We start from the raw sequence: 288358 nt of genomic DNA on the forward strand, positions 1-288358 counted from the left end.
ATTTTAAATTATGTCTCTTCAAATTTTCTGATTTTTTTTCTGCTTGATTATGTCTGCTGTTGAACCCTTCTGGTTAATTTTCCAGTCCACATATTAGATTCTTCTGCTCCAGAAGTTCCAACACTTTGTTGATAAGCTCATTTTATTCAATTATCATTTTACTGATTTCACCTAATGATCTGTGAAACTCATTGAGTTTCTTTAGGATGACTATTTTCAATACTTTCCCAGTTCATTTATAATTATCCATTTCTTTATTGTACAGTCAGGAGAATCATTTTGTTCCTTTGATTGGACTATGTTTCCGTGTCTTTTCATATACATTGTGCATTTAGAAAAACAACCATCTTTCTCAGTCTTTGTGACTGACCTAACACATGGAAGACATACATCCATCACCCAGGCAGAGATTCTGGGAACCTCTCAAAGCTTTTCTGGGGATGTGTTTTCCCTGGTTTGCACTTGTTATTTCTCATTTATAGAGGTTTGCTAATTTCTGTTTGAGGAACCCATACTCTCATGCTCCTTCTGGTATCCGTGTGCAATACCACACAGATTCTCTGATTCTGCAAGCTGCCCAGCTCTCCTTTCTTCTCAGAAGTACCCAGGCTCTCAAAGGATGACTCAGTATTATAAGCCAAGTGAGACAGACACAAGTCCCTTTGGACAGTCTCTGACCGACATATGTACCCCTCTTTTTCTTTCCCTCTCAAGGGAGAAACTGTGGCTGGATATTTTCTCCTGACCAAAGATCTGCTGTCTTGGGTGAGAGCCACAGTGGTGATCTCACCAATTCCAATGCAGCTGTTCATGACAATGACACTGGACTGCTTTTGGCTTCTTCTATTGTACTATACCTTCTCATTGTATCTTCTCAATTGGTTTCCAGTGTTTTCATAAAGGCTTTTTGGATCACATGTTACTATTCAGTAGAATACTCTATAGGAAATAATATCTGAGACTTTAAAAAGACATTTGCGGCCGGTGCCGTGGATCACTTGGCTAATCATCCGCCTGAGGCGCCGGCACCCTGGGGTTCTAGTCCCAGTTGGGGCACCGAATTCTGTCCTGGTTGCTCCTCTTCCAGTCCAGCTCTCTGCTGTGGCCCGGGAGGGCAGTGGAGGATGGCCCAGGTGCTTGGGTCCCTGCACCCACATGGGAGACCGGGAGGAAGCACCTGGCTCCTGGCTTCGGATCAGTGCAGCGCCGGCCATAGTGGCCATTTGGGGGGTAAACCAACAGAAGGAAGACCTTTCTCTCTGTCTCTTTCTCACTATCTATAACTCTACCTGTCAAATAAAAAAATGACATTTGCATTAATATAAAGAGAACAGATTTCATGTATGTCATAGGTACAGTTCCTAAAAGACAACCCCCATTCTCCCCAAAACTCCTCCTTCCCTCTCCCCTCTTCATCAGTTTTCTCAAAGACATAATTTTTACCAACTCTATGCTCACAGGTTTAATTTACCACTAATCATAATATTCAACAAGTAAAAAGTAGGAAGACCACAGTTCCACAAGAATTTAAATAAGAGCTAAAAATGACAATCATATCCCCAAATGTCCACTTTATTCCTTTACATTTTTTATTTCTTATTTGGAACTTTATAAATTAATAAATTTGAAGCTGTATGACCTATTTTTCAGCCATACTGCCACCAATTTTAGGGTTTAACAAATATTGAGATACTAACACTAACAGATACCAGAAAGCTGTCTTGATCTAATTTTCACAATTTTTGGATGAAAACACTTTACTTTTTCAGATCTCATTAGGTCTTTTATTTCACATATTTTAGAAATATCAGGACAACTTTATAAAGAAGACAGAGAAAAAAGCTTCTAAGCTTGAAGTAAATTATTTTATATGTAACACAGAGTGAAATTTAGCAGTTCAGTCTGTATTAGAAGGTGCAGACTAAAGTTTTCAAAGCAGAAAACACATTAATTTGAAGTATTGCTCCTTGTTTAAAGTCATATCTGAATAGCATACACACACACAAACACACACACAGACGTGTATATGGAAAATGAAGTTCTTTCGATCAACTTCATATCAAATAACAGATGAAATTTGCCTGGTCTCTTTATTAGTTTATTATGGTGCCTTCATAAACTAGAGTGACAATAACAAAATTCCATGGACTGGGTGATTTCAACAACAGCACTTATTTCTCATAGTTCTGGAGTCTGACAAGTCCACAAAGTGCTAGCAGATGTGGTCCTTGGTGGAGGGCCTGCGTTGTGGCTGGCAGACCACTGCCCTTTTATCCATATGTGACCAAGATAAGAAACTCTGGGGTTATTTTTGCTTTTTATAAAGGCACCAATCCCATTATTGGAAGGCCATCTGTATGACCACATCTGAACCTAATTAATTCTCAAATGTCCTATTTCCTAAAACCATCACATTATCGCATATGGGGTCAGAGCAACTACACATGAATTTGGGAAGGGCTTTAAATGTTTAGACAATAACAGAATGTTTACTATTTCAGTGCTTCATGAGATGAGCACATATATTATCTTTATAGGGAAGTTTACTTCTTGAGTTTCACACATTTTAATCCGAATGGTAACCCACAGAAATTAGCTTAGATTGCTTAGTTCCATATACAGATAAAGTACCTTTCATGAGATGAACAAAATTTCAAAGTAGAATTGGTTATATCTACAAAAAGTATCAAGAAATTAGAAGCATAAGAAATACAAACAATCCTTAAGAAGGCAGAGTTAAACTTCATGTAATAACTCTTAACATCAGCAAGCATCATTCAGTAATGAGCATGACTACCTTTTCAAAACACAGGTTTTGTTATTATTGGTACTTTCATGCTCTGTTAACAAATTTGTATGAGTACTAATGAAAGGATTCTTCTAAATTTTGACTGAGAAGAGCAGATAAAATAGCGGTGACAAAATACACTTCCAAGAATGATAATTAAATTTAGTTTTCAATGAATATATAAAAAGTTATTTTAGGTCAGCTCTAAAGGCATTAGAAAATTGTTTACAGACCTATCCCAAAGAGCCAATACCTGTATGATTGTTTCAAAATAAATCGCACTGCATTACAGCTCTACTCAAAATGTCAGGTATGTTCTGATTATTACCAAAAAATAATATTCCTGATTATTCTTGGAGTCCTCACCTCTTCATCTTTCTCTAATATTTTCAGAGCCTACTAGAGTCTTGGAAATAGGCTTACTATAATATTTGTTCTAATTAGAAGAGCAGTTTCCAGACTGAGTCATATTTTAAAAGGAAGACTTGTTGCCCCTGGAGTAATTCTCTTCCATTCTGTTTCTGCTGATGAAGATAATTAGGCTTATGGGTAATGATTTCAATGAGGGTTTAGAAGGAAAGAGGATTATACACACAATAAAAATAAACTCATCTGAATTTACACATTATGTCCTGGATGCTAGTTGATATAAAAAAAAAGAAAACATGTCCATGACATTCTATATGTTTTTAAAATTGTGATTTGAATAGAGAAATGATAAATTCATAGAAAGATCATTTCTATCAACTTCTTTTGCTTCAAAGGAAAAGGATAATATGCATCCTGTTGTTATTTTGGAAGCATCTCAACACTTACATCATCTTTCTAGATATGTGTAGAACTGTGGAGCAGTGCCCAGGATCTCAAGCAAAAATAAACAACATACATAAAAAAGCAAAAGAACAACAACAAAACATAATTTAACTATAAATTCAGTTATGAAATATTGATATTATATCAGGGTATAACTGTAGTTTGAGAGATAATCTGATATATCTTTCCATGAAACAAACTCAAATTGCATAAAATATAGTCATTGCATACACAGAATATCATTTATCTCCTTTGCCAATTATTAGAGGCTAGTATTTCACTTGTGGGTGGAGATATCTTCACCTATTTGGAAGTTTTTATTGAAATTTGTTGCATTTTATCAAAATTTAAAATCCAAGTGTTCTCAATTATATAGTGAGAGAGGACATAGTTTGAAACAGTTGCTCTCCACAATATAATGTTGAATCAGCAGGCCTTAACTTCTTACTCAGTAGGATGCCTTTGACTTGGTTAAATCAAATAACTGTCATGTTGGACAATTCATGGAGCACTAATGATGGAGACTGAAACTGGAAAAGAGCCAAAAGAGACTTTTGAAAAGGCAAAAAGATGATCAAGAAAATTACATAGCATTCAGTTTCAGTGTAAACATCCATCTGTCCCTATTACGTTATAATAGTTTATTATGCAAATGCATAATTTGAAGGAAGAATATGCAACTGATAAGCAGTATGTTTAGTTTCTAATAAACACCAAGATGACAGATAACTATTTTAGTCTTTTAAAAACCATCTGCATTTAACTTAACTGAAAAATTCAATTGAAGAAACTTACAAGAACAAGCTTCTATTAAACTTTCCTGATTTGTATACAGTATCACTAATTTTCCAAACAAATGTTTATTTTACATTTATTTAGTCATAAACACTAATTAAAATTCAAATAGTAAAATATATTAACATTCTATAATTTCAATGAAATAATACTAAGGAACCTGAATCTTTAGGGAATACCTGTGCTATTCAAAAGAAAAGATACATTTTTTAGAATAGAAGGAACCATTTCTGGATTACATTAGTGAACTAGGTAACTCAATTTAGTTGTCCAAATCAAGCCAATGTCTTTGATTCAGTTAACTACTGCACATAGAATTATCTTATTTCATATTTTTTTTTTTACTTTTTAGTGAAACAATTAAATCTTTTGCAAAGTCTATGAGCTTATTTTAGTTATTGTTAGGCTTATGAGTGTATGCTCCCAAATAAGAAAAAAAACTCTTATGGTCAAAAATGCCTTACGCTTTCAGTAACTCTATCCAACATTAAGCACCTTTGCTTCTATACCTCTCACATGCAATTTAATCTGTCTTGGTTTTTTTTGTCAACATTTCTTCTGCAGTATTTTTCAAAATGTTCACTTATAAAATATTTTCATTATCCTGAGCTCAATTCGTTAAACACCTGGGCAGTTGCAAAGTTAATAGCTCCATCTTCCTTCAGCTTCTCCCATTTTTCCAACATAAAATACATAGTTGTGGGAGATTCAATTTTCTTTCTGACTTTTTTTTTTTTGCTATTATCTGGAAGATCAAATTCATATCCTTTAGTCTTTTCTTTAAACTTCTTCAAACTAGCCTGCCTAGGTTGCGAAATTGATTTTGAATTTATTTCTGAAAAAACTCTTTGCTCTTAGACTCTATTTGATCCTCATATGTATCTTCTACAGTTTTTTTGTTTTTTTGTTTTTTTGTTTTTTTGTTTTGACAGGCAGAGTGGACAGTGAGAGAGAGAGAGACAGAGAGAAAGGTCCTCCTTTGCTGTTGGTTCACCCTCCAATGGCCGCCACTGCCGGCGCGCTGTGTCCGGCGCACCGCGCTGATCCAAAGCCAGGAGCCAGGTGCTTATCCTGGTATCCCATGGGGTGCAGGGCCCAAGCACTTGGGCCATCCTCCACTGGGACAGAATCCGGCGCCCCAACCGGGACTAGAACCCGGTGCGCCGGCGCCTCTAGGCGGAGGATTAGCCTATTGAGCCGCAGCGCCAGCCTCTTCTACAGTTTTAAACATCTTCATAACTGTGATAACATTTTTCCTGAAGTATTGCAACTATAAACAACAGGGGAGGTGTCTCCATGCACTACTGCCAAGATGCCTTAATTTTGTGTGTTCTAAATAATATTATCTTTTTAATTGAAAATGAATGGTGGCTGGCGCTGCAGCTCAGTAGGCTAATCCTCCGCCTGCGGTGCTGGCACACAGGGTTCTAGTCCTGGTCGGGGCGCCGGATTCTGTCCTGGTTGCCCCTCTTCCAGGCCAGCTCTCTGCTGTGGCCCGGGAAGGCAGTGGAGGATGGCCCAAGTCCTTGGGCCCTGCACCCCATGGGAGACCAGGAGAAGCACCTGGCTCCTGGCTTTGGATCAGCGCGGTGCGCTGGCCGTGGTGGCCATTGGAGGGTGAACCAATGGTAAAGGAAGACCTTTCTCTCTGTCTCTCTCTCTCTCTCACTGTCCACTCTGCCTGTCAAAAATAAAAAAGAAAAAAGAAAATGAATGGTGATGAAGAATGGGATGGGAGAAGAAGTGGGAGATGGGATGGTTGCGGGTGGGAGGGAGGTTATGGGGAAAAAAGCTGCTATAATTCAAAAGTTGTACTTTGGGAATTTATATTTATTAAGTAAAAGTTGAAAAAATATTATCTTTTAATTATGTGCTCATAGTTATTCTTCAAAATTGCTTACTTGTAAAATAGCAAAATTATTGTATGAAGAATAGATGTAAAATGATAACAATTAATATAATTAAATATCAAGTTTGCTATTTCACTACCACTATGCTAAGCAGGTTGCACATATCAAAGCATTGTTTATGCTGAACAAACTTTATTTGATGATATAATTGAGCAAAAGAGATCTGCGAATATAATTAGTGACATGCTCAGATTCATGGAACTAGATAGAGAAGTATGAATGCTTCAAGTCTATGGTTTATCACAGCTCCTGACACTTTTGAATACATAAAATGGGATTATGTAAGTAACTAAAATAGCCTCATTGATAATGGCATGCATTGAATGTTAGAGAATTGCAACTTAAAATACAAATCTCGAGCTCCTTGTGTGCAGATGCTCGTCTTAATTGACTTTTATATCTATTGCCACCTAGCAAAGACCTGGCATATGTATGTATTTAATAAACACTGTTTTGGCCAGCGCCACGGCTCACTTGGCTAATCCTCCGCCTGAGGCGCCGGCACCCCAGGTTCTAGTCCAAGTTGGGGCACTGGATTCTAGTCCCGGTTGCCCCTCTTCCAGGCCAGCTCTCTGCTGTGGCCCGGGAGGGCAGTGGAGGATGGCCCAAGTGCTTGGGCCCTGCGCCCACATGGGACCAGGAGGAAGCACCTGGCTCCTGGCTTTGGATAGGTGCAGTGTGCTGGCTGTAGCGGCCATTTGGGGGGTGAACCAACAGAAGGAAGACCTTTCTGTCTGTCTCTCTCTTTCACTGTCTAACTCTGCCTGTCAAAAAAAAAAAATACTGTTTTAAATGAATGATTTTTATGTTGTATATACTTACAAACATAAATATACATTCTGCTTTCTTTTTTTATTTATTTTCAGCAACCTGAAAAACAAGATATTTATTCCATTTGAAAGCAAACTTTTGTTCATTTGCTTTTTTTTTACTTCAATGGCACACACACACACACACAGAAATCTTCCATCCTCTGATTCATGCTCCGAACGTATGTAACAACTGGTTCTGGTCCACGCCTAAACCAGGAGCCAGGAACTCAGTCTAGGTCTCCTCTGTGGGTGGCAGGGATCCAAGTATTGGAGGCATTACCTGATTCCTCCAGGGTGTGAATTAATAGGGAATTGGAATTGCGACTGCAGCTGAGAATTGAACCGGGGTGCTTTCTTGTGGGATGTAGGCATACCAAGCAGCACCTTAGTCAATGTATCAAATGTTGGCCCCAGGATGTTTATTTTAATAATAAAACACGTGATTCTATCAACTGTTACCTGAATTTATTCTATAAAATTAGATGTATTATCTTTGTTTTCTTCATTATGCTAATAACTACTTATTAATGACCTATACCATGTCAGACACTGTCCTGAATCTTGGGCAATAACAGCTAATAAAACAACCAAACCAAAAATACTTGACCTGATGAAATCCAGGTTTTAATGGAAAAGACGGACAATAAGCAACAGAAATAAGTAAAATATATGCTATATTAGGAAATGATGGTGATAAATGCAAAGAAGAGCAGAGAAGGAAGAAAGTAGAGTGTTTGAGGGGGGATATAGTCATCAAACATCATGGAAATCTTAGAGTAAGGATCTGAAAGGTGCGCGATTCAGTCAGAATATTTTATACAGAGGGGAAAGAAATATGAAAGACTGGGGTGAGTGTGTGCCAGGAATATCCAAGGAATAGTAGAGTCCACAGAGATGAAAGTAAGAGGGAAAGAAGGCAGGAGCAGGGGACAAGCAGATCCCATGGGAACTTCAAGTCCCTTAGCAAGACTTCAGCTGCTTCTCCCAGCAGTGCGGGTGTTGGTGCAGGGTTTTAAGTACAGGGTTAATACAATCCTAAATGGCTAAACAGCCTCTTTCTTTCTGTGCACTCCACTGAGAGATGATTTAAAAGAAAGGACAAAAACAAGAAGGATGACCCATAGAATATTATTATAATAATGTAGGCAAAAATAATGAGGATTCGACTCAGGAGGTCATTGGAGAGGTGGATTGCAGGACAGGTTTTAAAGGTAGGTTGATGGTATGCACTGATTGTGTTTGTCAGCATTAGAGAGAAATGGAAGATAATTTCCAAATATTTTAACTAAATGATTGAATGAATGGAGTTTGCATTTCCTAAGATGGAGGAGTTCATTAAAAGAGTTATAGAGGGGAAAAATGGGAGATAATATGACAACTACAGTTTAGTGCATTTAAGTTGAAAAGTCTGCTAGTATCCAACATGCACTTCCCACGCCATCCTCTAGTTATATGCTAGTTCAAGCAAACGTCACCTCTCCATGGATTACTGCAATGGATCCTGATTAATTTCAGTCTCCTTTCTTGCCTCCTACGTAAATTCTCTCTATTCCCTGTAGCACATACTCTGAAAATTATATGGAGTGAGTCAGATCATGTCTCTCCTACCACTCAAAACTATTCCATGACCTCTTAACTCACAGGAAAACCCGATCTAACCATGGTCTCCTTTATTTGGCTAACAACCTCTCTGATCTCATCTCTCCTACATAATCCTGTGCTAATCATTAAAATAAAGACCCAAAGGAGAGACACAAAGACAGGCTAAGGAAAGAGATAGGGTGTTTGGCTCATGAGTAACAAAGGGCTTGTATGCATAATGTGTAAAGAACTCTTACAGATGAGAAATAGATAATCCTGTAAAAGTGAGCAAGGTGTTTATATAGCCATTGGGTCTCTACATTTGCGGGCTGAAGGGAAATTCTGTGTTCTGGTAGTGTTGGACTTACTGATCTCGATGACAGTTTCACTCATGTACATTTTGGGATAAAATGGATCTGCTTAAGACATGTACAATTTTACTTTATAACTATTTTTATTTCATACAATCATTAAAAAAGTTTTAAAAGCAAGATTACTTGGGTTTTAGTCAGAAATTAGTTGTTAAAACAGTTCCTTTTTTGTTTGGTTTTATTTATTTATTTGAAAGGCAGAGTGACAGAGAGAAATTGAGAGATAGAAGAGAGAGATTATCTATTCACTGATTCACTCCTTAAATGCTTGCCACAGCTGGGACTGGGCCAGGCAGAAACAAAGAGTCAGCTCCATCTAGGTCTTCCACGCTGGTGGCAGAAACCCAAGTACTTTGGTCACCATGTGCTGCCCCTCAGGTGACTAACAGGAAGCTGAATCAGAAGCAGAGGTGAGGCTCCATCCCAGGAATTCCGATACGGGATGTGGGCATCCTAAGTGGCAGCTTAGCCTTCTGTGCTGCTCGGGGTGTTCTTCAACATAGAAGATGGAATAAAAAATTAAGCATGAATTTCAGTATCTCCCAAGAGAGTAAATCAAGTTCTGGAGAGAGAGGCAGTGGAACAGAAAGGAAAGAAACTGCTTTAGAGATGGTGGGTAAGACATGAACCTGGCTTGCTGACTAGCAGAGGTCAGGAGATAAGTGGGGAAAAGTGGGGAAAAAGTGACCTAGAATGACTCTCATGTCTTAAATGTATGGCTGGAAAATACGGATCGGCTGGAAATATGAACAAACCAGATTATGTTTTTGTCCTGGTGAGACTAGAGAAAGAAGTAGATATAAATTCCCAATCCTACATTTTATTAGCAAACTGTTGAAACTGAATTTCAGGCTCAAGTTAAGAGACTAGGATTTTTACAGCAGTGATATCATACAGCCTGGACCCAAGAGCACTAAAGGAAGGCGACGGCTATGGCAGAAAGACATTACCAATTCAGCTCGCGACGTGGGTTTTATCAATAATCAAGTCTCTTTACAGTACAAATAAAAGGAGAGCACAAAACGAGTAAAACTGATTCTTCTTGGAAGCAATCAAGTCTAATTAGCTCTTTATAAGCGGTGTAATAATTGGCAGCATTCAAATTGCTGACAACTTTGCTTTCTCGCTTCTTTCTTTGACTCCCTTCCTTTTTCCCCCTCACTTCTTTTCCAGGAAGATCAAAGCCTTTATAGCTGAGTGCATGTTAATGGTGCATACATTTATTTGAAAAGCTTTAAGTCCTTGAAAATGTGCACATAAGTTTTTTTTTTTTTTTTAATTCCCAAATGTCTGCTTGAAACTGTATTTGACACTATTAGCAGGAATTATCTCTGCTTTATTCCCCCTTGTCGTTTTTAAAAGAAAACAAGTCTACTTTAACATTTTGGAAATGTTGGTTAAAACGAGAGTTACATAACCTTTTTGCGACTCCACCAAATAGGTACTCTGACCCACAGACTTGCCATAGAGTTAATGAGTCTCCTCCTCATGCATATGTACTTTCCTCCACATTGTGCGTTGCACGGGGAGAGGCCTGAGCCCACCACACAAGCTTGGGAAAACGATTAAATCCTCTCCTGGCTGTGCGTGTGATGCTGACAGGTGGGAGGTATTGCTGTCGCAGTTTGTAAAGAAAGAATGGAATATTTTCAGTTGCACAAACGCATTTCCCAGATTCTTACATGGACAAAATGCCTTTCCAGTCGCCTCAAAACAATAAGAATTACCCTTGGTGACACTGCAGGACTGATCCAAAGTTCTTTCAGAAAGTAGAAGCTGATAAACCTAGTGCTGATATGACATCTTCCGATGGATTTGTGTTCTGACGCATCACTGAATCCCTAGCACTTTGATTCTTGAGCCTCACTCTGTATTTACATTATGGCAGGGTATTCAGGGTTGCCTCCTCCTATGTTTAAGCTGAAGTTCAAGGGTTACTGTGCATATTAAAACAATTTGCCTGAGACACAGAAATGATTGAGTCATTAGTTGCTCTTATTCTTTTTTGAAAAGGAGAAAAAGAAGAAGGAAAGGAGGAGAGAAAATAGAAGATGTAAAATATCTACAGCGCTGAATAACTTACAAAAGCTGCATTAATTATTTCTGGTATTATGTCACATTATTGCCTAAAATGGCAGCCTGGTATTAAGTGATGATTTTACTAGTTAGAGAACATAAAATAAAAGTAGAAAATTTGATCAAAAACTGCAAAACAACTACCTTAAAATATCTGGTCCTTGTCCCTTCCAAGCAGGTATGCCTCAAAACACACTGGTTTATTTCATTGGGTATTAAAAAGGAAATCATTTCTACCAAAGTTCTCAAACTTTAAATAGTTATTTCTCTAAAATTTCAAAATAAAGTTCAAAAGCACCAATGCAGGATCTACAAAGGAAGGAGGTAAACCTCTTTGTGGTCTTCACTCCTAATTCGCTCACCTTTTTATTGAATAACAGTGGATAAAATTGGCCAGACAGGAATGTTGGCATTTGCAGGATTTCTTTAGAGTAAGTGTACTGTGCATCTTGGAAACCCATACACTACAAACACACACAGGAAGCTAGCAGAGACCAGGAGATTTTCCTTTGAAAGGAGTGCAGAATTTTTACTATTTTATGGTGCTAAGCACATTAACATAATAAAAGAACATTATGAATTGAGATTGTTTGGAGGATTAAGGTCACAAAAGGGTACTTTATTATCCAAGAGCATCCAGAAAAACCTTTTGATTGTATTCACAAAGGTAGGTGGGGAAAAAAAAAAAGCTATCCCCATAGAGAATGTCTATGTGGGACAATAATTAGAGAAGAAAATACAATTTCTAATTATGCCCAATGAGTCCCACTAAGGCAATGTAGTACTAGTTACAGTAGTTTTCTAGGAAGAAAATTTGCTTTATGATTAAATTTACCAAAGCCTTCATATGTTCAGATCTCCTTCATGCCCATTTCTTGGCAACAATAAATCTGATTGAGGAATTTAAGCAGGAGTACTTTGTCCTCAATCCTATTATTGTTGAGCAATGTTTGTTATTTAATATATGAATATCTCTATGGGTCTCTATGGTTACAGAGAAGTGTTTTGGCAGTGACTGGAGTGGCTCTGATGATTGAAAGGATGATAAGAATTATTATTATTTTCTTTAAATTCCAGGCCCCATGCCCATATTTTATAAACTCATCCTTCTCCAAGCTTATGATAGCGGTTAGCCGTAAAGTTAGCCATAAAATTGCCAAAAGGAAGAGCTCCCTCAATGGAAAGCTACTTTGTAATGCAGATTCTTCTGAAGGTTTTTGCAATATTTTCCCAAAGAACCAATGTTAAGGGGTTTTTGTTGTTTCAGACTTAGATTGAGAAATGATTACTAAAATCCAAAATAACAGATTTTTATTAAGTAGTTACAATGTATTGAGTTCTGAACTATGCCATTTACATGGAATTATATCATTTAATCCTCAAAACAACCATATATGATAGATGCTACCCAGTATCACTCCATTCTCATCATCTTCATTACTTAGTTGAAGAAATAGAGTATGAGAATTTCTCAAAGTCATACAGAATTAAAATTTTATTTAATCTGATTCTATACCCCACATTCTTAGACACTTTATCATTTTTTAAAGGTTTTTAAATTTTATTTGAAAGGTAAAGTTAAGTGAGTGGGGGGAGAGAGAGAGAGAGAGAGAGAGGGCTGGTCTGAAGCCGGGAGCTTCTTCCAGGTCTCCCGTGTGGGTGCAGGGACTCAAATACTTGGGCCATCTTTTGCCGCTTTTCCCAGGCCATTAGCAGGAGCAGAAGTGGAGCAGCCAAGACTCCAACTTTTTTCACCCATATGGAGTGCCCACGTTGCAGGTGATAGGTTTACCAACTACACCAAAGCACCATCCCCAATTTTGTTACTTTAATTCCTTTACCTTTCCATGTTCCAAACTTGCCTAGTTGTAGTATCCAGAAAGTCTAATAAACAAAGATGTGCTTGCTCTGGGAGTTTCTGCTTGTGTTTTGTGTGTGTGCTGCCACCAATCTTACAGCATTCTGCATAACATAATTCTTTCCATCAAGAGCCTCTAGAACAACTTTTCTTCTTTGTTAACTGACTCAAAAGTAGTTACCTCTCATATTTGTCCCTTATTCGTGACTCTTATTATCCATAAAGAAAAAGATAATTAATACAGAAGCAGCCTATATAGTGTATGGTAACTTTGTACTGTTTCAAAAGACTCTGGGAGCTCTCTTCATCTTCTTCCTCTTCTTGCCACTGCTGCACAGGTCTTGCAATTCTATTTCTAGCCCCCAGATTTCAGTGAAGAACGACTGCTGAATGTGTATATAATGCAGGTGCCCAAAGCTAGGCTGTGTTTGCTGAAACTGCAATTTGCTTCAAGGCTCCTTTTTTCCCTTGAGACCCAAGTATGTAGGCTGGTGCAAGGGCACCTTCTGTTGGCCAAACCAATGATCTAATCTACAACACTAGTCTTCCATTTCCACCAGGTTTATCACTACCTTGGGCGTAAATTTGAAAAAGACTATCCTTCTGGGGAGAAAAAAATACCTGTATCAGCGAACTGAAGAGGAGGGTGCTGCTTAGATCTCAGTACCTGGCATGTGTTCATGTGCAGTAAAAACTTTGCACAAACATATTCAACATATGAGTCCTTCACAGAATCCTAGGAACTAAAGCAGCTACAAAAGGAGAGCCTCATGTCTATGAGGCTTTATATTTCTGGTTAGCAACAATATTTGACAGCAGTAACTCATAGTTAGAAGATCCCTCAATGGAAAATATGAAACCATGATGGTCGATGGAAACACTTAGAAAAAAAATTGAATTTGTTTCCTGCTATTCCTGCTGCCTGTTGCCCACAGTGGTATTCCATGGAATCTTTTATTCTTCCATTGGTTTAATGGCTCTCAACTTTGGCTGGATATTGGACTCACCAGTAGAACCTAGAAAATTCTTAATCCTCATGTCTATCATAGAACAGGTAGAGCAGAAACATGGAGAATAGGAGCCAGGCATCTATGTTGTTTAAAACCTTCCAAAGATTGCAATGAACAGAGTTTAGAATCACTGCAGATTTTAATAAACTATTGAATTAGAAGAGAGTATAAGGGTCAAACTGTAATCTTTTCCCTTCGTTCAGGCCACCCTCATCTGATTGACTTTGTGTGACTCAGATTGTATAAAACATAAAACATTCATATTGTTATTTAAAATTATTAACTATAGAATTTAAACTGTCTTCTTTCATGTTTTGTTCATTTATTTTATTTGAAAGGAGAAAGAGAGAAGTGTGCCTTTGGTTGACTTTCCAAGTGCCTGCAACACCCAGGTCTAGGCCAGATGGATGCCAGGAGGCCTCAACACAATACTGGTCTCTCATGTAGGTGGTAGGGATTCAAGTCCTTGTGTCATTACCTGTTGCATGTCATGGCTGCACATTAGCCAGAAGCTGGAATGGAGAGTGGAGTGGGGCTCAATCCCGGGTGCTGCAAAGTAGAACATCCCAAGCAGCAGCTTAGCTGTTATTTCAAATGCCCTCCCTTCAAATAAAGAATTTAACTCGATCCAATCAGTTACTTTTCTTCACAATGATTATCTAATGGCTAACTCTGCAATGGTGCTAACAAAATTAAATGGAATATTATAGACATCGCAGTTGTTTTTTTTCTAGAAAGTTCTTTCTGAGTAGGCGTAAATGAACATCACAACATAAATGTTCCAGAAGAAATATTAGGCCTAGGATAGCTGCTTTCTCATAAGCCTTTAGTGAAAATAATGACCAAAAACAAAAAAATAAAATCAACAGTCCCTTCAAGAAATAGCAATTTAATAATTCATAAAAGTCTCATCTGCCGAAAATGTCATGGTACAAATAACAATGCCATTACTAGGCCACGGGTCTATCACAGTGCATCAGCAAACCACAGTTAACAGAACAAATATTTTTGGCTGTAGAGAGGTAGGTTCTCCAAACACAAATTAATCTCCTTAATGGGTTTTCCTTACTTTCATGAAAAATACATTATGGGCTCTTAAGTCACACTCAACACATTGTTAGGGTTTTATATGATGTGGAGTTGGCACAAAGATGATTTTTCTTTCACACTGTGGGTAAAAAAACAATGATTGGAGTGGTTTGGAGCCAGACTCCTTAATCACTAGGTGAAGACTGGTCACCCGGAGAAGCTGCACTAGTCCTTAGCTTTCCCTTTCTACAAGAGCTCCTTTAATTTTGCTGAGAGGTATAAAGCAATTGCACCAAATAGCTTAACACTTGCAAAATTTTCAAAGTATCAAAAAAGCTGTCTCAGTTGGCCTTTTTATTAATTGCTCTGATTTCCTTCAAAGCTGACTAATGGAAAATTGTCCTGATACAACTGCAATCGCTTCTGCTTATGCCCGGGCTCCTTCTTTTCCAAATACGGGATAACACCAGGGTAACCTGAAATGGAAACTAAGGTGGTTGTGACCAGAAGGCATAGCACACTTTCTGTGATATAATTATTTCTAAGCACCATTTCCTAGGCATTTATTTCCGGATACAGATTTTATATGCAGATGGATGTTCATTCAGGACTGAAATCCCACGTTAACCAGGATGAACACATGGACTAGTTAAGTTTATGCCATCTTAGGTACACCAAGATGGCAAGATGGGAAAAGGAACTTCCGATGCTGAGCTCAGGGTGTTTAACCAGGTGCTAAGCCAGCTACAAGAGTGGCAGAGAAGTGGTGGGGGAGGGGGCAGATGCGTGGCACTCATGAGTTTGTCCAGCTTTGTGGCAGAACTCACCTTGCCTTTTCTTGAGTTTTCTCGAGTTAAGTCCTCTAGAATTACTTTAAAACCACTGAGGCTTTAGTTTTCTTTTAAGTAGGAGTCACCAATATGCCTTCAGATGGTTCTAATTAGTAAACACAGGTCAGAGCTGAACCCATGCCCTAGAAGTGAACAAGTCTCTTGTGAGAAATAACCTGGTAGCAGAACCTGGTGAAAGCCTTATTAGCTGGATTTGGGGCACTGAGAACCATGGATAACCATGGCAAGGATTCACCCGATGCCCAAATTTAGGCAATGTGTTTCTCAAATATATCACTAAGAAATTATGTGACTTATTTAGCGTTGCCAATCTGCAGCCTGTCCCTGCATGGTGACTGCTTCTTTGCAAAACCAAGTGTGGAAGAGTCAGGAGGAACTTGCAAATTGCATGGGCATTCAACTAAAGGAAGGTATTGCAGCAATCGCATTCAAATTCAAGAGAGGATTTAATTTACAGCAGAGATCAACTGCTGTGAATATTACATCTTCGAGTAACTGGTTTTGGTTACATAATGCCGGTGATTTTTTTTCCCAATTAACAATCTGCAGCAGCCCATGAATTCTCAGAGTCTAACACAGATTTAGAACTCATGAAAAAAAAATCTAATGTGTGCATGGCCTTAGTTTCTCAAAACAGTAATTTTTCTGGTATAGAGGCTAAAAGTCAAAGCTCCTTTTTATAGTCTACTAAGGAAAATATTTTATCTCACAAGCACCAGTTTAATTGTTACCTAGTTCATTTTCCAAACACGTGCATTCTCCAATGACTGTATGAAAATATGGAAAACAAGTAAGGCTTTATATGCACTCTTGGGTCAGCCCCAGAGTTATTCACAGAACAGCTGACATAAATTAGGTAGGTTAATTTCTTGGTTAAAATTTAAAACAAAAAAAAATAATCTTCAGTTTCCTCACTGCATTAATAAAACCCTAGCCCTTTGTAATGGAGCCTGAACTATTTAGAAAAGCTGCTGTCTGCCTCGCTCCTCAACTTCTGCGTGTACCATTGTTCACTCCTCAAGCTTGGGTGAACGACCACTGTGGTGTGTTAAATAATGGTCTCCAAAGATGCCCACATCCTCTTCCCAGAAACCTGGGAGTGGATTACCTTACACGTAAGAGGGATTTTGCAGATGGGATTAAGCTAAAGATATTGAGATAATCCTGGATTATCGCATGTATGCTTATAACAGGGAGATAAGAGGCTGAGAGTCAGGGAGATGGCAAGATGGAAAGAGAGATCAGAGAGGAAAGACGGTGCTGCACTGCTGAACGCGAAGAGAAAGGAACAGGCAGGGAGCCAAGCATTCCAGGTGGTCTGTAGAAGCTGGAAAAGGCAATGAGATGTGTTTCGTGTTCCATGCAGGCTTAATAAGAAGGTACAAGTAAGAAACTACGAAGTACCCAGGGTCCAGCCATATGCTTCCTGCCCATGCTCCTCTCCCTGATTCCAGATAGATCACCCTTTATTCTAACCTCTTTAGACATACTCTATTAAGAGACCACGAGAATGTATATATTGACTTCACAATACAGGAAAACTATTAGAAAGCGAACAAAATAATTAACAAGAAGAAACTCAGATTTAGGCTTTTCTACCTAAGGATGATGATAATAAGGGAAAGTGAGTGTTTTCTTTGAAGTATTTAATGAGAATCACAGGAATACGGAGAACTATTTCACTGCTGAAGAAAAAAAACACTCATTCCCCAAAAAACTATTATGGAAAAACTGCTGAACATTCAAGACTATCCCTGGTTATCACCCTGGGACACAGAGCAGTTAATGGATTTTCAGTTATGTTCTAATTTTTTTCTAAGCTTCATCAATGTTTTGCAAAATGCCAGGTTTTCTTTAGCTTTCTTGTTTTCTTTCTTTTCCTTAGAAACTCTTGACCCTTGTCATTTGTCTAGCAGCAGAGAGATTACATCTCTCTACAAAAAGTTCAGTTTAATTGAAGATCCTGGAATTTAAAACTTGCAAAGATTATGCCAAATGTACAAGCATGCACTTTAAAAGTATCTTATTTGCTACCAAGTACACAACATCAGCAAAATCAAACTGCATCTGTGGTTTGGAAATAAAATACAGACTAATTTTTTTGCCATTCAACTCAGAGGAAAAAAAAATCAACTGACATCAGGATTAAAGAGATAAGCAGAGGACATCTGCTGTGGTCCAGCCACTGCTCCTGCTGCGTGTTGGTTCAAATTCCAGTGATTCTTCTGATCCAGCTTCCTGCTAATGTGCGCTGAAAGTCCGCAGATGATGGCTAGCTGTTTGGACTCCCGCCACCTAAGTGGGAGAGCTTGATTCCAGACTCTGGCTTAGGCCTGGCCCAGCCTAGGCTGTTACAGGCTGTTACAGAGTGAACTAATAGATGAAACTCTCCCTGTCTCTCTGCCTCTCTCTGTCACTGTTTAAAACAGTAGGCAGAGAACAGTCAGTCACTCTTTTGGAGAAATTTTCGCTTTTATACTTTAATCCCTATGATTTTTAAAAAGAAAATAATTAGCTAATTTATGTTCTTCATTGAAACCAAAATCATCATCAATTGGATCATCAATCAATTTATTGAAACCACAATAATCATCAATCGGATTTTCTGGGGAATTGCTGATTGATTGGCCTTTTGGTAGGCATCACTGGGGAAATTTATATCTCTGCAAAAAGAAAATTCTGTAATTTGAATTCCATTTTTTATTTGAAAGTGGAGCAATATAAGACTTAGGAGAAAATATAAAAGCCTACAAGGAACCATAAGTCATTTTGTTTGTTTGAGTTAATTGTTAACTTCAGACAACCAGTTTGTTTTGTTCCAGCCTGAGTTTACTTACTAAATTTAGAGGTAGTTTCCAGCATTATTACTGCATATACAACATACACAACTAATTACCCTCTGTTGAATATTTTAATATGTTCCTCTGTAATATAATTTTTAATGATACAGAATAAATTAAACTTACATTAGAGGAAGAAGGAGAATCTACAAGCTGGTGTTTCATAATCATTGCCAAGGGAGAAGTCACGGCAACCCATGTATTCAGTGGGAGTATTAATAATTCAATCAACAGATGGCTAAGTGTACCTCTGAAGCAGGCAGACAAATTAATTCTCACTTGCTCTCATCTACTGGAAGATAAAAGTAGAATGATCACTTTCTAAATTATCATATTACTTACATGCCAAGATATTATAGTGAAATCTGATATAAGAAGGCAAAGAGTAGAGGGGTCATTCTGCAATTTCCATACCACATTCTAACCCCATTTCAATTCAGTTCTAAGAACATTATCGATGATCAGACTGAAGTAAGAAACTACTGAAATGTCTGTTTCCTTAGCATGTCTTTATCAGTCAACTTTCAGTGCACTTTGCTATAGTAACAAAACACCCCAACATCTCAGTGGCTACAGATGAGGAAAGAGTTCAATTCTTATCTCCTTAATCCATCACAAAGCTGTCCCTAGCATCTTTTTCCACATTGCATCACATTGTCTCCAAGAGGCAGGGGCAGTCTCTCTTTAATACAACTTGTTCTCACCCCAAAGAGAGGAATGAGGGTGGATTACTTTGAAAGGCTTGTTGAGAAGTGTCACTCACTACTTCCATTCACATTTAACAGGATAAAGGAATTCACATGGCTGAGCCTTATGAAAATGATATCAGAAGAAAGTCAGAGAAGAGAAATCAGGGTTACAGAGAAAGAGAGGTAGAGACAGAGAGCGAGATCTTCCATCAGCAATGGCCAGGGCTGAGGTAGTCCAAAGCCAGGAGCTTCAACCAGATCTCATACATGGGTTCAAGGTCCCAAGGACTTGGGCAATCCTCTATGTTTTCCCAGATGCATTAATAGGGAGCTGGATCAGAAGTGGAGCATCTGGCTCTCAAACTGGCACCCATAAGGGATGCTGGCTCTACAGGCTTTACTCACTATGCCACAGCACTGGCTCCTCAAACTAAGTTCTGAAGATGCTCAGAAAGATTTTGAGTAGATTTGTCAGAAAAATGAGTAAATATGGCAACTGACTATTAAAAATAACTACTGCCCTCTATTTCCATGTCTCCTAAACTGATCAAAGTCACAGAGGAATCTGAAATTATCACGCAAATATATTTTGTAATAAAAATCTAATGTATAAATAAATTTTTATTAGACTATTTTTCTGCTTGCAGCTCTGAAGACATATAACTACATTTTTAAGACATGTAATATGTTCACATCAATTTGTTTTTTTTAAGATTTATTTATTTATTTGAAAGGCAGAGTTATGGAGAGGGAGAGGTAGAGGAGGGTGGGGGAAGAGAGAGAAAGAGTGTGTGAGAGAGAGAGAGAGAGAATGAGAGAAAGGGGGAGAGAGAGAGATCTTTCATGTATGGGTTCATTCCCCAAATAGTTGCAACCACTGGGGTTTTGCCAGGCTGAATCCAGGAGCCTGGAATTCCATCTGGTTCTCCCTCATGGATGGCTGGTAGCCCAGCACTTGGGCCATCTTCTGTTGGTTTTCCCAGGAACGTTAGCAGAGAGCTGGATTAGAAGCAGAGCGTGATGATGTTGGTGTTGCGATGCTTTACTGGTTGTGCCACAGTGCTGGCCCCCATTTTGGTTTTCTATTCAGTAACATGGATAAGTAGCATAAATGAATTTGTGTATTCATGAAGTAAAACTTTTAGAAATAGATAAACTGATTTGGTTGTGCCAATATTGGAAACAAATAAGTAGTGATAAGAAATCTTTTTATTTAACTCGCTCCTTTAGAATCATTCTCAAAGTGTTAAGAACATCTTACTAAGTGGCTGGCGCTGTGGTATAGTAGGGCAATGGTTCTAGTCCCCATTGCTCCTCTTCTGATCCAGCTCTCTGCTAGGGCCTGGGAAACCATGTGGGAGACCCAGAGGAGGCTCCTAGCTCCTGGCTTCAGATCAGCCCAGCTCTGGCCATTGCAGCCTTTTGGAGGGAGTGAACCAGTGGATGGAAGACCTCTCTCTCTGTCTCTCCTTCTCTCTGTCTGTAATTCTACTTCTCAAATAAATAACTAATAATAATAAAATATATTTAAAAAAGAGAACATCTTACTAAATATCAAAACAATGTCAGAGCAGAAAGATGCTGCTTCAAATACGAAATCATCCATAGAGACACAAGTTTATCATCCCAAGCCATGAAAACTAGTGATCAAAGTTCCAAACGCAAGAAGTAAGTTGGCAACTGATGGTTGCTAACGTCAGGAAGTGGCTCCAGGAGGGCCCTAAAGAAACATTTTCTGAGACTCAGGAGAAAAATAAAATGTGTTTTTTTAAAAAAAGATTTACATTTTATTTATTTGAAAGCCAGAATCACAAATTGCAAGGGAGAGACAGAGAGTGAGAGCAAGAGAGAGCGAGAGAGAGAGAGAGAGAGAAAGAGAGAGTAAATGCAAGCTTCTTCTGGGTCTCCCATGTGGATGGTAGTGGCCCAAGCACTTGGACCATCTTCCGTTGCTTTCCCAGATCATTAGCAAAGAGCTGGATCAGAAGTAGGGAAGCCAGGTTTAGAACCTTACCCATATAGGATGCTGAGGTCACAGGTGGTGGCTTTTCTCACTATGCCACAATGTTGGCCCAATAAAATGTGTTTAAAAAGACACCATATCATATATGATGTTATTATTATTATTTATTTTTATTTATTTATTTTTTTTGACAGGCAGAGTGGACCGTGAGAGAGAGAGACAGAGAGAAAGGTCTTCCTTTGCCGTTGGTTCACCCTCCAATGGCTGCCGCGGCTGGCGCGCTGCGGCCGGTGCACCGCGCTGATCCGAAGCCAGGAGCCAGGTGTTTCTCCCGGTCTCCCATGGGGTGCAGGGCCCAAGCACTTGAGCCATCCTCCTCTGCACTCCTTGGCCACAGCAGAGAGCTGGACTGGAAGAGGGGGAACCGGGACAGAATCCGGCACCCCGACTGGGACTAGAACCCAATGTGCCGGCGCCGCAAGGCGGAGGATTAGCTAAGTGAGCCGAGGCGTCGGCCATTATTATTATTATTTTAAATTTTGCGTTTATTTATTTGAGAGGATGGGAGGAGTCTTAACTGCTAGCCTAAGTGTATGGCCTTAACAAAAGCATTTTAATAACTCAGTAAATATTTTTGTCCAAACTATACCTCAACTCTGTCTGTTTTATTTCTTGTCCAAGTCCAAGGATGCTAAACCCCAATCTATATTGCTTAGTAAAACCACAGGGGAGAAAATACAATAATTACACTTGAAAATATTTTCTTCCTCTTGTTCTTAGAAACCACACAATATGTAACGCAAAAGATGCAGTTCACTAAGAATTACATCATACATTTTGTATGTTGGCCTCTTGTTTATACACACACAGACACGCAATCACACACAAACACAAATCCAAAACGAGAAATTTTAATGTATTACTTCAGATCATATTATAATTTGATATCTTAGATTATTCTTTTAAAATTGAGAAATGATGAATGTCAACTTCAGAGATGTTTAGAAGAAAGAATCCACACATAAAAGCTTGGGATGCTGCAAATGGAGTGCCCCTGAGGCAATGTCAAATAAATGTGTACATTGCTTTACTATTGCCACATGTGTTTTTGCATTTTCTACGAGTATCTCAATCATTGAGAGGACCAAGGACACTGTCATTGAGATATGGACAACATATTGTGGTGGCAAATCAGCGTGTAGAGTACAATATCATTGAGATGGGACTTCAAGCAAAGGCTTTGCTTACACTCCCAATCTCAGTCCCTAAGAGGCTGGGTTGGGTGCAGAAGAGGTTCAACAAGCAGTGTCTGGGAGCACACTTCCGACCTCCCAATCCACACAACAGGTACACACACACACACACACAAAATAGAAGCTTCAGGAGAGAACATTCTCACATTTTTGATTAATGTATTCCATTGTTGTGCTTCAAATAACGCTTGAACCAAGAGTTCTATTTGTCCTACTCCCTTGGCAGGTGTTTCAGGTGTGGCTGTAATTACTGTGAAATGTCAACTGGAGAAACTATTCTCAGGAGAAAATAAGAACAAAAGAAATAAACCCAATAATTATATGTAACCAAATCAAAGGAGAGAGAAACAAGAAGCCCAGTACAACATTTTCACAGCATTCTCTAAGTTCATAGGTGATAGTTGCTGCTTTGTGTTTAGAAACCTCAGCTTTCACCAGTATCAGATGAGTTTTTAAATTGGCAGACACTGGGCAAAGGAAACACAGAATTTTACACCTGTATAGTCCTCTAAGCACATCATACTCTGTACCTCTTTTCTGAGAATCCTGATTTTCCCAATGAAAGTAATAAGTGATAATATATACACATGGGGCCAGTGCTGCGGCTCAATAGGCTAATCCTCCGCCTAGTGGCACCGGCACACTGGGTTCTAGTCCCGGTTGGGGCACTGGATTCTGTCCCAGTTGCCCCTCTTCCAGGCCAGCTCTCTGCTGTGGCCAGGGAGTGCAGTGGAGGATGGCCCAAGTACTTGGGTCCTGCACCCCATGGGAGACCAGGATAAGTACCTGGCTCCTGGCTTCGGATCAGCGCGGTGCGCCGGCCGCAGCACGCCAGCCGCAGCAGCCACTGGAGGGTGAACCAACGGCAAAGGAAGACCTTTCTCTCTGTCTCTCTCTCTCACTGTCCACTCTACCTGTCAATATATATATATATATATACACACACACACACATGGTTCCCCTTCACAAGAGCAGTGATTCTCTCAGAGACCAACCTGCACTTCAGAAATATACCACATTAGCTGCTCTACAAACCATTGGGTTAACTGAACTGTTCTGCCATTTCTGCCTGGCATGCAACTTTTCTAGTTGCAAACTGCAAAGCAAAACTACCTCAGCTCAATCTAAGAGAAACTAGCTTTTTAAGAAAGGTCAAAGAGTGCACATACAGTGAGTTACTAAAAAGAATACAGTATTGACAAGAAAGAGTTAAACAATTGAACTCATCTGAAACTGAGTGAAGAGTAGTGACTTAGTCATGTGTCTCAGGCACTCCACTTGTATTCGAGATACAAATTCCTGAGCTTGTGCACATAGACCCTTTTATATGGATTGTCTTAGAAGCTCATATGAAATCAGAAATGCCTTTCAAATTTATTTACATCTTCTGTGAAGTAGAGAGCTTATGCATTTCTACCAAGACTATTGGGAGATTAATTTGATATCTTCCCTGCTCTTCTGACTAGAGGCCAGATCTGATACTACTAGACTGACAACAGAAACACCGGCCTTGCAGGGGACACCCTTGGCCTGACAGTTCAGTCACAAGTGGGACACCCACAGCCCCAGTCAGTGCCTGAGTCTAGTCCTGGCTCAACTCCTGACTGCAGCTCTGCTAATGTGTGCCCTGAAAGGCAGCCATTGATGGCTCAAGTTGGATCCCTTCCACCAGTGTTGGAGACTTGGTTCCCAGTTTCAGCATGCCTACCATCAGTTGTGTATGTTTCAGGAATGAACCAGCAAGTGGGAGCTCTCTCGTCGTGTCTGTTTCTTTCTTTCTCTATCATCTATATATCTATTTATCTGTATCATCTACCATCTACATTTATCTTGTTACAAACATAAGTCTCAGGACTGATAAAGTTCATTGTGTGGGGCTCTTTATTGCTCTATGAACTTCATGTAAGTCATCCATTTGATCTTTATCTCATTCCTTGAAACAGGAATTATTATCATCCTCATTACAGCCATGCAGAAATAGCAAAGAAAACAAAACAGCAGTGTACATTTGTTTAAGACTTGCATTGTATACAATGAGAACAAAGATGAGAGCCAAATGTACAAGCTATGTTGTGGGAAAACATAGCAAAGGCATACTGTGTTAAGAGATGTAGGCAAAATTTAGAGACCCTGGAAATAGGAGGTAACCTTAGCAACTTCATATTATTGTTGTACTTAGTAATAAAGTTCATTTTCTTTTTTTTTTTTTTATTTTTGACAGGCAGAGTGGACAGTGAGAGAGAGAGACAGAGAGAAAGGTCTTCCTTTGCCGTTGGTTCACCCTCTAATGGCCGCCGCGGTAGCGTGCTGCGGCCGGCGCACCGCGCCGTTCCGATGGCAGGAGCCAGGTGTTCATCCTGGTCTCCCATGGGGTGCAGAGCCCAAACACTTGGGCCATCCTCCACTGCACTCCCCGGCCACAGCAGAGAGCTGGCCTGGAAGAGGGGCAACCGGGACAGGATCGGTGCCCCACCCGGGACTAGAACCCGGTGTGCCGGCGCCGCAAGGCGGAGGATTAGCCTGTTGAGCCACGGCGCCGGCCAATAAAGTTCATTTTCAACTCAGAGTCACCTAGGTTTAAATTTCAGTTCTATTCTTGATCAGCCATATGACTTTAAGCAAGTCTATAACCCTCAATGTACTCATGTGCAAATCAGAGAATAAAACAGAGAATAAAATTCTTACTTTGTATGATTTTGGAGACTTGAATAAAATGTTTATCAGAGTACTGTACATAGGTGCTTAGCAAGTTCTAATTATCTTTTTTTATAAAGATTTATTTATTTATTTGAAAGTCTGAGTAACACAGAGAGAGGAGAGGCAGAGAGAGTCTTCCATCCACTGGTTCACCCTCCAATTGGCCACAATGAGCAGAGCTGGGCTGATCCGGAGCCAGGAGCCAGGAGTTTCTTCCAGGTCTCCCACGTGGGTACAGGGGCCCAAGGACTTGAGCCACCTTCTACTTCTTTCCCAGGCAATAGCAGAGAGCTGGATCGGAAGTGGAGCAGCCAAGTCTCGAACCGGTGCCCATATAGGATGCTGGCAGTGTAGGCAATGGATTTACCTACTATGCTACAGCGCCGGCCCCTGATTATCTTTTTTATGTATTGTTTTATATGTTTAGCTTTAAGATGTCATATTTTATTTCTAGATTACTTGATATTGATTCTTAATTTCTAATAACAGGCACTATTGCCAGATTATTATTTCAACATCACTATTGTTTGCATGGTGACTCCTGACTCATCATTCCTTAAAGGCTTGCAGTTTCACAGAAAATTTATCACAGTGGCATTCCACCCTTTTCACGTTTTAAGTGCTTGAGAGAACACTTCATATGTCTTCAAAAATTCATTGAAAATTTGCATTCTGCAAAAATGCATGAATTTACAAAATTTTATGCACCAAAATAAACTTATTTTTAATTTCATTTTCCATGAACTTTTTGAATAGCCTAATATTTAAAGAAAACCATTAACATCTCCACCACAAGCCCTCCACAGAAAATCTCTCAGAGTCTTTTTCTCTGTGTTAAATGTGATAGCCATGTTTGTCTGGTAAATGTTATTGATGCCAAATAATGTACAATTTAAGCAACTCATTTGAAAATTCTTTGAAAGCTAAAAAGAAATATGTAAGTATTAGATGGCAGTATAAAGAATGAGCTTTGAAATCTTGTACAACCTGAGTTCATAACCTGGCTCTGGCCCTTAGAAGTTCTGGGTTGGTGAGAAATCACTTGCTGTCTTTGATTCTCAATACTTCTAACTAAAATAAATAAGAATAAATAGTTTCAAAAGATTATATCTTATTGCCAAATATTTTTATTTTAATTTTCAAATCAAGCTGCCTCTAAATTAGTATAAACTTGATTATCATTTATGCAATGAGTAGCAATCTCGTTGTGCTCTAAAGATTTCCATCAGGATCTACATGGATTCTAGTAGATTCCTGGTACTTAGTTTTCCTTTTTTAAAATGAGTATAATAACTACATATTTATAGGGTACTGTGTAATAATTTGATACGTGTATACAGTATGGAATGATCAAGTCAAGATAATTAGCCCTTCCATCTGCTTGCACATTGCTCATTGTGTGTGTGTGTATGTGTGTGTGTGTTTGGAATCTTCTAGTGCTTCCAGTCTAGTTTTTTTGTAAAATAGGTAAAAAAGTTGTTATAAAGTATGTGGGCCTTATTACTAGTAAGATAATGGGAACCAAAACGTGGTAAGAGGAAGAAATAAGTTCTAGCTTCCTGATTCTAAAAGAACCGAATCAATAAGAAACAAACAAACAAGTAAACAACAAAGGGAAGATTCTGTTGTGGTCCACGATGATTTCATTATGCAACACAACCATGGAGAATGAGAATGTGCTGATCATGACATAATTTCATTACATTAGAGATGTGTAGAGAATGGGTGACGGTGAGGCACAATGGCTTTCATAGCGGGGGAATCAAATGGGTTGGTTGCCTGCAGCGAGGGCCAGCATCAGACACTGGCTTAGCTGTGCAGTGCAGAGAAATAAAAAAAAACAAAAAAAAAAAACAAAAAAAAAAACAACACTGATGAGACAGCTGGTTTGAAGCAGGAAGGCATTGAATCACTAATTATGCTGAATGCAAAAGGCAGGGTCACAAATGATGATAACAGTGACAGTAACATGACAGGTTCAAAGAGTAATAACTTACAATTGCATACCAAAGAAACATGTTAAGATAAATCGTGTTAGAAAGTTATTTGCTACCATATTTGTACTTCTACTGCAATTACTGAGAGATGTATTTCAGCTATTGAAAAAAATCACTAAATTAGAAAATTGATAATTAGATATAATTTCATTGATATATTTAATTTCATGCATCTTACAATTCTTTTAATAGGAACCAAGTGATCTATTATAACTTATTTTGGTGGATAGTCTGTTGGTCATGCTTTCACAAATTAAGTGTTTCATGAATATTCAGTAAGTATGTGAAACAAAGATGCTTGTTATAAAATTTCCTAGTGCTCATCCTTCAAAAAAGATATCCATAAATAACCTCAACTAATGCTTGTCATGTTTTTGTAAGCATAATGCTACAAGTTCTTGGTATAAAACCTTGTATGTATCATGTAAGATTAACAACAACCAAAACGTGACTTTGTGTAACTAAAGATATACTTGAGAGCCAATGGCCTATTTGAAAACAGCAGTGAACATAATGTCCAATAAGATCCAATGCAGCATCCTATCTGAACACTGCATGTGTCATTTAAATGCTGCTTCCTCTCCTCTCACCATGCTGCCAACATCCCGGCCCTTTTCAGTTCCTGGAACACAGTGACTGTTACAATGATGGCTTCACTCCTTCGCCTCCTTGGGTGTTAGCTGCGTCTCCCCAGATTATCACCCAGCAGTCGCCTTCTCTTCTACATACAGGACATTTCCTTAAACACCCTTGTCAGTAACTCTTCTTCCTTCATGCCAAATCCCAGAATCGCATGCGTTTATAATGTAACAGAACACAAAGTAGGCTAACTGCCGATTCATTTTATTTAAATCTTAGCTTTAAAAGAATTAAATGTTTTCTCAAGTCTCAATGTTATTGAATTGTCAAAATTAAGCTTCAATTATTTAAAATATATGTATTTAGTATTTTTTTTCTAGAACTGAGAATAATGTTTTTAGTATTTTGATTGGGATCACACTGAATCTGTAAATTGCGTTCAGTAGTATACACATTTTGATGACATTGATTCTTCTGATCCATGAACATGGAAGATTTTTCCATTTTTTAATGTTGTCCCATCTTCTATTTCTTTCCTTAATATTTTTTTAATTTTCATGACTCACTGTTTATGAGTAGGGGAATATGTTTCCATATGTGAAATCAGAGTTGAAGTCCTAGGATATCAATCGAAATGGTTAGAGTTACTGCTATTTTCCCTTTCTTTATTAACTAAACTTTTCTACATACTGGCAAAGAATTTTAATACTGGGGAAATATTAAAGAGATCACCACAGCTTAATGAATCCCAGAAGGCAGTTTTTTTGGGTACTTGTCTTTGAAATTGGCCTCCAAACGTGAATTTTCCCAGAAGTTGAATAAGTTTACCATGGGACATCATGAGAAATAACTTTAAAAATATTCTTATTTATTTGAATGACAGTTACAGAAAGAGAGTGACAGAGAGAAAGAGAGAGATTGATTTTTCCATTTGCTGTTTCACTCCCCAAATGGCTGCAATAGCCTAAGCTGGACCAAGCCAAAGCCAGGAACCAGAAAATTCATCCAGATCTCCCATGTGGGTGACAGGGGCTCAAGCACTTGGTCCACTTTCTGCTGCTTCCCAGGTGCATTAGCAGGGAACTGGATCCTAAGTGGAGCAGCTAGGACTCAAACAGACACTACAACATGGTATATACTGGCATTGTAGGTGGCAGGTTAACCTGCTGTGCCACAACACTGGCCACAGGGAGTCAACATTTTAAACATATCTAAAATTTTCTCAATATTTGGTATTATAAGCAAAATGTTTTCTTGCTTTAGACTTTCCTGGGGCATTCCATTCACTGTTTTGCATTTTCAAACATGATATGTTTAACAGAATTATAACAGTTTTTTACTTTGTTATTGGCATTATTTCTGTCTAAGGTTGGTATAGCCATCAGTGAAAACTAAGTTTTCTGATGCATACTATCAAAAATGTAGCAAGTTGCTATTCTAAAATGCATTCTTAGAATTCAGCATATATGGATATATTTAATTTTTGGTGACTTTAATGTTTATAATACCATGAATGTTATCACAATGCTAGATATTAATTTGTTAAATTTGTTATAATGATTGAGGAATCTATAAAATATTTATACTATATCTTTTAGGAGACATATAATTTGCCTAAATGAGAGTATTAAAATAGAATATGAAATTATGTTGAATACATCAAAGAAATTTAGAGCAAAATCAGGAATCATAGAGAAAAATATGAGATTGGAAAAATATATGATTGGAAAACAAAAATGTCAGAACAAAATGAATCATTTGGCTACTTTTTTCTTCAGAGTTTTGAAAGTCTTCTTCCCACAGAATACAGCCACAAATGAGGCCTAGAGAAATTAAAACGGAAAATTGACAGCATTGGAATTAGAAGGCAAAAGAAACTTTGAGATAACCAGACAACTGTCCAAAGTAATTTTTCAGTAATTTTACCCAATTTAAGCTTTATCTCTATTTAACATAAACTCAACAAAGCCTGATTAATGTGAACAACCTCAGATACTATTTAATACAAATAACATTAAACTATGTGAAAACTATAGTTTAGAAACCAAATGAAGTAGCTTAAAATTGAGTAGGCTGTTACAGGACAAAGGTGATAGCAGTTAATTCACATAGTAGCTTCCAAATATTGGAATTTTAATTAAATCTTACGTAATAAGGCAATGCAGAAATGCTAAAAAGCATGAGTAAATGGACTGAAATGCTCTTTCAAGCTAAACCACTTTAATGTGTTACCTTTTATGATGCAAACATTTAGGAAGCAATTGAGCATATTGATTGTCTAGGAGACTCCTGGAGAGCCCCCATTAGTATGAATACTTTGTAAACATTTAAGTAAATCTCTGAAACAGAGAAAGAAAAAATCCAAACTTGGTACCCAAACCATGAAGCTTCTTGAAGGCAGGAGTTATTTTTTATTCACCTGGTATCCAAGGTGTCTGCATAGGGTAATTGGGATTGAACAAATTAACAAAGAGATACACTGCCAAGTCCACAGGCTAGTTTGTAAGGCGGAGTTAGTTTCCAATTTGATGACCTACGAACATCTATTTCAAAGTGCCCGTTAAATGCAGAATTATCGGGGACTGACTTCCATCTCAACCAAAACCTGCCTTCAAATTAGAGAGAGCTATCTTTGCCACTTTAAAATCTGGTAAAGATTTCTTGGACTCATTCTGTTCTTGATCTGAAGCTGCATAAATTAAGACAATTTCAAATGAAAATATAATATTTTCTTTCTCATAAAACTGACAGTCCAAACCATCCTCTTTCTTTGAAAACTGTCCAACACTAGCAGGCTAGGAAGTCTCAAAGAAAAAAAAAAAAAACATATTCTGGTTTAGATTCAATCCCCAGGTCCATGTGTCTGTACAGCATGTGCTACTGTGAGCTTTTTGCCTGGATTAGAAAAATGCAGTTTAAAGACATGAATGATTTCCTGTGGAGTAGTAGATGATTGTCAACTGAAATTTTTTGATGATTCTGCCACAGAAGAAGAGAGAAATTCTTGTTTCGTTTTTCTTTATCCAAAGCCATTTCACAAATTCATCAGTTTTCCATAAAAAGTAGATCTGAGCATCTGACTTTCCAGCTACCCTTACATCAGATAGAGCGACAATGTCCTTCTCTTCACGTAGACTCTTAGCTTAAAATAACTAACACATTCTGGGAGCAGTTGTGCAGCTCATTGTCTTAATCACACTTTTTGCTAGACATTTCCTTGTTATATCTTACTCGTCCACTTTAAAGTCAAGGATCAACAGGACTGCTTGGGGCTGCATTCTGGCATAAACCTGGGCGAACAGAGTTACAGAACTGGGACCTGAATGACAGGCTGCTCTGGCAAAATGGAATCTTACTCTGATCAACATCTGTCCACAAGCAGTATGGTTTCAATTTGAGATAGGGAATCAGTGACATTGCCAAAGAACTTCGTACATTGCTGGTTATTTTATTCGGGCTAGAATGGTACATAGACGAACATCCCGAATTTCTGCAACAGAATCATGCTAACCAATTTTGTACCTTGCAACCTGATTTGGGAGTTTGGTAGACTGATTCATAAACTATTAGATCCTAAAGTATCTGGAAATCATCTATCTTCGGGTAGTGTGGTTTTCGGTATTCTATGGGTCATCAGATATGGAGTCTCTCTCACAAATACGTCTTTCTTAGTACATCTACTATCACTATATGACATGTTATGTGAAGATTTGATGTCTGTAAACCATTCATTATATTCCTTTATTGAAGTGTCAGCAGTCTTTATCTACATGAATGTCAGTTACACATTTTCAGAATTAGCTTCATGAGTCCTAACACAACTATAGATCCAATATATATGCATTATATAGTAAATAAAAATATTTCAATAATTTTTATGGTTAATGCATTAAATAGTCTGTATATCTTAATCCCAATTCAGCATATCCCACTTGGATCCTCACTGAAATCCCAACGTACCTTGAAAAAAAAGTATTAATGATTGAAAGTTGAATTTAACTACACTCATTATAAACAAATAAAAAACCCTTATTAATGCCATGTAAGCAACTTAGTTGCCTTGAATTTGGGCACAGACTCACTATTATTTCTTAGAAATACCTTATTTATCATCCCTCCCTCCATATGTATCTCATTCAGTTTGAAAAATTTTCCTTGTAAATGTTTCACTTCTTAAAAAAAAGAAGTCAATTTTTAAAATGACAGTTTCGATAACATCCCCATCAGCAGTGACACTGTGGATATATAAATGCCTAGCAATAAGGCAATGACTCCCTTGCTGTCATTTATCTTTTTTTTTTTTTGACAGGCGGAGTGGACAGTGAGAGAGAGAGAGACAGTGAGAAAGGTCTTCCTTTGCCGTTGGTTCACCCTCCAATGGCCGCTGCGGCTGGCGCACTGCGCTGATCCGAAGGCAGGAGCCAGGTGCTTCTCCTGGTCTCCCATGGGGTGTAGAGCCCAAGCACTTGGGCCATCCTCCACTGCACTCCCTGGCCACAGCATAGAGCTGGCCTGGAAGAGGGGCAACTGGGACAGGATCAGTGCCCCGACCGGGACTAGAACCCGGTGTGCCGGCGCCGCAAGGCAGAGGATTAGCCTGTTGAGCCACGGCGCCGGCCGCTGTCATTTATCTTAACATGCTTCCTATTTCTATTCCTCCAGGCTTATGTTGGTCAGAAAGGATAGCATGAGTCAGTCTGTTAACACAAACATCCATCCCAATAACATATCTCGCTTTTGTCTTTTGGATTCTAGATATCAGTGCACAGTAAATGTATATTCACATTCTCAAGATTTACTTAGTATTTGAAGATGCCCTTCTACAATAAATGTTTCTGGGCCTTTAATGAATTGTCATTCTTAATATCCTCACATGCACCCATCCCTGTTTTGTGTGATGCTGTCTTTGCTGACATGCTGATAAAAATTTGGCCTCATTGAGTCTCTTGCTGCAATCTTAACATGGGATGCTGTCCTACTGTGGGCTTTCCCATGTCACTGTCACTGTGGCCACAGTGCTGTGCATGTGTGTCTGTCACTCATACACCTCCATAATTCAAGTCTGTTCAGATGTAACATCCCATAGCATTCTTCCTGATCAGCCTATTCAAAACATCATCACTTTATCTTGCTTTAGTTGGCTGGATAACACCTGTCTCTACTAAATATTACACAATTGTTACTATGCTTATAACTTGATTCTATATCTCCTCAACTAGGATGTAAGCTCATCAAGGTATAAGCTTTATCTATTTTATTTACTATTTTGTTAACCTAGAAAAGTACTTACCATATATAGGGCATTAATTGCTTGTGATTAAATTTAATCCAAGTTTCTGAACTTCTTATGTCTGAATTAATTTCTCTATGAAAGATTATTGTAATCCATGGTCTTTAGTCCAAAACATTTTTGTTTGTAATGATTATCATAGATATCTAGGTTATGTTAGGATTGAACCATGGGGCCGGTGCTGTGGCACAACAGGTTAAAGCCCTGGCCTCAAGTGCCCGCATCCAATATGGGTGCTGGTTTCTAGTCCCACCTGTTCTTCTTCTTATCCAGCTCCCTGTTCTGGCCTTGGGATGCAGTAGAAGATGGCCCAGGTGCTTGGGCCCCTGCACCCATGTGGGAGACCCAGAGGAAGCTCCTGGCTCCTAACTTCGGATTGGCTCAGCTCCAGCCATTGTGGCCATCTGGGGAGTTTGCCTGCAGATGGAAGACCTCTCTCTGTCTACCTCTCTCTGTAGCTCTGTCTTTCAAATAAATAAAATAAATCTTAAAAAAAAAAGGATTGAATCAGTAATCTCTAAATTTATTAGAACCTAGTAATGGATTTTCCCTCATTAAAAATAACTGAAAATATTGAATTCATATATGATATTAACCTGAAACACTTGAACTGATAAACCATTAAAATTACTCTCTGGGGCTGGCACTGTGGCACCGAAGGTTGTCCTGCCACCTGGAGTGCCAGCATCCTATGTGGGCACTGGTTCGACTCCTGGCTACTCGAATATGATGGGAAAGCAGCAAAGAATGACTCAAGTCCTTGGGCCCCTGCACCCTTGCAGGAGACCCGGAGGAGTGTCCTGGCTCCTGACTTTGGTCTGGTGCAACCCCAGCTGTTGGGACCATTTGGGGAGTAAGCCAGTGGATTGATTTCTCTCTCTCTCTCTTCCTTTCAAATATATATATATATATATATATATATATATATATATATACATGTATATATATAATATATATACATGTGTGTGTGTGTGTGTGTATAACAATTTTTTAAAAAACTACTGTCTGAGGATAGGCATTTTGCCCAGCAGTTAAAATCTGGTTAAGATGCCTATGTCCTATATTTGAGTACTGAGGTTTGAGTCTCAGCTCCTGGCTTCAGGTTCCTGCTAATGCATGTCCTGGGACGCAATGGTAATGGTTCAAGCCGTTGAATGTGCGCCTTCTACATAGAAAACCTGGATTGGGTTTCCAGATCCTGGCTTTGGCCCTAGTTGTGGACCATTGTCCGCATTTGGGGAGTAAACCTACAGATGACAGCATACTTTCTCTCTGTCACTTCCTGTTCCTCTGCTTCTCAAAAAAAATTAAAAGAAAGTCTTTTTAAAAGAAAATTAAACTTCGAATAATAGTAGCAACCACATAAATTATAAATGATGTGACATTATATTCAAAATATGTTTAGATACATAATAATTGATTAATCACAGACATTTTGTTTCGCATAGAAAGGCCTAGTAATGTGCTAAAATGGACTTCATTTTGATTTATTTTTCCTTGGGAAGGTATATTGTTTTTTAAATTATTTTATTTATTTGAAAGAGTTAGAGAGAGAGGGAGAGACGGAGAGAGAGGTCTTCCATCAGATGCTTCACTCCCCAGATGGCCACAACAGCCAGAGCTGTGCCAATCCGAAGTCAAAAGCCAGGAGCATCCTCCAGGTCTCCCACGTGGGTGCAGGGGCCCAAGGACTTGGGCCATCTTCCACTGCTATCCCAGTCCGTAGCAAAGAACTGGATCAGAAGAAGAGCAGCAGGGACTAGAACCAGTGCCCACATAGGGTGCTGGTGCTTCAGGCCAGGGCTTTAACCCGCTGCACCACAGCACCAGCCCTGGGAAGATATATTTTTAAAACTAAATTTATGACCAAATAAAATAGGGAAAAAATTGCCCTGCTGAGTTATTGATTCAAAGTTTTAAAAGTCTGCCTCACTTTTCACAGACTTTGTATTGTAATATCAAATTCATGTAAAATATATCTGCACTCATATGACAGAAGTGATTTGTTCTTAGATGGAATATCTAGAAGTAATAAAGCAAATAACCACATGCTTCCTTTCCTGACTGACAGCATAATCATTAGGGTATTTTCAGTTTGTACCTGCAAGAAAGTAATGTTTTCTCATAACAGAAGAAGAGCCCAATGAGTGACTCTATTCCAGGAAACCCTATAGAGCCTGGATTGCATTTCTAAGGTCATGATACTATATGTTAACATACAGATCACAACCAACTATTTATTTTTTGGGGATTATTACCATGTCAATTTGCCTATGATAATAGTAACCCACCCTAGTAACATATACCATGTCATTCCACAATGTCAATAAATTAAGCATTAGTATCCATTTTAAGTGATACTGTAATTTCATATATTTTTTATTTGTTTTGCTATAAATATTGTTCTTACTTCAGTGGAAAGGATTCCAACAATAATCAAAGACTAAACATTTTCCTATAAGAGAGCTATCTTGTTCATAATATGGGAATGATTAATCAAGAGAATAGTGGTTCTTTGTATCACAAAGAATTCTTAGACAAAAAGAATCTTGGCATCAAGGTCTTTCTGCTTAACCCTTGGCTATAATCATGTCTATCACTTTACTTTTAGCTCTGCTCTAAATTATAGAGTTTATATCCTTCAGGACATTAACATACTTCAGAGATCCTTGAAAAAAATAGTGTACTCTGTTTTGACTCACACAAAGCAATCCACATGTTCTCATGTTTGGTGCATAAATTCATACAACCAAAGCTCACAGAAAAATACTGAAACTTGTTGGTGGATTACAGGTGATCAAAACAGAGAGAAAATTAGATTAGTGTCTTACACTTAGTCTCTCAGCCACATGAAAGATATTTAATGATTTAGAGGAAACTCACATTTTAATTCTTATTCAGATACAAAATTCACTTCAACATGTTTAAATGATAAAATACTTCTGGTATGTATGTCAATATGTTGGCATTAAGAGCAAACTATTAAATTTACCAGAACTATTATTGTTAAAATGCTTTTTTCAATATGGCACAGTCAGTATTAAAGGATAACATCCTCAATGAATGTTAGGATCGGATCGGGGTAGATATTTAATTACAAAAGTTGTGACTTTGAGAAGTAATTTTCAAAACACTTAGATATGTAAATATTCACAAATAGTTCCTGCTTTGTGCCAGTCTTTTTTTTAAGTTGTGTCACTCTTGGGTGACCACCAGAAAACAGAGATCTGTCTTGGCTAAGATAGCATGTAAAATTTGTTTAGGATTTATGCATCAAAGTCATCAATAAATTAAAGATAGGAATGTGTAGTCGGGCTTTTGCTGTAATTCTTTCTACCTACTATTGCCTTTGGAAAATTCTGGGCTGGGTCCTTGGAGAAAATCAGACCCAGACATTTTACCATAATTACCTTTAATTCATTGCTGCTTCTATAACTATAATCTTGGTCCAAAGCTGGCCTTCAGTGAATGCACTCTATTGGGAACTTCTAAACATTTATCACTAGAATGCTTTAAACCTGGTTCATGGCTAAGTCAGTCCCTTAAGACCAACCTCGTCTAGACTCATACTCCTGGGAAGTCCAAGAACTCTGACAAGTAGGAATGCACTAAAATGACCTTAAAATATCTGTGTTGGCAATTCTCCAAATCAGGTTTTATAAAAGAAAATGATGCATCACATACATGGTTCAACTTGCCATACTATATTGAGAAGTAAAGACTGCTCTCAACTGGGCATGTTTAGAGGGTAGAAAGGTGGAAACTTAATATTACACTATGAATACAAAGTATTTTAAATAAATATTTTAATTCTATTGTTGGCATTTACAAGTAGAAAGCATACAGTATGTTACAAATATCAAAATGTGAAAAATATGAACGTTACAAAAGTAACAAATGTAAAAAAAAGTATTTTCTTACCTTCCCTGAAAGTAAGAAAATTATTCAGCATAGGAAAATATCAGTATCAAAAACACAGCTCAGGTGTAAAAAAAAAAGTTTTTACACGGTATTAAAAATGATCTACAAAATGACAGAAAGTAAGAAGTGTTGAAATTTGACTTTATATAAATTATAAAAACTGGGTACTTGGGTAAATGTTGAATGGTTGAAAAATAAGTCCAATCACAGGCTTTGCTTAGGTCAATTCTTTGAAATGTTACACGTATAGGCTATTTTCTTCAATAAATAACTCTTCTTAAGTGTCTCTTGGAAATGCTGTTGAGAACATTATTCCACAGTAGGAGGGTGGCAGTGTTCTGGGGACAGCATGCAGTCATTTCGTTCCTGATGGAAGCCTGAGAAAGTCAGGAGACCATAATCATTTGCAAACAAGATTCAGAAGTTTTAACACAATTTTGTAAGAAAGCTTTTAAAGTGCTGAACAAAATGACTTAATTTCAGTACCCACTGTCATGTAAAACTTAAGCAAATACTCAGCCATTTCTGAGCAACCTCAAATATGGAATCTATAATTCTGAAAAGAGTTAATACTTAGTCTTTCACTCAAGGAGAGGAGGGCTCTTTTCTACACTTTACACGGATGGGTTAAACCCCAAGGATCTTGCAAGGCAAAAAAACATAATCATAAGAACACAATGGAAACAATACACATACCCCACTGTGAAAGCACAAGTTCATTTCTGCCATGGTAATGGGATTAATTTTTTAAAAAATCACAAAGCAAACACTGGTAAATAAGAAAAACTTTCCAAATGCTGCATGCCACAAAACTAAGTTACAAAATTCAATGCATGCAGGCAAATAAATTCAACCAAGCATATTTAAATTAAAGAGTTGTTCTGAGTCTGTTTCAGCAGCATTGTGGTTATTATTTGTAAAATTTCCCTCAGCCACTGGTCCATACTGGCCTGTTTTTCCAATGTGACCCAATCTGGTGGGCAACCTCGTGTGGGCTGTAGTGTTTCTTGCGTTGCTATGTTTCCAGTACCACTCTGTGCCCTTCACACATACTGTTCTGCTTCCCCATCTTTGGGGGCTGGCTTAGTTGTCCCACCTTTGCCTTCTTCGTTTGCTGCTGCTTTTTCAGGGAGGGATGCCAAATCTTTAAACACATCCACGTAATGGCCAAAGCCAGGGCCCCAGTTCAAAAGGTTGTCCCAGTTGAAGTTCCCTGCTTGCTGCCCAAGCTTCAAGGGCAATGTGCTGTCGGCACCCCCAGGGGCTGCTCCCTGGGTGCCCACGGGTCCTCCTTCAGCCCTACGGCCGTGGTACCTTCTGGGCTTCAGTCTGGCTCCATAATTATCTTCATCGTCTGCATCAGATTCATTGACTTGAGACAATTTGGGCATCCTGGAAGTATACACCATTGGTTTTTCCCTGTCGTACTCCATTTCTGAACACGTGAAGGACTCGTGGGAGTCACTATCAGAAGAGGATTCTGGAGCGGGAATGCCGTCTGCTGGGTTCCTGGTTCGGGACAGGGGCCTTCGGCAGTCCTCCTCCGAGGACGACCTCCCGTGGTCTGCACTGCAGATGCTGGGGTTTCTGGGGCGAGGGGTGTTGAGCCTCTCCACCTCTTCGATCGAAAGCCCGACTGGAGGAGACGACTCCAGAGGAATCTGCCCAATTGGCTGCTTGAGGCGACTGCCCGGTCTAGAACCGTGCGATGCCATGGCCTGAGGACTCTTGCTTCTCCTTCCCAGCCTCGTGGCATAGTTAAAAATGCCGGGCTGGCAGGGCTCTCCGTGCATCTCCAAGGCATTCCCATCCCTCATCGGCAGGTGCAATTCCCTTGCTGGGCTGTTCCTATAGAAAGTGGAAGACTTGGAGAAAGGCGCGGGGCTGTGGCGGGACAGGGGGTTGGGAGTCGGGCAAGCTGAGTGGCTTAGGGAGCTGGTTCTTAACCCTGGCCCGTAGGAAGTCTGGTACGTCAGACTGCTTGCTCCTAAGGGCAGGGGGGATTGCCTGGCAAAGCCCAGGGGGCTGTGTCTCTGGATAGAAAACTTGGGTGTGTGGCTGCGGAACTGCTTGTAGTGCTGGATGATGTCTGCATCGGAAGGCGCGATGCTGCTGGCGTTGTCGATGTCGTAGTGCTCGATCTCCTGCTCCGGGGACGCCAGAGGGGCGCTGGGGATGGTCTCGGAGTTGTGAGGGATGTCGGTCTCATCGTAGATAAGGTATGGGTTTTCCCTCTCTATGATATCCGGCTTAGGGTTCCCTTCCGGCTGCTTCCTCACAGTCATGTCGTCCCCATACGGGGGGATATTGTCTGGGTCGTCAAAGGCAACGTTCTCGCTCCCCTTTTTCTTCTTCTCCTTCGGTTTCTTCTCCCCTTTGGGGTTTTTGGCCTTCTTGCCCCTGCACTGGTTACACAGAATCAGGCTGAGCACCAGGAGCGCCAGGGCCGTTGCACAGCTGCCCACGATGGCAGGCACGGCCCACAGAGGCAAGGAGATCTCTTCAGGGCCCTGACTCAGAACACAGACGTGCCCCCCGGGGCTCCCAGCTTTGCACACCTTCCCTGGAGGGCAGAGGATGCCAAGACAGGCCACCACCGTCTCACAGGTCCTGCCCGTGTGCGACTCGGGGCAGCTACAGGTGAAGCCGGAGTGCAGGCCTGGCTCACAGCTGCCGCCGTTCTGGCACGGGTGGGAGGCGCAGTCTCCCGGAGGGACGCACTTGTAGGCATACCACTGGTTGATGCACAGCAAGTCGCCCCAGCAGGGGTTGCTGGCACAAATGTTCGGGCCTCGACAGCCGATCTTCACAGAGGGATCTGTTTTTGAGATCGAGGCCAAGCTGTGCTTCCCACTGAAAGGAAGACTCTCTCCACCATACAGCATGGAAGCGATGCAGCCGTCAAAACCTGGGGCAGGGGGAAGAAAGAGCAGGAAAGCGTTTTAGATAAAAACCCAAAGTTGGGGTGGCACTGTGGCACAGAGGGTAAACCCACCGCCTGCAGAGCCGGCATCCCATATGGGCACTGGTTTGAGTCCTGGCTGCTCCACTTCCAATTTAGTTCTTTGTTATGGCCTGGGAAAGCAGTGGAAGATGGCTCAAGTGTTTGGGGCTCTGCAACTGCATGGGAAACCCAGAAGAAGCTCCTGGCTCCTGGCTTCGAATCAGCACAGCTCTGGCCATTGAGGCCATTTGGGGAGTGAACCAGTGGATGGAAGACTCTCTCTCTCTCTCTCTCTCTCTCTCTCTCTCTCTCTCTTTCTCTCTGCCTCTGCCTCTCTGTAACTCTTTCAAATAAATAAATAAATCTTTAAAAAAAAAAACAACCACAGTTTAAAACCCTGCAAGGCTGGGATCTGATAGAAGCTTCATGAATGCCACATGAAGAATTTAGTCATGCACTTCACGTTCTTGTCAGGGGGAGACAGTCTGTGGATCTTATTTTAGCATAACTTTGTAGAATGTGTAAAGGCATCATGGCAGAAATGGGGAGAAGACTGCCAGGGTACTGCACTTTCTACAGACTTATAAATGACTTCAGACACCCTGGATTTTTTTAAATTAATTCATTTACTTATCAATTTGAGAGGAGAGAGGAGAGAAAGAACTCCCATCTATTGATTCCCTCCACAAATGCTTGCAATGGCTGGGCTTGGGCCAGAGCTGGAGCCAGGAGCTGGGGATGCAATCCAGGGCTTCCATGTAACGGACAGTAATCCAACCGCTTGAGCCATCCCCTCTGCCTTCCAGGAGCTAAACCTGCATATTAAAGCCTGATGCTCTGATGTAGGATTCGCTCATGTTCACTGGTGTCTTAACTGCTGGGCTACCTGGCTGCTCCCAGCTTAGATGTTCTTTCTGTTCCACTATTCCTTTGTTTAATTATGCATTTGTTTCTATTTGTAGAGTCTCTCTGTATACAACAAGAATTGTTCACATAGAAATCAAATGTGTGTTTTTTTTTTTAAAGTTTTACAAAATACCAAAAATAGGCCAATAGCTTTCACCGCAATACCCTGCCTCCTCAGTGGGTGTGAGATTGCCCCCAAGGAGTCAAACATAGGCTATTACTGAGCAAAAGAGTAACTGCAGCTAATACAACTGTTTGCCAGCTTCCCAACAGCAAATAGAGAGTAGAACTGTGGTGTTAACATTCATGAAATGAGAATAGCAGTGTCTGAGAGAGAGAGAAAAAAAAAAAAACACACTGAGGCAGCTTCTCAGGGTGATAAGGATTTAAAAAATAAATAAATATAAATTGAAAAACACTTTCTTAGACTTGAGTGTCAAAATATTGCTAATGCACCTGTCTCAGGGCACAAGAATCTATTTTACTAACAAAAGTCATCATCCTTGTTGACTGCTGTTCTTACAACATCCATATAAATTAACATCTAAATTCTATATAAGGATATATAGCCTGGAATTAAATTTTATGCCTTAATTCAATTACTCTGTCATGCATTTTTCAATTTTCCTCACTTTTTTGCACTGTCCTAGCATAGTAACATTTCTGTCCCTATTCCTGATACACTCTTTTTCTATGATCTACTAAGGTATCTTCAGTTTTTGTTCATATACTCCTAGATTTCTTCCCGTTATTTAGTCTCCTTTTATTTTTTAAAATCAATGCTTTAAAAAACAATTCATTTATTTATTTTCATTTTCATTTGAAAGGCAGAGAGATGGGTGGGTGGAGAGAGAGAGGAAGAGAGAGGGAATCTCCTATCTGCAAATTCACTCCCCCAAAGTCCTCAACAGCTGGGGCTACGCCAGGCTGAAGTCAGGAGTCTAGAACTCAGTCTGAGTCTCCCATGTGAACAGCAGAAACTCAAACATTTCAACTAGCCCCTGCTGCTTCCCAAGTTATGCATTAGCATGGAGCTGGAATCACAAGAGGATCCAGGACTCAAACCCAGGGATCCAATATGGGATGCAGGTGTGCCAAATAGTGTCTTAACTAGCGTGCCAAATGCCCTCCTGCCTTATGACTCATTTTCCTCTAAACAACCATTAACTGAGAATTTCAAGGTAAGTAAAGCCTTAGATTTTTTCACACTGTACACTTATGTTAGGTAATCACGCTCATGTCCGACACTTCAAATACAGCTTGACACCGACATCACTCAGACATGTATTTCCAGCCTGAGTCAACCTCTGCGTTGCAGCTCCTCCATAGGAAGGCCTTTCTCAAAGACCTGTCCAGTGCAACAGATTCCATACCAAAATCGTGTGTCTCCCAGAGATGCAGATCTTTTGAGCTATGCTGCAATTTTCTCTTTCAGTAGCACGACTCTTTGAATTAAACTATCAGAAACCTCCTCAGATTGTTACCCAAATCACTAACAGCTTGGTTGATAGTAATTCCTAGAACAATCGTTACCTCTATGTTTAACTAACTCCTCACCCATCAAATTAGTGGGAAATTACAGTTTACTTTCCTCATATCCTGGCAATAACTTCCCCATTAGTTTCTGAAAATCCTTTCTTGTCCTACTCCAGTTCATTCTCCATGCAGTAGCTTGAAAGATCTTTAATATTACTGAATTAGGTTTTTAGTAGCTTTCCATTGTTCTGCAAATAAGACCCAAACTGTGACATATCTTGAAGGCCCTGCTTCATCCTCCAACTTCACCTTTTTAAAAATCATTCTTAAAGTTTAGTTTCATTTATTTGAAAGACAGAGTGACAAACACGGAGAGACAGAGAGTAAAAGACATTTTCCATACACTGGTTCACTCCCAGAAATTATTGAAATGAACCTGGCCAGTCCAGGATGAACTCAGAAGCTCTGGAACACTATCCAGGTCTCCCACGTGGTGGCAGGGTCCAGTGTACTTGGGGCATAATGCACTGTCTTCCAAGGTGCATTAGCAAAGAATTGGATTGAAAGTAGAGCAGCTGGGACTCATGGGATACCAGTGTTGCAACAGATGGATTAACCTGCTATACCACAATGTCTGTCCCTCAACTTCATTTTCTTGCCAGTAACATCCGTCACCAATGTACTGTTTTCTGTAATCTTGACTTTACCTACTTTTTAAAAATTCCCATCAATATAAATCATTCTTGCTTTTTTTCCCATTGTCATCCACACCATTCAGATTTAAGTACACATGTCAATTTCCCAGCTAAGTATCCCTTTCTTCTTCATCTCTTTTTCAGACTTTAGAATTCTACAATCTTCAGTTACAACATCTATAATAAATTAAAATAAAATATTCATATATGTAAAGATTTCTCATTTCCTGTGTTCCACGGGGAGACTGGCTTTGAGTGAACAAATGAATTAAATGGAAATACATGTATGGTGGAGAAGCAAAGCATCAAAGAACCATAAGCTAAATTATTCTTGATAGGAGAGATGCCAATAGTTACAGGAAGTGATAGCTTATAGTTTATGAGACACTTCCTGAAGATAGTCACTATAGTCAGGATATTATAATTAATTATATCAAAATATAACTTCTTATTGAAAAATAAGTGTAATTGTCATGAAATAGTACAGTATATGTGATTAATCTCCCAACAGTAGATTGTAGCTGCTCTTTGCCAAAAATAAACAAAAAATACTTTTTTGAGGAACAGACCCTATTCAACACCAGCAATTTACCTGTTTGAGTATCTCGATAAGCCTGATTGGGTGGAATTCCTCCAAGAGATATAGTAAGCACATCAAGCCCACCAAAATCCTGAGTAGGGTGGATGATATCTCTGTTATACATTCTGTCAACGGACAGCACAGTGATTGTCCCATTTTTCCCAATTAGGAATGTATGCCAGTGGCCATCTGCCACATACACTTCAGGAATATTTCTCTCCACTTTCCCAGCAATTCCTGCATCTGACGTGTAATGTATTTTGCCATTTTTAATCTGTAAAACATTAAAAAGGTAAAATTAAAATATAACAGTTTGAAATAAAATTAATGTATCTAAACCTGGAAATATTGATGAACTTCAAGCAGATTAAATAGCTAAGCAGTCTAGTTGTATAACACATGTATTGCCTGTGCAATATTAGGTAAAGTATGCTTTCATATTTTGTACAAGCAGTCTTAAAAATTAATGGGAATACATATTTGAAAAATACTGCAAATACTTCAATTTTTTTGTCTGTAGAGTAGATTATCTTTTAACTGAATTTTCCACAAACTTTTCAAAGTTTCCTCATGTTTTTTAATAGGTTCAAGGGATTATTGTATTTGTACTTAATTTTTCAAGGTGTATGTATTTTTTCAGCACACAGTTGAGATAATAATAGAGCAAATAGCTATCTTGAGATCAGCAAACTAGTTTTTTGTGATTATCCCCATTTCAATGATCATATTGAGTGTATTAGTTTAGTAAATAGTTATTTTGATCAAAAATCATTAAAATCCAAAAGAAAAATGAATGCTCAGCCAAAGAAACATAGTTGGAAAAATAGAGACAAAAGGAAAATGGTTTACCTCTCATCTATTACACATTGGAATTTTAGGAAAAAGTGATACCACTTATTTATATCATTTATTGAAGTGAAGAAACTGTGATGCATACAGGGTGCATTCTTAGTAATGAGGTGTCTGGGCAAGTCTTCACTTTGGCTGTGCTTTACAATTTATCATGGGATATTTGGTTTCTTTTACTTTAAGCAGACGAACACTGGGGTAACAGGATGCTCCTACTCCAGGTTCCAGTTACCAAGTTTCCAGTACTGAGCAGTTCTCTTTAGAAATGAAATGCTTGATGAAGCAGGATGAACATTTGGTTCAGGGAGCACAGTCCCATCAGTACTGCCAGACAGAGCTGCTATCTTGGCAGGGGGATGAAGTGGCTCTGCTCAGATGACAGGAATGAAGGCATGGATCCGTTTATTTTGTCATTCACATCAAATGCTATTTCTCCATGCAACAAACACATCTGGGAGAACTAAAAAAATCAGTTCATTTGTGCTCGATGGAAAATATGTCTAGCATATTTACATATGTTATTCATATAGTAATATTTTATTAAAGCAATCTTTCCAGATAATAATGTATTCAGTACCAAACTAAGATAGGGAAAAAAACAGGAAAATTCTAGTTAAATGACAATAACAGCTCATCAAATGGACAACATCTCTCTACAGACAGTAAAAACAGCAACTCCTCTTCAGTGCCAGCATCCTTTTGGAAAAGCAGCATTGGAAAGAGCCACCTCCCAGCTCTGTTTTTCTCTCCTACTTGGTCTTACCATGTCTTCCTTTTATTTGATGAAATTTTGATGAAAGTGCACTTGCACTATGTCATGGAGTGGGGTGAACAAGGATAAACTTCCCATTATAACTTTCTTAATGTTTTCCTTCAAAGTGACACCGGACCTAACACATATCCTTCCTAACTTTCAAAACACCACACAGATTTGTGCTTAGTTTTATGTACTTGCTCATTTATTAAATTTTTAATTTATAGAGTTCTGTACCATTGATGTCACCTTACTTCAACAAATAGAGAAAACCCTGCAGAACTGATTTGGAGTTCAAATACAGTTCATCACCTGAATGTCATTACAGAACTGCAAATACAGGGTTAATGAAGTGCCATGAATGAAGACAGGTTGATGAAATGCTTTAAAGGGAGTATCAACCATTATATATAAAAATGCTGTTCTGTAGCTTTCATCACTGAAATGTCCCACTCTTAGTTTCTTCTTTTTTAAAACGGAATCCATCAATTCCACGTACTGTTCCCTCTCCGCACATTGCTAGTGTCACCCACGTCTTCTCTCCTGTGATCTGATGGAATCGCCTTCACCCACCTTTCCTCCTAATTTTCATAAAATATCCTAGTTTTCTGACTGTGAGTATATGTACATGGGGAGGGAGAGAGAGAGAAAAAGACACACACACACACAACACACATACGGAGAGAGAGAGAGAGAGGGAGAGAGAGAAAAATATTCAGAAATTGAGCCAAATGAGGGGCAGAGATGGAAAACATGGATCTTGGTCATTGATAAGCTAAGAAATAATCCCAAATGCATGCTAGTGAGGTCCCTAGCCTGTGTAAGTGGAGCATATTCCTGTCATTCAAATAATTTTCCTGCTCATAGCAGCCACTCTCCTCTAATCTAATTCACCTAATCCATTCTAATTTGCTGCTTCTTCCCTTATCTTCTCACTTTACTGGTCAAGCCCTCTTAACTGAAAATCCACTTTTCAAAATTTACCCACAAAACTGTGCATTTTAGTCTGCATTAGTCATTGTTTTATTAACTAGCACCAACTTCCTCTTTAAAAAATCTTTTCCAAGAGCCTGCTTTACTGATGTTACAAAAGCTAAAGAAGCCAAATGCTGCGTGCTGTTGGAAACCCCTTCATTTATGGTAACAAAAATGGATCCTGATATTCAGTTTCTTCTTTAAAAAAGAAAAAGTTCTGTCTCTGATTTCTTCAGCCACATTGTATTTTGAATGAATGCCTTGGCTTAAAAAGAGATAACAAATAGAAATATTTTTGCATGCCATTTAAATGGCATGAGGACTTGGAAACAGTTTAACAGATAATGCACAGACCTCAATGTCAAAGCCTCTGCAAACATGAAAAGCATTTCTCCCAGATGAGGGAGGTTATTTGCTTCTTCACTTCTTTACATTCCATATTTCTTTGCTTCCTCTACTGCTTATACATTTGTCAATCAAACTTGCAAACATCAAATGATAACTTTATATGATGGCTTATGTGTTCTGTTTTGCAGTTGCTATATTAATCCCTAACCTGAGCCCTTTGCTTCAGTGATAGACCCAGATTTATAACTTGAAGATGCTATCTGGTACCTGACCAGGGCAGACTGTCACACTGACATCTGGCATTGGATCATCTCCTGTCTTGAGTACTATGCTGTGCATTGTAGTATGCTTGGCAACATTCCTGAACTCTACTTACCAGATACAAGAGACAACTCTCATTTCCAACTGTGACAACTGAAAAAGCATCCAGGCACTGCCAAACCTCCTCTAGGGGGTAAAATTACCTCCAGTTGGAAATGATCAGGCTAGAGGGATTATAATTAGAGAATTTTTAAAATATTGGGCTTTGTACTAGTTATTAAAGATATATCCATGCAATGTAACGCCAGGGTTGGTTTAGAAAGAGAAAATTTGAGGCTGAACATGCTTATATTTAGATGTTAAAAATGTATTTATATTTTAATGCTATCTGTAAATTAAACTGAGTAATTTTCTATGTATATTGCTCTTTTTTCATTGTTAAATAGCCCTCTAGTAATTTTCAAAATATTAATTTCTAGATGAAAAGAATTCAGGAACTCTGGAATTGCTTTCTTATCGATTTACTGCTTTATATCAAAGTCTATCTGTAGAAGTATAATGTACAAGTGATACTAATGAAAAGCACTCAATATAACTTAACGGATAGTCTAGGAGTTGATGACATTTGTGGAGAAAAAAGCAGAACAATAGTTTGAGAAATTCAAAAATCTACAAGCTGATTAAAAACTGTACTTAATGGAATTATTCACTAGTTTATTTATAGATGACAAAGAATATGAAACAGTTAGATTAATCAATTCATTACTCTAATGAAATATAATTTTAAAGATTATTTATTTAAAATTTATTTGGAAACTTTAGGTGAAATTTTACCACAATACATCCCAACTGCACTTAATTTTATAGACTCTACCTAGACAGTGAATTGAATATATGCTCCAGAATCAAGTCAGATATTTTAAAAATGTTTTTCCTTATTCTAATCTTGCCAATGAACATATAAATATTGATAGTATTTTGAAACAATTCTTAGATAAATATTCTGTTCCATTTCAAAGCCACCTTATCTTTTTTCTTTTGCATTATTGAAAAATTGGAAAAAAGCAGTATAGAATTTTTATCTGACAAAATACATTGCAACAGATTCTTTCTGTGGCCTACCTGGCAGTGGTTTCTACTCTAAACCAAGACAAAAGTTTTGAGAAACCAGTTCTTGAGATCTTTGTTCCTCTGGCCAATGCCTGGGGAATAGTTAAGACAGATGACATTGGAATAGTGCCCAGCATTAGTCGGAACTCTAATGGGTTGTAAAGAAAAGGACAGAAATTATGGGAGAGGTGATTTAAGCCATGAGACAGCAGGCGGTCTAATCAAATGAAGTCACCATTAGCTTTTATCTAACCTTCACAGTAGTGTAATTGCTGCTTTCTTGGATATGGATTAAAATGCCATTCTCGCTTCTTGTCCTGAATTTTACTTCCAGACTGTTCACACCAAAAGGCTCCAATGTGGTCCCTCTGATGCTCTGTCTTAACAAGTATTCCCGCTTCTCATTCTGACTCATGTGGTAGTCCAAGCGCCCTTTGCCTTCCAGCGATAAGGCGGTATCTGGAGTAATCGCTGAAAACCAACACAAAATGGAAAATTGAATGCACCCATTAGACATTTCTTAGAGGTTTCTAGAGGGAAAATAAAATGCAAAAAGAACAATAAAATATTAACTTTTGAAAATCAATGTAAGATTGTAATCTTACTCTAGAAAAAAATTTCCATTTGTGACTTTTTATATGAGTTGATTTAAACTGCTTAAATCCATTTCAGGACCATGAAATACAAAATACTTTAAGACAGTCATTAATCATTTGGGAAATATTCACTAAAATATTTGCTGCATGACATAAATCATGAATATCTGAAGAGGTAGCCACCTGTTGAAAACAGGAACTTGAGAAATTTTTGTCATCAGCTTCGTTTTATTCCCAAAATTCATAAATAAATACATGTTTCATAGTTAAAATGATTTGTGACTTTTAGTCTCTTGCATGTTAGAAATTTGGATAAAGTGCACAATAAAATACTTATATTTGTAACTAATTTCATTTTGAGTAGTAATCATGCATAGTTTAATTTTTCCTCATGTATAATCAGTGTGCATAACTATATCATAGTATGGTGAAACCCTCACAATACACAAGCATGGACATTTACATTACAGTAAGATGTAACATTGCTAATATTAGTATATAAAGGAAATGGTATCTCAGCACTGAATAATACTTTAAAGGGATAAATTTTACAGTATAGAAATTCTACTTCTAGTTAAGAAAAAGACTTGCAGGCATTTTTCAAGCCAGCGATTCATTTTATGTTCCAGATATAACTAAAGTTCCTGAGTAAGTACTCATCAATTTTTAAAAATCATGTGGTAATGTAGTTTATCTATGTTTTCATTATATCTGAAATAAGTAAACAACTTTTAAATTATATTGTAGTCTAAGGATTATCACACATTTCAGCTTATTCTATAACTGAATCAAATTACTCCTTAAGAAACTGTCAGATATCTACAATTGACAAAGCACTTTAATAAGAGAGATTCCATTTGGGTAAGTAGGATTCCCAGCTTGAACTTAGAGAACACCATTGGCTAATGATGTTTTGAACAACATACATGTCTTATTAAGAATATAATCAGGATTTGAAACGCAAGTAACTAAGGAAATAATTTACAAAGTAATATTCAAGACCAATTCCAGTTATTTCTAAATGAAATCATCTTTTATTTTAATATTGTCCTTGTATGATGTTTTGAGTTCAGTGACTTAGTGTGTACAATTTTCTATTAGGTAGAAACACATTCACTAGAGAAATATCACACAAAGGCAGATCATATTAAAATAAAGCCTGAATATAGCCCCTGATCTTACACATTGCCTAAGATTCCTATATGTAAGACAAAAATAATTCAGTATGATGTGTATAAAATGAAGATTAAATTTAGTTAGTGAGTCATTCTTCAAAAGATATTACTTTTCCTCAAGTCAATAAATGAATTTAGCATCATTATATTGGAATGAGTGAGTTGTGTAGTGATCAAGATGCCGCTTGGAATGCCCATAGTACGTATCAGAATTCCTGGGTTCAAGTAATGCCTCTCATCTGGATTCCAGCTTCCCCCTAACAGGACCCCAGTGGGCCATAATCATAGCTCAAGTTGTGTCTGTGCCACCATCTTCTATATTGGGTTCCTAGCTCCTGGCTATGGCCCTGTCAATCTGTGGCTGTTGTGAGAATTTAGTGAGACAATCAGGAGATGGGAATTCTGAGTGTGCATTCTGTCAGTCTATCGTTCCCACCTCTCTCTGTCTCTCTACCTTTAAAGTAAATGAAATAGATTTAAGTCTTTAATCCACGTTGAGTGAATTTTTGTGTAAGGTGAAAGGTATGGGTCTTGCTTTAAGCTTCTGCATATGGAAATCCAGTTTTCCCAGCACCATTTATTGAATAGACTGTCCTTATTCCAGGGATTAGTTTTGGATCTTTGATCAAATATAAGTTGGCTGTAGATGTTTGGATTGATTTCTGGTGTTTCTATTCTGTTCCATTGGTCTATCCATCTGTTTCTGTACCAGTACCATGCTGTTTTGATAACAACTGCCCTGTAGTATGTCCTAAAATCAGGTATTGTGATGCCTCCGGCTTTGTTTTTGTTGTACAAGATTGCTTTGGCTATTCGAGGTCTTCTGTGTCTCCATATGAATTTCAGTATCATTTTTTCCAGATCTGAGAAGAATGTCTTCGGTATCTTGATTGGTATTGCATTGAATGTATATTGGGATTGCATCAAATTGAGAAGTTTCTGTACGTCGAAAGAAATAATCAGGAAAGTGAAGAGGCAACCGACAGAATGGGAGAAAATATTTGCAAACTATACTACAGATAAAGGGTTGATAACCAGAATCTACAAAGAAATCAAGAAATTCCACAACAACAGAACAAACAACCCACTGAAGAGATGGGCCAAGGACCTCAATAGACACTTTTCAAAAGAAGAAATCCAAATGGCCAACAGACACATGAAAAAATGTTCAAGATCACTAGCAATCAGAGAAATGCAAATCAAAACCACAATGAGGTTTCACCTCACCCCGGTGAGAATGGCTCACATCCAGAAATCTAACAACAATAGATGCTGGAGAGGATGTGGGGAAAAAGGGACACTAACCCACTGTTGGTGGGAATGCAAACTGGTTAAGCCATTATGGAAGTCAGTCTGGAGATTCCTCAGAAACCTGAACATAACCCTACCATACAACCCAGCCATCCCACTCCTTGGAATTTACCCAAAGGAAATTAATTTGGCTAATAAAAAAGCCATCTGCACATTAATGTTTATTGCAGCTCAATTCACAATAGCTAAGACCTGGAACCAACCCAAATGCCCATCAACAGTAGACTGGATAAAGAAATTATGGGACATGTACTCCATAGAATACTATACAGCAGTAAGGAACAATGAAACCCAGTCATTTGAAACAAGATGGAGGGATCTGGAAAACATCATACTGAGTGAATTAAGCCAGTCCCAAAGAGACAAATATCATTTCTTTTCCCTGATCGGCGACAACTAACTGAGCACCAAAGGGGAAACCTACGGAAATGAAATGGACACTATAAGAAACAATGACCTGATCAGCTTAGGTCCTGACTCTAGATATAGAATGTAATACTTTATCCTTATACTTTGCGTTTCTGTGTGGGCACAAACTGATGAGCTCATTACTAATGATATACTGAAGTGATCCTCTGTATATAAAGAGAATTGGAAATGAAAAAAAAAATAACAACCTGGTATTGAAGGGGAAATGGCATAGAAAGTTAATTAATTTGAAAAAAAAAAAAATCATGTGGGTTCTCTGTCTTTAATGTGCTGTACATTCCTATTTGATGCTATAATTAGTAATCCAATGGTAGTTTTTTTCACTTTGTAGTGCTATATGGGCAAAATGTTGAAAACTTTACCTAATATATACTAAGCTGATCTTCTGTATACAAAGAGAATTGAAAATGAATCCTTACATGAATGGAAGGGGAGAGGGAGCGGGAGAGGGGAGGGTTGCGGGCGGGAGGGAATTTACGGGAGGGGGGAAGCCATTGTAACCCATAAGCTGTACTTTGGAAATTTATATTCATTAAATAAAAGTTAAAAAAAAAAAAAAAAGTCAAATGGAAAAAAAAAAAAAAAAAAAAAAAAAAAAAGTAAATGAAATAAGCAAAACAATAAAAACATAACTATACAAGTATTTTACCAATTGTGCCCATTTAATATATTCGATATGAGTATTAGGAATGAAAACTTAATTTAAAAAATTCAGCTCCAAATTTAGGTTTGAATAATGTATACTTTTGTGGCTGCAATTTCCAGTGGAATCTGGGTCGGCTTACATACATTTTTCACAGTATTTTCCGGTTAGTCCTTCTTTGCAGTGACACTGCTGCCAAGACCAGAAATCCATACATGTGCCACCATGTTGGCAGGGGCTGCGGGTACAAGCACCTTCTAGTCTAGGGCATCTAAAAGAAAATAACAATAAAAAGACATAAAGCACAAACAAGAAGCAAAGAAGTTTGCCAAAAGTAGATGTAAGCTTTTATTAGCATGTTTAATTTCAAGTCCTAGGTTATCTGCTTAGGCTTCAAGTCACTTTTGGAGCAACTAATTAGACTGGAAGTCATCATGCAACATACAGTTTGCCTCATAATAAAGATTAAGTAAAAGTAGTATCTTACGCAGCAAGAAAAACAGGTGACTGTTTCTTCTTTCCAATAATTCTTATAAGAGAAAGACAATTTGGCCAAATAAACTCTTTGGTTAGTATGATGCAAGAGCCACATGCTTATGTGATAACCAAGCTCCATGACCAGGTTGCTCACGCAACTAACATTTACTGATTGTCTATTGTACACCAAATACTGTTCTAAGCACGGAGGTAAAGTGATGAAGAAAAAAATGCATGTGTTCCTAGACTTTTTTCCCTTGTGTTAGAGACAAGAAGAAATAATTGAAAATGCCCCAATGAACAAAGATAATTTGAAAAATATAGTATGTAATTTTCACAATTCTTAAATCATTGCTGAGATCCAGTTAACAATCAATTAAGAAAAAGAGAATTCTTTTAGTTTTTAAGCTTTAATTTAACTTGATTTGTCAATCAAGTTGTTACTGGGCTTTAAAGCTGTTTAAGTATTTGGAAATGTTCATGTTTATAAATAAAACTACTTAATTTCAAAAAAAAGGGTCATGTATACATGATAACTAACATTTATGTTACTAGCATATGTCACTTTCCTTTCTATATAATTTATCTACGTGATTCATTTACTCTATAGAACTCTGTAAGATAAGATAAAGCATGCATACATATATTTTCCTTACATTTTCAAATAAAATTAACTTTATAATTCAATATCATCTGTTATGCTAACTAAACTTTCCCAGCTATAAATAAATAAATAAGTATCTAAACAATGTAAAACATTTGGTATTTCTTAGGGATTTGGGCAAAATAATTGTATTTCTTTGAGGCTCAGATAGCATATGTTTCCCCCATTTTCCTTTAAAACAGTAAGAACTAAGATGGCCATACTGATCCAGGATGCCTTGTGCTGCCAAAGCTTGGCTGGGCTCCAGAGGCCTTCCATTGACTGCGAATTCCATTATACAGCCGACAAAATCATGGCTCTCCACGTGTCCTCTCCTCTGAAGGATTGGTTCTAGAGATCTGATACCTCCGACTGTGACTCGATTTGGCTGAACATCAAGGGTCCTAAATGAAAAAGGAAAGACAAGAATATCACTACCCACACAATAGACTCAGTGGTGTTTAGTCTAAAAGAGTGAATACTCATACTTATTTTTTCTGATGTCTATGACAAGTGTGGTAATTTTCAATGGAAAACATGACATTCTGATGTGGATCCCCAAAACAAACACAGGATTATTAGATTTTCAAGGCAGGAAAAATAATAAAATTTATGGAAATTATATTTTTAAGTTGTCAAAATTGATGTATATAACAATGTTAAATCAGCAATAAGAAATACAGTATCAGAGATAGGTCAAAATGAAGAAGTGACAACTCTTATTTACATCAGATTATGTTGTTTTTTCATTACACAGATGACAAAACAAATTAAGTTGATTAGTGCACTAAATGATGGGATATTATTTATTTTAGTCTGTTTGTAATTATTCCTATTAAGATCTCTTGTTTTTGATCATCTAATTGTGTTATTAAAGTCTAGGTGATACCAAAAAGTACTTTTTTAATTGACACATAAACTTCTAGAGAATGTGTCTATTAAGAGTCAGACACCTTATTCTATACTAATTCTAGGACCCAGGTCACATGCTTCTATTTCATGAAGCTTCTCAAAGAATGCTGGCGGGGCTGGCATTGTGGCATAGGGCGTGTGATGCAGGCATCCCAGATGGGCCAATTTCAGTCCCAGCTGCTCCACTTCTGGTCCAGCTTCCTGCTAATGGGCATGGGAAAAGTAGTGGAAGATGGCCAAAATTGTTGGGCCTCTGCCACCCACCTGGGAGACCTGGAGGAAGCTCCTGGCTCCTGATTTCAGCCTGGTACAGCCCTGGCCCATACAGCCACAAGGGGAGTAAATCAACATATATGCAGGATCTGTCTCTCTATCTCTCCCTGCCCCCATAACATTGACTTTCAAATAAATAAATCTTTTAAAAAAAGAATACTGACTACCTATATTTCATTTTCTCTTTGTTTATGAATAATTAACTATTTTTAGTTTATAGTATGAAAATCCCTTTGGGAGATAAAGTATCTTAAATTTTTATGGAATATGTAGCATAATATAATCATTTTGAAGTACAGAATTTCTTTCAAAGTTTCAATTTACTATTAATGATCAAGTAATAATTTTACTTACCAGTCATCTGAAACTGCAACATTACTGACAGTGCAATATCCTGGCTCTTGGTTCTCAGAACAGGAATCAACGGTTAAGGAAGCTGCCTGGAAAGCAGGAATGGCGACATCACATTGGGTGTTACTGTTTGTATTAGCCTTTCCAGCCTTCTCAGAATTTATTTCTATGTGGACATGTTTTACAACTGTGATGACAATTTGATTGAATGTTTCATAATACATAACAAATAATACAACTATAATACAGTATTAAATTGTGGCATTTTTTGATATCTCCAAAACTAAAATTATAATTATCTTTACTTATAAGAGCTGGGAAATTGTACTGAAAAAAATCTCTTTTTTTGTTCACTCTATATGAAAGAATAAAAATGCTATTTTTCCTTCTAATAATAGCATACAGGAGTGCTGGGTCATTTTGCCGGGATTACAATCTTAAGAAAGAATTTATTCTACTACACAGCTAGTTTAAATAAGAATACATAGAATTTTCAATTTTGAAAAGACTTATCCTAATATTAGGAAAATATGAATATTATGAAGTACAGAATACATGCTATTTTAGAAATCTACGAAAATTTCAAATCTTGCACTAACATTTGAATTGAAGAAATCAAATGAGTACTGGATGTCATTTATGTTCAGAATTAGTTTGTATAAATGACATACTGTAGCATATCTATATAAAATCAGGATATACTATACATTATTATACATAAATAATTCACCAATAGTATTTAAATTGCAACTAATAGTAGTCATTTTAGCATATCTTTTTGATATAAAAGATTTCGATTTATTGAAACATATGAGTACTACATTTGATCAATAAACAAAGTGATTACTTTATGGTGAAAAAGACCAAAAATATGATAGAAGTTGGATTTTCTATTGTACAACAGCCAGTGGATGGACAAAGACTGTTACAGTCCAGTTTGAGATCATAGTTGTAATAATAAGCCATATTATTCTGTACAGGCAAGGCTCTCATACTGCCCCTTTTTTATCCCCCAAACCTCCATAAAATTTAGCAAATGATGAAACGTGGCATATTTTATTTGGTAAAATTGTAAGAATGATATTCACAGTGTGACATCTCAGAAAATGACCAATAAGTCAGAAGTAGAGGCATACACTGATATCCAGAAACACAGGATGGTTAAGAAGTTTCTCCCAATGCTTAGGATAAGGGATTAAACATAAAACACCTATATTTATTTGGATGTCACAGAACAGGACCAATTCAACTTCATAATATCTATATGAGAAATGTAAATACTATATAACTACCCATTTATCAGAATGGTTATCATTTCAGGATAATTTTCACAAAAGCAAAGCAAACCCAGGACAGGGAGGTTCAGTAAGTTGGCAGTTTACTGACAGGTTGGCTATCAGGACGTTTTCTGTCTCACAGAACAGATCACTTTCATTATACATGAAAATGACTCACGTCCTTAATATCCATAACATATGGTGGGAGATTTGTAAAAGTTGATCACACTTCAGAAATGATGAAGGATATCAATTTTTAGTAATTGTGTATCAAATATTACTAGTTAGCATACTTTTGAATATTTCCAACAGTTAATTATTTTAAGCTCCATGCAATAATTCTTATGAATAACATAAAATTTTCTTGCTGCTTTCTCAAGTAAATTACAATAAATAACAACATTTTTAGAAAACATTTACTTTTCCTTTTTTTTATTTCCAATTATCTTTATATACAGAAGATCGATTCAGTATATAATTAGTAAAGATCTCATCAGTTTGTACCCACGCAGAAACACAAAGTGTAAAAATACTGTTTCAGTACTAGTTATAGCATCACTGCACATTAGACAACATATTAAGGACAGTTCCCACATGGGATGTAAGTACACAGTGACTTCTGTTGCTGACTTAACAATTTGACACTCCTGTTCATGGCGTCAGTAATCTCCCTAGGCTCTAGTCATGAGTTGCCAGGGCTATGGAAGCCTTTAGAGTTCGCTGACTTTGCTTTTCCGATTCAATATCAAAACATTCATAAGTATTTAGTTACCTTTTTCAATAGATGTGATTCTTTCCAATTATCTTTGAAATTGAATGGCATTCAATTTCAAAAGCAGTATTAGGATTTCATGATATAATTTATGTTACCTATGTCTACTATTTGATTTAATACATTTCTCTGTACAAATGCCATGCAAAGTATTCATCCCAGACATCACTCAAGTTATCATAATTATTTGTGAAAGTCTGAACTAAAAATATATATTTAGATAATGGTATGATACATAGTCACTCTTAATATTTAATATAATTTTCTTATTCCCTAAAACTTGGTGACACACAGTGACTAACTGAAAGGATGATTTATTTTAAGTGTAGCTCATGCAACTTAATCTCCTCCTTTTGCTGTTGAATTTTTCTACCAGTATTACTGTAAACTGAGATGTTTCTGTCCTGTCTATGAAATGACTAAAAGCTGGGAGGTTAATGATTTTGCCAGTTTCCAACAAAAAACATATTGAACTGTAGAACACTCAAAATCCAATAGAAGCCTTACTCTGGATGTTTTCTGACATGGGGAGACACTTGCCCTGTTACTGAAGGAACAATGACAGAGCTGGTTGTTCATATTAGCTATTATTCAGAACTGGATGCCTATGGCCATACATTACAAATGAACCAGAAAAACTTTCCTCTACGCCTTTTGCCTGCTTCACACTACCTCCCTGCTCCCTCCTCTTCAGCCCCAGTCTGTGTATGGTAAAGGAAATGCTCAGGAAGCTTACACAGACCTTTACATGCTGTTAAACAATCTATTCTGTATAATACTCTGCTTGACAGCAGGGTGGGATCTACTACCACTCACTAGATCACACTCAATCTCCATATATAAATATCCACGTTTGCTCTGATTCTGTGATACTCAGTAGTCCCAGATCAGGACTGGTAATCAGCAACTGAGATTGTCTAAAGACATGTTAGCCTCCAGATTATCATCTGAGCACACTAATTTAGTATTATGCTGGTTGTAAAGTGCTAAGTATGAATAAGTGCTCTAATTTATTACTAACAGGAAGAAATAATTTATTCATTTTTGTTATACATCTTTTTAAAAAAGTTATTTTATTTATTTGAAAGGAAGAGTGACAGAGAAAGAGATCTTCCATCTGCTGGTTAGCTACCTAAATGGCTGCAACGACTGAGCCTGGGTCAGGCTGAAGTCAGGAGCCAGGAACTCTATCCTGGTCTCCTTGTGGGTTGGCAGGGGCCCAAGCACTTGGGCCATCATCTGCTGTATTCCCAGATGCATGATCAGGGAGCTGGATTGGAAGCAGAGCAGCCAGAACACAAACTGGAGCTCCACTATATAATGCCAGCATTGTAAGAGGTGGCATAACCCCTGGTACCACAAGGCAAACCTCTCTTTTAATGTCCATTGAAGTCAGGATGAACTTTTAAGCACTATTCAGAATTTATTGTCCATTAAGATCAAATAAAACATTTCCAGTGTGGTGGTAGCATTTGTGCTAACTCCAGATATCTAACAATGATTTAAATGTCTATTTTTTACAGAAGAAATGGAATTTTATATGATTTATATTAATTTTTAAAATAGTATAGAAATGTGGAGATATATTTTTACTATTTAGACACTAAATTTTTATTTTCCTCCAATCCCTTTCCAATAGACAACACTACTTAGAATTATCAAATTGTGCTTCCAAGTAAGTCCTTTACTATAGATTCTGTTTAGACTCTGAATTCCCTGGATTACAGCTATTGTTACTAGATTTTAGTCATGTATTTAGGCTTAATTTTCAGAATATCATGGGTAATTTTATTAAGTAAGCATGACATAAATCAAGCATTTAATAAAGTTGCAGCTGTGTAATATTAAAATCAAGGCAATAAAGAGATGGAAGAAAATATATAAATAAAATGTTTTTAAAATTATGCAATAGTTTCACTCTTTCTTCACCTATATTAAGGTAGCATACATCTAATAAAGTGGTAGGACCCTGAATATAACATGATGGATGTGGAGATATGCAGGGATGAACTCTCCAAGCAGGTTCTTTGAGTGTTAACTCAATCATTTGGTCATCTTTAAAACTCAGCATTACTCTTTATTATCCCAATAACTGGAAATAATTGTAATTTAGAAAGTTGCTTAAATCTTGTTTAATGTATTAGATGAGAGCAGAGAAAGAAAAGTCATTGTATATGATGCTATTTTAAAATAAATATGGGTTTGTAAGATATTTGTAAAAGGAGACAGAAAATTGCATCATTTGACAGTAGTAGATTGTTTGTTACCTGTGTTGGTCAGAAAAAAATCAACATTACATGGTAGCTTCTGTCATGTTTTTATGAAGTCAGTAGTTACAGAAGATAAAAAAATTGCCTTTAAAATTAATCATGGGCCAGAGAAAAAAACTAGCCAAAATATTTTAATGTTATTTCCAGATGTTGATTATACCTGTTTGCATAAATGGTCTTCAGAAAGTTTACAGAAAAGGTACATTATGAAAAAACTATCCATGGATATCAAAATGTTTGCATCATAACTATTATATTTTAATTCAATTCCTATGAACTTTTTGAAGTACCCTTGTATTCTAAGATGTATTCCCACAATTAAGTGGCAAAAACATTTCTCTCAGATAAACTTATAATCCCTTCGGTCATTATTAGAAATGTATAATTCATTATAACTTTGCAGATTGCCACTGAGGGAAGATATAAAACTGTACATATTTAGATCTGTTTCTTCATTTAAAAATAATTCAAGAGCACAGATTTTACTTGAGCTAATTTTTCTTTTAATGTATAATTTAATATTCTGTTTATTTTTGTTGGGTGAAATATCTGTCTGTCATAACAATTATGCTTTCAAAGGTCAAAGATAAAGGCACAAAAATATTTTCAGATAGCTTTTTTGCCATTTACTCATGCAAAAATCCTTGAAGGTGCTGAGGATGGGGTGACCATGAAGAGATAGTTAGGAATATGAAAAAAAAAATGAATAAGTTATCAGAAAGTAGTAAGCTCTTTTATTCTATTACAGTATGTGAGATGTTTTTAAACACTGAGAGGAAAAAGGTAGGATTTGCTTTTCTTATAAAGCAAACTATTTATATGATGAACACAATTTCTAAATAAACCTGTGGCATTCATGGTATGAGAGCCATATGGTTATGCTGATATAATTTATAATAATATAGTATAGAGGGCGGTGCCACGGCTCACTAGGCTAATCCTCCACCTGTGGCACCAGCACTCTGGGTTCTAGTCCTGGTTGGGGCACCAGATTCTGTCCCGGTTGCTCCTCTTCTAGTCCAGCTCTCTGCTGTGGCCCGGGAAGGCAGTGGAGGATGGCCCAAGTGGTTGGGCCCTGCACCCTCATGGGAGACCAGGAGGAAGAACCTAGCTCCTGGCTTCAGATCGGCACAGCACGCCTGCCATAGTGGCCACTTGGGGGTGAACCAACGGAAGGAAGACCTTTCTCTCTGTCTATCTCTCTCACTAACTCTGCCTGTCAAAAAAAATAATAATATAGTATAGAAATCTTCACTAATTTGGAGTTATAATTCTACATACACTGTAGGTAATAAAAAAAGCAAACTTTATCATAACATAGTCTCATCTCCTGGACTTCACAGAGGGTAGTATATTGAGGTATAGCATCATAAAGATTAGCCAAAATAGTACTATATTGAAACAAGTACTAAGTATAATTTTCTGTCAGCAACTCAGTTGCAGAAAAGTTCCCCCATTTTGTTTTTAAATTGTTTCTTCAGTTAGGTAAGGGACACACAAGAAAGAAAAGTCGCCAGTTCCAGTAGAGTTCTGACAGGTCCTTGAAAATATGTATTTGTAGGAGATATCAGTGGAATTTCCATGTAGTTGTCATAATCAAAAAGAAAAAAATATATATATTACTTCTAAGGCTGCTGTGTTTCTTAACTAGATTGATTACATAACAAGCTAATGTGTAACTCTATTTGTACCACAATTAATACTTCACTTGCAGGTCTACTTGACTGGATACATAAGCATAATACTGCAAGGTTAGTGTAGGTGAAATGTCTTACCATTCCTGCTCTCCTGGCAATCACAGTGTGAAAATGTCCATCTGACACCTTCTTCATGGTGGTGAGCTTATACGTACCACTGCCCAAATTATAAGAGAAGCGTAGTCTTTCTTCAGCAATTTCAAGGGCCAAAAACTCAGCCCGGTCCCCTGTCTGGTTGTCATAGTTGTAAAGCAGTAATGCATGGCTTTTGATAGTTGAAAATTTGACATAAATATAGTTGTTATTGGGGTCCAAGCTGGGGAATTCCATATATGATAATTCCTCAAATCCATAACTGTTCAACTCACAGTGTTTTCCAAAGACACCTGCAGTTGCAAAAAATGCAAATTGATATATCAAATTCCAAAGATTTATTAAGATATTTTGATTAAAGTAGTTTTAAGTTACAGTAATCAATTGTGATTGAAACAACCTTTTTATTACTTCTTAAAGAATAGTATCTAAACTAACACTGATACAGAGTAAGTTAGTAGTTTTTAAAGCAAATAACTGAGATGCTAAATTGATGGAATTATTTTCCCTTGAAATATGATGAATGATGTAAGTTTGCACTATTTCTAAAAATTAAATCTATACAAGAGAATATGTCTAAGGAAACTCCTTTCCTGGAAACTTTCCAAAATTATTTTGTCAATCTTTTAAATGTTTTACTATGCTGTAACTTTCAACCAAGATACTTCCTTCATAATATATCATTCTTAAAAACAATTTCAATTCAATTGAGAATGGTAAACTCATTTGTTTTGATTAAAAATAAAACAGTCCCTGCACACACAGTTTGCTCAAGGGTCACAAAATTAGGGAAGGGGCTCACTGCTTCCAGGGAAGGAAGTAACTGTCTTTATGTTTTATCTCTTTCTTGTTTTGTACCCTAGCACACTATGATTTATAGCAGGCCATTTTAAAATAAGTTTCTGTTTTTCTGATTTTCAGCATTCCCATTTGTTTGTCCTGGTTCTTTTTCAAACCTGAAAAATAATTTTTATTGATGTTACATTGCTACGCCAACATTCTTTTCCCACAAAGATTACTAGACTGTGGCAAATGATTGGAAAATTAACCCATGCCAATACACCATGATTCTTATTAACTTTCAAAGGCTTCATTCCTTAATTTTGGCTTAATATCTCTTCTAAGTGCATTAAATTTAGAATCAGGGAATTCTTCAGCTGAAAAGAACCAATGCTATTATTTTACAGAGTATTTAAAACTTGCCCAAGGTCACAGAACCATGGAAATCACAGCGAAAATTTGAAACCAGATCTACCTGACTTTCTAGTTGTTTTGACTCTACCACACTTTACGTCCAAATGTTCTCTAAATTAAAAGGTCATAGAAGCTGGTGTAAAAATCTTGTGTCACTTAACTTTTCCTTTTCTGACAAGGTTTAAAATATTCATTATAAATGAATAGGAAAAAATATATAATTTATTATTTTAATTGATTAAAAGTTAAAAAAGGCAAAAGAATTATAGGAATCATATATATAGATATAAATATATATATACATACAAAATCTAATCATTATTAAAATGTTAATGGAAAATATATTATGAAAAAACATATAAGAGTTTCAAATTCAAAATTCCATTTCCCATGAATGAATTCTTGAGGTACTGTCATACATTATAAATAGTATATATTTATTTACCATGTCATAAATTTGTTTATCTCATATTTATATTTTATATATTTATATGTGAATATACATCATATACAAGAAAGGAATAAAACTTTAAGTTAAAAAAGTCAATGATAAAAGCATACAAATTAAGAAGAAATAATACTGAGAAAAAAATTATATTATGTGTTTTCACAGCTCTTCTCATATTAAATGTTGATCTATAAAATTGTACTTAAAATTTGGATATGAAAATATTGAGAAAGTATATCTATCTATCTATATATATACATACTGGAAAGATGTTTTATAATTTTATTCAAATTTATATTGTAATTTCAAACTGGAAAATATTTCTTTAAGGATTTTCTTTTTTAGTAAAGCATTTTATTATAGTTTGTACAGAAAAGTAGATTTTTTTCTGTGAAGTATAATAATATTTAATGAGGTTTTTAAATATGCCTTCCAAATTGGATATCATGAAATAATCTAGATAAAGTTACTCTAAAAAGTTACACATACATTATACCTTAAAAGAGTAATTTTATATATATATTAATAACCATAATATATTAGTACATAGTACACATATACAAAATACATTTAAATATTCACATACCATCCCTTCTAGGAGTAATTTTAATGTATAGACTATTGTGGACATATACACATATTTCATGTATGTACAAAATCTATAAAATATACTATACTATACTATAATATTATAATATAACAACAAAACCACTCTAAGAAGTTATCATTATGCAGCCTGGGCTAGCATTTAAAACACTGAATCCCTTTGTGCTTTTCCTAATAAATAATCTAACAGAAAACAGAATCTAAAATTTTTAAAAGCCAAACAGAAAATCTTTTACTGATGAGAAGGTAAACAGTACACAATATTTCCCAGCTTCATAATTATAATTAAAATGCTAATTGCTATAGGATATCAGTGCTTCTACTTTGTCTTCTTGTTTGAGGTACTGCATATGACACCTTTATTACACATTTCATTCACATTCAAAAAATACTTTTTTTCTTTTAATTCAATCTCTGTAGTCATAAATCTTGTTTGAGGTCTCAAGTTTTTCACCTTTTTTTTAGAGGTACTTATATTGTCAGCTGATAACGTCTGTTGAAATAATGACATTTGGTTTTGCCACTGGAAGAGAGAGGGGGAGTAATTTGCACGGTCAGGTACATGCTATCTGTGGCTCTCTGGATTTTCCTTGTGCCATCCTCCTTTCCCTGGGCATCTCTGTCAGGGGGATCCATTCATTTTTAAATCCATTCATTTTTAATTGAAATGTTAGGGGATATCTAAAAATGTAAACACCTCTGTTCATTCACTAGGAAATCATATTCCACCTTCCCCTCCACTTTCTTTATTTTTCATTCCAAAACACAAGCTGAACCATGAAGTCTAACTGTAGCTATCCGTAGAAAGCAGCACCATTTCAAGAGACCACTGAAACAAAGGAAAAGCTCCTGATCTAAACGGATGGTTACTTTGCCCTTAAAATTAGCACTCCAAAAAAAATCATGGTAAACGCATAGTATGAAAAACATTATGCATGGATTATTTTTTTTAAAAAGTACTAGAATAAACATGCCTTTTAGTTGAATTTTTCCACGAGATTTTTGAAGTTCCCTCTACCTTTCACCGCTTCATGGGCATTGTTAGGAATCGCTAAGGACTTTTAACAAGGAGGGATGCTGTGAATATCAAGTTGGACTAAGCATTTTATGTGTTGCAGTCACTATACCATCTTGAATTAGTTTTTATTCAACTCCATTTTTTGACTTTGGGCAAATCACTCCATTTCTAGATTTGAGAACCATTGGTAAAATAAATGGCTCAAAATTAACGTTTTTATATTGATTCTCTTTATAATCCTATTGATGCTATGCTTACAAAAGCTAAACAGAGTCATGGAACTGCTTGAAAATGAGAAATAAACAACATTTGTTACATTTTACTAGTTACTAGGAACTTCAGATTTATTTTAAAATTCTATTCTGAACTAGTAATTGAAGTTCAATTTTTGGCTCCATCAAACATAGTAACGCAACCACAGAAAACTTTTTCTATCTTGTTTAGGGAAAGGCCAAAAGGCCAGATGACTGAAAGATGGGTTCCACGTTGTTGGATGAAGTAGCCTTTAAATAAATGGAATGATCACAGACTTATGAAACAAACAATGGTAATATAAAAGCTTCCTCCAAAGCTGTTTTCATTGTCCTTGGCTGGTTCAGTGCCAGGTAGTATTTGGCTGAGAGCTCGAAGGTATCCTTAGTTCATTCACACAGATGAATAAATATGTTTGTGTACAAATGGTTTTTTTTAACTGCTTCTTCCTTTAAAGAACACATTACTGCAAATGTATTAGTTTTATAGCATTATTAATAAAATTTCTATCATGAAAACTGCATTTCTAGTTACTAAACCTTTTTAGAAGTTATTGAATTAATTTAACAAAAAACAAAACAAGAACTATTTCAACTATTTTTACACATTTGAAATATGCAGTGAAATGAAAGAGTGCTAAAAATAAGGCATTTATAAAGATTTAAGGGAGAATCCTGGGGAGACACTTGGATTAATTATCTCGTTGATAATTTTTTTCTGGTAATGATTTAAAAACAAGAATAATCAATAAGATTTCCACAATTAAAGTTTAAAGGGTTATACCTTTAATGTTTTATTTTATTAAAACCTACTATGTAAAACAATGTTTTTGCAAGCACTGGTGGCCATAATAAAACAAAATTGCTAAACAGTATGCCAAAGAATTCATGGAAAATGTGCATGTTTTTATTTCTTTCAGAATCAGAGAGATATACAGACAGAAACAGAGAAGCCTGTGCCACTAGAAGGTTCACTTCTCAGCAGCTTGCACCTGGGTGGCAGAAACAATTGTCAGGCCATTGCTGCTGCCCCCTGGGGTATACATCATTAGCAGAAAAGCAGGGGTCAGGATCCAGAGCTAGTTACCAAACCCAGGCACTGCAATGTGGGATGTGGGTCTCCTAACTGGGATTAACTGCTGGGCCAAATGCCCATCACTATATTATCTTTATTTCCATCTTATCTTTGACTTTTTGAAATCCCATTGTAGAATGCATTTTATGTCAATAACAAAGGTGTACTCACCAAATGGACAATGGCAGTAATATGAATCCACACCACTTTGGCAGGAACCACCATTAAAGCAGGGGTTGCATTCACAGTAATTAACTGAAGATTCACACATTTTCCCTAGGATAGATTAAATTCATTTAAAAAGTCTTACTCATAAATACAGTGACATCATTACAGTATAACCATATGTAAAATCCATTCTGAGGGCTCATATCCTAAAAACAAATATCAGAAGATTTTATGTGAGAAAAAGGCATTGGAATTCTATCTCAGAGTTCAAAATCTTACTATGATGTCCTATTATAAACATAAGCATATAATGTGTACAGAAGAATTTACATAATTATCCTGGGAAAAAAAAACACTATTTTTAGGAAAATGACACAATAAGCCCATTAAGATTATTTCACTGAATGTTTTTTCTTTATCAATGCCCCTTCATCTTCTACATCTTATAGCCAGAGTGTGGAAACTTTCACAGGGTTCTTTTCATTGTAAATATTGCCCGACTTAGATTTTTGAAAGGTAGAACTCATCTTAGTTAGCTTGTCAAACTACAATCATTCCGCTTTCCAGAAATAGCTGTTAACTTGCAATTACTTTTCTAAAGCAGAATAAGGAATAAGAAAACACAACAAAGACTTTTTAAAAATTTTGTTAATATTTTTCTAGGCTACTGACTGCACCAACTGTGTCTTTTTTTCTGAAACTACCCCCGAACAACACATTTTCCAGCTTATGAAGTTTTTTTTTTTTTTTTCATAAATCTTCTTGTTAAATTAAATCAACCAATACTGACTGAGTGCACATTATAAGCAGGGCATAATAATGGATGGGGATAGGTGGTGAGGAGAGCACAGAGGTGTCTTTTTCTTATAGAATTTCTGTTAGCTCAAACTTTTCTTTTTAAGATGTATGCTATTTATTTTAAAGGCAAAGTGACAGAAAAAGCAGGAGAGAGAGACAGAGAGAAGGAGAGAGAGAGAAGAGAAATCTTCCATCCACTGGTTCACTCCAAGATGGCTGCATAGCCAGGACAGGGCCAGGAGAAACCCAGGAATCAGAACCTCCATCCAGGTCTCCAATGTGGATAGCAGAGGCCCAAGTACACTGGCCATCTTTTGCTGCTTTCCCAGGCACATTAGCAGCGAGCAGGTTTGTAAGCAGAGCAGTCAGGACTCTAACCAGCTCTTGGCTATGGGATACTGGCATTGTTGCAGGTGGTAGCTTAACCTGCTGCACCACAACACTGGCCCTCAGGCAACTATCTATATTAGGAGAGCGCTTCCATTTCACTGGGAAGAATTAATTCATGTAAAAGAAACACTTAAATTTTGTAGCTGAAAGCAAATAAACCCTTATAATCTAACATTTGCTTGAGAGATTATAAAACTATGATACTGACAAGTTTAGGTCTTCTATTTCCATATTCAGGTTTGGCAAAGCATTGATTGAATGGTCGATCACTCGGTACACAAAACTTAAGGTCTGAGTCACACCTTTTTTGTTTGTTTGTTTGTTTGTTTTTGACAGGCAGAGTTAGACAGTGTGAGAGAAAGAGAGAGAGAGAGAGAGAAAGGTCTTCCCTCTGCTGATTCGTCCCCCAAATTGCTGCCATGGCCGGCAGGCTACACTGATCTGAAGCCAGGAGCCAGGTGCTTCTTCCCAGTCTCCCATGCAGTTGCAGGGCCCAAGCACTTGGGCCATCCTCCACTGCCCTCCTGGGCCACAGCAGAGAGCTGGACTGGAAGAGGAGCAACCGGGACAGAACCGGTGCCCCAACCAGGACTAGTACCCCGAGCACCGGCGCTGCAGGCGGAGGATTAGCCTAGTGAGCTACGGCGCTGGCACTTGTTTTGTTTTTGATATAAACTTAAATATGTTCTAATATTATTTTGCCACAATTTTAAATTATTGCAATAATTAGACATATTTGTTAAAACAATTTTCCAAATTCTCCCAAGCAGTGAGAAGTGATAGACTTTTTAATTTCCATTCACTGATAGGAGGGTATCAATTAATGTAGAACTAGTTTCCATAAAGCTATTTTCTACTTTCCAACATGACTACACTAATGCAGTTTTAAGTATGTCATGAAAATGCATACATTTCAAATGCACAGCTAGACAATGTTGAGCCTAGAAATTCCATTTCATCATAATAACTTTGCCTAAAACATAGTCAAAGATTTTGTTTAGCATACATTTGTTCTGTGGCTTGCTCATTCAGCCACAATTGTTCTGCTCTGAAAGTACAAGTGTGAGTCAGAGCTCATGACACTGCTAACTAAGCCCATTTCTGTACATCACAGATCATACACACAACACTTTTTTCCTGTATAAATAAAATTGGGAACCACCTTACAAGGCAAAAACATTGAACTAATGATTTCAGAATATCTTTTAGTAAGGGGAAAATGTGGAAATAAACAAGCTACTAATCTAGAAACACAGCAATCAAGTTTTATCTATTAAGTATTTGATATAAGCTTGTGCCTTTCACACCACAGTAATGCTGTTTCATAGAACTCCTTCCTATGTTGTTTTCTAACTGGATACTTGACAAATCATTATAGAAATGTGATTTTTTTCCTAATACAGTGCCAGTATTTCCCAATAGAGAATAAGTAGGACCTATTGGCTATATTCTTTATTATTTATTCATCATCAGAAAGTCACATTTCATTTCTCAATTTCTTTCACTTTACAACCATACCTAATGTTCACATGTCTAGCTTTACTTTCTTTTTCTGAGAAATTTCTTTTGTGTGTTGTTAAAAGTCATACATATCAAATACAAAGATTCGTATTCTTTTGAAGTATGAGCAAAACACCATTATGTCACAAAAACATTAGTAAATGTCAAAACTGTGCAGTTCATTTCTTGAAGATGAGAAATGGTAAACTTTAAGGAGAATCTCTCATATATACTTGGTCAAATACTTGGACAGTTTTGGTCCCTGAATAAAATATGTAAAACAATAGAAACACAAAAATTATTTATCCTATAAAGCTCAACCACATATTTTTTTTTTTAATTTTTGACAGGCAGAGTGGACAGTGAGAGAGAGACAGAGAGAAAGGTCTTCCTTTTTGCCGTTGGTTCACCCTCCAATGGCCACCGCGGTAGGCACGCTGTGGCCGGCGCACCGCGCTGATCCGATGGCAGGAGCCAGGTGCTTCTCCTGGTCTCCCATGGGGTGCAGGGCCCAAGGACTTGGGCCATCCTCCACTGCACTCCCTGGCCACAGCAGAGAGCTGGCCTGGAAGAGGGGCAACCGGGACAGGATCGGTGCCCCGACCGGGACTAGAACCCGGTGTGCCGGTGCCGCAAGGCGGAGGATTAGCCTAGTGAGCCGTGGCGCCAGCTCAACCACATATTTTTTAACCCTCTTTAGAAACAGTATGGTTTACAATCTTGGTTTAAAATGACAGCAAAATAAAATTAGGGATCAGTCTTTCTGTGTAACATTTATATTGCTATTTACTGCCTACAAAATGATATTTTAACAGAGATGCCAGAGTTTAATTTAAATATAAACTGCATGCAGTTAGTCCAAAATGAGGAGTGGAAAAACACCCTGTAGTAAATAAGACTCATCTACACATCAAAACATACAATACCTAAGGAAATGACAGAAGTTACAAATTTTGAACATGGCTTTGAAAATGAATTTCTCAAACTCAATAGAATTTGATTCTTGAGTATATAACAATACAAGTAAAAACTGGTATGAAAAAACAAATTGAGAATTTCATTTGCCATTTTGATTTAAAAGTTTTATTTTCTTACCATTTAATTCATAATTTTGAAAAACATAAAATGACTTTGCCAGGTACCTCAGAAGGGAATTTCTCACTGAGTTTGGGAAAAAATACTGTTTTTTTTGTTTGTTTGTTTTAAAGCATATAAATCATTTACTATTTAAAAATTTAGTTGGAGTTCTCTATTTCATGAATATATATTTCTTTTTTAAGCCATGAGGTTTCCATACTAGATATTAGATTCAAAGACACAGTTTGAAAACAATATTTAAATTATTAAAAATTTTCCTCTTTTTGTGAGAGAAGGGTCTCATAATTTTACCTAGAATCAAAAGAAAGCCTCTGAATGCTTATTTCTCAGGTTTGGAGAGTTTATGTCCTATTACCCAATTAAAAATCAACACAATTTTTTGTTGTTCTGTCTACCTAAATTGTACTGTTAATGGCGTAATCCGTATCACAACATGCAGCAGTTTTGAATTACTCCAACATGCTTCTGGTAAAACAAGCTGTTGTGCTGCAGCATTGAGAAACAAATCCTGGCCATTAATTTAATTAATACTGCAAGTCATTTAACAATACTTGTCAATGTCTTGAGGCTTAGCACTCTACTGATTGGACTTGCATACAAGAAAGCACTCATGCCTCTTGAACTCAAGGAGTCTTTGCTATAAAGACATGTTTACTTTCATAGCAACTCTTTACAAGAATAAACAGATCTCATTGCTTTGACATCCATCAGTTGTGTTAACATACATTATTTAGCACAGATAGGAGATGTGATTCAGAAAACAAATTCTTAGCACACATAGAAAGTGAGTTGCTCAAGATGACCGAAGATGCACAAAATGACGTCAATGTGTCCACAGATTTTCCAAGAATGTAGTTTAAAGTTACAGGAGAAAGTAGGTTATATCTTCATGTTCAGAGCAGACTATGAGATGACATTTTGAAAATAAACTGAACACTTTGTGGTTACACATGGTCTTTTCAACGACAATGTATGTTCAATTTCACACGTCTAGGAATAGTTTAATGATGGATATGTAGAGCAAAGTTAAATTGTCAGCTGTTAATTTGATCACCATATGAAGATGGGATGATTTTTATATTCTGTAATTTCTGAAGCCTCCTCACTTAATATCTTAGATATGTATACGTATATAGATTTACACTATTATAGTATTGTTTTTGCATCTCATTTATACACAGAGTAGAACAGGGTCAACTATTTCATACTTAAATGGACTATTTTATATATAAATATGTATATAATAAATACATGCTATTCATTATAAATATTTATGCTGATATGCTTATTCATTGTTTTAGCAAATAAAATTTGGTTTGGGCACATTTCATAAATATTTCTCATTATTGCAAACGGCACTGTGAATATAGCCTATCTAAATACCCTGCCAAAAGCATTATGTTTTTTTTTTAAGATCCTAAGAATACAAGTCTGGTATGACTCATAGCTACTTTACAACTACTGTGGCTTCATGACTTTTTATAATTGTGTGATGCAGCTCTATTACTACCAATACACTGCCAATTCTAATTAGCATGGTCATTTATCAAATGTTGGACACTGTGCTAGGTGTTTTACAAGCATTAATATTTACTCAGTATAACAACTCTAATAATTATTCCCATTTTGTAGATAACCTAATTGAGAGTCAGTAAGGTTAGCTGACTTCACAGAAGCAACTATCAAATTTCTTAATCTTATACCTGCATGCAGTCCCTTTTCAATTGTATTTCAAGGAGTTTATTTCAAGACAAAGTCTGTATGTTTTGCCTCAACTTTTCAAACTTGCTTCATATCCTCATCATCAAGAAACTCAATTCCTAATATAGAAAACGTAACTCTTCACCTGTTGGGCTCTACTAAAAATATGGCATCCAAATACATTTATTTTAAAACTTCTCTAGCAATATAATTCTGTAAAGCATCTACAAAAATGTGATAAAACCCTTTCTTGGTTCTATCTATTTCAACAGTACCTTAAATACTTATAGGCATTACAGAGAAACCTGATATAATATGTATGTTCTAAAAATGTGCAGTGTGATTATTATAGGAAAGAACTGTATTCTCCTCAGACTCACCACAGCATGGCATTTGATTACTAATACCTAGATAGGTGAAAGGTAGGTGGGTGGTAGATAGGTAGAGAGATACACATAAGATATAGAAATAGATTGAGATAAATATGTACCTGGACATCACGACCTGTTAGGGCGTAAGAGCTAACTAGATAAATTTGCTATTATACGCTTAATGATGCTTCTAAAATGTGAAGGTGAATTGTATTTCAGTTTTATTCTGATTTACCTGCTTTCTCCTTGCTATAAGAAATAATAAGGAATTTGAACCTTAAAATATGAATTTTGCTGTATTCTTATCACTCTGTGGGTTACATTTAAGTAATAATGAGGTTCATGACTTTAAAACATTCTAAAAACGATGATGAAATAGAAGAAACAACAATTACTAACAATTATGTAGGACAAAAAGGAATAGGTCTTATGTTTTGTGTATACCATATTCTTCAAACTTTGAGACTCTCCTTTAAAAAGATATTAATCTTTTTTGTTCTTGTTCAGAGGCATGAAGTAGAAGGACTAACAGTCTATGCTCTGGACTGACTCAGAGCTTTGAGCTCTGGAATTGACAGTGTAGGGTTGAGTCATGACACTAAAACAAATTAACTGGATTGCCCTAGAAAGCTAATTTAACTTCTTTCTACTTCAACTTTCTTGCCTGAAAGAAATGGAAAATATTCCGATTTTACAGGTTTTCTTATGAGAAGCAAATAAGAGAAATACATATAAAAAGCTTAGAAAGTGTCTAAACAATAGTAAATTTTTTAAAACATTTGTTCTAATTATGCCCATTTTATGAAAAAAATGTTTAATAAGTGAAAATTTCAATACTTTCTACTACACGAGGCATGGCTAACGTCTGAGTAAAGAACCAAAACATTATCATACCTGTGTATCCAGTTTTACAGACACAGTTGAAGCCTCCTGGAAAATTCTGGCAGACGGCACCATTCTTGCAAGGACTAGGCAGGCATTCATTGACATCTCTTTCACAGGCTCTTCCCGTGAAGCCTTCTGGGCAACTACATGAAAATCCTCCCACTAAATTGTGACAGGTCCCACCATTGTGACAAGGTGATGGAAGACACTCATCTATGTCTGTTTCACACCAGCTACCCGCATACCCTGGCAGACACTTGCATAAGAAAGGCTGCAGAGGTTCATTGGCCATGATGATAACTGGTAGACTCTCATGACTTTTAAGCGCAGAGCTCACAGCCAGTCTTCGTATACAGCTCCCTCCATTCTGACAGGGGCCATGAATGCATGAGTCGTGATCCACAGATTCTACCTTTACTCCACTCTGCCGAAGCAGGATCTCTTTGATGCTTTCAAAGAAGGTGGCTACACCACTGGGATTCACATACTGATTATTATTTCGCTTCACAGCGGCCAAAAGAAATGTTCTATTGCTTTCTTCATATGCACCATAGAGCTGCACAGCAGTGCCCAGGCCTGTGAGCTGTGAACTGGCAATGCGTAAGAAATGAAGGTAGTGGTTAGTCAAGAAGTCCTTCACTGTCGGTACAGCAACACGAAGTAAGATGCTGTTGTCCACTGTGGCGTTGGAAAAGCCAGCAAAGAAGACTCGGATGTTGCTTGTCACTGTGCTGTGCACGCCATCATTGCTCAGGACAGTCAGATCAAAAATGCCATCTGTGGATCTCGGCTGGGAATTCAGATCACAAGTGCCCCCTGGAATACTGAACAGGCTTGTAACTCCAGAAGTAAGGGAGCAGTGGAAGCTGTCTAACACATCTGGATCCTGTGGCTTCACAGAGCCCAAAATCCCACCAGGAAACAAGTTGCCATAGTAATTAACAAATATCTCCACTGTGCGAGACTGTGAAGGATTGTCATTTTGGTCTATTACTGTGATGTGCACAGTTCCTGTGGAAGACATCTGGGGAACACCAGAATCCCTAGTAACCACAGACAGATAGAAGTCTGAAATCTGCTCTCTGTCAATCTCTCGGGTCGTGCTCAGAACTCCGGCAGTATTCAGACTGAAATAATTAGTGGCAGGACCCGTGCTCAGCAGATAATAGGTAAAGGGGCCTTGATTAGGAGGCAGATCAGGGTCATTGGACTGCAGGGTCATCACTAGTGTTCCTGGGCGTTTGTTTTCCATCACTTCACCTTCACTTATGGTCAACATGGGCCCATTATCATTGATGTCCTCCAGCGTGACTAACAAGGAGGCACTTCCCGTAGCTGAGGGGGTCCCTGAATCAACAGCCAGAACTGTTAGATTGTAGACGGGTAGGGTCTCTCGATCTAACTCTGCAGTAACAGTGATCTGTCCTGTCTGTGGATTTACGGAGAAAGCACCATTTTCATTCCCTGATCCAATGAAGTAAGAAAACCTGCTCCAGCTGGGGATGGAGTCTGAGTCGAAGGCACTGACAAAGGTCACGTGAGTTCCTATGGGGACCCCTTCGCTGATTTGAACACTGTAGATGCTTAAGCTAAAAACAGGTGGGTCATTGGCATCTAGCACTGTGATATTTACAGTGACCTCATCAATATCTGCACCCCTAATGCTTCCAAAATTCTTGGCCAACACCTTCAAAGAAACCCTTTCTTCTTTTTCTCGATCAAGAAGTCCAGAAACATAAATTTGTCCAGTCTTCTTATTGATCTGGAAACCCTTCTTTCGACTATCACCAAAAATCAAATAGTGTACCTCCCCATCAGCGCCCAAGTCACGGTCGCTGGCAAACACTTCTCCAACAATAGTACCTTTAGGAGCTGCTTCTGAGATTTCAAAATAATAGAGTTTGGAGACAAAACGAGGCACATATTCATTTGTCCCTTTTAATTGTATGTTAACCGTAGCAAAGCTACACCTTTCTTCATCAGGGACATTGAAGGCTTTCACAGTAAGATGGTAGCTCTGCTTGGTTTCAAAATCCAGGAAACCTTGAGTTGTGACGACTCCTGTGTTAGGGTCGATGACAAAGAGGTCGCTGTCGGATGTCTGTACAGTATATGCAATCACAGCATTTGTTCCAGAGTCAGCATCTGTTGCATTTAGGTGGATGACTGTTGTCCCGCTAGGGGCGTTTTCCAAAACGGTGGGGAAATAGTCTTCAGGGATGAATATTGGAGAATTGTCATTCACATCAATGACGTTGATGGTCACGCTGCAGTAACCAGTTCTTGCAACCCATCCGCCGTCTGTAGCACTGACAATCATTTCATGCTTCTGGCATAGTTCAAAATCAAGAGCTTTGGCTAATGTCAGTACACCTGTGGAGGAGTTGATTGCAAAAATGCCTCCTTCATTTCCTGAAGAAATGCTGTACCTAATCAAGCCATTCATTGCCGCGTCTCTATCTCTTGCAGAAACAGTTCTGACAATGGCCCCAATACTCTGGCTCTCTGGTATGGTTGCACTCAAGTGGTTTTGGGAGAATTCAGGTGTATGATAGTTTTCCTCCGTGACAGTTATTTGAACAGTTGCTTGGGAAGAAAGAGGAGGGTTTCCTTTATCTTTTGCAGTGATTGTGATTAAAAAGTTTTGATTCAAGTCAGAGATCAGGGAAGATGCTACTGAAATCCACCCTGTGTTATTGTCCAACTTAAATTTTCCTAAGTGATTTTCATTAGACATGAAATACTCCACTTCAGAATTCAATCCAAAATCTTTATCATCTACTGCAGTCACTTTGATTAACTTTGTACCAACTTTAACATTTTTCGTGACTGGAGTGAAATACTGAGTTTGCAGAAACTGAGGTGCGTTGTCATTACTGTCCACCGTGTTGATGGTAACTGTTGTCTCACTGAGTAAGGAAGGTTGCCCTCGATCTGAGGATGTCACTATAAAACTATGCCTGTTGATGTTCACATTACTGAAGCCACTGACATTTTGGTATTTTAAGACCTGTTTATTGAAAATCTCTCCAGTGGTGGCATTAATCCTAAAATACTCTGACTGAGATTTTATAAAATAAAACACTTGTCCATTAGATCCCTCATCAGGATCTGTTGCAGAGACCTGAGTTACTTTGGAGCCAATCTCAGTCAGTTCAGGGCAATCTAAATAATAGGAGGGCCTACTAAATCTTGGAGCATTGTCATTGACATCTGTCACAAAAATTGTGACATCTGTGCTCACAGTCCACCCAGAGTCATGGGCAGAAACTCGGATTCGGTAACGATCTGTGTCTTCTCTATTTAAAGGTCTACTAATAATGATATCGCCTGTGCTAGGATTAATCGTAAATGGAAGACTCGTGTCCATTATGGAATATCTACTAATTGCATTTACACCAATGTCTTCATCAGAAGTTGTGACACGAGTCACAGTGTATCCTAAGGGGGAATTCTCAGGAACATGGGCACTAAATATTTGAGAAAACCTAGGGGCATTATCATTTTCATCTAAAATGTTAATGATGACCTTTACTGAGGCACTCTGAGAAGGGGACCCTTTGTCTGAAGATTTTATGGTGAGCACATAATGAGATACTTTTTCTCTGTCTAGAGGTCGAATACTTCTAATTTCACCAGTAGCGTGATTGATACTAAAACTGTTTTCTTCATTGCCATTAACAATCTCATAATCTAACTGTCCATTGGGTCCACTATCCTTGTCCACAGCTGATACAGTAAGGATTTTTCGAGGAGAAAGGTTTTCCAATATTTCAGATACAAATGGATCTTCCTTAAAAACTGGGGCATTATCATTGACATCCAATACTGTTATGTCCAGTTTCTCATAGGAGGAGAAGGGAGGGAAACCTCCATCTCTGGCCTCTATCCAGATGACATATTTTTGTAACTGTTCAAAATCCAGGGATTGACTGATGGACACTTGCCCCGTTAATTGATCAATCTGGAAAGTATTGCCGAGATTTCCACTTGCAATGTAGTAGGACAACGGGTCTCCTCTCAGAGAGGATCCCGTAACAGTGGTGACAAGAGTGCCTACCGGTTGGCTTTCAGGAAACATGAATGTTTGTTCTTTGGCTCTGACTTTCGGGAAATCTGCCTTGTTCACAAATCTAACAGTCACTGTTGTAGAATCTGTCTTTGGAAAGGAGCCACCATCTTTCACATGTACGGAAAATGTCACTTCTGAAGCTCCATTTAGTGGTCCAGCTGCCATAATAGCTCCCCTCAGTGGATCAATATGAAATTTTTCGGAGTTTCTACCCGAAAGGGAATAATGCAGCTCAGAATTGGTTCCAATATCAGCATCTGTGACTGTAACCGCAAAGACAAAGGAACCTATAAAAGAAGGAGTGTGCAGTTATAATCACACGGGATCCAGTTAAAACATTTGGTAGTATATTAAGGCATATAAAACACTACATTGCTGCCACACATGACTTTATTTTCTCATAATTACTGAAGAGAACAGTATCTCCTATATTTTCTCTAAAGTTTCCAACTTAAATCTGCTTACTGACAATCTTCAGAGACTGGCTTGCCATTTTCTAGCTAAAACCCACACAGTCTGCTGGATTTAATATTTTCTGGTATGCCTTTGAGAGAAGCATAGTGAAGGGAACTGGCTAATCATTCAGAATCATAGTTCCTAGGAGAAAAATCTGCACATAATACAACATTCCAAGAAACATGAAATATGTGAGATCTGCAAGGAGGTATACTTCTAAACAATGAACAAAGGTTACTGTTTTACTGTGTTATAAAATACCTTTCAATTACTGTATAGAATCACATCAACAAAATTATGTTCAAAAATACTGCTGATTACTTATATCTACAATTTCATAGCACACTTCCTTTATTATCACATGTAAATGATGTATGTACCTATAAACATGCAGAAATAAATGTAGATAATCATAAAGTAGTAACAAATAAGAACTGAGGGAAATGAACTCAATTTGGATTCCAAAAATTAGTGCTTGAAATGAGTGCCAATGGAACAGATTGTAGGAGAAATATGCAGAAAAAGTGCCATAAGGACACATTTTCAGTATACTCATTCAGAAACTCTTCCCAAACATGCACCCTTACTCCTATGGAAGAGAATGTGATGAAAGTGAAAAGTCTTTTATTTTCAAATGGCAATGATTCTGATTAATTCTAATAAGTCTAATGAGGAAAAGATGCTTAAGCACATCTCATTTTGCACAAGAGATGCTGTACTGCACCACTTCACACTGGATGCAATTAGAATCACACCCGTCAGCCCATTTCAGCTAAAAATCTTCAGCAAGGATTGATGACTTTGATATTTACATTTCTTTTTGATAAAATGTTAGTGTGTACATTCAGGGATTTTATGCCCTTAATTGGTATCAATGAGACATTCTCAGGTTACCAGCAGATCACAGATTTCTGAGAATAGAAATACCAGGCCCACTTATTCCTTTCTTCTAATTAAAAATATTTTCAATCAAGGAAGATTAAATTAATTATGAGCCACATTTGTGTGTGTTTTCTGTTTGAATATTCATCTAAAAATTACAAATCACAGAAGATCAGAACAGTCCCCAGAGGACTATGCTATTTTCTGCAAATAAGCTAATGATATCAATCCAATCAAAGAAGCTAATGATATCAATCAATGATGAATTTAAAGGAGATGCAGAAAGATAAATGCATATTGTCATTCTGAAAGGGGACCATAAATAGCTCCATAAGCTTATTAATAGAATTCATCCACCAAAACTAGCATAAAATAAACATTAATTAGAATTATTCATTAATAAAATAATTTTGGAAATCTACTGGTGAAGGATTAAACACTCATTTTCTATCAACAAATATATTTTAATCCCTTTGCCTCATAGATAATGTTTCAGGTATTGGGATATGGCACAAAAAATAGAGAAAATATCCCTTCTCTCAGGGAAATTACATACCAATTATACCACAGAGGAGAGATTTCTTTAACTATGAAGAGATACGTATTTCAAGTATGTGCAATATATAATAACAGTAAGAATTTTAATAGGAAAGATGTAACAGTTATGAAATTAAATACACAACTGACTAGGAATAGAGTCAAGATTCAAAGTTCTTTCAATTTCATTAGCAAAACAATCTGAATTTTATAGGACTTGCAAAGTTTTGCTAGATCAGAGATTTTTTTTAAAAAAATGCATAATATATAGAAAGAAAGCTTCTGATATACAGTGTTTATATATCCATAGACTTCAGAGTTGGTTCGATTACCTGGAAGAGTTGGAGATGGGATGTGTGTGACATATGGGTGATGTTGAAATCTGGGTGGATTGTCATTGACATCAGTCACAGTGACGAGCACACTGGTGGAACTGGAAAGAGGCTCTGGGGATCCGGCATCACTGGAGACCACCACTAAAGTATAATTATCTTTTGTCTCCCTGTCAAGCAGTGCACTGGTGATGATTTGTCCCGTGGACGGGTTGATGGTAAATTGAGAGTTTCCACCAATGATGCTATAACTAAAGCAGAGAACAGAGATAGATATATTTTTTTTTCAGTTTTAGTACTGTGGCATTTATTTACTAAGGCTGAAATGTAAAAAAGAACATGGCAAATAAGTCTGCATAACAATGAAAGAATGGCTAGAAGATAAGTATTTTGAAAATGTTGGAACCATTCCACTAACAATCTTCATTGCGAGGTACCTGGTGGCCTCTAGAAAGTCTCCAGAAGTACTTTTAGACTCTCAAGTCAGGTAACTCCCCTAAATAAACCCAGCAGACTATTGTGACTTAAATAAATGAACCTGAAAGAATAAATGAGGGCCTTGCTCTAACAGTGTGGTTAGCAGTCAGCATCACAAATGATTGACTTTTAACTGAAGCTAGAATTATTTTGCTCTTGTATACTATAAAAAACCAGAAAAGATCAGTTGAAAATTTTCTTTATTCTCTAAAGATAAAACACTGTATTTGACATAAATGGGCTATCCAGAACAACTCACGAACTGATTATTTACACTGGGGCATTCCTAGTTACTAATTCTCTCGTTTGTCATTCCTCATATGGTTATGTTACTTTTTGTCAAGGGACGTATGACATCTTCATGGATATTTTGATGCTAACCAGACTGGTTAGCAGGCAAGAGTTTCCACTGAGAATAGCTTCTCTCTTCTTTCAGAAGAGTAAACCTATCTATCTGTATAAATCCCTGATTTTCTATCTGAGCTAAAGTCCCAGAAATCATTTTGGAAAGAAATATTTCAGCTTGAATGTTCAGAAAATGGCTGGGTCCAAAAAGTTGAATGGTAGTAAGTGACAGACATCTTTAAAAGCTTTCATCATTATCCCCCCCAAAAGATACACCCTGTTGGAGTTAACTACTCTTCTATAGTTTGGTTGGTGTCTATGTAAACATAGCAACAGGATGTGTCTAATATAAACTGCAAGGAAAAGAATACTACACTGCAGCCAATGGGCTGTGCATTCTTCCTGTTACATTACCAGCTTAAACATTTCAGCAATTTCATCCTACTAAACAATAAACCGTTAAGCAGGCGATCTTTTAAATAATTATCTCACTTATTTGAAGGACAGAGTTAAAGAGAGAGAAAGAGGGAGAGACAGAGAGGGAGAGAGAGGTCTTCCATCTGCTGGTTCACTCCTCAAATGGTTGCAATGCTTTCTTTTTTTTTTTTTTAACTTTTATTTAATGAATATAAATTTCCAGTGTACAGCTTATGGATTACAATGGCTTCCCCCTCCCATAACTTCCCTCCCACCCGCAACCCTCCCCTCTCCCGCTCCCTCTCCCCTTCCATTTGCATCAAGATTCATTTTCAATTCTCTTTATATACAGAAGATCAATTTAGAATAAAGATTTCAACAGTTTGCACCCACATAGAAACACAAAGTGAAACATACTGTTTGAGTACTAATTATAGCATTAAATCACAATGTACAGCACATTAAGGACAGAGATCCCACATGAGGAGCAAGTGCACAGTGGCTCCTGTTGTTGACCCAACAAATTGACACTCTAGTTTATGGCGCCAGTAACCATCCTAGGCTGTCGTCATGAGTTGCCAAGGCTATGGAAGCCTTCCAAGTTTGCCGACTCTGATCATATTTAGACAAGGTCATAAAAGACAGAGTGAGGATAGTAACCAATGATCCTAAGAGTGACATTTACCAGGTTTGAACAATTATACAGCATTAAGTGGGGAAGAGGACCATCAGTACACACAGGTTGGGAGTAGAGCCATTGGTGGTAGAGTAGAGGTTATGATTACAAAGGAATGAGGCCCAAGTGCACTAGACAGGGCCTAGAACAAAGGACAGAGTCATTATTAGAGGAGCTAAGAAAGGTGCTGTCTAAGCTACAAGTAATTTTTCTGATTGAGAGGCAAATAGAACCTGATAGAAGGGGCTTGATAATAATCTGGTGGGCTTTAGGCCTTGTAAATTAAGAGGCCCAGACCTATCTATCTCTTCACATGGGGTATATCCTAAGGGAGGTGGGAACCTCCTAGGGGAAGGCACTCTGTTGACTTTCATTACTTGGCTGGCCTGGGAGGAGAGCTGGCCAGGTAAAGGCAGGGGGCATCTCTAAGAAGAAATTTACAGTTCTGCCTGCAATGTTGCTGACCCTACTTGACCATCCCCTCAGCTGCAGTGGTCACTTTGGAAGTTGGGCTGAGTGAAGGGCTTTTCAGCTTAGAGCCAATAAGATCTGTGGCTCTGACCTGGGCATCCTTCGACTCCAGGGCAGGTCAATTTCTAGTGATCCAACTCTTGGCAGAGCTGCCAGGGCTCTTCACAAGCTGACTTCTGCTGAAGCCCAGGCTTACCACATTGAAAGCCACTGCAGTGGACTGGCCTGTTGCAATGCTTTCTTAAGATTCTGGCCTTGGGGCCCGTGCTGTGGCACAGTGAGTTAAAGCCCTGGCCTGCAGCGCCAGCATCCCACATGGGCGCTGATTCTAGTCCCAGCTGCTCCTCTTCCAATCCAACTCTCTGCTATGGCCTGAGATAGCAATAGAAGATGGCCCAAGTCCTTGGGCCCCTGCACCCCTGTAGAAAACCCAGAAGAAGCTCCTGGCTCCTGGATTCAGATAGGCGCAGCTCCGGCCATTGCAGCCAATTGGGGAGTGAGCCATTGGATGGAAGACCTCTCTCTCTCTTTCTTTCTCGTTCTCTCTCTCTCTCTGCCTCTTCTCTCTCTGTATAACTCTGATTTTCAAATAAATAAATAAATCTTAAAAAAAAGGATTCTGGCCTTTATAGTTTTTGTCTTGTACTATGTTCTTAATAGTTACACAGCTGAGTTTTTTTTTTAAAGATTTCCAGTGTTTTGATGACTCCTTAATGTGTACCAAACATACTACTAGGAAACTTATAAATATATTAATTTAAATTCTAAAACAGTTTGGCTTAGTATTGTATTTTTATAGGTGAGGAATATGAATTTAAGAGCCACTAAAATAGTTGCAGGAAGAAACACATAATCTGTAAATGGAGGATCTACAGTTTGAGTTTCTGTCCTTGTATCTTCAACAGGTCCTTTTCCCATTGCACTACAATATGGATAAGGTGAAATTCAGCTGTATTAAGGCAGGTAATGCTGTGCTTGCTCAGGGTGAGTCAATGCAGAATCGGTTCATAGTTATTTAGTTCAAAGCAAATCAACAAACATGTTAATAATTTTCTGATTAAAGAATAATAAACTATTTCAAATTATTTGCATAAAGCATTATTATCTGAACTCTGAATCAATCATTTGAAATCTAAAATATTCCCACTTGATTATTTTGACCAATATTGCCTCTTTCTGAGATAAACTAGGAAAGTGAAGCACTTTGCTACATGCTGCAAGAATACAATAATACAGTAACGGCTTAGAGACTGGACTGTAGAACACAATTCACCTGAATATGAAGTTTCTGCTCACTAGTAGCACTCAGATTCAAAAAATGTCCTAACCTTTCTAAGCTTGCTTTCTTCGCCTTTCACTTGGTGGTTTTCAGTATTAAATGTAATTTTGTGTGAAAAGCAGTTTGTATTGTGAGTGATACATGATAAGCACTATAAAGGTAGGTTTGCTTAGAACATGGGGACATAAATAATCATAATGTAATAATGTATGGTATACAATCTATCTTAATGTAGCTATATATTTAGATAGTGAAATAAATAGATGGATGAAAAAGAGATATGACAAATGGGTTAAAAAAGCAAACCCTGGTTTCAAGTCTACATTCTAAATGGAAGAAATTTATAGCGAAATGTAAATATAAAACAGGGCACTAAGTTAAAGTGCTGTGACACTGTTAAGAGGTTCTATTCTAGGTATTTGAAGACAGAACATTTTTGACAAGAATGATTAACATAAGCCTTCCTCAGAGAAGGCCAAATCTTAGATAAGTTTTAAAGGAACTAGCAGCCTTACAATGGTGTTGCAAGGAGAAGGAGATAACAGTATTCTGGGCCAGTAGTTGGCAAACCTTTTCTGTAAAGGACCAGGTAGCAAATATTGTCAGGTTTTTTTTTTTGGGGGGGGGCGGGGCACAAGAACTCTGTTGCAACACTCAGTTTGCCATTCCAGTGCAAAAGCAGTCATCAACAACATGTACATGAGTGGACATGGCTGTGTTCCAGGAACATTTTATGTAGAAAAGCCAGCACTAGGTAAAGTTGGCTTGCAGGTGGCATTTTGCTGAGCCCTGGTCTAGGAAATAGTATGATTGGAACAAAGCCTTAAGGCTTGGGGAAGAACAGATCTGTTTCACAGGAGAAGAAAGTGATCTGGTGAGGCTGAAATGTTGGCTATATGTTGGGGCTTTGTGTAGAATACACTTGGGAAGACACTGGGGCCATTTATAGAGTGACTGGGATGGCATTATGCCATCCATAGGCAAACTGGAAGTTGAGAGGTTTTGAGGAAGAGAATGTTACTGAAGTGAAGACAAAGAATGCTCAAACTGGCTCATGTTACTGCCATTTACCATCAGGCACCAACGCAGGCTTTGCTTCTTCCAGACTACTTCCTACCACCCCAAGAGAGGAATTGTCATGCAGTGTATACCTGTAATGTGGGAGCCCAGTGTTAAACCCTTCCACTGTTTCTCCATTAGATGCAGAAGGAAGCTTAAAATTCTTTTATATGGTATACAAAGTCCACCCCCAATTCACTGTAACCTTCTTGACAGGCTTTGTTTCTCTAAAGCTATGCTCCTTGTCTTTGAACCTATTTGTCTTTGCCTACAATGGCTTTCATCCCTTTACTGGTCCATAAATCACTTCTCTATCTTTCTAAAATTCTTAATTACTTTAATAAAGGAAGCTGGGCCTTGGGGATACGGAAACTGTTTATACTACTTCTCAATTCTTTTTATGTGAATGTAAAACAATTCTCAATTTAAAAGATTTAAAAGATCATTAATTACTTGATGATTCTACTGATGTTCTCATGGAGAATTGACCATTCTTTGCACATCCTCCCATTCTATCCTTAAACTGTACTTGTTAAAAAGAACTATAATTATAAACTACACAATTGCCTCCTGGATTGCACTTTCCTCCTTACAAGGTCTAGAGTGCCTGACTCCTTAGAATTTAACAAAGTGTGTGGTATGAAGTAAAGAATATATAGTCATACAGTATAGTGTAGCATATGGATTGCAGGGATTAGAAACCAGAGGCAGGGAAGTAAGTTAATTTTTATTATAATAGTCTAAGCATGACATAATTATGGACTGAACTTGGATCTTGGCAGGAGCAGCACACTGAACAGAATGGGTGCCAGAGTGGTCAGAAAAGAAGAAACATGAGAATCTGCCCAACGATTGAGTGTAGGAGGAAAAGAAGACACTTAGCCACGAGGTGTGGATGAAGAAAGCAAGGTACCATTATTATAGAGAAAGTAGAAAACCAAGATGAGAAACAGAAGAGCTTAGAAATTTCCCATATACTGTGTTTATGATGTCAACAGAACCTCCAGGTAGAGTAGATCCACCAGAGAATTATAACTATAAGGAGGCTCTGGGATACACTCAGAATTGATGGTCCATATAGCACAATGTTATATTAGTATTATGTTATATTATCATATGTATGTATATATATATATATTAAAAATGAGTGGCTTCAGTCAACAAATTCTCTATCACTCACTCTCTCTCCCTCTCTGTTATTCTTCACTCTCCCTCTCTCTTTTTCTTCCCTCTCTCCCTCCATAAACACACAAAGATAAAGAAAGGAGAGAACTGAGGGAAAAAAATTCTGTGGAGAATGTTTAATGACTTTCTAGGGAAAGAAGGTCCAATTCAGAAACCAAATTAGGTGTGATCAGATAAAAACACCATGCTTACTTCCATTCTATTGTCCTGTACTTCAGCGTAAGGGGCACCTCTTTGAGACCCTACTGCTATCAGAATTGAATGTGCCCTCGCTAATGGGTTGAAATAATCACCAAGGTGATAGCATTAGCAGATGAGGTCTTTAGAAGCTTATTAAGTCAAATCATTGGGTGAGATTATGACCCTTATGAAACTGTTTGGAGAACTGGGTTTGCTCTTTTCAGCCATGTGAGTGTGTGGTGTTAATTCCCTCAAAAGTACAGCAACAAGGCACCATCTTGGAAACAGAGATTAGTCCTCTCTGGACCCAAAACCAAACATGGAAGTGATTTGATCTTGATTTTACCAGCCTCCATAAATGCAAACCATAAATCTATGCGATTTACAAATTACCCAGATTTGGGCATCTTGTTACAGCAGCACAAATAGACTGTTGATACCACTCAAAAAAAACAGTCAAATCTAAAAACCCTCCTTGTTACTCTATTATTATATTGTTTCATTTTTTTTTTTGACAGACAGAGTTTTTCCAAAGGTTTTATCTACATAGGAAATACTCTGTTGTATATTTAATTGTGTACCTCAAAAAGAATGCAGGTCCAAAGACCACAGAACTCTTGTTCATCACTTTTATTCCTATCAGCAAATCACTAAGTATTTATTAAATGAGAACTATTTCTGAGGCTCCTACATTGACTCATTCATCTCTGCCATCAGAAAGAAACCAATTAAAGCAGTTTCTCAAAATGATTTTTGTTAGAAAGAAATGACAAAATAAATACTAATCAAATTATCAGATCAATACATGTGTTATCCTTGACTGATACTTCTGGAGTCGTCAAACCCCTTCTAATTTATGTAACACCACGATGTGTGTGGGGTGTTGGAGATGTTCAAAAATATTTATGTCTTTTGAGTTTTTTGTAGAAAACTTAGAAATCTTCATTTCTTATACCATACAAGTAGGGCATGGACAAAGGGGACAAGCTAGATCAACTAACTATTCACAATTTAATTGCCTGTACATCCTGTTGGTAAAAGCTACCACACTGCATTTTTTAAGATGGTTTAAGTAAAGTAAAATAATTTTTAAGCTAAAAAAAAGTAAGTAGTTCTATTGGAGCTAGTAGTGGGGGAAAAATGGCCCAAATTCTTTGACAGTCCTCCCATAAGAGGTGGTGTGTATTTCCTCTCAGTGAATCTGGGCTGGCCATGGCCACTTTGGCCAATAGAGCATTGAGGAAGTGATGTTATGCTGCTTCTGAGCCTGATCTTTAAAAGCCCTAGGAGATTTAACCCAACGCTCCTGGATCCCAAGGCCAACCATGTAAAACGTTCAACTTTTCTGTCAAAGAACCTCTTGGAGAATTCCTAAGACTGTATGAATGCCTTAGGGGCTCAGCTGAGTCTGACTTTCCAATCATCCTTGCCAGGGTGCCAGGCATGTGAAGCTGCCCTACAGATCACCAGTCACCAGGTAAACGATGCTAAGTGACAATAGTCAATCATATGAAGCAGAACGACTACCCATTGTATCCTTGAATTACAAAATCATGATACAATAAAAATTTAAATTATAAACACAATTTTGAAATAATAAAATTATTATTGTTTAAAACTTCATTTTAAGCATAATTGGTTATTTAGCAATAATTATGCAGAATAGAATAGAACCACATGTGAATATGAAATTTCCAGTGAAATTGAACATTAAATTCATTTAGTCCAAAGACTAATGTTTCCTTAGAAGACAAAGTTCACAGAGGCAAATTCACTGACCTAACAACTGCATTTGTTGAAGCATCAGCATCTGAGGCATTCACCAGTAAAACGTCTGTTCCAGTTGGGGCATCTTCAGGAATTGTTGTGAAATACATTTTACTTGCAAAAGTAGGGACATTGTCATTGACATCATCTACTATGACATTGATTGTTCCAGTTCCAGTCAAGGGAGGGAATCCTGTAAAGACAAGAAATTCAGGTCTTAATATTCAAAATTGATGAAAACAGAAGATAAAATAAAACAATTAGTTACAGACAGAATTATTGAAGAGAACTTGAAAAATATGTTGTCAGAATTTCTGAATATATAAGAAAAAGTGATTGATCTTTAATTATAAGAAAAAAGTTTCATTTATGACCTAGAATTTTAACTCGTTCCTAGTGTTTCTGCACAAAAGCAGGATGTCATATACTTGTATTCTTTTTTAAAGGTGCTGATTCAACAATGTAGACACAATAATATAATTTAAATTCCACAAAAAAGCAATGCTGGTAATTTCTCTAAGCTTACATTAAAATGGAACAAACCAGATTTGGAGAATCCCCACAGGCATGGAATAGCTGGCCAATTAACAAGGCACTGCTCAAAACTGTATTTTTAGCTGTGACTACCACTGTTACAGCCAAAAATTCCAACTGAGTCGCCGAAGTACTAAAATCTGTTTTTCTGTTTCAATAAATATTTGTTCGTAGAAAAGAAAACCTTCAAGTCATATCTCAAAACTGTAATCCTTTCAGTTTCTGGAAATAAATTTATGTTGATGAGCTGATATAGAATTTTTGTTATATCTATTTAATATTCAATTAAATGTGAAGTTATTTTTATTTCCTGCTTCAGTTCTCTTATCAGCAGAGGAGTGTACTTGAAAAAGTTCATGGAAAAATGTAACTAAGAGACTAGTCAGTTTTGTGCTCCAAATTTTGAAATCCATTGTGTAATTTTTCATAGTGCCTATTTTAAACATTTAACAAAAAGTTGGAGTACACCATCAGTACAACACACAGTTAGCAGAATCATTTTCTGTTGGAGATCAGATGGCATAGTTGGTTAGAATTCTGTGGGTTGCCCCCATAACTAAAAGGCAAATCATGTTCCGTTGGTTGTGTTTCAAAACCATTTTCAAGCTTTATTTTAAATAGAAAAATGAAGATTTATTGAGCTGCATTTATCTAAAATAAAATAAAGGTCTAGATACACTCCTTGTCTAATTAGGATATTATTTTTCCTCTGATAAAATTCTTTCTTTCAATAAAGTTATATGAAGTTTAAATGCTACTTATTGTTGCCACTCTGTTCTGGAAATACAGCCATTCATTCATTTGTTCACAATCTGTCAATTGCTTATGAATTACCCTTATAATCATAAAATAGTTTTGGGATTCACAGACTTTCACTACAATTTCTTCCAATAATCTTATGATTTGCTGATATGTCTTATATCCATATTCAAGCTTTTTCTATGTTTTTTTAAGGTTTATTTTATTTATTTTAAAGACAGTTCCAAAGAGAGGTAAAGACAGAGAGAGAGGTCTTCCATCTGTTGGTCCACTCCCCAGATGGCTGCAGTGTCCAGAGCTGAGATGATCTGAAGCCAGGAGCCAGGAGCTTCTTTCGGGTCTTTCATGCAGGTGCAGGGGCCCAAGGACTTGGGCCATGTTCTATTGCTATCCCAGGCCATAGAAGAGAGCTGAATCGGAAGAGGAACAGCTAGAACTAGAACTGGAGCCCATATGGGATGCCAGCACTTTGGGCCAGGGCTTAAACCTACTGCACCACAGCGTCAGCCCCTTTCTGTGTTCTTAATTTACAGTTACTGATGGCCTGTTATAAATTAGCTTTTATGCTCAGATGTATAGAAATTTAACTCAACAGGATAGAAGATTATGGAATGCAGTAGTTTTGGTGATGTGTTATTATTGTGTCCCATACAGGAAGCCCAAATACTGTGCTAGATGAAAAAAAAAAAAATGTATAGTACTAGCTGAGCTGGGACCTATAAGGAAGAATGAACTCCTAGAAACCTGTGCAATTAAAGTTAGACTGCATATCATAATTGTTGTCTCTTATATATCTTTGTCAGTAAGAAATTTTACATTATGCATTTGTTTTATATTAAAATATTTTAAAAATCATGAGTGCTAAAATCATCCCTATAAAGTGTTTGATTTTTACATTTAAAGGAAAAAAAAAGCCTTTGTTCCATTGGCTATATGAATAAATCATGCTTTTAAAAAACTACATACATGGGGCCAATGCTGTGGCATAGCAGGTAAAGCCTCTGCCTGCAGTGCCGGCATCCCATGTGGGCGCCAGTTCGAGACCCGGCTGCTCAACTTCCAATCCAGCTCTCTGCTGTGGCCTGGGAAAGCAGTGGAAGATGGCCCAATTCCTTGGGCCCCTGCATCGGCGTGGGAGACCTGGAAGAAGTTCCTGGCTCCTGGCTTCAGATTGGCGCAGCTCTGGCCATTGCGGTCAACAGGGGAGGGAACCATTGGATGGAGGACCTCTTTCTCTCTCTCTGTTTCTCCTCTCTATGTGTAACTCTGACTTTCAAATAAATAAATAAATCTTTTAAAATAAGTACATTCACTTTTTCAACAGTTGCTTAGTGTAAACAATAGTAATCTTATGTCACAAATATTTCACACACATGCCAACATAAATAGGGAAATATTAAAAACACTGGAAAAGCACATCAAAATAGAATTTTAAAAAATCTCATGCAATAATTTAATATCAACAATAACAAATATTATGGATAATTATGTCTACAAACATTGGTTTAAGAAGTTTAGATAAATAATCTTATATACTCATAATACCAATGTCATCTCTATTGTTTTTATATGAATGAAATGAAGTTCAGAAAGGTTAAGTAGCTGCTATCTGAGTGGCATAGATCTGGAGCATTCATCCTGGCAAACAGCACCTTCCTAGGTACTTCCAGCAGCTGGAAGGGTGCAGTTTGCTCTGATGCCCTGGCACTCACAACAAGAAGCAGTGACACTGAGCCCAGGAGACAAGCAAGAGGAACTGTCATTATTTGTCAGGTTAAGTTTGTGGAGCATGTGGAAACAATAATCTTGGCATAGATGTTAAATTTCTCACAACTGAATTGTTAAAGCTAATGTAAATATTTTGGGGAATATTGCTGATGTTGAATGTTGGGTCTAAATTTCTTGAGCGTGTGTTTAATTATATGCAAATTAAGGAAGAAGAAGATAGTAATCAGAATAATGTTAACAGTCCTTCCACTGGTGTCATATGAATGAAAATTAGCGGGAGAGTATCTGCATGAGAGTAGGTAAGAGACTGTCCTATGTGGGAGAGGGTACATATGATGAACTTGAAGACAAGTAAGGTTACAGAGGCAAAAGATGAGAGGAGACACAAGACTCTTCAATCTCTTTCATTGATCTTTCACTCTACTCACTTGAAACTCAGCAGCTTCCATCTGTAAAATGAAAATAACAATAGAATCTACCCCCAACCAAGAGTTTGTGAAGGAATATAATATATTTGGGTTAACACTGAGCAGATCGTTCAAACGCATTATATACAGCTGTTTTATTACTGATTTTTTAAATAAAAGATTGATTTATTTATTTGAAAGGTAGTGTTACAAAGAGAGAGAGAGAGAGAGAGAGAGAGAGAGAGAGAGATCTTCTGTCTGCTAGTTCACCCTCCAAACGGTGGCAACATCCAGGGCTGGGCCAAGCTGAATCCAGAAGTCAGGAGCTTATTCAGGTCTCCCACGTGAGTGCAGGGACCCAAGCACTTGGGCCATCTTCTGCTGCTTTCTCAGGTGCATTAGCAGGGAGCTGAGCAGCTGGGATCTGAACTGGTGCCCATATGGGATGCCAGAGCTGCAGGCTGTGGCTTACCCTGCTGTACCACAGTGCTGGCCCCTATTACTGATTCTATACTTGTTTTAGACACAAAGTGGAAAACTGACACACACAAGGTCTATTTTCAATTTATAGATTTCTGGTTTATAGCTCTTAGAATTTTTTATTCCTCAAACGCTTTCAACTCAATCTTATGATATCATTGAGGGAAACATTTTGAAACTGTAATTTGTCTTAATGATTCCTTTACAGTTAAGTGCATGAGTTGTTTGGCTTTCAAAAATTGATAGGCACATTTAAATGAAATTTTAAAATTTGTGGTGGGCTTTTAAGAAGATCTGAATTGGGCCGGCACTGTGGCATAGCCAGTAGTGCTGCCGCCTGCAGTACTGGCATCCATATTGGTGCTGGCTCACGCCCCAGCTGTTCCATTTTTGATCCAGCTCTCTGCTGTGACCTGGGAAAGCAGTAGAAGATGGCCCAAGTCCTTGGGCCCCTTCACCCACTTGGGAGACGGAAGAAGCTCCTGGCTCCTGGCTTTGGATTGGCTCAGTTCTGGCCATTGAAGCACTTTGAAAAGTGAACCAGGGGATGGAAGACCTCTCTCTATGTCTGTCTGCTTCTGCCTCTCTTGTAGCTCTGCCTTTCAAAAAAATAAATAAATCTTGAAAAGGAAATACAGAAAAAAAGATTTAAATGCCTCTGATATGCGCATTGCTTCTCTAATTCACAATGCTTAAACATTTTGGAGATACCCAGTAACAGCCAACCAAAGGCTTTATCACTGGTATTCAGAAGTGTCTTGGCAACACACATATGGAAAACCACATAAAATGATGACTAACTCATTTGGTCTGGAACATGTGATTTCTTTCTTTGTCTGTGAGCTACGTATTATTGCAGAATCGTCTTCTGAGTTAATAAACAAACAGAAAAAAAAATGTTTACGCAGGAAGACTTACAGCAAGCTCAACCTCACTGTCTTCATGCTACAGAATATCTTATTATTCCAGATGATGCTCAAAGCACTCCAGTAACAACAGGCAAGCCAGCCTGTGAAGTGGTCTCATAGATGATGCTTCATCCTCAGGGGGACTCCTCTCAAACCAAGAACCTTCCCCTGAGAGTACCCTCTTCTCTCCTTGTCATCTGTGCCCCAACTCACTCCACAAGCACTCAGAGTCCTCTGCTTTTCCCACCTTAAGAATAGAAAGCAAGGCAAATCTCTGCAACAGGCTCAACTTTCTCATTGCCCCAGGCAACGTACACATAGGTCTCCGTATTTTCTTGGTTAATTTTTCAAGGAAAACAGTACAAAACCTTTGATCTAAGTTTCTAAGTCTTTCACGGAATTGTAATTAAATCCCCAGTTTACATTCTACTCCAGTGTTTTTTATTTTTATTCTTCAAAATAGGGCTAAACACTTTACCCCACACAACCTTTTTACTTGTGCATAGAGAATCTTAGCTCCAGAAGTCACCACCTCTCAGCTTTACACAGAAAAATGCTGTCAAGAGAGAAGTGTGAGAACACTCACTGATCTCAAAGGAGGAAGGCTCAAAGTTCTACTGCATTTTGGCTAGACTGAGGGACACAAGTCTCCTAGGTCATGGCCATTACACATCCCACCACTTCCTCACATGCTAACTGAATGATGAAACCATGTTTTTTTTGTTGTTGTTGCATTTCTGTGTTTTTCTTTTTTTAACCCTTATGTATTAGCTTTTTTGATAATTTAGAATACCTGAAAAGAGCCACATAAGAAGGAAAAAAGGTTTATTTGAGTTCACGGTTTGAAGTTAACCATCCAAGAGGTGGCTCCATTAGTCTAGAGTTCAATGGCAGCTGACAACCATATCTGCAGAGTACGGATCACATGGCAAACCATGAAGCAGATAGAGAGAGACACAGGAGGCACCCTCTGCTAATATTACTAAGGCTCTCATGAGAACTACCTTCTGAGGGTACACTTCCAATCCAAGGTCTTAAAAAAAGACCTCCAGCTAGCTCATCTCAAGATGCCATAATTAGATCAAGTATCTTCCCTTATTCCATCAATCATTAACATTAATCCCTAAATGTTAACATAAGATTTTGGGGTTTTAGCATCCACATGATTTGCAGCATTGAAACCTACTCAAAACTTAACACTTTTCTTTTAACTATGTAAAGAAGTCAGTTATGGTGCTTATATTCCTGTTTCCCAATATTATTATTTAAAATTTATTTTACTTCTTTGAAAGGCAGAGAGACAATTTTCATTCTTTGGTTCACTCCTCAAATGCTCACAAGAGCTGGGGCTTGGCCAGGCCAAGCCAAAGCCAGGAGCCAGAATTCAACACAGTTCTCTCCAGTGTGTGGCAGGAATTGGAGTCATCACCTTCTGCCTCCCAGGGTGCAATCAGAAAGCTGAATCTGAAGCAGAGCTGGGGCTTAACCCCTGGAACTCCAATTAAGGGTGTGTGGTCACAAACAGTGATTTAATCCCTAGGCCAAATGCCCAAATACTCCTGCCCAAATCTGCTCATGGATCTATTCCATGTAAAATGTTCTTCAATGTTTACTATTACTTTATCCAATTGAGATATTTCTGCTGAATTTAGGCTGATACATCCAAGTACCTATTTATTGTCTCCTCTTGAGTTATCAAAGAGGCTCAACATAAGAATGTCAAAAACCAAAAGCAGGGGCCAGTGCTGTGGCATAGTAGGCTAAGCCTCCACCTGCAGCACCAGTATCCCATATGGGCTCCAGCTCATATCCCAGATGCTCCTCAGATCCAGCTCTCTGATCATGGCCTGGGAAAACAGTGTAAGATGGCCCAAGTGATATGGGACTGGTCAGAGAGATTATCCGCAGGCCACATCCCTTTTCCCCCATGTAATGTCACTTGTATCCACCCACCTGTCAATCAGACTGTGTAACCACTCCCCTTTTGGAAGTGAATAAGAGGCCTGGAGAGCACTGGGCCCACTTTCTCTCTTGCCTGCCTGCTCTCTCACCCCCATGCCCTCTCACTTGCAGCCTCTGGCTTGCTCCCTCTCTCCTGGTGGATCCCTGGAAATGATTGGTATGGAGTTCTCCATTTACCCTTCTTGGTGCACTCTCCCAAAATAAAGGCCTCCTGTTCCTGTGTATTCTTCTTACTCCCTAAATAAATTCTAAACCTTATCATGCTGCATGTCTTGCTTGGGCCTGTGCTTAGAATTCTTCTCTAAGTAAAAAGCAAGAGCCCAAAATATAAATTTTGGCCTAATTTAGCCCACAACACAACTTCCTGGGCTTCTGCACCCTCACTGGAGGCCTGAAGGAAGCTCCTGGCTCCTGGGTTCAGATCAGCCCATCTCTGGCTATCGTGGCATTTTGGGGAGTAAACCAGTGATTGGAAGACCTTTCTCTCTGTTGTTCCCTCTCTCTCTATCGGTAATTTTGCCTCTAAAATAAATAAATAAAATATTAAAAACAGAATTATGTGCACTTATAAACACATATTGAACTCATCTTTGATAACCAGATTTCTGGACTTAATATCCATGTTACCCATTTAATATATAAACTCCATGAAGTGTTTTTTAATTTTCTAAAATGAAGCCTTTAAAGTGCAAAGATTTTGACCAGTTACTTCACAGTTAGCCATAATGGACAATTTAAACCAAGAAAAAATATTTTCACAATTTGTAGACTCAGATAAAACCATGCCACTCTTTTTGCAGATGTTGTGCTTTATGTTATTATTAGCAAAAAACTGCTGCCATATCCTCTTTTAATGCAAGCTAAGTGAACAGAGTAATAATTCCATTAAACTAGATTTCTGTATAAACCCATGATGTATAATATTAGGTCTTTTCTTCAATCCATATTAACTTTCCTTTATTTTATATATTTGAAATCCGCTCTAGTGAGTACATGGCAGAAAGGTCCAGGAATTGAACACTTTTAGTAATACACAATCTAGGAATGTTGGTCTTGGACTAAGGCTGGGCTGGGAGAATAAGACTGCAGACAAAGGTCAATGTCTCGGAGATAGTGTACTACTTATAAACAGAAGGTCCCAATTAATCCTGAATCCCATGAGAAGATTAAGGATACAGAGGCCAATGTTTAGCTTGAATGGATCTGATAATGATGAATTATATAGGTAGTGGCATAATAGGGCAAGATTATTCAATTTCATCTTGGATTGATTTATGAGAACCAGATGCGATCAGAAAGACAAGGCAGGATATAACGACACAGGCTGCTGGTAGAGGATAGTCAGCAAATGAAAGGGCTAGAAGATACAAATGAACTAAAGGTCAAAGTCTCAGAAATTTGTAATTGTTGAGGTTAGGAGGGTGCATTGGACATTTGAATTAGAACTCAGAATCACAATTAGAAGTCAAAAGTCCAAGCACAAAGAGTAGGGTGAGGATAAAGGGAATCTAAAATTTGAACTTGTAAAACTATATGCATTTTGTATATACATACTTGTACATTTGTATGTGTGTGTATATGTGCATACACACACACACATATATATATGTATAAAACAAGAATAAATTGCTAAGGACTTTTAAAATTTTTAGAGTAAATAGAAAAATATATATCTTATTTTGAACAGCATTTTTTAAGTGTGCAACAATCAAAGCACAGCACACAGAAAGACTGTCTACAGTTTAATCCTGCAATTGTTCATTGTGCCATGGTTAGCCTCAAGCCTTACGAGTTATATTTTATTTTCTTTATAATGTTTAAAATAATATTGCCTTTAAGACTGGAAGTTTAATAACCAAAATATACCAAAATAAAGATTAAAAATTTAAAATAAGATTTTCAAAAGAAAATGTTTCAGGCAATGAAGTGCTTTATTGGATGCTTCGTGAATGAGTATAAGTCTTCAAATTTCAGGCAGTTCCCATCTTTAATGTGAGCTCCTGCAAATTAAACAACTTTCCTGAAAGATAAAAATTATGCAGCAGAAATAGAATCTGCTTAACTGAAATCTGTAGCTTTGCAACAAAGTAGATTTCACTCCTGACATCAAATCTTTGGTGAATGGATGCCCTGATGGAGTGTTGGTTATATTAAAGTAGTAGCTTCTTTCATTACCATGAGGTAAAACTATTTGTTTCACAATCAGTAAGCCATCCATGAAAAATGTATTGAAATTCAGTCATCCTTAATAACATCGAAGAATATGTGGTTAGCTTTGTTTGAATCCAAAAAATATAAAAGGCAATAAATATGAAACATTTACACATGACTAATAGTTTTGAATTTTAAAATAGTCCATCTTACAAAATAATTTATTATTGCTACATACTTGTATAAACACATTGGCATAAATTTTTACATACACACACACACACAGATACATACACTGAAGTTTCACTTGCTTTTGTTTTTCATTGTTTCCATAGGAATCTTTATCAAAACACTATTAATTCCTTACTATAAAAACATGCTAAATAGAGGCAATAAGGAACACTAAAAAATGATTTAGTAGTGTTAGGAAAATGACACTGAATAGGGTGCAGAACAATGTGAATGTGCTGATTATTACTGAATTGTACATTTAAAATAGCTAAAACACAAGTTTTATATGTCTATTTTACCAAAATTTTGAAATAATATTAACTTACCATCTTATCCTTTCAAAAATTCATTAAAAGACATTACTACGTAGAGAGCACTAAAAGAAAAAAATCCTAAACATCCCATGAGAGATTTGAGCTCTGAAACAGTAGAGGTTACCCACACCTTCTACACTCAACCTACCTCCTCCTCCTTACTGAAAATATCAAATTAGATATTTATAAAATAGTCCTCAAAACTGGCTATAAAATGACTAAATTTCAACAAGATTATATTACAAGGTTCCTAAAAGGAAAAAAAGATCTTCATAATGAAATTGTTACTTTCTATTGCATAATGAGTATGTTTATCTTCTAGTTTTTGTAAGCTTTTCTTTAATATTGAAAACATCTTGCAATTTCCAAGTTGGAAATGTTCCAGATTTGTGTACTCTGGTTCATAGCTTTAATGAAGTAAATAAATAATAGAAATTATTTTGCAAAACTTAAATATCTGCATCATAATGATAATTCTCATTCCATAAAATTTTATAAACTTATTTTTTGTATTTTTATCTTATGAACACACAAATGAAATTCTATGTAGGAAGATTTTTCTTATTAAAAGTTAGCTTATTAAAACAAAATTAGGCAAGTAGGTAATTTATAATAATACTTATGTCACTAACAGATATGGTACAAAATCGTATTAGAAATTAAAGAAAATAAAACAAGAAATTATCAACCTTGGAAACAAAATTCCCATCTGGACCAGATACTCTATCAGAAATACACATATAAGATCTTAAACAGATATATACAAGTAGGTAAGTCAAATGCAAATAATTTCTAGTAACTGAAGGTAATTCTAGCATCATTTGATTTATGAAATAATTGGTGTCTTATTACATTTTTCTAGTAATCTTCATTATTAAAAATATTTCTCATGGCTAGTGTCCTGAAATATTTTTCACAAATAGTAACCAAATGCAATCTTTCTAGAATAATTAAAAAGCAACTCTCTTCAAATACAAAATGTCACTTAACATAATTCTATCTTTCCTTTTGATTATTGAGCCATTTGTAATGCAACAACCTCTTTCAACTAAACGTGGCACACAGTAATTCAAAATGTCATCATATCCTTACCAGGAAAATAAAGCATGGTGATTAGTCCTTTAGCTTTTAGCATTAACTTCTGCAAAAGCATCATGTTTCCCCTCTATTAAAAAGCAATTCCCAACCCCTGCATAGGAATGAAATTATTCCCTCTTTCAGTTGGATGATAAATGTCCTTAATTAGGAATGCTAACAAACTGAAATTTTCCCTGTAGATCTATTAATTATGCTGACACATAGACACTTCATAACTGAACATTTTTCTTGAATCTATAGCCAGATATCTGTATATCTCTTTAGTATATCACACTATGAATAAATGAAGGATAGCATATTTAATTTGTGTGTAGATCAATCTCCCGCCTCTAAATTAAATACAGCCACACACAATGCCCAGCTGATTGCATTAGTGATTACATATGTGTATATGGCATATATTTTATAATCACAGTATACTACCTAACATTCACTTTGCCATTTGTATTTTATAAATGCCTTAGATACACATTTCTTGATTTGATGAGGAAATTATTCCCATGATTTCTGGTTTATGAACATTCTTACTTTATGGACTACTTTAATGACAGAGATCCATCAGTTTTTTTGGTCTTCTTAAACCATTGCCATTTTTAATATAAACAGAAACAGTTCAAACAGAGGAAATTTTTGTAAACATAGTTCATATGAAATAGAATATGGTAGATAAGCTGATACAAGGGAAGCAGTAAATCATGGCTAAGAAATGGTCCCCTGATCAGACTGCGTGAGACATCAGTCTGGGTGTTTAACTTTTCTAATAACTCGGTTTTGTTTTTCCTTTTAAATTTAGAAAATATAACTAGTACTATCTAATTTACATAGCTGGTGTGAGACTACATAATACAGACCCTGGTACTTAGAAGCATGCACTGAGCACACAGCAAATGTCATCTAAATGTTCAGGAGTTTTCAAGTTGTGTCTCTACTTGAATTTTTTCTAGAAAACTAAAACTTTATATATAGTTTTCCTCTTGACATCTCCACAAATATCTCATAATATCTCAGCTGTAACATGTCCAAAAGATAATTCTGATTACTCTGCCCTAAAATCTTTACTTTTTCCAACTGCAGCTTGTGCAGGCCAATAATAAGGAATCCTATTTTTGACAAGACTCTTTTCCCAGCTTCCTACACCTCCAATTCCACCGAAGTCAGGAGGCTCAACAACTAAATGTGTAACATATGTAACCAATTAATACTTGGCAGGATTCAGAACATGCTGCCCCCCAGAATGTGGCATGTTGGTACAGTGTTGCAACTTGAAGGAATCTGACCAACAGCCTGTGCTGACAGGGCTGTGATCTGGCTGCTTCAGAAGACCCGCATGTGGGAGGGACCCTCTCCAAGACGCAAGAAAGGGGCGTTTATCTCGAGGACAGAGGGCAAGGCGAGGATCTGAGAGACGCGCCGAGCCAGTTCCCCTGCTTTGCTCCTCGGAGCTCATCTGCCTTTCGCCTATCATGTTTTTCCATGACTTTGCTCTTGGTTAAACCTGTTGTCAGTGCACTCAGGCTTAACTATTTTCTTCAGGTCTTTCTGCCCTCATGCAGAGTCACAGGTCACACAAAACAGATTAGGCACATTGTTATTCTTGGGCTTGATTAGTATTTCTTTTGCTAGCGTAATTTAAAATGGCTCCAATGAAGCTAAGATGAGTCGGGTGGAGGAGGGGGGGGGATTTTCTCACACTCCACAGGGTCATCTGTTTCAACACGGTCTCGCCTCTCTCTCAGGAGGTACGCAACAGCCTCTTGATCACCTCTGTACCAGCATTCTTCACCACCACTGCTCCTGACAGGCTCCTCGCCACTACATCACGGCTTCCCAAACACCCCTGCCACACCCTAGGGTTCAAGACCTAACAAAGCTCCCCCCACTGAAGTTAAAGCCGCTCACCGCAGCCGGCCAGCCTGTGCTGCGCAGCCCTGCTTGGCTCAGTTTCCAAGGCTCCCACTCTTTCACTCCAGCCCAGCTGCCCAGGTTCTCTGGCTGTTCTTTGGCTAAACTTAATCCCTGCTCCAGGGCCGTTTCATCCATACGCAGTGCTGTTCACCATATCTTCACAGTCCACTTTCCTGACCCAAAATAATACCTCCTTCTCCCCACTCTCTAGTCATTTAACCTGTTCTACCTAACTGCATCACATTTCATATTACTTCGGTTTATGTATTACGTTGTGTTTATGTTTATATCTTTACCATCTAACGTTTAAAAAGATTGCTGATTTGTTTGAAAGACAGAGACAGAGAGAAAGGAGGGAAGAAGTGGGGGAGTGAGAGAAAGAGAAAGTTCCTATTCTGTGGTTCACTCCCTAAATTCTGCAACATCTAGACTGCGCCAGAACTAATCTAGGAGCCAGGAACCCAATCAAATTCTTCTGTGTAGGTGGCTAGAACACAACTACTCGGGCCATCACCACTGCTCCCAGTGTCTGTGTTAGCAGGAACCTAGAGCTGGGAACCACAGCTGAGCATCAAATCCAGGAACCCAGAAATGGGAGTTTGGCATCTTATCCACTATATATCCACTATATTATATATAGCCTATGCCTATTGTGAATCTGTGTGACTTGAATGTAAGTTTTATGAGACAGAGACCTTCTCCTTTCACCACTGTATCTCTAGCATGTGGAAGAACGCCATAAGAATTTTATGACAAATCAATATTAAGTGCTTGTTCTGTATTAATAAAGTCCTTCTACTTGTCTTAGCTTCATTGGACTTACTTAAATTACACTGGCAAAAGTCTCATTAACTGTAATCAGAACACATAAGACATATTAAATGAGCAGTGTAGTTTGATTTTAATAAAGGCAAAATGATAATTGCAGTGATGATAACCGGCAATATTATTAACTTCCACCTTTAAAGATTAATGAATTTTTAATAGCTTATCCTACTTAACAGTTTAATTTGAACAATGCCTAAATTTAAGCTTATTTTCGAAAGTCCAATATCAAAATTACTGACTCCGATTTGGCTCCACATAAAAATGTTTTGAACAGCAGCTATATGGCTTAGCACTTAGGACTAGAGCGGATATGCCCACATTTCATATAACAGTGCTTGGGTTCCAGTATCAGCTCTGTTTCAACTACAACTTTCTGCTAATGTGGGCCTGGGAGGTGCCAAGTAACGCCTCAGGTAGTTGGGTCCCTGCCACTCACATGAGAGACCTGAATTGACTTCCCGGCTCCCAGTTTCAACCCAGCCTAACTCTAGCCATAAGGTTATTGGAAAGTGAACCAGTGAATAAGAGCTCTCCTTCTGTCTGTTCTGTTTCTGTCTATTCCTCTGTCTCTCAAATAAATTAATTAAAATGCATAAAAATGATTAGAAATACATACATATTTAGAAAAGTGAAATAACTATTGAATGTGGTATTCATTAAAGGAAAATGAATATCATATACAAAGAAAAGCAGCTTTAAAATTGCAATTTTGGAAATATTTGTCATATATAGTCAACAGGATGTTTTAAGGAACAGCCAGATTTCCTTAAAGTATTTAGTAAATATGGTTTAGACAAGCAGGATCTTGGTTGCAAGGCAGGAATCCTGGATATTGCCCCTGACTCTGCTATTACTGGGTCTGCCTGCCTGGCCACAAATTCTCTACCCCCGGCTTCAATTACCTTATTCAGAAAATAAAGGAAGTAGGCTGGATCATCTCCAAGATATTTTCTGGCCAACAATTATCAATTTATGTCAGATTTCCTAACTTTAGAATTTCTTTGTGCATACTTCTCTTTATAATACTTTAATTCTACACATTGATATATAACTGTGATAGCCTCAAACTAACATCATATCTTGTTTTATCACCTTCCCTTTTCACATATCAATTCAGTTCCTTGAAAGAGTAATATTGCTGGATACTAAAGGCTAACAGATTTTGAATTTGCCAATGATCATCCTAAGATAAAAGAAAATGAAAAGACCTCAATGTTACCTGCATAGATATATATGTATTGGAATAGTGTATTGAAGTCTAAACAGGTCCATAACAAATGCAAAATAATCAAACTTTTCATATCAAGATGATGTGAAGAGTGATAAGCCCTTATATTTAAGCTATGCAAAACTGGTTGTCACAAGGAGGATATATGCAGAAGTGCTTGGAGTTTTGGGCGATATGAAAGCCTCGGACATTTTACTCTGGAAAGCCCAGTGATAAAAGAATTGACAAGTGGCAGAACATTTTCAAAGCACATAGTTTTTGCTTATTCAGATCTTAAATTGGTGAATCCATATAAGAAAAGGTAAACAGCAAAGTACAGAGTAGCAACAAGACCTGGTAGAATGTCTAATAGATAACTAATTTGAGTAAGAGCCAGAAGGTTCAGGGGAGAGTCATGAGAACATGGTTCAAGCAGTATTTTAAGCACTTGAAACTGAATTAAAGCCATAAAATGCTTCAGTGGTTCCTTGCATGTGACTGCAATTTATCACTTCACACTAAATGCTACAAAGCCTCAAACACTTGTGCTGCTTTTCAAGGCAGAAGACAATCTGAATGACCACAACCAATGTAGCAAATACTTCTGGAATTTCATCCCTGAGTTAAAAAAGACTTGTACTTTTCCTTTTGGAAGATCTTTTTAAAAAAAAAAACTGCAGAAGAAGACTTTGTGACCATACACTAAATATAGGTATAGTAAAACCAAATATAACAATTACATATCAAAATAACAGATTGGAGAGACCTGAATTGAGGTGCAGTGAGTTAAGCCACCACTTGTGATGCTGTCATCACATAACAGAGCACGAGTTTGTGTTCTGGCTGCTCTGCTTCCAATCTAGTTCCCTGCTAATGCACCTGAGAAACCAGCAGATGATGGCCCAATACTTCGGTTCCTGCCACTCACATGGGAGAGACCTGGATGGAGTTCCTGCCTCCTGGATTCAGCCTATCTAATCCAGTCCTATCTGTTACACGAAACTGGAGAATGAAAAAGAAAATGGATAGACAATATCTCTCTCTTTCTCTGTCTCCTTTTTCTGCCATTCTTCCTTGCAAATTAATAAGTAAGTCTTTTAAAATTAAACAAGGGTGCTGAGACTGTGATGTAGTGGGTAAGGCTGCCACCTGCAGTGCCAGCATCCCATAGGAGCACCACTTGAGACCTGGCTGCTCCACTTCCAATCCAGCTCTCTACTAAGGCCTGGGAAAGCACTGGAAGATGGTTCAAGTCCTTGGGCCCCTGAACCCACTTGGGAGACCCAGAAGAAGCTCCTGGCTCCTGGCTTCAGGTAGGCACAGCTCCAGCCATTGTGGCCATTTTAGGAGTGGACCAGTGGATGGAAGACCTCTCTCTCTTTCTGCCTCTCCTTCTCTGTGTGGCTCTGGCTTTCAAATAAATAAATAAATAAATCTTAAAAAAATTAAAAATGAATTATTTTTTTAAAAATATGTAGGATCTCTGTCTTTAATGTGCTGTACACTGTTATTTAATGCTATAACTAGTACTCCAACAGTATTTTTTCACTTTGTGTTGCTATGTGGGGGCAAACTGTTGAAATCTTTACTTAATATATACTAAACAGATCTTCTGTATATAAAGAGAATTGAAAATGAATCTTGATGTGAATGGAAGGGGAGAGGGAGCAGGAAAGGGTGGGAGGGAAGTTATGGCGGGGGCAAGCCATTGTAATCCATAAGCTGTACTTTGGAAATTTATATCCATTAAATAAAAGTTTAAAAAAATTAAACAAAATAACAGATTGGTGATTAAGCAAAATCTGATCATCATCAGTGTATTTCATTAAACATTGATTCATTCAACAAATATTTGTTAGTTGTCTTTTAAGTCATGTGTCCTATTCTGAGTGTTTCTGAGAATTCAGTGTTGAGTGGAACTTAGAAAATGTTCCTTCTTCTGGAAGGATGATAGAGCTGGATGAGGGGAACCACACCACGCACACTCAAAGGTATTTTATATATAAGCATAAGATTATAGCTAACAATTACTATTAAGGAGAAAATGCAACAAGGTAAAGTGATAGAGGGGGGGCTCTGAGGAGAGGATAAAGGACAACATTATTGGTGGTCAACCCCCAGAAAAATAAAAACGCTGCTGGATGAAGAGCAAAATGTTCCAGGAAGGAAGAACTACAAGTACAAGCCCTTGCTGATTCCCTGAGTGCAAAACTTCCATCCTGGTCGATCTCCACATAATAAGAAGACAGGAGAAGACAAAATGTGAGCTGCAGTCAGCACACCAGGGCTGGCTCTAGGTAAGGCAACGGCTGGTGACAGTACAGAATGTCGAGTGCATAAGCAGAAGCCAGGCCATTTGATGCCATGAGGTCAAAAAATTTGGTTTTATTCTTGGAAACCACTGTAGGATTTTTAAGCAAGCAATGGGGTATCCCAACTTATGGTTTAAAAGTTCATGAGGGGTGGCAGTATTGCCTAGTTGCTAAGATGCTGGTTGGGATGCCTGCATCCTACATCAGAGTACCTGGGTTTGGACCTCTGCTCTGCTTCCCATTTCAGCTTCCTGCTGATTCAGACACTGGCGGGCAGCAGGTGATGGCTCAAATGACTCATAATCTATTTAGCAGTTTAATTATATAGGAATAAACGGACTAAAATTATTATAGCCTGTGCTGGTTTTGTTTTCTTGTAATGTAACATTCTCTTTCCACACGTGAGGGGGTGGTTGTAGGATTTTTTTTTTTTTTTTGAGCGCTAGACAGGAGTAGAGAGTTTCCAGATGTGCTGCCCCATGACCATGCAGTCAGTAAATAAAAATATGATGATAGTTGGAATGCTAATGTTTTCTTAAAAAAAATTGAAGATTTAGAGGTTTGTGTGATTAAAAAGCTGCCGCTTCAATTCCTTCCATATTGCCAAAGTTGCCCTATCTTTGGGCTGCCACCAGGTAAGAGTTTAAAAGGAGCAAAGGAAAAGTGATTTGTGAGATAAGGAATAAAACTGTCAAATTTTTATTCTTTAGAATACTTTGACATTTTCCTGGTCATTAGAACACCACAAATTTGAGAATAACGTGGCATCTGGGGTCTAAAAGCTGCCATATTTTTCTGAATTTTCTCATGTCATCTACCAATTTGACTTTTAAATCATAGCAGTGAATATGTATTTTAAGCCCCATGTCAGAAACCTTATTTTTTCCTGCAAAATGGGCTCTAGTTGAAGATTCTGGAACTGCTATCTAAAACTCTCACATCCTTCTCAAGTGGTTACCCTTGATATCTATCAGAAGCAAGGGAATTAATGGAACATGGAATTGTGGTCATATGTGTTTAAATGACTTTAAATTATCTAGTCCCACTTTCCTCACGGCTGCTGATTGCTTTCTCTATCATCCATAACAAGTGATTTTCAGACATGTAATTGAATACTTTGCTGCCAGTAGCATCAGAGGCACCAGTCTATTTTTAGGGCAACCTAAAGAAACACAGACATACACACACAGACAGAGGCAGAGACAGAGAGAGACAGAAACAGAGAGAGGTAGACTGTGCTTTGGAGCAAGATTTAATTAATTATTTAACTTTAAAGATTTCAAAAATGGTGTAACCTAAGTCCTAGTCACTGATGTCACTGAAACTCATTGATGCCTTTCCATCAAGCTCTTTAATATCATTTTTAAAGCCCAGAATAACAAACGGCATAGACTTTTTTTAACCAGTGATGTGAATTTTCATTCTCCATTATCCAGGCTTCTCCCTAATTCACAACACTTTTATCTCAATTTAGGCAGAATCTTCACCCACTCGGTCTTAATATTTCTCTTTTAATAAAATAACAGTTCTTCAAAGAAATTGCAGTTAGGCTTCTGTTATTTCTCTTCACACTAAGAAATAAGTCCCTTATTTTCCCCAGATCAAGGTTGACTGCTTCAAGAACTGACAGAGTTTGTATTCCAAAAACCAGGTCCTGGGTCTTCAGGTGTCTGAACATTTAGACCAGTGCTTTGGTGAGCTGTGTCATGGAAGTTCCTAACAGGCTGATTCCTCTAATTATATCAGAAGAGAATGTTTTTTTAGCTCTGTCATGTTTTGTTTTGTTTTTGATATTCATTTTTTATATTCTTTTTTTATTTAATTTTTAAAGATTTATTTTATTTATTTGAAAGTCTGAGTTACACAGAGAAGAGGCAGAGAGAAAGAGAGAGAGAGGTCTTCCATCCAATGGTTCACTCCCCAATTGGCCGCAATGGCCGGAGCTGCGCTGATCCGAAGCCAGGAGCCAGGAGCTTCTTCCAGGTCTCTCATGCTGTGCAGGGGCCCAAGGACTTGGGCCATCATCTACTGCTTTCCCAGGTCATAGCAGAGAGCTGGATCGGAAGAGGAGCAGCTGGGACTAGAACCGGCGCCTATATGGGATGCTGGCGCTTCAGGCCAGGGCTTTAACCCACTGCACCACAGTGCCAGCCCCCATGGCAAGTTCTAATTCTTTGGGGTTTTTTTTGCTTCTAATAAAATGTCCCTTGGTGTTGTCATTTCAGTGGCAAAACATTACAGGTGATGGTTAAGTTTATTGTCTGGTCCACATAATCCTCATTAACCATAATTTGGCTCAACTACATTTTTAAAATATGTGGAGGTTTTTTTTTTTTTTGCAATGACTAAGTAGTTACTATGTCATGTAACTTTAGATGTTTAGAAAAAAAATGTTTGCTATCCCAAAGAAGTTCCGAAGGTAGCAATCTATGAAATGAAACTCAGTGTGGCCTGTATTTATTTTTTTAAAAAACAGGATTTAGCTATTCAATATACATAAATTAAACTTTATAACAAGTACTTTTTAGCTATTGTTAGGCCCTTTGTGCTATGGAAGAAACTGCGATTGACACTGAGCAGATATAAAAAATGTATATATTAATTGAAACATTTCATCAATAGTAGAAAGAACCCAGTGGAAAGGCTAGAATGTTCTTCTCTATCAGTTGCCATATACACATATGTATAACCATACAAATATATCTCTATGTCTCTCTCCAAATATATACATATATAAACACATAGATGTATATAAACATAATTTCAGACATCTGAAGTCCAACAAACTTGTCTTGATTTTAACAAAGAGTTCAAGAAATATTTTCTTAAATATGCCAACAGTATTAAATTTTTAAATACTTAAATATTGAATTGTGATATTAGTTTTCACAAATGAATATTACTTAATGATAATATTTCATAATTCTTTAGTCCATTGGGAAATCAATATCATTCACTTATTTTTAAGCAAATATTTTATTCAAGGCACAAAGATTCTTTGATGGATTTTTAGCCGTTTTAGTTTTGAATTAAAAATGTTTTTATGAACAGAGTCCATATATGCAAAACAACATAGTATAAATGACACTGCTACTGTTAAAAATTAAAATTGTATTTTACTATTTCTTGCTAAAAATTGTATGTAATTACTATTTCTGAATACTAAAATCTAATGCAAACTGCTTTTCATTAGTTCTGTAGCAAGCCATTACACTGCTAACTTGAGGAAATCTCCAGTCTCACTGATACTCTGTGGAGCTTTGTGGCACTCATCAAATGCCTACTACAGTTATTGCAGTATTGTAGAATCTTGAGAACTAACTCAATAGAACTGTGGACATCCTCTCCAATCTTCACAATGAGTTACAAGAATCTCTGGATTTTCTAAAGCTGAAGTACTTTAAATATGTGTGGGCTCCAGTGGAGGAGTATAATCTCACACCCAGAGACAATAAGGCGGTGGGTGTTTTTCAAGGCAAGGTGGTTTTACTGAAATAGAATTTTGCTTGTGATATCCTCAAGACATTATCAAATTTCATAGAGTTATTTGTGTGCTCTTAATTACATGTGTATATATATATATATATATATATATACATATATATAAAATCAACATTTCAAACATTGGTAAATTTCAATAAATATTCAATTTAATGATAAAAATAATTTTCTACTGACATCATAACAAAATCATCTGCAACTGAACAGATCAGCAATGGATTACCTGAGTCTGTAGCTGTAATCACCAAGACAAAGTGCTCCTTTGTTTCCCGGTCCAGACTCTGTGTTACTTCAAGTTCTCCACTGGCCGACAGAGTGAAAGCATTATCTTCATTTCCACCAAACAGAACATATGAGAGCTTGCTGTTAGAGCCTTGATCATCATCTCTTGCCACCACCTAGTGAAGAGAACAGCACATGTCATGTTTGTGAGTGAAACGAACACAGTGCATGCTGGGAAATGAAACACATCTATTAAAAAAGAGATTGAGTCATATTAAAAACTCCAAATACACGGCTTCAAGTTTTCAAATAAAAATGGTAAGATATATAATGCACAAGTACACTTCCATTAAAATATGCATAAAACTAATGCACAGCATTTTTGGAAAGCTTCACAAAAATTTTGACAGCCATTTCATGTCAGGGTAGAGTTTATGAGGTGTGAAGGAAGAATAATATTTGGAAACAAAATTTTTACAGCTCCTTATTTCCTTACTGTGGCACATATTACTCTCATCATGAAATCAAATTTAAAAACACACAAATACATACATGCATGCAACATAAATATACATAAAAAGGAATGGGGATGCAATGTTATAATCTCTGAGGAAATCAATACGACTTCAGTATAATGTTCATCGCCTGTTCCTTGCCAAGGTCTGCAATTGAGTATTAATGGGTGAGCATGAGGAGAGGATGGGGCAAGCAGGAATAGGGTAGAAGATGAGAGGTTGTTACAGTGAACACAATACTTGTTTTATTTAAATATACTGACCTGAAGAATCGTTCTGGGTAGTGTCTCTAAATTCTCGGGGACATTTACAGAATATGGAGATAGCTCAAATATGGGAACAAAATCATTGATATCCAATAAAGCAATGCTGACAGTGGAAGTATCAGTTCTAGGGGTGCTGCCTCGATCTGTCGCCTGAACAGTCAGAAGGTAAACAGGGGTCTTCTCCCTATCCAAAGGCTTAGCCACAGTGATGGCACCGGTGACAGAATCAATGCGAAATTCCTGATTGGCGTTACCGTCAACAATGCCATAGCGAATCTGTCCATTTGTACCTTCATCTCCATCTGCTGCAAATACTTGTATGATATCTGTTCCAGTAAGCGTGTTTTCATTGATCTCCACTTTATACAAAGCCTGGGCAAAAGCTGGGTTGTTATCATTGATGTCCAGTACCATAACTACAACTTCTGTAGATGAAGACAAGGATGGTTGACCTTTGTCTGTAGCCACCACCGTGAGAGTATAATTTGAAACTTCTTCTCTGTCCAGTTCTCCTGTAAGCCTCACTTCACCATCAATGGTCCCAATACTGAATTTGCTTCCCAAAGGGTTCAGCAGAGTATACTCAATATAGCTGTTTGGGCCACTATCCGGGTCAGTTGCTTGAGCTTTGAAAACTACAGTATCAATAGGTGTGTTTTCTGGAATATATGTCAATTTAGGGGAAAGAAATGTTGGTGGGTTATCATTCACATCCAACAAAATAATGGAGACTTGTGCGGTGCTTGTGAATCTGGAGCCTGGGTGCTGTGGCAGGTCATGCACCTGAACAACCAGGTTGTAGAAGGACTGACTTTCCCGATCCAAAGCTTTCAGAACTTTCAGTTCACCATTCTGATCAACTGTGAACTGCCCAAGGCTATCCCCCGAGGCAATGCTGTAAGCCAACTGGGAGTTGATGCCTGAAATTGAAGAGAACAATTAAACTTTCCTAAATGTGTGCTCATGGCAGACTGACCTGCATCAAAAAGTCTGTCATGTAATTTTGCATGTTTGCTATATCAAGCACCCAAACACACTTTATGAATTTTTTAGCTGAAGTTAACTTTATTTTAGTAAATAACACATACACAGAATTCTTTTCCTGTTAATTTTTTATCTGAAAAGATGTTTACAATCTGGTGAACAAATGATATATATACTACTTGCTATTTACTACAGTGTTGGAATGTTGAATTATAAAAGTAAAGAGGAAAGTATTCCAGAAAGAAGGTAGTTTTCTATACATTTCCTTGTTTCTATCACATAACCCCCATGGATTATGCAGTGCCACACACTACACTATTGGCCAAACATTTATAACTTCAGTAATTCATTGAGGCCAACCTCAATTTTCAGAGAAGGGTAATAAAAACTTCTGATGCTTGGTATTAGTCATGGATGTTTTAAGTCTACTTTTACATTTCTTGTCAGAACCAATATATGCGTTTTAATTCCTATTAAGCATCTGGCCAAATAATGGCCTTTGAGGAAAACAGTTCTCTTTCACATTTTATTATGCATATTTAAAGTTTTAAAAATGTATTCTTTAGAAGAATCATCAGCATTAAAATTGTACATAAAGTCTCCAAATATAAATGCTCATACTCACACTATTACGGGCTATATTTAGATAATATCTATTTTTCCTAGGAACATGTGTCACTTCTTAATTTAAAAAATCTAAAACCTTATTTCAGAAAATGATTGCAGGGATATTTATAAGAAAGATCATGTGAAGAATACATTATCCTGTTGTTTTAGTAAATAATATAAAGAAAGTAAGAGACATAGTAAAATCAGAACAAAAAAGATTTACTACTTCATTCTGCGTTTGGTATTTTATCTTAAAAATTATGAAACTATTACAGGATATCAGTATAAGTAACATATTGCAATACTCCATTCTTAGTAAGATTTTAAACTAGAGAATTAAGGAGTATCTACTGAGCATCATAAATTGCCTGAAAATAGGACCTCCAATTCTGAAATTAATTTTAACTATTCAAGTTTCTGAATTCTACTTTTCAGAACTGCTGTGTACTCTTTCCCAAGAGGGTCCCAGAACAATTTGATAATGTCCTTCTCCACAGTTTTTTGAAAATATTCTGGTTTCAAGATTCTATGCATACTTGTGTTAGCTAGCTTTTGCCTTGTCCTGAACTCACCAGCTTCCTTATAAAGACACACTGTAACAACGTAATGGAATTTTCTTTTCTACCACATAGGCCCTGTTCTTTTGTAAAATGCCATTATTACTCTTTTCCCATGAGTTTCTCTCTCTCTGTCTAATGTTATTTGCCTATATGTAGATGCAGAGGAAAACTGCTTATGAAAATAACATTTAGGTACTAGCTAATTGACAAATATATTTAGAGTAAATAATGTTTGAGAAAATAATTGACAGGGTAGAGTTTTTCCCTTCATTATGAATTGCAGTTTTTATTCTTTAAAGAGTTTTTTTTTTTAAAAAAAAACAAACAAAAAAAAAACAACATTGGCCGGCGCTGTGGCTTAACAGGCTAATCCTCCGCCTTGCAGCGCCGGCACACCGGGTTCTAGTCCCGGTTGCCCCTCTTCCAGGCCAGCTCTCTGCCGTGGCCAGGGAGTGCAGTGGAGGATGGCGCAAGTGCTTGGGCCCTGCACCCGCATGGGAGACCAGGAGAAGCACCTGGCTCCTGCCATTGGATCAGCGCAGTGCACCGGCAGCAGCGCGCCAGCCGCAGCGGCCATTGGAGGGTGAACCAATGGCAAAAAGGAAGACCTTTCTCTCTATCTCTCTCTCTCACTGTCCACTCTGCCTGTCAAAAACAAAACAAAAAAAACAAAAAACAAACAAACAAAAAAAAACAATACACTAGTGAACAAAGCAGAGGTTATAAATTTCAGAATACTTAGCAGTCTTATGATCAGGAATTACATGAATAAAATAAAGAGCCAAAGAGGCCACGGGTCAATTTTCCAACAGGAGAGAAACAGAAATTTAAGAACTGGATATAACAAGATCAACAGCCTACTTCAACTCCTTTTCCTAAAACTCCACAAGTTTCAGAGAATAAAAAGTTTCACTAACATTTACATACAAAGGAGTGTAATATCCATATTATGGATATATCTGTTTAAGAAACTATTTATTTTTATGACAGGTCTGATGAGTGTATGTATATACATGTTTGTTAAAAGATTTACTTATTCATTTATTTATTTGAAAGGCAGAGTTACAGAGAGAAAGAGGAGAGACAGAGAGAGGGAGAGAGAGAGAGAGAGAGAGGGAGAGATCGTCCATCCCCCAAAATGGACACAATGATGGGGATCAGGCCAGGCCAAAGCCAGGAGCTAGGAGCTTCTTCCAGGTCTCCCAGTGGATGTAGAGGCCCAAGGACTTGGGCCATTCTCTGCTGCACTCACAAATGCAGTAGCAGGGAGCTGGTTGGAACTGGGGCAGCTAGGACTCCAACTAGTTCCCAAATGGGATGCCAACATCACAGGCAGTGGATTAATCCACTATGCCATAACACAACCCCAGTATGTAATGTCTTGAAAAATACAAAGCTTGGACCGTTTTTCTTTCTTTACTCTTTGCAGCAAATATCTGAATCAAGAAACACTAAATATATTATTTTTGAATTGTAAATTTTAGTCGTAAGTATTGGAACTTGACTTCAGTTGGTTTTATAGCCCACCAGATGGTAAACAGCCCACATTTTGAGCCATCTGTGTTCAATGTTCTGAAAGTCATTCAGTTACATGATTCTTCCTGGCAGTTTTATTGTGTGTGTATGGTTGTGTCACATATATATCTGGATTTCAGTCTTGTGAATTGCTTAGTTCCAGAAAGCATAGCACATAAAATATAAATAAATATTAATAATAAAATATATTTAAAACTCCAGGTATGTAGCTCTTTGTTATAATGTGTGTGCATTTATTCACAATCCTTCAATAATGTATCACTGTTTCTATAGAGAACTAGCACTTGTCCAAGGAACACACTGCTGCCACACAGGGCAGTGTTCAGACTGCATTCCTCTTTATGCAGCAGTTTGAACAAGGCCAACAAATTACTGTAATGTGAACCCATTCACAATTCAAATCATCTGCATCATGTACCACACATATATGCACATTTATTCAGCAAAAATTATAATTATTTCATTATCAAAACACTCTTGTGTGAATCTCTGATATTTTAAAGTATATATGATTTTCAGAATAATAAAATAATAATTAAAGTCAGAATGTTCTCATGATACTCGAGTTATTTTTCCTCACTATATTTTTAAGTGTGTTTGTGAAAACTTTGAGATTAATATATTTTTAGCTATCTTGTGAAAACAGTAAAGAATTGGCTTGATTGTTATGAAATGATCATGTAACCTAAAATTTTAAAGGGTAAGCTCTGATATAATATATATACACATAACAGAAATTACTACTTATTTTCATATAATATTTCACCAAAGAAGATGACAGTATGGTTTCATCAGGAAATCTTCAATTAGAGTTTAATTAAAAATGTCAAAATAACATTGCCTGTAAAATACATCGAAAACTGAGCTAGCAGCATTTACAAACAAGGTTACCCTTGGGCAGCCTTATCATTATTCTTAAAACACAGAAAGAATAGGAACTCCGCCCTGTATCTTAGGTCAAGGTGCAGGAAATTACACTGATAAAAGTATTCAAAACTAAAACAATGGGCAAAGGTAGCTAGAAGCTTCTACTCAACACAATTAAGGGGAAAATCCACTATATGTGATTTGCAGTCAATGGTTAGTGCATATTAGTGTTGACTTGTTCATGGACTACTACATATTTTGACAAGGAATGTTTCTCTTTTGCTATCTTCTGGTCATTTAGATTTTAAGCTATGGAGGTACATTATTCCAAAGAGGCACACACTTCTATGAAACAAAAAGCTCTCTAATGTATAATAAATAAATCACAAAAAATATGGTGGGAAACTCTTCACTAATGAAAAGTTGAGCATGGCCACAGAGAGAATATTTTAAGAAGATATGAATGGTAATGAAAATATTCATAGGCCGGCGCCATAGCTTAACAGGCTAATCCTCCACCTTGCGACGCTGGCACACCGGGTTCTAGTCCCGGTCGGGGCGCTGGATTCTATCCTGGTTGCCCCTCTTCCAGTCCAGCTCTCTGCTATGGCCCAGGAAGGCAGTGGAGGATGGCCCAAGTGCTTGGGCCCTGCACCCGCATGGGAGACCAGAAGAAGCACCTGGCTCCTGGCTTTGGATCAGCGAGATGCACTGGCCACAGCGGCCATTAGAGGGTGAACCAACGGCAAAAAGGAAGACCTTCCTCTCTGTCTCTCTCTCTCTCACTATCCACTCTGCCTGTCAAAAAAAAAAAAAAAAAAGAAAATATTCATAACCAAGAGATAGATAAATTAACAGTAGTGGAAACCAAGAACCTCCAAAAGAGATTAACCTCAAGTGTGAATAGATATTTAATTGGGCCAATCCACAGATTTGGGAAGAGGTATGAAATACAGCATGCCAGGATTGATAAGATGAGTCAATTATTATTAGTATGATTATGATTAAGAGAAGTAGTAATAATAGAGATAATTGTAGTACCACTAGTATTACAGCCACATTTGTTTTAGTTATAGTCATGTGTCCAATCTTGGAGGTGCTTTACATCAGATTAGGGAAATTTAAAATAGACATAATAAACTCTATGAAAAGTCACTTCAATTTTTGTTTTTTGCTTTTCCCTTTTAATATACAGGTGAAGTTACAGACATCTCCAAAAGAAACCTATGTATGGACCAGATTGTTAATAGAGAATACTATTCTGATATTGCATAAATCATCAAAGTTACTAAGAATGAGGACATTATAAACTAAGGTTTGCTAGTCTATGTCATTGTCATGTCTTCACAAAGACCTATTTCTTTTTCCAACATACTGCTTCCTATTACTTTTCTTGTCCACTAATAGGGCAATTAGTTGCATCCAGTAGAAGGTAAAACAATTTACTAACTTTGGAAACAATTCATTTAAAGTCTGATAACCTGTACAAAGATACGTTTAAAGTCTGATAACCTGTACAAAGATACGTCTAATGCTATATTAAGAGAAAGGTCTTGGAAGAAAAGATGGGGAATCCTCTCTTAAGAGGCCAAATCTTTTGAAATAAATACATATCAGATCTATGAAAATTATACATTTAATGCAAAATCTCAGCCTGAACACATAGTTAAAATAAAAAAAAAATTGAGTGTTCAAGTCAGCATGAAAACTTGTTTCAATATTATTAGAAATTGTCAGAAATACAAAACATAGGTATAAATCTTACCATTTTCTTCAAAGTTTAGGCTTCATTTTGCTTCCCAGTTTTATCCTTTTGACATTAAAATAATATGTGCAAACTTAAATATTTTCATTACTCTAACAAAATCCTAACAAAAATTGTCTTACACTTTCCATAGTACTAATCTATAAGACTGCCACTCATTGAGAGGAAAAGGGGGTGACAAAACTGCTAAGATGATAAAATGCATGTCATGTAACTGCAATAAATAAGAACGTAACTCACAAGACAATGCTTTCAGTCTTCTATAGTTATAATTTTATCCCACGACATATAAAAATGTCACTTTTGTGACAGCACAGTAAATAGATGTAACATAAATACATAGTGGAGAGATATAAAGTTAATGACATTTTAATAAAGATTTTAAAAGTGCATTAATAAAGTGCTTACCATCATCTGCGTCAGTAACATTGAACACAAGCACAGCAGACCCTAGTGGTAGGTTCTCCATTAAAGAGGTGCTGTATGAATTCAAGCTGAAAATTGGTGGATTATCATTTACATCTAGTATATTGAAATAAACTCTGATAGTAGTAAATTGTCCCCCACCATCTTCAGCTCGAACAGTGAGGATATAATATTGCTGTGCTTCATAATCTAATACACGAGTCAAATTAAAGACTCCAGTAACTGGGTTCAGGAAAAATATGCCATCTTCATCATCTTCATTCACAATATAAGTAATTTCTCCATTCACACCAGAGTCATCATCCGTGGCTAAAATGGCTGCTACCAAAGAACCTATCAAAAGAACAGATTAATAGTCTAAAGTTAATGGAACAAGGGTATCACTAAGACAATATTTACAAAGATACTAAAAAAAGTATCCGTACAGTAATTTTTAAATTTTTATTAGAGACAGAGAGACAGGCAGATAGACATAGTTCCCATCTGATGGTTTACTACTCCCCAAATATCTACAGCAGCCAGGGTTGGTTAGGGCCACAGGGCAGTTGCTAGGCTCCTCAGGTTGACATTAGAATGAAGTTGAAACTGGATGCCGAATTGGGATTGAAACCTAGGCATGGCAACATGCTATGCAGGCATCCCGAAATGTTGCTTAACGTCTAGACCAAACGCCTGCCCTGTGCAGTAAAATACTTTAACTAGAGAACCACTATGAAAATACAGTGTGTACAGCATTCTACAATTCTATGTTAGCACCGATACTAACTTTTCTGTACAGCAATAAAACATATAGTATATCAGATAGCCAGTGGCTCAGAGTGTAAATGCCCTGAAGAATTAATCCTACTTCTGACATTACTACTCCACTAAGTACTATTAATATAAAAACTTGTTGATGAACTTAGTGGACATATTTTGGAGCCCATTGCTTGTGTCAGGAACTAGATTCCAATAGATATATATCCAAAAAGATAGATTAATGCACTGGTTTTAACAATCCAGAGTCCGTGATCTCATTGCAATAATTTAGTTAAGAAATGCATGTGAACTGATGGGAATTTCATGAAGGACATTGGCAACTCATCTTGGGTAGTGAAGGAAAAACCACAGGGAGAAGCAGTGCTCGATAAATGTTTAATTCCTTTGCAAAATAGACTTTCCCAAACTTAGGGCTATTATGCAAAACATTATAAATGTAATTCAAATAAAATTTTTATCATAGGTAATAATTTCTAATAATGGGATTGAAGCACACACACACACAGACACATACACCAAAATGTAGTTATTGAGACTTAAACTCAACATCACAACATATTTTAAGGGAGTAATATTACTACACAAGATTCAGACCCCAATAACATTTATTGAGCAAGTGCTAATCCCCAAGCTCTATGTTAGCAAATTCACACGTATTTTCTTAATTAACCTTTACCCCATTTGAACAAAAATTATTTCTTCTACTTTACAGTAGATAGAATTGAAACTAAGAGAAATGAATTAACTTGCCCTGAACACACAGCTGGTAAGTGTTAGGAATAGTATGCATTGTTTTTAATGTACTTTTCTTTGCTTTTTCTACATGTTTGCACAATGACATAATCACAATAGAAATTTTCAAAATGGACAGAGTACCAAAATAATGATTTCCAGAAAAACAATTCATATCACAAACACTATCAGAAACATAAATATCTGTAATTAGTAATCAATAAATGGATAACCACATTTGCTCTAAAATATCAAGCAATTTGCATGGGAATTTTACCAAATATGATTCGTTAAAAAGATTTAAAGTCTAGCACATGTATTTTCATAATTAGTAGTAAATGGTAAATACTGGTCACTAATTAAGAATAGTCAAAACAGAGCTGTTAGTCAAATGCGATCCTTGCTACATTGAGGTATGTTACCTACCAGGTGTTGTATCTTCTGGGATGTCAAAGGAGTACACAGGTCTGGAGAACTTGGGTGTGTGGTCATTCACGTCACTGACGGTGATATTAATTCTCATGTCTGAAGACTGAAGACCATCATCAGCACGAACTAGCAAGGAATATTTTGAACGACGTTCCCTGTCCAACCGCTTCGTTGCTATCAGATCTCCAGATTCAGGGTCAATGCGGAAACTATCATCGGCGCCACTAATGATAGTGTAGGTGACAAGAGCATTTGCACCCTAGGAGAAGAAAACAGGCTTGTGAACTGCTGCAAGTAGTCCAATAAGAGCACTGGTCCTCGTACTATCTTTACAACATGAATTTGTGAAAGTTCAAAAGCTAACAGAAGATACAGTAAATGAAAGAAGTGAATGATATGTACACTAAAATTTATAAATTACTTATAACAGATGAAAGAAGACACAAATTGGAAAAATATCCATGTTCATGAATTGAGACTCAACATTGTTAAAATATTCATATTACTTAATTGCAAACTACAAATTCAACACAATTCCATATCACAATTCTAATGACGGCCGGCACCATGGCTTAATAGGCTAATCCTCTGCCTTGCGGCGCCGGCACACCGGGTTCTAGTCCCGGTTGGGGCGCCGGATTCTATCCTGGTTGCCCCTCTTCCAGGCCAGCTCTCTGCTATGGCCCGGGAAGGCAGTGGAGGATGGCCCAAGTGCTTGGGCCCTGCACCTGAATGGGAGACCAGGAGAAGCACCTGACTCCTGGCTTCAGATCAGCAAGATGCGCCGGCCACAGCGGCCATTGGAGGGTGAACCAACGGCAAAAAGGAAGACCTTTCTCTCTGTCTCTCTCTCTCACTATCCACTCTGCCTGTCAAAAAAAAAAAAATTCTAATGACATTTCTTACAGAGATAGAAAAACAAATTCTAACATTCACATGAAACCACAAAGAACCTCAAATATCCAAAATAATACTGAGAAAGAAGAATAAGGCTGGAAGTATAACACTTCCTGTTTTCAAAATATACTACAAATGTGCAAGAAGTAAGACAGTACAGAACTGACATAAAGACTGACTATATGACCAAGGAAGAGAATGACAAGCCCAGGAATAGAACTGCATTAATGATCAACTGTTGGTCAATAAGGGAGGCAAGAATATGCAATGGAGAAAAGGCGGTCTCTGCAACAAATGGTGTTCGGAAAACTGGAATCATATACAAAAGAATTACACTGGACGCTTGTCTCACACTGTATACAAAAATAATCTCAAAATTTGTAAAACTCCTAAACATGATATCAGAAACCATGAAACTCCTAGACGAAAACATGGGCTTAAGTCTTTCTTTCTTTATGATATTTGACTTGTCAATGCCTCCATGGATATGACAACAAAAGAAGTGGCACTTGTCTCTGAAATGATTTCAAGGATCCAACAACAAAAGCACAGCCAGTGAAAGCAAAAATAGACAAGCAAGACCATATTAAACCAATCAACAAAATGAAGACAATCTTTGCAAGGGGAGAGAATATTTCCAAATTTTACACATATATATGGACATATAACAGATATATGTACATATGTGTTACATGCCAGGAAAATGTACGATTCAACAGAAAAAAACTCTAATAATCTAAATAAACACAATAACAAAGGGCTCAGATAGACATTTCTCCAAAGACAACATAAAAATAGCCATTAAGGTATATAAAAATAAGATGTTCAATATCACTAATCCAGAGATACAAATCAAAACCATAATGAGATATTACTATACACTTGATAGGATGGCTACTATAGAAAATAAACAAAAGATAACAAATGTTGGTAAAGATGTGTAGAAATGGAAAACCTTGTTGGTGGAAATGCAAATTGGTGCAATCAGTATGGGAAATAGTATGAAAAGTCCTCAAAAACTACAAGTACAACTATCACATGATCCAGTGATCTCACTCCTAGAAATCTATAAAAAAGAACTGAAATTAGGACTTCAAAGAGATATCAGCACTCTATTCACTATGATCAAGCTTTTGGGGCAAACATTTGACCTAGCAATAAGTTTCTGATTAGAATGCCTGTGTACTCTGTCAGAGACCCTTGGTTCCACAGCAAGCTCCGACTTCTGACTCCAGCAGAAGCTGGGAGGCAGTGGTGATAGCTCATCTACTGGGACCCCTGCCACTCACACAGAAGACCTGATAGAGTTCCCAGTTCCCATCCTTGGCCAACTGGCCGTTTTGGGCATTTGGTGAGTGAATTAGTAGATAAACTTGCTCTCTCTTTCTCTCTCTCTCTCCCTCCCTTCCTCCCTCTCTCCTTCTCTCTCTCAAATAAATGAATAAAAATGTTATATATAATATATATTTTATATATACAATATAATATATTATATATATTATATATATTCATATGTATATGGAAAACAGTTGGAAGCAACCTATATGTCCAGTGATAGAATAACACATAAAGAAAACGTGGCGTACATATACAAGAAAATGGTAATTCAGCTTTTGAGACAAGGAAATCTTGCCACATACAATATGGATGAACCCTAAAGACATCAGGTTAAATAAAATAAATCAGGGACAGAGGGACAAGCACTGCATGATTCCACTTAGATGAGGCATCTAAAACAGTCAGAGAAACAGAATGGTTTTCCCAGGACTGAGGGTCATGGGAAATGTAGAGTTGTGAAACAATATGTAGAGATCTTCAGTCACACATGATAACTAAGCTCTAGAGGTTTGATGTATGACATTACACCTATAGTTAACAATATGGTGGTTGTGCACTTAGAAATCTAGAAAGTGTGTGGATTATATAACAATAAAATACAAATTAAAAAGTAGCAGGCAAGTCTAACAGATTACATAGTCTTTCACTATTCACCCCACTGATTCAAACAGTGAATCTCAGCCTTCAATATTAAATTAAAAAAAAAAAAAAACAAAAAAAAAAAACAACCTTGAGGCCTGTGTCGTGGAATAGTGGGTAAAGCTACTGCCTGCAGTGCCAGCATCCCATATGGGCACTGGTTCAAGTCCTGGCTGCTCCACTTCCAATCCAGCTTTCTGCTTTGGCCTGGGAAAGCAGAAGATGGCCCGAGTCCATGGGCCCCTGCACCCTCATGGGAGACCCGGAGGAAGCTCCTGGCGCCTGGCTTCTGATTTGCTCAGCTCCAGCCTTTGCAGCCATCTGGGAAGTGAACCAGCATAGGAAAAGAGCTTTCTCTCTGTTTCTCTCTCTCTAACTCTGCATCTCAAATAAATAAAAAATAAAATCTTTAAACAAAAACAAAACTCACAAAATATACATTTGGAAAGAAGTAAAGCTGACACTTGCAAAATAACAACAGTCCTTCTACTATTAACCACAATAACCAGACAATTTATCATAGGCTTGCTCTGTGCAGGGCACTTTGAACAGCACTATGTAAGCCATATCTCACTTTAGTTCACAGCTTGGGGAGGTGTGATTTCAGAAATGAAGACACAGGATTGAGGATCTAAATTCATTTACACATGCACATTGTTATGTATCAGTGTGGATTGAAAACCTAGATCTTACTCTGGCAAAACAAACAAACAAACAAACAAACAAAAAAAAACCAGAGGACCTAAATGAAAGATCTCTGCGAGTGAGATCCCAGAAGAAAGAATGAGCCATTGAAGAAGGAGGTACCTTTCTCTGAAGGGAGGAGAGAACTTCCACTTTGATTATGACCTTGTCTAAATAAGATCGAAGTCAGCGAACTCAAGAGGCTTCCATAACCTTGGCAACTCATGACTAGAGCCTAGGGTGATTACTGATGCCATAAACAAGAGTGTCAAATTGTTAAGTCAACAACAGGAGTCACTGTGTATTTACTCCTCATGTGGGATCTCTGTCCTTAATGTGTTGTCCAATGTGAATTAATGCTATAACTAGTACTCAAACAGTATTTTACACTTTATGTTCTGTGTGGGTGCAAACTGATGAAATATTTACTTTAATATCTACTAAATCGATCTTCTGTATATGAAGATAATTGAAAATGAATCTTGATGTGAATGGAATGAGAGAGGGAGCGGGAGTTGGGAGGGGTGCGGGTGGGAGGGAAGTTATGGGGGACAGAAAGCCATTGTAATCCATAAACTGTACTTTGGAAATTTATATTTACTAAATAAAAGTTTGTTTTTTATTAAAAAAAAAAGAAAACCTAGGTCTTCCAAACTCTGAATTTGTACTCTTTCTGCTATACCATGAAAATCTATTTAAATGGCAGGGCAAGGGCTGACTGCAGGAAGCTAGCAATAAGCACAGTAAGAACCAAGAAGACAGAGCAATCATTATTGAGTTGCTTTGTTAGGAGAAAATATAATGAAAAGGGTGAACCTGAACTGAATTTTGAAGATCAGGATTTTTTTTAGTAGACACTAAGCAAATGTTTGAGAAAAGCAAATTCAGAGGAAAGCAGAATGATGTGTTTGTCTTACTCATTGATGAACAGTGCAGAGTGGAGAGATTTGATCAAGAACTAAAGAAGGAAATCAGCTAAAATGTTATGTTATGGGTATCTTTTTTTTTTTTTTTTTTGACAGGCAGAGTGGACAGTGAGAGAGAGACAGAGAGAAAGGTCTTCCTTTTGCCGTTGGTTCACCCTCCAATGGCCGCCGCGGTTGGCACGCTGCGGCCAGCGCACCGCGCTGATCCGTTGGCAGGAGCCAGGTGCTTCTCCTGGTCTCCCATGGGGTGCAGGGCCCAAGCACTTGGGCCATCCTCCACTGCACTCCCTGGCCACAGCAGAGAGCTGGCCTGGAAGAGGGGCAACCGGGACAGGATCGGTGCCCCGACTGGGACTAGAACCCGGTGTGCCGGCGCCACAAGGTGGAGGATTAGCCTAGTGAGCCGCGGCGCCGGCCTGTTATGGGTATCTTTTGCAGAATCTCAAATATAGCACACAGTCTGACATCAATGCTAAAGAAACCCAGTCTTATTGGAAACAAACTATTTTATTTTATTTTATTTTCTGAGTAAATGACTTTATTTAAAAGAATATACAATTGCTCTGCTTTGCGCTTTTCAGTTTTTAATCATATCTAAAAGCTGGCAAGTTCTCTAAGTGGTGCCACAAAGTAAGGACAATAATTCACATAGGCATCAGCTAAAATGACGATCATGATGATTCTGAAAAGGCAAAAACAAAAATATTGAAAGATGATGACACAATGGCCCCTACTGTGGAGAAGTACTGTCTACTGATAAGCTGAAGTAATCAATAACCCAGATCTAACCTCAGTGAGAATTTTTATTTTATTTTTTAAATATTTATTTATTTATTTGAAAGTCAGAGTTACACAGAGAGAAGGAGAGGCAGAGAGACAAAGAATGAAAGGTCTTCCATCCACTGGTTCACTCCCCAGTTGACCACAACGACCGTAGCTGTGCCAATCCGAAGCCAGGAGCTTCTTCTGGGTCTCCCACATGGCTGCAGAGGCCCAAGGACTTAGGCCATCTTCTACTGCTTTCCTAGGCCATAGCAGAGAGCTGGTTCAGAAGTAGAGCAGCCGGGCCTCGAACTGATGCCCATTTGAGATGCCAGTACTGCAGGTGGAGGTTAAACTCACTATGATACAGCATCGGCCTTGGAGGCAAACTTTTAAGGCCATGGATACTGGATGAACTAGAGTAGGAGAGAGGCCAAAGAAAGGAGATTATGAGCAGAGGAGGAAGGAAGTGGAATGTATGAGGAGAAACAAAGATCAGCCTACCATAGAAGACAGAGGGGATGTTTCAAGCAAGAGTAATTTTTGTTTCTTATATTTAACAGGTAGAGTTATAGACAGTGAGAGAGAGAGAGAGAGAGAGAGAGAGAGAGAGAGGTCTTCCTTCCATTGGTTCACTCCCCAAATGGCCGCTACAGCTGGCACTGTGCCGATCCAAAGCCAGGAGCCAGGTGCTTCCTCCTGGTCTCCCATGTGGGTGCAGGGGCCCAAGCACCTGGGCCATCCTCCACGACCTTCCCAGGCCACAGCAGAGAGCTGGACTGGAAGAGGAGCAACTGGGACTAAAACCTGACGCCTATATGGGATGCTGGCGCTGCAGGTGGAGGATTAACCAAGTGAGCCATGGCGCCGGCCCAAGGAAGAGTAAATTTTAAGCAGAGTCCAAAAATAAAAAGATGGTAGAGAATTAAACAGAACTCATGTGAATCCAGTGAGGAAGGACACCCATTTCATTATCTTAGCAACAATTAAGCTATGTATTATAGAAATTTAACTTAAATATGACCCATGTTAAAACTACGAGGCAGTTTGAGTAGATACTTTAGTTAGGTATACTATAATTAACATATTGGGTTGAATATGCATATTCTGGTTGAGATATGATGCTCTAGGGATATATTTTGGGGTTCAAATCTCTGCTCCAATACCTTCTAGTTGTGTAGCATTCAGTAACATACTTAACGTTTCTGAGCCCGTGTTTCCTAATCTGTACAGCCATGACGACAATATAACCCACCAAATAGGGCTGTGATGAAGATTAAATGAGATAATCCCTGTAAGAAACCTAGCATGATCCATGAGAAACAGCATCAGACAATGCTAGATTTCTTCATTCTTATTTTTATTATTTCCTTAAAAGACAAACATTTATTTAGATTTCTGCAAATAAATAACTTAAGTCAAAACGGGGCTAAACTCCAAAGAACATATGGTTTATGATTTCTTATGGTATAGAATTTTTTACCTTGAAACTAAGGTACAAGCAGTATCGGACTTGGTGACTTGAAAACCACCCTTTTGATTTAAATATACCTACATAAAATGAATTTCCCTTATAACATTATCAATCTCTAGAAATGTACTATGGGGGCCGGCATTGTGGTGTAGTGGGTTGATGCTTTGGCCTGAAGCGCCAGCATCCCATATGGGCTCCGGTTGGAGACCTGGCTACTCCACTTCCAATCCAGCTCTCTGCTATGGTCTGGGAAAGCAGTGGAAGATGGCCCAAGTCCTTGGGCCCCTGCAGCAGCGTGGGAGACCTGGAAGAAGCTCCTGGCTCCTGGCTTCAGAATGGCGCAGCTCCAGCCGTTGCAGCCAATTGGGAAGTGAACCAGCGGATGGAAGAACTCTCTCACTCTCTCTCTCACTCACTCTCTCTCTCAATCTCTCTCTCTCTCTTTCTCTCTCTCTCTCTGCCTCTCCTCTCTCTGTGTAATGCTTTAAAATAAATAAATAAATAATCTTAAAAAAATAAATGTACTTATGAATACATTCAGACAGGGAACATTGAATGAGTCTATTAAGAAGAACATAAAGTAGATTTGGGATATGACCGACATATGAGAGATTACACTGTTTGTAGTTTCCATAAAGCTTTCCCATCATAGATTACATACATATTTTTCCCTTCATGGTCAAATTCATAAGGGAGTGATGTCTAATAATCTAAAGGAAAATATTCCCACTCTCAACTCATGCCTAGTGGCATTTGCTACTTTTTTTCTGTGTTCCTCAAGCCAGTCATGAATTTAGTAAAGGGAATAAAATATGCCTCAAAACATATTTTAATTCAATAATGGAAGAGCGGAGTTTAACATACTACCCAAATTTTTCTTGTATATTCAGGTGTACACAAAGTATCTTGCATATTTATTGTAATTTTATGGTTTAGGAAAAACATTCAAGAAGAATTTTTGACCGCTAATCTAACCACATTCTGTGTTATTTGTTGTGTTTTACTAGGAATTCCATTATTCTAGGAAAGTAAGTCAAGTATAAAGACAATTAACAATCATCTATTAAAATGGTAAGTATTTCAAACTTAAGGAAAATATAGAAAAAAAAACATATTTAAAGTTATTACACAATGGCTTTTATTCAGAAATGCTATGTATTTAATAATATTAATATTCCTAAGGTTGTGAGAATTCTTCTGGATAGAAGCAAAGACATTGGATTCTGTTGATAAAACCATTTTTTTCACATTCAAAATCAGCTGATGTAGTGAATTTATAGTACCAGCAAATGCCTGAAAATGTCTTGCCAAGAGTAATGATTTAATTAGGTCTTTTGAAAAGTCTATTTATTTATTTAATATCCAGACTATGCCACATCAGCAACACGAGAAACAAATATCAAGTTTCAGCTACAGTGCAGTGGAAATAATGCTGTTTAAAACGTTCTACTCTCCTGAGGAACCACAGAGACACAAGCACATGGAAGGAATTCTAAAAGTAAATAGCTATAAATTGCAAATGCATTTTATTACCTTAAGTAGTATTTTCAAAAACAAATATGGTTCCATAAAACATAGTTTGAGTATCCTGGGCTATTACTGGCATAATAATTCTGCTTATAAAGGGGAACACGATACTGACACAGACACAGACATTTGCTTCTCTAAGATGTATATCTTGATCTAACACATGTTTTAAATGATATTTAAATTAAGTTCAACATATACATGTTCTTTCTAAAGCTGTAATTCTTTTACCTAGGTTTTAACCTCCAACATTCTACAAGAGTTTCTGCAGCACATTACGTGTTACAAGCTAATTAATTAAGAAACAGTGTGCAAATAATAAAAAACTGGCATGCTACTTCCGGATGATTAAAAAATCTCAGTGCTTAATTGCATGGGACTTTAATGCTAGCCACAAGCTAAGTCTTCAACTAAGGAGCTAAGAATGCAGTAGAAAATAGAATAAAAGTTGTCTAAAAACATTACTAATAATTTATTGTAAGCAACAAAAAAAGGAATCAGACAAAATTTCCAAATGCCATGGGAAGACTGGGTACCCGTTCTGCTTGGCATGGGGCCAAGATCTGAAACAGTCAGCAATTATTAAAACACTACACAAGATTTTAAGATAAAATATATTCATAAATTAAAGCAACTAAATAAGATTCATCTTTAAAAAATAACAGTTGCCAACTACTTTCATAAAATGATTTTCTTTCCTTTAAAACTGTAAGTGTACCAACTTCCTTCCATTCTCTTCTTCCTTTCTACACACACCCATATACACACATATACACACATATACAGTGACAAAACCTGTGTGATCCTTCTGACCTCAGACAATCATGCCTGGTACATACAGCATCCCTTTGTCCCTGTGACTTCCTCCCACCCCCATCCATTTCCCTCATCTATTCCTACATTAAGTCATAGAATTTTCTGTTAGCTGCTACCTTCTCTCATCCTGAACAAATGTATATTTTGCATATTTTATCCACTTGACAGTATTTTTTAAAAGTAGTTTGCCTGCATGATAACACCAGAATGGTTAAAGTTTTTTAAAATAAGAAAAGAAAAAAAAAAACACTCACTAGAAATAAGACAAAATACATGTTACCTGTGCTGGTGTAAGTACCTAGAGACATAAGGACCTTCCCAGCTGTCCTCGAATTAATCAGAACCATAAACATCTTGGAAGCTGAACTCTATGGCAGTGCAAGTGTCTACCTGCACACATACAAACACAGAGGAACAACACACCCAGTCATCAAGTAGTTTTCCTCTCAGTTAAAAAGGAAAACTACCTTGGGGCCAGCACCATGGTTCACTTGGTTAATCCGCCTGCCGCGCCGGCATCCCATAGGGGCTCTGGGTTCTAGTCCCGGTTGCTCCTCTTCCACTCCAGCTCTCTGCTGTGGCCCGGGAGGGCAGTGGAGGATGGCCCAACTTTGGGCCCCTGCACCCAGAGGAAGCACCTGGCTCCTGGCTTTGGATCGGTGCAGTAGCTGGCTGTAGTGGCCATTTGGGGGTGAACCAACGGAAAGAAGACCTTTCTCTCTCTCTCTCTCACTGTCTAACTCTGCCTGTCAAATAAAAAAAAAAAAAAAGAAAGAAAGAAAGAAAAAAAGAAAACTACCTCAAAATTAAAAAAAAAAAAAGTTTTTGGTTGTTGACAGTGGTGGCTTGAAAATTCTTAAACAGCTGAAGTTAAGTTGTGAAAGGAAGAGGCACTTAAAATGGTTACTCTTTCTGTCCAGCTGTGTATAAGCCCAATGTGCTATTTCATCTTCATGCGAAGAAGAATCTCTGGGAGAGAAGTGACATACAAAATTGGTGAGCAAAGGTCTTGGTTTATTTCTCAGTGGGGTGGGAGCAGTGCTACAAGTAAGCAGATGCATTCTCGTGCTGCCTACCCTACAGGCATACCAAAAGCTCGCTCGGAACAAGTTAGAAATAAACACAAAATCTGTGAGGGAGAAGTCGGGCTTGACTCTGACATGAAGGCAAGCACTGATTCCATAGTGAACGCTGCAGATGTGGCAATTGGAGAAAACAGCTCTCCAGATTGTAAGAGTTAATTGAAGATATTGACACAACTTAAAAAATCAGTAAAGGAATGTATATGAGATTGATCTTGTGTTTTACAGTAAGATCTGTTGCTCAGACTGTGTAAAATAAAATTTATTCATGTTTATACTCATTCAAAAATCTCATTGTATCAACTGGTAAACTATTAAATGCCTTTAAAACTGAAAAAAAAAGTCCAATAGAAAAAAATTGGCCAGTGACGCGGCTCACTAGTCTAATCCTCTGCCTTGTGGCGTCGGCACACCGGGTTCTAGTCCTGGTCGGGGCGCCGGATTCTGTCCCGGTTGCTCCTCTTCCAGGCCAGCTCTCTGCTCTGGCCAGGGAGTGCAGTGGAGGATGGCCCAAGTCCTTGGGCCCTGCACCCCATGGGAGACCAGGAGAAGCACCTGGCTCCTGCCATCGGATCAGCGCGGTGCGCCTGCAGCAGCGCGCCAGCCGCGGCGGCCATTGGAGGGTGAACCAATGGCAAAGGAAGACCTTTCTCTCTGTCTCTCTCTCTCACTGTCCACTCTGCCTGTCAAAAATTAAAAAAAAAAAATTAAAAAAAGAAAAGAAAAAATAAGCATGCAGACAGGACTATTTATATTAACACTTACTTGTAATATTCTTGAAAAAATAGAGAAATAACAGTGGACTATTATCAAGTCAATAGCATTAAAATGGTCGAATGTTGACATCTGTTTGAAACAATCAGTTTTTAAGAGAGCACTATGATGATTAAAACGACTACATTTCCAAATATAATTTTATTTGTGATTTACTAGAACTTGTATTGAATAATTCCACTCTAATTATATTATTCCATGGAGTAAATAGCCATCCCATTAGAATATATATTATAATTAACATGATTATTGCTTCATTCTTTTATAGTGATTAGAATAAATCACTTCAAGCAAATGAGTTCCATTTGCTGTGTTCCTACAGGGAATACAGCCACTAAAGTCGCCATTACATTACAATTATTTGATGTGGATTGCCTTGCATCAGTTACTTGCAATTTTTTGTTTTTACTATTTTCATATAACAGTTAATACAATTTTATGAATTGATGTGTACATTTTCAATGATTTTTTATAAACTATAGTAATACAGCTAATGATATCACATATCTATCAATAATGAAATGTCATGAATTTTTTTAATGATAGCTACATTTGCAATAGGTGTGAAAATTTTTTATATAAAAATGAATACAAGGTTCTAAGCTTAAAACATCAAATTTTTTTCTAATGGAAAACTATTATCCTTATGTTGCATTTCAAGAATTATTATTTTTTGGAAAGGATTACAGAATCCAGTGTTTAATAACTTTATAATAAAAGTTGTCAACCTATATGGGAGGTTTCATAAGTCACCACAGTCCTAGGTTTCAAAAACTTAGGTTCTGAGTTACCTCGTCAGCATCCATGGCTGTCAGCTGCATAATCTTAGAACCATCTCCTATGTTCTCCTCCACAGTGAGGTCCAGCATGTCGGTTGGAAATACCGGAGGGTTGTCATTGATATCCTGAAGTGTTATTTCTACCTGCAAGGAGATAAAGAAACAAATACCTGAATACTTTATGTGTCTGCATGTTACAAATTAAAATGCACACTGAAAATCTATGCAACAAAGCCTACGAAAATGAATGAGAACACATGTAACATCCAAATGACAGAAAATATCCCCAGTGAAAGGAGGGAAGTTTTCACTGGAAAGCACAAAAATCATTTGACTTGTTAATAGTGAGTGATTTGAATTAGCTGCCATGGAGTTCACCCTGGAAAAGGCCCACTGATCAACTGTCATGTTAATCCCCAGTGAAGAACTGCCAAGACACGGCACCATCTGTCATTCAACCATTATATGGTGTCTGACACACAGATGAGGCGGTGTAAAATTTCTTCCTGAAATGTTTACATATCGACAACTAATGTCTTGGGGATATAAAGAGGTTCACATGTTGTTTTAGGAAACACTTAGAATTTTTTACTTTAAAGTCAACTCTCAACCTTTGGGGGAAGAAAAGTACACACATCTTCACTCCATCTCTCCTCCCATCAGCACTTCTTATTTGCAACTAAAACTACGCGACCATTCCTTTCAGATGTCATGTTTATATAGGTTACAAATATTAGCAGATTTGTTTGAAAGAACCTAACCAGAGTTATTTGTTTCCTTACCTAAGAAAAATTGTTTAGAAGAAAGGATTTGTGAAATCTAAATAACAACTTCAAACCATGTGTTTTCTCTTTTGAGCTAGGTGCTAAAAGTTGAAGTTCTAACAGGAAGAGGAAAGACAGCTGCTAATAAAAATGAAAGCTTCCCCAGTTCGATCACAAAATTAAGTCATGAAGAAAAACCCATCCATCTATTTAAGTAGGCTATAACCAGGACCTTTTCCCCATAGGAAAAAAATGTCATCCTTTATAGGTTGTGCTGTAAAAACTCCATTTTATCTAAGATTAATCAAGGTGAATATGAGGAGAAAAGGGAGAACAAAAGAATTGACTTATTTTCTTGGGATTATGGTAGGTAGAAGAAAAGAAGCAATAGGTAGGATTACCATCACTCTTAGACCAAAAAATGAGCGAGAAATAGGGGAGAGCCAGGCAAATAAATGGATAAGAAGTTGATAACAAGAGATAACCCAGAAAACAATAGATAAAATTCAGTACTAAATTGCTGTAACTGTAGTCCTCCATTTTAGTAGGGGAACGTTGATCATAGCAAGTGGCTCTAGTTATTCTTTAGAATGGTTAAGACAGGCAGTCAAAATCCACTACATCTGGCTTTGGCTGGACCCAATCATTTGCTATACCACTTCCTTCAAGGAAATATCTACATTAGCTTCAAACACAGCCTGTAAGAAGCATTGTTAACTTCCTTTAAGGTGTGTGTATATTATAGGCTTTAGAACTAGAGAACCAAGTTCAAATCTGCGTTGCCATTTATTAGCTGGGAAAACTGGCCCCTTACTTTCTCTTAGCTTCAGTACCTCATATTAAAATCAGAATAATAATATGTGTCTTAGAGTATTTATGAAAGCTTTCAAGATGTAGGTAAAATATTTAGCACAGTCCATGGCACGCAGAGAAGTATTTGTAAAGAAGCAAAGATCCTGGTTATCAAGTTGTCAGGACAGACCAATGAGTTTCTTAGAACAGAGACAGACTTGAAAAAAAAGAGTTCATTAAATCAGAATTTTATGTCCCACAATCTAGATTCAATCAAAACCACCCACTTCCAATCTTTGGTACATATTGAATGCGTCCTATCTTACATATAGGAAAATATCTGAGATGCACATATACATAAAAATGTGTTGGTACAGGTTGAAAACTGCTAACAAGAATGAATGATTATGAAATTTGATCAGATGACCATTCAAGAATATAACTATCAATATTCTTCAGAAATTAATAAATATCTTTATAGGAGATGCTTGCAAATTTTCATATATGTGTGCATAGTCCATAGGATACACAAGAAGAATAATGTGAAAATTCAACTCTGAATTCTAAATTATTTTTCATCTGTAATTTTATGACTTGGTTTGTTTGGAAAAATAAGTCAATGCTTTGTGTGTGTGTGTGTGTGTGTCTGTATAAGACTTTGTACATATATTTATGAGAGAATATATGTTTATATAAGTGTGAATGTATAAATTTATGTGCACATGAGTGTGTATGTGCAGGGAAGAATGCTAAATTGAGAATAAAGAGAATCCACATTGGCATCAATTAAATATGATATCTAATGCATGTGAAGAAACAGTACTATACACTAGAAACAAGTTGAGTACAATAAAAGAGTTCTCATTTAATGTGGAGAGTGCATGGATCTCGTTCTATATGTTAACAGTTATAATAAAATAATTAAAACATTTATCAGACATATTTTCAGTACATGTCTCTGTGTGTATATATATACATATATATATAAACATATATATATATATATATAAAGCCCTCCCAAAAGAACTATGAGGTAAGAACTATTATCAGTCCATTTGAGAGACGAGTTACTAAAACTCCAGAAGTGAGTAATCTCCAAATAACATGGAGCAAGAGCTGGTCAGACACCTAGTCACACATGAAAGAGATGGGTTTGCTACTGTGTGCTTTCATTAAACCCAAAAAATCAAATTTGAAAAACATGTTATAGTTATATAAATGTATTTTCATAAATATGCATATTATTTCTTTCTGGAATCTCAATCATTTACATATTAAGTAAGTAGCTATATTATCTTGGGTTAGGCCAATAAATCTCTGTCAGAAGTTTTCTTCATTTTTTACAAGTTTATGTATTTGAGAATCACAGAACAAGAAATTTTTTAAGTTTTAAAATTGATTTATTTGGGAATCAGAAAGATAGAACAAGAGAATTTCCATTCACTGATTCACTCTTTAACAGCCAGTGGGGCTAAGGCTCGAGTCAGGAACTAATCTAGGTATTCTCTCTGGATGGCAAGAACCCAACTACTTGAGCCACCACCATTGCCTCCCAGGGAACATATTAGGGAGAGAGAATCAGGAAGCAGAGTTGGAAATTGGCTGCAGGTCCTCTGATATGGTACATAGGCTTCTTAACCAACATCTTAACCATTAGGTCAACAACTCATCCCCCTCCATTAGAATTTTTTAAAGATGGGAATAGGTAATCACTAGGGACCACTCTAGAAGTCTTTGATCTAGTATGCTCTGTAAGGTCTTGCCAAACTCCATCACTTCAGGTGCAGAAAAGTGCTTCTATGCTTCTATTTGTTATGAGGTAGAATAAAATTTATATATCCTTGGCTTAAAAACATTTCTAAACCAATACAGGATCAGCTAGTTGTAAATATAGATCTGTAACAGTTCATTATTGCATTCTGATGTGCAAAGTTTATATTTGTAAATAAGGATACCACAAATTGTTTCTTCATTAAAGCAGATTATCCTTTTTTTCCCCATATTCAGTGTCATCTTGCCAATCAAAAAGTTATGAGCTTCATATTTCATCTCTTGAAAAATTGGATATTTTCTTTTAATTGTCTACTCCCTCTCATCTACTCTACAGTCCCTCAGATATCATTGAAACACTATCCTCATGGCTCATGGCTTCTGTTGCTTCTCCCAGTAGTTTTGAGGAAATTTGAACTTCTTAGTATAGATAAGTTTTCTCCTGAAATCCTTCCACTGGTCCAGATCCCTGGTGCCATGTTTCTATTTACCAAGAACTTCAGGATATGGACTCATTTGCTAATTACATGTCACTAATTCCAACAATATTCATTCGATGTTTTGGGGGTATATATATATGTCAAATATATATACATATATATATTTGACAGGTAGAGTTATAGACAGTGAGAGAGAGAGAGCAGAGAGAGGTCTTCCTTCCGTTGGTTCACTCCCCAAATGGCCACTACAGCCAGAACTGTGCCGATCCGAAGCCAGGAGTCAGTTGCCTCCTCCTGGTCTCCCATGCAGGAGCAGGGGCCCAAGGAGCCATCCTCCACTGCCGTCCTGGGCCACAGCAGAGAGCTGGACTGGGAGAGGAGCAGCCGGGACTAGAACCCTGCACCCATATGGGATGCTGGCGCTGCAGGTGGAGGATTAACCTAGTGAGCCACGGTGCCAGCTCTGTTCAATGTTTTAGAATCTATCAAGTAATAGGCCTGTTTTGGTTACTAAAAATGCAGAAAAAAATATGGTAGGTCAAAATCTAACTTGCAATAGGTGGAATATATCAATAGAAGCAGGCACAAACAGAAACACTTCCAGTTGTCCCAGGAGAATCCTTGCTGACATCTTGATTCCAAGAAGTCTGCCTTCCGTAGCATAGATAATTGTTTGAACTGCCTGTCTCTATTCACTGGCAGTTACCATTTCTCCTGATGACTCCAAATCCTAATATGTATGTCATTCACTCACTTGGGTCTGACACCAACCATTCCCATGCCCTCTTTGGACTACGTTTCAGTGTGGTTCATTTTGAAATGCTGTCATATAAAATAGTGTATCAAACATTAAAAGTTGAGAGAAAATATCTGGATATAATAACTAAGACATTTTATTTTTAAAGACTCCTTTCTCTGTATAAATAAGTGGTTTTAAAGAAAATATACCATGGTTAGTAGTGGTTTAACATGGTCTACTATTACTAAACTAAAAAAAAAAGAAAGAAAAGAAAAACCTGTTTTATAAAATACATTGCATTATTTGTAAAGATATACTAAACACTTTTATATAGCTAATCTTTAAGTACTCTTTTATATTTTTTTAAATGTTCCTTTACTTATTTTAATTTATTTAAAAAGTAGAGTGGCAAATAGTGAGACAGAGATCTTCCATCCAGTGATTTACTCCCAAATATCTGCAACATCCAGGCTGGGCCAGGCCAAACAGCAAGAAGCTGGGACTGTAACCCAGGTTTTCCACAGGTGGCAGAGACTCAAGCTCTGGAGCCTTTGTCTGCTGTCTCTCACTATGCAGATCAGCAGGAAGCTGGAATCAGAATAGAACCAGGACTCAAAACTCAGCATTCTGATATGGGCTGGGGCCACCCAACCCTTATCTTAACAACTGCGCCAAATTCCCATCCACCCAACTGTGTTGCCTGGTTAGTGTTTTACATTTACCTACACATTTGTTTATACCTTAAATCACTAAAACCAATTCACTTGAACTTCTCCATAAAAACTACTTGTTGAACTAATACACTTCTTAAATGGCTTCATTTTAAAGAAAAACAAAAGATATTTTGTATAGCAAAGGATAGAATCAATAGAGCAAAAAAACAACCTACAGAATGTGAGAAAATATTTGTAATCTATGTATCTGACAAAGGATTAATATCCACAACATATAAAGAACACAAACAACTCAATAGCAAGAAACCAAACAATTCAATTAAATAATGGGCAAAAGATCTAAAAGACATTACTCAAATAAAAGGCAAACATCATTAATATCATGAAAATGCAAATCAAAGCCACAATGAGTAATAGCTCACTCCTGTAAGATTGGTTATTATCAAAAAGACAAAAGATAGGTGATCCAAGATGGCTGAATAGAGTGTAGCCACACAAACTTCAGCTGTTCTGGGATATGAAAGAACAAAGGGAGGACCACTTTCCAGGGACCTGACTGACAAATATTTGGCAAAGAATTGAAAAAACAATGAAGACCTGATGGGGCAGGAAGAGAGAAGACAGACACTGCTACAGCCAGCAGCACATTGCAGTCAGCTTCTGGGTTTCAGCCGCTACCTTACCACTAGAAGCAGTGCCACTGCTCACACTTTTAGCTGAGAGGGAACCCCACAGCCACCCACTGACTTTTACTCCAGCCGGGAGAGCTGACTGGAGCTGAGCTACTGTCAGGCTTGGAGCAGGGAAGCTGACCTGCCTCTTTGCCTCCCCGACTGCTGCAGGGTGCCATACTCTGCAGCAACAATTTGGGTAGTGCTCCTGTGTTCTGCTCCTACCAGCATCAGAATCAGCATTAGGAGATGATGTCATCTTCTTAAAGAGAAATGTGAGGAGACTGCAGCCGCTTATGTCCCTGCCCGAGAGAGAACCTTGCAGCCCCCAGGTACTTTGATTGCGGTCTGGAGTGACAGCAAGAAGCAGGGTGTGTGCCTAAATTAGGAATAAAGAGCACAGTGCCTGTTTCCCATCCCACCCCACCCTAACTCCCACAAGGGTTCCCAGTGAATAGTAGGGAAGAGGTGAAATTTTATAAGGCAAGTACAAGCTGCCATGGCCCACGTGTGTGTGACAATATTTTATCTGAAGGTTAAATCCGAGGTCCCCACTGACTTTGAATCTGGCTTGAAATGTTGACAGGGGCTGGGGTGCTCACTGAAGCCTGTGAGGTGCTCCCCTGAACCTTTATATCACTGGTGCCTGCACTCAAACTACAGAAAACACCAAAAGGCAGCTGTCTCTGGGAATGCCTTAGCTCTCTCCATGGACGGAGCAGCTTTGTGGGGCTGAAGAGTGGATCCCCTGCACCCTGTGACTGTGCAAGCCTGTGTGCCATGACTGTGGGAATTCTTTGCATGATAGGGCATAGGATTTATCTGGGTCTCTGGGCAAGAACTGGGTCTGGCGTCAAAGGCTCAGACTTTCCTGAGTGCCTGGTGTGGGTCATTGCAGAGGTTTCTGGGCTCACACTGAGGACTGCACAGATCCTCTGCCGTGGTTCTTGCGAATGCATGGGTTGGGTGTGTTGCCACCCTGGGCTCAGCTTGGCAGAGAGGAGGTGAGGCAGTGATCACACCAGCCAATGTGATCATACCATTTCCCCTCATGACAATAGAGGAGCTCCACCACACCCACTGTGGGTATCTCCTGGATTCTTGTACCATACCCAAGCACGGACTGGACTCTAGCTCTCTGACCCTACCTAGCACACACATCTGAATACCCACTGAAGGAGCAGGCACTCCACTAAACCACAGAGGCACATCTCAAAGAAAAATGCCATCAGAGGATAAATCAATATTTAAAATGCAGTATATATACACTATGGAATACTACTCAGTTGTTTAAAAAAAAAGTGAAATCTTATCTCTTGCAACAAAATGGATGCACCTGAAACCATTATATTTAATTAAATAAGCCCACCCCAAAATACAAATATGTTTTCCCTATTCTGTGGGAGCTAACAGAGTACAAAAATTGCAATGTATATGAGCAAAATTGACATTTTGAGATTTGATTATTGTTTGTCTTTTATTGACTTTGATTATTGTATTGCCTTTGTCTCTACTGTTGAGGAACAGTGGTTTTGTTTGCTTTTTCTTATTATTATTTGTTGAATTACTTAGTGGATGGTTAAGTTTATGATTATAAAGTAAAAAAGCAAGTATGGCATTGTAAAAATTAAAAGAAAGAATAAGAAGGGAAGGAGGGGGGAAAGTGGAAGCATAGGTGAGAGTGAGGGTAGGGTGGGACAGATAGCTATGCTCCTAAATCTGTATATATGAAACACATGAAATTTCATCACCTCATGTAAATAAAGAGGTTATTTAAAAAAAGACAAAAGATAACAAATGTTAGGGATGATGTGGAGAAAAGGGTACCCTTCTACACTGTTGAAAGGGAATATAAATTGGTACAGCTATGCAAAAGAAAGTATGGGGGTTGTAAAGTAACTCAAATTAGAACTACCATATTGTCCTGCAATTAAATTTCTGGGTGTATGTCCAAGAAAAATGAAATACAGCTGTTGAAGAGATGTCTGCACTTTCATGTTTATGCAACAATATTAACAATAACCAGGAAATGGAAGCAATATAAGTCCCCATCAAATAATGAATAAATAAAGAAAATATAGGACAAGTACAAAATTGAATATTACTCAGCTATAAAAAGGATGAAACCTTTCCATTTTCAACAACATAGATGTAATTGGAGGCCATTATGTTAAATGAAATAAGCCAAACATAGAAAGACAAGTATCACACCATCACTCACATATGGAGTCTAAAAAGTAGATGTTCATATAAGTTAAAAATCTAATGGTGGCTACAAAAAGCTGTGAAGAAAAATGCGGAGAGGGATGGGGAGAGGTTGATTTACAGATACTAGTTTATTCTTAGTTAGGAGCAACGTTCTGGACTGCCATTGCACAGTACAGTGAGGACACAATGTTACCTTACTGTGTACTTCTCTATCAAAAAAACTAGAATACAGTATATTTTGGATGCTTTCACTAAAAATAAATGTTAAATACTTGAGATGTTAAATATATCCACCCTGATTGGATATTACACAATGTATATATGAAACAAAGTATCAATTAGTAATCCATGTATATCTGCAGTTTTATGTTTGCTCAATGTTGAATAAAAATATTTTAATTGTTTTATTTTTACTTAAAAATGTGACCTTATCGGAAAGAAAAACTTCCAAGAGCTTCCATGAATTAATTCCAGAGACCATTTTCAAGGAATGAATTCTGAAAGTTTGTGAGAATTCATCTTCAAAGATGATAGAAACATTACACCATTAAGATAAGGCACCTGCATATTTTATGCTCCCTATCAAATGTTGACCTACATGCTGATATAACAGGTCCTGAAGGAACATATGTGGTTTTTCCTGTTTTAATTACAAGAAGGGCAGGTGGAAGCTTTGTGGTTGACTTATTCACAACAAATACAACAGCTGCTAATGGCTGAGCCACAGGTTCTATGCACTGCCACTTACCTTTGATACCATCTATGGACATTTAGAATAATGACTTTCTTGGTTGAAATATATGATTCTTAGGAATTGAAACCCTGGTAACTAAAATCACTGTATTTAGAGAAAAAAACATGATTGAAATGAATGGCGTTAACCACAATCAATTCAAAAATAATCTATAACTTGGTAGCTTGATAAAAGTGAAAATTGAGTAAAAAGCATGTCATTAAACATTGTTACCAATATTTATGTTGAAAGAACAGAGTTCTTGGCATGCAGCTTGCTGAATAATCAAATGTATATTTCAAAACCAAAAACATTAATATCCGAATAATTGCCATGCAATCAGTAAAGTGCTGTAATCTTTACTTTTTTTTCCTGCAATGTGTACACCACCTTTTATTTTGTACCACATTGAGAATCATATTTGGCCTTGGAGATTTATTTTTGAATTTTGCATAATTTTTGACATATAATTATCTGATCAAGCAATCATTACTTACAAATAGCAATTGCTAAAATTGATATGTTTAGATCTTACTATAAAACATAGTATTTTACTGCTTTAATTTGATATTATAAAAATAACACAGTATATTCAAGTTTAAAGAATGAAGTAAAATAGCAGAGTCCATTACAAGGTTCATTCCCCATTAAACTCATAATTGTATACTGATCATTACTTTAACCATGATTAAATATATATTCTTAAATTTATAACCTCTCTACCAGTTAAATAATGTGGTTCCTAATGAATAAAGATGAAAACAATCTGAAACATATTTTTAATTAAAAACCTTCCTGCAATCTACATAAAATGATTCTCAATATACAAATATTCTTTTGGAAGATGCAAGATTTATTGTATATAAATTTCAGGAATCCATTCATTTGTAGGTAAAAATATTAGTATTTTTGGAGGACTTAAATAGCATCAAGTTCATCTTGTTTATTTCACAGGGAATCAAATCAAGGCACTGAAATATCAAGTGCTTTATCAAAGGAAAACAAGGCTACATGTCCTAACCCTGGCCCACTGACCTTCTGGAGACTTTCACAGAGAGTATAAGCTGAATGATGTGCCTGAAACTACAACCCTGGGATCCTGCATAAAGACTGATCTTGCATATTTAATACGCATTGGATGTCAACAGAAAAAAAAAGACTTTTAAAGAAATTAATATTTGGTTGGCTACACTACAAATACTGTTTTATTCACATGCTTGCCTGTATGTACCTGGGAAGGTAACCCATGAGGATTGTCTTATCAGTGCCACTGAAAGACTATTAATCAGCAGAATGGTTATGAGTATATGTTACACTTAGAGAATGTTTAGTTAAATCTCAAAATGTCAGTGACTTACTGGTTTAAAAATATGTTTAAGATGCTGTCTCTTTAAATGATGTAACACTCACAAATATTCATTTTCAGGCATGACTAAAATCTATAGTTGGTAGGATGAACAGAAAGCACAAAAGTAAAATAATAATACAAGATATACAAGGCAAGTAGTGCTTGAATATTTGCTTTGATCAGTGACAAATGATTATTTATATTATTGACTTTTATATTTGTGAAACTGACATCCAAAAGGTAAATTCTTCACATATTCCCACTCCAAAAAGAGATAAGTTTTGAAAAGGTTTTTCACCAAAAATAATTACCTCTAAAAATATTAAGATAATGTCATATTTATTGAATCTAAATAGGCCTTTTAATTATCAGATTTACTAAAAATATTTATCTCAACAATATTTTTAGCTCTGATTTCTTTGGCATTGCATGTATTAAAGAAATTGGTACAAGTTACTCAACCTTATTCAAAATGCTTAGGATCAGAGGAGTTTCAGATTAAATTTACTTTGGGGATTTTTAGAATGTATTCATATATATAATGAGATATCCTGGGAATGGGACCAAGCTTGAAACACAAAATTCATTCATATTTCATATACACCTTATATACATAGTTTCAGGGTTATTTCATACAACCTTTATAGAATGCCTACATTTTTGAATTGCAACTCATCACATGAAGTCAGATACAGAATTATCCAACTGTGCAATCATGTTGACACTCACAACTTTTCAGATTTTAGAGCATTTGGGGGTTCATATTTTCAGAATAGGGATGCTCACCATATAATTGCAAATTATCTCTGGTCACTTAGTTACTGTATAACTGAAATTAGTGACTTCTCAATGCTATTATTTTCAGAGCAAGAATTTGTCTTACTGATTCTGACATATTATCCATGAAAGCATACAACTTTTCCTTTACAGATATTTCTGCTTTTGAAGCAAATCAGGATTATTTTTACACTACTAGAGTTATGTGTGCAGTAAATATAATAGGTTACTTGTATATAGAGAATGTATTAATAAAAACTATCCCCTAGTACAATCATTCTTTTAGATTTATTTTATTTATTTGAAAGGCTGAGTTACAGCAGTAGACAGAGAGAGAGAGAAAGAAAGATGTCTTCCATTTGCTGGTTCACTCTCCCAAATGGCTGCAAAGGCTGGGACCAGGACTGGGCTAAGCCAAAGCCAGGAGCCAGGAGCTTCTTCTAGGTCTCCTACATGGGTGGCAGGGGCTCAAGCACTCTGGCCATCTTCTACTGCTTTCCCTGGCACACTATTATGGAACTAGATCAGAAGTGAAACAGACAGGACTTGAACCAGCACCTATATGGGATGCTGGTGCTACAGGTGGAGGCTTAACCAATGGACGGCTAGTTCTTGTGTAGCTCTCATGCCATCCTACATAACTTTTTGACATGAAATAATGTTTTATGATAAATCAATAACTGTACTCTCAGAAACATGATTTCAAAATAAAAGAACTTCAGAAAAACGTTTGCTCTATCTTTGATCAGAAAGTATTCCACTTGAGAGACTGGAATATAAAATCCTATGAAACTGTAAAATCCCATCATTACTTCGGAAGCAGCTATACAGACCACCACAAGAAAGGCAGGGCCCAGCCTGAGAGAACAATTGAACTGGTTCAAATGTGCTTTACCCTTAAGGGTAAATGATGATGTAATTCCAATAACACTTTACTAAATAATGTCCTAGGTTATATTGTGTAGGTTCTACTGAACTCAGTGAGGAAAAAATCTAATGTTACACTCAAAACAATTTGTATTTCACCAGAGTGAAATACAATGCTGTCAACCTACTATTTAATTAAATTTTTGTATGGAGGCTCCAGTAAAGAGTTGAAGTTGAAAGTAAATTAACCAAATTGAAACCTACGCTGAGATCAGTACAGCTCCGAAGCCTGAGCTGTCACTTCCTTTGGCCTTGAAAAGGAAAACTCCACCTTTCCTGTCTGAGATGAGTCTGGAGTCTGGAGTATAGGTTTGTCCACACACAGCAAGAGGCTCAGTGGTGGGGGAAGCAACTGAGTGTCACTGCATCGGGGAGCTGTGTCCAAAGGAACACTCTCCAGTTCAAGACAGCAACATTTATTACAGAACAACATCAGGACGGAAAAATCAGAATCATTGTTTTAAATAAATAATAAAAAATAGATTAAAAGGTTTGGCAATAGCTTCACATTGTTCTCTCTTTAAACAAAGTCGAATACTACTTGACTCATGTAAGTTGATGGGATGAACAGATTTTGTAGGCTGTGTAGTAATAGGATCCCCAAAATAAATCTTTATTTAGTAAATTAGTATCAAAACCTGTGTGAGAAGGTACTTTAAAAAGCTTCTGGGGAAATGGAATGAAAAGATAAGTTCATTTTGGTGCAAAATGTTTGAAATCCATGCAAACATCTAAACATTTCATGGAATAGGTATAGTATGAAACAATTATACATAGGATTTGAAATGCTTTTTGATCAAAATAAACTTATCTCTTAATTCCATTTTTCCACAAACTTTCTGAAGTGTCCTCATATACTGAGATTACATGCCAAAAACTCCAGTGCATTTCAGCAGAAAGTCTGACATTCTACATTCATCTACTTTGCAGAACTAACCACATAATTTCACTTGACAAAACATGTATGTCAGTCCAATTCAAATCCAGAATTAAATTCAGTCATTAGTAAAAAGAAAACTCAACAGCTAGCTGTACTTGTATTTATGGAATAAAGCTGTAAGCACTTCGCAACAGTGAAGAGCTCTATTGCCATGAAAGGATGATGCCAGGGCCTGCATACTTCCTTTCGTTTTGTTCTTCATTTCTTTCCCTATTTTGGGTGACCACTGGGAATTCTACTGCCATGAGTCTGGGTGAAATGTTTCACTCTATCCAGAACACTTCATCATGCAGGAGAGCCAAAATCTATTATGGTTTGCAAGTGACTCATATTTTAGTTATGAGAAGGCCTTGACAAAGAACAGTTTACATTTAAGTGCCCTAAATGTCAGGAATGTAATGTTTGGACTATGTAGGTATGCAAGGTCTGATCTTACTGTATGAACAATGCTTTTAGGTATGTATTTATTTATGATGTATAACCGACCTAACTCAAAGGAGCCTGCAGTGGCTGTAATAACTGTGCACTGTCTCATCTTGATGCTATCACTGAGATTTGGAAAGTGAAGTCTGGGAAAAAACAGATGTCAAGCTTCAGTGAAAAGCTATAATGACAATCTATGAAAGAAAGGCAGGGGCTAAGTGTGACCTATTTACAGAAAACCAATAAGGCCACAACCACCTACAGTGAATGAACCAAAAATTCTGGAGACTATGTCAATTTCAGGCCTAAACTCTGCTGACATCTCAGGGATCACCAGAGTAAATCTGTGCATTCTGCTACAATTTTTTTCTTTAGAAATAAAAGAAAAAATGAATATCCAATACATCCACTAGGAAAATGTGCATTTATATTATACATCCTAGGGCCAGAGTTTTGGCACAGTCGATTAAGCCACTGCTTGAAATACCAGTACCCCATATCAGAGCCAAGGTTCAAACCTCTGCTGTTCTGCTCCCTTTCCAACTCCCTGCAATTGGTCCTGGAAAAGAAGTTGGATGATGGCCCAAGAAACTGGCCCCCTACCACCCACGAGGAAACCCCCATGTATATCCAGGTTCTTGGCTTGAGGACATATGGGGAGTGAATCAATGAATGGAAAACTCTCTCTGTCTCTCTGCCTCTCCCTCTCTCTCTATAACTCTGGCTTTCAAATAAATAAATGAATATTTAATGAATTAAAAACAATTTATATGAACTGTGTGGTATCAGGGAGAGACAGAGAAAAAAGATGTTTTCCATGTACTGCTTCACTCCTCAGATGGCTACAATAGCCAGAACTGGGCCAAATAGAAGCCAGGAGCCAGGAGCTTCATCCAGGTCTCCCACATAAGTGACAGGAGTCCAAGCACTTGGGCCAACTCCCACTGCTTTCCCAAGGCATTAGCAGGGAGCTGGATTGGAAGTGGAGCAGCCATGACACAAACCAGGGCCCAGATGCGATGCTGATGTGTCAGGTGGTAGCCCCACCCACTATGCTTCAATGTTGGCCCCAATAAAAAAATTCTTCAAAAAAATAAATGTTATAGATACTAAATACTATCATAAAACATTGCTTTATAGAAAACATTTAATGAAACATGATACATTAATAATACTTCATGAATTAATATTTAAGAATTAAAATATTCCTCTTTGAAATTTAGGTTAATAAGTATTTTGTCAATCCAAATTTTCTATGCTAAATTAAGATTAAAATTAGGGTCAGTGCCATGGCTCACTTGGTTAATCCTCTGTCTGCCGTGCCAGCATCCCATATGGGCACCAGGTTTTAGTTCTGGTTGCTCCTCTTCCAGTCCAGCTCTCTGCTGTGGCCCAGGAGGGCAGTGGAGGATGGCCCAAATGCTTGGGCCCATGCACTTGCATGGAAGACCAGGAAGAAGCTCCTGGCTCCTGCTTCGGATTGGAGCAGCGCTGGCCATAGTGGCCATTTGGGGAGTGAGCCAACAGAATGAAGACTTTTCTTTCTCTCTGTCTCTCTCTCTCACTGTCTGTGACTCTACCTGTCAAATAAATAAATAAATAAATGTAAGATTAAAATCAAATTATATGATCCTTAGCTGTGCCATAGTGGCCATTTGGGGAGTGAACCAACAGAATGAAGACTTTTCTTTCTCTCTGTCTCTCTCTCTCACTGTCTGTGACTCTACCTGTCAAATAAATAAATAAATAAATGTAAGATTAAAATTAAATTATATGATCCTTAGCTGTGCATTTATATAATACAAAGATGAATTGAAAATTACAAAATATTAAAGAAAGAAGTAGAAGAAGATATAAAAAAATGTAAAAATCTTCCATGTTCATAGAATGGAAGAACCGATATCAAAAAATGTTCATACTACCAAAGGCAATGTATAGATTCAATGTGATTCCAATCAAACTACCAATGGCATTCTTCTCAGATCTAGAAAAAATTATGCTAAAATTCATATGGAATCACAAGATACCCCGAATAGTTAGAGCAATCTTATACAACAAAACCAAAGCCAGAGACATCACAATACCAGATTTCAAGACATACTATCAGGCAATTGTAATCAAAAAAGCCTGGTACTGGCACAAAAGCAGACATGTAGACCCATGGAACAGAATGCAAACTCCATAAATCAATCCATGCATCTACAACCAACTTATATTTGACCAAGGAGCTAAAACCAATCCTTGGAACAAGGACAGTCTCTTCAAAAAATGGTGTTGGGAAAATTGGATCTCCACATGCAGAAGTATGAAACTAGACCACTATCTTACACCTTATACAAAAATCCACTCAAATTGGATCAAAGACCTAAATCTATGACTCAATACCATCAAAATTCTAGAGAACATTGGTGAAACTCTGCAAGACATTGGCACAGGCAAAGACTTCTTGGAAAAGACCCCAGAAGCACAGAAACCCAAAATCAATATTTACAAATGGGATTACTAAAAGCTGAGAAGCTTCTGTACTGCAAAAGAAACATTCAGCAAAGTGAAGAGGAAACTGACAGAATGGGAGAAAATATTTGCAACTACTCAACTGATAAAGGGTTAATATCCAGAATCTATAAAGAGCTTAAGAAATTCAACAACAAAACAAACAATCCAGTTATGAAGTGGGCAAAGGATATGAACAGGTATTTTTTAAGGGAGGAAATTCAAATGGCCAACAGACACTTGACAAAATGCTCAGGATCACTAGCCATAAGGGAAATGCAAATCAAAACCACAATGTGACTTCACCTCACCACAGTTAGAATGACTCTCATACAGAAATCAGCAAAAAAACGCTGGCTAGGATGTGGAGAAAAAGGTACCCTAATCCACTGTTGGTGGGAATGTAAACTGATGCAGCCACTGTGGAAGACAGTATGGAGATACCTCAGAAATCTGAATACAACCTACCATATGACCCAGCCATCCCACTCCTGGGAATTTACCCAAACCAAAAGAAATCAGCAGGTGATAGAGTTACCTGAACCCCATGTACCCACAGTTCAAACCACAATAGCTAAGATATGGAATCAACCCAGATGTCTATCAACTGTTGACTGGATAAGGAAAAAATGGTATATATGTATATATATATATATATATATATATATATATATATATTATGGAGTACTACTCAGCTGTTAAAAAAATGAAATCCTGTTTTTTAGCACAAAACAGATGCAACTGGAAACCATTATACTTAGTGAAATAAGCCGGTCCCAAACAGATATCATATGTTTTCCCTGATGCAAGGTAACTAATAGAATACTTAAATGTAATGTATTGGAGTGAAATGGACATTTTGAGATTTTATAATTATTTATAGCCACTGTCTCTTCTTTTGAGGAACAATGTTTTGTTGTTGTTGTTGTTCATACTACTTGTTGAATTCTTTTCTTAGTTTAAGATTAACTTTATGATCATTAAGTAAAGTGAAAGTAGATCTTTGTAAAAATTGGGAATGGGAAAGGGAGGAGGAAGAAAATTTGGAGCATGAATGGGAAGGAGGGTTGGGTGGGATGTATCACTATTTTCCTAAATTTGTATGTATGAAATACATGAAACTTGTATGACTAATACAATTTAAAAAAAAAAGATGGACTATTATAATCCAAGTATTATGGAGTATTAGGTTTGATGGAAAGATGCACATTTTAGATTCTTTCTCATCTCATTTATAAAACAATAAAAATAAACATAATGAGTTTTAAAACAGAATATGTTTTTCATAAAAGCTACTTGTATGTAACTGTGACCAATTATATTTCTCAAACAAAAGCAATTATGTTAATCTCTCACCACTAAAACATTTTTAGGAGTCAGGAGCTTAAGTCCCTAGGATTATGATCCATTTCTTACTAGTAAAGAAAGTTGTATGAGTAACAGGCAGGCTTGGAGAGCAGCCAGAAATGACAAGAAGGGCTAGAAGTGAGGCTAAGACATAGTTAACTCCATTCGTGAAACAAAATGCTTTCCATAACTCTCTAACTGTGCGGTGACATAATAAAAAGCTAGTTTTGTTGTGCTTTCAATATTGTTCAAATTAGAACCAAATAAGGATTTCTTTTAAGGCAAAGGCAATCATGTGTAACCACTTCAAGTTTTCCTGAAATCAATACTGCATAATTTTGGCATTTTAACAGAGTCTTAAGGATGCCCAAAAGTAAATGCAGAATAAAAGATCAAGTTAAAATATGTGTGGTTGCATGTGAAATTTATGGAAATTTTTACACTGTTCCTCAAAACAAATACCCTCCAAAAGCAGTCTGTAGTGGATCTTTCAAGAGATGTTAATCTGAATGTGGCAGACCTGTATCAAAGGGAAAATTTAGTAAAAATAAACAAATAAAGATATCCCATTGCTTTTTCCCTTCTCCTTTTCTTTTGCCTAATAGATACTGGATATTATGAAATAGAGATGACTTCTATTAAGACTGCTGAAAAATAAAATTCTTGTTTGACTTACATAAAAGTATATGCTGACGTAGTCTAGACTACTGGTCCCAATTCTTCACTCCTCCTTAGAAGCAACTTTCAGCCCCTCCCACTAAGGGTGGCGTTTCTCTCCCTGCCTCTTGTCTGTGAGCTTATCCAAGATACTTTCATTGGACAATGGGACATTTGCAAATACATCACATGTAGGGACTTGAAAAGTATTTGTTCTGTGTACAACTGTCATGGTTAGTAGAATATTCAAATGTCTCCGCTAACCCATGGCACCAGAAAGAGAATAATAGCTCTCTCTCACACTCTCGTTCTCGCTCTCTCTCTCTCCCTCCAGCTGTGATTCCTAACCTGAATTAAAAATTTTGATTTTAGTTTTTAAAATAATCATGTATTCTGTTTATTGGAAACTAGTAACAAAAAGGATATGGCCATGATTCAACCTGTTTCCCAGATAAATTCTGGCTACTGACTTTACCTGATGTTATGGTCAAAACACACTTACAGAATCATTTTGAAAAGATTTATCTATTTTACTTGAAGGCAAAGAGAGAGAAGGAGAGAGAGAATCTTCCATCCACTGGTTCACTCTGCAGGTGACTGCAACAGTCAGGGCTGAGCCAGGTTGAATCTAGGAGCCAGGAACTCCATCCATCCAGGTTTCTCACTTGAGTATCTGGGACCCAAGTAACTGAGACAGGTGCATTAGCAGACAGCTGCATCAGAAGTGGAACAGCCTGGACTCTAACCAACACTCAAACCGAGGAAACATTATCCTAAGTGGTAGCCTAACCAGCTGTACCATGATGTCTGTACTTGTAGGCAGAATTTTAATTTAAGAAGTCATTTATATCTGCATTTTGTGTGAGGATGACCAAGACATTTCCAAAATTAATAATTCAAGGAGCAAAAATTGTTGTTTTTTTAATTTGGAATTATTTTATTTCTGGGTGGTATTAAATTTATTATTTAAAAACATAAAAACATTATTTTTTAATTATTTGAAAGGCAAAGAGAGAGAAAAAAACATTCTTCATTGGTTCCCTCTACAAAAACATGAAACAAAACTGACTTTAGTCATGCCTAAATAAAGAATTGAAAACTTAATACAAGTCTCCCATGTAGGTGCCAGGTATACAACTACTCTGGCAATCCCCCTGCCTCCAAGGTTGCATGTAACAGGAAGTGGGTATCAGAAGCAGAACTGAAAATCAAACCCAGGCATTCTGATGGGTGATGTTTAGCCCCAGGAGGGTCATAACCATTAAGCAAATACCTCCCTTTAACTTTAGAAAAAGAGTATCAAAGAACCCATTAATCTATCCAGCAAACATTAATCGATTTTCTACTATATCTCAGCTAGTTCTCAATGATACAAAACAACCAAACTAAGGCCCAAAGAAGATATATGAATGCCTAATAGACACATAGCAAGAAGTTGAAATCATTGATCAAGAGACATGAACATTAAAATTGTAATGCAATAGTAATTTACAATCACCACAATGGCTACACTCTAAAAGACAGCTTGACAAGTTTTTGTCTTTTATGTACTCACAATGCCTATTCCAAACAAATACATGAGAAATAATTTAGTCACTTCACTAAACATCTTGTGCCATGAAATTTTAAGTCAAAGGAGGTTGTCAGCAAAAAAAGTTCTTGCTTTAACAATTTGGAAACACCAAGAAAGAACCTAAAATAATGACCAAAAATTCCTTTCTTGAGTTTTAAGAGTTGCTGAAACACTAAGACCTCTATGAAAATTTCCCTTTTTTAAGGTTTGTTATTTATGTGAAATTCTGAGTTACAGAGACAGAGAAGAACACACACACACACACACAGAGAGAGAGAGAGAGAGAGAGAGAGAGAGAGCGAGAGAGAGAGAGAGAAAGGGAGAGAGATAAAGAGATCTTTCAACTGCTGGTTCATTCTTCAAATGGCTGCAACAGCCAAGGCCAAGCCAGGAGCTTCATCTGGGTCTCTCATGTAGGTAGGTAGCAAGGGCCCAAGCACCTGACAAGCCTCTGCTGATTTTCCCAGGCACATAGACAGGAAGCTGGATAGGAAGTACAGCAGCTGGTACACACGATCCAGTACCTATTTGTGATGCCAGCATTTGCAGGCAGTAGCTTTACCCACTATGCCACAATGCTGGCCGCCAAAATTTCACTTTTTTTGACTAACTAGTACAACGCATCTTTTTATGAAGTTTATAATTTGTTAAACAAAATGTATAAGTATTAATTATTTTTCTCTATAAATGTCAAAATGTATCTATAAGTTTAAGTCATCTATAAAGTAATTCTACCTCCACAAGAGGGAAATGTTATCTTTGACAAGTGATCTGATGCTAATGTTTGTATTGCTTTTCTGAATAATAATATTACAACTAATGTTACAAGTAAATGTGATCTTTTAAACATTTATTTGCATCCTCTGGAATTTATATATTAAACCTTAACTATTCCTTGTGTTTTTCATTTAATTTGGGTTTAGCTAGAATTACCTTACTTGTCCCGCTACGGGTATAATCAAAAAGTCCATGGAAATAGGTATTATGAACAATGATGCATGGATTTCAAAACTTTTTGTACCAATTTAAACTCATATTTTAGTCTCAATTTTCCATGAATTTTTAAAAGTGATATGTTAAGTAGATGGTTCACTCAGCAAATACTGGTAAAGAATATCAACAATGCATGTTTTACTGTGCTAGATGCTCTTGAAAAGCAAAAAGAGAGAATGAGTCAATCTGTACAGTTCTGTGAATATACTACAATTCACTCAATTTATCCTTTAAAGGATGAACTTTGTGGCACATGAATTATATCTTGCAAAAACTATTAAAAGTAGGCAACGGGCCTTTTGCAACTAATGTCTATAGAATACTGAAGTGAATCTTATTCCATATAACTTATTTGTATTGGAGCCAAAACGGCTCTTTGTAGATAACATCTCACTTTCTGAGTTTTTCCAAAGCATGTTTTTAGCAATCTGTTTTGGAATATTGTCAAGCTCACTGATTTACACTGATAAACTGATACTCTGTCACTTTGGAAATAGAGGCATCTGCTTGTGACCAAACTTCTGGAATGCTGAAATTCAAATAAATCCAAATGTGACTATAATAGGTTTAACTTTTCTTTTACATTTGGCTTCAGTATAAGGATGCAAGAAAAACACGAAGACTGAAGCCACCATTTGCTCTATAAGACTCACAACCAACCAAGTGATTACATAGAAGATGACTTAATAGATTTTTTAAATTGGCAAAGACTGTTGAGATCATCTCATATGACATCACTGAATTAAGAAAAAAACAGGTTAGAGTTAAGTTGGTGTCATAGATTTCAGGGTTAGCACATGTCTGTGAATAAAACTGAGATTTGTCCCTACCATTTCACTCTGTAAAAATAGGCCACTTATTGTAGTTTATTTAATGAGGAATTAATAGTCCAAAATCAAACATATATAGTTTTCATTATTTTTAACACATTTCTCATATGCAGATGCCTGAAATTACACGTTAAACAAGTGTTGTTTCTTATCTTCTATTACTTTCTGAAAGAAGGCATTAATGTTATAGCCCTATGGATGCATTTAAATTCTAGCTTTTAGGCAGGAATTTAGCTTAGTGCTTGAGATACTGGATAAGCCACATGTGCATCAAACTGAGTTATCTGGATTTGCTAACTCTGGCTTCTGAATCCAGTTTCTTGCTAATGCAGTTCCTGGGAGGCAATGGTGATGGCCCACGTAATTAACATCTGGCCATGCACATGAGAGACTTGGATTGAGTTCCTGGCTCCCAGCTTCAACCTGCCCTGCCCCAACTGTTGAGGGCATTTGGGGAGTGATCCGGCAGATGGGAGTGCTCTCTTGCTCCCTCTCTTTGTCTATTTGCCTCCCAAATATAAAGAAAAAATTTAAAAGTATTCTGGTTTTGTCATTTCCATCTGTTTAATTCTGGAAAATTACTTTACCTCCCCATGCCTCTGTCCCTTCATCAGTATCCTTAAGATAATAAAAGTACCACTGTAATAGGGTTGTGAGAATCAAATAAAATAGAGTATAAAGCACCAAGATTAGCATCTCGCACATAGTACACATGAAAAGAGAGATAGTATTGGTATTATTATTACTTAGTAGTACACTGCTAAAGTTTTATTATCAAAATAACATAAACATTTAATGTACAAACTCATATATACACATAAACTATAGGTACAGAAATAAAGGTTCATTTATTAGGAGCATTTTTAGGAACACTAATAAATGTTAACAATTTTTAGAAATCTGACCCATATTGTGATCTCTATATCTCCCTTTGGAGAAAATATGCCTCTGTTAATGTCATCACTAGGAAATCAGCATACGAAGGAAAGGATAGGGAAATTAGTTCTCATGTTGTCTTGCTTTAAAGATGTGAAGCTACATCATGGTAATTTTGATCTAAACAATTCAATGAATTATTATGAATCCACTAAAATAAATTTAAATAATAGATTAACATCAAATCATTATTTGTATACAAATGTAAACTTTTTTAATATTATGATTTTAGAAAAAATAATTTGGTTATTCATATAAAGTTGTTAACAGTGGTTGTTCGCTAAGAATTTGTTGAAAAAAATCAATATATACTATCTTGAGAAATAATGGGGTTGTCAGTGAAGAAACTTAAAAACAACCTCATATGTGGCTGCTTAAGTAAAAACTACATGTTGTGTTCTGTGTCCATACACTTTAATGATCTGTATTTCTGTTAAATGTAAGTGATGATATTTAAAAAAAAAGAACTTCTTAAAATGGTTGATTAAATAAAACATTTTTGAGAGTACAGATTCCTAGCATTTGTTCATAGAATAAAAGTATGGATTTTCAGTTGCTTCAAGACAACTTTTCTCAACTTCTATATCCATATCTATAAACAAGAATATGATAATATTTTCTTTTTATCTCAATCAGACTTATATTCTTTTAAATCATTTCAACAGTACTATGTAATTAGAAGATAACTTGAATTCTTACAAATCATCCACATTCAGCAATAACACAACTAATAATGAAACATTGTACCATATGTGTATGAAGAAGCATGTTTGAGAAGCTCCCTCCCCACAAACGCACATTATTAAGCCAGCTCTACTATCCATTGGTCATAGAATCTAAGAATCTCAGACTCATCAGTTGTAGTTCCTTACTCCAGTCACATTACCTCAGGTAGTTTTGAAGACTGAGGATCATATCTATTAGTTTGTAAGTGATTTACATTTGTAAAGCATCATCACACTAATTTTTGGTTACTTGTGTCAGTACTATGGCTATCATACCCATTGCCTACCATTTGTAAAAGCAGGCCTGTTCACTGTCATTCTACTTCACTCTTACATTCAACAAACATTTACGGAATGCCCACCAAGGGTCTTGCTCTGTGATAGGCACTGCATATATTTGCCAACAAAGGATACATGTTTCCTACCCTCCTGAGCAGAGTAACAGATTGAAGGATATATTGGATACCCATTTCTTAGGGAGTTGTTTCTTTTTTTTTTATTTTTTTGACAGGCAGAGTGGACAGTGAGAGAGAGACAGAGAGAAAGTTCTTCCTTTGCCATTGGTTCACCCTCCAATGGCCGCCGCGGTTGGTGCGCTGCGCACCGCGCTGATCCGATGGCAGGAGCCAGGTGCTTCTCCTGGTCTCCCATGGGGTGCAGGGCCCAAGCACTTGGGCCATCCTCCACTGCACTCCCTGGCCACAGCAGAGAGCTGGCCTGGAAGAGGGGCAACCGGGACAGGACTAGAACCCGGTGTGCCGGCGCCGCAAGGTGGGAGTTGTTTCTTAAATGGTCCCATCTAAAGAGTATTTTTCAGGTATTTCCCCATTAATAAACATCTTTAATTTTATTCACAAAATTGCCACTATTCATAATTATCAATTAATATATATGTGTGTTAATTATTTTCAATTCCTCTTCACAGCTGATCACAAGGCACTATCATCTTATTCACTCCTTTATTCACAGCCCTTGGTACATAGTCTGGAAAATGCTATGATCTTTTCCACTATTTACTTAGTAAATAAACCATTAATCCAATTATGTTCATATTATTACCTATAGTACTTATAGCATAGAGCACAAAATCAAGTCAGCTTCTCAGTTGAATGTGCGTTAGAAATATGCCCAACAGGCTCCAGTCTTCAGAGTCCTGGGGGATTTCCTGGCTTTCCATCTTATTCACTGTTGATCTTTGAAAACCAATTTTAAAAAAGCATGAATAGTTATTCTCTTAAGTAATTATTAATGAAATTAATATGTATCCATATTCTTCAATATTTGTTAAATATTTTATATAGAAAAATATGAAATAAAAATATATCAGTAGATATTAAACCTGATCATTAATAAAAACAGTTATGATTATTTCTATAAAATATTGACATCAGAAAGTTAACACTACTCTTCACCCTAAATATGATAATTGAAACTGTTTCTATTAGGAAATCAGATATGACTTAAAGGCTCTGAATATTATCAACACTTTAATTACCACCCATATAGGGGCTTTTTAGTTTTGTTTTCATTCATCTTTTAGTATCTACTCCTTTTAATCCAACTACCAAGAAAATGTGGTATGTGCATGCCATGAAATATTATTCAGTCTTTAGAAGGAAAGAAATTTTGGCATTTGCTACAACATAGATTCATTTAAGACATTATCTTGAATGAAATAAGCCAGCTACAAAATGACAAACATTATGATTCTACTTATATAAGTTAAGTGAAGAAATCAAATTCATGGAAATGGAAAGCAGAATGATGATTGCCAGGGCTTAGAGGTTGAAGGTAAAGAGAACTTAGTGTTTAACAGGTACAGTTGAAATTTAGGAAGATGTAAACTTCTGGAGGAAAATGACAGTGATGGAAAATGGATTAAAATGTTATGTTATGTGTATTTTACCAGAATTTAAAAACTAACTCAATGTCATGCCATATTTTTATCATTAATATTAAGCATAATATTAAAAATGGAGTGAATTAATTTATACAGGTTAATAGTAATCTTCCAAATTGTTAGGCATTTTCCTAAACATTTTGCTCTACACAGTTGTGCCTCTCTTAAAAAGAAACTGAATTTGTAAGATTTCAAGCATTAAATTCAGACTGGAACTCTCCTGGTTTTAGGTTATTTACCTGAAATCATATCATACTTATGCCCTCCAACCACAACACATGTTTATCAAGTATCTCATATGTATTTTAGTAGAAAAGCAAAAGACTGCTATAGATTTGTCTAAAATAAAGAGACGTACATATCATACATAAAAATAAATTCAAGCTACATAATATGATTCTCCCTTGGCATATTCTTTGTTAAAGTTTTCTAAGATTGCGTGGTGCCAAACACAATATTTTTCTTTTGTCACCTTGCCAAAATGAAACTTGACCATTGAAGTCTAAAAGATGTACAACAACAGGCACAGATAGATGAGACTTTAAATTCTCTCAAGTAATGTTTGGGACCATGAAAGAAAGCATGAAGAACATGATTGCCTTAAAAAGTACAGTTTCCAGAAATTCTCACAGGAATTTCTCAGCAGGAATTTGGCTGGAATCCAACTTTCTCTTTTTCTCAAAAAAAAAAAAAAAAAAAAGCTTTGGATATGTTCCTATCTTGACATTGTAGAGAGATCTAAAGCATTGCCAAATGTCATGCCTGCATGTGGTATTTTTAATCATATTTTTACAAATCGTAATTTGCATTCAGTTTTGAGTTTCAGAATCAGGAAAGTCTCAATAGAAAGAGTTAACATTTTTTATCCTGTACACACACACACACACACATACACATATTCTAACTAGAGAAATATCACAGACTTCCTGGCTTCCTTCCAAAAACTCTACCAGTCAGGCTCATTGGCTGGATTCCCATTCTACTCTAAAACATCCTTTTGGTTTGCTTTTCTTTGTCTTTTTTTTCTTCATATTTTAACTGCATAAAGTGTTTACTACTAATGCTATAGAACTACCCTCCAAGAGAGTCAGCTAGCAAACAGCTTTAATAATCTTTAAGTCTGACTCGCAAATATGACTTTATCAATCATTTACTTTATTTCCACAAATCCTCATGACTATCTACAAATCTGGATTTGCACTCAAATCTATTCAAGTTCTGCCACAGTGAAAGGCCATTTCAAGATCTTCTATTTTCTTTGCCAAAGTTTCTGTCTATACTTAGCACCTCATACAGGCTCCAGAAAAACAAGTTCCAAAGTAGTAACAAATATTCAATTGCCTACTTAGAAAATCCTATAAAATCTAAAACATGACAGGAAAAAAATATAACTGGACTGGCAGCTTTAGAGACTTCCATACCATCAGGCAGGAAACTGCCTTTTCTCTTCATTACAACTACTGACTGGAGACACTGAGAAATTGCCACACACACACACAATAATCTTTTACCCTTTTAAAGCTATGGCGAATTTGTTAGCAATGTCTCCAAATCCAACTGTTGTCTTTTTTCCCCCAGTAGTTTCTTATATGTCATTTAAGGAAAGGTATAGCTTCTTGACCTCCTAGGATGTATGGTTTTTAAAGCTAGAAACGGAGTATGTTCTTTCTCCCAGTCTGATGCTTAAACTATGGGTATTTAAATATAAAATCTTATGCATTTTATGTACTTTATTTTTCTTAAACATTAATAGCTGCATAAAACATCACAATCTCATTGTTCTTAGCAAAAGTAAATTCTGGAACCAGAACAGCCAAATTCAAGTCTACTTTGACAATTTCAAATTGTGTGACCTTGATCAAGGCATTTCAGAACCTTTGTGTCCTTCATTTCCTCATCTGTAAAATGTGACGCTATTTCACACAGAATTTATTTTTGACAGGCAGAGTGGACAGTGAGAGAGAGAGACAGAGAGAAAGGTCTTCCTTTTGCCGTTGGTTCACCCCACAATGGCCGCTGCAGCCGGCGCACCGCGCTGATCCGAAGCCAGGAGCCAGGTGCCTCCCCTGGTCTCCCGTGCGGGTGCAGGGCCCGAGGACTTGGGCCATCCTCCTCTGCACTCCGGGGCCACAGCAGAGAGCAGGACTGGAAGAGGAGCAACCGGGACAGAATCCGGCGCTCCAGCAGGGATTAGAACCCGGTGTGCAGGCGCCACAGGTGGAGGATTAGCCTATTGAGCCGCAGCAAAAGCCAATTTCACATAATTTTTATAAATATTAAATAGTTTAATATATGTGGTGTTCAGAAAAACATCTGGCAAATAATTATCCTTAGCTCTACTAAAAATTGCTTCCTATCAGTTGTACCTAAAATAATGAGGTAAATTACACTTTGTAGAGCAATGTGGTAAAATAAGTTGGTATTATTTGATGCAAGCTTACCACACTAACAATAAAGAGAAATAAATTCTGTTGTGAAGACATTTCTCAAGGCTCTGCTACTTGTTTTGGTGAAATATTAACTTCTCATTCCCCATTCCCACAGACTATATTAAATATATCCATTTTCCTCTTTCTCCTTAGCTAAGAGCCACAACAAGTAAGGCCCTTCTAGCTTGGTGCAAAGAAATTCACCTTCTCATAACCTGTCTGTGACCTTCAAATATGAAATTGTTCTGGTCAGAAATTACAAGAATCTAATTAGATTATCAGAAACTGAAATGGTGACGGAGGGTGAAGCAGAGAAGACATGGACACTAAGTTACACTTAGGAAGCAAGAAAGAAAAGAGGGAGAAATCAAAGGATAGAGTGAGATTTTGAGCTTGCAATGATGGTGTCGAATAGGAAAAGAATTCCCCTCCTTTTTGGATAACATATCTACCCTTATGGCTACTTCATGAATGCTAAACTCTGTATCTAAGTTTTAGCCAAGACTGCTTTGCTGTGCTCCAGATCACATCTCAGTCTGCCTGTGGGATCTTTCCATTTGGTGTCTCAGAATAAACTCGTATTTAACAGGACCCAACTCATCCATCGTCTTTTTGTTTTTGCTCTTCCTCTAGTGCTCCTAACTCTTCAAGTCAAGGCAGACATGGAGCTTCCATCCCTTCCCCTTCTGCACTTGAATCCAATTCATCATTGAGAAACACCAGTACCACTTCTTCAACACATTTTTTTTTTTGACAGGTAGAGTTAGACAGAGAGAGAGACAGAGAGAAAGGTCTTCCTTCCGTTGGTTCACCCCCCAAATGGCTGCTACAGCCAGCGCGCTGCGCTGATCCTAACTAGGAGCCAGTCGCTTCCTCCTGGTCTCCCATGCGGGTGCAGGGCCCAAGCACTTGGGCCATCCTCCACTGCCCTCCCAGGGCCACATCAGAGAGCTGGACTGGAAGAGGAGCAACCGGAACTAGAACCCGGAGCCCAATTGAGATATGGGTGCCTCAAGGTGGAGGATTAACCAAGTGAGCGCGGTGCTGGCCCCTCTCTTTAGCAGATCTTAACCCCCAAGTATGTATCTCCAGCCTCACTATCAACCATCACTCCAGGGTCCCAGGATGGTTGCTCCACACCACTAAGCCAACAATGCCCCCGCACAACCTCCCACTTTTCTTTGCATACACTATTGGTTCGGTTTAGCTATGAGGCTTTTATGAAACATAAATATTACAAAATCAGTAATTAGCTGAAAACTGCGAACTCCAATAGCTTCTCCATTTGGCATAATGAATATCAAAATTTTAACCTGATTTGCAAGTGCTTCACAGTCATACAGGGCTGACTCTCCAGGGTCTTCTTTTGCCCATTCACCTTCAGCACTGCACATGACAACTCAACAGACTTTTCTTTCATCAGCAGCTCAGACTTCCACACTTTCTTACCTCAAGGCATTGTACATATTATTTCTTCTTCTTGGAACGCTGCCTCCTGACTACTGAACTTTGCCTAATTAACTTCAAGTGATTCTTCAAATTGCATTTTAAATTTCCTTTCCACAGTGAAGTGACTCCTTAGTCTAGTTTTTATTCTCTCCCAATATGGTCCTAATAAGACATCTTTTTTATTATAAACTCATCATAATTTATTGAAATACCTCATTTATAACTGGCTTTCTTAATAAAGAGAGTTATCATGAAATGCATTGGGGGCTAAGTTTCTAGGCAGGAATTACCAGCACATAGCTAGACTATGTTGCTGAACAGAAGAGGAAAGAGAGGTAAAGAATGATCAACACACATATGACAGATGCTAGGACATTGCTAACAAGACACTGGGAAGAGGGAGAAAAGGACAGGGTACCAGAAGTCTAAGGAAAGATCTTTGAGAAAATCTGCATTTAACCTGTAGCAGGAAGGAGATTGGGAATAAGAGAGTAAGGGAGGGAGAGAGGATGAATGGAAATATTCAGAAAATTAACCAAGAAGTAAGTTTCAAAGACCTGAAAATCAATAGCTAATTCTGCTCACTTTTGCAACAGTAATACCTAGAATGATGCTTAATACACAGCAGATTATCAATAAATATTTGTTAAATGAATGGCAGTGTTAAAAGTTCTCCTGTAGCTATTGATAGGGAAATACATAATGAACTATTAAAAAGTCTTCCTACTAAATAGTTATGATGAAATCACTAAAAAGTATAACTAATAATTCAGTCTTTGAAATTATAAAAAAATTAGTTTACAAAAAATTAACAATATTGCCATAAAATTAAAGCAATAAAAAGGACAACTGAACAAGGTAAAGTAATATGACTTAATTTAAACTGATGTTTAATGTCAGGATCCCACTGCTAGTGTATCACTCCAAAACAAGAAGCACAACAAAAGGGACTGTAGAGGAATATGAATAATAAAAAGTATATACATATACTTCTATTTTCTTCTCTAACTAAAAAATTATATGTAAATATCTCTAATCACTCTATTTCATTGATATATTACTTTATTATAGCTGAGAACATGACTATCATTTTGCAAATACACTTCTTAAAAGACTCATTGATTTCTTTTTTTTTTTTTTTCTTTTCAGGTTGGGAGTAGAGCCATTGATGTTAGAGTAGAGGCTATGATTACAAAGGAATGAGACCCAAGTGGGCTAGACAGAGTCTAGAACAAAGGACAGAGTCATTATTAGAGGACCCAAGAAAGGTGCTGTCTCAGCCACAACTAAGTTTGCTGATTGAGAGACAAACAGAACCTGACAGAAGGGGCTTGATAATAATCTGGTGGGCTTTAGGCCTTGTAAGTTAAGAGGCCCAGACCTATCTCTTCACATAGCCTACATCCTAAGGGAGGTGTGAACCTCCTTGGGGAAGGCACCCTGTTGACTTCCATTACCTACCTGGCCTGGGAGGAGAGCTGACTAGGTAAAGGCAGGTGCCATCTCTAACAGGAAATTTACAGTTCTGCCTGCAGTGTTGCTGACCCTACTTGGCCGTCTCCTCTCAGTGGTGGTGGTCACTTTGGAAACTGGGCTGAGTGAGGGGCTCTTCAGCTTAGAGCCAATAAGATCTGTGGCTCTGACCTGAAGTCCTTCAACTCCAGGGCAGGTCCATTTCCAGTAATCCAACTCTTCTTAAAAGACTCATTGATTTCCATCTATGGACTTGCCTACTAGTATATAGGAGATGACTTCAAAAAGTTCATGGAGAATCATAATTATTTTGGTGGAAAAATTTTTAAATCTATTAATTTGGAGAATTGTCAAAAAGTCCATGGAAAATGTTTATTGTAAATAAACAATACATGGTTTTCAAAAATTTTTTTAGTAGGCATGGTGTTGTGACACAGCAAAGCTGCTGCCTGTGACAATGACATCCCAGATCAGAGCCCTGACTGGAGTCCCTGCTGCTTTGCTTCCAATCCAGCATCCTGGAAATACATCTGGGAGGCAGCAAATAATAGCTCAAGTACTCAGGCCCCTGTCACACACATGGGGGACTCAGACAAAGTTCCAGTCTCTTTGCCTTGACGTTTCCTAGGACTGGCTGTTGCTGGTGCTTGGGGAGTGAACCATCAGATGGAAGATCTTGTTCTCTTCCTATCTGTGTTTCTCTGTTTCATTGCCTTTCGAATAACTAAAATAAATCTTAACAAAAAATGTTTGTATCAAACAACCCACTTAAGAGATGGGCCAAGGACCTCAATAGACATTTTTCGAAAGAGGAAATCCAAATGGCCAACAGACACATGAAAAAATGTTCAAGATCACTAGCAATCAGAGAAATGCAAATCAAAACCACAATGAGGTTCCATCTCACCCCGGTGAGAATGGCTCACATTCAGAAATCTACCAACAACAGATGCTGGAGAGGATGTGGGGAAAAAGGGACACTAATCCACTGTTGGTGGGAATGCAAACTGGTTAAGCCACTATGGAAGGCAGTCTGGAGATTCCTCAGAAACCTGAACATAACCCTACCATACAACCCAGCCATCCCACTCCTTGGAATTTACCCAAAGGAAATTAATTTGGCAAATAAAAAAGCCATCTGCACATTAATGTTTATTGCAGCTCAATTCACAATAGCTAAGACCTGGAACCAACCCAAATGCCCAGCAACAGTAGACTGGATAAAGAAATTATGGGACATGTACTCCATAGAATACTATACAGCAGTAAGAAACAACGAAACCCAGTCATTTGCAACAAGATGGAGCAATCTGGAAAACATCATGCTGAGTGAATTAAGCCAGTCCCAAAGAGAAAAATATCATTTGTTTTCCCTGATCGGTGACAACTGAGCGCCAAAAGGGAAACCTGTTAAGTGAAATGGACACTATAAGCAACAATGAACTGATCAGCTCCTGTCCTGACTTTAGATGTACAATGTAATACTTTATCCTTTTTAGTATTTGTTGTTGTTGTTGTTGTTCTAGTACTATTGGTTGAACTCAGTAATTAACACACAATTATTCTCAGGTGTTTAAATTTTAACTGAAAAGTGATCCCTGTTAAATCTAAGAGTGGAAAAAGAGAGGGAGGAGATGAACAATTTGGAACATGCTCAATCGGACTGGCCGCAAATGGTGGAGTTAGAAATGTGCCAGGGGATTCCAACACAATCCCATCAAGATGGCATGTACCAATGCCATCGCACTAGTCCAAGTGATCAATTTTTGCTCACAATTGATAGCTCTGATAGGTCTAAGAGTCAAAGAGATCACACAAACAAGACAAGTATCTGCTAATACTAACTGATAGAATCAAAAAGGGAGAGAAAGATCCAACATGGGAAGTGGGATACACAGCAGACTCATAGGATGGCAGATGTCCTAAACAACACTCTGGCCTTAGAATCAGCCCTCAAGGCATTCAGATCTGGCTGAAGAGCCCATGAGAGTATAGCAGGCATGGAAAGCCAAGATATCATGGAAAAAAAAAAAAAGACCTAAATGAATGATCTCTGTGAGTGAGATCCCAGTGGAAAGAACGGGGCCATCAAAGAAGGAGGTACCCTTCTCCGAAGGGAGGAGAGAACTTCCACTTTGACTATGACCCTATCGGAATAAGATCAAAGTCAGCGAACTCTAAAGGCTTCCATAGCCCTGGCAACTCATGACTAGAGCCTAGGGAGATTACTGACGCCATGAACAGGAGTGTCAAATTGTTAAATCAGCAACAGGAGTCACTGTGTACTTACATCCCATGTGGGATCTGTCCCTAATGTGTCGTCTAAAGCCAAGTGATGCTATAACTAGTACTGAAACAGTATTTTTATACTTTGCGTTTCTGGGTGGGCACAAACTGATGAGGTCTTTACTAATTATATACTGAAGTGATCTTCTGTATATAAAGAGAATTGGAAATGAAAAAAAAAAAAAAACCTGGTGTTAAAATGGAAATGGCATAGAAAATTAATTAATTTAAAAAAAATTATGTAGGATCTCTGTCTTTAATGTGCTGTACATTGCTATTTAATGCTATAATTAGTAATCCAATGGTAGTTTTTTCACTTTATGTTGCTATATGGGCAAAATGTTGAAATCTTTACCTAATATATACTAAACTGATCTTCTGTATACAAAGAGAATTGAAAATGAATCTTTACATGAATGGAAGGGGAAAGGGAGTGGGAAAGGGGAGGGTTGCGGGCGGGAGGGAAGTTATGGGAGGCGGGAAGCCATTGTAACCCATAAGCTATACTTTGGAAATTTATATTCATTAAATAAAAGTTTAATAATAAAAAAAAATGTTTGTATCAAAATAAATCTGCCTTTCAATTCAATTTTTTCCATCATTTTTGGAAGTATCTTTTTTTTTAAGATTTATTTGCTTATTTGAAAGGCATATTTACAAAAGGATGAGACAGAAAGAGAGAGATCTTCCATCTGCTGGTTCACTTTCCAAATGGCCACAATAATCAGGAGTGGGCCAGGCCAAAGCCGAGTGAGGAGCTTCCTCTGGTTCTCCCTTGTGGGTGCAGGGGTCTAAGCACTTGGGCCACCCTCAGCTGCTTTTCTCAGATCATTAGCAGGGAGCTGGATTGGAAATGAAACAGCCAGGACTCAAACTGGTTGCCTATACAATATGCCAGCACAGCAGGTGACAGCTTTCACCACTATGCCACAATGTCAGCCCTGGAAGTAATCTTTCTTTGTGTTCAAATAATTTGCCTTATATAGCATCCCCATTGTGATAAAACTTGATTTTATCACTTCAGTCTTATTTATTTTTATTTTTAAGTAAAATTAGAAACTTTCTTTTGCTTACTTGGATAATTTTTTTCTAATGAGTTCTAAGAGCTTCACAATCCCTATATAAACCATCTAACCAATGCTAAGCCAGGAAAAGATTATCTTCCTTCTTGATATGACCCTGATAGCTGGAGCTCATCACATAGCCTTCGACTATTATATATTTAATAGAAAGCTCCCATTTATTTTTTTTATATTCAACAAAGTCCTCTACTAAAAAAAGGATATGTAGTTCGATAAATTCTCCTCCATCATTTGCATCTGGCACACATTGTACTAAAAAATTCATGTTATATTCAAGTATTTTTAAAGGGTCAGATGATAAATTTGTGTATTTCTAGACCATTTGCTAAACTCAAGGATCTCTCTAAACAATTCTTCACTTGCATGTTTTGGGGATCTTTATCCCTTTTATCCCTCACCAAAAAAAAGAGAAGCCGTTCTCTCCTAAAAAATCATACCACAAAACTTCATAAGATATTCCTTATTTTGATCGTATTGCTGTCTCTGCTTATTCTTTCAACCAACATCTTTCAATATACCCGTGATGTATGTAAGACTAGCTTCTCCAAGTATTGTCCTGAAAAAAGCATGATTCTTGCCCTCAAATAGTTCATAGTCTCTTGCCTTTAAAAGGCCGTGTGTAGTCTGCATTTCCTTAAGAAGGTAAGAAAGGGAAACAATGTGAATGCATATACAACACACTATCAATCAATAACCATAGTAATTAAGGGATTAATATAATGCAATCACATTATGCAATATAATGAAATCACAATGGAAAGAAACTTAGGAGGTAACAGGCACAGATCAGGAATCTGGAGTGGCACAAGTGAGAGAAGCTACTCAAAATGTAATCTAAGAACAACTGAGTGTGTGAAACTGCAAAGGTCCTGCCATGAGAAGGCCTGAATCAGGGCTCACTGGTGGTTAGTCAGTCAGGCCACACAGCAGGAAGCAAAGCCCCAGATAAATAGGCCAACAGTCTACTGAAGCAGCTGAATTCTGATTTGAGGCTCTTTTCTCCTACTGCTCTGGAGAGTCCCTGTCATTCATTGGTGACTGAAGTTCATTTCCTTGAGTGTGGAACTGCATGTGACTATCAATAAATAATAGAACTCCTGACTAAAGTAGGAGGACATTGAAGGGCAGAGGATCCGAGCAATTACAGGTGATAAAACCAAGACTTCTCTATATGGGTGAGCCTGATTCCCTACATTTGCCCACTCTTTCTCCCTAAGCAAACTCACGTAGGCATATAAACACATAACACTTGATATACATATGTGTATATACCTAAGTAGATACACAGGAAAAGAACTTTAAAAAGTTTATGGAAAATTAATTTAAAAGGCAACTTGAATTTCCATAAATTTTTCAAGTTCCCTTCTACAATCAGACAGTGCCATCCTTGTCAAAGCCTGTGCTACCAACATAGTAAATAATCCTTTCCCTAAAGTGGCCTTTGTAGCTTATAATAACCCAAAGTTAGTAAATATGATGAATTTCACATAAACCATCTAATTTCCTATCCTCCCTGTTAGAGTGGAGTTCATGTCTTTTTTTATGATCTAGCACAGTCCATCCATCAAGTTTACAGATTTTGGATGAACATTTATCAGATTGTCCCTCAACATTACCACATGCACACCAACATTTAAAACAAAGAAAATGATTTTTTTCACCAAATTTCTCATGCATAGTGGGTCCTACTCCATCATTAGCCCCTGGGAAAGCACCATTGGTTGACCCTGGCAAATGCCTTTGCACACCTAATACTTTCCAGATCAACACAATATGCCCAATCCAATTTTCTTTATTCTCTCTTTTTCATTGTCATGGTCATGCCATACTAAAATGCTTCCTAAGTGTAACTGTTCCCTATGTTTAGTTAATAATAGATTGAAACCCCAAAGAACAACAATGCATTCTTATTAACTTTGAACTCCATCCAGCAACTACCACAATACATCTCTCAAAGAGATGAGCTCTAATATATATTCATTGCAGCTAATTGAATTGAACTTTCCCCCACTGGAGAAAAATGTAATATTTGGCCATAGAGTAGCTAGCAAACTGACCTTGAATTTAATGAAAAATGCTTGAAACAATACATATTAATGTAGTCATAGCCATAAATATTTATACCAGAATTTTTGAAAATAAGCAAAACCATATTTTATATGCTTACAATCTTGACTTTAGTAAACTGAAATTTCCAGGAAGTAAAGATGAGTATCCTTTCAATAGTATATCTGCAATCCATTCACCTCCCCTAAAACTGGAGTTTTGCAGGTACAGTCAGGCAAATGAGTACAGTTATGTGCACATGCGTGATTATTTGGTAACACATGGTATGTATGTAAGTGAGTCATAATCATTCCTTATCTGGTCAGTTTCTCCTGCTAGACTATGGGCTCCTTGAGGACAGTCACTGGTTACTCAAGCCCTTGGACCCAACAACTATGATCAAACAGCTTCTGTATTAGGTAATTATGTGAGAAATAATGACTCCACAGTGGGGCTGCACTGAGGGAGCAATAATAAGAATAGCTAATATGTGATCCAAGTGCCAAGCTCCCTGCTAAGAATTTTATATTCACTACATAATTTTGTCCTCCTTACAAGTCTTCCAGGGAAATGTCGTTATTCATGCTTTAGAGATGAAGACACAGAAGCTTAATGAAGGTAATAGACTTGCAAAGGTCACGAAGCCAGTAAATAGTGAAAGTGGGATGTGAACCCAGACATTATGACTCCAGATCTCTTAACCACTTAGGCAGGAGAGAAGGAGGTGAGAATTCCCGGGGCACTGGAAGTGCTGACACTGGTACTATGAAAAGGAGAATGCTCTGGGGGCACAGGAGAGCTTCTAGAACGCCAGAGACATGGTGATGCTTTCAGAGGAAAATGAAGCAGTGTAAACCTTGGAATTTACTTCTCCAGAGATCCAGGCTGGGGCCTCTGAGCAAAGAGAGGATAAATAAGCAAGAAAATGAAAACAAAAACAAAAGAACAATGCACGCACAGGTAAAAACCTCAGGGAATGCATTCCCTGAATACTGGTATCACACAGTTATGTTTCGTTGCAAAGTTATAAGCAAATACAGGTTTTCTCTGCCGGTCCACTGTTCCAGTTTTGCCTTCAAAACTTCTAGTTTCTTTCAGGTACAACAGTCATATCAACACGAAGGTGTATGTCTTTGATTTAAAAGGAAAATTAGGTAACAATAATATTTATAAATTATAAATACTTAACATTATAAATACATACATGGTCATGTTTTTTAAGATCAATGAATCCTGAAATATCCATTGGTGGATTGATTGAAGAGCAGTATCCCAAGTCACAGTGACTTAGACTATTTGCATTTCAATATACAAGCAGTATGCTGTCTAAAAATACTTCATTTAGCAAAGAGGTATGAACCTGCTGTGGGGATGGGAGGGCAAAGATGGCCTTTACATACATTGCCAACTTAGTGTTATAACAATAATATCCATTCAAATCAAGGATATTTGTCAAACAACCTAATTTACTCACGTGAGATTTTGGCATTTAAAGAAAAAAACATTGAAGCAAAGTTTAATGAAAAGAAATATGAAGAGAGTACAAAGGACAGACCAGGCAGGCATCTCAGTACAGAACTGACTAGTTTTTTGCATTCGATCTCACTGACCAGGGGGAATTACCTCCACCTGTCTATGACTTACTCTTCTCATCAAGAAAACCTGAAGAGCACTGTTGGGAACATTAAATGTGCTATGATGTGTCGATTCACTAGAGCAGAACCTGATAAATGCCGTAGACATTTGTGCTGTTGCTTTGATATTTGTTGAACATCTGGCTAGAAAGTTTGGTTATAAATGTAATATGGGCTAATCAACAATGGTGATAATTACTCATGCATAATTAACTGCTTTCTATATAAAGCAAATTTCTCAATCATGGTTTCAATAGTGAGCACATTTATGTGTATGATTTATGGTATGTAGAATGTGTGTTCTAGACAACATACAGTGCAACTCTCAGTCATGTTTTTCAAAGTGAGAACATGTGTGTGAGTATGTAGAATGTGTGTTCTAGACAATATGCAATGCAAGGAACCTTACTTGATGCTTCTGATTGCCTTTGTGCTTTCTACCAGATACAATTTTTGGCTCTAAAAGTCCCATAACCTCACAGCAAATCTTCACAAAAGAAAGAAATTATGGATGCAGACAATAATAAACATATTTCTCATTATGTAACACATAACTTCTTTATAATAATAATTTCAATTATTTAAAAAATAGAAAAACTTTTTTAAAAAAATGGCTAACATTAAACACTTTAAAGCTTCATATCTCTTTTTTCCAAATACATACTCTAATAATTGTATTTGCTCCCTTCCTGCTGGTTTATTTCAAAGAACTCTACTTGGATTTATGTATTTAAAGGTTAAATGACTACAAAAGAAGCTAATATCAAAGGGCAAGAGGAAATAATCTTACAGCTCTATGAAGCACTTAGCTTTTCCTTTCGTAAGTGAAGGGGAAGGAATACAAGGCCCAGTTACTTCATTAATCTGTGGGACTTGACAAACAATGTGGTGACATTGTCTGAGACTGTTCACTACAATGAACAAGAGCATCTACGGTAAATGACAACCCCCTAGGAGGAAGGTCTGAACCCTTTTTGAAAACCTTTGATGCAAATACATCCAAGGGGCACATGCCAGAGTGTTCAACAATTTATGCTTTAATTGTCACACTTTAAATCTGTGCTGCAAGGAGGAGATAAAATATTTTGTTCCTCTTTAGTGAAAAGAGTAAAATCCATAAAAATGAGCAATTAAAATGACGTCTCCCTTGTCTTTGGATGAAAACCTAATGTTACCAAGTACAGCTGAAATGGTAACTCTCTCGTTTAGTTAAATGCTGATAGTGCATTTGTAAAATAACATGTTAAAATTGAGTTTTATTTCTTTTTTTAATTTTTACTTAAAGGGCACAGACAATCTAAATGTTGCCTGAATTAAAACAGAAATCTATACCAGATCTTTTTTTATGGGTCTCTTTGCTCTAAAGGAATCTGTATCAATTTAGCTGAATGCATGATGATTTTCATTATAGAACAAGACTGCACATTTGCCTAAAATTCATCAGAAATTGAATAACTTATTTAGGCATATTTATTCACTAGAAACAAATTTAGCATTTCACTCTATGACCTCTGGTGATCATTAATGTTTCTTTTTGATTATAGGTGTTCAGAAACACAGAGTTGAGCATCTTAGTGACCAATTACATCCAATGTGACTATTGTTTTGTGTTGCATTTTACATAACACATCATATGATATATTTACTTTTCATTTCTTCATTTTGTATTATTGCCACATGATTTGTGTCGAAACAGGTATTGGGATGAGAATATAAAAGCAGATATTTGAAGATACAGTTGCATCAGCAAACAACTTTCACATTTTTAGATTCATGAATACTCAACATAGAACTTCTGGAGCATGAGTCCAGTGTCCCACCATCTATCTATTCTGATGCATAGATATCAATAATATCTAATAAAATATTTTAATATATTAAATATTTATTGTATTCACAATATCTCCAGAGAAATCTATTAATAGTCCTATAAATGCTATTCATTACATGTGCTTTGTACTAGACTAAAATATATGCAATATTGTCTAACTCAATTATGTGCAATAGTATTATCTGGTTTTGTACATATTTTTAAAATCACTTTTTAAGATAACTTTCATATAGGACCGTTTGAAATACATAATCATGGCCTATGACTCATAAATGGCAAAAAAGTAAAAAATCTTAATACCTTCTGCAAATGTACATTTGTTTTACATTTCTTTAACTAGTCAAATTTAAAAAAAAAGAAACCCTTCAGATCGCGTATGTAAATACCAATCTGTAAGATATTAGTTCAAGCAACTGCATAAAATAAATATTGACGCAGACATGTAATAAATCCATAAAGCCCACTTCTCTGCACTTACTTTGAAGACAAATTGCCCGGGGAGGTAAGGATGCCATTCCCTTTATCACAGATCCAATTTTAAGACTTGTCAAGGAATACAAATGTCCAGCTCAGACGACTTTGCTTTTCTCAAGCTGAGGAATGCAAGCCAGGGTGTACTATTATTGTTAGATTACAAAGATAAGACCACCCCAGTGGCTCGTGTGAACACTGTCACAGCTGCTTCTTTTCCCTTTGAAATCATTCAAAGTGATGCATGAAGACGAGGCTGCTTTTATCAGCCTCCCACTCGGGGTCTGTTTAGCCCACTGAGGAAAATACTGGTGATACACTGCTGACAGAAAACAAAACATGATCCAAGCAGCAGGGCTGCTTCTCATAGGATATTATTATGTCAATCAAGGCGTGCAGCTGTGCTAGAAAAAAATCCTCTGACACAAAAATATTGGTGAGGGGAGAGACTATAGGTATGCGCTCCTGCACACCAGTGTTGGGCAAATTTTCAATGATGCTGCAAAAAGGTGCTCTGTGCATCACCATAGCCATGTATATATTGTTTACTCTTCCAAAGTTCCCCTTGCCCCAATTCAATTGAGTCCACTGATTAGTAGAGAGAGAAAGAAAACAGAAAATTTCCATCATTAGAAATGAAATAAAAATGAGAAAAAAATTAGTATCATAAAAGGCATCCTTATAGTCCAAAAATCAAATTTTTTAATCTTTAGAAAACCTTAAATATAGCTGTTGTTTCCATTCACAAATAAGCAAGTTGAAATGAAACATCTTGACCCAAGAGTGGATATCTGGTAAAAAGACCTGAGACTCAAATTAAGTCTGTGATCCTTTCTCTATTAGATCATCATGGCTCCAGGATCAAATCTGTCTTTTTGTTTATCTGAAAGTATCTGAAATCACATTAGATGTGCATTCTGTAATGAGATGGATCAAAGAAAAATTTTTGTTACATTAAAATACATGGTGGATATCAATTTACTGGAAATACCTTTCCAATTTTTTATTAGACCTAGCCAATTGTGATAGACATCTCAGAAGTTATTTAATTTTACTGTAGAGAAGTAAATATGCTTTAGAATAATATAAAATTAATAAATGAGTTTATAAATCATTTACTTGAAAATAAATATCCCTTTAAAAAGCTTTTTAATTTTCTCAACCAGTATTGATATACCAAAGGAAAATTCCCTAATACTTAACTGGCTAAAAATAATAAACTGTTGATGATATGAAGAAAAATACAAGCGTACTTCAGAGTTTGTGGGAAAAATGCAACTATAAGACAAATTAATTTGAGCCAAAAAGTTGGTAATCCATGCACAGTATTTTTCATAAATAGAAATTTATTATGAAGTTTTGATAATCTCTCATATTTGGAGTAATGTAACTTTTAAAGTATTAATACAAATAGGCTATACTAAATATTTTAAGATTTACTTATTTATTTGAAAGTACAGTGACAGTGACAGGGCCAGATGAGAGACACAGAGGAGAGATACAGTGAAAGAGATTGTCCCTCCACTGGTTCACTACCCAAACACCTGCAAAAGCTATGGCTGGGCCAGGCCAAAGCCAGGAGTCAGGAGCTTCATCCCAGTGCAGGGTCAAGCATCCATCTGAGTCTCCGATGTGAGTGACAAGATTCTATGTATTTAGGCTATCATCTGCTGCCTTCTCAGATTGCACATTAACAAAAGCTGAACCAGAAGAACAGTAGGCAGGACTCAATTCACACACTGCAATACGTGATGTGGGTGTCCCAAATGTTCACTTAATCTGCTATATCACAATGGCTACATGAGGCTATATTAAATTTATATATTCTGCTGTCTAAATGCAAAAATATAATGGTCATAGGCAAGGCTGCCACAGCACAAATATGCAGCTGAAGCTAAACTATTATCCCTCAATGCTGAAACTTAAAATTCAGAAAGTTGCAGAAAGTATTCTAAGAGTACTGCTCTATAAACTAATGTTTGATCCAAGACTGATCAAGTCAAAACCTAAACTTCAGATTTATTTTCTTTCTTATCCGACAATTCCAATCAGTTCCCTTCATTAATCTTCACTATTCTCTCATCCACCATTCTTTTCTTCATTCTTTGATTTCCACACACATTTTCCTGTTAGGTTTGAGACTTGACACTAACTTCCTGGCTACAGTATATGACCCTTTGTAATAATAGTTTAACTTCTCTCCCTGAACTAGTTCCTGTTCTGAGAAGAGCAAACCTCACTACTTACATTGGCATGGGGTTCTCTTTCCATATATACTGGTATATACTTTATCCATACATTGGATAAAGAAAATGGAGTATAAATATATTCAATATCTGATCAGAAAACAAATCATCACAGTTAACTTCTGGGCAACCGCAATAAAAATGGTGAGCAAAGGACTGTAAAATTTGACTATATCTGTACATAGCTGGTCTTTTCTGCATTTGAATCAAAAACATATCCCAAAGCAAATAAAATATATACTAAGTGCTATAAAGAAAAATGTTCATTAACAACAGATTCCTTGTAATAAACTATTCTCACCAATTGTCACACCAGAAATTAGCGCGAGTGATCATATTTTCTCATTTATTATCAACAGCAAAATTTGATAAGGCCATCTTAGTTATAGTGGTCTTCAAGGTTCTTCTAAGCTATTATAAGAGGTAACCTATTTTCCAACTTTTGCTTTTGAAACATAGACATGGACTTCTATTCTCTTTAAGTAGTATTTTGTTCAGCATTGGCATTTTTACTTCATGAATTACATTTACTTTTGAAAGATTTTTCAATAAAGGTATAGATATGTTTCCATATATGATGATTATAAACCAATTCAGCCTCGGATCCTTGGATCGGTTCTGCTCGTGTAATTATGGGTTTGCAAATTCTCAAACACCACAATTCAATCAAAGCATATTTTATGTAGTGTTCATTTAGAAAGACTCAGTAATTAAATATTTAACTATAGGCATGTAAATGGAACCAAAGTTCATTTTTAACAAAGTAAATATATGTGTATTTAAGTAACATTCCAGTAACAATCAATCTTCTTTATAATATATACCAGCACTGAAACTTCCGATTTAGTGAGACACAAACACACACAAGCACACACACACAGACACACACGGGTACTTCAAAATGCTCATGGAAAATACATACTATGGAAAAATATGCATTTCCATGAACTTTTTGAGGTATCCTTGTACACATACACACACACACACAGAGTTTATATAACCACAGACTCTGTTAGAGTACTATTTTATTCTAAGAACAAATATTAGCTTCTATTTGTAAGGATAATATATCAAGTTTTAAGCCAACTAACATATTGCAAAAGATAGTAAACATATTATGAAAAGGGTTTGCTTTAAAACATATTTATCTCACTTCTGGGCCTATTCCAGCATGGGGCACAATACAATGTTAAACAAAATGGAAAATAATGAACATTTTAATTTACATCATATTCTTAAATAATATAAAAATGGACAAGTCAATGGTGGACAGATGTTGAGATGATGCCTAACAGGCAATGAATAGTTTCTTTGTTTGTGATGAAGTAATGTTTTGGTAAAACTTCTGTAGACTATCATCACTAAATGCTGGCTGGTTTTCATTTTCAAATTATTGTAAAACTGCTTGAATAAAAAAATTGTTCTGACTGAATGCCAACCTTTCTATGGAACTGAACATTTTCTTGAAAAATAAGATCTGGCTTGAGTCATTTAAAATCTTTATTAGTCATTAAGAATGTACCCTTTGCATTAATCTAAAATTTGCATCCATCTCAAATTTCAGAAGTATTTGAAAACATCTTCAAATTAGAGTAGAATCATATTTTAACATTACCATGCAGAAGAAGGCCAATTGTGAATTAAAAACACACTCACCAAGGGCCTATTATGCGCAAGGCACACTCAGCTGGGAGCAGAGCAAAATGGAAATGAATCATTTTCTCACAGCACCACTACAGCCAATAGAAGTTATTGCAGTTGATGAACTTTTTTCCCTAAGATGTCAAGGTTGTGGTGTTTTGGAGAGGCATGGACAAGCCCTAGTTTGATTTCAGAAAAAGGCAACTCCTATGTGTTGACCCCACAAAGGAGAACACTGCTCCCTACCGTTTGTTGCTGCTCAGAGAAGTCATGTGCGGAGAAGAACTACTCTTTGGACTTATGGATTCTTGAATTCTATATTTTAAATATCTTTACTGTAATATCCACAACTGAACCACTCAAAAATACAAATAGGCTTCCATAGTAGGTTGAAAAAAGAACTCTAATTAAAAAAGGAAACAACCTGTATGCTGGTATACTTTCAAATAAAGCATTCACTGATTAGCCATTGCGTTCAAATATTTTTCATCATGAATAATGAATTGTTATATTAAAAATAAGTAAGAGGTGGGAGAAATCATTTAAGACAGTTAACTTGGAGCTACCCTGGTTGAAATAGTGAAGACAGTGAGAAGAGTTCACGATAAAGTTTTGTGGCCCCTGAAAGCTTTTCAATTCTACCTTGGAAATCATTGCACATAGAAATTAAAAATGCTTCTAGGATATTTTAATTGCCCCTCATATAATCACTTAGAATTATACACAAAACACAGAACTCCAATATATGAGTCTTTATAATTACTGTTATAAATGTTATACAAATTGTCAAAATTAATGTCAATCCACAGCCTAACTTCCTGTTTTAAAAATAGTGTTTGTTGCTGAAAATAAGACTTATACCATAATAAAGATAAAAGCCTAACATACCTACTGTTTGTTGAAAGCCAACAAAATGGTTTAATAGGGAGGATCTACCTTTGTGAATTGATTTGAATTAAATATTGTGAAAGGACAGCCTAGGATTTTGTGACAACTCAGGGAATTCTGAGGAATCGAACCTTCTCAGGATGAAGGTTCTCTCATGGTATGAAGCATTCTGAATACAAAGCTTAGTCAATGTTCAATATCAGATGAACACATGTACATATATTTCTGACTTTCACTGATAAATGTTGAAAAATCTGCCTCTTTACACAGTGTGCATTTATTTCCTAACTCTGTATGCAGCTCAGCTCTACTTCTTAACACAACCAAGATACTATGGGAAACAGTTAAAAAGTCTGTGGTATGAACAAAAGCTCTTGAACAGACAACAAAAATGAATTTATTCTAATAACAGAGAGAAATGTGAAGATCCCTAGTACTGCAGACAGACTGACATAATAATGTGATTAGGAAAAAAGGTGCTTAATGAGAGATCACAGGCTAATGAAAGAAAATACATCACAGTTTTATGGTTTCTCAAAAATGTGAAATTCTGCTTTGCTAATTTATTTATAGCTAATATTTCTTGAATGAAAAGCTGTAAAATTAAAATGATAATATGTAAATGAAATTCATGACCCATTTTAAATTAGCCACTGTATCAGTGGTATTTCAAGGGTTCCATTTGTACATTTTAACTCCAATTTGGTGGCACCCAATTTACATTATTACATATTTTAATCCTAAAAGTTAAAACTCATATGATCCACTGCATTTTAATTAAGTTCATTAAACAAAAATGAGGTCAAACAGAATTTAAAACAAAAAAAAAATTAGGTTCACTTGAATCTGACTAATCAACCTCACCAAATGACAGCTAAGTGCAGGTTCTGGTTGGCAACCGCATAATGCAAAGCATCTTCTACTGGAAAACCTCGGTTTCCATCCTCAGCCCCTAATCCAATAATAATAATAATTTAATAGTCCCTTCATTCCAAATTGTTAGAGTAGGAAATATGATGAAACAGCCTGTTTTGAGGGTCAGGCATTCATCTTCGATTTTAATGGACTGTCTGACAGAGAAACATGAATAGATACCTCAGAAATCGTGCTGCTTAGTGTCTGTCCCTAGGAACATTAAGTGGCTTACTGTAGTGCAAGAGGAGGGAGGACTTTCAAGGAAATCAGCAGGAGCTCTGTAAACTTGCTCTGTTTTCCTGTGGATGACAGCCAGTTCCCATTTCTCCCAACTTGTAAGGATCCAAGCCTTCCTGGAGGCCAGCTCTGGGGACAAAGGTGCTTCTCCAAAGCTTGTTATAGATAGGAACATTCAGACTGAATGAGAAACACAGTCAACAAAAGCAAAAACGACCAACTAGAAACACAGGCTATACAACACATACTTCCTTCCTAGTCTTTCACTCTTTACAAAGACTTTGCAAACTGGATCCTTTCTGTTATACACAAGAAGCTAAGTCATGGAAACTGATTATTTTTTTTTTTAAATCAGCAATAAGGAACAGGACAGTGAAAAGATCATCTAAATGAAATAGGAAGAAGTTTTGACTTCTGTAGTTGGAAAATAAAGATAAAATGACAGCAATTGTAAGGTCAACCCACAATCTATGGTTTTCTCATTTTCTTTAATTGACATGGCCCAAGTAGAGAAAAGCCTCAAATCTCTCATCATGTTGGGAAAAAGAAAGAAAACATTGACTGTGACCAAAGATAAACACTACTCAGCTACTTCAGGATTCAACTGGCTCTAAGTTGAGTGAATTGCTGGAATCAAAATTTACTATTCCTTTGTACTCCTGAGAGAAACTATCTTTGCCCAGCAACATCATAAAATAAATGATGCACTATTCACTTGGAATGTATGTTTCTTTGAAACACCAAATAACAGCATCATTCTATAGAAATTTATTCAATTCACATTTGTTAAAATGAGTGAATACACATATGAAAAACTTACAACAGTTACAAAACAAGTTTATTGTAGTCAGTAATTGTAAATTCAATATGTGTATTTGAAATTTCTCATTAGGTTTAGAGCCCTACTGAGAAATATTTTGAATTGTTTAATCAGTTTTTAATCCATTTTTATTGTCTTTCATCTTTGTAAAAATTGTTAACATTTATTTTTTTGAAAGGAAATTTTGTGCATTCACATATAAATTAAACCAGTTTATGTGATTTAAAGAATATCAACCCAAATGACAATATTCATAATTATAAAAGTGACTATGTATATATATATATTAAATCATATATGGCATACACTACATACATACTTCTTGTCATGCAATTTGCCTGCTTGAGTCAACACATCTGCTTCAGTCAACCACATTTATTTAGGTTTGAACTTTAACCCTAGAGGCAAGAGCTTCAGATCAATGGCACGTTAGAGTCAACATTGCACGGCTAACTGAGAAAGCACAGGGCAATCTGTGGAAGGTATGAAAGTATTCACAAATTTCAAACTCTTTTAAATGTATGCATTCAACCCCTTTCATCTCTTGTGGTATTGGGATAAATCAATCCATGACATACGTGTTAATACAGTACACTTAACACTTACTAGAACACTGCATATTCTTTTCCTAAATGCTTTTCTCAACCCATCATTTATAAAATACTGGGAAATTATGAGCAAATGCAATTTAAGCAATACTTTACATCATTTAGTGAAGTTCAGTGAAAATGCCTTTTATATTTTCATCCCTAGACTTGAGAGTCTTAATTTTTATATTTTCTTTATAATCTTCTAAACACCTCTGAATAATTTGTCCCATCTTTAGAATCTTCTTTTGTTTCTTTAAAAATATTATTTATTTATTTGAAAGGCAGAGTTACAAAGAGACAGAGGCAGGAAGAGAGAGAGAGGAGGAAGGGAGAAAGAGAGAAAGACCTTCCATCTGCTTGTTCGCTCCCCCAAAGGGCCACAAAGGCCAGAGCTGAGCTAGGCCAGAGCCAGGAGCTTCCTCTGCGTCTCTCACTTGGATGTAGGGGCCCAGGCACTTGGCCCATCTTCTGCTGCTTACCAAGTTATATTACCAGGGAGATGGATCAGAAGTGGAGCAAAGGCCAGTGCTGTGGCTTAGCGGGTAAAGCCGTGCCTGTTGTGCTGGCGTCTCATATGGGTGCCAGTTCAAGTCCCGGCTGCTCCACTTCCAAACCAGCTCTCTGCTATGGCCTGGGGAAGCAGTAGAGGATGGTTTAAGTTCTTGGGCCCCTGCACCGGTGTGGGAGACCTGGAAGAAGCTCCAGGCACTCAGCTTAGGATTGCCTCAGCTCTGGCCATTGTGGCCATTTGAGGAATGAAACAGCAGATGGAAGACCGCTCTCTCTCTCTCTGCCTCTCTGTCACTCTGCCTTTCAAATAAATAATAAATAAATCTTTAAAAAGAAAAGTGAAGCAGCCAGAATTTGAACTGGCACCCATATGGGATGCCAGTGCTGCAGGCAGCAGCTTTACACCACAGTGGCAGACCCCAGAATCTTTCTTAGTTGCATTGACCAATACTACATGCAATATCCCCAGTGGATAAATTCTTTGTATCTCATACAATGACTGATTTCATTATAATTTTCTTCCTGATTTCTTTGGACTACTAGAAAACAACTAGGAACTATCTATGTAGAACTATACAGACCTCCTAGATTCTTCCATATTCTTTAGCATCTTAAAATAATGCAGTTTTCTCTTAGATGGGATAACATTAATATAAATTATCCTAAACTTAACTTCATAATAAACTAACCACAATTCCGCAAGCAACAAAAAAAAATTAAAAAAAAGAAGAAGAAGAAGAAGAAAGAAAAAATGGCCTCCTTCAAACACAAGTGAAATATAACATCATCAACTTCATTTTGGCTGAGATCGTCCATATATACAGCATTATGTGGCCCCAAGGTTCTAACTCTAGCTTCTGAAATTGTACATATTCTACAGGATTACTATTTTGTTTAACACACAATTAAAATGCAGCCCTCTTGTGTACCACCATGGCTGAAAATAGTTTTCATGTTAATTCTCTTTCTTCCTGTGGTGTTGATTCACTTCCCCACCACATCATTACTAATGGGTGTCAGGTGATGGGTTCACACTGGGGATAACCTGATGAACAGGACAAATGACAACAGAAAGGAATCTTCCCTTTCTCAGGTGTTTCCTTTGTTACTAAATAAGCACTCCAGATAAAGTGCTTTATTCTTTTAGAGACGTGAGCAGTTCACTATGCTGCTATGAAAGTTTCTGAACTTTGAAGCTGTGTATGAATTAGGTCATTTTATATATCAAAGCATAGGTTCCAATTTATATGATAAATTATTTCCTTAAGCATGACACCTACAATATAAAAACTGCTGTATTCAGTGATTGGGTGTATTAACTAACTAGGACAAACAGTAACTATATAAAGTAGCTATTAATATTAATTTATGGATAAGGAAATTGAATCTCTGAAATATTTAGCAACTGTCTCAACCTCATAGAGCTAGTTCAGGAAATAATTGATGTGCAACTTGAAGGCTAAGCCCTCTGATTTCAATACTCAGGATTTGTCTAGCTCAGTTAAATGTAGGTGTGTTAAAATTCTTCTCAGATCTATACATTCAAAATAGTAGATGCATAAGAAATTGAGCTTAAGTCCAATTATTATGGTGAAATTACTAACTCTTAATGTGTGATAAATACAATTTAGATGGCTAAGTGAATTAGTGTACAACCAAAATCCAAGTCAATTAATTTCCAGTGATGTAAACCAAAGGTCTAATTTAAAAGTATTGGATCTTTTCAAAATCTTTGGAAGTAAGTTCTAAAATCATCCCAAATGGGCTGGACATGCAGCCTAGTGTTTAAGACACTGATTGAAACATCCAAGTTCTGTGTTGAAGCAGCTGGGTATGATGACCTGCTGCATGAACTGACTCCAGCTTCCTACTAAAGCAGACCCTGGGAGGCAGCAGAGCTTAAGTAGTTAGAGTCCTTCCTTCATGTAGGAGACACGAATTTAGTTTTCATTTACCACAGATGGCTTGGCCTAGCTTCTCTGTCTCCAACTGTGTGTGTGTGTGTGCCTCTCAAAAAATAAATTAAAAATTAAAAACAATTAAAATATATCTAGGCATTTCAGTACTCTTGATTTTTAAAAATAAATGTGATGTACTTATTGAAAGGCAGAGTTTGTGAGAGAGAGAGATACAGAGAGAAAGAAATCTTTCATATTCTAGTTCACTCCCCTAATAGCTACAACAGACTGGTCTGGGTCAGGCCAAAGCCAAGATGGGGGAATTCCATTCTGGTCTCCCACATGGGTAGCAGAGGCTGAAGCACTTAGACCATTTTCCACTCTCCCAGGTGCACCAGCCAGGAGCTGGGTTGGAAGAGTACTCTGGAGAAACTGCATGCTAATGTAGGATGTTGGTATTTCAGGCAGCAGCTTAATCTGCGATACCACAAAAGTGGGCACAGTAAATGTGATTTTAAATTTAATATGTTGACCGATGGATTTAAACCAATAGAAATGTTACAGAATGAACGTTCTTATAAATTGTGATTGATTAGTACTATTTTGCATTATTTATATTCATGTTATATATCATATACATAATATTCAAATGGTACATATCAAATATATAGTCACACATACAAGTTATTATTCTTTTCCAAAATGAACATTTTTGGTTAAGTGTTGATAATCATTTATTTCAATGTTAACAAACTGAAAGCTATGGGTAAAATAAAGGCAGTTCTAGAAAATTTACTTTTTTCCTTTAGGAATATTATTGATGTTCACATCTAGAAGGATCTATACTTGTCGCTAAATTGATATTTTTATCATTCTTCTTTTACTTTTGTTGTAACATTTTAAGTTAGTATCATTAATTGGCTGACCTTTCTAGATATTTGTTTATATTTCTCTGTATAAAAATAAAAAATAGATCATATGATTGAAGTACATTCATAAAGAGAATATGTATTGTACATTATGTATTTTATGATAAAATATAGCATTTGGTTGGTAATATATACCTATGGTTGACATTCTTAATTAATGTTATAGGAACCCAATGTAAAGCATTTCTTATCAACTTGTATCACAAGATATCATGCAAGGAAAACTTCATAATAAAGAATTCAAAGAACACTTTTATTCACGTGTATGTGATCAGAATATTGCATCATTAAAAATAAATATTCATTTTTATCATTGTACAATATGTCTTATTATTCATTAAAATGAAACATAGCTGTATATTGAGGATTAGTCACTAAATCCTTGATTACCTTATAATAATTTATCATTTGTTAAATGCAAGCGTTTATTAAGTTCTTAGTGAATATACTGATACTGTTGGAATTAGATCCTGTCCACATAATAATACTGCTGTTAACTTTCCATAAAATTAATCCATTGAAAATACCCATGGATTGACCGGCGCCGTGGCTTAACAGGCTAATCCTCTGCCTTGCGGCGCCAGCACACCAGGTTCTAGTCCCAGTCGGGGCGCCGGATTCTATCCCGGTTGCCCCTCTTCCAGGCCAGCTCTCTGCTATGGCCCGGGAGTACAGTGGAGGATGGCCCAAGTCCTTGGGCCTGCACCCGCATGGGAGACCAGGAGAAGCACCTGGCTCCTGGCTTCGGATCAGCGCGATGTGCCGGCCACAGCGGCCATTGGAGGGTGAACCAACGGCAAAAGGAAGACCTTTCTCTCTGTCTCTCTCTCTCACTATCCACTCTGCCTGTCAAAAAAATAAATAAAGAAAGAAATAAAGAAAATACCCATGGATTAACTACATTGATATAAAAGTAAAACCTGTCTTCTAAAATTCTCCAAGCAAATAATTAAATGCTAACCCACATTTTCCTACTATTAATTATAATTAATATACATAAATATTAGAAACATTTACGTTTTAGATATTAACATTTAGGAACTGAAAAATGTGCATGGCTAGTAATTGATTTGATTTTGAAAAATGAACCTGCTAATACTGTTCTTATATATGTCTTGACTAGTACTAGCCTGTTTTCCTAGCTCATACTTTCTTAAGTCATTTGCAGATAATCACCCCCACCTTATTTCTTTCAAGTAGTGTAAATGCTCTCACTCCTCAGACTCACTACTTATATCTTACATTTTTCCTTTCTAAAGCATAAGCCTTATTTGGAGGAAAGGGCAACACTTCCATGAAGCACTAAAGAGGAAAAGTCAGTCAGCTTCAAGACACAAGGACTACTGTTTCTATTCACAGCTTTGTTTTAAATCTTCCCTTGTTTTTCCCCACAAACCATGTCACAATGCTGCTGCATGTTCCCCTCCCAAACTGTGGCTGTCAATACCAGGTTGTTCTGCCCCTGAATATGCGAGCAGGCTCAAGTCAGTCTTCCCATGAAAATCAAGTCAATGACCTGCCTCCTTGGCTTCTTGTGAACCAAAAGACAACCATAATTTTTCATCCTTTCCATTCTTACGTGTTGTAAATGTTCACTCAAGTCGCAATGCAATACAAAATGCATTACTTCCTCCAAAGTGATTTCACCGTGCATGATTTAATTATAGACAATTGGACATACTTTACTTTAAAAAAAAATAGTAACATAAGGATCTATTGCTAAGAAATTTTTTCATTCAGTGGTTTATGTTTATGTTACCTTTGTTATCTAATCATATGGAAGAAAATGAGGTTTTGTCCTCAATGGATTGTCCAAAAAAAAAAAAAAATATATATATATATATATATATATATATAGCCTAAAAGTTTTTATCTGCAAAATTTGTATCCTCAAAGACCCAACTTCAGTTAAGCAACTTCTTTGTTTCCCACATCTCACAGTACTCTAACTTGAAAACAAAACATAAGGAAAAACACTGCTACTCTAATTCCCCACATTTTGCAGTTCGTGTTGAAGTCAGATACACAAAATTACACACAGTTTTCCAAGATTTGCATTTAAAAGATTGCATACAAGCTTCTATACAGGTTGCTTTGCTGTGACCATAGAAACATCAGAAAAGTTGGAAAATTCAGTCCACTGAACTTCAAATGACTTTATTAAAGTGTCACTAATCAGAGTTAAAAGACACAAGGTTTTAGTGTTTAGGCAAACAAAGTGAATAATTCTCAAAGTCTAATGACCTACTAAGAGCATTACTTCAAATTTTAAAAAAAGGTAGAGGGACTTGTTGAAACCAAATTAAATAAGAAAATCTTCCTTGCCTTCTATAGAAGGTTGATCTCATACAGATAAAGAGGGCTCAACTGAACTGTGACACTGAATATAGTGCTCTCTGGCTAGGCAACTGGGAAAAATCTACCTGGTTACCACTTAAAGTGCTCTATGTACAGATTTGCCTTAAATGGAGATGACAGATCACCCTAAGGACAAATCCATAGTCCCATTTACAGAAAATGCTCCTGTGGTTAAGTGAAACAAACAGCAACTCTTCAAAACTCCAAGTGCATTCTAATTGAATTAGAAGCAAAAAAAAAAAAACTAACTTCAACATACAAATGCAAATCAAAGTACATAAATAATGCATGGGAGAACAGTATTAAAGAGGAGGTTTATCATTAAATGCTATTAAAAGTAATATTAGCTATATTTAAATGGTACTAGCAACATTAACAGGATCCCAGAAGAAAATTACAGGAAAATAATATACTAAAAGGAAAATAATATAAGTAAGCATTTTCATCACTATTTCCTTTCTTTTCAATGGTGCCTAAGATATCCTTTGAATTTGTCTTTGGTCTTAAGCAAAAGTTAACAGGGAAAGAGACCTGAATTTCAGTGGTATCATTTCAAATAAACCAAAAATCAAAATCTGAAAAGAGTTAATTTAGTATCTTAATTGCCCAGAACTTTTTTTTCTCAGAGAAATTTTTCATTGTTCTACTCAATGTACAAAGTTCCATAAAGTGACTTCAAAAAGTTGTGAAAAATAAAATTAAAAGATAATGAGAATTTTCCACATTTTTTAAAAATTTTTAAAACTTTTGATTAACATGTAATATTTGTACAACTTTATCAAGTCACTGCTCACACTGAACTGATCACATCAGACAATCTTTTCCAATTTTGCCTTCTTCCTCCTGGTTTGCACCCTACCAGTTCCTCTCCAGTTCTTTAGGTAAGGAAAAAACAAATAAACAAACAAAAATACCACTGCATTGCAATCTACAGTCACCTCACATGGAACACTAGAAGATATTACTTGTATAAAACTGTTTTTTAGTATGCTTTTTCCAGCCCCCCCCCCCACCTTCTTCCCTCTATCTTTCCAAGCATCTGGAAACTGCTATTTTAATTTCAGATCCATTTCTGAAAGTCCCCTTGTACTGTGGTGATTAAGCAGGAGATTGACCTGCTCCATTCACTGTTTTCTCCAGGAGGCACCTTGATATTCATCCAGTTCTCCAGTTCCATAAACTTGTTGATCGCCTCTAATATAAGTGAAAGGGTCAGTCACTGTAGGAATCTACATAAAGGATAACCTTTGTTCCTATCAGCAACTCAGGCTATTATTGAATTACACATGTACCTTCTAGAGGCAAAAAAAAAAAAAAAGTCTAAAATTAACAACTAGAAAAAGACCTGAAAAAATCATTCATTCATATAATTCATCTCAATGTATTCATTCTCTCCACATTTCTTGCTCATGGCCATGTGTAAGGCACCACTGAAGACACAGAGGATCCAGGACTGGATGAAAAGCACATGAGGCACAAAGAAGTCCTAGTAAGGCGGGGAGAAACTTGCAAATGTTAACTAACTACAATTCAATGTGGCAGGCTTTACATTGGTGTCATGAACAAGAATGTAATAAAATTGAGGAGGAAGGACTAATAAATTCTACCTGGAAGGAAACTGAGGATTTTCTTTTTATAGAGGTGTTCTTGACCTAAACAGTGAATGATAAGCAGGAATGCTCCAACACAAAAAAGGCAAAAATATCCATCAGCATTAAGAGAAGAAGTAAGAATATCAAGTAAGTGGGGACTGGTATTTAGGGATAGTCTAGAAGTTGCTGGTTAAAGTAAACTTCAGTTCCAATGGAAAATCTCCACAACAGTAAGCTCACAAGAAAAACTAAATTAAAATTGTACCAGGCTGCCTAGTCACACCATAATTGTGCTGTTTGTTCCAGTACCGCAAAAGTGGAATCATTTACCTAATACATTTGCTTCTGAATTTTTCAGGGTGGTTGGGAAATCCACTTACCACAGAAATGATGAATCAAAAGTATAACATACTGAAATTGTAATTTATAAGGAAGTTCATCTTATTGAAAATCCATGTGCAAAGCCTATTGAATATGTTCTGACAAAATTTATAGCACTGTTCAATATTCATCAAGAGCGTTTTGCATTGTAGTACTTGACTGTACATGACATGTACAGCAATACCCACAATGTTAGAAATGTAAATCATTTAACTTTTTAAGAAAATCTCACCTAATGCAGTCTTGTTCACTTCCTTTAATTCATATCACAAACTAAATCTTCATCATGAATCATAACACATAACCAGCTCCATTGTTGTTCTTAGTCCTAATTTTGTTTAATCCTGATTTGAAAATATCTCATGCTTTCTCTTTCCATTTATATTTAGAAATTCATGTAAGTCCAAGACCAATCTGCTGTTTAGGAATCTCTTTCATTTTAACTTACCTAATAATATGGTTATCTGATGTACTTTGTTTACTCCTTAAGGTTTTTTTAATCTACATTTAGTTCCTTCTATAGTATGGTGTCTTGGATTTTCTCTCTGAGCAGGCTCAATATTTACTTTCAGTTTATATTCTTGAGCAGTGAAGTCCTTCATATAGCAGTTAGTCAATACTCAAACGCAGATTTTTAAAAACACTTTTAAGATTTTAAGGTAAATTTTTTAAGAAATGCTGTTAGTACCATAGTAAGAAGTAAAAATGATGGTTTCTCCAAAAGAGTTTCTTTTGTCTCGCCAAATGGAATTATACATCAAATGAAGATTCTTGAGTATTTAGGGATGAATAAGAGCATTACGTGAATGTAGCAGGTACAGGAAGTGCAGTAGGAGGAGCCTAAGGCCTGGTACTGTGTGATTCTAGCCCTGAATGTCAGAATTACTCAGCCCCAAGAACTGAAACCACTTAAAACATCATTATTTTTAAATGAGTAAAAGTATGGCTCAACACAAATGGGATAAAGCACTGACTTGCTCCTGAAAATATCATCTGCCCAGGAGAGTAAGCCATCGCTGTACACAGAATTTAAAGATATGTTTGTATTCATGGGAACAAACAGAGGCTTTATCACAAAACCACAGACTTCATTTCAGAAAACCTATCCGATATGATTGAAGGTGCAAAGTAATTAAAGCTTACGTAGCTTTTATTTAACATTAAAGTCAGTAAGAATTTTGCTGAATAACAACTAGAATGCTTACATGTCTGATATTGACCAGCACAGTTCATTATAATTCAACTAGTAATTTCAAATTATAAATAATATAACACAGATTTCTGTGGTGTAGAATATTTATTCAAAATAATTTTACATAGATAGAACATTTCTTGGTTTAAAAAACTTGATTTAGGGAATGGCGCTGTGGCATAAAGGACTAAGCCTCCACCAGTGGCACCAGAATGTCATATGGGCACTGGTTCATGTCCTGGCTGCTCGTCTTCCAATCCAGCTCTCAGTTATGGCCTGGGAAAGCAGTAGAAGATGGCCCAGGTGCTTGGGCTCCTGCACTCATGAGGGAGAACCAGATGAAGATCCCTTCTGGTTCAGAACATCCCAGTTTCAGCCATTGTGGCCACTTGGGGAGTGAACCAGCTGATGGAAGATCTTTCTTTCTCTCCTTCTCTCTCTGTAACTCTACTTCTCAAATTAATAAATTAAATCTTTAAAAAAAGAATAATCTTTCTCATTCTTGAGCCTAAATTAAAATAAAGTACAATGCCAAACATATGATTTAACTTATAAGCTATCAACAAAGACTCACCACGGTTTTTAAATTAATGTGTGTGTGTAATATACATATACGAGGGTATCTGAAAAATTCATGAAAAAACATGGAAATGAGAATAAGCCAATTGTGGTGTGAAAACTGTAAACTACTTGAAAATTTCTCATATAGATACCTGCATATATAACAACTGTATTTTCAATGTGACTGACAACACAACAATTGTATTCTTTATATGGGAGTTACACAAGAACTCAGTTAACAAATTGTGAATACTACCCTGTAGTCCAGAGTAAATCACACTTCCTAGGAAAAGAGTTTGCAAACTTGATGTGAATGGAAAGGGAGAGGGAACAGGAAAGGGGACGGTTGTGGGTGGGAGGGAAGTTATGGGGGGGGGGGGGAAGCCATTGTAATCCATAAGCTGTACTTTGGAAATTTATATTCATTAAATAAAAGTTAAAAAAAAAGAAAAGAGTTTGCAAATATAAAGTAAAGAAGTAATTTGCAATACAAATCAAAATGTAGTGTCTGATACAGGAAGAAAAAAAAAAGATAGCCTAGTCATCATTCAGTAATAATGACATTTCAAAAATCTAATGGAAAGATGATGCTTAGCAACCTGAAACAGGAAAGGAGTCTTAAAAAGCAAAAACACTGAAACCTCCTTTCTCTATTGTAAATAAAAAAAAAACTAAAAGAACTCTTTGAATGATAAAAAATGGTATGCTAAACATAAAATATATTCTAAATATATTCCACATATTTTATGCTTCAGTGTGAAATATAAATTTAAATTCAGATGTATTTAGACTAGAATCCCAAAGACATTATAAAATCAACTAAATTACACTATGTGAAAATATAATCAATTATTTAAATATTATTTTGATTAAAGCTTTACTCGAAGAGTGCATTTGCTTTGGAAAGAACCAATGAAATGTAATAGAATATTTAATTTTTTCCAAAAATATTTTTTCTACCAAATCAGTGTGCTTCTAACACAATGATATAATCAAAAGAGGGACATAGCAATTCTTCTATCATTTTGTTTTAGAACTAAATAGCCAAAAAAGCCAAATAACTTTAAAATCTAACTATAATTACAATTATTTGTGAACTTAATGAATGGTTTTCATAGTATCAACTACTTATTAATAATTTTAGACACCATAAGGCAAACTTCACAAACAGAAAACATGGTATATTTTTATTCTTTTTTATGATTTATTTTATTTATTTGAAAGAGAGAGTGACAGATAGAGGGAGAGAGGGAAGAAATAGGTCTTTTATTGTTGGTTCACTCTGAAAATGGCAGCAACCCAGGAACTAGAACCTCCTTCTGGGTCTCCCACAACATTGAGGGGCCCAAGCATTTGTGTCATGCACTGCTGCCTTCCCAAGTTCAGTAGCAGAGAATTGGATTGGAAGCAAACCAGCCAGGACATGAGTTGGTGCTCTGATATGGGATGCCAGCATTGCAGGATGTGGTTTAGCCTGCTGTGCCACAAGGACAGTCCCATAACATGGTCTTTCTAATATGTGATTATATTATTTATTCAGGATATATTAGAGCAAGTAAGTGAATAGGAGCTCAAATCAGATAATAAATAGCCAATTGATGAAATCAAATCAGTTTCAAGGAGGTTTTGAGGGCTTGGTGCTGATCTTTAAGCTATTTTTCCTGTTTTTGTTGGTGAAATGCTTGGCCAACACTATGTATATATAGTTAAGTGCAGAGTCACATGGATAAGCAATAACAACATTTATTTCTCTAGTAACCACTCCATATGAAAATTTTACATTAAAATTAGCCACTGAAGAAGTGACTAAGGAGTAGGTGTTTGGCTAAGAAGCTAAGCTGCACCTTGGGATATGTGAATCCCAAATATGACTTGGGCTCAAGTCATGGCTCTGCTTACAATCCAGGAAGCTTCCTGCCAATGTGCACCCTAGGAGGCAGCAGGTGTGGTTCAAATACTTGGGTTACTGCCACCCATGTCAGATGTGTAGATTGAGTTCCTTGTTCATGGCCAAAGCTTGGCCTAACATTGGCTATTTTGGACATTACCAGAGTGAACCAGCACATGGCAAATCTCTCTCTCTCTCTCTCTCTCTCTCTCTCTCTCTCTCTCTCATCTCTCTGCTTTTCACATTAAACAAATAAATTTTAACAAACACATGTTTTCATTTTTTAAGACTTATTGATTTTTATTTCAAAGGCTTAGTTACAGAGAGAGAGGGAGAGACATAGAAAGAACTCTTCCATCCACTGGTTCACTCCCCAAACAGACCCAACAGCAGAAGCTGTGCCAATGTACTTCCCTCATATATAATATTAAGATAACTATACATTTATCATTCACTGACAATCAATAACGCCAAGTTTATTTTTTGATTTGGAAGAATTTGTGTTTTACATTTGATGAATTGTTGAAACAGAATACTTTGGAGTACTTCCTATTACCTTTGTTCACAGATTCTCAAAGATTTCATCTTGCTTTATTTTTTTTCTTAATATAAATGAAGGGATGAAAGGACATTTAGGAAATCATCAATCTTTTGTAAATGATGAAAAGCACACATAGTCTCAATAAATCAATGTCATTGGAAGACACAAAAGGATCCGGGTGTAATTCAAAATCCTTTATTTAAAAAGCCAAATGTCTTTATATTATGCAGAAGTGTTCCAGATGGTTAGGCACCTGTTTCAGTTAAGCTAAGTTACATTTTTTCCCAGTGCTCTCTTACTTTGTCACATTCAGAATGTTATATTTTGGCTACTGATTGTATCTTGATTGGTGCAGGTAAAAACATTCTATTTGTAAGTGTGAAAGTCTTCAGTTAAGGAAGAATGCAGGTGAATCAGCAACAAGGCACAATATACTGGCAGGCAATCAAGATACTGAGCCTATGATGTATCCTACAAGTTAGACTAAACATTCTATTTATCATCAATTTTTTTTTCAATATGGACATACTAATTTAGTATACCTCCCTTCTGTCCCTCCTATGAGTTCACTTCTATGATTTCAGAAATAAGAAACATTTTGGATCTGTATACTAATAATAATTCCACCATTAAGGAACTATAAAATAAAACTGCATATAATTTCTTTTTCAAAATTCTAAACTTGTACTTTTATCAGAAACTAGCTTCCTGCAAGAGCTCATCTGGGAGGAAGTGATAATGGCTCAATTGGTTGGGTTCCTTCCACCCATGTGGGAAACCTGGATTGCATTTCGAGCTACCAGCTTTGGTGCTATTGCAGCCTCAATCATTGAGGGCATTTAAGGAATGAATGTGTCAATGGGAGCTCTGTCATCTGTCTCTCTGCTTCTCAAATAAATAAACAAAATTTTAAAAAGGAAGAAGGAAAGAAGGCAAGAAGGAAAAATAAAAGAAAAAAGAGAAAAGAAAAAAGAAAGGAAAGGAAAAGAAAAAAAAGAGAAGAGAGAAAAGAAAAAGAAGAAACTACAGTAAGGATATACAATTGGTAAGAATGAATTGCATTAGGACAAATCTAACCTCTAGGCCTTTCAAATTATCTGGTCCAATTGGAGTTAATTTGTTCTCTTTAATCTTCACTTTTCTCATCCGTAAAATGGTAACATCAACAATGTCCACTGCATAGTACCGACAGTGTCCACTTTATAGTACAATTTTTAGGTTTGAATTATATAGCCTGAATAGCCATCTGTTCATAATGCACGTCTGTTCTTATTGTTTTAGGGGTAAATGCTAATACTGCTCAATGATGATGATGTGTAAGTAAGCTGTTATTGCTTAATAGCTATTACCATGGAAAGAAATAATGTTGGAGACAGATGAATAAATATTTTACCTGACCCAGACACACAGATGTGTCATCAAATATATACATATACTGGGGCATCTTAAGGCAAAAGAAATGCTTAAGGCTAGAGATGATAGCAGTACAGTCAATCTGGGAAGGACAAAGTAGTACATTAGGATTGATAAGCAGCCTTAAACCATGGTACCACAAAGTATTTCTTGGTTGTGCCTCAAGGTGAGTATGCTTTCAAACAAACTGTATTTAATTCATACTGATATTTCACATCAAGTATTTTTAAAACAAGAAAAGAATAAAGGCAGTATCATTTTAAAAATGTGTTGTCAGTATATACATCAAGAAAATTATTTCATTTGAAATAGCTTAAGACATGCAGACAGACCCTTTCAAAGTACAAAACTTAAATACTTAAAGGGATAAGTATCTCAGTTGTGTGAAATCATTAGTTACTATAATCAGTTGGTGAAGCTTCTTTTCATAATAGCAATCTTATAGATTGGTTTATGTGGTGATTGACTTCCTTTTACACTGTTTACTCTTGAGGACATAGGTCTCAAGCAGACATATTAAAACCCTAGGAGTGAATACTATATCTTATATTTTGAACACTGGAATGGAAGTTGAAGATTAGAAGGTACAAGGGCAAACAAATTATTCACAAAAATAATTTCATCTGAACAAAGGCAAATTAGCATCTATGCCAATGAAAAAGAGGTATGAAGGATGAGAAAGGATCCTATGTTGGGTAAGCATCATGGGTGCATTATTTGATCATGTACCTCAAAGCAGTCATGTGAAATAGATTTTAAAAAATATGCATTGGTAATCTGATATATTAGATAATCTGCCCAAGGAGAAGGTGTAGACATAAGTGTATCTGAATGGAAAGTCCTTGCTATTCCCATTGTATTATATATTTTATCTAAAAGAATTTTATCCCTGTTTCTATGTTTCCTAGATTTGAATTCAACAATCCTTTTCAGTTCACTGGTTCGTGGAAGGTAAATTTTGTATACAGCATCACTAATATTCAAGGCAAAGTTCACATTAATGCACCTGCTTGTGTGTACACAGGTGTTCTAACATATAGTTCATTGTGTTGGTTTCAAATCACCCTTCTCTTATTCTTGCATCTATGTTATCATTTATTAAGTTGGAATTTAATATTCTATATTCCCTTCTCTCACAGCAATTAGTAAAAGTAAAATTTGATTTAGTCATTTAGATAATTATTTAGGAGACATGGTTACATATAGCAATGATACAGACATTCCTTTCAAAGTTAGTTTAATAGGCAATTTAATTTGGTTAGTTATAAATTCAACTCTATGAAAATATAAATTTTCTGTTTTCTAAGCATATTTTTCTTTAATGAATTGTAAATCTAATATAACTCATTCATGTTCTTTGAAACAGTTATTCACTTTCAAAAAAACATTGATTACTTTATTTCCTTTTTGTCTTTTTTTAAGACTTATTTATTTATTTATTTGAAAGTCAGAATTACAGAGGAGAGCCAGAGGCAGAGGAGAGAGGGAGAAATCTTCCATCTGCTAGTTCACTCCCCAAAAGGCCGCAATGGCAGGGGCTGGGCAAGGCCAAAGCCAGGATCCAGGAGCCAGGAGCTTCTTCCAGGTCTCCTACCTGGATGCAGGAGTCCAAGTACTTGGGTCATCTTCTGCTGCTTTCTCAGGCACATTAGCAAGAAGCTGGTCAGAAGCCAGGACTCAAATTGGCCCTCACATGGGATGTTAGCACTGAAGACAGAAGCGTAACTTTCTATGCCACAGTGCTGTCCCCAAATTATCTCCTTTTCAAAATGTTAATATTAACTCTATCCCAAACAAAAGGGAAGATATGGTTATGATATTAATCAATAGTCAAACAAATGCTGTCTTAAGTATTTATAATTTCTGTTTCTTTAATATCTTTCTATTACACTTGTAGTAAATGGAGTGTGGTAGAAAGAACAAATCTTTGGAACTTGGCTCCACCATGAAACAACTTGCTTAAAATATCATGATGCCTGGTACTCCCTCTGTGAAATGCAGATGCCATCACTGACCTTAATGAACTAGTGAGTAAACCAATGAGACAATATTTACAAAACATACAGTACACAGTGTATGACATTTTACTTGAAAATGAACAAAACCTAGCTCCTTCTATTACTCTAGTTATGCCTTTGTAATCATAATACATTTAATATTTGCTCTAATATTGTTTCTTTGACATCAGAATAAACACCTTAAGGAAAGGTGATTATCTTGTTTCATTTCATATGTTCGAATACAAGGGAAATTCTTTACTCAGAAAAGCATAACAGAATGAACAGTGTGCAAAATAATTTTTCATAGAAATAGAACTGATAAAATTGCAGAGCTTACAATGATTAGACTTTGGAATATCTAAAGGTCTGTCTTTATCAATGTTTCAAACATTTTATTAACTGGAAATAAAGGTACTGTCAGTTCTGAAAAATCTCTTGACAATTCACCTATTCTTTCATTAAATGTTTTATTTTTATTGATTGCCCTACACAGGTTGCCTATGTTTTAAAAATAACATCAATATTTGGCACTGTTATCAAAAAAGTATATAAATTAGATCTATAATTAGATAATGCTCATCCAGCTTTGCCTTACATTAAAATTCAAAAGAATTCTGTAATTTCCTAAAATAAATGTATGCAACATTAATATTTTAAAAACTGCACCTATTTCCTTTTCTTAGCTAATAACCTCTGTATTCTAAGTTGCCTGTTAGCTCACTAGTCAATGCCATGTTTTTTCATACTATTTGTTGAACTCTTTCCTTAGTATAGGGTTAACCTTATATGTATAAAGTTAATTGAAAATAGATCTTAGTAAAAAAAAAAAAAAAGAATGGGAATAGGAGAGGGAGTGAGGGTGGGAAGAATCACTATGTTCCTAAATTTGTATTTATGATATTCATGAAGTTTGTATACCTTAAATAAAAGGTTTCTGGGGAAAAATAAATGAAAATTCTTTGAAGTATTTAAAAAATAAAAAATAAAAATTATTTTTCTGTCTGATATAGGATAATGAAGAAAAATTCCCATAGAGGTACTCTGAATGCACTTTCTCAATAATTTCCTTAAAACCAGAAAATGAATTTGTAAGTTTGTTTTTTATTGCTTTCTAAGTTACGTCATTAGAAATGTCATCAAGGCTCCTAAGTGAACAGTAGCTATTTACATGACTGGTAGTTGTTTACATTTTTTTTAATCATTGCCTTCTGGACCACACAAAGAGTAACTAAGTCTATGTAGCATCAACAAAAGTAAACCAAACAGTCTTTTAGGAAAATCTGCACTGAGATGTGCACTGCACGTCTTCCTCACTCCACTTTCTAAGGAAATTCCCTCCCTTTAACAGACAAAGGCAGCGTCGCTCAGAGAAGTCTAACATCTATCTCAAGGCCACACAGCATGAAAAGGTAAAATAAGGATTTCAACAGAACCATTCCAACTTCCAAATTTATGTTTTTACTTATTTTACCATGTAATACAAAGCCACACTCAGTATTAAGAACAACATAGAATGCCTTCGCAAAGTGAAGTACACATTATATTCTTTAATGGAGGTTTAAAAAAATACCTGACTTTAGGCCAGCATGGTGCATCAGGTTAAGCAACCACTTGGACTCCAGCATCCCACATACTAGGTGCCAGTTCAAGCCCTGAATGATCTGCTTCCTATTCCGCCTCCTGCTACGGTGCCTGGAAGGCTACAGATGACAGCCTACGTGCTTGGGTCTCTGCCACTTATATGGGGGGACCTGGATGGAGTTCTTAGTTACTAAGAGAATCCTGGCCCAGTCCTGGCTGTTGTAGCAATTTGGGGAACGAGCTAACAGATCAAAAATCTCCCTCTCTTACACACCTCTCCCTTCCTTCTTCTCTGTGTGATGCTTTTTCAAATAAATAAATAATTTCTTTGTCAAAATTGAATTTAGGAAATCTTAAAATTATAAAAATGAATTTTAAATTACAGCTTGTATATCACTTCTTGGCTAGCATCAAGTGTAAATTACAGCTTCTTCTTCAAATGTTTTACCGTGTGCATAATAAGATGTATTACTCAGAGAATGCATTTACCTAGGTCAATTTCTTTTCAAATAATGTCTGATGTAAAAAGTAGAGGCAAGCTAAGAAGTAAGTGTATGATGTGATCTATTTAATTTCAGACACATATAAAGAACACTTCTGCAAAATCACACCTGCTCACGTGTTAATAATACTCAATAGCAACACTGCCCCACCTTCCATCATCCAACAGTTTCCACCCATCATTTTTTAAAACAAAAATGGACTCACTTAGTGTGTTCGTTGCTAAGCAACAAAAATTCTTCATGTAAGTATAAACGCACAGAGAGAGAGAGAGAGAGAAAAGTGCTGAGAAGAAAATACAATAATAGACACCTCTATCAGCTACAGCCATCTGTGTTAAGTTTAACCCATGTTTTTGGCAAGCTTGCATTGTCCTTCCCATCCAAAACCATCTTGTCCTACAAAGAACAGTTTTACTGCTACTTCTTTCATTTTCCATCAAGTCAGAGGTCAAGTGGTGCTCTAAATCTGCCAGGCTTGGGACTGAAATAATAAGGATTCATTACTTGCAATTAATTATGACCTCAATGGATAAATAATTTTCCCTATTTTATGATGCAAAGTAATAAAATATTAAGCTGGCATTGCAACACAGGCTGTTCTGTCCCACATAGACATACACATGAATTAGTGTTTTAATCTTTTCAGTGGAGAATTTAAGGTACTCTCTTAAAAAATAGACTATGGGTCAAATTTTTGTACTATTAAAGGGATATCATAGAGCTACTGGTGAGGAAAAATGCTACAACAAAACAATCCAATCATTTAAAATAATATATAGGATCCGTGAATTCTGTTTCAAAAATCCCACTACATAATTTACCATAATTACAATTAAATTATCATGAATGTTATAAATACTACAAACATCTTATTTCAAACAGATCTTCTAATAAGGCTGTCAAACATCAGAAAATTGCTATAAATTGGAAGTAATTATAAGAACAAGATTTACTTTTTTTTTTCTTTTGCACTTGAATGCTATCAGCCTCTGATAAGAAGTAAACTTCTCAGGAATTTTTTAAAGATTTATTTATGTATTTGAAAGGCAGAGTTACAGAGAGAAAGAGAACAGACAGAGAAGAGAGATTTTCCATCTGCTGGTTCACTCCCCAAATTGTCTCTAGGTCCATGGGAGGCCAGGAGGAAGCCAGGAGCCAGGAACTCTTCTAGGGTCTCCCACATTAGTGGCAGGGACTCAAGCACTTGGGTCATTACCAGCTGCTGTCCCAGGCACATTACCAGGCAGCTGGACTGGAACTGGAGAGGCCAGGACTCAAACCAACACCATATGGGATGCCAGCATCACACTCCAACGCTGGGCCCAATTTCTCAGAATTTTATAAAATATTGGAAAGTGCTATCACACAAGCAAATGATAGCTGTCAAGGGGGATTGGGGACAGCAGTCTGGTTGGGACTGGCATCAGCTGCACTACGGTGAGGAAGCAGGTGGGAAAGAGGAAGAAGCAAGAGTCCAATGCTTCATCTTGAAGCATATTTACATGACCAAAAATCCCAGCTATAATTTAAATTCATGTTTGTTAAGATTGTCTATGGGGAGATGCTAATGAAGACATGCAGATCCTGAGGAAGCTGTAGCCTCATTTTCTCCTTCTCCATTTGAGGGCAGGAGGCACCACTGCGTACAAGTTGCAGGTCAGGAATTCTAATTTGTGACTTTTCTGCTAATGAAGAGTGCCTTATGAATGGGCTACTTTGACACTCATGTTTCAATTTATCATTTGTAAACAAGAGGATGAAATACTTTGCTAAATTAAAGACTTGAGACTCCCATTCCCTTTCCAGCACTCTGTCCCCCATCAGCACTGATTCCTCCTCTTCCTGCCCTTGGGATATCATTGACTCCACAGAGAGGTCGGAATTGTACCTGTGGCAGTAATTCTTTGATATTTTTAATGCTTGAATTACAGCACATCTTTAAAATAGTATCAATATTTTCAAAAGTGAATTTTATCTCACAGGATAATTGTTTCTTTTCTTAAGAAAACAGGGGCCAGTGCTGCGGCATGGTGGGTTAAACTGCCACCTGCAGCACCAGTTTCCCTTTTGGACACAAGTTAGAGCCCTGGCTGCTCCTCTTCCTATCTGGCTCCTTGCTAATGCAACTGGGAGTGCAGCAGAAGGTGGCCCAAGTGCTTGGGACCCTGTACCTACATGAGAGACCCAAATGAAGCTCCTGGTTCCTTGATTTGGTCTGGCCCAGCCCTGGCCATTTCGGCCATTTGTGGAATGGACCAGTGGATGCAGGACTTCTCTCTGTCTGCCTTTGTCTCTCCTTCTCTATAACTCTGTCTTTCAAATAAATAAATCTAATAAAAAAAAAGAAAGCAATTTAAGATACAGATTGCCAGAGATTTATGCCAAGTATTTTAAATAATTGTAGTATAGCTTTAAAAACAAAAGATAGTCTCCTTACATATTAAACTAAAATTTCACTGAAACCTTTTATAGTCAGGTTTTCTCTGTGATGTGCTGAGATATGTTAATATGAAAATCCCAGTAGGAACATTCTTCCTATTCTTCTTATAATTATAAAATATTAATCCATGCCATGAAAATAAAGCTAAACAAACACACTTTTCCAATGGGTATTTCTTTTGATTCATACATAAATTATTTGCAAGTTGCATTTTTGTAATTTGCCACAGATCCACACTAAAAGACATCACAAATAAACTGATGTTGAAAATCTGTCACTGAACTAGTCCATATGCCCTTGGGAAAATCATCACTACAAAAGAAAAATATTGTTGAGCATCTGTGGGACAAATTTATCTAAGGTTTCTGGGTTTAGAAAATGTGTATTTCTTTTATTACACTCTTATCTATTCATGTGTTTGCTTAGTCTTAGAACATTAAGACTCACATATCTGATCTGGCTTCTCTTTTAATTTAGCCTTTAGAAAGCTAAACATAAACTCAGCGGGTCACTTAAATCACACTTTTCTGTAGGCTAGTCTTGCATATTGAAGATTATTTTTTAGCAACAAATTTTTACTTCCTACAGATTCATTTAACAAAATTATCCTTTCATTTCACATATACTTGTGTGAGCTGATGAAAATCCATCGTAGAAGGGTGAGCATTGGGAACAGCAAGTTAAAATGCCACTTGAGATACCCCATCCCATATCGGAGTGCCCAGCTTTCAATCTTGGCTCCACTTCAATTTCAAACTCTGCACATTTGCACATTACTGTACCCTGGAAAGCAGCTGATGATGTCTCAAGTACTTGGCTCCCTGCCACCCACATGGGAGATCTATATTGAGTTCCAGGCTCTTACTTTCTGGCTGGCCTAGCCATGGCTGTTGCACGCATTTAAGAGGCAGTGAGTAGATGGAAGCTCTCTCTTTGTGTCTCTGTCTCTTTTCCCCTGTCTCTCTACTTTTAAAAAAAAGCTAAAAATAAATAAATTTGAAAATTAGAAGAAAACCCAGAAATCCACTGTAGTGTGCTGTGAATATATAAATTAATATAAATAATAATTGCTTTGTCTAAAGAACAGAGTTTTACTTTATAGAACACTACATCAAGCAGGGGGAAACATTTCTTCATATATTTACTCTGTTAAGAAATTTCACAAAGTCATAAAATATTTTTGTTTTCAGGGAAATGTCTTAATTATTAATTGGAAATCCCTCACTTAAGAAGTTACCAGGAGTTTGGCACAGTGGTTAGCCTGACACTTGAAACAGACGCGTGGGTTCAAGTCCCAGCACCACCCTCCATCCCAGCTTCCTGCTAATGTGCACCCTGAGAGCAGCAGATGATGGTTCAGGTAGCTGGATTCTCATCACCTGGCTGGTGTACCTGGCTCCTCACTTCCATCTGGCTCATCCCTGGCTGTCATGGGCATTTGAGAGTGAGTCAGAAGATGGAAGAGTTCTCTATCTGACTCTGTATTTCAAATAAATTAAATAAACAAATAAAAAACATTACCAGAATGTGTACGTTCATTAAAAACAAGTTGTACCTTGAAAGATGGTTGTACCTTTATCTGATAGGACAAATCAACTTGATTTCAATGAAGAAAAATGCAATAAGTCACTAACAAAAAATTTCCAAACAGGTCCAGATACTCATAAACACACTTATTTCATGGTAGTCAATATGATGCTACCAATGAAAACTGAGACATGACTATCCATGACTACCCCCCATATAAGCCTGCAAAGTGAAACACACTGTGCATTCTAGTATTATAATGTGCATGATTCCTGAGCAACAAGACTTCTCAGCAAAGTTTCAGAATTCATAAATAACTTCTCTTAAGGGACTATACTACTGAATTATGTCAACAACAATAACATGATGGATGGATAAATAGCATTAAGTTAACCACGGAGTGGGCAGTGTGGTTTAGTGCAAAGCATGATGACCAAAGTCAGAAAAATTTGGATGCTAGTCTAAATCTGTGACCACACAAAAATTATAACATTCGCCATGCCTGTTCCTGAAAATGAACATAAAAATGCCTGACTGACCTCCTTTCAGGCTTGTTGAGGAAATCAAGAAAAGAATAAAGAAGAATAACACTCTACAAACTTAAGAAACAAAAATGTTTGTTAATAGTAAGTAATGGTTCGTGCATGTTTGTATTTTGGGAAAAAGAATATCTCACACATTTGACTGAGTGCTTTTGTCCCTACAAGAAGGTAAGAAATAGATGCCATCATTCTTATATTACCAAAGAAGAATGTGAGAGATTCTGAGAGTGGCTGTGGCAACATTTGAACCAAGCTTCTTCTAAAGGCAGAGTGTGCACTCTTCGCTAAACTTCAATCAGGATGCACTCTTGAATAATATTTTCTTTACAGCATTTTCATTATCTACTTCACTGGTAGTATAGATGTTCAATGTTTAACATGGATGATAAGTTTGAAAAAGTAATGACAGTACTAGAATTAATATTGAAATCAGTATATTTTCAAACTCTCTATGAACTCTTCTTTATGGTGAGGAGAAACATGGTTTAAAAGTAGGTTAAGAGTCTCTCTCTATAACAAACCTAGTTAAATTCTAAGGAAAAGCAAAAAAAAAAAAAGATGTGGCAATGATGGCAATGGGGTTAGGAACCACTATAATATTTATATTGTTAACTGTTCTACTCTACAAATTATCATAGAAAATAAGCATTCATGGTCCTCTCATACTTCTCAGACACTATAAAGATTTCTGGAGATTAGGTTACAAAGCTCTTAGCCAGTCAAGTCATGCAGTCACTGTCATTTTATCCAGGAAAATCAGTCCTTGCCAATTAGCCAGCCTCACTAATTTCAGAAGATGCTCCACAGAGCTAGCTTGAGATGAAAAATGACTCCTTGAATTCAGCATGCATCACTGAGCTCCCAAGGCTTAAGCAGCATATTTGCAACATTATCAACTATAATTCCTAAGTTTATCGAAGATTTACTGAGCATCTCATTGAGCCAGCCTTATTACAGGTTCTGCACATACTGCAGAAACAGAGGAAAGCCTTTCCCCTCATGGGACATATATTTTCAAGGGAAGACACACCATAAACAAAATAAAGAAGTAACATATGTGTTATGTTGGGTGATGATAAGGACTACGGAGAAACAAAAAGGAGGAAAGAGAAAAAATGAAGGCAAGAGGGAAGGAGGAGCTTGACTGGCGACTTTGAGAAAAGACGTCAGGGAGCTGAGACAGCCAGCAACCCAAGTAGTGGGAAGACCTTGAGGTGGCAGTGCCAAAGGCCAGGGCCCAGAGCTCTCATTGTGGTTGCTGATGAAGCTCAGGGTAAGGGAATCTGGAGGAAAAGAGGTCAGAGTACAGAACTGGAGCCATCTCCCAGGACCTATGGGTCATTGGAAGGACTTTATTTTTCCTAAGGGTGAAAAGAGAAGCTTTTGAGCAAATGAAACAATTTAAAAGATCATTCTCAGCCTGCCTTCAAGACAAAATCAAAGTCAGAAAGGATATAAGCAGAGATACCAGTTCATGCATTCATTCTGTCATTCAACAAAAGCTTATTTTGTGCCTACTATGTTCCAACTAAACAATGTTCTGGTTTCTTGAGGTGCATTAGTGAACATAAAAGAATAAAAATATCCGTGCTTATGGAAATTCATTTTAGTATGAGAAGGACATAAAATATAATCATCAGGGGGCCAGCACTGTGGCACAGTAGGTTAATCCTCCACTTATGACATCAGCATCCCATATGTACACCAGTTTGTGTCCTGGGTGCTCCTCTCCTGATCCAGCTCTCTGCTGTAGCCTGGGAAAGCAGTGGAAGATGGCCCAAGCACTTAGATCCTTGCACCTGCGTGGGAGACCTGGAAGAAGCTCCTGGCCCTTTACTTTGGATCAGCTCAGCTCTGGCTGTTGTGGCCATCTGGATGGAAGACTTTTCTCTCTGTCTTTCCCTCTGTCTATAACTCTACCTCTAAAATAAATAAATAAATAACATCTTTAAAAATAATCAACATATATAGTCCAATAAATTATATCACACACCTATCCATATCAATATATATATATAACTAATATATATATACATATATATTAGTTAATAGGCTTAGTTGAATTCCTCAATGGAATAATATAAATTAAGAAGTGAATTTCAAGAACTGCTTCCAGAGAGACTCCAATAGTTAACAGGAGATGAATAGAAGTTGGTGAGGAAGGCTCATAAATCTTACAAGGGAGGAACATGAAAAAGTAAAGTAGAGAAATAAAGATCAGGCAGGAAGCTTGGGTGTGGAGAGTGATAAGCTAAAGGGAGGTTAGGCCTCATTTAGAATGTGAGGTAGGAGCAAATACTTGAAGTCTGAGAGGCAATTACCCAAACTGATAACTGGAGGAAAGAAAATCCTACACAAAGGAACTAAAAGCAAAAATTCCAAGGCAGCTATGTGCTTAGCAAGTTCTGGCAACCGCCAGATGCCAATGTGTGTACAACAGAGAAAGCAAGGAGAACAGTAGCTATGTCAGGGACCACTGAAGAAATGTGTTCAGTAATCCAAGGGAAGGTTGATGGTGTCTTCAACCACAGCGGAAACAGAATATTTAGAAAACTAATAAGATTAACGGATTTCATGCAGGGTAGGAGACTGAAGTCAGTTGTCAATCCACAATTTTTTATCTGAACCTTTAAAAGTTTAGAATCACCATCAACTAATAAAGCAATGACTGAAAATGACAGATTATTTTTGTAGAAGAAATCAGTTCAGATCTGGAAAGCTCAATTTAAATCACCCATTAAAAAATAATCAGACAATGAATCAGTGGTCAGTTGTCTGAATACTAAAGCATCCAGGAGAGATTTATGGACTAGTGATGAAATTATAGACATCAGTGTATATATGTTATTTACCATCATGAGGTTGATTAAGATTCTCAAGGTAATGAGCATAGATTGAAAGAATTTTCAGAGGTGATTTGAGCTATGTTCCAACATTTTGAGTTTTGGGACATGGAGAGACACTGATGAAGGAGACTGAGAAGGAACTGATACAAGATCTAAAAAAGAATAAAAATTCACAGATTATGATGATTTAGAATCAAAAGGAAGAAATAATTTAGTGAAAATGATAGAAATCACCTTGGCTATATGTTCATTATGAATGAATTAAATTCAACGAGTTCTGAGAAATGGCCAGCAGATTTATCATGCTGGCCTTGGTAAGAGCAATTTCACCAGAGTGGCAGAAGCCAAGCCTGATGAGAGTAGATTTAAGAAAAAATGAAAAAAAAAGAAGATATAGAAATCTCTTTCAAGAAGTTTTGATGGAAAGGGAAGAAAGAAAGAAACCTATAACTGGAGGATGGAAATAAATCTATGCCTGAGGTTTAAGAAATAAAAATGAGGATGTGATAGATTATAGGTCAGTTTATTCAAGTCTAACTTAAATAAAGATCTATAGGGACCTAATCTTACTACTTGGCAATTACTCAAATTTTACTTCATCCTATATTTTTCAATTATCAGTATGGGCAAAAATGGAAACAGGGAAACAGCACCTTGCATAGTAAAATTTGCATGCCTATAAGAGTACAGAAACTATTATTCATCCCTGTAAAAATAGCACTAGAAATTGTGCTGGGATTAAATGTACTGAGTCTCTACTGGTATTAAATGTACTGGTCATGCTTCCACAATGATCCAGTTCATAAATGGCCTCCATGAGCCCCCATATTCTCATTTGTCAAGTGATGTCATGACCACCTGCAGAACTATCATGAAGCAAAACTACCTCTAGTGTTTACCAGTATCTGAAAATAATGTTAGTATTTCATATGTGTTAGAATCTATCAATGACAAAAATCTTAGAAAATTTTCATGACCTGGAACAAATAACCAGCAGCAATGCATTTGCACTCAACTGACATAGTGAAGCATGTTTGTAAATGTCTGTCAACACTTCTTAAAATTATTAATGATTTTTGTTCTTTGTTCACTGATTGTTTCTGAAATATGCATATATGAGTATGTCTGGAAACTGAAGAAGACTGTGTTCCTATAATCAATTCTTGATTCTCTGCCAATTATGTTATGCTTCATCTTTATGACTTTATTGTCCAATCTTGTCTCACAATATTAATGTTAGAGAAAAGACAACAATCATTGTATCACGTGTGTATGTGTCACTATATAATTATGTGTATATTTTTAAAAGAACTTTTGTCTAAAGATTTTTAAATTTTTTGTTATTATTTTTAATTTTTTATCCATTTATCTGAGAGTCAGAGAGATGGAGAAGAAAAAACTCTCATCCTACAGCTCACATTACAAATGACAGCAGTGTCCAATCCCAATCCAGCCCTCCTATGTGAGTAGAACTGTTAGAGTAATCACTGCCGCCTCTCAGATTCTGCAGTACCTGGAAGTTGGAGCAGTCAGAACTGAATCTAGCTAAAACCAGGTAATATAATACAAGATGTGGATGTCCTAGCTAGTGTTTAATCACTATGTCAAAAACCCACCACCTCAAATTCACTACTTGCTGTATTTCCTGAACTTTCTCCTCCTTGTTTATCATACTATAAAAATGAGCAACTCTTGTTGCAGACTACTTAAATCTTGAAAGCGTTACAAAATATTTACTATCATCTGTATTTGGGCCATGATAAGGAACTTTTCATCTTGCTCCATGATATATTTATAAGTTACTGCCTTCCTTATTTCCACTCACAAGCTCCTAATTCAGAATATTACATACTTTATGGTATTGCAAAGAGCTGAGCCATAGGCTTATTAATTCTTGGAATAGATGGCCCAGTGTGGGGCTCACTAATTCAACAGTCTCTCACAGCTAATGAGGCTGCTAGGTAGTTTTTCACCCTAATGATGACAAAGTGCAAGCTGCAGACAATATAAGGAAAAACTGACTCTACAAAATTTTACATACATAATTATTTTTCAAAACTACTCAAAAGTATTGAGACGTTGCCTCAAAATCAAGTGGAATAATAAAGAATTATAATGGGGAAGCATTAATAAAGTGAAAAAAGAAATAAGCAGTGAATTATTGAGAAATGAATTATGTCTTTGGAAATCTATCACCCAAACAACAAGTTGAAATCAATCATCCTGAAAATGTAAAATATGAAGCATGCACATAACTGGCCATCAATAATCTCCTTTGTGACACACATTTGTACATGTCATGCAAACATATAAACTCCTTTAACTCATAGTATTCTGTCAATACATTTAAAAGCATACCTCTTAGTATTCTGATTTTTCAAAAAAATCAGAAAATAATCACAGGTAGATTCTTAAAGAAACACTCTGGAGATCAAAAGCAGAGGAAGCAATAAAATGTTTCCCTCCCTTTAATTAAATGTTTACACTCCATTCATTGCAACTCCCTATTTATTCCTTAGAAGAGGAAGAGTTGCCATCTGAAAATCAAAAACTAGATTCTTGGGGACAGCGTTGTGGCTAGAGGGTAAAGCCACTCCCTTTGTCACCAGCAACTCATATTGTCACAGTTTCATGTCCCAAGTGCTCCAAACCAATCCAGCTCCCAGATAATGTGCCTGGGGGAGCAGTGGAAGATGGCCCAAGTACTTACCCATGTTGGAGACCCTGATGAAGCTCCTGACTTCTGGCTTCAGCCTGGCCCAGCTCTCACCATTATGGCCATTTGAGAAGTGAATCAGCAGATGGAAGATCTCTCTCCCTCTCCCTCTCCCTCTCCCTCTCTCTCTCTCTCTCTAACTGTTTTTCAAATCAATAAATCATTTTTAAAAATGAGGTCTTGCCTTGTGCAGCAATGTGGATTAACTCAGAGGCCATTATGTTAAGTGAAATAAGCCAGGCACAGAAACAGAAATACTACATGATCTCATTCATGTGTTGAATCTAAAAAGTTGCTCTGGTAGAAGTAGAAAATAGAACAGTGGTTACCGAAGACTTGGGTGTTCAGGAGGAGATTTGATCAAAGGATGCATAATTACAGTAAGACAGGAGGAATAAATTTAAAGAAACCTGCCACACAGCAAGGTGACTTCAGTTAATGATGATCCATCACATTCTTGAAAACTTTAAAGAGTAGATGTTATGTGCTCTCACCACAAACATAACTATGCCAGACAATACACTCATTAATTAGCTAGATTTAATCATTCCACAATGTTCAAAACATCATAGTGTATACTGGGGTGGGGAGCCTTTTTTCTGCCGAAGTCAATTTAAATAGTTAGAGCATCACTCATGGTTCATACAAAATTATCAAGTTAAAATGAGCCTGCTATAGATTTATTTAATTTAGAGTCCTGCCCTTGGTTACTTGAGCAGGGCCAGACCACATGATTTCATGGGCCTTATATGGCCCACAGACTGGATGTTGCCCACCCCTTGTGTACACTATAAAACACACAGTATTAACTAACAATTCAAAAAAATAATTCAATGATAAAATCCTTATCAGTTATACCAATATTTTTCAAATGATCAATACCCAAGTCCATAACAGGTATAAAAAAGCTGTTCAGGGAGCAAATTACATCAATTCATTTTTATGTAAAAAGAGCACGACAATTCATTGATATGGTTTCACTTTTCACATCACAAATTTTAAGAACATGTCATTTGTGGACTACTGATATAGTATCAAAAGTTGCTAATTAACTGAAAAGGATATCAACTCAAATATGAGTACTTTTCCATCATCTAAATCAATGCCTTTTGTGAGGATGGTTTCTTTTTGAATATTTTAACAAAAAGAACAATATACTTCCATGTATTGAACAAGATATGAGAATCCAGCTGTATTCTATTGAACCAAAATCTTCTATTAAAGAGATTTCTTTTGGCCAGCATTGTGGCATAGCGGGTAAAGCCATAGCCTGTGACACTGGCATCCCCTATCGGCACTGGTTCAACTCAGGGTTGCTCTACTTCTCATCCAGCTCCCTGCTAATGTGCCTGGGAAAGCAGTGGAGGGTGACCCAAGTGCTTGGGCCCCTGCACTCACATGGGAGATGTGGATGAAGCTGCTGGCTCCTGGCTTCCCAATCTGGTCATTGTGGCCATTTGGGTAGAGAATCAGTGGATGGAACATCTCTCTCTCTCTCTCTCTCTCTCTCTCTCTCTCTCTCTCTTTCTCTCTCTGTCTCTCTCTCTCTGTCCTCTCCTCCCCTGTAACTTTGTCTTAAATAAACTAAGTAACTCTTTAAAAAAAATGAATTTATTAACATGTAGAACAATGCAGTCTTCTTTTTTTTTTTGTTAGGAAAAATAAAGTTTTATACATAAAATTAAAATGTCATTAATTTAACGTAATTTGTAAAAGTAAAGCATTTTAAAAGATTTACTTATTTATTTAAATGGCACTGAAATACAGAGAGAGAGAGACTCATCCTTCCACTTGTTCACTCCTCAAATGAATGCAACAGCCAGGTCTGGGCCAGGCTAAAGCCAAGGGAAAGGAACTCCATCCTGATTTCCAATGTGGGTAGCAGGGACCCGAGTACTTGGATCATTTTCCACTGCCATTCCATGCTCATTAACAGGAAGCTGAATTGGAAGCAGAGCAGCCAGGACTGGCACTCAGATATGGGATGCCCTTGTAGCAAGCAGTGGTTTTAACCCACAGTGCCACAATGCCAGTCCCAAATTAATGAGTATCTTAAAATTTTCTCAGTTAAAATATTCAAAATGGTAAATATCATAGATAAGACAGATATAACCAAAAAGCTCCTGGGTGTTCCTAACAGTGGGAAACCATCCTGAGACCAGCAAATCTGAGAACTGCAACGTGGTTGCTACCTAAATGCATATACATGGTTTCCTTCCTTTTAAACACTAAGTTCCATATCAGACTACCAATTAAGTTCCACTCTTCATTGTTTGAGTTTTCTGACAGTTCATTTAGAGAGAGAGATAACTAGTATATTCTGTCCTCAGTTCAGTTAATGTAGAGTTAAATTTACTAAGTCTCACAATTTCCCCAGAATTTCTATGTTGATTTATGCCTGAGGCACCAGAACAAATGTTTTGATATTAGCTCTTTCAACATCTCCTTAAGAAAATATGGACTGAGCATCCACTACACATCAAGTAATAAACTGAGTTCTGACACATCAAATATCAGTAAAGCAAAGTCTCTGGCCATGCTTGGGCCCAGCCAAGTCCCTAAACTGCAAGTTCCTATATAAAGCATATTAAAAGAAATGGTTTTTGTTTTCTGTTGTGTTGCTGTTGTTGCTTAAAAGATTCATTCATTTATTCAAAAGCAAAGTTACAGAAAGAGATAGAGAGAGACAGAGAGAGGGGAGAGTAGAGAGAGAGAGAGAGAATCTTCCATCTGCTGGTTCACTCTCCAAATAGTTGCAACAGCCAGGGCTGGGCCAGGCTGAAGCCAGGAGACAGGAGCTTCATCTGGGTTTCCCACCTGGGTGCAATTGGGCTACTTTCTGCTGCTTTCCCAGGTGATACAGTAGGGAACTGGATTAGAAGCAGAGATGCCAGGACTCCAACCAGCACCCATATGGGATGCCGGCGCTGCAGGTGGCAGCTTAATCAGCTGTGCCACAGTGTTGGTCCAGAGATGGTTTTTGAAATACTGCGTGGCTATTCTTTGGTTGGACCCAGAAAAATGGTGGTGAAGCGCTGCAAACCATTATAAGATAATCAAGACTATGTGCACTCTCTTCCAAGAATATAAAGAGATAAAATAAATGGATAATAAATGCTGTGACTGTAACTCAAAAGCCTCCCTTCGAAGATAATGACAGTTAGAGGGTTAGGGTAAGTCAAAGTATACAACTGGACAAATCTCTTGTATGAGCAACATCAGAGGCACAGTGTTGAGCTCCCCACAGCAAGGGTCACAAAGAGGAAAAGAATGCTGATTAAATGTTTCTTTCTTTACCTGCTGACCCTCTGCTTGCCTGTGGAATGTGATCAGCCAGGACTCAGGCCAGAAACCTGAGTAAGCAACCCAGAATCTTATCAGTGCACATGAATAAATTTTTTAAAATGCACTGGACAAAATCTGGACTTGGGAAACAATTTTAAAACATTACCTCTGGAAAGGGATAATTTATAATTTCTTTTTTTGCAGAATCACACTAAGTTAACTGAACAGAAAGGGAAAAAACACTTTATTGTATATACTTGAAAGATAGGCATACAACCAATACTAATATGAAATTTCAGCTCCTAACTACTGCTTTCAATATTGCTTGCTTGGAGAAACACATTTGCTTCTAATTTTAGGAGTGGATAGAGCTTGAGTAGTCAAACTTGATTTGCAATTTCAGCACTTTAGTTCACAAAAGACACTCTACCTTCTTTTAGGTAAAAATTATATTGAAGTCTGCCTGGATTTTTAAATAAATACAATGCAGTAAATGTGAATATAACCTTTCATATTAAGGTAAACAATAAGTAATAAACATATCATCCCCTATTAATAACAAAATTATTTATCAATATTACTTTTTAATCTTCATCCCTATTGTGGAGATAGCAGTATTTAATACATTTAAGATTAACCAATCTTTGCATATCTAATGAGTAAAGGACAAGGAGCAATACACCTTCTACTGATAACAATGAACATTTATTCTCCTTCTGCATGGTTTTCTAATAAAATGTAGTGCACTGAATCAAATAACATTACCTAATAACAATTTGTTTTACAGCCTAGAAATTCATGTAATATCTAGAATGACTTAATTGTTTAATATTTTTGCTTTCAGACTATTCAAATCTCTTCATCTAAGAAACCATTTTAAGGAAGAAAGGTAGAGACAGGGCATGGGTTTAGGAGAAGGATAACTCCAGATCAAAATAAAATTACATAAATCATGGCCTGAGTTAAGCCAAATAGTGCAATAGATAAGATCTATGTCAAGAGCCTTAGAATTATAATTAGGTAAAACAGAATGCTTGTCCTAGAAAGAATTTCAAGGCTATGTATGTAAAAGAAAACTGAATTTCACTTAGAATCATATCTCTAGGAATTTTATCTCTATGAAGAATTATATCTCTAATTATTTCTAATAAGCCATGAATATGCTATTCCAGGCATTGAAAACATATAACTAGGCATTATGAAAAAAATTACAGTGGATTCAAAACATAATCATACTAAATTAACATTTTAAAGTAAAAAAAATTCCTCCACCTGCCCCCAAAAGAAAAGAAAGCAAGAAAACAAACACACGAGCCTCAATTTCACTAGCATATTGTGTTTGGATCACAGCCAAATATCACAAACCACATTGATATTTTGTGTTTTTGGCTGAGTGACATTAGGATGTCTTTGAGGAGAGAAGGAAGGGGAAAAAAAGAACTCAGAAAACAGCAAATAAGAACTTTGCAGAGCATAGAGGTATCATTTCTAGTTTATCATCAAAACAACATTGGAAGTAGTTCAATTAGAAAACACACCAATGACACTAGGAGGTAGTCATCCAAGGTATACTGCAGCAAAGACCAATCTGGGAATTCGTTCAGCAAATGTTGTAGAGCACCAATTTCTTAGTCACTAGCAGACAGAACATGTGCCTATGCCAAGGTATTGAACAACATAGTTTTGTCTCAACAGCCCATTACATGCTTTAGTTTAAGAGGGAAGAGAAAGGATTACCCGAAGCTAGAAGATAGTGTCTAAAATGTGGAGGCAGACGAAATCAGGAATCTCCCAAAACTTTGGCTCAGCACATTAAAATTAGTCACTGTCTATAAAGAACCTGCCAAGACTGCTGAGGATGTGAAAGTTAATACTGTCCTGATGGAAACAGGACACTGACACTCCTCCCAAAAAGCCAGGGAGTAAGGCTGATTTCTACCAAAGCTCTTCATTTTGGAATAGGAATTTCTTAACTCTGAGCTGGCTCATTCTCTAGTAAACTTCCCTACAGAACAGTGTCTAGGTTAGTTCAGTGTCTTAGCTGGGACTAGTGGGTTCTATTTCACTTCTGAAACAGCCAACGTTTCCCTCCCCCACACACTTTAACATATGATTGCTGTGAGATGAAGAATAAAGTGAAAAAAATATATAGTTGTTTAAACCACAATTAAAATGAACTTTTACAAAATTCTTAGTCTTTAAGACAGAATACTGTTATATGTTCCTCTTATTTGTAAACTGAAAATAAAAATAGTTACAGAGTATTAATAAAATACTCTTTCTAGAAAACACATCGACAACAACAACCAAAAAAAACTAATACAAAATCATTACCTCTGCTCTCTGTGTTCTGGGAAAAGCAGTTGATTTCTCTATGGCATAAACATCCACCAGGTAAAGACACGCTCCCTGCTCCCGGTCCAGAATGGCCGCAGTCTGAATCGTGCCAGAGTGTCGTCCAATAGTGAAGAGACGTCCAACAGTCTTCTCTTCACAGCGAACAGAAACAATATAATATTCCACCGGGGCTTCAGCTCCTCGGGGGCTAGCTGCTTCTATTGATATGACATTGGTACCAATGGGTTCCCCTTCCTTCAAAATAGTTATATACTTGGGTTGAGTAAAAACAGGGCCATCAAGACCCTGAAGAATCACAGTCAATTCAGTGGTTGATTTCCTCCTTTCAGGGCCAAGGTCTGTTGCTGACACAATGAGGTTGTAGATCAGCTGTGAAGGCACCAGTGCAGAAGCCACTCTCAAGTCTCCACTATACCGATCCACAACGAAGGTGTTCGTGTCTCCGTTGACGATCTCGTACTCCACCTCTCCGTTTGCACCTTCATCTGGGTCGGCAGCCATGATGGTTGTCAGCACAGACCCAATCACAGCAGATGGGTCTGCAGCAAGGGCGTTTTGTGATATAAACATTGGGACATTGTCATTGAGGTCTGTAACCAAAATGGTCACATTTTTCAAAGCATACCGTCTAGTTTCTATTGGCACAGCTTGATCATTGGCTTTTACAGTTAACTCGAAGAGATTAGCAAATTCCCGATCTATTTCAGCATTAGTGTATATAGTCCCTTTGACTTCATCTATGCCAAAGTGGTTGCCTCTTGGCATCTGCTGGATGATCGTGTAAGTTAGCTGTCCATTAATATCTGCATCGGGATCGTGTGCAGTCACCGAAATGACAGAAGTACCAATGGGAACGTTCTCAACAATGGACTTGAAGATATCTCCAGGAGGGAAGCTGGGGGGATTGTCATTAAAGTCTCTCACATGTATAACCACTGACATTGTAGATGAACGAGGAGGCCTTCCTTGGTCTCTTGCTGTTATATTTAACTTGTACAGAGACTGTGTTTCAAAGTCCAGTTTTTTGGCAAGAAAAATACTCCCAGTGTTTGGGCTAATGCTAAATGTCCCATGGTTATTAGTACCAGTAATACTGTAATGTAAGTCAGCATTGTCACCTGAATCAGAATCAGTTGCAGTAACAGAGGAAACGAGTTCACCAATTCTCATGTTTTCAACAACATCAACGAATAACGTAGACTTAGGGAAAGAAGGGGTATTGTCATTTTCATCTAAAATATCAATATTTAAGGTACAGGTTGAATTGAGGGGGATTGTCCCTGAATCCACAGCTTGAATGACAAGTGAATAGGCAGGTGTTGCTTCATAGTCCAATTTGCCAATTAGTGTTACCTGACCAGAGGTACTGTCTATGGCAAACTGCTTTTCTTCATTTCCCTTCATTACAGCATAGTGAATGAGTCCATTGTTACCTTCATCCACATCTGAAGCGGAGACCCTTAAGACCTGTGTCAGGTTGGCTGCGGACTCTGATATCGTGGCTTGGTAAAAGTCTTTTAGAAACTTGGGAGCGTTATCATTTATATCCTTCATGTAAACATGCACAGTGGCCTGATCCTTGAGAGGCTGAGGGAGCCCCTGATCTGTTGCTATGACTGTGAAGCTAAACACTGCAGTTCCTCTCCGCCTCATAAGAGACTCCCTGTCAAACTGATGTGTACTTGTAATTTCCCCAGTGACTGCATGCAACTCAAAATCTGGCTGCACCATTTCAAAAGAATACCTTACTTCCCCATTGGGCCCGAAGTCTTTATCTATTGCACTCACTTTGCCCACGGATGACCCAGCTCTCTGCTCCTCTTCAAAGTAAAATGTGTAATTGGTACTGTTAAAAAGGGGCCTGTTATCATTTACATCTTCTAAAATTACAGTAACATTCACAGTAGCACTAAGGGGTTCCACTGCTCTGTCAGAAGCAACAACCAGTAACACATATCTGTCTTGAAGTTCACGGTCCAGTTCACTTTTTATATACAACTGACCATCTGGGAATATGCCAAAAGCGTTCCCTGTATTTCCTTCAGCAATGGTGTATGCGATTTCACCATTTGCTCCTGAATCCTTATCAGAAGCTTGCACTTTAAAGAATCGAGAGTTCACAGGTTCTGACTCAGAGAGGGTGACCTCATACGAAAGCTGGTCAAACACTGGCGGGTTGTCATTAACATCATGGACATAAACTGTTAAGATGACACTAGAAGAGAGCTGGGGAACACCCATATCAGACGCCAAGATCTCTACTTGGTAGGAGCCAGCCTGAACATCCAGGGGCCCAAGCAAACTAATATTACCATTCTTTTCATTGATGGCAAACAGGTTCTTGGGGTTCTGTTTCAGACTATAGAGCACCATGCCATTTACACCTTCATCCGGGTCCACCGCTTTAGCTTGGAAAATGCTATGACCTGCCTGCCAATTCTCCACCACATCTACACTCTCTACCGCCTGAAGGAAATGGGGAGAGTTGTCATTCAAATCTTTCACCGTTATGTTAACCACAGTGTCTCCAGTCACTGTGCCCCCACTGGCCACGACTTTCAGCTGATAAAAGGATTGTTCCTCTCTGTCAATCACGCTTGCTGTGGTAAGCTGCCCAGTGACCTGGTTGATAGCGAACATACCTTTCTGATCCCCGGACGTAATGAGATAACTGATGTTGGAATTGAGATCCATGCTGGATGCAGACACGCTGCCCACATGATAGCCCAGAGCCACATTCTCAAAAACCACGAAGCTGTAGGCAGCCTGGCTGAATACAGGCGGGTTGTCTTGGGTGTCCAATACAGTGATGGTCACTATCGCTTGGTTGGGGGACTGTAAATTGCCACCATCAGTAGCTACTACTTGCAACTGGTAAGCTGTTTTTTCTTCTCTGTCTAGAGCCATCTTTGTTGAAATAACCCCGCTCTGAGCATTGACCTGAAACCGAGACCTGTCCCCAGCTGATATCGTATACCTGACAGTTCCATTGGGACCCAAGTCTGGGTCAGTGGCAGACACTGTGGTGATGTAGCTGCCTCCAGGCTCATTCTCCTGAATATGAGCAAAGTATTGGACTGGGTAGAAGACAGGGCTGTTGTCATTCACATCCAGAAGACTCACATTGATGCGTGCCATTGATGACTGTGGAGGGGAGCCCAGATCTGTGGCCACAACCAACAGGGAGTAGAAGGCCTGCTCCTCTCTGTCCAAGGAGGATATAGTATTCAACCTCCCAGACACAGGATCCAGACGGAAGGACCTCTGGTCAGTCTCAGCATCCTGTAGGGAGAAGCGCACTGTCCCATTGTCACCCAGGTCCCCATCGGTGGCCCCAAGCACCAACAGTTCTGTCCCCGTTGGAGCATTCTCAACCACGGCCACATCATAGCCTTCTGGCTGGCTAAACACCGGCTTCTCGTCATTCACATCCAGGAGGGTTACTACAAGCTGGGCATAGGAAACCTTGGGGTGGACTCCCTGGTCCCGGGCGCTGATGTTCAGGACAATCTGGGAAGCGAGTTCACGGTCGAGGCCTCCTGCAGCCCCAGTGGTCACCAGGCCGCTGTGTTCGCTGATATGAAACCATCCTAGTCCATTGCCGGAGACGATGCTGTAACGTAAATTGGCGTTGAGCCCAGAGTCGCCATCGGTGGCAGACACTCCGCTCACATAGCTTCCCGGAGGCGCCTCCTCGCTCAGGTTCACTCGGTACACTTGCTGTGCGAAGACAGGAGGGTGGTCATTGATGTCGTTGACGAAAATCACCAAGCTGGCCACCGAGGAGCGCGCCTGGACCTTGGCGGCAGGGGGCGCCCCATAGTTATCTGAGACGGAAACGGTGAGGTTGTAGGAAGGGATGCGCTCGCGGTCCAGGGCGCTGGCCACCTTGATGAGGCTCAGGTTTGGCACCTTGCTGCTCTGCACTTCAAAGTGGCGCTGCTCATTGCCCCCCAGAATCTGCACGGAGATGTTCCCGTTGGCTGCGGGGGAATCTGCGTCAGTCACGGTGAGCAGAGCGACCACGGTGCCCACCTGAGCGTTCTCATCCACCGAGGCGTAGCGCGAGGTGGCGGGGAAGTAGCGGAACTTGACCACAGGGTCATTGTCATTCACGTCCAGCAGCTGGATGAGCGCCTCGGCGCGCCCGGTGAGGGAGGGCAGGCCTCGGTCCATCGCCTGCACCGTAAGCGAGTACTGGCGCCGGGCCTCGAAGTCCAGGGGCTCCCGCACGGTGATAAGCCCAGTTTCCGGGTCCATTTGGAAGGGGGTCCCCTCGTCCTGCAGCCGATAACGGATGTCCGCATTGGTGCCCTCGTCCGCGTCCGCCGCCGCCACCTGGAGGACGCTGGAGCCCACGACCGCGTCCTCAGGCACCCCCGCCTGGTAGTGGGAACTGCCAAAGACCGGGGGATTGTCGTTAATGTCCTGCACCGTCACGTTCACCTGCAGGTAGCCCCGCCGCTTCGGCTCGCCCTTGTCCTCCACCTCCACCAGGAGCTGGTACTGCGGCGTGGCCTCTCGGTCCAGCCCGCCCTTGGACACCAGGTGCAGGAACGCGCCCTCGCCGCTGGGGTTCAGGGTGATGTCCAGGCGGAAGCGGCCCGCCTCGTTGCCCCGGATGATGCGGTAGGAGCGGTGGTCCACGCCGTTGGAGCCGATGTCCGAGTCGGTGGCGGTGTCCAGGATGACCTGGCGCCCGCTGCTGCTGTCCTCCTTGAAAGAGACCACGATGGAAGGGTCTGGGAAGACCGGGGCGTTGTCGTTGAGGTCCCGCACCAGCACTCGCACCTCGGTGGGGTAGGTGGGCGCGCTGGAAAGGACCACCAGGTTGATCACGTCGCTGGGCAGGCTCTCGCGGTCGATGGTGGCGGTAGTGTACAGGGCGCCGGTGCTACTGTTGATGGCAAACAGGGCGTGGCTTTCGCTGAGCCTGTAGGTGAAGCCCGGGCGCGTCTGGATGGTGCCCACCAGGGTGCCGGGAGGTTGCTCTTCCAGCACTTGGAACACCTGGCGTTGCTCGGCCCCGAGGACCCAAGCCGGCCCGGGGAGCAGTGACAGCAGCCAAAGGACTCGAAGCAGCTGAAACACTGAGAGTGAGTGCAGCGGGAGCCACGGGCGGCCAGCAACCCTGCCTGCCGCCAAGTCCATGGTCCTGGCTCCCCGGAACGCGCGGTGAAGAGAAGCAAGGGGCGAAGCAAGCAGGATGATATGTACGGGGATTAAGTAGCGCCAGCCAAACCAAACCAAACCAAAACAAAAGAAAAGAAAAAAAAAAGCAAAACAAAACTAAACACCTCAGCTCGCTCTGAGACCTCTGCTATTTCAAAGACCCTCCAGTCCAGACAAAGTAAGTGGCGCCAGCACAGGACCCCAGGTATAGCCAGTGGCGGGCGTAAGGCGGGGAGGATGCCCTGGCGAAAAGCGGCCAAGCATTCCGCGGGACACCCACTGCGAGCCGAGTTCCCAGTAAAGTTCCTCAAACCTCTTCTTTTTCCCCCCCACCCCCCACCGTCCCTGCTGCTGAATCCGGAGAGAGTCTGGGCGTTCTCGCCCGGCTGGCTGTGTGCTGCCTGGGTCTAAGGTACACGAGCAGTCATCGCGAGCGATCGTCTTCAGAAACTTCAGAACTTACCCCACAGCGAAGACACGGGAAGAGGGGAGGAAGGGCCCGCGTCGGGGGCGGCGGAGAGCACGGCTGCGCAGCCGGGGAGGGGCGGCGAGGAACCGGGACACTCGAATTCCTTCCCCCGGAGCTGCAGACCAAGGGGTGTCCGCCAGTCCCCCCCGCGCCCCGAGAGCCGGGCCGGGCCGCCCCTTCCAGCTGCGCTCCGAGGCCCGGGCGCCGCGAGAGCCGCGTTCCAGGCGCTGCCGCTGCGCGCTGGGGTTCGGCCCCCGGGAGCGCTCAGCGCCGGCCCCTGCCCTGCCGCTGCCGCCGCCGCCGCCCCTGCTGCGGCTTGGAGCCCGTGGCCGGGGACAGGCAACCGCCAGCGCCGCTGGGCATCTTTTCACCTCTGCCGGCGCGCCCGGCGACCCGTCATTTGTACATCCACAGCGAACGCAGCTCCCCCTTTCTTCTCGGCAGCTCGGGGGTCGGGCAGGAGCAGCGCGCGGTCCCCGCGTGCCCTCCCCTCAGCATGCCAGGGCAGGGGGCTGGCTGTCGGCCGGCGGCCCGGCTCGGGCGCCCCCGTTATCTCTGCTTTTGTGGTCCCGTGTCACTTTCACTTTGTAATCCACCAGGCTTTTTTTGTTTGTTTGTTTGTTTGTTTGGGGCCGGGGGGTGGCCGGCCCCCTCAGTCGCAGCTTCCCGGCGGGCGCCCTCCGCGGATCCGGACGGCGCCTGTCAGCGCGCTCTCTCCTCCTCGCCTGCCCCGGGCCGAAGGTGGAAACGCTGTGGCGCTGGAGCTCGCCGCCGAGCCCCCTCGCGGGCTGCGCCGGGTCCCTCCCGCTCTCCCCGCCCCTTCCCCGCTGCGCGCACACGCACACACACACGCGCGCACACACCACACACTCACACACACACACACACACTCGCACACCGCGCGGCGCCCCCAACACAAACACAGGGGGCGGGAAGGCCGCGAGCCGCTGCGGGACTCAGAAACTTTGCTCGCCACTCATTGATCCGCGCACTTTAGTTCGCCCGGACGCCCCCCGGCTCCCGGTCCTGTCACCTTCCGCCCCTCCCTCGCCCCAGCCCCATTGGGCCGCAGCTCCGGCGGCCCCGCCCGGCCCTCCTACCTCGAGAGCCCTCGGCGCTGCTCGGCCTCCGACTGGCTCGTCGGGATGCCAATCAAGCTGCCTCCCTGAGGGCCGGAGGCGGTTCGGCGCGCGAGCCCAGCGAGGCGGAGGCGCTAAGAAGGGGGTGGGTGCGTGTGCGTGTGTGTGTGTGTGTGTGTGGAGGATTTTTTTTTCCTTCCCCCTTTTTGGTTAAATCTTGGCCGGCCTCAGAGCTCTAACAGCACGAGGCTGCCACAGAATAGATGGGGGTGGGGTCAGGTTTGCAGATAAATAACTTTAGCGGTGGGGTCTGGGGGCGGCCCGTTCGCTTGTGAGGCGAGCCATAACTCAGGGGTAAGGGGGTTGAGGGGAATAAAAGAAAGGCGGGGGGTGAGGGTCTGCTAACGCGGGGAGGAAGGATTAAGCAGAGCCTGTCTGGGAATGCACAGCGCAGATTTGCTTTAACCGTTTCCTGCCCCTTCGCTTTCTGTGCAAGACGCCGAGATCCGATGGAATCCGCCCCAGCCGTCCAGCCCGCCCCCCTCCTCTGCCTCTCTGTCTACACGGTGGGCTCTCTGCAGCCCAGGGCGGGCTACAACCCAAGAAACCTGCCCCCCCCCCACGCCTGCCCCCCGTCCCACCTCCCAAGTGACCAGGGGCACCGAGACCCCAGCACTTGGAACTTCCTGCAGGAAAAGCCCCGGGACGCTCCCCGGGCTCCTGAGGGTTTGTTTTTCCTCCCAGCCGGAGTCCAGGTTGCCAAGAGGCGAACCCCAGTGTCTCCGCGGCAATAACAAAGGCCGTCCTGGGGAAACAGGGACTTCTGTTCCTGTTGCAGAGTCAGCTGGGAAATGTCGAGCCCTGAGGAGGCAGAATTGCCCCCTCGACTTTTTGTAGCCGAAGAAATCTTAATGAAGTTTTGTGTTGCTTTGGATAAAGGGGAAGCAATGATAGGACAAAACAGAAATCAATACAATTGGATTTAAGTGACACCACGAAAAAAAAAAAAAGTGTCGACATGCCACGTCAGTGACTCTGTTAAATCCCCTGTCATTTTTGTGGTGATATGCATCACTTCTTGAAAAGAAAAAAAAAAAAAATAGGAATCAGCTCAATATTTTCCCCTTTAAGGGAACTCACTTAGAAAATAGGAGTTTAAGCCAAACAATGCAAATATAGGGCATGTGTCATACATTTCCACCACACAGGCCTCTCCAAGCTGCAAACTTTCTGCGCAAAGACGGTTCAGGCATGAGTAAATACTGCCCTCTGCTGTTCCCTTGCAGTCTTAACAGTTTTAACGGCCAGGTTTCTTGCTCAAAATTAAATGCAGAGTCTGGAAGGATCCGGTTACAAGGCTAATTCCTCCTACTTGCCTAGGGATAGTGGCAAAGAAAAAGATCTTTAAGAATCTCCTGGTGCCTTTTTTTATTTAAGCTAAAGAAAAAACAAGAGCAATAGGGCAAGACAGCAAATTCAAGTCCTGCTGATGCAGACAGCTTGTAACCCCAAGCTGACACAGTATATGGAAACCAGAATTCTAAAACTATCACCAATTCCTTTGTTTAAGTTGTTTAAGTTAGAACATTCACTTCTGCATATCCCTCTGCTGTAATATAATAAGGGAATTGGAAACAGACAAGAAAGCTAGATTTAACCATTTCTGTATTTTTGAGACTGGAAAACTTTTGAAAATATTAGACTCTAGTCTTTAAAAAATACATTTAAGCCCTTTCTGTGAAGTCATATCTCTGCTAACAATTTACAATATTAACACTAGTACTTCCTGTGTAAGTTAGTCAAGAAAGATTTATCAATTAACAAAAGTATAGCCAACATATTTACAAATCATGTTTACTATGTGTGATTTTATGAGATTGTTTTTGGCTTTTTGTTTGTTTGCTAGTGTGTCACAATTCAACCATTCAGGCAGGAAGGGGTAGAAAGAGATCCTTCAGACTCATGGTGTAGGGGATCATGCACTTATGTTTATTAAGTTGTTTGTTTGGCAAATTTGTGGGATAATCTTCAGACTTTGCCTTAGTAGTATTTAATTCGCATTATTTATGGTTGAATTTAACCTGGGGGGGGGGGGAGGACATGAAGTTGGAACATCTGTGTAACATTATGTATTTTTAATTTAAAAAACAAGGTGTGTCAAAGTAATGCAGAAAAATATGTATGTATTCAGTACACAAAATAACTTTTTGGGCAATTTCAAAAGAGGTTTATCAAAAATTATTTAAGTAGTGATATAGTTATTTGAATAAGCAGAAGATTCCCATGATGTTAACGTCAAAGAAATACACTCATTTATAAATAAAATACACTCACGACTATCAAAGAGTATAAAGTTTAAAGTGAGATATGGAGAATGATTTTAATTAAAGAAGAGTAATGAATCTTTTGTTAGACTTTATTTTTATTTTTCTCCATTATGTTTCTTATTTTTTAATTTCCATTAAAGAGAACAGATTTCATATATTTTGTAGGTGCAATTCTATGAAGACAATCATACTTCTTTCCTTCCATCCCTCAATCCCTCCTCCTTCTTTCTTTCTTTTCTTATTTTCCTTTAATTTTTGCAATGACATAATTTCAATTAACTTTATAATCAATTAGAATGGCTAATTCACCACCACCCATAATGTTCAACAAATAAAAAGTAGAAACACCACTGTCCCACAGGGGTATAGATAAGGGCTAAAAGCAGTAATCAAATCATAAGATGTCAGTTTCATTTTTACACTTTTTTTTATATCCTACATTAAGTACTACATATCATAGAAAACACATGATATTTGTCTTCAGGAACTGCTTTATTTCACTAAGCATAATGGTCTCCAGTTGCATCTATTGTGTTGCAAGACAGGAATTCATTTTGTTTATGGCTGAGTAGTATTCCATAGTATATATATACCACATTATTTTATCCAGTCATCAATTGATAGACATGTGGATTGATTGTATATCTTAGCTATTGTGAATTGAGCTGCAATAAACATGGGACTACAGATAACTATTTCATATGCTGATTTTATTTATTTGAAGTAAATTCCCAGGAGTGAGATAGCTGAGTTATATAGTAAACTATTCTCAGATTTCTGAGGAATGTCAACACTGTCTTTCATAATGGTTATACTAGTTAGCATTTCCACAAACAGAGTATGAGGGTACCTTTTTCTCCTCATCCTTGCCAGCATTTATTGTTTTCTGAATTTTGGATGATAGTCATTCTGACTGGGGTGATGTGAAACCTCAGTGTGGTTTTTTATTTGCATTTCCCTGATGGCTAGAGATACTGAGCATTTTTTCCTGTCTCCTGGCCATTTGTATTTCATCCTTTGAAAAATGCCTGTTCATGTCCTTTGCCCATTTGTTAGCCAGATTGCTTTGTTGTTGAGTTTCTTGAGTTCTTTACACATTCTGGATATAAATCTTTTATCAGATACATAGTTTATAAATATTTTCTCTCATTCTGTTTGTTGCCTGTTCACTTTGTTGAGTGTTTCCTTTGCAGTGCAGAAACTTCTTAGCTTTATGTAATTCCATTTGCCTATTTTGCTTTTATTGCCTGTGTTTTTGGGGTCTTTTCCAATAAGTCTTTGCAGAGTTTCCCATATGTTTTCCTCTGGTAAATTGATGTTTCAGGTTGTAGATTTATATTCTTGATCTATTTTGAGTTGATTTTTCTATAATGTGTAAGGTAGGGGTCTTGTTTAATAATTCCACTCACAGAGATAAAATTTTCCCAGCACCATTTGTTAAAGAGATTATTCTTTCTTCAGGGATTGATGTTATCTCTCTTGTCAAAGATTAGTTGGTTGTGGATGTGTGGATTAATTTCTGGTGTTCCTATTCAGTTCCATTGGTCTACATATCTATTTTTTGTGCCAGAACCAGGCTGTCTTTACTATAACTACCCTGTAGTATGTCTTGAAATCTAGTATTGTGATGGTTCCTGCTTTGTTCTTGTCAAGATTGCTTTGGGTATTAGGGTCTCATCTGTTTCCATATGAATTTTAGCACCATTTTTTCTAGGTCTGGTAAGAATGTCCTTAGTGTTTTGATTGGGATCCCACTGAATCTGTAAATTGCTTTGGGTAGTATTGACATTTTTATGATGTTAATTCTTCCAATACATGAACATGGAAGATTTTTTCATTTGCGTGTGTGTGTCTTCTTCTATTTATTCCCTTAGTGTTTTTTATAAATACCATTGCAGAGATCTTTCACATACATGGTTAAATTTATTTCAAGGCATTTAAAATTTTTGTAGCTATTGTGAATGGTACTGATCTTACAAGTTGTTTCTCAGCCATGACATTTTTTGTATATGCAAATGCTATTGATTTTCATGTGTTGATTTTATATCTTGTAACTTTGCCAAACTCTCTTATGAGTTCCAATCATCTCTTTGTGGAGTCTTTTGATTCACTTATATATAGAATCGTGTCTTCTGTAAATAGGGATAATTTGACTTCTTCCTTTACAATTTGCATCCCTTTGATTTATTTTTCTTGCCTAACGGCTCTGGCTGAAACTTACAGAAGTATATTGAATAGTAATGATAAAAGTGGGTATCTTTGCTTCTGGATCTTAGTGGAAATGCTTCCAACTTTTCCCCATTCAGTATGATGCTGGCTGTGGGTTTGTTATATATTGTCTTGATTGTGTTGAGATATGTTCCTCCTATACCCAATTTGCTTAAGATTTTTTTTTAATCTTAAACAGATGTTATATATTGTAAAATGATTTCTCTCTGCAACTATTGAAATAATCATGTGGTTTTTATTCTTTAGTTTATTAATGTGATGGATCACTCATTGATTTACATATGTTGAATCATCTCTGCATCTCTGGGATAAATCCCACATGGTCTAGGTGGACGATCTTCTCGATCTTCTTGATGTGTTTTTGCGTTCAGTTACCTAGTATCTTGTTGAGGATCTTTTCACCTATGTTTGCCAGGGGTATCGGTCTATAGTTCTCTTTCCTACTTGGAATTGAAGTGATACTGGTCTCATAGAAGGAGTTTGGGAGGGGGGGGAGTCCCTCCCTTTCATTACTTTTAATAGTTTAAGAAAAATTTGGAGTAGTTCTTCTTTATAGATTGGTTGAATTCAACAGTGCACCCATCCAGTCCTGGGTTTTTCCTTTTTGGGAGGGTCTTTATTACTGATTGAATCTCTATCTTGGATTTTAGTTTATTTAGGTTTTCTGTGTGTTCATGCCTCAATTTGATAAATTGTATATTTCCATAAATCTACCCATACCTTTAGGATTTTCCAATTTGTTGGCATAAATCTACTTGTAATAATGCCTATTGATTCCTTTAATTTCCTTGGCATCAATTGTAACAACTTTCACTTCATCTTTAATTTTATTAATTTTGGTCTTCTTCCCCCACTTTTTTTGGTTTGTTTTTTGTTCTTTTGCATCAGTGGTTTATCAATTTTGCTTATTTCTTCAACAAAATAAATTTTTCTTTTTCTTATCTTTTGTATTTTTTGTTTCATTTATTTCTTCTTTAATTTTTATTATTACTCTCCTCCCATTACTAATATTTGGTTTGGTTTATTCTTGTTCTAGTTCCTTGAAGTGCACTGTTAGATCATTTATTTGATATCTTTCCAATGTCTTGATGTAGGCATTAATTACTATAATCATTCCTCTTAACACTTCTTTTACTACAGCCAATAAGTTTTGACATGCTATAGTGTCATCTTCATTCAAAATTGTGTTAGTCCAATGCATGATAAATAGTTGATAAATAGTTGGGATGCCTCCCTGAAAACTAAAATGAAATTTAGTAATGAAGTAATTTTATTCATAAAACATGCAATAACCATGGAATATATTAACAGCTAAATATTATAAGGAAATATATTAATATATTAATAAGTAATTAAAGAGTCATTTCTCACAATACACTTCTTTCAAATAACTGCCATTTGAAGAAACACACGACATAAATTTTTACTTGTCCACCAAATATTTGTTTTATGAAAATAGTTATTTGATCATAACCTTTAATGAAGAGAAAGTTAAATATTTCTAAGGGAGAAGATAGCCATCATTTTTAATGTTCTATGTGAGAACACATTCTTATGTCCAAAAATGGAAGATATCAGAAAGCACAGCTCATATGATCCTTAGAACCTATTTTTAATTAATAATTAATATCTTAAATAAATAATTTCATAGCACTTTGTGTTCTGTACAAATTTACTATCATTATTTCATTAAATGCCTGGATTTTTTTTATGTTTTAGATCCCAGGTGAAGGTTAGGAAAACCATGCTTCTCCATCATATGTACTGGTAGTACATATGGTAGTACATCATAGTACTGGTAGTACTGGTAGTATTGATCCAGACCACATTTTCCTCTTTTTGGACTCTTTTCCACTTTTTTCCACCTCTCTAGGTGCTTTTGCATTTCTCATTGCACCTTCCCTCACCCCTCCCTTTCCTCCCTTTTTGCTCACCTTACTTCTTTAAAATATTTATTTATTTATTTATTTGCTAGTGAGAGTTGTACAGAGAGAGGAGAGGCAGAGAGAGAGGTCTTCCATCCACTGGTTCACTCCCAAGATGACCACAATGGAGTTTCTTCCAGGTCTCCCTCATGAATGCAGGGGTCCAAGGATTTGGGCCATCTTCCATTGCTTTCCCAGGCCATAGCAGAGAGTGTGATCAGATGTGGAGCAGCTGAAACTTGAACCAGTGCCCACATGGGATGCTAGCACTGCAAGTGGTAACTTTACCCACTGCGCAATAGTGCCAGCCCCTCACCTTGCCTTTTTCTACCTTATTCCCTTAGCATTCTGCACTCCAATTACATTCTGAGCATACTAATTTGTGCAAGGCGTATGTTTTGCTAATATTTTTATGGTCTTGCAAAAGGGTGTATTATTGCCTTGTATTTTTCAAAGATTTATCTCATTTATTGGAAAGGTAGAGCTGCAGAGAAAGAGAGAGAGAGGGAAAGAGAGAAAGAGAGTGTGTGTGTTCCATCCACTGGTTCATCCCCTAAATGGCTGCAACAATAGGAGATGTGCCACGCAAAAGTCTGGGACCAGGAGCTTCTTCTGAGTCTCCCAGTGAGTGCAGGGGTCTAAGGACTTTGGCCATCTTAGGCAGCTCTCCCATGCACAATAGGTAGCTGGATTGCAAATGGAGCAGCTGGGACTTGAACCAGTGTCCATATGGGATCCTGCCACCATAGATGGCAGCTTTAACCACTATGCCAAAGTGCTGTCCTCTGAGTTGTATGTTTAATGAGAAAAATGGTGATTTGATGCATACATATATCATCCTATTTCTGAGGGTTTTGTTTGTTTGTTTACCAAACACAATGCTTTTAATATTTATACATTTTGCTATGAGTGCTTCTGAACTTTTGCCTCTGACTTTTTTGGTTTCTCTGTATTCATTACTTTCAAACTATCCATGCACACAGCTTATCTCCACTGTGTTGCCACACAGATAAGTCATCAGTGAACATCCTTGTATTTGTCCCCATATGGAAATGAATAAGAATATCTTTGAGACTGATGGTGTCACAAGGAAGATGCCTTTACTCAATATCTGAAACAACTGAATAGCTTGTTTGCTAAGCAGAAGAACTGCTTTTATGGCAATCCTGAGCAATCCTGAGAATTGATCTTTTTTTTTTTCATTTCAGTCAGCATGAAAGTCAGAGATGGCAACATTTCAGAAGTGGAAAGGGGTAGACATAGGTAAGCCTTATATGTGAAGTGATAATTACTAGAGAATTGAAGCTATTAGAATTCACTGGTATGAATTCCATATTGATTTGAAAGATTTTAATATGGCTTTGATAATTTGGTTATAATTACATCAATACAGAAGGGTGAGAATTGTGTTTTCATCTGCATTATTTTCCTCATCCTCATTCCTTTAGTCCAGCTCTGCTCTTTTCTAATTTCTTGTGTTAAATGTTTAATTTGGTATTTTCAATTTGTGTATCTTCTGATAAATATATTTAAAATTGTAAATTTCTCTCAAAGCAATATCTTAGCATCTTCCCACAAAATATTTCAATGTTATCACCTTTAAATATTATATAATTTATGCTTATTATTTCCCTGTAAAAGATGATTAAAATTAATATACAAAATGCAAGTAAAATATTATACATTTTCAATAAGATTTCAAACCCCTTCACGTCTAGTTTTTTAAAAAGCTAGTGAGAAACTCTGAAATAAATAAAAATATACAACTGAGTATTTAACAACAACAAAAAGGAACTTTTAACAGAAATGAGACTAATAATATTGAATGTTAATAGCCTGAAGGCTCCAGTTAAGATACAATGAGTTTGGGGCCAGTGCTGTGGCATAGCAGTGCCAGCATCCCATGGGTGCCAGTTTGACTCCTGGCTGCTCCACTTCCTATCCAGCTCTCTGCTAATGTGCCTGGGAAAGCAGAAAAAGATTGTCCAAGTCCTTGGGCCCCTGCACCCAAATGGAAGACCTAGAAGAACCTTCTGGCTCCTGTCTTAGGATAGATCTAGCTCTGGCTGTTACAGCCATTTGAGGAGTGGTTCATTGGATGGAAGATTCTCCCCGACCCCCATCTCTCTGTAGCTCTGTCTTTAAAATAAATAAATATTTTTAAAATATGTAATGATTTTTAGAGTGCTGATAAAAAAGCTAATTTTTAAGTATAATGCCCTTTCAAAAGACACTTTTACAACACTAGGGTTCAGAGAAGAAGAGTTCAACTACCCTAATAATACCAAGGATTGCTGGATGCCTGACATGTGTCAGTCCAAAGTAGATTTTAATTTACAGGGAATAATAGCATAATTATAAAATTTTTCTAAATCATAAATATAGAAAAATTAAATATATGCATAATATTCCTAAAATGCAAATTTAGAGTAGCTACATGACAATATAAGGAGAATTAAGTCTGCCATCATAAATGCAAATTTTACAGCTCTTTTATAGATCTGTGTATAAAACCAATTGAAAACTAGTAAAAATCAACAATGGGACTTCAAAAGATTGGTGGGAAAATTGAAAAAGAAAAAATAAAAATACAAGCTTAATTCCTTAATATAAGTCCTATCAAGTCACATTTGTAAGCCATAATCAGCCATTTAATTCATTCCTGAAGAACTGATGATCCTGGGAATTTTACCATGTCAATGCAATTTTCTTTACATTATTAACTGAAGAAAAATGGATGCCTTTTTTTTACTATTAGCAAACAAAAAGAAGGTAGAATGGGGACAAATCAGGACTGTAAGGAGGATGCCTGATGATTTCTCAAAGAAACTAGCTAAGTTGCTCTTGTTTGATGAAAGAAATGAGCAGGAGTGATGTCCTGGTGCAGAAGGAGTCTATGGTGAATTTTTCTCCAGCATTTTTCTGCAATAGTTTTGTCTAACTTTCTCAGAACACTTTCCTATTGAGTACAGTGTCCTATTTGGCCCCCTACAAAGCCCATAAGCAAAATGCATAATTATCCCCCAAAAAACTGCAGCCATGGCCTTATTGTTTGCTTTTAATTTGACTAGACCATTTTGATGACTTAGTAGCCATTGCTTTGATTGCATTTTGTTGTCAGGATTGTACTAAAAAGCCATGTTTCATCTCTGATTACAATACTTGGAAGAAATCTTTCTAGGTCTTGATCCTATTTATTTAAATAGGCTCTGTCCTCAGCTGATTTGTGCACAATGGCTTTGGCACCCATTGAGAGAACAGTTTGCTTCACTTTCATTTTTCTCTCATCACTCTGTATACTGAGCAAGTTGAGACATCTCTGGCATTAGCTTTTGTTTCTGCTGCTAATAGTCCTCTTTAATTGGGGAACAAATGAGAAGATGAAAATTCCCCTTATAAAATGATGATGATCTGCCATTATAGGCTTCATTTTTGAAATCATCTCATTCCTTCTTTCACTTTAAACATAAAAATATTTATAAATATATGGATTAGAATACACATTTCTTTGCCTGGTAAGCTAAGTACCTGGAAATGATGACAACCTAATAGCAGCAAGCTATTTTATTTTAAGATTTATTTATTTATTTTATTTTAAGATTTATTTATTTATTTGAGAAGCATAGCTACAGACCTAAGAGGAAGAAACAGAGAGAAAGGCCTATCATACTCCAGTTTACTCCCCAAATGGCTGCAACAGCCAGAGCTGGGACTATCCAAAGCCAGGATCCAGGATCTTTTTTCTGAGTCTTCCATGGAGGTGCAGGGGCTCAAGCACTTGGGCCACCTTACACTGCTTTCCCAAGCCATAGCAATCGAAAGCAGAGCAGCCAGGACAGGAACCATTGCTCATATGAGATGCCAGCACCACAGGCAGGGGATTTAGCCCACTGAGTCACAGCGCCAGCTCAAGTCAAATACTCTTAAAGATAATTTCTACTTATCTGACAAATAAAATAGCATAAAAGATATCAAAGCTTGAAATGACTAGATTTTCAGATGAGAAAATAAACTTAGACTTCCATAAATTAAAATGCTATTTCTAGTAATATATATTCCATGCTGGAATTCATCTTATGTCTAAGATAAAAAAAAATGTGCTATGCTTATGTTAATTTGATCAGTTAATGTATGAAGTTCTGGAAAAATAACTCATTTCTAAAAACAACAGTGCTTTACACCCAACCCTTCTGAAAAAGTTATCCAGTGAAGCTCTCTGCTGTGGCCCAGGAGTGCAGAGGAGGATGGCCCGGGCCCTTGGGCCCCGCACCCACATGAGAGAGAAGGAGAAGCACCTGGCTCCTGGCTTTGGATCTGTGCGGTGTACCTGCTGCATTGTGCCATTGTTGGGTGAACCAATAGAAAAAGGAAGACCTTTCTCTCTGTCTCTCTCTCTCTCACTGTCCACTCTGCCTGTCAAAAAAAAAAAAATGATCTATTTGTAAATCCCTAAATTCATTGGAGCAGAAATCAATCCAAATATCTACAGCCAACTTATATTTCATCAAAGATCCAAAACCAATCCCTGGAATAAGGACAGTCTATTCAATAAATGGTGCTGGGAAAATTGGATTTCCACGTGCAGAAGCATTAAGCAAGACCCCTACCTTTCACCTTACATAAAAATCCACTCAACATGGATTAAAGACTTAAATCTATGACCTGAAACCATCTAATTATTAGAGAGCATTGGAGAAACCCTGCAAGATATAGGTACAGGCAAAGACTTCTTGGAAAATACCCCAGAAGCATAGGCAGTCAAAGCCAAAATTAACATTTGGGATTGCATCAAATTGAGAAGTTTCTTTACTTAGAAAGAAACAGTCAGGGAAATGAATAGGCAACAGACAGAATGGGAAAAAAATATTTGCAAACTATGCTACAGATAAAGGGTTGATAACCAGAATCTACAAAGAAATCAAGAAAATCCACAACAACAAAACAAACAACCCACTTAAGAGATGGGCCAAGGACCTCAATAGACATTTTTCAAAAGAGGAAATCCAAAGGGCCACAGACACATTAAAAAATGTTCAAGATCACTAGCAATCAGGGAAATGCAAATCAAAACCACAATGAGGTTTCACCTCACCCCAGTTAGAATGACTCACATTCAGAAATCTACCAACAATAGATGCTGGAGAGGATGTGGGGAAAAAGGGACACTAACCCACTGTTGGTGGGAATGCAAACTGGTTAAGCCACTATGGAAGGCAGTCTGGAGATTCCTCAGAAACCTGAATATAACCCTACCATACAACCCAGCCATCCCACTCCTTGGAATTTACCCAAAGGAAATTAATTTGGCAAACAAAAAAGCCATCTGCACATTAATGTTTATTGCAGCTCAGTTCACAATAGCTAAGACCTAGAATCAACCCAAGTGCCCATCAACAGTAGACTGGATAAAGAAATTATGGGACATGTACTCTATAGAATACTATATAGCAGTCAAAAACAATGAAACCCGGTCATTGCAACAAGATGGAGGAATCTGGAAAACATCAAGCTGAGTGAATTAAGCCAGTCCCAAAGAGACAAATATCATTTGTTTTCCCTGATCAGCAACAACTAACTGAGCACCAAAGGGAAAGCCTGTTGAAATGAAATGGACACTATGAGAAACAATGACCTGATCAGCTCTTGTCCTGACTTTAGATGTACAATGTAATACTTTATCCTTTTTAGTATTTTTTCTCTGTTTTGTTCTAGTACTATTGTTTGAACTCTGTAATTAACACACAATTATTCTTAGGTGTTTAAATTTTAACTGAAAAGTGATCCCTGTTAAATATGAGTGGGAATAAGAGAGGGACATGTTCAATCGGACTTGCCGCAAATGGTGGAGTTAGAATCGTGCCAATACAATCCCATCAAGGTGGCATGTACTAATGCCATCTCACTAGTCCAAATGATCAATTTCAGTTCACAATTGATGACTCTGATAGATCTAAGAGTCAAAGGGATCACACAAACAAGAATAGTGTCTGCTAATACTAACTGATAGAATCAAAAAGGGAAAAAGCAATCCAACATGTGAAATGGGATACACAGTAGACCCATAGAATGGCAGATGTCCTAAATAGCACTCTGGCCTCAGAATCAGCCCTTAAGGCATTCGGATCTGAAGAGCCCATGAGAGGATTGTAGGCATGGAAAGCCAAGAAACTGTGGCAAAAAAAAAAAAAAAAAAAAAAAAAAAAAAAAAAAAAAATTCTCTGCGTGTGAGATCCCAGTGGAAAGAATGGGCCATCAAAGAAGGACGTACTTTTCTCTGAAGGGAGGAGAACTTCCACTTTGACTATGACCCTATCGGAATAAGATCAAAGTCGGCAAACCCTAAAGGCTTCCATAGCCTTGGCAACTCATGACTAGAGCCTATGGAGATTACTTACACCATAAACAAGAGTGTCAAATTGTTAAATCAACAACAGGAGTCACTGTGTACTTATGTCTCATGTGGGATCTGTCCTTAATGTGTTGTCCAATGTGAAGTGATGCTATAACTAGTACTAAAACAGTATTTTTACACTTTGTGTTTCTGTGTGGGTGCAAACTGATGAAATCTTTACTTAGCATATACTGAATTGATCTTCTGTATATAAAGATAATTGAATGAAAAAAAAACTGGTGTTAAATTGGAATTTGCATACAAAATTAATCAATTTTTTAAAAATATCATGTAAGATCTCTGTCTTTAATGTGCTGTACACTGTTATTTAATGCTATAACTAGTACTCCAACAGTATTTTTTTCACTTTGTGTTGCTATGTGGGGGAAACTGTTGAAATCTTTACTTAATATATACTAAACTGATCTTCTGTATATAATGAGAATTGAAAATGAATCTTGATGTGAATGGAAGGGGAGAGGGAGCGGGAAAGGGGAGGGTTGTGGGTGGGAGGGAAGTTATATGGGGGAAGCCATTGTAATCCATAAGCTGTACTTTGGAAATTTATATTCATTAAATAAAAGTTTAAAAAAGATTTCTCTGAAAGTATGAATTATTTCACCATTCTTCCACCAGAGCCTTGCCATACATGTGGTATTTGTTGCTACTTTAATATTAGTAGAATTCATATTGCTCTGATACAACTATCTCTAGTCATGTTTCAAAATTAGTTGTTAAAGTAGAACTAGACATGTTATAACAAGCTTGCATGATTTCATTTTGATACAAGAAAATTTTGAAATCCATGCATAGTTTTTCTATAATAATTTTAATAATTAATATTGCTCTAATCTAATTCTTTTTAGAAGTATGACATTTGTCATAATTGTACCTCTACATATCACTTTACTATTTTTAATTTGTGTATGCATAATTCTGAATAATTTCTGACTTTCCTTCTAGTTCACAAATTCTTTCTTCCACTATGTCTAATCAACTTCAAAACTCTTCCATTTAATTTTTATTTATATTATTCTCAAACTATATTGGTATTCTAGAGAATGTTTCCAAATCCTTTGAGAATGTTAAACATGGCTTTGCTACTTTTAAATTTGTGTCTGAGGACTCCAATATCGAAATATTTAATTCTATGTTTCTGCTTTGCATTTTTATTGTGAGTTTTAGCCACAGTAAATTCTTTTGGGGTGTAATTAGTTATGCTTAAATACAAGCTGACTATTTTAGTTGTTCTTCGGTGCATAGGATAGGTGCATTCCTGTAGAGAGAATACAATTATGCTTCCCTTTGTTGCTTGTGGGCTACTACTCATTGGCAACCACTACAGTTTTCATTGAAGTGAAGATGTTAGATGATGACATACAAGAAATGAAGTTAAGTCACAACTGTGGTGGGGTATTTAACAAATACGGGGTACTTCCATAACTTCACAGAAAAACAGAATTAAAAGATGTTTCTTTTGGTGCAAACCGTATTGAAATATCTGGATTTATTTTTCATAATACACCTTTTTCATTAACTTTTTGTAGATCACATGTACGTCCTGACTGTTGAATGTTATTTTATAAACTGTTAAAATTAGACCAAAACAAAGTGAATCTTTAAAAAAAAAAAAAGGTACATTTATAACTTGAGGGTTTTTTTTTTTTTTTTTCTCTGTACCACTCCAGTAATGTGATCTTGAGAGCTGCTTTGTGGCTTCAATCTCTCAGGGACACATCCTTCCACTTTCCGAGCCTAATCAGTGTCCCAGCAACTTTATTTTTAGCAGTTTGGGAAAAGCTGAATGAATAAGTATATAGTTGCAGTTAACTCTAGTCAAAGTTTTCACTGGGAATTTGGGGTGGAAAGATCTAGCTTTAACAAGAGAAGTTCCCTATCAGACTCCATAACTTTAGAGATTCCCAGGCTTTTATTCTTAGCTGTTACCCAACCATATCTTAAAAATCAAATGGCCTCATGGAAAAGGGAACTTCCATGTTGAGTTTACCTCTGTGGAGTCTCAAATTTTCCTATTACTTTCGGCAGTAATTCCTAACTATTATAGAACTCTTTGATCTTGTACAAAAATATTTTAAAAATCAGTAACTTCAGTTGTTTTTAGTAGTAAAATAATAGTCTGATATATTACCAAAACATGAAATCCAGCTCCAATTTTTCTCCAAGTATTTTTCTTTCCAATTTTCTTTTTCCTTTGGAAAACACTATCATTGATGTTTATCCATCATCCATGACTCTTTAGCTTTTCTTGTGGAAAATTTTGCAATCCAATGCTCCCAATTTACCAATTAATTTTTCAAGTATATCCAGTCGCCACCGACTAATTTTTTTTTATCTCTATTGCAACTCGAGTTTCCAGACCTATGATTTCTACTTCAATCAATTAATCAATTATCTATATCCCACCTGTTTTTGGTTCTTATTCATCTGCTGACATTCTTTGTATATTGTGACCTTTATTTGTCCAGCTTTCCTTTCTCTAAGGTGTCAGTATCCTTATGGCTTTGCTTATTTTGGCTTCTGAGCCTTTGTTCTGGTGTTGACAGCTGTGCTGCTGGTGTGTGTTAAGAACAGATCAAAGTCTAGGCCTTAGACTATGAGTTTAAATGCTGGCATACCTTTTGGGTAAAAGACAAGATATTAATTATTTTGGGGTTTAAAGTTTGACAGCCTCTATCACACTAATGAGCCCTTCCTACACAGTAGGACAACAGTTTTAGATACTATGAAATCTTGAATTTTAAACTGTGGGGTGAAGGATAACACAAAGCCTTAGGGAGATTTGGAGAGCAGGGTTGGAATACTCAGTGCTTAAGGGCAGCTGGTTGATTTGCTTCTGTATCATGAAGATTCACCAGTCCTGCCTGCCACTTTTGATTGCTACAGAGAAATAGGCAATAATTTCCCCGAGGCAACCAGAGCATTCATCCTCTCCAGTCTTTTGTATACATGTCCTGGCTTTTATTATTTGCTACGTATCCTTCTTTTTTTTATTATCTGTTATATCTGTGTGTGTATATATTCTAGCTAGTTTAATGTCTAACTCCAAGTATTATGTGAAATCATAACTGTATGTAAATAAATAAAAAACTACATGATGGAAACTAGAGCATTTTTTTAACATCACACTTATGGGAGAAACAAAATGAAGGGTTTGCTTTAAAATCCTTCATAATATAGTACATGTGAGTTTGTGAGCAAACCCACTGGAATGGAAATTGCTTATACTAAATGTGAGACTAGCTTTCTGAATATTGTGGCATTTGCCACAAACTAGTAATTACCTTCCATAATTTAGTGAAACTTCTCAGTCCAACAACTGTTTGTGACAATCTACCTTTTGTTGAAATACGTAATATGTCAAAATTTGCCATATTGAATCTCTATTATATAAAAGTATTCTACTTAACTCATACTAAAAATAATATTTGTAATAGTCAAAAACTATATTTTTCTCATCAAAAACATTGAAATGAGCCTAGCATTCCATTTCATTCTAGAATATAGACAGAATGAAGAATAATAGATGGGTTTTATTTATATGCGGTATGAACATTTGTTATGCCAGAGAAGTGTTAAAGAAAATTTTGTGGTTTGCTAGACTTTTAACACATGCAATATGTTGAAAATATAGGACAATTTATGTTATAACTTCCATCATCAAAAGGAAAGTGGGAAATCAGGAGAGTCTTTCTAGAAGGTTTTTTTTTAAAGATTTATTTATTTATTTGAAAGGCAGGATGAGAAAGAGTGAGAGACAAAGAAAAAGAGAGAGAGAGAAGAAGAAGAGAGAGAGATATCTTCCATCTGCTAGTCTACTCTTTCTAAGACAAGGACAAAGCTGGGAGCCAATCACTCTGAGTCTTCTACATGGGTGTCAGGAGCCCAGGTACTTGGGGCATCATCTGCTGCCTCCCAGGCATATTAACAGGAACTGTAATGGGAAGTGCAAAGTATCTGGAACTTGAACCAACTGCTGCATTGTGGGATGCAGGCATCCCAGTGGCTTAACCACCTATTCTACCCAAGAAGAAGATGCATCCTAAAAAGACAACCTTTATTCACAGCTAGCATTTTATCACATTTTCTGGTTTTTTATTTTGAATTTATTTGAGACAACACAGAATAGATTACTTTCAAACTACTTTATTTTATAGCTACTATATATTATTATGCAAAAACGTACTACTTTTTATGTTATTATTAATGAGATTATAATATAATAATTCGATATTCATACTGTTTAATTCAATACATAACATTTTGTCATATAAATAAGCTCAGATAACTAGTTGTTTCTTTAATGTTATCACTTGACATTTTTCTGTGTTATCTTGCTATTATAAGGAGTGCTTTGATAATCCTCCTTCATTCAACAAGATTTATTGATAACTGTGTGTCAGGTACATTAAAAGCTAAAAATGATACACTGGTAAGTGAAACACACACAGCTTCTGCCGCAGTTGGTAAGATTGAAAAAATTGAAAAAGAAAGACAAACATTTAATAATCTTTGTTGCTTATTGTAAATTGCTTTCCAGAAATGATGTATCAATAACTCTATCAGTTCTTTCTGAAAAGCAAGTGAACAAACACATTTGAGTATAGTGTTTTAAATTCTGACCCATTTTGAGAGAGGAGATGGCCTCTTTAGACATGCATTTGTAATACATTTTTCATATATCAGCTATTTGTCTTTTTTCATAACTTATGCATAGCTTTTGCCAATTTAATCAATTGCAGTCTCAGAGATTAGTTTTACTATTTTGCTGTGATTTTTGTTAAATCTATTTGACTTCCTTTGTGAATCTTGTGAATCTTCCTTGGTGAATCTTTCCTTTATCCAGAGACTAAATGAGTATTAATGGAACATTAGTTCTAATTTGCCTTTGCTACTCTTCCTTCTCTTTCTTGAAAATCATGGGGTATCAATAGGCATAACATCACAGGAGCCAGGAATACAAAGACCTACTCTTGTTTCCTCCGTGTCAATCACGGTACTTGGAAGTCAAATAGTATTCACCCAATGTCTACTCAATTGGGGGGGGGGGTGTTCCTAAAGTGCTTTAAAACACTTGAGCAAAAAAAGAAGTAATGAGAAGTTTGTGCTCCAAAATCTGAAACAGTGTCGTCTAAACTGTGACGGTGGCAGCACTCCAAGCAGGGTCTCTGAAGAGGACTTCTGACTGGCATAACAAATAGGAAATATTTATGAAACCTGCAAAACCCCATGGTGAGCATTGCAGCTTGACATTCGCCTTTGTGCAGACGTTTCAGCCTGCACCGAGTGTGCCTCTCTGGAGGCTTTGTTCAGATACTGATTGAGTTCTTCCTGCAACCTTTCTCTGCTTCTGGGAACGCACATGAATTTGTCAGGGACACATGTGGCAGAGCCTGCCTTCCTTTTGCTTCAACTGTTTCTCTGCTGCCCAACCAAGCTATGGAAACCTGTTTACACGGGCATGCCATTGTCCAGTCTGTGTGCATTCAGAAGCAACAGTCATGTCATTTGCAGGTGCAGCAAATTCCTGACACCTGAATCACGCGACTGCTTTGGCCTGTTGGTAAAATTAAGTATTCTAGTGATGGTCCCCAGTTTTCCCACCTGTGGGCTGTTATAGAAGTCATAGTGTTTGTTTTGGGGTATTTCTTTCTCTGCAATTTTTTCAATGATTTTTAAATCCCTAGAGCACATGATGTTTTTGAAATAGACTTTTAGTTCCTGCAACACGACCTTGATTGCTACAATCACAGCTGACGAAAATTATTTCATTTTTCATTTGTGCCTCGAGTAAAGAAGAAATTTTGTGGTTGATGTCAGTAGGTATCAGCTTCTCAATAGCATTGCATATTATCTTCTTGCATAGAGAGTGTTGTAAGTGAATAGTCCTGTACACTAAGCTTAACTCTCAGGACTAGAATAGCATGATGCTCTTTGAACACATGACAGATTCTGTTTAATAAAGATTAATGACTAATGTGAGTCAGAGGGAGTGAACATAAGACACATAGAAATAAAGGAAAGAAAAAAACCTCTGGGCTTGGCACACACTAGAAGACAAAGACAAAATAGCAGAGGAGCTCACTGATGCTTAAGTGTTTTTGGTATTTTATGGTGTTCGAAGTCCTTCTTTAAGAAAGAGTGCATTATCTGTACTAGTTACTTGGAATATTCCAGATGTTTCTAGTCTTTATAAACATATCACAACATCTTAATTCTTTGTTTATTTGAATTGCTCCTTAGTCATGTCGCTGTTTCATTCCATTCTTAATCACCGACTCTGTGATTAAAAATGGCAAACATGTGTTTTGAGAAGAAACTAAGCTATGATTTGGGTTGTGGGTAGTAATTCCTGAGTGGCAGAGCACATTAACCCCCTCTTTTCCATCCTGCTCATGGACTCACAACAAGACACAAGGAAACAGTAAAGACAAAATAAACATAGAAAAACAAACCAATTTTCAGCTCAAATACTTGTGCACAATTACACTAAGGAGATGTTCCTGGAATAGCAAACAAACAAAATGTGGCAGTTTAATATTTACAAAACAATGTTAAGCTAAACCAGTGTGAGCAATCACAGATAGGATATGATCATGGTTAAGATTCTTAGTTTATGTATTTAAAGATCCGTTTTAGAATCCGTCAGTGTTTGAATCTAACTGTGACTGCTTCCTACACTGTGTAGGGTCAACATTCTGTGGTTGAATTTATAATGAAGTTTTCCTCAATTGTAAAATGAGAGAAATCAGCTCACATGGTAATTGTGAGTTGTTTACTACCTGCTGATGTGAGACCAAGATCATCTTAATTTGAAAAAGCCTAGAAAAATAAGTTGAACCCTATGATTCATACATTTTTGGGGGAAAAGTTGAAGACAAAATGTAAACTTTTACAGATGAGAAAAAAATTATTCATTTAAAAACAGTGGTGCAAAGTTATGTTTCCAGCAGTGGCTGCACACAGTGAGGTGGACTACAGGAGGGTGAGCTACTCTACCTCTCGCTTACACTGCCTGGGGCTGCTACTGATCTCACACCAGTTGGTTCAGCATTGGGTGAAAATGCCCAGGTTCTTTGGAAAAATCCACCATTGAGCATTTCATTTTTCCAGATTTTGAGTCAATACCCTCAGTCCTAAACACTAACTCTTGTTTAGAAAGGCATCAAAGAGCTTTCTCAGGTCTGACAATCCCGATGTGTGTACTGTATAGCGATTTTAGCATTAGGTGTGGGAATAACAAGACTCACGTCCAGCTAGTGTCTCCCCTCGGATGTGGTGGCCCTCGGTAAAGGTTGTAGCTCTGGCAGAGACTATGAGGTATTGACTGTGAGCCCTTCTTCATAACCTCTCAGCTTTACAGTTTAGTTTAGGATTGACACCAGAGACTTGACTTTATATACCTCCTTGTCATTTTTTTCTCAAAAAACATTGCTGACCAGTCATCTTGTTCTTCTTATGTCATATCACTGGGAAAATTTAGTCATGGCTTGTTCAGTTGGGTCCCATGATAACATGGGGAAGAGAGAGACTGACAACAAAGAATCAGTGTCAAAAACACTTTTAATCACACTTGAGAAGCAAAAAGGTTTTAGAAGGAGAGGGAGCTTAGGCTACGTTTACCTGGAATCCACTTTTTGGGGAGAAAGCCATCATATCAAAGTACAGAGCCATTAATATCTTGCTAATGATGCTTACCAAGCAACTACATAATTCAAGACTAAATTGATGCTATTTCGAAGGTTGAATGAGATTATATAAAAGCCCTAAAAATTCAAAGACAAAATTTATCTATAATAATTTTGCTAAATTTTGCGACAACTTTGCTCATTTTCAGTATCATGTGTTATTAATTACAGTATAATGCTTTGTGAATTCTAACCCTATAGTCTTCCAAAGATTTCTTGGGATTAAGTGTGGTAGATAAATTGGATTTAGTTTCATTTTCAGTCTGGCTTATTTATGTTTTAATTTATTCAGTGACTGTTGATAGAGAGGTATATCATCTGTGTTAGAATAGAGAGTCAGGGCCGGTGCTCTGGCGCAGCAGGTTAACACCCTGGCCTGAAGCACCAGCATCTCATGTGGGTCTGGTTTGAGGACTGGCTGCTCCACTTCTGATCCAGCTCTCTGCTATGGCCTGGGAAAGCACTGGAAGATGGCCCAAGTCCTTGGGCCCCTGCACCCACACTGGGGATGCAGAGGAAGCTCCTGGCTTCTAGATTGCACAGCCTCGAATGTTGCGACCAATTGGGGAGTGACCCAGCCGATGGAAGACCTCTCTCTCTCTCTCCCTCTCTCTCTCTCTGCCTCTCCTTCTCTCTGTGTAACTATTTCAAATAAATAAGTAAATCTTTAAAAATTAGTCAATGAGATAATGCATAATAATGAGATAATGTGCACTCAGTAATTACGTTCAATAAAATTTACGTTCCCCATTCATACGGCAACATTCAATGGGGTTGATTATTCACAGGAAATGAGTAAAATCATCTACCGGAATTATGATCAGTCTTCAAAATGACAAGAACGTTGTGGGGCAGGAATTTTGCGCAGTGGTTTAACTCATGTTGGATGCTTGCATTCCACACCAGAGTGCCGTGCATCAAGTCCCAGGTCTGCTTCCAATTCCACCTTCCTGCTACTGTGAATCCTGGAAAGCAGTAGGTGGGTCTGCCACTCAACCACTACACGGAAGACCCAGACTGAGAGATAGGCACATTTCTTGAACCCAGCCCAGTCTCAACTGTTGTGGGCATTTGGGGAATGAACCAGTGGAAGGCAGATATCTATTGATCTTCTCTCTCTCCTTTTCCGCCTTTCAAATAAATAAAAAACAAACAACTTTTTAAAAAATGAATACTGTAAACAGTGTAATCATTATTACTTTTCTCTGAGCAATGCTGCTATATATTTAGAAGCTTAAAACACATTATACACATTCCATTACTGCGTGACAAGTTCCATGTGTTAGGAATCTGAGCACAGGTTAAGTGAGTCTTCTGCTTCAAGGTCTCACAAAGCTGCAATCAAGGTGTTGCCAAAATGTTGTTCCTGTTTGTGGCTCAGCTAAGGAGAGATGAACTTCCTAACTTCATGGTTGTTGCCAAATTCAGTCTGTTGCAGTTTGTTTGGCCTGAAAGCCTCAGTTTCCTGCTGGCTGTCAGCCAGAGGCCAATCTCAGGTCCATGCCAATTCTTCCTTCTCCACATGGCAGGACGGTTGCTGTTTTTTGGAAGACATGCACACATAATCTAGTGCTATGTGTCACCTTTGCTGTACTCTATTTCTTAGAAACAATTACCAAGTCTCCTCCACACTAAAGGAGAGTGCATCACACATGTGGATACCAGGAAACAGAGATAAAGAGGGACAGGCTAGAATCTGTATACCACATTCAAAAAATGAAAATCATAAAGCAGGACCTGTATTTCACATATTAGATTCATCAATATCCTTCTTGCAGCTTTGTATGATGACATTTTTTTTTCAATTCAAGTATTTGAGGGAAACAAAGTGTATTACAGTTTTGTAAATACTAAAGAACTGGAAGGGCATGAATGTATTGGGTTTGAATGGCACTTTAGAGTTTACAATATATTATTATTAATGAGTATTATTATTTCAGACTAGAAAAAGAGGTTGGAATAAATACCAGTTTCAAGATTATAACACAAAATTTATTCATTATTTTAATGTTGTAATTGAAAATTTCATTATAACAACTAGCTGTATATTTGTTTATGACTTCAATATATTTACACCACTTGGGCATTCTTTTAAATAACTTTTTAGAATTAAAAGTAAAGAATGTTGACTGAAAGAGTGGATGGGAGAGTGAGCAGAGGGGGAACTTGTGCTGTGACCAGAGATGTTTTGAGTCAATACAACAAAGCACCTAGGGCACTGTATCGGAAACACCAGGAAGAGATGTGCTATGGGTCATATGGAAAAGACTATGCTAAAAATGAATGAACTTTGTGATACAGATAATTTAATTTTCTAGGTTGGAGTCTGTGTAATGAGCCTTTTAATGGAGCATGCCTACAAGTTCTTTATGCAAATGATCTGGTAGTCAAAAATATGTTAGCAAGGGAGATGAAAATCAGAGTTCCATGACAGCTCTAAAAATGCAGTTGCCTTTTAATCCCAAACAATTGCTTTTTCCATAACTGCAGCTATATCTATAGCACTAGCAACACAGTCAACAAATGGCATAAATGCTTCTCAGAGATTCTTCAACCTAGAATCCTATTTTCTTGCACTATTTCCTGTCCCGACCCGCGGGACAGCAACTGGGGTCGAGTACCTAGAAGGAGAAATGAGAGGGGCAGGAGACACAAGGATGGCAGCAAGACAAGTGCTGATCAAGCTGCAACTTTATTTTTTGAACTGCTCACTATATATCATTGAGGCATGGGAAAGAGGAAGGGCTTGTCTTCGCTACTGCAGTGCTGACGCAATCAAGAAAAACCCGCGGGGCCCTATTACGGGAAGGGGCCCTGTTACGGGAAGCTACAAGATTAGGGAAGGGGGGTAGGGCGGTTACAGGCGCATGGCTTCTACAAGATTAGGGAGGGGGGCAGGGCGGTTACAGGCGCATGGCTTATAGTACATTTTATCTGACACGCCAGGTTTTTCTATTACCAAGAGGTAAGGCCACCTACTGCATGGTCCCTGACATATCCCCCTTCTTTATCAATTTAAGAAGAATAGCTGTGGTTTAGGCCAAGTTTGACGAACGAGCAGTGCCTGTCTTAGGAATCGACCCGAAACCCTAACACCTCTTACCCGTCGCTGGATATCCTTGCCAGTCCCCAAGGACTCCTGTCTTAGGCGGGTGTGGGTACGGGAAGGTGCCCGTCATTGGCTTACTGCTCATTTTATTGATAGGCCTGGGGCCCTTCCTGGGCTCCCGACTGGACAGCAATGAACGGGGGAAGGTTAGCTGTTGAAAGGACCGTGACCTTATTGGCTATACTTTATTGGCCGGAGAGGGGATAATAAGTTTCCATGGGATCTTGCATGGCTAGACTCTGGTAATGTATTTGAATTGGCCTGGCTGCCAAATTGTCTACTTGTTGTTTGATGAAGGCCACGAGTCTATTGAAGAGACAAGGACCTACAGATAGTATAATAAGTATTCCAGCAAAGGGGCCTAGAAGTGGCAACAAATAGGGAAGCAGTCCATTCCATCCAGTCCAGAAGGGGTTTTCAGCCAGGGCACGTCGACGACGTTCCAGGTCTTCTTGAAGTGTTTTGATTTTATCACGAACAATGCCGGACTTGTTGGCGTAGAAGCAGCATGTTTCCTGTAAAGCCAAACAAATACCTCCCTGTTCGGCAGTAAGCAAGTCTAAGCCTCTACGGTTTTGGAGAACGACTTCCGCTAGGGAGTCAATTTGATCCTGAAGGTCCTGAATGGTGGTGGATAGGGTTTGTACATCATTAATAAGCTGTTGGGACAATTGTCTATATTTGTGGACCGCAATTCCTAGTCCTGTTGAACCTGTAACCATCGCTGAGGAGATTCCCAATGTAGCTATTAAAGGAATAAATTGAACAGCTCGTTTCGGTCGCCCCGCAATATAATCAAAGGAGGGGATGGGAACAGGGGTATCTCCCGAAATGATTTCAATATTGGGGAAAAGCGTAGCATGTGCGCAATTACCGCTCCAATTTGCTGGTAGGACAGTATAGGCTAAATTATCCTTGCATACAAATACGGTGGAATTGGGGGCGTAAAGAGGGAAATCTATTGTTTCATTATCTGTACAAAAGGGAGCGAGGCCTACATCAATATTAAAGGAATTATTAAGGGGAGGTTTATAAAGGCAAGTGATGTTTTCAGCTGGGTAAGGAAGAACAGGAAAGGGATGTGTAGGCTGAGCGTTAGAGGAATCATTAAACATAGAGGTACTATTAAGCGGTAAAAATACGGCAAGAGGAAGGGGGGGTCCCTGGCGCAGACAGAGCCAACAGCTGTTTGCAAGGGAGGGGTTAGAGATATTAAGTAATTTATGGGACTCGGTGAGGATATCGGCGGTGTTGGCATCTAAGCCTTCCATTCCTCGAGATCGGATGTTAGCCAGAGGGTGGTATTGGAGAGAAGGATAAAGGCTTTCGAATGCGGTTTCGAGCATCTTTTGTGTTTTTAACCTGGTAAGTGTGTCCTGAGGGCCACCACCATCAGACACTCCCACAGGGGCTGCAGGGTACCAGCAGGCCACTTGTCCCTTAGGGGGGCAGGGAGGAGAGCTGAGGCGTGAAGACGATAAGTCTCCTCCAAATATTCCCCCATGATCTCCTGTTATAGTGGCAAACAATAAATGTTTACTCCCCTCATTACAGGTTTGATACTGAGTATAACAGGAGGAGTGCACAGAGTAGTGGATAGTACTATTGCATTCTGATGGGCATTGATCCTCAGGGCGGGAAGAGTCTAGTTTAGGTTTGAGAGTACACTGCCATTTGGAATCTGTGGCAGCCCGATATGCAGTTTTATCTCCACAGTCATGTGTAAAATGAGGCTTACGATTGAGGACTCGGGATCCATAGGAGGTTGATGTTTGTGGGAGTAATACTGTTATGCCCCCCGAGCAGGTACAAGGGTTATGCTGTTGAAGGAGTTTTTGAATGGCCTGAGGGTTGTCAAACCCTGCAAAGACTGGTGGAGCCCAATGGATGGGGCGCCAGATGTCCCGACCCGCGGGACAGCAACTGGGGTCGAGTACCTAGAAGGAGAAATGAGAGGGGCAGGAGACACAAGGATGGCAGCAAGACAAGTGCTGATCAAGCTGCAACTTTATTTTTTGAACTGCTCACTATATATCATTGAGGCATGGGAAAGAGGAAGGGCTTGTCTTCGCTACTGCAGTGCTGACGCAATCAAGAAAAACCCGCGGGGCCCTATTACGGGAAGGGGCCCTGTTACGGGAAGCTACAAGATTAGGGAAGGGGGGTAGGGCGGTTACAGGCGCATGGCTTATAGTACATTTTATCTGACACGCCAGGTTTTTCTATTACCAAGAGGTAAGGCCACCTACTGCATGGTCCCTGACAATTTCCTTGTTTGCAAAACAGAAAAGTTAACTGGCATCTATGTGTGAAGATTTTATTTTTGCTGTTAGAGTAGTTCATAATAACGTTCATAGAGAATGGACTTTATAAAGATGACACTTTTAACTTTAGAATCTTTATCACTGATAATGACCCAAATGGTGAACTCTTCATGATGAAATGTGTTATATTCACATCTTTAAACTACCAGTTGTTCTCAGCTAAGGTAAACTGAATGTCCAGAGAGCATTTTCAAAACCCAAACGAAATTAAATAGATACAACTGCTCTCCAAATTATGATGGTTTGTCTCATTATTTTCCAACTTTAAAACGGTGTAAAAGTGATAGCTGTTCAGTAAAAATTGAATTTCCAATTTTGAATTTGGAGCTTACCCTGGACTAGCAATGTGTGGTATGGTACTCTATATACTGGGCAGCATAGCTCCCAGTCAGTCATGGGATCATGAGGGTAAACAACTGATACTCTACAGTGTACTGTGTTGCTAAATTACGATGTGTGACAAGTCAAGTGGATCACATGAATTTATATTAGGAAGCTTTTAATTTATATTAGGAAGCTTTTAAGTATTTATCAGGACATAACTCCATTTTAGACCAAGAGGAATGTAGATCTTGTGAATATCTATACATCATAGTGAGCAGAAACACAAGCCCCAACCCACAGCTGTTGGATAATGTGAAAGGATGTCAGGAGTGTTGTTGGTAAAATGCTGGACAGTGTCAGGATTATGCACTGCTTGTTTATTGAACAAACGTAGGTTAGAAGACCCTATGTAATTAGCATTTCTCCATAGACATCTCTTGTATGTGAGGAACTCAGAGAGTATGCTGTCTCATCAAAAGAAGCCACAATAAAAGTGTTTGTGTTATGGACTTCCAGTCTCAATTCCAACACAAAAGAGCTTGTAAGTCATCGTGTCTGCCCTTACAGTATGGAAAAGAACAAACTGAAAACCAATGACTTTTCTTGTACTCAGCAGAAAACTGAGGTTACACAAAGACTTGTTACCCTAAAATCTGGAAAGGCAGGCAAATCCAGACAGCCACAGTTGGTATTCGCTTACCAAGAGCAGAAACTTCAGGAGCCGCAGTCTGGTAGTGACATTTAAACAGTAACTCTGATATATTTTGGAGAATGAGTATAGGCTAGTGTGAGAGTGAGAAGCTCATTGGAACCTCGTCATGGACCCACACACTTTCATGGATTTTGCCTCCAGGAATGTTTCCAGTTCCTCGCAGTGAGCATATAAGAACCAAAACCCACGACTTTGACAGACAGAAGGGAAATACAATCAATTGGAAGGATTCCCAGGACATTCTCCATAATAAAGGTCTGTCATTTAGATGAAGAGATTGTATCAAAACGTTATCCAGATAAAAGAAGGTAATTCTTTTAATTTAGCGATTTTGATCTTTCTTTTTTTTTCTCAAAACTAGGGTGATGGAAGAACCCATGAAACTATGGAAACATTGGTAAAGTTCTCAGCCTAAAGACATAAGTCAACTGAAAGATAACAGTATTCTTCCCCTGTCCCATACTTTATTCCCCACATAGGAATTTAGTGAAATACAGTTAGAGTTACAAGATGAAATCTTACTATCAGAAAGAATAGAAATAAGCCCAAACTAAAAGGAGACAAAAACAAGTACATTAATACAATTTGAAAGCACTGTCACCTGTAACAACAGCACACAACTAATATTGCTTATCTCTTACTTGGGTTAGCCCAAATCCTTACACCAAAATCTGTTTATTTCAGTCTGTGTTTCCTAATACAACAAGACTTGGCCAAAAGCAAGGGAAAAAACACTTGAAGAGACAAAATAAGCATCAGTAACAGACCCAGATATGAAATCTTTCAGAATTATAAGAAAGGGAGTTAAAACCACCATGAATTATATGTTAAGGGCTTCAGTGAAAAAAGCAAGATACCCGAGAACAAAAAGATAATGTTAGTACAGAGATGGAAACTCTAAGTATCAAAAGGCAGTGCTAGAAATCAAAACCTTTTAACAGAAATGAAGAATTATTTTAATGATTTCATCAATATTGACACAACCTAGGAAGGATTAAATGAGTATGAAGATATGGAAAGAGAAATAATAGTAATAAACAAAGAAAGCACAAAGTTTGGAATATTCAAGAAATAATACTTACATGAATTTAAGAAACCAGAAGGAAAACGTAGAGCAGAAGAAATATATGAAATAATAATGGCAAAAATACTTTCCAAAATTAATAGCAGATATCAAATACATATCCAGAAAATTCAGAGAATAATCCATGGTAAATTCAAATAAAAACCACAAACAAACAAGCAAAAAATAAAATACCAGCAAGCAGGCTACAGAAGATCAAATATGAAAACAAAACCCTTGAATAAGTAAAAAGAGTAGGGATGTAAAACATCTGACCTATAAAACCAATCTTTCCTAAAAACCAATCTACATAAAGGAAAAGTGTTGAAGAAGAACAAATGAATGATAAAATGGTTTAATTTCCTTAGCTTAATACATCTAAAATTAACTATTTATAGTTATAATAGAAACCATTTTAATGGGTGATTATAAATTGATAAGTAAAGGGAGTGACAGAATATTATAAGGATGAAGGGAGGAATTGTAGATATCTTACTATAAGATACCTGTACATGAAATGATATTCCGTCAGTTGAAAGTGACTTAGATTATTTTAAAGTGATGGTTACAAACACTAAGAAGTGTATTAAAACATTTAAAATAACATACTGATATACTAGGGGAAAAGAGAAAACCAAATTATATGAAATGCTCAATGAGATCCAGAGAAATTGGGCAGGGTGGGGGAGTGGGCAAAAGAAAAAAGAAACACATGTGAGAAATTTTCTCTTTTTTTGCCTGTTTATGACATATTTTTATTCTACTTAAATATCTGCCTAACTGCACTAAAATCAAAATTATGAATGCCATGATCTTGGATTTTTGCCATGTTATTTGATTTGCAATTATTCAATTTTAAATAGTTTTTAACAGATTCAATGTACTTTGTAGAGGTTTTAAATATCATTTTATTTTTTTTAAATGTTATTTAAGATACACAGTTTTCATATATTTCACAGATACAGATTCAGGAACACAGTAATACTTCTCACCCTACCCTCCTCTGCCCACAGCCCCACCATTTTTTCTCCTGCCTCTTTTATTCCCATTCTTAATTTTTACAATGATCTATTTTCAATTTACTTTATACCCATAAGATTAACCCTGTACTAAGTAAAGAATTTAATAAATACTATGAAGAAAAAAACACTGTTCCTCAACAGTCAAGAGAAGGGCTGTTAAAAATCATCGCATCTCTGCCTGGTGCTGTGGCTCACTTGGCTAATCCTCTGCTTGCAGTACCAGCACCCCGAGTTCTAGTCCCTGTTGGGGCTCCGAATTCTGTCCCAGTTGCTCCTCTTCCAGTCCAGCTCTCTGTTGTGGCCTGGGAGTGCAGTGGAGGATGGCCCAGGTCCTCAGGCCCTGCACCCACATGGGAGACTAGGAGGAAGCACTTGGCTCCTGGCTTCAGATCAGCGCAGCTCGCTGGCTGCAGCGCTCCAGTCATAGCGGCCATTTTGGGGGTGAACCAATGGAAGGAAGACCTTTCTCTCTGTTTTTCTATCTCACTGTCTAACTTTGCCTGTAAAAAAAAAAATCATCGCATCTCAAAGTGTCAATTTCACTCCTATAGATTACCCTTTAGGTACTCGATTAGTTACCACAGATCAGGGAGAACATATGGTATTTGTTGTTTCAGGAATAGATTTTTTCACAAAGTATAATGGTTTCCGATTGCATCCATTTTGTTGCAAAAGACAGGATTGGATTTCTTTGTTTAGCACTGTGTAGTATTCCATAGTGCATATATAACAGAATTTCTTCATCTAGTCTTCAGTTGATGATCATCTGGGTTGATTCCATATCTTTGCTATTGTGAATTGAACTGCACTGAACATGGGGATACAGATTGCTTTTTCATATGCTGATTTCATTTTGATGAGTAATTTCCCAGGAGTGGAATGACTAGGTCATATGGTAGGACTACATTCAGATTTCTGAGGTATATCCATATTTTCTTCCACAGTAGCTGCACAGGTTTACCTTCTCACCAACAGTGGATTAGGGTACCTATTTTCCCCACATCCTCTCCAGCATTTATTGTTTTTTTGATTTCTGTATGAAAGCCATTGTTACTGTAATGAGGTAAAACCTCACTGAAGTCTTGATTTGCATTCCCCTGATGGCTAGTGATCTTGAGCATTTTTTCATGTGTCCATTGGTCATTTGAATTTCATCTTTTGTAAAATGGCTATTAAAGTCCTTTGCCCATTTCTTGACTAGGTTGTTTGTGTTCTTGTTTTTGAATTTCTTTAGTGCTTTATAGATTCTGGATATTAATCCTTTATCAGTTTCATAGATGGCAAGTATTTTCTCCCTTTCTGTTGCCTGCCCCTTCACTTTGCTGGCTTTTTCCTTTGTAGTGTAGAAGCTTCTCAGCTTGGTGTAACCCCATTTGCAAATTTTGGCTTTGATCTCATGTACTTCTGGAATCTTTTCCAAGAAGTCTTTGCCTATGCCAATGACTTGCAGAGTTTCCTCAATGTTCTTTAGTAATTGGATGGTATCGGGTTATAGATTTAGGTCCTTGATACATTTTGAGTGTGTTTTTGTGTAAGGTGTAAAGCAACAGACTAGTTTCATATTTTCACATGTAGAGATCCAGTTTTCCCAGCACCATATGTTGAGGGGACTATCCTTGCTCCAGGGATTGATTTTGGCTCTTTTGTTAAAGATAAGCTGATTGTAGATGTGTGGATTGATTTCTTGGGTTTCTGTTCATTTTTTGGTCTATATACCTGTTTTTTGTGCCCATACCAAGCTGTTTTGAATATAACTGCCCTGTAGTCTATCTTGAAATCTAGTATCTAGTATCATGATGCCTCTTGCTTTGCTTTTGGTGTATAAGATGGCTTTAGCTATTTGGTGTCTCTTGTGTTTCCATATGAATTTTAGCACCATTTTTTTCTAGATTTGACAAGAATGTCATTGGTATTTTGATTGGGATTGCATTAAATCTGTTAATTGCTTCTGGTAGTAGGAATATTTTAATATTAATTCTTCCAATCCATGAGCATGGAAGATTTTTCCATTTTTTGTGTCTCCTATTTCTTTCCTTAGCATCTTGTACTTTCATTGTAGAGATATTTGACTTCCTTGTTCAGATTTATTCCAAGGAATTTAATTTATTTTCATAGCTATTTTGAATGGGATTGATCTTAAAACTTCTTTCTCAGCCATGGCATTGTCATTATATATATAAATGCTATTGATTTTTGTGCATTAACTTTATATCTTGTAACTTTACCAGACTATTTTAGGAGTTCCAATAGGATCTTAGTGTAGTCTTTTTGTTCCCCTACACATAGAACCTTGTCTTCTGCAAAGAAAGATAGTTTGAATTCCTCTTTTCTGGTTTGTATTGCATTGATTTTTTTTTCTTGCCTAATGGCTCTGATTAAAACTTCCAGGACTATAGCGTGTAGAATGGTGAGAGTGGGCACCCTTGTCTGGTTCCAGATATTAGTGAGAATGATTCCAACTTCTCCCCATTCAACAAGATGGTGGCTGTGGTTTTGACATAGATTGCCTTGATTGTATTGAGGGACATTGCTTCTATACATAATTAGCTTAAAGTTTTCATCATGAAAAGGTGTATTTTACCAAATGCTTTCTCTGCCTCTATTGAAATAACCATATAAATTTTGTTCTTTGGTTTCTTAATGTGATGTATCACATTTATTGATTTTGAGTATTAAAACATCCTTGCATACCAGGGATAAATCCCACTTATTTGAGTGAATGATACTTCTACTCTATTATTGGATCAATCAGCTAGTATTTTATTGAGGATTTTTGCTTCTATGTTCATCAGGGATATTAGTCTATTGTTCTCTTTCTCTACTGTATCTTTTTCTGCTTTTGGAATTAAGTTAATGATGGCCTCATAGAAGAAGTTTGGGAGGATTTCCTCCCTTTCAATTGTTTTGAACAGCCTGAGAAGAATTAGAATTAGTTCTTCTTCAAATGACTGGTAAAATTCAGCAATGAAGCCTTGTGGTCCTGGGCTTTCTTCGTTGGGAAGGTCTTTATTACTGATTTGAACTCTATCTTGGTTATTGATCTGTTTAGGTTTTCTATGTTTTCATGACTCAATTTTTGTAGATTGTATGTGTCTAGGAATCTATCCATTTCTTCTAGGTTTTCGAATTTGTTGGCATACAGCTCTTTGTAGTAATTTCAGATGATTCTTCATATTTCTGGTTATGTTTCCTTTTTATCTCTGATTTTATTGATTTGGGTGTTCTCCCTCTTTTTTTGTTTTTGGTTACTTCGGCCAATGGTGTGCCAATTTTGTTTATTTTTTATTTTATAAAAAAGATCTTTATTTCATTGATTTTGTGGATTTTTTTGTTTATTTCTTTTCTAATTTTAATTATTTCTTTCCTCCTACTAATTTGGTTTTAGATCAGAAATATTCACAACCTCTACCAGCCACAGCCCTACTAGTTTCACAATCACAGCTTCTCCCCACTGGTAGCTGGGAGGGCATGTACAAGAGTCTCTGTAGCTGGTACTGATGTCACAATGTCTCCTTTCCCTGCCTGTTTCCACGTGTGCACACCCTAGCTGCTGGTGGATGACTCTGCTGACAAGATGGCGTCTGTCCCTTCCCGTTGCTGGGCTCACCTACAAGAACTGCCACAGCTGTTACCTACTTATATCCAAAGTAGCACCAGCCCTCTCTCAGCTTGTTGCCGAGTGCCACAGTGTGGGAATGGGGAGAGGGATATGTTCTCCTTTTTCCACTGTGGTTAGTGGGCACCCTGTTCTCCTCAGTGCTCCAGGTGGGACTGAATGACTGAAGTCTGCTAGGCTCTCCCCCTCCGCCCCTCTGGCTATATCACCAGTGGCACTGGCTGCGGCAGAGTGATTTCACCTTGCTCTCCGAAGCTGGCACTTACTCTGGCTCAGGTCTGCTGGGGTCATGCGCTGTGTCCGTGCTTGTTGCTGCACATCTGCGCCCTCCACACAGATCCACAGTGTCTCTCATCCTTCCACAGACTCTCCCTGCAGTTTTCCCTCCAACTCTCACATGAGAATGCGTATTCTCATATTTTTCTTTTTTAACTATTTTCCCTTAGCCTAGAGCAGTCCACCCTTTCCCTATTCTGCCATCCTGGAATCTCTGAGAAACTGACAAAAGATGGCATCATGGCAAATATTAACCCAACCATATCAATCATCTCTAAGTGAGAAATTTTAAATAGTTAAAACACATAGGTTGTCATTGTGAAACAAATGATGTGTTATCTATAGGAAATCTTAAAGTGTGTGATTGAAAGCGGGAAGAAATGTAAAGCAAGCCTGACCATATATTGCTTTTGTTTCAAAACCTCCTTAGGTGGGTCCCCATCCTCTCCCCGGGGCAGTTTAGGGGAATCTTCCCTATCCTGTATCAAGGGGGTAATTAGGTCCATTGTGAAGTTCTGGGAGGAATTTCAGGGATTCCCAGCCCAGGGAGACTTCCACCCAGAGATATCTCAGATAGAGAGGGAAGAAGGAGAAATGGAGGGCTCAAATCCATATCCATAAAAAACTCCACTCCAAAACATGCTGGTTACAATCCTTTACAGAGATGCCTGCCTTGTCTGGTAGGTGTACCCTTTTCATTAAACTTAGCTAGCATAATAACTGCTGAAAAAAGAATAAAGGATGGAGAGGGAGGTATAAAATGCTGTTTCAAGTCATGTGGGTTGGTAGGGAGGTAGTTAGTTTAGGTCTGCTAAGCTGGAAGCCACAGCTTCAATATGTAACACTGTTCTCCTACTTGCCAATCAAAATGCCCATTTCCAAGGATGCACATGCTCTATCTGGGACCTAATCGACCAGGAAAATCTGAATATTAAACTCTACATTGAACGAGTGGAATTGCAATATAATTCCTGAGTGACTTCACACCTGCAGATTCATCACTGCCTATGTCGTAGAAGAGGCCAACAGCTGGGAGGGGGGCTTGCACTCTCTCTGTTTTGCTGCAGACCATGGCTGGAGATGCTGGTTAGGTGCCTTTTCTCTCTCCTCTCCCTCACATCTCTTCCCTCCTCACAGTCCTGTGGCCCAGTGCCCACTCATGACAGGCATTTCTCAATGTGGGTTCACCCACACTCATGGTGTATGTCTGTTCACTTTATCACCTTTTGAATAAATGTTGTTACCTCATATATGTCTGTAGTTGGAATGCTTGTCTTTGTGCCAGAGCATAGCCTGGAGTACAAATCAATACAACCATGCCCACATCACAAGTTGAGCACTCATAACCTGAAAACCCAAAATGTTTCAAAATCCAAAAATGTCTGAGTATTGATTGACATGGTGTCATTAGTGTAAAGTCCCATGGGCGACAGGTCGGTGTTAAAATGAAAGCACACACCGGCGCTGCGGCTCACTAGGCTAATCCTCCACCTAATGGCGCTGGCACACTGGGTTCTAGTCCCGGTCGGGGCGCCGGATTCTGTCCTGGTTGCTCCTTTTCTAGTCCAGCTCTCTGCTGTGGCCAGGGAGTGCAGTGGAGGATGGCCCAAGTGCTTGGGCCCTGCACCCCATGGGAGACCAGGATAAGCACCTGGCTCCTGATTCGGATCAGCGCGGTGCACTGGCCGCAGTGCGCTGCCTGCGGTGGCCATTGGAGAGTGAACCAATGGTAAATGAAAACCTTTCTTTCTGTCTCTATCTCTCTCTCTCTCTCACTGTCCACTCTGCCTGTCAATAAAAAAAATTAGGGCTGGCGCCGTGGCTCACTAGGTGAATCCTCTGCCTTGCGGCGCCGGCATACCGGTTTCTAGTCCTGGTCGGGGCACTGATCCTGTCCTGGTTGCCCCTCTTCCAGGCCAGCTCTCTGCTGTGGCCAGGGAGTGCAGTGGAGGATGGCCCAGGTGCTTGGGCCCCTGCACCCGCATGGGAGACCAGGAGGAAGCACCTGGCTCCTGCCATCGGATCAGTGCGGTGCGCTGGCCGCAGCGCGCCAACCGCGGCAGCCATTGGAGGGTGAACCAATGGCAAAGGAAGACCTTTCTCTCTGTCTCTCTCTCACTGTCCACTCTGCCTGTCAAAAAAAAATAATAATTAATTAAAAAAATAAAAAAAACAAATGAAAGCACACGACACAATTTATTCAGCATGCTCAAGGGGAAAAAGACCCTCTCAGCCACCATTGGCTGTGATATATACATACACCCAGATTCCCCACAAAACATACTCACCAAAAGTAAGAAAATGTCATGTGTGCAGGCCAATTGCTCCAATAGCAGGGTACCCACCAGGCACCAGGTAGGGTCAAGACTTACCAGGATTACTGTGTTACTTTTGTTTCATTTTGGTTGTGGTTATTCTCTGCTCTGGGGTATAAATAGATCATCAAAATTGTCAGAAAGTCTTGAAGATGTGCTTATGGTCAACTTTTAGTGAAATTGAGCAGTGGTGTGGGGTTGAAACACTTTACAGAAGAGCATGGTGTAGTAATGACTATCATGTATGACACAAAGAAACAGAAGAAAACTGTTGACACTCTATGCTGAAAATGATGAGCACAGGGATTGAAAATTAGCAAATCATGGCATGAAGTAAATATTAAGATAATGAAAATCTCACTTTTGTACTGAAACAGTGAATTCATCAGCATCACAGTAACACATGTAATTACTGCTATGCTGATCTCCAAATAAAGATCCATTGTGGTAAACTAAAAATAAAAGGGAGTATGAATATTCAATAGCTTAGTTTTAAACATTTTTAAGATTTATTTATTTGTTTATTTGAGAAGCAGAGTTACAGGCAGAGAGATGGAGAGACAGAGAGAAAGACCTTCCATCCGCTGATTCACTCCCCAAATGGCTGCAACTGCCAGAGTTGGGCCAATCCAAAGCCAGGAGCCATTGTCTCCTTCAGGTCTCCTTGTATGAGTATAGGGGCTCACGCACTCAGACTATCTTCCACTGCTTTCCCAGACCATTTCAGGTAGCTGAATCAGAAGTGGAGCAGCCAGAACTCAAACTGGTGCCCATATGGGATGCTGTGGCACCACACATGGAGGCTTAACAGCTGGCCCAGTTGTAAACATTTAAAACAAACCCGTGATTTTGAATTTTTAAGGATTTTTTATGAATGCAGGTAAGTGTTTAGTCTAGCAGTTAACACACAAAGTAAGAAACCTACATCCCACATTAGAATACCTGGGTTTCATTCTTGGTTCTGGCTCATGACTCCAACCCCAATAATGCAGATGCCTGAAAGCAGTAGTGATAGCTCAACTAATTGGAATTCTTTCTCCCAGAAAGTTCTGAATATCAATCCCAGCTCCAGGCTTTGTTCCAACTCAGTTCTGGCTTTTCTGGGCATTTGGGTAATGAGCCAACAGGTGGGAGTGCATTCACGCTCTCTGTCTCTCTGTCTCTGTCTCTCTCTCTGTCTCTCTCTCTCTCTCTCTCTCTCTCTCTCTGGCTTCCTTTCTCCATCTCTTGCCTTGCACATAAATAAACAAGCAAGCATGTGGTGATAAATCATGTACTGACCAGAAAGCAGTGGAGAAATTCATTGACAAGTTTACAAAGGTCATAGCTGATGAAAACTGGTGCTAGACCAAGTTTTTAATGCAAATTGAATTTCACTGTTCTGGCATTGTTCTCCCAGAAAAACTAACTGCAGCTGGTGAGACAACCCTTATAGAAACTAAGGGTATCAAGGACAAATTGGCTGTGCTCAGACGTGCGATGCAGCAGCCAAGCATTGGTGTCAATTGCTGTGACATGCAAAAGCTTACATCCTTCCTGCTGGAAAAGATGTGAATTGCTTACAGTCCAGCCAACAAAAGGCCTGGGTCACCTGGCGCATCTCTTCTGATTGGTTTCACAAACATGTTTTATCCATGGCTTGTGCTCACTGCAGGGAAGTTGGAATGAATGTTGATTGCAATGTTTGCTATTGCTTCACAACTGTTCTGCTTCCCGTGTACCTAAGAGTCTCACAGAGCCCTTTCCCCCAAATGTGTCTTCATTAATGGAGTGATGTGCCTGAGAAATGCTCAGATCAGTGGAGAATAACATAAAAGCACTTTTTTTTAATTAAACTTTTATTTAATGAATATAAATTTCCAAAGTACAGCTTATGGGTTACAATGGCTTCCCCCTCTCAAAATTTCCCTCCCACCCACAACCCTCCCCTTTCCCGCTCCCTCTCCCCTTCCAATCACATCATGATTCATTTTCAATTCTCTTTATATACAGAAGATCAGTTTAGTATATATTAGGTAACGATTTCAACAGTTTGCCCCCATATAGCAACACAAAGTGAAAAAAAAATACTGTTGGAGTACTAGTTATAGCATTAAATAAGAGTGTACAGTACATTAAAGACAGAGATCTTACATAATATATTTTTTTAAAACAATTAATTAATTTTCTATGCCATTTCCAATTTAACACCAGGTTTTTCCTTTTTTCATTTCCAATTATCTTTATATACAGAAGATCGATTCAGTATATAATTAAAGATCTCATCAGTTTGCACCCACGCAGAAACACAAAGTGTAAAAATACTGTTTCAGTACTAGTTATAGCATCACTTCACATTGGACAACACATTAAGGACAGATCCCACATGGGATGTAAGTACACAGTGACTCCTGTTGCTGACTTAACAATTTGACACTCCTGTTCATGGCGTCAGTAATCTCCCTAGGCTCTAGTCATGAGTTGCCAGGGCTATGGAAGCCTTTAGAGTTCGCTGACTTTGATCTTATTCCGATAGGGTCATAGTCAAAGTGGAAGTTCTCTCCTCCCTTCAGAGAAAGGTACCTCCTTCTTTGATGGCCCCGTTCTTTCCACTGGGATCTCACTCCCAGAGATCTTTCATTTAGGTCTTCTTCTTTTTTTCTTTTCCATGGTTTCTTGGCTTTCCATGCCTACAATACTCTCATGGGCTCTTCAGCCAGATCCAAATGCCTTAAGGGCTGATTCTGAGGCCAGAGTGTTGTTTAGGACGTCTGCCATTCTATGAGTCTGCTGTGTATCCCACTTCCCATGTTGGATCCTTCTCTCCCTTTTTGATTCTATCAGTTAGTATTAGCAGACACTTGTCTTGTTTGTGTGATCCCTTTGACTCTTAGACCTATCAGAGCCATTGAATGTGAACTGAAATTGATCACTTGGACTAGTGAGATGGCATTGGTACATGCCACCTTGATGGGATTGTATTGGAATCCCCTGGCACATTTCTAAATCCACCATTTGCGGCAAGTCTGATTGTGCATGTCCCAAATTGTACATCTCCTCCCTCTCTTTTTCCACTCTGAAATTTAACAGGGATCACCTTTCAGTTAAAATTTAAACACCTAAGAGTAATTGTGTGTTAATTACAGAGTTCAACCACTAGTACTAGAACAACAACAACAAAAACAACAACAAATACTAAAAAGGATAAAGTATTACATTGTACATCTAGAGTCAGGACAAGAGCTGATCAGTTCATTGTTTCTTATAGTGTCCATTTCACTTCAACAGGTTTTCCCTTTGGTGCTCAGTTGTCGCCTATCAGGGAAAACAAATGATATTTGTCTCTTTGGGACTGGCTTAATTCACTCAGCATGATGTTTTCCAGATTCCTCCATCTTGTTGCAAATGACTGGGTTTCATTGTTTCTTACTGCTGTATAGTATTCTATGGAGTACGTGTCCCATAATTTCTTTATCCAGTTTACTGTTGATGGGCATTTGGGTTGGTTCCAGGTCTTAGCTATTGTGAATTGAGCTGCAATAAACATTAATGTGCAGATGGCTTTTTTATTAGCCAAATTAATTTCCTTTGGGTAAATTCCAAGGAGTGGGATGGCTGGGTTGTGTGGTAGGGTTATGTTCAGGTTTCTGAGGAATCTCCAGACAGACTTCCATAGTGGCTTAACCAGTTTGCATTCCCACCAACAGTGGGTTAGTGTCCCTTTTTCCCCACATCCTCGCCAGCATCTGTTGTTGGTAGATTTCTGAATGTGAGCCATTCTCACCAGGGTGAGATGGAACCTCATTGTGGTTTTGATTTGCATTTCTCTGATTGCTAAGAGACTGCTGGAACTCATCGAAGAGTTTGGCAAAGTAGCAGGATATAAAATCAATGCACAAAAATCAACAGACTTTGTATACACAGGCAATGCCACAGCTGAGGAAGAACTTCTAAGATCAATCCCATTCACAATAGCTACAAAAACAATCAAATACCTTGGAATAAACTTAACCAAAGACGTTAAAGATCTCTACGATGAAAACTACAAAACCTTACAGAAAGAAATAGAAGAGGATACCAAAAAATGGAGAAATCTTCCATGCTCATGGATTGGAAGAATCAATATCATCAAAATGTCTATTCTCCCAAAAGCAATTTATACATTCAATGCAATACCAATCAAGATACAAAAGACCTTCTTCTCAGAGAAATTCATATGGAGACACAGAAGACCTCGAATAGCCAAAGCAATCTTGTACAACAAAAACAAAGCCGGTGGCATCACAATACCAGATTTCAGGACATACTACAGGGCAGTTGTTATCAAAACAGCATGGTACTGGTACAGAAACAGATGGATAGACCAATGGAACAGAATAGAAACACCAGAAATCAATCCAAACATCTACAGCCAACTTATATTTCATCAAAGATCCAAATCCAATCCCTGGAATAAGGACAGTCTATTCAATAAATGGTGCTGGGAAAATTGGATTTCCATGTGCAGAAGCTTGAAGCAAGACCCATACCTATCACCTTACACAAAAATTCACTCAACATGGATTAAAGACTTAAATCTACGACCTGAAACCATCAAATTATTAGAGAGCATTGGAGAAACCCTGCAAGATATAGGCTCAGGCAAAGACTTCTTGGAAAATACTCCAGCAGCACAGGCAGTCAAAAACAAAATTAACATTTGGGATTGCATCAAATTGAGAAGTTTCTGTACTTCAAAAGAAACAGTCAGGAAAGTGAAGAGGCAACCGACAGAATGGGAAAAATATTTGCAAACTATACTACAGATAAAGGGTTGATAACCAGAATCTACAAAGAAATCAAGAAAATCCACAACAACAAAACAACCCACTTAAGAGATGGGCCAAGGACCTCAATAGACATTTTTCGAAAGAAGAAATCCAAATGGCCAACAGACACATAAAAGCACTTTTTTAAACAGCATGCTACCAGCAGTGGACAGAGGCATGGATGTGGAAAGTTTAGCCTAAAGGATGTCATATATGCTATTGCTTATGCTTGAAGCAGATTGACTACACACAGAATTATGTATGCTTGGCACAACTTCTGCCTGGCAAGACTGTTTAGTGATGTAGCTGACTTGAAAGTGGTTCCATGAGTAAATGAAGAAAGAAAATGCTGTCTAACTCCTTTACATATGCGAAACATACATATCTTCAGAGTCTATCAGTAAACTGGAAGAAGAGGATACTGAAGAAGCGGATACTTCCAGCGAAGCCTTCTCATTCTCAGAGGACCCACTTCCTGCTTCTGCTGCTTTTTTTCCTCATCTAATAAAGAAAATACCCTGTATACAAACATTATGATATAAACACAGCATCACAGGGGGAGACTGAAAGCCTGCCGTTGTTACTGTGGTTTAACAGCAGGTAAGATGCTGCTCTGATGTTCAGCTACCTTGGGCATATTATTATTAACTGTGTTAATGTTAGGATATTATTTTACTGTTAACTACTCATGTGTGAGTAAGTGTAAGAAAATGATTGCTTACAGATAGCTCAAAAATTCAGATCCAGGAATAATGGTGATACTGAAACACAGACTTCCCTCATGGGCAGCTGAGATAACGACCTCTTTGCTTTCTGGTGGTTCAGTTTCACACACTCTGTTTTGCGCACGAAATTAGTAAAAATGTAGAGGAGCTGATGGCCAAATAGAGAAGCTGAACATTTGCCTCCTCCCCTGCTGAGCTGAGAAGACCGAAAGCAACCACGTCGTGAGACATGTACCCAGGGAGGAGCACCTGAGCTGTGTAAGGGAACAGTGGGAGCACAGTAAGACACTCAGCCCAGGAACAAAGCTGTGGGAAGGGGACAGATTCCCTGTTGCAGGGAAGGAGTGAGCAGGAGAGCATCCATGGAGGCCATCTGTACAAATATCTAATGCAACGCTCCCTAAAAAGAAACCCATCACCACAGAGCCACAGCTCAGTAAGGGGAGCTCCCTGGAAAACTCACAGCCTCCCTGTTTCTGAGCAGACATGTAAGTTTTCCCCTTCTCTGAGCCTCATGTCACAGGCTGTGGCAGTATCACACTTGACAAGGGAGTCACACTGGTGCTCTGATATGGAATGCTAGTGCTGTAAGATGTGGCTTTACCCACTGTGCCAAACAGTGGCCTCTATGTTTGTGAATTTGATAGCTTACATAAAATGGACTATTCACTTTAATGACAGAAACTGCTAGAATTGCAATGAGAAAAAATAATATAAATAGACCTATTTCTATTAAAGAAATTGGATCAATAATTATTATGTTTCCAAACAGAACACCAGAGTCAGATGGTTTCACTGGCAAATTCTACCAAACACCAAAGGAAGAACGATACTAATTGTCCATAGTACCTTCCACAAAATAGACGAAAGTGAATACTTAATTAACATCCATATTATATAAAGAACAGCAATACCCAACATCAGTGCAGCAAAGGGTTCACTCAGCAGATCAGGAATCCTCTAATCAATTACACTCTAAAGAAAGAATTGTCTCCAAGAGGACTGGTTGCCCAGTTACTGGGTGTTAACCTGTAAATGTCTGGATTACCCTGTGTGCTAAGTGTTTTTATGACAGAAGTCTTGGTTTCCCACTGTGTCACTTCGATCAGATGGTTTATTTTAACAATATGACATGGGGTGTGTGTCTTTGTATGCCTGAAGTCTTGGGCCATGCGCTATTGCTTTGGCCTCTAGGATGCCAGAGACTGAGTTGCTAAGGTCAGTCATGTAGATGTTCCATGTCTACAGAGTCCACCACCCAGTGAAATCCCTGGACATCAAACAAAGTACAAGTGAGTTTCCTTGGCTGACCATATTTCATCTGTGTTACCACACATCGTTGCTGAGAGAATTAAGTATTCCCCGTGTGATTCACTGGGAGATGAAACCTGGAAGCTCACTTGTATTAGGTTTCCCCAGGACGTTATTCATGCATCTTTTCTCTTTGCTAATTCTAAGTTGTTTTCTTTGTGCTATAGGGAACCACAACCACGAGAATTGCAGCTATTCTAAATTTCTGCAGTCCTGCTAGTAAATGATTGAACCTAAGGATGGTCTTAGGCCTCCACAAAACCAAATAAAACATTACCAGAAAGAAAAAGCTACAGAACAATATCTCACAAACTTACATATGAGAAACCTCAATAAAATATCTGCAGATCAATTCCAGTGGTAGATAAAAAATACTTATACAACATAACCAAGTGAGATTTGGCATGTAAGTCCTAAGAATTTAAAAATCTGTCAATGAGATGCAGAAGAGATGGCCGCTGTGTAACGCGTCAAGGATTGTCTTCCCACAGAAACATGGATTTGAAGTTATTTATGCACCAAGCTACCTTCACAGGAGCTAAGGACCCAGGAGAAAGGCCACAATTCCTGGTTTTGGTATAAAAATGGGGAAAAATACATTGAAAAAGCAGAAAGGAAACAGTTACCTATATCATTTCTCTCCTAGATTGAAGTAGTATACTTAGAGACATTTCATGCTTCCCTCTTGGAAGAAAGAGAAGGAATCATATCCAGGCCTTAGTGAAACTCTGTACCAGGCCTGTCACAGTACAACCCAGTGCTGTGAGGGCCACAGCTCCTGTTCCCAGGCCAGAACCTGCAGACTGAGCCCTTGCGTTCTCAGCCAAATGGCCAAGGGATTGTCTACATTATCCCCCAACCTCTGGCATACAACATAGAGCAAAACTTCAGTTACTGGGGAGAAAGGTGGGAAAGTGATTATAGGACTTTGACTTGTACCTCAGGGACAGCCCTGCTTTAGGGAGGCCTAGCACTAAACAAAGCCCAGAGTCTTCTATCCTCAAGCAAGGGCTTGCCATCTGGACCTCTAGATCTGCCCTGGAATCAAGTAGAGACCTGTGTTCCACAAGGCTTTCAGCCTGTGTCACTACCAGCTTGCACAGGATTGGGAAGGACTTAGGAGACAGTGCAAAGCCCTGTGACTGTTAGGTGTCACCTAGCTTAGTATCAGCTGAAGGCAAAGGGACTGCCTTCCTCATCCCACCTACAACCCAAACCTCAGACACACAGCAAAGAGCAAGACTCACGCTGTTGTTGAATAGAACATGAAAATGAACATAGGACTGTGTCCTAGAACACACGGTGTGGCTGGGAAAACCCAATAAAGAGCAGATTCTAAGGATCAGTTCTCAGGCCACTGCCTGTGGTTAGAGTTTCTGGACCTGCCTCAATACTAAGAGGAGACCCACGGCCACAATTGATTGGGCTTATATCTTGCCGGAATCCACTGTTCTGTTAACGGTGACCCCTAGCAATGCATTCATTTCAGTAGCAGGCATCTCAAAGCCTCAAGGACATTGAGCCTACTCCCATGCTGTGCTGGACTTGGCGGGCTGTAAGTTCTGGGTGTGGTTTAGCATGTTGTCATTGGTGGCCACATGGTAGTCCACTTAATGTTTCCTCAAATCCCAGACAGCACTATTTGGAGAGAGTAACTTTCCACTTAGGGGAGGAAAAGAGAAATAGATGCCAAGACATCGCAATCAAATCTGGTGCTCAATCAATGGTGAAGCCTAGAGGCAAGTGGAATCCTGTGGTGGCTGAGCACAGGCCAGTGACTGTGGACAAGCATTTATGTCTATTCTGGCTCCAGTAAGAGCTTTGTTGTATAAACTACCCATTTTTAGATGCTTCCTCAAACAATTACAGTCTTGAGATTGACCTGAGATGGAGCACCATCTAATGCTTAAATCGTGACAACACACCAATAGCAGACTTGTGGTAAACCTCAAGTTTGAGTGTTGTCTAGAACTAAAATAACAGAAGTATCCACAGGCTTAGAGAAAACAAGTAGACTTCTTAGAATTTTGTGAAGACAATCAGAAACAAAGCCAAATTAGGAAGCCTGAAAAAACTTCATAATCCCTTAATCCACACATGACATTGTATGTCAACACTAAGAACTTTCAGGGAGCTATGACTTAACCTAATTAACAAAACAAGGCATCAGTGATTAGGTATCAGCTGACATATGTAAATTCTTAAAATTCAAATCAACTGTTTTAAGGAAATTCAACAAAGCTTAGGAAAACCCAAAGAAGTAAGTCAATACTTTAACAGAGAAACTGAACAGGGATATGGAATAAATTTTTAAAAATGAAGCAGAAATTTTTGAGCTGAAAATCAACTAAGCAAAATTAAAAACTTGATAGAAGGCATCAAACAGAAGAAAGAATTAGTAAGCTTGTAGACAAATTATCTGAAAATTCACAGAGGCAAGCATTTATCCTGGTGGTTACTTAATCAGTTAAGACACCCATGTCTTGCATTGGGTGCCTATTTTATGCCCAACTTCATCTCATGACTCCAGTATCCTGCTAATGCAGACCTTCGAAGGAAGCAGTGATGGCTAAAGTAATTGGATTCCTGTCACAGACATGGAAGATCAGAATGTCATTTATAGCTCCTAGTTTCAACCTGGTCCTGCACAAGCCATTGCAAACATTTCAAAAGTGGAAGATAACAGAAATTGTCACAGAATAGTGGACATCAGTATAGATCCCACAGACATTAAAAGAGTAACAAAGAAGCACACCTTCTCTATATAATAAATAATATTAAAAAATAACATGAAAAAAAGAAAGACTATGAGAATATAGGGATAATGTTAAAAGAGAAAATATATGAGTTATTTGTGTTCCAGAGGGACTTGACAAGGCTTTAAGGAGTAGAAAGCACATTCAAAATAATATCAGAAAACTTACCAACAGCATTCATATTCAACTCCAGAAAGTCTACTCCAAGAAATATTATAATCATGCTCTCCAAGGTTAAACATAAAAAGAGCATTCTCAAAGCTACAGGAGTACAAAAACAAATAACACATCAGGTGTCCCAGTCAGTCTAACTACAAAATTCTCTGCAGAAACCTTATATACTAGGAATTGAATAGCTTGAGAATTTCATAGTGCTTATGAAAAAATTGCTAACCAAAACTACTTTATTCAGCAAAGCTATATTTTAGGTGTGAAAGAGAGATAACAATATTCCCAGGCAAACAAAAGCTAAGAGAATTTATCACCACTGGTCTTGTCCTACAACATATGTTACAAGAAGTTCTTCCAATTGGAAGAAAGAGACGCTAAAAAGGAAAAAAAAATCAGAAGATAGAAAACTAATTATATAGAGAATCTAGAAGTAAGCTCAAGTATCTACAGTCAATTGATCTTTGACAAAAGAGCTAAGAACACACACTGGAGAAAGGGGAGTCTTTTGAATAAATGATGCTGGAAAATCCAATATCCACATGCAGAAGAATGAAACTAAACCTCCCCTTCTTTCCATCTTTCACCATGTACAAAAGTCATCTCAAAATCTTTTTATTAAAAAGAAGATTTTGTTCCCCAGGACGGCTGGGGGTTTGACGTTGAGCCTCCAGGCTCCCTATCTAATCATGTCACGCTTCTCTGAGACCCGAGGGCTGGGGGTGTGGTAAGGTCTCAGAGCCAGGCTCTACCAGATTTACTTATTGGGACCAGTGCTGTGGCGTAGAGGACTAAGCCTCCACCTACAGTGCTGGGATCTCATTTGGGTGCTGGTTGAAGTCCAGGCTACTCCTCTGCCAATACAACTCTCTGCTATGGCCTGACTTCCATAGTGGCTTCACCAGTTTGCATTCCTACTGCAAAAAAAAAAAAAAAAAAAAAAAAAAAAAAAAAAAAAAACAGTCAGGAGAGTGAAGAGGCAACCGACAGAATGGGAAAAATATTTGCAAACTATGCAACAGATAAAGGGTTGATAACCAGAATTTACAAAAAATTAAGAAACTCCACAACATCAAAACAAACAACCCACTTATAAGATGGGCCAAAGGCCTCAATAGACATTTTTCAAAAGAGGAAATCCAAATGGCCAACAGACACAAGAAAAAATGTTCAAGATCACTAGCAATCAGAGAAATGCAAATCAATACCACAATGAGGTTCTACCTGACCCTGGTGACAATGGCTCACATTCAGAAATCTACCAACAACAGATGCTGGCGAGGATGTGGGGAAAAGGAGACACTAACCCACTGTTGGTGGGAATGCAATCTGGTAAAGCCACTGTGGAAGTCAGTTTGGAGATTCCTCAGAAACCTGAATATAACCCTACCATACAACCCAGCCATCCCACTCCTTGTAATTTACCCAAAGGAAATTAAATTGACAAACAAAAAAGCCATCAGCACCTTAATGTTTATTGCAGCTCAGTTCACAAAAGCTAAGACCTAGAATCAACCCAAGTGCCCATCAACAGTAGACTGGATAAAGAAATTATGGGACACATACTCTATAGAATACTATACAGCAGTCAAAAACAATGAAATCCGGTCATTTGCAACAAGATGGAGGAATCTGGAAAACATCATGCTGAATGAATTAAGCCAGTCCCAAAGTGATAAATATCATATGTTCTCCCTGATCAGTGACAACTAACTGAGCACAAAAGGGGAAACCTGTTGAAGTGAAATGGACACTATGAGAAGCAGTGACTTGATCAGCTCTTGTCCTGACTGTTGATGTACAATGTAATACTTTATCCATTTTAGTATTTTTTTCTCTGTTTTGTTCTAGTACTATTGTTTGAACTCTTTAATTAACACACAATTATTCTTAGGTGTTTAAATTTTAATTGAAAAGTGATCCCTGTTAAATATAAGAGTGGGAATAAGAGAGGGAGGAGAACAATTTGGGACATGTTCAATCGGACTTGCCCCAAATGGTGGAGTTAGAATCGTGCCAGGGGATTCCAATAGAATCCCATCAAGGTGGCATGTACCAATGCCATCTCACTAGTCCAAGTGATCAATTTCAGTTCACAATTGATCACACTGGTAGGTCTAAGAGTCAAAGGGATCACACAAACAAGACAAGTGTCTGCTAATACTAACTGATAGAATCAAAAAGGGAGAGAAGGATCCATCATGGGAAGCAGGAGACACAGCAGACTCATAGAATGGCAGATGTCCTAAATAGCACTCTGGCCTCAGAATCAGCCCTTAAGGCATTCGGATATGGCTGAAGAGCTCATGAGAGTATTGTAGGCATGGAAAGCCAAGACACTGTGACAAAAAAAAAAAAAAAAAAAAAAAAAAAAACACCTAAATGAAAGATCTCTGCGAATGAGATCCCAGTAGAAAGAATGGGCCATCAAAGAAGGAGGTACCTTTCTCTGAAGGGAGGAGAAAACTTCCACTTTGACTATGACCCTGTCAGAATATGATTGAAGTCAGTGAACTCAAAAGGCTTCCATAGCCTTGGCAACTCATGACTAGAGCCTAGGGAGATTACTGACGCCATAAACAAGAGTGTCAATTTGTTAAGTCAACAACAGGAGTCACTGTGTACTTACTTCTCATGTGGGATCTGTCCTTAATGTGTTCTCCAATGTGATGTAATGCTATAACTAGTACTGAAACAGTATTTTACACTTTGTGTGTCTGTGTGGGTGTAAACTGATGAAATCTTTACTTAATATATACTAAATCTATCTTCTGTATATAAAGATAATTGAAAATGAATCTTGATGTGAATGGAATGGGAGAGGGAGCGGGAGATTTGAGGGGTGTGAGTGGGAGGGAAATTATGGGGGGGAGAAGCCATTGTAATCCATAAACTGTACTTTGGAAATTTATATTTACTAAATAAAAAATTAATTTAAAAAAATAACACACATACACACAAAAAATTTAGTAAAGCCATTATGGAAAATAGTATGTGTATTCCCTCAAAAATCAAAAATAGAACTACTGTATGATCCAGCAATTCCATTACTACATATATATGCAAAGGAAATGAAATTTATCTGATAAAGTGACATCTATGTTTCCTTGTTTATTGCAGCACTATTCACAATAGGTAGAAAATGGAAGCAACCTAAGCATACATAAACTGATAAACACATTTTCCATTTATTCCTTCCTGTATAATTTTGGCAGATTCTCTTCTTGTGAATTACTCCATTTTATTGAGGTTATGTGACTTGTGGACACTGAGTCATTTATAGTACTCCTTTATCACTCTTTCAATGTCTGTGGGATCTGTACTGGTGTTCTCTAATCTATTAGTATTTTATGTCATCTTTATTTTTCTTAGACTGAATTGATTTTTGTTATATTATGGATTTTTGAAATAATAAGGCTTTTTTTTCATTGATTATCTCTATTGATTTCCTATTTTCAATTTCATTGGTTTTTGTCCTAATATTTATCACTTTTCTTCTGCACATTCTGGATTTAACTCATTCTTTTTATGATTACTTGAGGAACTTTAGGTTATTGATTTTATATCCTTTTTATCATCTAATATATACATTCAATGCTATAAACTTCCCTCTAAACACTGCTATTATATTACCACATCCCACATACACATTTTTGTTATGCTTTGATTTTTCTTTAAATCAAAATAGAGTTTTATTTAATATTTTTTGCTGACACTAGTATTAATTTGAAATGTTTTGTTAAATCTTTTAGCATTGTTGAATTTTTCAATTGTTTTATGATTAGTTACTAATTTAATCTCATTACAGTCTGAGAAAATGAAATATCAGTTTTATACTTTTAAATGAGTTAAGAGTAATTCATGGTCTAGAATATTGTCTATTTTGATGACTGTTCATGTGAAACATGAATATTATATATTTTTCTATTAGATGAAATTGTCTTCAGATATCAATTATATCTGCTTGACCTATTGTACTACTGAATTTAATTATGTTTTTACTATTTATCTGCCTGCTATTTGTAGAAGAATATTGAAGTATCTATCCATAATAGTGTTCCATTAATTTTCCTTGCATTTCTATTGATTTTTTTATCATGCATTTTGATATTCTGTAGCTAGTTACATACATATTAAGGATTATTATGAGTTATAGAAGAGTTTCTCCCTTTTTCACTATGTAATGTCACTTCTTTGTAACACCTGATTTTTTTTTGTTCTAAAATCTGCTGAGTCCTAAATTAGCATAGCTATGCCTGCTTTCTTTTAATAAGTATTAGCATAGTATATCTTTCTGAATTCATCATTTAAACCTAAATTTGTCTATTTAAAGGGGATTTCTTATAGAAACATACAAGTTATTTGTGTCTGTTTTATTAGTTCTGAAAATTTCTGTTTTTAATTAGTATATTTAGAACATCAACATTTAAAATGATTATTAATATATTTGAATTATACCTACCATATTTATTGCACACTTAATGACGTAGGAGATGGAAGGAGAGTGAGGACACAGATTGTTCTCCCATCCACTGGTTCACACCTCAAATACCAATGAGCCAGGAACTCAATTCAGGTCTTCCATGTGGGTAGTGGGGACCCAACTATGTGGACCATCATGCTGTCTCCCAGAGAATGCATTAGCAGGAAACAGGGAATGAAAGTGGTGTTGGGACTGAAACCTAAGCACTGTAATATGAGATGAGGGTGTACTAAATGGTATCTTAACTTCTGCATCAAACACAATTCTTTTTTTATTTTAATATAATTATATATTTTTTTCTTTTTATCATGTGTTATGTGTCTTTTGATAGTTTCTTAAGTGGTGGAATGGTTGCTGTAATTTGCAATATTCATTTACACTTATACAAATTAATTTTCAATTAGTAGTTTAATTTTTCATAAGTGGTGTAAGTTCTTTATAATATCCAAATAGGCCAACACCGTGGCTCAGTAGGCTAATCCTCTGCCTGCGGCACTGGCACCCCAGGTTCTGGTCCTGATCAGGGTGCCGGATTCTGTCCTGGTTGCTCCTTTTCTAGTCCAGCTCTCTGCTGTGGCCCGGGAGTGCAGTGGAGGATGGCCCAAGTGCTTGGGCCCTGCACCCAATGGGAGACCAGGAGAAGCACCTGGCTCCTGGCTTTGGATCAGCGCAGTGCGCTGGCCACAGCGTGCCAACTGCAGCGGTCATTGGGGGGTGAACCAACAGCAAAGAAAGACCTTTCTCTCTGTCTCTCTCTCTCACTGTCCACTCTGCCTGTCAAAAAAAAAAGAAAGAAAAATATATAATATCAAAATAATCCTAATTATTCTTTCATGTTACTTATATCATTGCTGTCATTCATTTCAATTATATTCCATTATTTAACACTCATAAACAAATTAACAGAAAATCCATACATTTTTTTTTTACTACAATTTAAAAAATATTTAAGCAGTGATTATGGATAAAATTATCTTTGTCTATAGCTAAGATTATTTTCAACTGGATTCCTTAAGGATTCTTTTCTTTATATCTGGTCTTCTGGAACTTTTTTTTTTTTGCAGATTGATTTATTTATTTGAAAGGAAGAGTTATGTGGGAAGAGATAGATCCTCCATTCATTGGTCCACTTCCCAAATAATCTCAATGGCTGGGATTGGGCCAGGATGAAGCCCAGAGGCAGAAGATTCATCTGAGTCCCCTACATGGGTGAGGGGGCTCAAGTACTTGGCCCCTCTTCTGCAGCTTTCCCAGGTGCATCAGCAGACAGCTGCATCAGAAGAGGAGCAACCAGGACTCAAATCAGTGCTATATGGGATGCCAACATCCCAGACGGAGGCTTAACCTGCTATGCCACAAATCTGCCCCCTATAATATGTTTTTTGAACATTATATGCATATATATATTTAGCTTTTTTCATGCTTTGTGTATTCTCTGAGATTCCTTGATATGTGGTTTGTTGTCTGACATTAATTTGAGGAAAATTCCAATCATTATTCTTCAAATATTTCTGTCCCTTTCCCTTTTTCTTCTCCTTGGATTGTGATTGTGTGTATGCTACATCTTTTGTAGTCATTCCATAGCTTTTGGATACATCATTTGTTTTTTCCAAAAGATTTATTTAAAAGCAGAGTGACAGAGAGAGGGGGGCGGGGCGGAGAGGGAGAAAAGAAGGTGAGGGAGAGGGAGGGAGGGGAGAAGGAGGAAGAGAGAAAGAGAGAGAGAGGATAGAGAGAGAGATAGAGGTCCTCAAATGACCGTAACAGTCTAGGCTGGGCCAGGCTCAAGCCAGCAGTCTGGAAATCTACTGGGTCTTCCACTCAGAGAATGAAGTACTCGAGCCATCATCTGCTGCTTCCCAGGTACGTTGGCAATGGATCAGAAACAGATAGGCAGGACTCAGACTGGCACTCCAATATGAGTTGCTGCCATCCCAAGCAATGGCTCATCCAGCTGCACTATAGCACTGATCTTTATTCCTTGTTTTGTCTACTCATTTTTCCCTATTTTTTTAACCTTTGAAGGCTTTGCTGTCTGTGGCATAACACGAAAATAATGGTTTAACAATTACAACAACATAGCATAAACATTGTAGCAGTCAAAATCATGACATTGTTTATGGCACTTAAATAAAGAGCGCCACAGCTGCCAACTGTACCCTGGACATCCTGGAGAAATCAAGAAGTGATTGGTACTACAGCAGTCCACATAAACTCTGGCTTGTATCCAAAGTTCCAGATGCCTAGGTTGCTGTCAATATGCATGGATATCACCAAGCACAATGGAGAATCTCAGGTGGTACAGTGAAATGTCCTTTGATCTGGAAGCAGTTCCCATCTGCAAGATAAGAAATGACTTCCTCTTCTCATCCATACGAGGTAAAAAGGAAAGGACTGGCCCTGGGTGAATAGTGTCCCTGTAACATTGACACCAAACGTCTACCCCTTTAAGATGTTGCACAGTGAACTGTATACAGTTATATGCAGTTCACACAGACTCACTTTCTTCACTTCCTAGGAGCCTAGGAAAGTATTGGATTCACATAAAGAAAAGACAATGCATCTACACATCAATGCATCTCAACATCACCCCAATTAAGGGGAAGAAATGTTAAAATGTACACAAGTCCTCATGAACTATTTCAACCTAGTCAGTAAGGCAGATTTCTGTAAGACATTCATCCTGGGATTTGGCAGCAAGAGCAAGGTTAAGTCTTCCAAGAGGAAGTTCTTAATTTAACTCTGGGCAAAGCAACTTGGTCCATCACAGGGGTGAAGGGCTCGTAAGAGGGTTGTTCTTGAATTAAAATCTACCTATAACTGTAAACTTCTCTACCCTCATTAGGACTGTTTTCTGTTGTAATATCTTATCCATCATCAGAAACTGCTTTTAAAAACAGCCTGCCGGAAAAAAAAATGCACCGATCTTTCCAAATCTCGGCCAGAATGAATAAAATGCCAAGTACAGGAAGCTGACAATTCTAGCTCCAACCAAGGTCAGGTCAAGGCTGAAGGCACGCAGACCCAGGCCCAGGGTCTGAGCAAGTGGCCAAGGTCTCTCTGAGGCTGTCATTAGCAAAATCATGGAAGAAGCACCATAAACAACCAGAAAACAAATTAATTCCAAAGTTGCTCAGTTTAAAGGTATCGAAATACAGAAGATTTGGGTGAAGTTAAAGGGCACCTTTATCCCCAGGTTGGAAATCAGAAACTCAAAATCAAAAAATCACAAACTCTGGTGCCAGGCAGATTTTTTGAAGACACAATACTTGTTCTGTGGAAACATTTACGTTTTCTTGAAGCCCAACCTCACCAGGGGAAGGAATTGACAGCACAGTTCCTGTACTCAGTTATTTACTGCCAAATCACCAAAGCAGAACGGACGCTCAGACTAAGGGCTGGCTCTCTCGCTGGACCAGTGATTTCCAGAGTCCAGAGAGGATGGCTTCCTTCCCCTGTCTCCTGGAACATTCGCATGCTTAAGCTTTCATTGCTTGGTTGAACTTCAGATGTGTATTGTTTTATTCTTGCTAACAGAGGGAAAATTTATTTTCAGTGAACTCTGAGCAGTGTTGGCTGCGCTCAACAAGCACAGCGGATCTCAGTGTTAATGTCATCCTACACGGAAACCCTGCCCACCGGCCTCAGCTCGCAACATCGCCTCTATTTGTTTTTATCAGCGGCAGAGACATGTAATAAATAATACTTTTTTATTTATACTTTCTGGATATTTATCTTTTCAGAGAAGGACCAACCTGTACTTTGTCAAGTCTCCATAAAATCTAGAAATGCAGTGAGTACACTTGGATAATCACGTTTGCTTAGACAAAGCAGACAAGAGCAGAGCTTTTTGGGCAGACCTGGCAGTAGTACAGGACTTCCTTCGATCCAGCGGCAGCGGCTCGGTCAGTGTGCTGCATTGGGAACCACCGCAAGCCTGCAGCTATCCTCCTGCGTAAGAGAAGACTTTGAAACAGCTTGGATGCATCCTTGCAGATGGAAATAAGCCCAGATGTTAGGATATCTATTTGCATGATAAAGACGTCTTCCCAATCAGTCCTGTTTTTCTGCAATGTTGACTGTCACCCCACTCAGTGCCTCCTAACCAGTACTTGACAGAAAGAACTAAGGAAGTCCCTTATAGATGGGTCTCATCCCAAGCAAGCTCCTTCATATTCTTTACATCTTCCCACACCAGCTGTTCTCAGTCTTGTGGGCTCTTTGTTCTTCCTCTAAAGCCTTCTTCATGTTCCTCTATCCTGTCCTAATTCTTGTACTTCACCCATATCTGGCATCAAGAAGACTATTTTATTCTAACACAGTTTAACCATTACTTGATGTTTGTTCATCTATGTTCTTTTCTTCTTCTGGAAGCAAAGCCATGGAGCAGATTCTTGGCATAAGTTTGGGTTATGTGTCTGCCAAGTCTGGTGCTTGTGCAGTAAGTTTTGCAATATTCAGTGCCTCAGCATCTTCTTCCAAAGACTTTTTGTCCAGGTTTTCCTTAGGCAGCATTTTTCCTTTCCTGTTTTAAATTTTCATTTATGTTTATGTGTTTGAGAGATACAGAAAGAAGCACACACACACACACACACAGAGAGAGAGAGAGAGAGAGAGAGATTATCCACTGGTTCACTCCCCAAATGCCCACCACACCAGGGACAGATTGGAGCCAAAGCCAGGAACCAGGGATGCAATTCAGGTCTCCCATGTGGATGGCAAGAACCCAATCACTTGAGCCATCACTGCTACCTCCCAGGGTCTATATTAGTAGGGAACTGGAGTTAGAAGCCAGAGCTAGGAACAGAACCCATGCACTCCCATTTGGGACATGGGTGTCTTAACCATTAGGATAAGCACCCAATCAGTAGCAGCTTCTTCCCTGCTCCTGGGCTCTGGCTAATATCCCCACTGTAGTAGAGATCAGCTGAGAGCTGGAGGCAACGTACAGGCTGCAAGCAGTTCAAGCTCCAACACTTTAGAATTTTTAGAAGTTCCAGGAGTCCCCAATTAATGGTGGCCTGTTAGAGTTCTGTGCAGCAAAGCCTTTGGAAGGCAATCACAGATTTTCAAATATATAAGTTTCAAATATATATATATATTTATTTATTTATTTGAAAGTCAGAGTTAGAGAGAGACAGAGAGAGAGAGAGAGAGAGAGAGAGAGAGAGAAAGAGAGGGAGGGATAGGTCTTCCATCCACTGATTCACTCCTTAAATGCCTGCAACAGCCAGGGCTGGCCAGGCCAAAGCCAGGAGCTAAGAGCTCCAGGTCTCCCAAACCACTTGGGCCATCTGCTGCTGCATTCCCAGTCTCATTAACAGGAAGCTGGACATGAAATGGAGCAGCCAGGACTTGAACTGGTGCTCATATGAGATGCCAGAACTGCAGGTGGCAGCTTTATCTACTATGCCACAGCACTGGCTTCAGTCATAGATTTTTTTTTTATTAAACTTTTATTTAATGAATATAAATTTCCAAAGTACAGCTTATGGGTTACAATGGCTTCCCCCTCCCAAAACTTCCCTCCCACCCACAACCCTCCCCTTTCCTGCTCCCTCTCCCCTTCCAATCACATCATGATTCATTTTCAATTCTCTTTATATACTGAAGATCAATTTAGTATATATTAGGTAACGATTTCAAAAGTTTGCCCCCATATAGCAACACAAAGTGAAAAAAAAATACTGTTGGAGTACTAGTTATAGCATTAAATAACAGTGTACAGCACATTAAAGACAGAGATCCTACATAATATTTTTTTAAAAAATTAATTAATTTTCTATGCCATTTCCAATTAACACCAGGTTTTTTTTTTTCATTTCCAATTATCTTTATATACAGAAGATCGATTCAGTATGTAATTAGTAAAGATCTCATCAGTTTGTACCCACGCAGTCATAGATTTTTAAATGTCTTGTCTATGGGAATGATAACTTTCCCTGTGTGATCTCAGCATAATGAGTAGTGTGGGGTGTTAGGCTAGGTGAATTCAGAGTTGCTAGGAGTGGTGATCTATGTGAGAATTGCTGAGGCACTGGCACGTTTGATTTCCATGAACTTTGCCATCTCCTCACTGTTCTCCATGAGGACATGCACTACTGATGGGTGTGTGGTACAATAAGTGAACTATGAGCTTTCCATTTGTGGTGTCATATGTAGAAAGCAACCTCCAACTGTCTGCTCAGCTCCAGGCAACTTGGTGCATTCTTCTAAAGACTGTGCAAGCATCTGTTGGAAACAATATTTTTCCTATAGCTTTCCCATTAAATATGAAATGTTACTGAACTTGGCTTCTCTCTGCTCTATGATGGCTTTAGATAGGTTGAAAGCACAATGTGAAGTTCTTTAGAATGTTCCTTTTCTGTTTCTAAAATATTCTGCAGCATCACATATCAAAGCTTTTGTTGATGGCAGTTGTGGCAAATCCTTTTGGGCGAGCTCGTCCAAGCTCCAGGTTTGATAAACACACGGTTCTCACTCAACTTGATCCCATGTCTGGAGTTGCTGGGGCTTCAGCATGATCTGCTGTTAAGCAAACCCTCCCATCATCATCCATCCCCACATGCTTGATAGGGTCGCACCTCCATTCATAAAGTACAGTGGATCTTGATGGGTCTAGTGAAAATTAAACTTTGTACTTACTATCACTTAATTGTTGCTATTATGGATTGTGTCCAAACTTCTGGTATTGGATTGTGTTAACAACTGGGGTGCAAGGAAATGAAAATATTTTATTCCGTGAGATGAGAGTTAAGCATAATCAGAATCATTTCCTAGGCCAATGGCTGCTCTTTTATTTAAAATTGGCCAGAACTCTGTCTCGGTGCAAATCTTTTTCTGTCTCAGACATCTCCAGGGCAGATTTCCAGAAACTTGCTGATGCTGCTCAGGTATTCACTCTCCCTTGAGGACTCTGGGTAGAACTTTTTGCTTCCTACTTCACTGCTACCAGTACCATGATTGTCTATTGACAAATGGCCAAAGTCAGTGATTCATTCCTCAGCCATGTCTGGTCGACAAAGTCTGCGTCAAAGGCAGTTTTCAATTCTGTTAGGATGCTTTCCATCTCAAGCATTTATAATTTATTCTTTCTTAGAAATTCTTTGTTTACATTTGTGCCTATCTGTTGTTTCAATGTGTCTACTTTATCCATCAGAGTCCCTAGCATATCAGTAAGAGGCTGTTTTAAAATTTCCAAACCGATAATTTCAACATTTCTCTCATGCCTGAGTCTACCTATGATGATTGCTCTGTCTCTTCAAACAGTGTGTTGCCTTTGGCATGCCTTATAATTTTTTCTTAATAGCTGAACATGAAGTACTAGGGAAAAATGACCTTAAATAGACCTTTAGTAATGTGTTTTTAGCATGAGAAGGTAGAAAACATTCCATAAACCTATGATTAGGCCTCACAATCTTTTATTGAGACTGTGCCTCTTGTTTGTGAACTTTATATGTGATTTTCAGAGTGTGTCTGTATGTATGTGTTCCTTCTTCTTGGGTAGAATAGGATGGTATCTTAGACTACCATAATAAAATACTATACACAGTAAAAATTTATTTCTCCAAATCTGGAACCTGAGAAGTCCAAAATCAAGGTGCTCTCTGATGTGGCTCCTGTTGAGGGCTGTCTTCCGGGTTTACAATCAGCTACTTCCTTACTTACATTGGCCTCTGCATGTATATTAGGGGGGTGGAATGAGGTAGATCTAGCTCTTCTAATTTGATGGGACTAAGTTCTTGACATAATAGAGTCCCACCTTTATGACCTTATTTAACTTTAAGTATCTCATGAAAGTCCTATCTCCAAATACAATTACATTGAGGACTGGATTTTCAATACATGAACTTTGAAGGTACACTTTCAACCCAGAGCTGATGGTTAGAGTAGGCTGAATTTGGACATCTCACTTCACCCACATAGAAGGCTTGATTGAGCTGCCTGTTACCAGTGTTATTTCATTCATAGGATTTCAACATCCACCCTTAGCTCTTAAGGGCCTTTACCCATAAATGTCTTACACTGTTATCACACTTAACTAAATTAAAATAAATTTTTTAATCCTTAGAAATGCCTTCTGGCTCAGTAATCTTTAGTATTTCATTCATGCTAAATATTATGCTAACAACTTCTCTTAGTTCATCTCACTTAATAGTTACATAAAATTTGTAGAATATTGATATTTTCTTCATTGTTTTGATGAGAAAATTAATGCTGAGAATACTTAGTATCCCATGTACACTAAACACAGCTCATTGGTTTGTATGCTTTTATAATGCGTATTCCTATTAATTCTGCTGTAATTTAACTTCTCTCCAGTGAATTCCTGAATGGCAAAAGCCACCTAATATGGTATTAGCTTATTAGATAATCAATAAATATCATTTTGATGAATGCTCAATTGTAAGGTAGGAAAAGGAGAACTTCATGTTAGCTGCCAAATTTCTATGAGAACAAACATTAAAGATAAAAGGAAAATTAGTGTATATGCTATTCATTCCCATGGCTTCTATTATCTAAGAGCTATTTTTTGTAAGAGTTACTGGAAATTCTTGTTAAAATTTCATATTTCAGCATCTTGCAGAATCTAAGAAGCAACAGCAGGAATCCAAATCTTCATTTTTAGTAAGTGCACATAAAAGATTGAGATCTACTGAAGTTCCTAATATTAATTATCAAGAAGGTTCACATTCACAAATTTAGCTTCAAGTAGGAGTTTGTCAGAAAAAAAGGATATTCAACCCAGCTTTTGAGTATCTGAATCTAGTGAAAAAATTTCATTTTGACATAATACTTGTGTACATTCAAGTTGGAGAAACACTTTGAGAAATATTTTAGGATTTCTTGACCTGCATCATCTTTAAGTGATAATCTAGTCTTTCAACACCAAATTCCTTAAAACAACTGACCAAATGACCAGTAAAACAAAACTTTTCTTATTTTTGTTAAAACAAGCAAAAATATTTCATAGTAAGCCAGCTTCTGTCCCTCTCACTTATTTGATACAGTTAGTAGGATTTTATTCTTCATATTTTTTTCAGATTTTATCTCCCAGTGGATGTTTTTATTGTTGTTATCATTGTTGTTTGTTTGTTTTAACTTTCTCTTTCTGGTTTCCTCTCGGTATTTTAATTGCTCACTCTTTCTTATCATTTGAGTCTTGCACTAGATATTCTCATCTCAGAAATCTCTTATCCAACTTCTGTATTTAATGCTGTATCCCAACAATCACTCAGTACTAAGCATGGTTTGTAATGTCTGTATCTGGAATAAAGCTATTTATTTGTCTACTTTTTGGTAGACTATTTGAGTCACTCTAATGTAAGCTTTTTTGAGAACTTTGACGTATTGTTGTTTTATTCCTCATGCTTAGGATAGTAAATATTCAATAAACACATGTCAAATTATTAAGTGAAAACACACACAGTCTTCAAAAAGTTCATGAAAAATGAAATTGATATATGTTTATTCTGGTTCAAAATGTTTTTGAAATTCATGCATATTTTTCATGAGCTTCCTAAAGACCTCCTCCTATAATAATATTCATTATATATAGTTATAGCTTTCCCAGCTGAATTGTCCAAAAACTTCATTTACCTGATATGTGAGCAAATGTCAATTTCCATTTCCTATGATGGTTGCAGAAGTTATAGATTTCAATACAATTTGAAGAAAAGCAGAGAAGCAATGACAATGGATTTTTTAATTTAAAAAATTGAGAGAAATGAGTCTTTTAATACCAAATTTACTTTACTCCATACAAAGATTATCAACCTAAATCCTGAGTATAACAAATAGAGCATTGTACCTTTAAATCTTAAAGAATTATCTTGGGCTTTAAAAGAGTTGGAGAAAGATCAATCAGAACAATAATTCTCAAATTTAGTGACATTTGGATTGTGACTTATGCAAAAATGAAAGATGTACCCAGGCATCAGTGATTATTTCTGATGATCTAGTCCACAGTTCTTGCTAATAATTTTCTTGGGAAAGGGACTGGCACAAAACTTCTCGATTCCTATTTTAAAAGTTTTGGGTTCTCTTCTATAACTTACAGAAGGAAATTAAAAAAAGTGGTTGGTCCTTCTGTCTTCCTTATTTAGCATTATGAAGAAGAGAAGTAAATCATTTGGAATAGTGTATTCTCTTTTCTCTGATACTTTACATAAATTTTACAATGTAAAGAACTTAAGGTCAGTTCTTATGGAAAGAAATTCTCTTGATGATATGACTCCATGGAAGAAGAGAATCCATTGTATGAATAATTTTCAGACTAAGAAATAGGCGACATCACCCCATAAAACTTGTTGGTGTGTCCAATAAGCTTCAAACAACATAAAACTTAACAATATCTAACAATCCTAAATAAAAGTATATTACTATGATTACTATTATTCAAAACTAGTTATACATCTTTTCATACTGATATCTCATTGCAGCAGGATGTTCACGATGTAAGGATTTGTTGATACCGCATGCATGGCAATATTTTTGTTTTTGTTTTGTTTTGTAGTCTAATGTAATTTTTAAAAAGTACACTTTTAAATCCATAGGTACTAATTCCTATGCAGATGATATTTGCCCTTTCACTACTAACACTATGCTACTCTAGTACTACTTTTACTATTAATTTTTTGTCAACTTAGCACAAATCAAAGCTGGATATTTCAGTTATTCGAAAAACATAATTAATATGCTAAAATAACTAGTAACTTCAAGGCATAGAAACAAAATGTTGAAGTCCTAACATTCCAGTTTTGGTGTCAGACTGAATTGGCTTTGAAGTCTAACTCTATCAGATTGTAGTCATGTGATGTTACAAACATACAGCTAGTGACTTTAGAGACCAACTTGGATTCTAAGGATTCGGATTCGTGTTCAGAGCTGTGTCAGTGATGCACAGTGACGCCATGATCACAAATGGACTATCCATCTTGATTGAGTTAGGTGAAGAATGATGCAGTCTCATACTATACACTGTATACCTTTCTAGGTTCGAATGCTTAAGAAAAACTAAGTCATTGTAACCCATAAGCTGTACTTTGGAAATTTATATTCATTAAATAAAAGTTTAATTTAAAAAAAAAAAAAGAAAGAAAAACTACACTTAAAATTGCTATTGCTCATATTAGACACATGGTGGCAGTCTTGAACCAAAAAAGGACTGTGTTTCTAAGAAACACTTTGTCTGTTTTTATTTTTCTTTATGTGGTTTGTAAAAGCCAAAAATTTACAAAATTAAATCCAGGATGTGTGCCGTATCTTACTCATCTTTATAGTCTTAAAATGTGGAAATAGAACTTTAGGTTCCAGTGAGCGTCGGGTTTTGTGTCAGATGGAGATTTCTTTCTTGTCTTGTGCTCCATAGGTTGGGAGAAGCCCAGCTTTCCTTTCACATGGTAGGTTTTCTCCTCTGAACCACTTCCTTTTGACCTGGTAGTGACATGTTCTGCCTAAGAAGAAAAATTAGTTTTGTCATCAGAGGCTATGAATATGACTATATGGAACTGGTGTTGTGGTGAGGTGGGTTAAGCCACAATCTGTGACAAAGGCATCCTGTCTCAGAGTGCTAGTTCAAGTCTCGGCTGCTCTGTGTCTGATCCGGCTTCCTGCTAATAGCCCTGGGAAAGCAGAGGATGATGGCCCAGATGTTTGGGCTCCTGCTACCCATGTGGGAGACCAGGATGGTATTCCTGATTCCTGTGTTTGGCTTGATCCAGACCAGGCTGTTGCAGCCATTTGGAAGTGAACCAGTGTATGGAAGTTACCTCTGTCTGTCTGTCTCTTTCTCTCTCCTCCCTCATTCTTTAACTGTGACTTAGAAATAAATAAATAATTTTTTTAAAAAATTAGATATTTTCATATACTTTTTTTTTAACCCAAGCAGGGAAGGCATACACAAAATCTAAGAATTTAAATTAAAACAGCCATTAGTTCATCAAATAATTAAACATTAATATATTGGTTCATGTCTTTCTTTCTTCATTGATATCGTCATCTGCTTATTCCTACAGAAAACATTAATGAAACTATACTATGTCTTAGAAACTAGGGGGTGCTGTCAGCATATATCAGTATGTATAGTTTAAGTAAATACAAAACAATGATTTAGTGGACAGAAAATTCCTGGAAAAGAGGGGAGAAGTGATAACAGAAGAAAGGGCAGAATTAATTGAACACCTTCATGTACGTTGTCTACAAAACAGCAAAACAGCAATTTGTATAATCAAAAAATTTCTTAAAATAATAAAAACAATTCCAATCCTTGAAAGTCTAAAAACTGATTAGGTGGCGTAAATGAATTCGACTACATTTAGAAAGACCATTACACTTCCTCTGTGGTCCCAGCATCTAATGAATTACCAATGAATACTGGAAAACTTTCCTTGTTTTCTTTCCCTTAACACTGTATCAAAAAATTATTATCTTCTTCTTATGAAAAAAATTGTTTTCTTTTAACTGGAAGTTTTATTCAGATAGTCATAAGACATATGACTAGGTCTCACAGTGTGTTAGAGTAGTCTACTAATAGTATAAGATTTTGCCATTTGAGGGAGCAAAATAATATTCCCTGCCAGCTCTCAGGTCTTCCTTACATAAATGTGGAACAACTACCCGTTTTTCTCTCATTGCACACTTCCCTACTTACTATCTTCTACAGGTATTGTAACAATAGATTAACCTGCAAAGTGGAAGTGCAATGTTAGAACTTGTATTACTTTTAATTTTATTTGGGATGTATATTATCTATGATGTATACCATCTATGTGATTTATATATATTTGTAAGTACCAGGATCACTAGAGAAGCAACTATAATAACACAAGATAACACAAGGAAATAAGCTTGTTGCCCAGCATATGAAACCATTTGTCTCGCGAAGGGCCAGTGTTTTTCAGAAGGCAACTTTGTTCATCTTCAATATTTGCTCACGTGGATCTCACGACAGTCTACTCTCCCTAGTTATTTGGATAAAAGCTTGATGGGTTGTAGAAATTTGAGTATTCTCAAATCCTCTTCAGTCATACAAAAACTTCAAATGCTCTTTCAATTTACAGTATTTTTGTTGTTGTTGTTGTTTCACCTTGGGCCTGCCCAAATCTGCACACTGGCAGTGAGTGAGTTGTGGTTGCCAACCTTTTCCTTTCATGCTTCTCTGCTTGCCTGCCCCCTCTCCTTCAGGTTGGAGAGGGAAAGGGCAGCAGTGAGGGGTAGGAAGACTGTTCCTAAGTGAACCGCATATATCAGAAGTCACAGGTGTCCGTAGCTGCCTCCTGCTCGGGGCTCCTCAGTGACCCGGTGCTATGGTTCCCAGCTGAAGTTCTCTGTGCGGCATCACTTTGTCCAGCCTCCCTCTTGGAATGCCCCACCCTAATGTCATTGCACTGGCGTTCATCATCATGCATCCTCGGCAGAGGTAACCTGTCTTGTGTCAGGCACAGGGTTTGAGTGGCTACCATTTGAGAATGCTTGCTTTCAGCCGGGTGTCCACAGATGACACACAGAGAGGAGCACAAGCCTATGGCTCTGTGAAGCTGGAAGTGCAGAATGGATTCTCCCGAAACGCTCACCCTACAACAGCCTCTTGACTTGGTACTCTCTGTGTGTCTCTTTCTTACTCGATTTCAGGCACACACATCAGACTCTCTTGTTTGGCCTTTGTTAAAGACGCACAGCCCACTTCTCTCCTTCAGGCAGTGAAGAGGAAGTGGGAGGGTATGTCCTACCAAAGCTGTCCAAAAGTCAACCTCAGATTTCTTCTTTGCTTTTCCTTTTGTAGGCTGCATGTGGGCACTGGGCCAATACTGACAGAAGTGGAATCTCAATGTTCTCAGCACGTGGTTTTATATCTCACTTTGGAGCAGCATGATTTCGAGAATTCTAATACACTGGAAGTAGTGTTTAAATGTTATGCCAGATGTAAATTGAAATGATAGATGTATTACTTCAAATCTAAACTTTGTGGCTGGTCTAGGTTTGAAGTCAGGATGGGATAATTATTAGCTCTGTGACCTTGAAAAAATTACTTAACATTTTATGTTAATTTTTTTTCATACTTAAGAGGGAATAATAAATAAGCCTAATAAATTTATCATATACGTTTAGATTAATGTATAAAATAGAAATATAATATCTAGTACATTATGTATATTTAATGACTAGTAATATAATATCTATTGTGTTAATTACCAGTCCATGTCATCCATGGTTCATTGGCAACCATCCTTACACTCTTCAACCTGATCTCATCAAATTGATGTCATATTCTTGCTCCAACTATGCCATATGCCTGGCCTACCAAGGATTTAGGATGCGTTCCTGGCTCAAGCCAAAGATCTACGTTTGTCCTGGTATTGAATTCTGTTTAGAATTTCTCCCAAACTGTCTATGTAGTCATATTTTGAGCCAATGGTCTCTTTGCCCTCCAGTCTACTTACAACCCATCACACACGTTCCTCCCTTTCTGACTGCTTCGTGTTTTCCCTACCAAGATCAGTCTCTCTTGTCCTTCAATCTGAATGTCATCCAACCCTGAAGTCCCAATGTATGGATAGACGTTTTCTCAGACACTTCCAGCTGGCTGTCTTCTGGAAGGTATTTCTCTCTTTAGGTGGATAAACCACCTGAGCTGAGTTTCCCTTTCCTTGTAGACTTGGATGAAATAATACTTCAAGGAACTTTGGATACCAGCAGCTGATCAGGCTCTCAGGAGTCCCATGATGCAACCCAAAAATGTGGCATGATGGCTCCCCACACAATGAACCTAGACCAGTGGGACATAGGCGACCAATTCCACCTCTTTACCCTCTCCTCTAAACAGCTCTGAAAGGCAGTTTCTTGTCATATCACTTTCAGTGAGTTTACTTGTGCCACATGAGCTCACTTCTTGGTACATGCTTGGGCTCCTCGGAGATGGGGATGAAGAAGGAGCCAGTCCCTTTCAGTACTTCCCATCACAGTATACTAGTATATTACATTAATAATAGAAAAAGTTCTTTATTGTGCTGCACAGAAAGATTGTTTTGTTTGCAGACCCCAAATAATTATAGGTAAGTTTCGGTTATTCCTAAAGACAGAGATAAATTTCTCTATTTGAACTATGCATTTTCAGTTCTCTAATTTTTAGTTACCTTGGAGCTTCCAAAGTGAAACTGCAAAAAAATTAAAAAGATATAGCAAGTAATGATAGTAAACCAAGAATAAGGGCCCATAGTTTGCAATAAAAGTATGAGATCAATGTTGAGACAAATAAATAAGGTAACTAAACAGCCACAAAAGAGAATTGCTCGATCACAAGGCACTCTTAAAACTTCTTTGGCATTGCTTTTACATTGCTATAGGCTGGTTTTGTAAACTTCGGAAAGTTACAATAGACAGGAAAATGTCTTTTGTAAAAATCTTAGGATTGGTTAAACTTAGTGAATACACATTATTATGTTGGGTGGATTGTATTTTGACACAGTTTGTTAGATACCATTTGGAAATATCAATTTTGAGGACAACATTGTAGCACAGCAGGTTAAACCACTGCTTGCAATGCCAGCATCACATATCGAATTGCTGGTTCAAGTCCCAGCTCCTCTGCTTTTGATCCAGCTTCCCGCTAATACAGCTGTGAGGCAGCAAATGATGGCCCAAGTGCTTGGGTGGATGGCACCCATCTAGGAACCTAGAATGGAATTTTGGTTCTTAACTTCTACCTGGCCCAGACCCAGCTGTTGTGGCCACTTGAGCAATGGAGCAGCAGTTGGAGATATCTCTCTGTCACTCTGCTCTTTAAATAAATAAATAAATAAATAAATTTTAAGAAGTGATCAGTTTTCATTATGTCTCAGCCTTTTGAATAACAGTTAATGCAGAAATGTTAATTCTAACAAAACGATATAACTAACTAACATTAAATAACTAATATTGAGAAGGACCTTAGGAATAACCTCATCCAACTCTCACTAAGGGGCCTAAGACAAATAAAAGTGAAGTGATGAACCCAAACCATCAAGTACCATTCAGTTAGTAAGTGGAAGAATGGGCTTTAACATTTCCAAGTTCTAGAGTTGGCTTTTAGCCTAGCTCTTACGATGCAAGCATCCCACATCAGAGTGGGTTTGATTCCTGGCCCTGACTCCTGATTCTAACTTCGAGCCAATGCAAACCTCAGGAGAGGGTGATGATAGCTCAAAATATTGAGTTCTTGCCACCCACATGGGAGATCTGGACTGCGTTCTCAGCACCCGGGTACAGCCCTGTCATTGAAGGCAACTGGGAAGTGAACCAACAGAGGGGAGTGAAGCAGCATAGGGGAACCCTCTCTTTCAAACAAATAAAACACATTTCTGATTTGGGGCACAATGTACTTTAACCTACATTATTGTTTTTCGGTTGCTTAATTAACATGAAATGAATGTTACATATTCCATTAATCATAACATTACATCATTTTAGAACTAGTGGTATCTTTCAAAATCATGTAATTCAACTTTGGAATGGTGATGCAAAATTTTATAAATGAGACCTAGAAAATTTAAATAACATCCCTCTTTTGAAGCTTGTTTTAAAGCAGTAAGGTGTTTCTTAGATAAATATTATAGTGACAAAGAATTTAATCTAATATTTTAAATATGTGTGAGGTAAGACTGTCATAGATATGGAATACATAAGAAACATGAAAATCAGTATTGATTCTTCCTACCTATAAACTTGGACTCTTTCTCCATTTATTTAATTCTTCACTGAGAACTTGCATTGGCTTTATGGTTTTTTTTTTTATATACATCTTATATATTTTAGTACTGACATTTATATTTTTCTTTAACTTTAACTTTGTTACATGTTGGATTATGAAGTTTCTTCAGAGGGGCACTGGAGCTGGCTTGCACTGGCTCGTGAGAATGTTTAGGTACCTTTCATGGCCAGCCTGCGATCATGGTGTGATGTTGGCACTTTGAGGTCAACAGAGAGGGGAGTCACCAAACCTCAGCAATGGACAAATTCAACAAATCAGCACATATCCTCCTCCCACATTCCAGAAACTGGTTGCTAAACATTGCTACGTATTTTTCTTATCTATATATATTCTGTATTAAAGAAAAATTATTAAATATCTTTTCAATATAGCTTAAAATACTTAAGCCACTTGATAATATTATGTGGTTAAAATGGAAATTTCTCCCATATGTTAGAAAAACCTGCTATGCTTTTTGATCACCTTAAAAAGTTCATAGAATAAAAGTGTAGTAAATTAAATTTCAAGGAATTGTACTGAATATTAAATAATCAATGAAGATATGTATTTCTATATTTGATTTATATAAGTAGTTAATAAACCTTTTGCTGAGAGTGTGTTTTAAGGAATGATTATATTAGTAATATACTATTAAGTAACTTCATCCATCTCCATGAGTTCTCTCTACCAGTACAACTGCTCAAGAAAACTTTCTGAACTTAGGTATAAAGATGTTGATTTGTTCAATATAAATTAGAATATGTCAGAGTACAACATACATTTCTAGCTATCTCTATCCTCATATGCATATGGAAATACACAGCAACAAACAATAACACATATGTGTTATTCTTTTCAGTTCAGTTATGCCCTACTTTTTTAAAAACTTTTTTTACCCTAATATATCATGGTAATCATTCCAAGTTACTACCTATGGATATAACTCGCTATATATTTATAGGACCATATTCCCTTACTGAAAACCACTAGATGTGTTAAATTCAGACTTATTTGTGGAATGATAACATGATGCTCATCTGCATAATATTAAACTATTTTCAATCTTGTCTTAAGTAGGATCCTCTGATCAAACACATTATTTCTGCAGGGATCTGACAGCACATAAAAACAGAAGGAATGAAGATTTTGAACAGTTTCATGTCTGCGCAAGTAAGATTTTATCTCCAAATAAGTTCATATTAAATTTATGAAAAAGAAACAGATATTTTATAATTTTCTGACTTTTTAAAAGTCCACTGAAAAATGCTGGGGTGGACCAAGCAGAGAGGAAGTCAGTTCAAAAGGCCAGAGAGTTCTCTGGGACCCTGGTGATCTCAGCAGTGGCGTGTCGCCCCGGGCAAGTCAAAGGTATGCTGAATGAGGCCTCTGCCCAACCTCTTCTGTGACTATAAAAAATGAAAACCAGGCACGGAGCCACATGAAGCTTTTTGATCAGATCCTGACATGTCCTTACCACAAGCATGCATTCTGTATGCTCCGGGAGGTGGGGGTGTGGAGAGAGCTTTTCAGATGAGCTGAAAGATTGACTGAGTCAGCTGCAGCTCTCCAGTGTGGGAATATGCCATTCTGCCAAGGCAGGAGGCAGCGTGAAGAGAGGACGGCAGGGCTCCCACATGTGGGAACAAACACAGCCATGTCTGCTAGTCACATGTCTTCCGAGAATACGATAAAGTAAGAGGAGTTCACTTCCTTGGATTGATTTTGACCTCTTTGAAAGAATTCAGAGAACATTGTGATTCATAGGTCCTAAACAGACAAAGAAAGCAGCAGGTCTTTTCAACCTCATGTTGTATACACGAAACACATGCTCTTGAAACAATCAAGCCCATCTATTTATGATCATTAGATAATACGTGGGCAGTATAACACCAAAGACATCAACTTCTGGCGCAGGAGGCTCTGTGAACATGGCAGTAAATTGAGAAAAACGAAATGTAGAGTGCACACTCAACAATGTGCATGCATTTATGTATTTATTCATTATACATAATAAATTTAAGCAAATGTTTCACATTCTTTGCCCACTTTCAATTAACTAGTCTGCTTAGTATTCCACTATAGTTTTATATTTTTAAAGCATATTTAAACCATGTAACAAAAAGAAATCAATGTACTTTATAAAAGTGAATGAACAATATAACTGTAAAATTCCTGATGAACTAACCAGAAGAGTTCATAAACGGAAGAGCTGATTTCATTCTGTATTCTGTCACAGTTGAGACTTGCTATTTCTTAAGCTCTTTAACTTCTCTGAACCTATCCTGTTCTTATCAAAGAGATACTGTGATTTTGCTTTAATTTTGAACAATGACTCTAAAATTTTTATAGAAATTTAAAGCACTGTTGTTTTTCATTCATGCACTTATCAAATGTCTATTGAGTCGATTAAATGCCAGGCATTTGTAGCTCTTCGGGTCTATCAAATGAGCATTTTAAGAAACCAGATGGCAAGGGACAAGTTGTATGAAATATTAGGAGATATTCTGGTAGAGAATGTAGCATCTTAAACTTCCTGCATATGTTGTAGCAATACATTTGCAAAACAGGGAGAATAGTTATAGAAATACATGTGAGGTTATTAGTTCCACACACAGTAGATGAATGTGCTTCTATAAACAGCATATTGGGGAAGCAGATAGGGAACACCAAAGGTTCAGATGCATCTGGGAGAAGAGGAATCTCCACATAAGACAAATGAGCGAGAGAGAAGTAGGAGCGAAGGAAAGATCAGCAGAGTCACATTATTACATGTGATATTTAACAGACAATAGCACTAAGAAGATGGCAGAAAACAGACTGAGTAAACAAGTAGATGTTGGCCATATAACAACTAAAATAATCTTATATATTATGTATTCTGAGTTCTATCTTTTAAATTGTCTGCAGAGTGCTTGAGTTATTTAAGAAATGTTGTACATGGTAATCCTTGAGTGACGTAGTCCTCATGCTGAATAACAGTATAGAAATACAGGGAGTTATAACATTAAAAGTTTGGACCGGCACCGCGGGTCACTAGGCTAATCCTCCGCCTGCGGCGCCGGCACCCCGGGTTCTAGTCCCGGTTGGGGCGCCGGTTCTGTCCCGGTTGCCTCTCTTCCAGTCCAGCTCTCTGCTGTGGCCTGGGAGTGCAGTGGAGGATGGCCCAAGTGCTTGGGTCCCTGCACCTGCATGGGAGACCAGGAGAAGCTCCTGGCTCCTGGCTTCGGATGGGCGCAGCACTGGCTGTAGCGGCCATTTTGGGGGGTGAACCAATGGAAGGAAGACCTTTCTCTCTCTCTCTCTCTCACTGCCTAACTCTGCCTGTAAAAAAAAAAAAGTTTTTCAAAAAACTTTCCTGAATACTAAAGCATTTTAACACGTTTTTGACAGATATAAATTACAGTGTTTCTCAAAAGCACTTTAAAGTATTTAAGAAACTGAAAAAAGTGCATATGCTTTAATCCAGCAGTTTTATTTTTAGAAATTTAGTTTATAAAATTAAACTCTCAGTTTTTAATGACATAGGTGCAAGGATTTTTACTTCAGTATAATTTGTACAATTCCATGAACCATTAATTAAATCCCATAGAGCCAGAGGTGCTTACAGATGCTAATGCTTTAGGATTTTATAAAAATAATATGAAATATACTCCATATATGAGGACTGGGTCAACACCTCATAATCATGTATGTTACTATTTCTCCATATGTATGAATAGTCAAACTAAATAGGCTAAATAAAGATTTATAAATACCGTAATATTGGTTAAGGTCAGGTTTTCCAACAAATTAACTTTTAAAACTTAATTTTGGATTTACAAATAAGTTTTTATAGACCTATAATTAAAAAAATTAAACCAGGAAATAATTTGAATACCCATGGAAAATATTATGGTTCTATTTAAATATTACTGTACATTTATATATATTGACTTGGAAAAAAGACTAATAAATTATGTAATGAAAAGTATAATTTTTTAGTGTAGCATGAATCATACAGTTCAATTACTATAAAAATTACCTGTGTATTTATAGTTATATTTTGTTATAAAAATTGAGAAACATATAGAAGTATGTATGCACCAATAATTTCTAAAAACACAGTATACCAGAAAAGTTAAAAAATAAAGTAAAACTCATTGGATGTATTCTAACCCCTTTGCCCACTTGTTCTTGGCTTGTAGATATATGGTTTGCAATCAAGACTGATGTTTTTCAAAGCCTGAGGAGGCATGCTATTCACCAATATGCAATTAACATTTTGCTGCAAAAAATGCAATAATTAAATTAATTGATATTGTAAGCTCAGTGACTAAAATACGTCAGGAGCACTGATTTATTTTTCCAACAATCAAGGTCAATTTCTTTATCTGAAAATACAGATGCTATTTGGATCAAGAAAACTATAGCCTGTAAAGTGAATTTTCTCTCTCTAAAATTATGGCATATTTATGGTCTGTGTTAAAATTTTCCACCATATCATATGGTACTCAAAAATGTTCAGGGAGAAAACTTTTTTTTTTTTTTTTGACAGGCAGAGTGGACAGTGAGAGAGAGAGACATATAGAGAGGTCTTCCTTTTTGCCGTTGGTTCACCCTCCAATGGCCGCTGCGGCCAGCGCATCTCGCTGATCCAAAGCCAGGAGCCAGGTGCTTCTCCTGGTCTCCCATGCAGGTGCAGGACCCAAGCACTTGGGCCATCCTCCACTGCCTTCCCGGGCCATAGCAGAGAGCTGGCCTGGAAGAGGGGCAACCGGGGTAGAATCCGACACCCCAACTGGGACTAGAACCCAGTGTGCCGGCGCCGCAAGGTGGAGGATTAGCGTGTTAAGCCACGGCGCCGGCCCCCCAGGGAGAAAACTTTTTAAAGATAAGTTTATTGTCGTGCAAAAAATGAAAAGTCATGCCTAGTCTTTTCATCATATGCATTTTCAATGAACTTTGTCAAGGCATTTCGAATAATTTTCTATTAATTTTTATTAATATAAAAAACAAATTTCAAGTACTTCATAGACACAATTTTAAGAATATAATGATAATTACTTCCCTTCTATCCTTCCCCTGCCTCCCTCATCCCTCCTTCCTTCCTTTTTTTTTCCTTTTGCAATAACATATTTTTAGCTTATTTATAATCACAGTGCTTGCACCCCACTAAATAAAGAGCTCAACAAGTTAAAATTAGAAAGACTACTGTTCAACAGGAATATAGACAACAGCTATAAATTATATTAAAACTTTAAGATGTCAATTTCACTACTAGATACTACTTTTTTTCTGTACATATTACCTACCAAAAATCAGATAAAACATATAATATTTGTCTTTTCAGGTCTGACTTTTTCCAGTAAGCATAACAATCTCCAAGTTGATACATTTTGTTGCAGAAGACAGAATTTCATTCTTTTTATGGCCAAGTAGTATTCCATCATCTATTCCACATTTTCTTTATCCAATCTTCAGTTAATGGATATCTGGATTGATTCCATATCTTAGATATTGTGAACTGAGATACTTTAAACATGAGAGCACATTTAACTCTTTCATATGCTTATTTAATTTCCTTGGGTAAACTCTCAGGATATGGTTAGATCTATTTTTAGTTTTCTGAGGAATCTCCATTCTGCCTTCCATAATGATTGTACCAATTAACCTTCCCACCAAAAATGTACTAGGGTGCTTGTTTCTCCACATCCTTGGCACCATTTGTGAATTTTTGATTTCTGGAAAATAGCCATTCTAACTGGAGTGAGGAGAAACCTCATTGTGGTTTTTATTTGCATTTCCCTGATGGCTAGTGGTCCTGAGCAATTTTTCAGGTGACTTTTGCATTTGTATTTCATCCTTTGAAAAATGCCTGTTCATGTCCTTTGCCCATTTCTTAACTGCATTGTCTATTTTGTCATTATTGAGTTTCTGTAGCTCCTCATATATTCTGTATATTAATCCTTTATCAATTGCATAGTTTGCAGGTATTTTCTCCCATTCTGTTTGTCGCTTCTTCACTTTGCTGATTGTTTCCTTTGCTGTGCTAATGCCTCTTAGCTTGATCTAATCCAATTTGTGCATTTTTTATTTTATTCCCTGTGATTCTGGGGTCTTATCCAAGAAGTCTTTGTCTATGACAATGTCTTGAAGCATATGCTTTCCTCTAGTAATTTGACAAATTCAGGTCTTAGATTTAGTCCTTCGACTCATTGTGAGTTTATTTTTGTTTACTGTGTAAGGTAGGAGTCTTGTTTCATACTTCTGCTTGAGAAGATACAATTTTTCCAGCGTTGCTTGTTGAAGAGATTATGCTTTCTCACAGGAGTGACTTGAGCTCCTTTGTCAAAGATTAATTGGTTGTAGATGTATGAATTCATTTCTGGTATTTCTGCTCTGTTCCATTAGTCTGTATGTCTATGTTTCTGACATTATCAAGCTGCTTTCACTATGAAAGCCCAGTAGTATGTCTTGAAATATGGAAATAGTGGAGGCCTTTTATATGCATGGACTTGAAATATTTGTACACCAAAGAAAATATTTATTTTAATTCTTATGTGCCACAGACATTTTGAAATACTCTTAGATAAGTGCTATAAATGTGACATTATATAGATAAATATATACAAATATATATATATAAATATACAGCATAATAAATTAATAAAAGTAAACACTATTCAGTACAGGATTCTAATTGTATTAGATGACAGGTAAATTTATAAAATTAATAATTTATTAAAAGCCTGCTTCTAATTTTTAGTACATATGTTGACAAGATCTTAACACACTCAAAATTCTAGAATTCATAAAATTTTTTGAAAGGTTGGTTGTATTCAACAGATGTGAAGCTCTCTCTCTATAATACTCCATATGGAAAATATTTTGAGAAGTATTACAGAGTAAGAGATCCAACCCATTCTGTTAATAGGCCCTACATCTTTCTTTTTCCCAAGCAGGGATCATATTCACCTTGTTTCTGTGAGCATGACTACACTAGACAATTAAGATTGGTGATTCTTACAGATCTTTTTTTAATAGATTCTTTCCACTACAAGTCCTCCTGAAAAGTTTTTGGAATGAATGAAATACACTATATAAAGTTTAGACTATTGCAATAGCTTTCGTACTCATTTTCAGGTTTCATCTTTGCCTTAGTTCAAGCTTTTCTCAAAGAAGACACAGGAATTCTGGCAAAGGAGAAGCCAAATTAATTCTTCTGCTCAGAACCCTCCTATGATTACCTATGTCATTCTATAGAAACTAAATTCTCCACAATGATCAACATGTCTCCACCTGCTCTGGCTTCCATGCTATTTATTATCCTTATT

General features: G+C 37.6%; 1 protein-coding gene across 1 annotated transcript; it reads right to left on the reverse strand.

The window, feature by feature from the left end:
* Positions 1-37151: 37151 nt before the first annotated feature.
* Positions 37152-213791, reverse strand: FAT4 (FAT atypical cadherin 4). Its single transcript, XM_062199659.1, has 17 exons — positions 208007-213791; positions 128284-128415; positions 116571-116832; positions 114636-114986; positions 107904-108826; positions 107127-107301; positions 86591-86771; positions 78723-78973; positions 72453-76802; positions 65704-65808; positions 60926-61233; positions 54835-54920; positions 53520-53699; positions 52322-52446; positions 48275-48492; positions 43737-43998; positions 37152-40031 (listed from the first exon to the last, which is right to left on the reverse strand). The coding sequence occupies exons 1-17, from the start codon at positions 213179-213181 to the stop codon at positions 38167-38169; spliced, it is 14949 nt and encodes a 4982-aa protein (XP_062055643.1). The 5' UTR covers positions 213182-213791; the 3' UTR covers positions 37152-38166.
* Positions 213792-288358: the final 74567 nt, after the last annotated feature.

Source organism: Lepus europaeus, chromosome 8, assembly GCF_033115175.1.
Source record: "Lepus europaeus isolate LE1 chromosome 8, mLepTim1.pri, whole genome shotgun sequence".
In the NCBI taxonomy this organism is placed as follows: Eukaryota; Metazoa; Chordata; class Mammalia; order Lagomorpha; family Leporidae; genus Lepus; species Lepus europaeus.

What these genes read in the sequence shown, in the direction of transcription:
- FAT4 (XM_062199659.1), bottom strand. Translation starts at nt 213,181, where the DNA reads ATGGACTTGGCGGCAGGCAGGGTTGCTGGCCGCCCGTGGCTCCCGCTG. An exon ending in CCAGAACACAGAGAGCAGAG is followed by an intron (nt 128,416 to 208,006) that starts GTAATGATTTTG and finishes ATCTCCTTGCAG; the next exon opens with GTAGAAATAACACTTCAGGA. An exon ending in TACCCAGAACGATTCTTCAG is followed by an intron (nt 107,302 to 107,903) that starts GTCAGTATATTT and finishes TCTCTTCACTAG; the next exon opens with GTGGTGGCAAGAGATGATGA.